The sequence below is a fragment of the Monodelphis domestica genome, chromosome 6, assembly GCF_027887165.1.
Source record: "Monodelphis domestica isolate mMonDom1 chromosome 6, mMonDom1.pri, whole genome shotgun sequence".
Classification (NCBI taxonomy): domain Eukaryota; kingdom Metazoa; phylum Chordata; class Mammalia; order Didelphimorphia; family Didelphidae; genus Monodelphis; species Monodelphis domestica.
Window position 1 is genome coordinate 171979699 of NC_077232.1, and position 288358 is coordinate 172268056.

Genomic DNA, 288358 nt, shown 5'->3' on the forward strand with positions numbered 1-288358 from the left:
AAAACTAAGGAAGAAGGTGACTCCAAGCATGGAAAGTATGTAAAAAAGGCATAGAAACGAAATGTTGTGAATAGAAAACTTAAAAAAGTTCTAGGATAGTTGCAACTATAATCTTAATGTGATTACTGACAAAAATAGTAACAATAACTAATGTTTATATAGTGCTTGCTATGTTCCAGACACTGCACTGAGATTTACAATTATTATCTCATTTGATACTTACAACTCTGAGAGGTAGGTGTTACTATAATTATCCTCATTTTACAGTGGAAGAAACTAAGATAAACAGAGGGTAAATGACTTGCACAGGCTCAATGCCAGTAAGTCGCTGAAACTGGACTTGAACTTAAATCTCTTAGACTCCGTTCTATCCACTGTGCCACTCTGACCTTCAGTTTCCTCATCTGTAAAATGAGAATAATACTTTTACCTGCATCTTCTCAGCACTTCTTTGGGGATTTTTTTTGCAAATTATTATTGCAAATTGCAAAATTGCAAAATTGCAAAAAATTATTGCAAAGTACTTTGCAAATTATTAAGGACTCTTCTGTTAGGGTAGCAAGATCTTATCTTATGAAGCCAGGTGGCTACCCTTGTGTTGATGCATACAGCAGGTGCTTAATAGTTGTAGCAACACATATGGGGCTGGACAAGCTATAAACATTCCATACTGCTCTAAAACCTAAAAGATGAGTGGTACAGTAGACTCAGAATGAGTGAGATCCTAGTTCAAATACTGACTCAGACATATATTTGCTGGGTGACCCTGGGCAAGTAGCTTAACCTTTCTCAGCCTGTTTTTCCATCTGTAAAATAAAGGTAAGAACTGGATCAAATGTTTTGCAACTTTAGTAGTGCTATGCAAATTCCAGCCAAATGAGGAAGGAGATTATTTGGAACTCAAAATTTTAAAAAAGGTTAGCTTTTTACATATAATTGAAAAAAGGGAAATGTAAATTTTTTATTCTTAAAAATGTTTTGCATGACTACATATGCATAATCTATATCAAAGTGCTTGCCTTCTCAAGGGAGGGTTTAGGAAATGGAGGCAAGGAATTTGGAGACCCAAAATTATAAAAAAGAATGTTAATAATTGTTTTTATGTGTAATAAAAAATGAAATAACATTCTTTTTTTAAAAAATATATTTTATTTGATCATTTCCAAGCATTATTCGTTAAAGACATAGATAATTTTCTTTTCCTCCCCCCCACCCCCCATAGCCTACGCGTAAGTCCACTGGGCATTAGATGTTGAAATAACATTCTTTAAAGAAAAAAACAAATATGAGCTAATATTATTGGCTGAAAAATATTGACAGCTATCATCCCATTTTCCAGGACACGGAGGAAAAAGACTGAGGTTAATGGGGAAGTATAAGGGAGGTAGTGCTTGGGGTGGCAGATGAAAACGGGCATGGGGAGGGAGTGGCAAGACTAGGGGACACACCTGGGGACGCTATTGGGGGGGAGTCCGCGACCAGGGCCGAAGGTCACAAACAAGGCCATCCCGAAGCACTCGTGAAATGCGCCCCGCTCCTCCTTGCACGCACCCCCCCAGGGGAGGGGGAGAGAAGGAGGCCCATGGGAAGCTGTTGTGGGCAATGGGGACACTTACTGTGGCGCGGCAGCCGGGCTCCGGAGAGGACCCGGGACAGCGTTGGAAGAAGTTGCAGGGACGGCGCCATCTTGATCTGCGCGTCCCCCTGAAGCCCCGCCTCCTGACCAAATGACCTCTACGAGCCCCGCCCCAGGTTCTACGGGACGGGGTGGAGTGACGCCTGGCAGAATTAGACTCCACCCACCCACCCCAGGTCCTGTCCCTCCGCCCTTTCCGCTTCAGTTTATCAGTCTGAGAGGCGGGACCCGGGCCTAAGGGTGAAAAACAGGAAAAGAGTAACCTCCCTCTGGCCCAGCCAACGTTTTATTTCTTATGTCTTGCTGCCTCAGGAAGTTTGGGGGGCGCAGGATAGACTACTTTGGGCAGTTTGGCCAAGGGGGGAAATAAGCATGTGTGAAACGCCTACTACGTGCTGGGCACTATGCTTAGCCCTTTATAAATAGAAACTCATTTTATCTTCACAGCTACGGTGATTGTTTGCCATTCTTAACCCTATTTTACAGAAGAAGAAAGGAAGGCAGAAGTGAAAGGACTTGACCAGGGCCACACACTAGGAAGCCTCTGAAGTTGGATTTGAATTCAGATCTTCCTGATTCCAAACGCCACCTAGCTACCTCATAGGTGAAGGCTATGGACCCTTTCTCAGAGTAATGTTTTTAAAGGATTGAAAGAAATGCTAAATTTCCCACAGAGATGAATAAGAATATTGTTCCCCAAGAACTCTTGAAATTTATCTAGGAAATAAGACCTTTCATTTTTCTACCCCAGGCATTTTCTCTGGTTGTCCCTCATGCCTGGAACACCCTCTCTCTTCCATACCAATTACTGATTTGCTAGCCTTTTTTCCCCATTACAATCCCATTTTTTACTTAAAGGCTTTCCACTTTTGTTTCCTATTTATCCTGTATAGAGCTTGCTTTGTACATACTTTTTGCATGTTCCCTCCCCCATTTGATTGTAAGCTTCTTCAGAATAGGGGCTGTCATTGGACTCTTTGTACCCATGACACTTAGTACAGTGTATACATTTCATTTATTATTTGATTGATTGATTGATTGAAGATCTTGAGGGTTTTGGTTAAGAAGCCTGGGATCAGATGGACTCTAAATTCCTTTCTAATCTCTGGAGAAAATTACTTAACTTTTCTGAACCCTAGATTCCTCATCTGTAAAATGAGGGAGTTAATTAGATGATTTCCAAGTTCTCTTCCAAGTCTAAATCCATGATCTATACAATAATGCTATATGAACCTTGAAGGGTCTATGTTCATCAAGTTCTGTTGAGTATTTTTCATGGAAAGCTTTACTATATACTACCATTAGCTACTATTTTGAATAAAGTAATAATGAAAATAACTCATGTAGCTATTTAAGGCTCCCAAGGTACCTTCTGCACCTGTTAAGTAGCAGTGTAATTATTAATATCTCATTTTACAAATTAATACATAGAGGCTAGGAGAGCCAAAGCACTTAGTGAAATACCTGTCTCCTTAATAAATGTTTGTTCACTGTCTTATAGAAATGACTTGCCAGTGTGCCCCTCCACAAAGCCAGATATTCCTATTTTGATTTCCATTGTTCCAGTTGCTTGTTTCCTTTTTAACAAGTGACTTTTGCCTGTTAGCTTTATATGAATATCAATAAAATCAATATACGAAAATCTTTTTTTCCCTTTAGTCTAGGAAATTTAAGTTATATGTTATTGTTCTACTTTTCTTTGTCTAAGAATTGCTGACCACAAAGTTAAACAACTAGAAGTGTAGTTAATTTTCTAGCTTATCTGTATATAAAACTGTCTACCCAATGCATTGATGACACATGAATCACTTTATAGTTTTGCAATGAGTTTGAGCCTCTAGGTCTTAAGCTCAAGTAAGCAAACCAGCCACCAATTTACTGAGTCAGTGGCTAGCTCTTAAATTATAATTTTGTCTTCTCAGCAAGTTAGTATATATATCCTTCCTATGGCCTCATTTGGAAGGAAGCATGCCACAACACAGCTCCTATTCACTATCTAACAAGTTTGAACAGCAGCCATGTGTCAGAGTATTCAAGTCTAACAAGCAAATTATTAATTGCCTTGAGGCTACTAGTAAAAGTCATCTCTCACTGCCCATATATATACATATATACACGCATATATCTTAGCCAAATTTCTATTTATTCTCATAAATTTTGAGAAAGTGAAGGAGTAATGCAAATTTTCCACCAGTTAGAAGTTGTTTGAATAGACAGTTATGCTTGAAAATACACTTATGACAAAAGCAAGAAACCAGATCTGAAATGGCAGCTTAAGTCAGGACTAAAAGGCAGTGTGCCACTGTAGAAAGAACTCTGGAGTTAAGATGTGGATTTTACTGATCTTGGACAAGTTAGTTTACCTCTCTGGGTCTTGGTGCCTTAATTTGAAAAAAAAAAAAAAGAGGATAACACTAGATTGGTTCTTAAGACTCTCAACTTTAGATTCTCTAAGAGTTATGAGCGAATTAGGAATCTGAGTTTAAAATGCCATTTACTAGCTGTGTGACCATATCCAAGTCATGTACTTTCTTTGAACCTTCATCCTGTTATCAGAAGCTAGCTGCCATTGTGGTTAAGAGCCCTGGGCTTGGAGTCAGAAAGACAGGAGTTCCAATTTGGCCTCAAACATTGGCCGTTTAACCTTGAACAAGTTACTTTTATTTTTTTGTGAAACAAACAGCTGGCATATAGTTAGCACTATATAACTATTAGTTATTATCTGTACTTGAATGTTGGGAAGGAACTCCAATTTCACCAGAATGGGAAACTCCTGATATGAAGATCCCTTCCACTGCTAACATTGTAATCCATTGATGACCAACAACAAATCCTAGGTAGTTGTTTGAAACACACAGGGGTAAATCAATTCGCCTAGAATTTATAAGAACATGAAGTATCAGAGGTAGGACTGAAATCTAAATTTCCCTGACTTTCAAGGCCAGTATAATACACTGTTCTGCATCTATTCATCTGAACAATGGGGATAATACTTATACCATCTACTTCATGGGGCTAATGGGAGAAAATAAGCTTTTGGGGGTTATGTTTAAGTGTTACTTTACATTCAATTGGGTTACCCAGCTGGAGCTCTACCTGGAGCTCTTATTAGTGAAGCAGGGATAGGATATAACATCCCAAAGACTTGAATTTTATCTTTGGTGCTTTCATGCTCTTGATAACACAAATTACGATAATTCCTTCCTCTACATCTAATTTCTTAGTGAAGGTATTAGTATTACTAAGTGAAATAAAATATACTTCTGAGTATTAACCGATTCCCAGAATTAAATGAAGAATTTGCAGTTGAAAGAACTTATTACTTTTAAAATCTGTTTTGAGATGGAGAAAAAAAAATTAAGTTTGCAAAATAGTCCTGCAAATATAACAGGTAAAGTTATCATCATCAATGTCATGGGATCATAATGTTTCCTGTGAACACCTAGACAGAAAGTCATTCAGTATAACAGAGGCCAATCTGAATTTCCAGCTTTTGAAAGGCAATTAATGTGTTGTTGAGTTGTTTTTAGGCCTGTCTTTCAGTAACTCCATTTTGGGTTTTCTTGGCAAAGATACTGGAGTGGTTTGTCATTTTCTTTTCCATATTGTTTTATAACTAACAAACTGAGGCAGAGTTAAATGATTTGCCCAGGGTCACAGAGCTAGCAAGTGTCTGAGATGAATGAATCTTTCTGATTTCAGATCTGGCACTCTATCCACTGCACCACCTAGCTGTCTATAGTTGTCAACATAGCTATTTTATTGTTAAGCTCAGACTATCAAAACCACTAGACTGTGTGACTAGACTGATGCTATCTGTTTAAATAAACTTATGTGCATTTTAACTATGATATTATCCAGACAAATACAGAGTTCAGAAACCTGACACTTTGGGTATTAGAAGTTATTTACCTCTTTGTCATAAAACAAAATTATATTTGCCCAGCTGGATCAATGGTTTACCTGTGCAGGTAGGTATTGTCTTAATCTAATACTATTGTACTATGTCTCATGGATTAACAATTATTTTTGTTATTAAACACTGTGCTAGACTTTGGGGATACAAAGACAAAAATGAAATGATACCTGACCTCACATTCTACTGCTCTTTCCTAATAAAGTTCTTTTTTTGATTTTTTACAACTGTTATCCTTATAAAATGCAAATAGAAATACTAGTTAAGGTTTTAAAAAATAAGTTTTATTGATCTTTTGTTCTTATAGTAATTTCTCTTCCCTTCCTTTTACCCACCTTGAACCTACCCTTGTAACAAAGAAACAGTTAAGCAAAAAAAGAAAAAAGATACAATGATACTATCTATGCAACATTCTGCCCACTTTAAGAGGTAGATGTTTCATTATCTTTCCACTCTGAGACCATTATTGGTTTTTCAGTCATTCAGAGATCTACTTCGACTTAATTTACACTTGCAAGTCATTGTTTCTGGTTCTTCTGGTTTGGCTTGCTATTTTATGTTTAGCTAGGTGGTCCAATGAATGGGGAGCCAGAAAGACCTGAGTTCAAATCCCACCTCAGACACTTATTAGTTGTATGGCCTAGAGCAAGTAGTTTAAAGTTTGTGGGCCTCGGTTGTCTCATTACTCTCATTGATCAAAGGAATTAAAGGAATTCACTTAACATTAAAGCTCTGAGAATTAGAAGTGCTAGTAACAGCACCAATCTTTCAGGATTGATTTGAGGATTAAAATGAGATAACAATGCTCAATTATAAATTTACTTCACGACTCGATTTTCTCTCAAGTCCTATTCACATTTCACATTTTCTTGCTGCACAATATTTCATTACACTACAGTTTATTCAGTCATTCAAATATCTCCCTCCCCTCTCCCTTTGAAAATTTCTTCTTGAAGTTCTGGCAACCACTTAATTCAGAAGTCATGTGTCTAGCATTTTTTCTTTAAACAGTGGTTTTAGTGACTCGGAGAGTTTTAAAATTTCATCCGTAAATTAAACGCACCCCAAAAAGTAGGCACTCTGGCTAACAAGTTTTGCGGTGCAGCGGGGAGAGTAGGAATCCCGCCTGTGACGCTTCTCTGGGGCTGGCTGAGAGTTAGGGTCCCTCTCCCCGCCGGGACATTCCAAGTTCCTAATGTAACCTTCTACGTTATCAGAGGGCCCTAAGAGACTTTTAGACTTTCGTTGTAGAAGGCACACCCTGGGCCCAGGAATTTGGGGCAGGCATCCCTCTGACTCAGAGGGAGCCAGGGATGGGATGGGGGAATTTCTGCACTTCTGAGGAGGAAGGGAAGACCACCCCACACAGCGTTCCCCGGCCGAATAATCTCGCCCACCCTTTCCCATAGGCTCTGGGCGGAACTGAAGGCGAAGACTAGGAAGGGGAGGGGACGAGAAGGGAAAGGAGGTCACGGCGCCTGCGCGGTACGAGGTGTGACCCGGGTGGGAAAGCCCTCTGCGTCCGCCATTTTGGCTACCTCTGTCGGTCTGTTCAGTTACCACGTGAACCGCCGACGGGGACCCGCCGGGGGGAGGCGGCGGCGGCGGCGGCGGCGGCAGGAACAGGGAGAGGAAGAGAAAAGCGGCGGAGAGGAGGGAGCCAGGCCGGTGGGCGGGCGGGCGCCACAGCACGGCGGCGGCAGCGGCGGCGGGCGCTCGGGGCTGAGGAGGCAGCCGGGGAACGGCGGCGGACACACACACACACCCCCACAGCGCCCCAGACAGACCCGACCGATCCCGGGCGGCGGCGGCGGGAGCCGCGGGAGGAGCCGGGACGATGCCGGCCGTGAGCCTCCCGCCCAAGGAGAACGCGCTCTTTAAGCGGATCCTGGTGAGTACAGCCCCCGCGCCCGGCTCCGCCGCGATTCCCGCTCGGCCGCCCGGCGGCCGCCGCGCCCCGGCCCGCGCGCGCCCCTCGCGTCCGTGCCTCGCGCCCCGGCCGCCCTGCGGCCCTGCCCGCGCCCCGCCTAGGCCCGGCCGGGTGGCCCGAACTGGAGGTGCTGGGGCCCCCGAGGCAGGCGCCTCATTCATTGCAAGCGCGATGCACCTTCCCCTGCCGCGACCCCACCGGGGCCGGGGCCCCTATGGCTGCCCCGGGAACGGGACCCCCTCGCCGCGCCCGCCGGAGAGAGCAGCAGTAGGCCCCCTTGGCCCGCTTCTCCCCAGGCTGCGCCCGCTTCCCGCTTCCCGGGCGAGGGGCCGGCATTTCTGCGACCCGGCTTTGCCATCCCCTTTCCCGGGAGGTGGAGACCAGGTGGGGCCTGGCGGGAGGGGGCGGTCCGGGAGGAAATAAAAAAAGTTTGGAGCTTTTAGTTGTAAGATCGACTTTTTCTTGTGAATGAGACATGTGTGTATGGTCAAATACCAAACAAACTCTGTAGCCGCAGAGTGGAGGAAAGGGCTCTAGTAGTGTATTTTTTTGCTCAAACTTTTTTTTCGTTGCAGTTGTGAACACTCTGCGTCCCTAAATTAGCGTGTTTGATATTGTCTGTAGAGTAGTTAGGACTACTTTAAAGTATGATGTATAGCTACAGTGCTGTGACTACATTGTAGCACGTTTTCGCCTGGCTTGTAGTGTGCGTGGAATAAAGAACCTGCCTTTTCCAAGCTCATATGGTTTTTCCATGAAAGGATTTCACAGAAACTTAAGTCGCTCTGTAGGAAAAATTTTAACTTGGCATAAGAATCCATTTCTTATATTTTATACTTTGGAAAGTGTAGTACTGTGGGAGTCATCTTCCAAAAATCAGAACTGGTAAACCAAGTTGTCAACTTGGTATGACCAAATGATTTATTTGTACTTGAGATCCAGGTAGTTTATGTAGAAAACCAGTGAGGAAATTGCTTCCAATATTTCATAGGTATTTTAGTCTTTGGTTCCATCGGAGTAAATCAGAATTACTAGTAGTTTTCATCCTTTTTAAGTGTAATTGGATCTAGAATATCAAATGCAGTCAAACTTTCAGAGTGGCAACTTTGATTAAACTGAAATGATTCACTTCTGAAATAACTGTGGTTTTAAAAAAGTAGTTGTAGTTAAATGTTACCATTAAAGAACCTCAGAATCTAGTTCCTCTGTTGATATTGAGATATAGTGTCTCTAAGAGGATTGGAGTAGAGATTAGATTTATGATTGTAGTGACATAGGAAACTCCCGTGAGAGGAAACTCATTTTACCAGTTCAGGTCAGTGACTTATATTAGTTGCCTAAAAGCACTAAGAGGTTAAGTAATTTCCAGTTTGTGGCAGGGCATGACTGAACTCAGGCCTTCCTGACCTTATTTAATATGACATTGTCTAAGGAAAGGATGAAAATCAGAAAGCTATGAGATGTTTTAGTTACTAAATAATAGAAAGCTATTAACTTATTCTACATTGAGAATAAAGAAGAGGTTATTAGTGGGATGATGCATTCTAGTAGTTTTGAGTTTTAAAGTTGATTCAACTTTAGGAAGTTTATCAACATTGGCAGACTTGACTTTTTCAAAACAGTAAAAAACTGGGCATCTCTAATACCTTGTAGTAAAACATTGTTGCCAAATAGATGTTTGCTCATAATTGGATTTAATCTGGGAAATAGTTCATGTTTTAAATATCGGATTGAAGTTTCATGGTAAAATGTATGTTTGTCCTGGTTGTTGCTTTTGTTGTTTTTGGGAGGAAGTTTGGTTTCTTCATCACTAGAGATTTCCAGAATTAGAGTTTTTGCAGTAAATTTTGTTAGGGCTGGTCCTAGGCCATTACTAATTGTGTGCTTTTGTTGGAAATGGGAATTCTTTTTTGTTCTGATATGAAGAATAGCTAGAGTTGAATCATAAGTTGAATGAGATGTCTGGATAGAATGTCTTCTCTTTCTAAATAAAAAAAATGTATGTGCTGTATTTTCAGAAAGTTCTGGATATCGTTTATTTTGGGAGCAACTTGCTGTTTTCAATTAAAGGACATTTGAATTAGAATGTTTTAAATTTGTTCTTCTATTAACAGGTTATTGATAATTTTTTGTATATAATGTATTATATCATAATTAAAGGTAGTTTTTCTAATTAGTCAAATCTGGTAGCCTTGGTGTAGAAGCTAGAGCAATGGAACTTGTTTTTGAATCCCAGCTCTGTTCCTTATTATCTGTCGTCTCAAGCAGTTTTCATTCTCCCTTTTTTGAGCGTTAGTTTTCCTGAGTGAAGTAAAAGTGCTGGACTAGAATCAAGAAATTATCTTTAAGGGCCCTTCGAGGAATCACAGTTTGTGGGAGAGAAGTCATTCCCCACATAGCTATCAGTGATAAGGATTATTTGTGTGTATAAACCTGCTTTTTAAAGTAGACAAAAAGATGAGTGAATTTGTGGGACAAAACCTCTAAATGTGTCAGTGAAACTGTAACAACTCAAAGTATATGAATTCTGCAACTGATTACACACAAAAGTGTAAAAGTATCCTCTTACATTGAGATTAAAGAAAAGGTGATAAATTCTAGTTGTCTAGAGTTTCCTAGGTGGAAAGAAAACTTAAGTTATTAAAATTAAGCAAAATGTAGGCTTAATAGAACTTTAGCCCATTTGGGGGAAAATTCATTTTGAAAGATTCTACAATAATTAACCAGGGAGATATTTAATACTGTTTATGAATTGGTGTGGATATTTTAGGTTAGTTTTAAGAGCAGAGGTTAAAGTTTTCTTTGCACAAAAAGAAAGGTGAAGGACTACAGTATGGGTAAAGCTTTATTTCTTTTATTCAAGTAAAGGGAATATAGTTTTTATTAGTATGCTACAGATAGTGAAAGTAAACCAGTTTGATGCAATTTTTTTGCCCTTGGAGAGAGAAACTACATAGTTGATTGCATAGTTTATGCTTATGATTAAATACTGTTATAAGGTAGTTGACATAGATTTTAGAAAGCTCAATAAATGACCAACTTATTTCACAGTAGTCTAACACAAAACTCCAGTCCTATAGGATTTGTATAATTCTTGGAAACTGGTTTTAACAGATTTTTTTTTCCTAGACTAGAACATTTAGTAGAACTTTTGGTATTTTTAGATATTTTAAAATACTAAAAACAGTGGCATCAGGATCAACTACCATAAATCTAGAGCTAGTAGGTACTCTTTAAATGTCTAATGAATGAATGACTACTTTAAGAAGGTTTGTTAGGTGATCCCCTTCAACTTTATATTTTCCTATCACCTCCTTCCCTTAAATAAACTATCATTAGAACTATTCTCCTCTCCAAAAAAAAAATCATTTGGTAGTCAACTTTCTTGGGAGGAAGTCTATTTGAGCTTAAACTAGGCTGGTCCTTGGTTGGCACTAAAGCAGAAAGGGGCCATCCTTGAAACTTTTCCAGCTTGGTATAGGGCCTGCTGTAACTTGTGCTTTGCTCACATAATCTTTAAGAATTTAGGGCCATTTCCACTCTATTATGAGCCATTGGAGTAGGACTTGAATGCATACAGCCTATTTAGTTGCTTTGGATTTAAAAGTGTCCATCTGCCCAATGTTATTTTATCTCAAAAGTTTTGAGTGTTATCCCATATAAACACAAACACTCAAGCTTTTTTTGCTTCAAACTTTTTATAAAACACTGAATAAGAAATGAACATTTATTCATTCAACAAATTTAAGTAATTGAATGGAAACATAATATTAAGCTAAATTTGTTGTTTATAAGTTTTTTCATTTTAGAGTCACAAAAGTTTCAAGTCAGTTTGGCAAACTAAATTTTCAATACTATGATCTATTTTTGGTCATCTGAAGTTTTTTAAAAAGTAAAAAGGAACCAAAGAACTGTAGTTTCTTAACCAAGAAATCAAGAGAGTTTTGTTGGATTTTTCTGGTTCATTGTAATATTGATTATTTTAAAATAGATTATAATGAAATATATTTGATACTCAACTGATAGTGAACACAATTTAAACTTTTATACAAAGGGGATGTAAATATGACAGTTCTTTATCCTATCCTTCTAGGGTCTGTAATCTAGTTAGGATCTAAGATTTAGCAGTAGAAAATTGCATCTGAAGACCTATCAGTGACAATAAAATGTCCTGGAAAGCATTCTCTTTAATACTGTGGGATTAAGTTAAAAAAGCAGATGAATATTGTTCTTTAATCATAGGTATACCTCAAGGCTATTCTGGATCTTTTCTCCCTCTTCTTCCTTTCCTATCTTCTCCCGTGGTGTCAGTTATCCTTTTCCTACAAATCTCCATATCCAGTCCTCATCTTCTACCTCTGTCTGTCTGCTGGACATCTCCAATGAGATGGAGTCTTAAACTCAAGTTGTCTAGAATGAAATTTGCTTCCGTCTAGTCTATATGTATTGTATATGTAATTATATATACATTCTATCTTCTATTAGATTGTAAGTTCCTTGAGAGCAGGGACTATCTTTTTCCTACTTGTATCCCCAGTGCTTAGAACAGTGTTGGTATATAGGAAGTCCTTTATTAAATAGGAAGTCCTTTATTAATGATTAAGATCTCCTTCTTGGATACAGACATTAAGTGCTGCTCATTTTCAACCAGCTGCATTCTCTTGGACTGGACTCCATTATGATTAAGCCTGCAGGAAACCTCATCCTGAGGACATTCCTCATCTTTCAAGATTGCATTTGCTTTTGGTATTCATGCCTTGTCAGAACCCTCAGTACCCTCTGTCCTTCTGATTGAAGCTGGGTGGCTCAGTGAATTGAGAGCCAGGCCTAGAGACAGGAGGTCCTGGGTTCAAATGTGGCCTCAGACACTTCTTGGCTGTGTGACCCTGGGCAAGTCACTTAACCCCCATTGCCTAGCCCATACCACTCTTCTGCCTTGGAACCAATACACAGTATTGACTCTTAAGATGGAAGGTAAGGGTTTTAGAAAAAAATAAAGAGGCTTCTTGGCCAGCTTCACTTTCCACTAGCTTGGATTGAACTTCACCATGCATTCTACTTTACTATGCCCCATGACACTAACTTCTCTTCCTTTTGTGTGTTTATTGTAATTTCCTTGAGGGCAGGAACTATTTCTTTTTCATATTTGTATCCCCAGCACTTAATCACAGTGCCTGGGCACATGGTAGATGCTTAATAAATATTTGACTAACAGGAAATAAGAGAAGGAAATTTGATTGTGGTTTAAAGCTGCATTCAAGGAAGAGATTGGACTTAAGCTGGGTTTTTCACGGAAGGATACAGTGATATAGGAATATAGGGGATAGATAAAGATAACTAGACTGGACTGGTTTGGAAAACCTGACACAATCTCCTTTGTAGTAGACATGTCCTCAACTCCTTTGGATACCTGGATAAGTCATGCAGGGTCCTCTCTGTCAATAAGGTATGTGAATTTCCCAATAGAAGTCTTATGGGCATGGCTTTTTGTGTGTGTGTGTGTGTGTGTGTGTGTGTGTGTGTGTGTGTGTGTGTCTATCCCTCCTTTACATGTAGATGGATATAGGATGTTGTTTATTGGAAGCTTCCTGTGATGATTCAGATTAAAGCCTTTTCATACCTGCTTGGTCTGAGCAGCTCTCATCCAAGTCCTCATAAATTGCCCATTGGGGGGGCCACTTAAAATGCCTGAGGTCCTCCTTGTCTTCTGACATGTCAAGGATTCCAGTGAAGCAGTTGGGCTTTCCACTTGTTATCTCTTATCCTTGTTACATGACTAGCCTGTTTTGATTACTATTTTGCTAATACATCTTTTACTCCAGTTCTTTCAAGTTCTTTGACATATATTACAATTTCTTCACATCTGCCTTTTTGTTGCTATTTGCCTGATACTGATTTTCACTTCTTTAAAGAACTTTATATTCTCTATGTTGCAGGCATCTAACACTACTTGTAAAATATTTATATTAGAAAGGTAGGCCCAATTCAGTCTGCCCAACTATGTATTCTGAAGGACAAACTATAAGCTGAACATCTTCATAAGCTGAGCCACAGACATTTTTCTTTGTGGATAGACTAAACTCTTGACTGATCTCTTTCAGGAGGTTCTGCAGTTTCTTGGGGCTTTAAGCAGAGACCAGTGTCCTAAAACAGGGACTTCTGGAATATCATACTTTGTTTAACTTTTCTCTGTCCCTTTAGTAACAAACTCCTTTGGCCTTTATGTATTTTAATTTTTGCTTAATATTTATGATTGGAGGATTGTCATCTATAATATTTAAAGATAATATTTTTACTTCTGAAAAAAATGAACACTTTCATATACTCAACAAGGAACAAATAGGATTTTTATATAAAACCATGAATCACCATTTTATAGCACTTGTTTTTAAAAATTGCAATACATTCATTATGGTAAAAGGCTTTCATCTGAATTGTGAGAGGCCCTCTTTTTGGGGGGTCCTGAGGGAAACATTATTACTTCTAACCTCTCCAGTTCCCTACCACTCTCCCCCAATAAAAAAAATAGAGAGAAAAAAACCAACTAAGCCTTGTAACAAGTTAGCACAGTCTAGCAAAATGAATTCATGGAGTGGTCATGTCCAAAAATGTGTGTCTTTTTCTGCATCTTGAGTCCATCCATCACTTGTCTTTTAGGAGGTAACTTGTATCATCATAGGTTCTATGGAAACATTGTTGATCATTTTATTGATTAGAGTTCTTAACTTTTTGGAAGTTGTCTTTGTTTCAGTTGCTCTTAGTTCTCATAACTTCTCTCTTCATTAGTTCACTCTCTAGGATTCTCTGTGAAATTACCTGTTTCTTCATTTTCTTCTTTTTTTTTAACCCTTACCTTCCGTCTTAGAATCGATACTGTGTATTGGTTCTAAGGCAGAAGAGTGGTAAGGCAATGGCAATGGGAGTCAAGTGACTTGTCCAGAGAGTCAGACAGCTAGGAAGTATCTGGGGACAGATGTGAACACAGGACTTCCCATCTTTGGGTCTGGCTCTCAATCCACTGAGCCACCCAGCTGACCCCTCTTCATTTTCTAATGTATATTAATATTCCATTATATTCCTAGCTCATTTTATTCAGCCATTTCTCACTTGATGGGCACCCCCTTGTATTCTAATTCTTTGCTTCCTCTCCCTGCATCCCTCCTTTTGAAGCAGGAAGCATATTTGTAAATCTGACTTCCTCAAACCCTGATTATGTTTCCCTTTTGAGTCTGATGTATTTTTTACACTCAGATCTGTGTGTGAAACTTACTTTTGTCCTTTTCACATTGTATGTGTTCAACTTTTCTTGTCTGTTTCAGGTAAGTGTGAGAATCATCTGGTACTCACCCCCTTTCTATGTTTGTATTCTCTTATATACTCCAGTTATGAGAATAGCAAGTTCTATCCCCTTCTTTATCCTTTATACAATATTCTTTTTATTCTCTTCAGATTCTCAGAACAGAACTTATTCCATAGAACTTGTGTTTTTTCTTATTTAAGTTAAATACTTCAGTACCTTTTGAAGACAAAAAGGTTCTGAAGGGATACTTTTAAAACATGTTTTTTCCCCCAATTACATCTAAAAACAATTTTTAACATTAAAAAAATATTTGAGTTCCAAATGCTTTCCTTCTCTTTTCCCCCCTCTCCATGGAGAAGAAGGCAAGCAATTTGATAATAGGTTATATATGTGTGTGTGTTTATGCAAAACACATTTCTGTATTAGTTATGTTGTGAGTTAAAACACAGTTGCTCAAATGAATACTTTTCTGGATTCTCTGTATGTCAGACTTTATAATCAGCTCTGGTTTTTCACTAGAAATGCTTGATAGCCCTCTGTTCCCTTAAAGTTTAATTTATTTCCCTTGACTGTATCTTTTGCCTTTGAAAATTTAGAATCAAAGATCTCTTAAGTAAAAACTTATAGGTGTTGTGTGATCCTGATTTTGTGTTTCCTTGGTAGTTGAATTGCTTCTTTCTAGATACTTAGTCAGTATGTATTTATTTATCAGGACATACAAAGAAAGGGAAAAAAAGTTCCTGCACTCTAGAATTTTACAGCCTAATGGCAGAGACACATGTAAACCCCTATATTTAAAAAAAAGTATATACAGATTAAACTGGAATAACTTAACAGAGGGAATGCACTAGAATTAAGGGGAATTGGGAAATATTTCATAAAGAACCTGAAGTTTTTGCTGGAACTTGAAGGAACCCGGGAGGCAGAGATGAGGTGAGGGAGAAGGGAGAGTGAGAGTGATGTAGATGTAGATGAAGATGCTTGGGGAACATTTCCACAGTTCTAAGTCAAGAGATGGAATGTCTTTCCAAGAGGTCACTGTCACTGGAACCCAGAGTTTTGTGGTGGAAAGTGGTAAGATGGGAAGTTCTGGGCAAATCACTTTGCTCTGGTTGCTCTATCTTCGGTCTTAGAATCAATACTGTGTATTGGTTCCAAGGCAGAAGAATAGTAAGGTTTAAAAATAAAAAAAAGAATACTGGAAAGGTAGGAGTGGGGGTGGGATAGGAAAGAAGCTAGGTTATTAAGGGCTTTGAATACCAAGCAGAGGATTTTAAAATTTTAATCCTGGAGGTGATTGGGAGCTACTGGAATTTGAGTAGGGAAGAATGACATTGTAAGACCTGGGTCTAGCAAGATTACTTTGACAGCTGAGTGGAGGATGGACTGGACTGGAGAAAGACTTATGGCAACCAACTAAGCAGGTAGTTAGAATAGTCTTAAGAATAAGGGGATAAGGACCCTATACCATAGTGGTGGTAATATCAGAAGAAAGAAGAAAATTCTTTTAAGGGATGTTAAGAGTGTTAGAATGTGGTTGAAGATGATATTTAAGTTGGTATCCTGGGGAACTGGGAGGATGGTAGTATCCTCAAAAGTAATAGAGAAGTTTAGAAGAAGGAAGGACTTGGAGGAGGGTGGGGGAGAATAATGAATTCACTTTTGTAACTGTTGAGTTTAGGATGTCTGTGGGACATCTAGTTTGAAAAGTCCATTAGGCAGCTGAGTATGGGGATCTGCGGAGGGCTGAGTAAGTAGTAGATTTGAGAATCATCAGCATAAAGATAGTAATTGAGTCCATGGGAGCTGATTCAATCGCCAAGTGAAATCTTATAAGAAGACTGGACAGAGACCTGGGAGACACCCATAGTTGGTGGCAGGTATGACCTGCATGAAGATCTAGCAAACAAAAGTGAGGATTGGTTAGATAGGTAAGCGGAGAACCAGGATAGAATGGTGTCATGAAAATCTAGAGAGAAGAGAGTATCAATGAGAATGGTGATCTATAGTATCAAAGGCTGCAGAGTGGTCAAGAAGGATATGGACTGAAAAAAGGCAATTAGATTTGTCAATTAAGAAATCATTAATAACTTTGAAGAAAGCAATTTCTCTTAAATAATGAAATAGGAAGGCAGAGTGTAGAGTTTAAAAAGAGTGAGAAGAAAGAAAATGGAGGCACCTAATAAAGATGGCTTTGTCAAGGAGTCTAGTGGACTAATGGGAAGAGAGATGCAGGATGATAATGCAGATGGATGGATCAAGTGAGGATTTTTTTGAAGATGGGGAAGACATGGGGTATGTTGTAGTCAGTAGGAAGCAGCCAATAGTCAGAGTAGACATGGAAATACTGAATTTTGGCTATAACATTCCTGGGACTTCTTATTTTGCAGGTCCTTGTAGGCTTTGTATTGTAGTCTTTTGATCTTTACATGTTCTTGGATTCTGTCTAGGCAGTTTACCTGCATGATATCTGAAAGTATAATGTCCTGTATTTTTTAAATGATATTTTTGATCCGTTTTCTAGTTCAAATTTTAAAATATTAGGTATTTCGTGTTCTAATATTTCTTGCTGCTTCATAGTCAAATTTGTTTTATCTGTTTTAGTTTTCAAGTTTACTACTTTCTCTTCTAAGCTACTTATTCTTTGGATTTTTGAGTGTTTTAATTTCTCCTAGGTATTCATGTAATCTTTACAGAATATCCATTTGAGTCTCTGAAATTGTTATAGATCTCCTCTCCTTTTTGAGATCTCTAGTTTTGCAATAATTTTTTATCCTGGTTGATGTCATCTTTGGCTTGTTTCTCTAGCTTTTAGTTCCTGAACTGGATCCTCTTGCCAGGGCCCCCTCTCCTCCTGGCTGGGCTTTTGCTGTGTTTTGGGATGGATTTTAAACCCTCCTAGGTACTACTTGGATCTTTGAGGTTCAAAGTGTTGCTGTACCTTCAGGATCCTCCTTGTTTGGTGATTTCAGCATAAGGTGCTCGCCAAGTTAGAGTCCTGGAGTGGTGCTTTCTGATTCAAACTGCATTCTAAGCTGCTGGATGAGTAGTGGTTGTTGATGCTCCCCAAAGGTCTGCAGTGGGTTCACAACCATCTTGGGTTTTTATTTGGGGAGTTCTCTCTACTGCACCTGGACCTGGCAAATGTGTCATTGGTCCTTCTCTGATAAAACTGGGAGGCTAAGGATTTGTTTTTCTATTTTTACTCTGATTCACATTCTTATTGCCCATGAACTGCACAGGTGAGTATTTTGTGTAGTTCTAGGATAGAAGCAATAACTTAGCTTAATTTCTCATAGCATTTCTTACATTCTTTCTGTCTGTTAGAAGTTCAGGGTTTTTTTTTTTTTAAAGTCTTACCTTACATCTTGGAATCAATACTAAGTATTGGTTCCAAGGCAGAAGAATAGAAAGGGGTAGGTAGTTGAGGTTAAGTGACTTGCCCATAGTCACACAGCTAGGAAGTGTCTTAAGTCATATTTGCACCCAGGACCTCCCATTTTTGGGCTTGGCTCCCAATCTACTGAGCCACCTAGCTGCCCCAGAAGTTCAGGTTTTTACTGCAATAGGTGTGGGAAAGCTGGAAAGCTTACCTTCCTTTATGTAGCTATCTTGGTGGGAGGTTCTTTGTAAGCTTTTGCAAACAAGTTTTATATTATAAGCCAGTGTGAAAAGCCTATGGCTTCCATGTCTATCTGCTTGACAAATAAGTCCAGTATTTGCTGATGAAGAAAAATTTTTGACTCTTTTGCCCTTTTTGTTATAGCATTTGATTTAAATTAGTTGAATAATAAGAAATTATTGTATTCTGACTTTGTCCTGGCACTTGCGTTTTTGAATGAAAAAACTATTATGATGACTGTCTCAGTAGTAAAATCAATCTTAAAAACTCCATTTTTTTATGATTTAAAGTTATTCCAGAGTATACCAGTTAGATTATAGGTAAATAATAGTTTCCTTTTGAAAGACTCCTTTAGGCATAATTTTGCTTAGTCTGCTCCAATATAGTATGTGGTGACATAAAATGAAGAAATAAATGAGATTTAGATCTTACTATGTTTTATCATTTTTTTTAATCAAATGATAGTTCTTGGGCCCTTGGAATGTGTATTGACCACTTAATAAAAGAGAGATCTAGTTATATATCATATTGTTTCAAGGAAGCTCATCCCCTCCCCTTCCTGAGTAACTTTACCTGTCTATCAAACATTCCTGACAGCATAGTTATGCATACATTCCGTAGTCAATAAAGTTCAGGGTTTGGAGCTTCTGGGCTGGAGAATCGAGAAAGAAGTAGGGTAGAACTGAGAGGAGAGAAGTCTGGATGCAAAGCAGGCAGGTGAGGGGGGGAAAGAATGAGGAAGAGACTGGCAGGCTAGGCACCACGTGGTCAGGTTATTTAGGAATGTTTGTCTACCCTTTCCAATAAACTTTATAAAATATATATCTGGGTAGAAATATTATTTAATTCTTACAATATCAACAGCCTGAATGTTTCTTTGGTACCTATGGGATATATAAGTTCAATAAGTAAACCTTTATTAAACTCTTGCTATGTGTCAGGCACTGTGCCAAGCATTGGGGATACAAAGAGAAGCAAAATAATAGTCCCCGCCCTCAAGGAGCCTTCTAATGAAGGAGACAAGCAAACGAGTATGTACAAACTAGTTATGTATGGGGTAAATAGGATATAATTGAGAGAGGGAAGGCACAAGAATTAAGAGTGGTTTGGAAACGCTTTCTGTGGAAGATAGGATTTTATTTGGAACTTAAAGGAAGCCAGATGTTGATAAGGAAGAGAAGAGCATTCCTTTCATGAGAGATAGCCAGAGAAAATGCCCATAGCCAAGAGATGGAGTATTTTGTTTGAGGAAGATCAAGGAGATCTGTGTCATTAGATCCAAGAGAACATAATGGGGAAAAGGTATAAGAAAGTTGGAAAAGTTGGGATGGGGAACATTGGATATGAAGGACTTTTGAACACCAAACAGAGGATTTTGCATTTGATCCTGGAGGTGATAGGGAACCACTAGAGTTTCTTGACAAAGAGGGCTTTGGTAGACTTATGCTTTATGAAAATCACTTTGGTGGCTGAATGGAGCATATATTGTAGTGGGGAGAGACTTGAAGTAGGCAGATCCACCAGCCTGCTATTGCAGTAATCAAGATGTGAGGTGATGAGGGCCTGTACCAGAGTGGTGGCAGTATCAAGAGGAGAAAAGAAGTTATATTTGAGAGTCATTGCAAAGATGAAATCCTCTTGGATATGGTGGCTGAGAGATAATGAGGAATCCAGGATGAGATTCCTAGGTTGTGAGCCTGAGGGACAGGGAGGATAGTGTTGCCCTTTATAATAATAGGGAAGGTAGGAGTTAGGGTTTAGGGAGAAAGAAAGATAATGAATACAGTTTTGGACATGTTGAGATTAAAATGTCTACTGGACATCCATTTTGAGGTACCTGAAAGACATTTGAAGGTCAGCAGAGAGGTGATTTGAGAATTATAACCATGGAAATGATAATTAAATTCATGGCAGTTGATTAGATCACCAAGTAATTATAATAGAGGAATATGAGGAGAGAGTCTAGGACAAAATCTTATGGGCCTCCAAGAAAGTTTCTAAATATCTACAAGTTTGAATTGATTCTATGGGAAGATCTTTGGGAGACAAGGAGAATACAGGATGAGAAGGCACACGAACATTATGAACCTTATCTGTGGAAGGATTGGTATCTATGGATTAAATCACAGATCTATCAAAGTATGGAGGTACTCATAATAATACTTGGAATTATTAAAATCTCATGAATTATTAATAGTAATGTTTTCAGGGAATAGATTAATTTTTAAGTTTGTGAAGTAATTTTTCATTACATATTACCTTTGCTAGTTCACCACCTACACCTCACCTATTTAAATGGCACTGAACATAAAACAGAAAATTATGAGCTTTTTGACTGTGTACTACTAGCAAGATGTAATGAATAAAGGTGTGGGACTTTTGAGTCAGGGAAACCAGGGCTAAATCCTTCCTCTGACTCTTATCTATGGCTGCTAAAAAGCAAGTCATTTAATTTCTTTTTGGCTTAAGCATCTCTTAATGTCATAAACTGCTTTGATCTGTTCTCAGATCAGAGTTTCAGATATGGCATCCTGCACTTGTCTTTAGTAGGAATCTAAGTTAGAATGCTTGCTGTGTGTGTGTGTGGGGGGGGGGTACACACATTTTTTCTTTAAAAAGATTAGGGAGTAGCTGAGTGGCTCAGTAGATTGAGAGCTAGGTCCAGAGACAGCGTGTCCTGGGTTCAAATTTGGTCTCAAATATGTTCTAGTTGTGTGACCTTGGGCAAGTCACTTAACCCCCATTGCCTAGCCCTTTAAGATGGAAGGTAAGGGTTAAAAAAAAAGGCAAAGATTATTCTCTCAAAAGAAGTTGAAAAAAATCATTACTAGTTTCTTCGGTTAGATTTAAGTCAGCCTAGATTTTAAAACTTTACTGAAGGCTATTTGGAATTTAACATTTATAACTTCAGTCATTTAAATTTTAGTGTCTGCTATGCTTTAGACAAGAATGAAAGATCAGTTAGATGGACTTAAAACTGATTAAATAACCCTAATCCATGTTGTCATTAATGCATGTTACCTTCTAGGGCAGTCTCTGGTGGAGTACCCTAGGTATCTGTGCTTGCCTTGACTTGAAAGTTGACATATATAGATTTTATAATGATAGATTTATAGTTGATATGAATGTAAGAGGCATAGTTAACTTGTTGGATTAGTTAGTGCAGGCCCACTAGTAATATGAAATAAAATAGGTTAAATGAAAAATTCTATCCTTAGATTAAAAAAAATGAACATATGGGATGAGGGAGGCGTGGATTGACATGATCCAAGGATTATAGTAGTTGCAATCAATATATATGAGTCAGCATTTTTACATGGCAGCTAAAAAAACTAGCATCCTAGTCTGAATTAGGAGTTGCAATAATGTCCAGAAGGAAGGAGGTGTTGTTTCTGCTGTACTGTTATGTGTGCATGCCAAGACCTGTACTATGGGATTCATTCACTTTTTGCCTCTTTTTAAGGAAAGATAGATAACTTTTAGAGACAAGAGTGCTGTGCCCACCTCCCAGACCCCATGCCCTTCCCCCCCACCCCCCCCATCCTCCATCCCACACAGAGGAGGGAGAAAGTGCTCCTATTGGGCTGCTGGGCAGAGGGGCAGGTGATGTGAAAAAAATGACCTCAGGCATGGTGGAGAGAGGGAAGGTAGCAGCCTCACCTGAGTCCCTTTGCCTTTCCAGTAACCCATGGGGGTGGGGGGAGTATGCAGTTGAGTGGCCACAGAGAGCTCTCTGCTTGCCTTCTTTGGCACCAGTGCCATAGGTTCATCATCACTGCCCTACAGTATTTCTAGAAGAAGGCTTTGAGGATGATAAAGGGACTGGGAAATGTGATCATAGGAGGATAAATTGATCTTTTGAGGGGAATGGGGATATGTAGCTGGGGGAGTTCAGAATGGAGTTTTGATGGTTATCTACATATTTGAAGTGTTTTTGTGCAGAAGAGAGTGGATTTTTCTGCTAGTCCTTAGATAGTAGAAACAGGAGCAATAGCTAAATTTCATAGAAAAGCAGATTAATTTTGTGAATAGAATGTAATCCTTGATATAAAACAAAACAATTAGTATTCTGCAACAGGGAATTGACTTCCCCACAGAGTAGTATGCTCTTTTTAATTTGAAATTTTCAAATTTTTAGGAATATATGAGATTTTTGGTCAGCTGTGGATTTATTAGCCTCTGAGATCACTTTGTTCAGCTAGATTCTTTGAAAAAGATCCAGTAGAACCACAATTCCACAAAGGACCTTAAAGATAATTAGATTAACAACTTTAACAAAATTTTTAGCCTTTTTAAAATGAGACTCTACTTTCTCTTTCTTCAATATCTGTCCCTCTCCATTGCAAAAGAAGGGGAGCAAAACCCTTGTTACAATATGCATTGTCAAGCAAAGTAGATTCTTGCCTTGGTCTTATACTCACCTGTCTTAATCTATACCCTGAGGCTATCACTATTCTGTCAGAAGGTGTGAATCCTCTGGAATCTTCATTGGCCATTGCATAGATTAGAGCTCTCAAGTCTTTCAGAGATATTTATAATATTGTTGCTACTATATAAATTGTTTTCCTGATTCTGCTCACTTTACTGCATCCAATTTCATATTAGTCTTTACAGGTTTCTCTGAAAACATTTCTTATAGTACAGTCATTTCTTATAGCATAATATTCTATTTCAGTCCTATGCCATAATTTCCTTAGTCAATTGATGGGCATCCTATTGGTTTCCATTTTGTATATATGAATGCTTTTCTTAATTGTTTAATTTATTTGGAGTTCAGACCTAGTGGCAGTATCATTGAGCCCAAAGGTATACACAGTAATTTTGGGAGCATAGTTCCAAATTGCTTTTGATAATGACTAGACTACTTCATAGCCACCACAAAAAAAGAATATTTAAATAGTTTTGTACATGCGAGGTACTTTATTTCTTTAATCTTTTTAGAATATGGATCTAAATAATAATGTTTTCATTGGGTCAAAGGGTATGTATGCAAAATTGAATAATTTTTTGGGTGTAGTTTCCATTTGCTTTTCAGAATAGTTTGAATACTTCAGTTTTAACTATAGTGCAAGTAGGATTTTGGGGGGGTTGCATTTTTTTAATAGAAATGGATGTTTATCTTTTTAAAAGCATTTTCTGCATCTATTGATAAAATAAAATTTTAATTAATATTTTTTCCTGTTAAACCAACTCTGGATTCCTCATAATTCTAATCTACTCATAGTACATAATCTTTGTGATATATTACTATTGTCTTGCTAACATTCTGTTTAAAAATTTTCAATATTCATTTGAGATATTGGTCTGTAGTTAACTTTCTCTGTTTTGACTTTTTCTGGTTTAGGTATCAAGACCATTTGTCTCATACAAATAACTGGGTAGGACTCCTTTTCCTATTTTCTCAAAATGCTTTTTGTTATATTGGAATTGTTCTTTAAAATTCACTTTTAAATCTGTCTCCTCATATTGTCTTTATTCCCCTTCTCCCTCACCTTTGTAAACTCATTTATACTTTGTTTGATTTATTTGTCCTAGATTTAAACTCTTTCTGTTGTTTTGTTATTCTGAGCATTTAAAATTTATGTATATATTAATCCACTGCATTTAGATCGTAAGTTTTATTACGATTGGGCAAAATAATTTCTAATAATTCCCTTTATTCTTCACTTGTTATTGATTTATCTTTTTCATTTTTGACACTGGTCATTTGATTTCCTATTCTTTTGCTTATTTTATTGTCCCCCTCTTCCCACTCCTGGTTTTATTTATTAATTCAATGTTATTTTTGTTATCTCTTCTTTGATATATCAAGTTTTCTTATTTGTATTTAATTGGGATTTATAAGTTTTTTGTTTTTTTCAAATTTGTTTCACTGGTATACTTATTTCTTTGACTTGCTTCTTCTCTTATTGATGAAAATGCTTAAAGATAAATATTTTTCACTAAGTACTGCTTTGGCTACATCCCCAAAGTTTGATGTTATTGTCTTATTGTTATCATTATCTTTAATGATTCTTTTTTTTCTGTGTCTTTGGACCTACCTAATTAAGTTATTTAGCCTCTGATCAATTTTTAGTCATTTCTTAGAAGCCCTTTATGGAATGTAATTTTTATTGCATTTTAATTCATAAAAGGCATGTTTGATTTTTCTGCATTTGTGAGGTTTTTATTTTTAATACACAATCAATTTTGTAAGTTGCCATGCATAGCTGACACACATTTCTATTCAACAGTAACCATGTCTTCATAACTAATTTTCCTAAACTACTATTCATATCTTTAACTTGTTTATTTTTTGGCTAGATTTATTTAAATCCAAAAGGGGTACATTGAGGTACCCTACTATAGTTTTTTATTTATGGTTATTTATTGCATATGTGTTTGATATTGATTTTAATTTGTTTTGTACTTTTCAGCACAATGTAATTTCCCTATTTTTTAGTTGTCTGTTTTTGCAGTTATCTTGTCTGAAATCTTGTTACCATTGCCTTTAAAATTTTTTTCAGTTAAAATAGATTTTGCTTCAGCCTTTTATTTCAACTGTGTGATTCTTGATGTTTCAAGTGTGTTTCTTGTAAACAACATATTGGATTTCTGTTTTCTAATCCACTCTATCATTTTGTTTTTTGAATGTTTTTTTATTATCTTTCTATCAGCATAAATCTGCCTTCTTTCCCTACCACCCCAATACCCTTGCTTTCCCTCAAATGGAGAAAAAAACAACCCTTGTTACAAACATGTATAATAAAGCAAAACAAATTCTCTTGTTGTCCAAGCCTCCCCACCCCCCCCCAATGTCTTATTCTGCATCTTTGAGCCCTTTAGCTCTCTGTCGAAGATGGACAGCATGTTCCATTATTAGTCCTTTTGAATCTTAATTATTCATTGCACTAAGCAAGATTTCTAAATCTTTCAAAATTGTTTTGACCTTATTATTATCATTCTATATAAATCATTCTCTTGCCTCTACCCACTTCACTCTTCATCAGTTTATACAAATCTTCCTACGATTTTCTAAAGCCATTCTGTTTATTTCTTCCAGCACAGTAGTATTCTGTCACATATGCCATAACTTGTTTAGTCATTCTAAATTTGAGTATTTCTTCAAATTTCCATTTTTTGACACCTCAAAAAGAGCTGTAAATATTTTTTCTAAATCTTTTTAAGTTTTACTTAGGACTCTACCCTCTCTCATTTTGTTCCTTCCTTCATCCCCTATTTCCTTCCAATTTCCAAGTGGAACGTTTTCTCCTTTGAACAATTCAGATGAAAGCAAGGTTCAAGTATCATCAAGCTCCAGTCTGATGACTCCTTTCTCCTTGTTTGCATATATGTTTTAGGGTATACTCAGATAATGTGAAATCATTTTCTCTAAACCCTTCCACCTCACCCCTCCTCTGCAAGTATATTTCTCTTTCCATTCTTAAGACATTAAGACAGAACTACTCCCAGGCTGTATCTAATTAGATTCCCTCTATGAACCCTAATGATGATAGGGTTGAGAGGGGACACATGTATCCTCTCTCCCCATATGTTCATTGGTGTTAACCTTTTCGTGTTTCTTTTAATGTCACAGCTCCGATTTTTTCTTTAGGAATGTTTGGAAGTCTTTTATTTAATGAAAAATCCATTTTCCCCCTTATAGGATTGTGTTCCCTAATACTTATTAAATTATTCTTGGCTATAAGGCTGTATCATGCCTTTCAGAATATTCCTGTTATCCTTAATTCCTAAATTCTTTCTGATTGCTTGCATTTTTTTTTAACTGGAAGTTCTGGATTTTGGTTATAATGTTTTTGAAAATTCATTTTGGGGTGCCTTTCAGGGACTGACTGGTAGATTCTTCCTATTTTCAATTTGCTCTTTGATTCTTTTTTTTTTTTAACCCTTACCTTCCATCTTAGAGTCAATACTGTGTATTGGCTCCAAGGCAGAAGAGTGGTAAGGGCTAGGCAATGGGGGTCAAGTGACTTGCCCAGGGTCACATAGCTAGGAAGTGGCTGAGGCCAGATTTGAACCCAGGACCTCCCGTCTCTAGCCCTGGTACTCAATTCACTGAGCTACCCAGCTGCCCCCTTGCTCTTTGATTCTAAGACATGTGTAGTTTTCTTTTACAAAAGAGATACATGGTTTAGTGCCTTTTTTTGGTCATGGTGTTAGGTCATCCATGATTTTTACATTTATTTTTTCCATGATTTATTTTCTAGAGTAGTTTTTTTTTTGAGGGGGTTGGTTATGAATTATCCTAGATATTCTGATTTTTTTTCAACCTTTTTGACTTCGTTTCAGTATTTCTTGTCTCATGGAGTCATTGGCTTCTCTCGTCCATTCAAATTTTCAAGGAATTTATTGAATGAGGTTTTAAACATCTTCAGTTAAGTCGTCAATTCCCTTTCCAATTCTTTCTTTCATAGTTCTTATTTCTTTTCCAATTTTTCTCTCTAACACTCATTTCATTTATTTTTTTAAAAAACATTTTTAATGTTTAAAAAAACCCCACTTCATCTCTTACAGGAATTCTAGTTGAATTTGTGTCCAGGCTGTTTTTATTTGAAGCTTTGTTATAGGTGTTTTTAGTCATTCTCTTTTTCTGAGTTTGTCTTGAACATTCTTGTTACCATAATAGCTTTTTGTTCACTAATTCTTTAGCTGTCTTCATGATGTTCAACTTCACGTTAGGCCTGAGCTCTGTGTACTTCTTGAGGGAATTTCTTAGCTTTATTGCCTTCTTGAGATGTTTTGAATTATTGCAGAATCTCAAGGACAACTCATTTTGGGGAACTTGTTAGTTTTCAGTGCTCTCAAAGTGGTCCCATGAAGGGAAAACTGATTGATTTCCCCCCTGGTCTGAGTTCTGCAAATTCTTGACCTGGATTTTGTTTTGAGCAACAGTAGGCTGTGTGGACTCTGTCACTCTCAGTCAGCTTGGATGTTTTGATTGATGTTTCAGAGTGACAGAACTTCAAGTACCTTTAGTTTAGGATTCTTGCCTAGGATTCCTCTGCAGGCTTGAGAACAGACTAGAAGCTGTAACTGAGAGCCTGGCATCAGTCACACAGCTGCTGCTTGCCTATAAACTTAATATTGCCCAGAGCTTTTTACTGCTTTCTACTCTAGAACACCAACTTTGTTCTATAGATCTCATTTAGTCTTGGATCTGTGACTTGAAACTGACTAGTGAGGTGACAAAGCTACCAGTTAGCATCTGTTCTAGTTGTGGTACCTTGCTTTGGCCCTTAAAATGCCCTTGCATAGGTCAAGGCCTTTTTGCCCTGCAGGATAGAGTGCTCTCTGTGAGCTCCTTTTGTCCTATCAGATCCCTAGCATCTGCAGTCCTTTCTTCCTGACTCCTGATGTTTATTTGAAACTTGACTATGGCCTTTTAAAAAAATTTTCTCTATTATGATTTGGTCTGGTGCATGTTCTAGAACTGATTGGAGGACTTTTTGGCAGAGATCTCCCTGTATTGTTTCCTGCTCCTCTGCCACTCTATCTCCTTCCTGTGCTCCCTGTTTATTTTGGAAATTAGGCCTTTATAGGAGAAATTTGCTGTGAAGATACCCTTTATCCCCCAATAAATATTAGAAAATCTCCAAAATCTGTGCTGCTTTAATTGGCACATGGTACTTTTTTTAATCCATAAGGTCAGCCAGTAAACATTTAAGTACTTACCATGTGCTAGGCACTGGGAATTGGAAAATCAAAAAGAAGCAAGACAGTCTCTGTTCTCAGAGTCCACAATTTATGGAGGAGACAGCAAGCAAGCCAGTATGTGCAAATAAGTTATATATGGGATAAATAGGATATAATTGAGAGAAGGAAGGCACAAGAACTAAGAGAGTTTGGGAAAGGCTTTCTGTGGAAGATAGAATTTTATTTGGAAGTTAAAGGAAGCCAGGAGATGATGATGAGGAAGAAGAGCATTCCTTTCATGAGAGATAGCCAGGCAGAGCTAAGATGACAGCATAGTCATAGGAAAATCTTGGAGCTGCTGAATTTCCTTCCAAATTGATCATTACAAAGCATCTCAAAAGGACAGAAGTTAAAGTAGGACTAGCAAAGAGGCTCTTCCACTGGATACAGCATGAAAGGTAGGCAGTGAGAGGGGATTTCCATGTTATAAGGGGGCAAAACTGCACAAGGAAAAGCACAGGATGACTACCCCTCCTACCTACTTACCCTGCCAGAGGAAGAGCCAGGACCATGCCAATCGCCTAATTTTAGGGGACTGCCTACACTAAAAAAAAAAAGCACTTCACACTTAACCCTGCAGGCAAATTGAAAAGGAGAATCAAAAGATGGATGAAAATCAGTCATATCTTATTGGGCAAGTAGAAGCTGATGATTTCATGAAACATCAAGAAATAATAAAACAAAATAAAAAGAATGAAAAAATGTAAGGAAACATGAAATTGCTTATTGAAAAAAAAAACAAACAACTGACCTGGAAAATAGATCCAGGAGAGCTAATTTGAGAATTATTGGACTTCCTGAAAGCCATGACCAAAAAAAAATCCTAGACATCTTACTACAAGAAATTATCCAAGAAAACGGCTCTGATATTCTTGAACAAGAGGGCCAAAAAGACATTGAAAAATTCAAAGATAACCCCCTATATTAAATCCCCAAATGATAACTTCCAGGAATGTTATAGCCAAATTCAAGAGCTTCCAGGCTAAAGAGAAAATACTGCAGGCAGCCAGAAAGAAAAAATTCAGATAACATGGAGCCTCCCTCAGTCAGGATTACACAGGATCTGGAAGCCTCCACACTGACAGACTACAAGGCTTGGCATATGATTTTCTGGAAGGCAAGAGAACTGAATCTACAACCAAGAATCACCTACCCCTCAAAGCTGACTACATACTTTCAGGGAAAAAGTATGGGCTTTTAATAAAATAGAAGATTTTCAAGCATTTCTGAAGAAAAGACCAGAATTAAATTGAAAATTTGATGTCCAAATATAAAATTCAAGGGAGCCACAAAAAAGCAAATAAGAGAGAGAAAAGATTTTAAGGGCTTCAATAAGGTCAAATTGATTATACTTCTACATGGAAAAAATGATATCTGGAACTCTTAAAAATTGCATTATCATAGTAGATAGAATAAATATACATAGGCAGAGAGTGTTGTATTAAGCTGTTTAGGATATCTAAAAAAATTAGGGGGGAAAAAAGGACTGTACTAAGAGAAATGCAAAGGAAGAAGTACAGTGGGGTAAATTATACCACATAAAGAGGTGCTGGGGGGGAAGAATACTATTACAAGAAAGGGAGATTGAGGGTGGTGACAGTTAATACTTAAACCTTACTCTCTTTGGAATCAGTTCAGAGAGGGAAGAATAACTAGATTTATTGGGGGCATAATACCTATCTTACCCTGCTCATTTCTGTTAACAATCAAAGGAATATAGAAGTCACCTGATTGGCCAATATGGGGTCAACTTTCAGATAAGACATATGGGTTGCTTGACATGCGTAATTGTGAGAAAACCCCATGCATCAATCTTTGCAAGGCAAAGAGCATTAACTAAATTCAAAAGATTGGAGATCAAATCACATGTGGGATCTTGGGAAACTCATCTAAACTCCATGGACTTCAGTGCCTGCCTCTGTAAATTGAGTAGTTTGGAATAGATGAGCTCTCAGTCCTTTCCAGATCTTGACCTATAATTCTATGATTTCATGTGCTAGTCAATTGTAAATGTTTCTTGATGCTTGGCTAAAGGCTGAAGAGCAGCTCTGATTTTAAATATCATTAAAATCAGCAGGAAACCAAGTATCCTAAGACTACAATGATTGTGCAGGAATTCCAAAATTTTGAGTCAAAAGCAATGACATCCAATCCCTTCTCTAATCATGGATTCCATCTCCATATCTCCAATACATCATTGAATATCTTCTTAAAAACTCTAAATTCAAAGGAACTCATTACTTCTGAAGTAACCCATTCCAATTTACCTTTGCTTCTTAAAATCCTTTGATTTCTTCAAAACATTTTTCAACTATCCTTTTCTACACAAAGCCTTATAATCTTAGCAGTTTGGTGTCTTTCTCTTCCCTTTTGCTCCTCCCTCCAAAACACTGTGGAGTGCTAAGGGCATGTTGGAGCACAAAAGACAACATGGCCATCCAATGCAGCTGAGGAAGTCTCTAGGTGTAACGACTTTTCGTGCCACTGGACCCAGGCTTCCAATGCCGAGAGAGAGTGGGACTGTCTCTGTGCATCGACTTCCACTTAAATCTCCTTCACGCACAAGTGTCTTTGTGCACACTCATCTATCATAGATGAAAATGCACAAAAACAATCGTCATCCTCAGTTACTGAGAGACTACGACTACTGGTTTATGTTGGAATTGTTGTTCATTCCTTTCAATCATATCTATTTTCTTGTGACCCCATTTGAGGTTTTTTTGGCAAAATATTGGAGTGGTTTACCATTTGTTTCATTCTCCAGCTCATTTTACAGATGAGAAACTGAGACAAACCTGATTAAGTGACTTACTCAAAGTCATACAGATATTAACTGTCTGAGGCTAGATGATATGAACTCTAACATGAGTCTTTCTGACTCCAGGCTGGGCACTGTATCCATGGCACCACTTAGCCTTCCTCAGTGTTGGAATTACAAACTTTCTAATCTATTATTCAGCTCTTGATGAACACATCTGGAATTACTTGCTACTGTAATGCCATTTGGTCAAAAGCTTCTTACTCCTGTCTTATTTTTTATTTTAAGATACGGCCATTTTTGGCTTTTGCTTTGAGTTGTTCTTTGCTTGGGTCTGAGTATTGTGAATCTTAAAAACTACTCAGACTCTACTTTAGAAGATTTGGTCTAACTATTCCCTTATTGTAACAATGGAGATACTTGGTCTAACAAGAATCAAGAATGTATTGGGAACTTTTAAAATCACTCCACCCTACTTAGACAGTGCCTTAGGGGAAAGATAAAGTTGTAAACTCCTGTTTGAATAATGAAGGTATAACTCATACCTTATAGTAAAGTTAGAACCTTACATTAGGTCTATTTTTAGATCTAATACAAAAAGGTGTTAAGTACCTGTAAAGGTTAAATTAATCACAAAAAGGTCAAGTAATTTACAAAAGGCAAGCTTAACAAAGAAGTGTGAAGTACTCAGAAGATATACTCTAACCAGAGAAGGTGTGAACTATACAGTGGTGAAAACTAAGAATGGGCAGTCCTGGGAAAAGGCGGCTACTGTGATTGGTAGACATGAAAATTTAGGGGCGGTGACATAAGAGAAAATTTCTTTAAAAGGAAGGGATAAAAAGTCAGTGGAAGCAATTCAGTTTGGATTGGAAGAACCCAGCTTGGAGAGGGTCTTGTGGTGAGTGATAAAGACTGACTTGCTCTCCCTTAGGTTCAGGGAGGCCACTTTTGCCTAGGCCTTTAACTACTGCTTGGCTCAACCTGAGCCAGAGCAGTTTAAATTAATTCTCTCTCTCTCTCTCTCTCTCTCTCTCTCTCTCTCTCTCTCTCTCTCTCTCTCTCTCTCTGTCTCTCCTTCCCTTAATTCCTTCTTTATTAATTAAAATCTCCATAAATCCCAGCTGAATAGCCAAATTCGTATTTGGGAATTTCCCATGGTGACCACTTATTTTAGATTTTAAGTCAAAACACTAAAAATTATCCTTACAGTATCTAGATGGCGAATATTTATAAATAGGAACAGACTTGGCTCTCTTACATTAGAATGAAGTTAGAGTTGCTATTGGCTTTTATATAAATTTTGAACTTTCGTAAAGTGACCTACATGTCTTCATTACGCCTGGAAGTTGTCTGCAGTACTGATGAATAGTTCTAATTATGCTTCGTCTTTGCTCTGGAAGTCTCAAGAAAAGATCAAGGGATGTAAAATAATTGCTCATGTTACATTGTTGCCTTGGTTGAGTAATGGTTTCACTAGTATATTTGAAGTATTCACTGGTATTCTTGCTTCTACTACTGTCTTTTCCCAAGTCAGGAAATGCTTTTTAAAAAAGTATTCATTTTTAGTATTCCTGCCACCAAAATTTCAGGCCAGATTTGTCTGTTTTTACATATATTGAATATATTTACATTATACCTTACACAGCACCAATTATTCATTACCCCTTATATATACACCAAGTATAAATGCCTTCTGATAAATATCATTCAAAAGATTCCATAGCAAAGATGCTAGACAAAATTTATATTGAGAGACATTTTACTTTTATTTTTCAGTTCAAAGCAAAAAGTACCTCATTCCTTTTAGGAATTGACAGTGATATGATTTTACTGAACAAAGAACACACACCAATAACTGTTCCACAAACTTTTAAGAGATAAGTATCTTCCATTGATGCCACATGTGACAATAAGACCAATGAACGTTTTTGTTTCTTCTAACAGACCAATTAGTACTCATTGACCTTCAGCTTTTATATATTTCTGAATATTTATAAGAACTGACCCACAAATATGAGATATGTCTAGATTGAAATATAGTAATACTTGGCTATTGTAAGTGACTATACACTGTCATTGCCGAGAAGAACTGTCTTCACTTCTCAGCCATTGTAGCCCTTCATCTCTCTCTCTTTTTAAATCCATACCTTCCATTTTGGAATCAATATCAATATTCTGTAGGGATATAATTTAGGGCTATAAGTCTATCCCTATTTCCTACAATAGAGAGTGGGACTGTCTCTGTGCATCGACTTTTCCACTTAAATCTCCTTCATGCACAAGTATCTTTGTGCACATTCATCTATCATAGATGAAAACACACAAAGACAATCATCATCCTCGGTTACCGAGAGACTACTACTATTTCCTACAATTGCATATTGATTCCAAGATTGAAGAGTGGTAAGGGCTAGGCAAGGGCAGGCTAAGTAACTTCCCCAGAGTCACACAGCTAGGAAATATCTGAGGCTAGTATTGAACCCAGGACCTCCCATCTTTGGGCCTGGCTCTCAATCTACTGTTGTCATAAACATGGGTCCAAGAACCTCCTTGCTAATGAGGTCTGCTGTATAAGGAACTTTACTGATGTGTTGTCATTGATGCTACAGTCAAACGAGGAATACTTTTTTTCTCTGTTTCACACATTGTAGTCATAACATTTATATCATTGAATTAATGTCTGAAAATGCACCATTGGATGAGTCAGATGGAATATTTCTTATTAGTTCTAAAACTTAATCATCAGAGAATCTCTTAGATATTTTATCAGTGAGGATGCAAGCAAAACTTTATTATTATGACATCCCAACTATAAACTCTGAAAATTTGAAGGACTAGAAAAAAATGAGTAAAAACTACATGCAATGACAATTTTATTTTACTTTGTTTTATAAATGTTCAATCAATTTTGTTGATGCTCCAAATGAGCAATACTGGGCAAAGAACCCAACAGAAATAAGTATGAATATTTCCTCTTACCACAAAAATATAAAATAAGCATATGTTTATCCTTTTACATCTTGTCCTTTATAGGTAGAACCATGTTTCATTTATTTTTTGTTGTTATTTGAAAAACCTAAATTGCTAAGAATTGTGGGTAAAAACATTTTCTATGTGTTTAAAAAGTCACTTAGAAAATACCTTTGAGAGTCAAGTGCTTAAAAAAGTATATCAATTGACTTATCTGGTTCTTTTTAGTATTAATTACTTTTCAAATTCCTGGGTTTTTTGGTTTATACAAAAGCTTTATAATTTTATGAAATTGAAATTGTCCATTTTATCTTTCATAATAACCTTTGACAGTTCTAGTTGTTTATCTTTGCCTTGGCATAGTTGTACAGAATATTTCCTTTGATTTTCTTCTAATTAAAAATGTATACACTGATATAAATATATATGTGTGTTTATACAAATATATACATATATTTGGATGTATGCATTTGGAATTATTTTAATTTATTTATTGAGTCAATTTAGAATATTATTCCTTGGTTACAAGAATATATTTTCTCCTCTCCCACCCTTCCTGTTGCTGATGTGCAATTTTACTGGGTATTACATGTGCCCTTGATCATATGTACTATCCCCATGCAATCAAGCAGTTGTTTTTCTTCTGTATTTCTACTCCCATAGTTTTTCCTTTGAATGTGGATAGTGTTCTTTCTCATAGATCCCTCCAAATTGCTCAGGATCACTGCATTGCCACTAATGGAGAAGTCCATTACGTTGGATTGTACCACAGTGTATCATTCTCTGTGTACAATGTTCTCCTGGTTCTGCTCCTTTCACTCTGCAACACTTCCTGGAGGTCATTCCAGTTCCCATGGAATTCTTCCAGTTTATTATTCCTTTGAGAACAATAGTATTCCATCACCAACAGATACTACAATTTGTTCAGCCATTCCCCAATTGAAGGGCATCCCCTCATTTTCCAATTTTTTGCCTCCACAAAGAGCACAGCTATGAATATTCTTGTACAAGTCTTTTTCCTTATTATCTCTTTGGGGTACAAACCCAGCAGGGCTATGGCTGGATTAAAGGGCAGACAGTCTTTTATTGCCCTTTGGGCATAGTTCCAAATTGCCCTCCAGAATGGTTGGATCAATTCACAACTCCACCAGCATGCATTTGGAATTATTGTGGAATTATGTATATATGTGTGTGGTATTATGATAATCTAAAGGTAATTTCTACCAAATTTCTTTGCAGTTTACCCAGAGTTTCTCTTGTAAGAAATGAGTGTTCATTCCAATTGTTGATATCCTTTGGTTTATCCATATGAAGGTTTCTAAGGACAGCAGCCAGTATGGTATAATAGAAAGAATACTATTATCAAGGAATCTCTGTGCCTAGTTTCTAATCCTGTAAATACATGTGATTTGGTGGCAAGATACTGTTGTTTTCTTCCATGTGTTAATATTGGATTAGGACAGAGCTTGATAAATACTCAATGCTTAGTTCTTTCATCTCAGTACATACTGCAGAAGTCCAGAAGAGGTCATTTCTGCCACCTGTAGAGCTAAGATTGATAATAAGGTGAGGGAAAGACTGATTGATGTTTCTTTTCCTGGTTGGGGGACTAAATAAGAAACTGCCACCTTTGCTCTGGATAGATAGGACACCAAGGGGGTGAGGCAAATTATTGCATCTCTAGATTGAGTTCAGCTTTTCTGGGGATCCTAACTTGTTACTGTTTTCTATAGGTGGTAGATTATCAGCCGGCCATGGTTAGTAAAGGAAACCCTAAGAAACCAGGTAGCAAAATTCCTTTTTATTCATATTTAAAATACAAAGCTTTTCAGTGATTGTTTAAATGTAAACCCATTTTATACCATTCACTTTTGGCATTTCAGTTTGGGATGAAGGTGGCTATCAAACAAAAACTTCAATATTAAAATTCATTTCCTAAATTTTAGGAGTGAGGTACAAAGCATATTTATTTGGTTCTTACTTGAATAGTCTTTGAGATCCTTAATAGTTCTAAAATGCCATGATTCTTCACTTGCCATCTGCAGCCATTTTTCATATCAACTTGTATTAGCTTCATCTGGTCTTACTTCAGTTTAGCAAGCGCAAAGCATTATGCTAGGATGGTAATAACTCACATTTGTAGATGTATTCCTCTATTAATGGAGCTCAATGCTACATAGTTGTTTGGAGGTGATTCTTGTTTCTTAAAAGCTTATATTATGTCTAAGTTTTCCAAAATTCTACTCACAATAAATACTTAAATAAATCATTTGGTGAATGTTAACTATGACTATTAATTTGTTGTCTATGGTATCTTTCACTTTAAATTATAAAAACTTTTACTTTATCTATTTTAATCAAATCTTTTTTTTTTTACTATTTCTGTAGTGCTACTTCTTTTTTTCTTAATTTAGCTGAAGATTTTGCTCTATACTCTTTAACCTTGTGTGAATATTTATATTTAAAGTTTGTTCATCTGAAAACAACATATTGTACAGAGATACCTTGGAGACATTGTGGGCTTGGTTGTAGGTTACTGTGAATCTTGCAATAAAGTGAGTCACATGAATTTTTTTACTTCCTAGTGTATGTAAACGTTAGGTTTACATTATACTGTAGTTTATTAATTGTGCATATTCACAGGTGTTCTGAAACAAATACCATAATAACAAAAAAAATCACTGATCACAAATCACTATAACAGATATAATAATAATGAAAAAGTTTGAAATATTGCTAGAATTGGAAGAATGGCACTGATCAACTTGCTCAGGATTGCACAAACCTTTAATTTGTTAAAAAAAAAATAGAAATCCAGCAACATAGTATCTGTGAAGTTAAATAAAATGAGATATGCCTATATTTTGTTTTCTGATCCATTTGTCCTAATTTATCTTTGGTGTTTTTTCTGAAAGTCGGCCAAAATTTTAGGGAAGATTTTTATTTATTTATTTTTTTGCTAACCCAGCCCCCTGCTATATTTGCTAGCACTCAGGTTAGAGGAGAACTGAGTATCACTTCCCTGGCTTTCTGACACCATGGAATTAAACTATGGCATATTGATTAATAGTCCAGTTCTCTTCTTTATTAACCACCAATATGCTTATTCCTTCCCATCTACAAATTTTGGAAATACACATTTTGGATCATTATGTTAACACTGGAAAAGAGCACTGGTTTTGGAGTTAAAAGATCGAAAATTTGAGCCTTGAGTTCTGCTATAACTATGATCTTGGATAAGTGAGTTAACCTTTTTGATCCTAAGTTCCTGTATCTGAAAAATGTAATAGTAATATTTGTACTAGCAACTCACAGGTTCAGCATAAGGATTAAGAGCCTGCTCCATAGCTGATATGATGTTGATAATTTCCCAATTCACAAAATCAAACTGACTTTATCCACAAATAATTTGCTATATAAAATCAACTGCATCAGAGAGAGGGAGAGGGAGGGAGGGAGGGAGAGAGAGAGAGAGAGAGAGAGAGAGAGAGAGAGAGAGAGAGAGAGAGAGAGAGAGAGAGAGAGAGAGAATGAGAGAGAATACGCAGTTCTTTACATCAATTCCTGTGTCTCACATGTACCAGTGATAGCTTAAGCTTGACTTAGGACAGCTCTTGGGGTCTGTCAGTTGTTTCTGATTTGTTACTTGCTAGCACATGTTGGTCATAGGCCATCCTCCTTACAGTTAATCCTTAAGTGTGGGAGTTTACATTCCTGGTTGCTAGAATTCTACAGACTAAGCAGGGTGGAGTAAAACTAAAATTCACACCATAGCTATAGTTCTGGAAGAGTCTGTATTAAAGCTAATTTCTTTACTTGTGTGTTTAACACTCTTTTCTTTTCCTTCTTCTAGGACTTTGCTTCAGCAGTCATTGTCCCTCTCACACATATTTTCTTTCTTTTTTAAAAATTATGGATTTAATCCAAACAAATATAATTTTAGTATATGAAAAAGAAAAGATTGCATGAAAAACTGGACTTTGGTCATGTATGGTTTTTTAAGGTATATTTTTAAAGTATTAAATTCATCATAGTACTAAGTGAACCTGTTTACCCAAAAGAACTTTGTATTCTATTTTTGCTGTTTTTTTATTGATCAGTATAAAACATCTTATGAACTTGGCAAACATTAACAAATGGCATATAGGTCATCCAAATTCTTTTGTTCCTTGGAGTTGTCAATCTCACATGGTTGGCTCTCCCAGAGGTCAGTGACCAGAGCAACCAGGGTCTTGGGACTCTACTTGGATTTGAAGCTCACAGCTTGATGTGGAGGTCTTGAGGAAACCACTGAACCCCTTTCCTTAATTAAAGTGTGATTTTTCTGATTATTTAATAGTTCTGTGTTTGTTCCCAGTTAACACATGATAGTTCTAAAATGCATTTGTTTCTCTCTTGGATTTTCCTTCTCTCTTTGCATTTTAAAAATGTTTCTTTAATGATTTTACTCCTTCCCTTCTTCCTTCCTTTGATACCTCCGCCATGTCATTTCCTGTAGGAACTGGTTGCATTCAAGCAAAAGAAATTCACATATTGTCTGAGTATGAAAATGTCTCATTCTGCACCTCTAGTCTTATCATCTAAGTCAAGAGGTGGGAAACATTAATTTGTTGTGGTTGATCAGAGCTCTTGAATGTTTCAAAACTATCTTTCCTAACATTGTTATCATTCTATAAATTGTTCTGGTTCTACTTATTTCTTTTTTGTATCAGTTCATAAAAGTCTTTCCATGATACTCTGAATCCATTCTCTTTGTCATTTTGACTGCGTGGTAAAAACTATTCTTTTATATGTAGATATGGTAATTTGAAGGGTCATTCCCCAATTGATGGGCATCCCATTTGTTTTCAGTTTTTTGCTTCTAACAAGTGTTCCTGTAAATATTTTTTATGTATAGGTTATAGTAATATTATCACAGTGGTATTCTGTTACTTGGTAGCTTGAGCATGCCCCTCATATTCCCAATATTATTTGGCATCCATTCATGCATCCATCCGTCTGTCTGTCTGTCTGTCTGTCTATCTATCTAATCTAACTATAGCTTTCTTCTTCCTTAAATGTAATAATAAGCCTCTGGTGGTCACACTTTCAACAAGGATCATATTATTATTATTATTTACACTGAGGGGTGTGAGGTAGAACCTTAGAGCATTTTGAGAACTACTTGTTAAGTATCTGACTACGTAGATTTGTTCTTTTAAATATTTGAATGAATTCTTACAAACTTTGAATATCATACATTTATCACAAAAGTTTTCTGCAAAGATTTCCCCCCCAGCTAATTGTTTTCTAATTCAAACTGAATTGATTTTGCTCATCCAAAAGTTTTATTTTTATGTATTCAAACTTATCTATTTTATTTCCTGTGATCACCTCTATCCCTTCTTTAGTCAAGAACTTTTCTACTACTCATGGTTGTAGGAGGTTCCACCTTCCCTTCCCCAATTAATTTATGCTCTGATATTTTATGTATAAGTTATGTATTTATTTGAAACCTGCTGTGCTATAGTGTATGAAATACTGATCTAAACTAATTTCTATTAGACTGCTTTCCAGGCTTCCTAGCAGTTTTATGTAATTGAAGTCTAGGTTCACTGAACACTTGACTGCTTTATTTCTAGATGTTTTGTATGTAATCTGTCCCACCGATAAACTTTTCTGTTTTTAAACAGTACCACATAGTTTTGAAAATTACTACTTTGTAATATTGTTTGATCTCTGGTATTGATAGGCTCTTTTCATCCCTCCCCTCCCCCCCCATTTTCCCTTGAGATTCTTGACATTTTGTACTACCAATTGAATTATATTAGTTTTCCCCCTCCATTTCTTTTTGAAAACCCTTACCTTCCGCCTTGGAGTCGATAAAGGGCTAGGCAATGGGGGTCAAGTGACTTGCCCAGGGTCACACAGCTGGGAAGTGTCTGAGGCCAGATTTGAACCTAGGACCTCCCGTCTCTAGGGCTAGCTCTCAATCCACTGAGCTACCCAGCTGCCCCCTCCCCCCTCCATTTCTATAAAATAATCACTTAGTAGTTTTGCATGTGAATTAATTTAGGTATAAGGCTCTGTGCATCGACTTTTCCACTTAAATCTCCTTCATGCACAAGTGTCTTTGTGCACACTCATCTATCATAGATGAAAATGCACAAAGACAATTGTCATCCTCGGTTACCAAGAGACTACGACTACTACTACTAATTTAGGTATATTTTCATTTTTATTATGTTGGCAAGGTCTAACCACGAGTAGTTAATATCGATTTAAATCTGTATTTGTTTTTCAAAGTATCTTGAGTTGTGTTTCTTTAAATTATGCATTGTGTATTTTGGCAAATGGACTCTCACATGTTTCATACATTTTTGTATTTATTTACATGTAATTGCTGCTTCTAGCTTTTCCTCTGGGGATTTATTGGTATTATACAGAAGAACTTATTATTTATGAGGCTGCTTTAGATCCTTCTTTGCTGAAGTTCTTGATTTCAAGTATTGACCATAATTTTTAGCTGGTGACATTTCTATAAAATTATAGTGCTCACTTTTATTTATTCTTATTTGTTGACCATGGAGTGGCATTGTGGGTCTGACCTATGATTCTATCAGTGTTGTAAATTCAGTATTGTAGAAACATCTAATGATGATGATATGCATTTTGTCATAACCTTTTACTTTAGAAGTTTACCTAAGGCTCATACAATAAGTGAAATGTCCCTGGTCACAAAATTAAAATGTGGCAGAGGCAGGGCTTGAATCCATTTTTTTCCTGACTATAAGAAAGGTCTTCTATCCCCTACCATTTCTTAATATTATAATGAAAATAGTATTTTCCAGTTCTTGCTAAATTTATTTTCCTTTCTTTTTAAATTAATAGAGATGCTACGAACACAAACAATACAGAAATGGATTGAAGTTTTGCAAACAAATCCTCTCAAATCCCAAATTTGCAGAGCATGGAGGTAAGTTTAAATATTTGTTAGATTTTTGGATAATAGTTGTTTTGTGTTATAAATTTATTTAAAATAATATACTTTTAGATTATAAATAGTTGTTATTATTCAGGAACATACGTCACTTAGCAGAATTTAAACTTAGAATTGGCAGAATTAGGGAATGAATTTGTTGTATCCATCCAGTAATATAGATTTATGAAAATCTGATTCAGGAATATTGCCTTATTTAGTAATTCTCTGCCTTCTTTGCTGCCATTGTGTGACTTCGTCAGTCTACCTTCCCATTGGCTAGGGACAGTCAGAGGAAACGGTCACCATCCTGCAATTTAAGGTGGGCCTTGGTTATAATTTATTAATAGTGTTGTGAAACTATTTTGGTTGGTTATCTGCCAAAGAATGGATATTCAGAATTTTCTTTTGACGTCAAATTATTTGGTTAAAATAATCTTGTACATTTTATGCTTTTTTTTTGTTTTTATATATATCTGATGGACTATTCTAATATTAATCCTCACTTTTGTTAAGAATGGTCTATTCAATTATTGCCCCATCTATATTTTTACTTTTACCACGTGAAAACCATTAGAATGTGTAAATTACTGTGTACCTCCTAGACTATTTCATGCTTCTTTTTGTTTTGGAACTTGGTTTAATTTTTTCAGGGAGTTGTATTATTTTCTGACTCAGAAAAACATGCTGGATTTGGGTTGAAAATTTTCTCACAAAAGTTTTTTTTCCTCGTATAGGTTGGATTTAAATAGCAAGTCTCAAATAGCTTTTGATAATTTTATATCAGATGAGAAATTAATTCAAGATGTGTTGGATTTGTTAATCTTACTGTTATTGGAATCTTTTGCTTTTGTATTACCTTAATTCCTGAATGTATTTTTTCCTCTTCAATTCAGAGAACCATTCCTTATAAGAAAGATTGTAAAAAGAAGGGGAGGGGAATTATTTGGCAAAACCTATATACTCTATAAAGAGCCAAGGGAGGTATATTTTCCCAGCTCTTCTCTAAAACTAGGTTTGTGAGTATTAGAAAGCATTCAGTTTCCCCTTTTGTGCCTTTCTTTTTATTTTGCTGTTACCATTGCTTTCCTATTTCTGCTTCCTTATCTACATAGCTGGAATGTCGTTGTGGAGTTGTTTTTTGGGATGAGTGGGATTATCAAGTTATTATAAGGTAATAAAGTATTAATACCCACAAATCTGAAAAACAACAAAAAACCAGCCCTGATAATTTCAACTAGTATGGAGACTCTTTCTTTATCTGTGTTTCAAATGTAGGCTGGTCTCCTTTCTGGAGAGCTGGAAGAAAAGGTACCTCATAAGTACTACTCTTCACTCTAGGATGTTAGGAACAAAGAAGTGTTCCTAACTTTTACACTGCTGAGACTTTGTGGGATGAAAACATGATTCACTAGATAGATATATCCTATCCAGAAGAAAGAGAATAGGTTAAAGTGGAAAGGGTGGAAGGAGTATATATTTATTTGTATATTTCTTCTTCTGAACTTTGACAAGAAATAAAATATGTGTAGTAAAACAGGAAAAAGATTTATATATGAAATTGCAAATCTAAATTTTGAATAGCTTTTCTCTTAAAATATATAATAAATTTAACATAAAATTTTCAAAGCTATCTTTTTTGTGATTTTCTTTTTCTTTTTGTTAAAACAAATTTTTATTGATGCTTTCTGTCTTCACATATCTCTTTTCTCTCCCCTCCCAGAAAGCTATCCCATCTCAAGAATAGTTTTTTTTTTTTTGAGAGGAAAAAAACGTCAGTACAATTGAAAAATTGTCTGAAAACATGTGCAATATATGTAACAACTGTGGACCTCCCTGAAAGTTGGGGATGTCTTTTCACATCTCTTCATCTGAGTCCCACTTGAACTTTATAATTTAGTTACACTTTCTTTAGACTTTTTGGTGTTGTGTTTTTTATATTGTTGTAGTTACCATGTATATTGTTTTCTTAACTTTGCTCATTTCACACTGCATCAGTTCATATAGATCTTGTACCACACATGACCTCTTTCTTCCTCCATTTTTTTTTAGGAGTGCATAGTGCCCTATCCTCTTCTTTACTTCCCTCCTCTTTTAAAAAGGAGAAGTAACCAATTCATTCTAACATATCAATGGTCAAGGAATACAAATTCCCCCATTGGCAGTGTCTGGAAAATGTGTGTCTTATTCTGTACCTTGAGTCCATTACTTCCTTTTCAGGAGTGGGCGGCATGTTTCATCTTTGGTCTTCTGGAATTATACTATATTTGATCAAAATTCTTATGTCTTGTCCAAGATGTTTGACTCTTAGGCAAATTGTTCCTCTCTTTTAGCTCACTTCACTGTATCAGTTCACATAGTTCTCAGGTTTTTCTGAAACGATCCCTTTCATCATTCTTATATTGTAATAATATTCCATCCAATTCATATACCATCTTTTGTTTAGCCTTTCTCCAGTTGATGGGCATTCCCTTAGATAACAGTTCTTGCTTGTAACAAAGAGTTGCTATTAATATTTTTGTACATAAATATATATATCTTTAGGATATAAGACATAGTGATAGTATTGCTGATTCAAAAGGTTTTCACATTTTAGTGAGTTTTTTTGGTCGTAGCTCTGAATTATTTTCCAGAATGTATGGACCAATTCATAGTTCCACAAACTGTGCATCAATGTTCTTGTACTCCCACTACCTTGCCAACAAGTGTCCCCTCCCTCCCTTTTTTTCCTTCCTTCCTTCTCCTCCCTTCTTTTCTTTCCCTTCCTTTTTTTTTTGGCAATCTGTTGGCTCTTAGTTTAACTTGAATTTCTCTAGTAATTTGGCGCATTTGTTCATCTGGTGTCATTGATTGATAACCTAGATTTCTACTTTGAAAACAAGTAGCATTATATATTAAGAAAGCATAATCATGAAGAAGTCAGTAACCAGAGGTTTAAAATGTGGTAGAAGTGCATTTGAATGAGGGTCAATAGGGAAGGAGAAACCATTTTATTTTTGAAGTATATTATAGAGGCAGATAAGTAAATGAGGAGTTTGGTAAACATCACAAACCTGTCATAGAAATGTATATTATATAGCACAGTATTGAAGGGCATATATTGTCCAAATTTTACCCTAAAGGCAAGAGAACAATCAACAAAATGTATATCAATGAGCTTGACTTACAATCCTGGGTAAATTCTAGAATGGATTATCATTAAAAATATGATTATTTTATTGAATATTGAGAAAAACCAATGGTGATTACAAAGAACTAGGTTTAGTTTAATAAAGAAAAGATGTCATATTCTAAGCTTCCTTTTTTTTTTGATAGTTTTTAAAGTGCTAGGTAAAGAAGATGCTGTAGATTACCTAGTTTTTAACAAAACTTTTCATAAAATATGTGGAGAAGATAGAATTGTGTGTATTAGGTTATAAAATGAATTAGTGGATTTAGAATTGGTTGGATAACTGAATAGAGTAATTCTTTGTTCATCATCAACATGGCATGTGACTTCTCATAAAATATTCTAGGGATATATGCTTGTCTCTATGCTATTTAATAAAGGCATAAGTGATGTACTAATTAAGTTTCCAGGTGATACTTTTTCTGAGAAGGCTAGCTACCACACTCAGATATTGGATCTTTGGAAAATAGAGCAATGTTCTTCAAAGTGGCATGTGTGTACTACAAGGGTAAAAAAAATGTGTTTGGGGTACAAGGAAGAAAATATCAGAATTTGAATTTTCATCTGGGGGAAAAAAGTAGTCTTCACTGATATTTAATATATATATATACACATTGAGACTGGCTCTCAGTGCATGTTACAGGTAATGTGCCTCTTCGATTATGCAAGGCATAGTGCTAAGGGAGTTGTGAGAGTTCTAACATGTGGTATACATTTGCATTGCAAAATATTTAAGTTTATTTCTGTTAGTTAAATGATTTTCAATGCAATATGACTTTGCAGTACACACGAACAAGAAGTATAGGTTGGTGAGGAAGGTAGGGTGATTTTTAAGGATGAAGATTTTGAGGGGAAATGTATTTAAGGAACTCAGTTACCAACCAGAGATTGAAACTTTCCACTGGACCACAATATCTACCACTTTGACATAAAAATGGCAGTATTAAAAAATTATATTCTAATCAGGATTTTTATTTGTTGGCGTCCAGACATGGATTCTCTTGAACTCATAAATAAAAGTGGCACACTTAAAAATAAATGAATAAATGGATTTTAAAATTAGGTTATCTTTAACTTAGCTAACTCCCATATGAATGAATGGATGCTTTAAAAAATTCCTCTCTAAAGAAAACATTGATTGAAAATAATACTAATAATGGCAGCACAGAGCTGACACTTCTTTTGGCCAAAAGAGATTATCAAGATTTGAAATACAGATTTATATCCATTATCACCAATAATGAAACTTACTTGAAGTGTATATTGAGATGCCATTAAAAGACATTAAAAAGTAAAGCTTTTTTTCTTAAGATGAACTCTATCAAAACTCCAATATTTGTAGTTTAAAAAAATTAAGAACAGTTTTCTAGCCTTTTAAAAAATCTTTCAGATGAAGTGTCTGAGTGGAATTTGAGCCCATTTGTTAAAAATAGAAAAATTAAAAGCCTTCTAATTACTTGGCAAGAACAATTTACCTCAAAGAAGATAGAAATGTACTTCTTGAACTTCAGCAGGAACTTTTGTATAATTGGTAGATGTGATCTTTGTGAGGTTCCCACTTTCCCCCACCTTTGATAGCTATTAAAATAAAGAATTTCAAAACAAACTGAATTTAAAACCAGATATTAAATTGTCATGATTTTCTAAAATAATGAGGCACACATTCAATTACATTGCTATCAATAAAAACATTTTAATGAAAAAATTTTAATGTGATCAAAAAGGATTTTTGTGCCATTAATAAAATAGTTAACATTTATTTCATCTCATCTTTTAAAAGTTTGTTTTCTAACACACATTACATAAATGTACAGCAGTAGATAGGCATTTTTTATACATATGTGAAAATTCATATAATGGATCTACTGATCAGACTCTAAAAAAATTCATTAGGATTAACTGAAGTTTTTTATACTTGGGCTCAAAAAATTAACTTCACATTATAAAATGGAAAGAAACATGATCTGAAAATAATCTAGGATTTTGAGTGGACTGCAAGTTTAGTATGAGTCAGCAATGTGATATAGCAGCCAAAAAGCTAATGCAGTCTTGGACCTGCAATAAGAGAAGCATAGCTTCCAAGAATAAAAATATGAACATCTATTCTTTGCTCTCATCCAACCTCTACAAGAGTATTGTTTTCAGTTTGGGGTGCCACAATTAAGGACATTGGTAAGCTGAAGAGCATCAGATGAGGGCAACCTAGGATACTAAAAGGTCTGTGTCATACAGTGATCATGTAATGAAACTGGGAAGTCCTGATAAGTGTGTTTAAGTAAAGTCCTATGGAGGAGATATTAGATTTGTTCTCTTTGTCCCCAGTGGGTGGAACAAAGTTCTGTGGTTGTGTGTTTATGTTTGGTTCAAGGAAAAACTTGCTAACAGAGCTATCTAGTGGGAAGTGGATTAGGCTGCTTCAAGAAGTGATGGGTTCTCCATTGATCAGAAGCCAAATGACCATTATATCCCTAGTGCCTAAAAGGATACTTTACACATAGATGCTTTTTAATAAAAATTTGTTGAATCGATTTGAGTTCAAGTAAGATTGAACAAAAAGATAATGTATCCACATATTTAAAGACAATTTTGTATGTAAATCTATACATTAGCTCAGTAGTTTTAAGGTCTTAGGACCTCTTTACACTCTTAAATTTTTTAGGATACCACCTCTCCCCCACCCCACCCCTCCACTCCAAAAGAAAAATGCAAGAAACCCTAGACCAGTGATGATGAACCTTCACTTCAGTGATGCGAGGCCCTGCCCCCATCCCCACCCCTCAGCAAGTGCTGTGCCACCACCCCCACCCTTCACCACAGACTCAACAGGCTGCCATCTGTGTCATGTGTACCCTCATACAGCATGTGACACCTCCCACCCTTTCCCCTACCCCCAGCACCTTTCCCCAGAGAGGGCTAAGAGGAAGCACTCCCATTGGGCAACTGGGCAGAGGAGTGGGCGAAGTGAGAAATATCCTCAGGTCCATGGAGAGGTGGAGGGGAGGAAAACAGCTCCACCCCTGAGTTCCTCTGGCTTTCTAGTAATGAATTCTGGCCAGCTACTGCAGGCATGCCCTTTTTGGCATGTGTTATTGGTTCACCGTCATTGCCCTAGACATTTTATGTGGGTTTTAGCAACATTTATTTTATTAAAAATTGAATTGTTTTTGTATTTAGATGATTTTTTATTTTGTGGACTCCGTCTTGGGACACCCAGGGATATCTGGATCACATACTTCATTAGGATATTAGCATAACATATGGCTATGGAGCTATAGATACTTTTCAGAAATTAAGTTACTGATATATCATAGGGCTTCTTATAAAGGAATGTCATGCATATAATGGTTTTGTGACAGACCCCAATTGTAGTGCTATGAGATTTACATGTTCTTATATCAGTAAATAATGTCATATGACAGTTAAATGCTTTTTGACTATGTAGGCCAAAGGTGTCAACTTTTCAGATTCAAGTACCACTACCCTTAACCAAATTAAAATGTAATTGGGAAATGTATTTTAAAAAATATAAAACAACATAGATAATTTTTTGTTTTCTTAATTAGTGGTTAGTAGCCTACTTCTGTAGACTCTACCCCCATATCAGGAGGCATATGGTGCTGTTTAAAGAGAACTGGATCTATAGTCAGAGATCTTGGGTTCAAATCCTATCTCTGAGTCATTCTACCCATTTTCCTACATATGAGCCAGTTAACCTCCTTAGAACTCTGTTTTCATCTCTATAAAGTGAAAAGATTGGATTAGATGACCCAAGGGACTCATAGCTCTATATTGATGATTCCATTACCACATTTATTCTATTTCTACATAATGAAAATCATATTGATTACCTTCCTCTGTATTTAGATTTTCTGTGTGCACCTGATATTTTCCCTGTCTCCTGAACTCAAATCATAAATTTTAGCCTTTTGTCATTTGTACTTTATACACAGGATGTACCCAGAAGTCTTAAGCCTCTAAAGCTTAAAACTGCACTAAGACTTTCAAGATAGCTTGTACTCAAGTCTCATGTTCAAGGAGATCTGTGAGTTCCTCCAGGGATGCAGATCACAGCTCCTCCAAGCCCAACTACCTTGTGCTCCTCTTTTCCATGTCCTCCTCTAAGTTCATCACAGGAGGTGAAAGCATTCTTAGCTTTCTTCAGAAGTCAAGGTACCAGTGGATCGCTCTGGATATCCTATTTTCATTGCTTGCCCGTGACAGTTTGTCTTTTCTTCCTATTATAGATTTACTTGATGGCATATTTTAGTCCTATTCTTATTTTAAGTTCTTTGTTGGTTATATGTTGCTGCCTGCTCAACTTTGGAGTAGCATTAATTATTAAATCTTTGGAGAATGTTGTATTGCATGTTTGGATGCCATATAGCAGTGGTGGTATAATGCCAGCATTTATTTTTAATTTATTATTATTATTATTATTTTCAAGTAGCCATAGCTTCTGAAATTTTTATTTATTTTTATTTTGTTTTTAAGTATTTTTCCATGGTTACATGATTCATGTTCTCTCCCTCCTCCTTTCCCTTCCGCTTGCTGGAACTGACAAGCAATTCCCCTGAGTTATACATGTATTATCACTCAATACCTATTTCCATATTATTTAGTTTTGTAATAAAGTGATTTTTTACAACCAAAACCCCACATCATATACCCATATAAACAAGTGATAAATCATATGTTTTTCTTCTGTGTTTCTATTCCCACAATTCTTTCTCTCAATGTGGAAAGCATTCTTTCTCATATATCCCTTGGGATTGTCCTGGATCATTGCATTGTGATTTGTAGCAAAGTCTATTACATATGATCATCTCATGTTTCAGTTATTGTGTACAATGTTCTCCTGGTTCTGCTCATTTCACTCCACATGAGTTCATGGAGGTCTTCCCAGTTTTTATAGAAATAAAGCAATTCATCATTCCTTTAGCACAATAGTATTCCATCACCACCACATACCATAATTTGTTCAGCCATTCCCCATTTGAGTGATGCCCCCTCATTTTCCAATTTTTTTGCCACCACAAAGATCACAACTATAGAAATTTTTGTACAAACTTTTTTTAAATCTCTTTTTTTTTTTAAGCCCAGTAGTGGTATTGCTTTATCAAAGTGCATGCATTCTTTTGAATCCCTTTGAGCATAATTTTAAATTGCCTTCCAGAATGATTGGATCTATTCACGACTCCACCAAGAATGCATTAAGTGTCCCAATTTTGCCACATCACTTCCAACATTTATTGTTTTCCTTTACTGTCATATTGGCTAATCTGCTAGGTGTGTGGTGGTAATAATGCCAGTATTTAAAAGATGAACATTTGTTTCCATGGGAAAATTGAAGTCATTAAGAGAGCTTTGTAATTTTCCCAAATCAAGCCATCTCATCCTCCTTCTGTTTAGTTCTAGGCCCAACTCAACCCATCAGTTTTGAGTATCTCACTTATACATACATACATATATATATATATATATATATATATATAAAGATATATTTTAAACCCTTACTTTCCATCTTGGAATGAATACTGTGTATTTGTTCCAAGGCAGAAGAGTGGTAAAGGCTCGGCAATGGGGGCTAAGTGACTTGCCCAGCTGGGAAGTATCTGAGGTCAGATTTGAACCTAGGACCTCCCATCTCTAGTCCTAACTCTCAATCCACTGGGCTGCCCAGCTATCCCTCACTTATACATATTGGTGGACAGGCTCTATAAATGTCCATCCAAAATATGTCATAATTTGGACAATACTTTTTAGTCTTGTGTGTATGGATAGTCAGGCAAAACTTTTTTAGTGGTTCTAGATTTCTGATTCAGAAGCGTCTGTTTCAAGGTTTTCATGCAATAAACACATTGTTATCTGTGAACAGTAGCATTTGAAAGATCTCACCATCCAAAAAGAAAACTTTTTTCAGCTTGAATTCTGCAATGGATATCCTTCCCCCACTATAGCAGTCATGCAACTTTTTATTGCTAAATTTCATCCTCCTGCTGTTTATGATCAGAGGATTCTTGATTAGGGTTGTTTCTATCATGTATTTCAAAAAATCTTGAATGATTTGGGTGGTGAGAGTTTTTAAGTTTCTTCCTGTACTAAAACAAATATTGTATCTTTTTCATAATCAAAAACAGCCTGATGGAATCCTATATTATCTAAAATTTCAGCCAGTTGTGAAAGTAATGATATGGTTGTTGATCTATTGTTAAATATTACTTGTGTAAAAGCCTGTTTGTTCCCTACTAATAACTATTAAAGGGACTCTTGATTTACGTATAAATGATTCAATAAAAAGTTTCTGTAAATGGGAGAGTACATGGATGGTTTGTTAATTGATAATATTTTCTTGGTCACCTTTTTGAGGGAAGTATTAACATGGTTTGATTCCTGTTCCTTCCCCCTCATTCTCTATGTGTTCTCACAATTGTCTTTTGGCTATGTTGGTTTCATTTTTTTTTCATCCTTATTTGATCTTCTTTCTTTAGAAACTCTGGCCATGAAGGGACTGACATTGAACTGCTTGGGAAAGAAAGAAGAGGCATATGAACTGGTTCGTAGAGGCTTGAGAAACGATTTGAAAAGCCATGTGTGTATCCTTTTTAAGAAAATAGTCAGTAGTATTAACTCCTTTGTCTCCATTTTTGCTTTATAAAAGTGAAAAAAATTTATAGGTGTATATACCTTTTTGGCATCCTATATAGTAGATATCAAAGTTCTTTACACTCAACCAACGATGTCATCATATTGATTTTTATGCCTATTTATGATCAGTAGAATCAGTATGATCAGGTAGAATTTTGATATTTAGATACTAGATAGGAAAAAATAACTGAATGAGGAAAGAAATGAAAATGGCTTTATATTTCTACTAATCAACCTTTGATGGTATAGGATATACAAAAGAAAAACATTGTTTTTTAATATCAAGTAGATTTTACTTTGTAATGAATTTAGCTGAATTGATTTATTATTGCCTTGTTAGTTATTTTTACTATTTCTGACATAACAATTTGACTAATGAATTCATACAGCATATTGAAGTTAAAAGATTGGCTTAAAGACAGATAATAGCAAGATTTGAATCTTTCCTCAGACACTTAAGGTCATTTGTGTGACCATAAGAAAGTGACTTAAAATTTTACTTAGCCTCAGTTTCTTTATCTGTAAAATGAGGACAGTGATAATCTATACTTCTTGCTTCACAGGTTATTGTGAGAATTAACCATCATAGAATATGTAAAGTTCTTTATAAACCTTAAAACACTATATAAATGTTAGCTGTGTTAGTGTTTTATTTGTAAGTCCATATTATGGATGATTCACTCTAGTTCATATAGTATCTTGAAAAGTACAGTTTTATAATGTCTTCTTTTCACTTTTAAGTTCTGTAGTGGCCTTAACTAGCTCCTTTAGGTTGGCATGTTTATGGTCTTCTGCAAAGGTCAGACAAGAAGTATGACGAAGCTATCAAGTGTTACAGAAATGCACTAAAATGGGATAAAGACAATCTTCAGATCTTAAGGGACCTCTCTTTATTACAGATTCAGATGAGGGACCTTGAGGGTTATAGGGTAAGTGTATATTAAAGTAAATATGTATATGTATTTTTAATAGCAAAATGATGCTATCCTCATTGTAATTAGTTCTATTATTTATTTTCTATGGAATAGAACTTTGAGATCTTTTTATTTTGATCTTTTCCCTCTATCAACTATATTTATCTGACTAGAATAACTTTTAATTACATTAAAGGCAAATTGTAGATGACCTCAGGAGGTTGTACTTCATCAATTACATAAAAATTGACTATTTATGGTCTCAAAATACCAAGTTGATATTTCCTACACTTTTTGTAGCTTTAAAATTCTTTACCCATACAAATTAATCTTAGTGATTCAGGTCTCAGATGTAAAATTTTCATACATCTTATGACAAAATTTCTGTACCCAAGTTTTTGATAGTTTTGCTTTTATATAAGTTGAGACCAAAATTTCTGTACCCAAGTTTTTGATAGTTTTGCTTTTATATAAGTTGAGACCTATACAGTAATTATTACCTTCTGATTTACGTTAGGTTCATTTCTTCAGAAAGGTTTTTCAAAAGTAGTTTCTTGTATGTATTTCTATTGCACTGACTTTGACCATCTTACCTCTTTATTCAGAAAGGTTGGATATAGGAATCAAGATTGAATATTCTATTATATGTGAAACTATATTTCATATTTTGAATTTTTTATATTCTAGTGAGAGAAAGAGAAACTTAAAAAAAGTTTTTTTTAATGCAGAGAAACATGTGCACTTTGGGTGTTTTATGTAGTTCTTAAATGTTTCTTTTCCCCATAGCTCTCATACAGACATAAAACCTTAGTTTTTCTGTTATTGGATACTGTTTTACTCCTTACTGCTTTATGCCGCCACCCCCTCCCCCCCAAGTATTTGCCACAAACTCAACAAAATGTAGCTTATATATGGTACTTTTAAGTATCAAAATAACAACAGAAGAAATATTGGTAAAACTGTTTTTCAGGAAACGAGGTATCAGTTACTTCAACTTCGACCTGCACAGAGAGCCTCATGGATTGGCTATGCTATTGCATACCATTTATTAGAAGATTATGAAATGGCAGCAAAGATTTTAGAAGAATTTAGGAAAACACAGCAGGTAATAAAAAGTACAAGCCTCACCTTGAGGTTTTGTTATTATGTTTAAAATTTTATCAAATTAATGTACTATTCAAATTTAACTACTTCAAGAATTAAATTCTTAAAGTAGTTCTATCTAAATGCCTCATTGTGGCATGAAGGTGACCTTGAGCTGTTGATGGTTATGTTAACCCAGAGTACAGCTTCTCCCTATTTTTGCCAAGCTGAAAAAGCTTTGACTATGGACCTGTAGTGGTATCTGTTGCCCGAGGACCCAGTTAGTTAAATTTGGAGAGGCTTGATGTCAGCTTGGCTGTTGGGTGATAATTTTTGGTCACATCAACTCTTAGAAACGATTATAGAGGAGCTTTTGAGTGTTTGCCACTAGTGTTGGTAAGGGGAATTATTCTTAACAATGAAATTATAGATTCTTGAAGTATAAAAATACAATTTATTAATAAAAATCTCATCCTTTTATTTTTCTATATATTATGAATGTAGAGCTTTCTGATTTAAAAATAATAAAATGTTAATATTCTCTAGACATCTCCTGATAAAGTGGATTATGAATATAGTGAGCTCCTTTTATATCAAAATCAAGTCCTGCGAGAAGCAGGACTCTATAGAGAAGCCTTGGAACACCTTGGAACCTATGAAAAGCAGATATGTGATAAACTTGCTGTTGAAGAAACCAAAGGTAGTAATCTTTTCAAAATACTATTTCCTTTACCATTTAATTGTGTCTAGAAGAGGTCCAAAAACAATTGATGACTCATGAAAGCTATATACAATTTATTTATTTGGTTTTTTAATAATAGGAAGATTAATGTTCGGTATTTTAGAAATGAATGTTCTGTATTTTAGAAGTAGTTTATTAATAAAATTACTTAAATTTTCCATTCACTTTTAATATATTGCACCATCAAAATATTGTCAGAATTTTGTAAATGGCTATTTTTAAAATGGGTTCATTCTGAATTTAAACACCAAATAAAATGGATATTTCCATATACATATTTAATGGAAAAGATTATACATGAAACTGTAGGTCTTATTACAGTATCTTTAACAAGTTCAGTCTCTTTTTCAAAACTCTTGTTTTATTTGATTTCTGTTCTCTTTGTGACATATTTTAGAAATGATGCCTTAGTGATATGCTTTACTTTTTATTTCTTCTGCAATTTCTTTCTTCTTAACTTTCTCTTTCCCATACTACTCCCTTCCCTATTTGGGAGAAAAAAGAAAGAAAAACAAAGATCTGTGTAATATGTTTAGTTGGGCAAAACAAATTCCCACATTGGCTGTGTCTCTCAGAACCAGAGTTACAAGTGAATTCTATTTAACAATGAAAGAACAATTCAATATTATATGAACTGTTTACAGAAATTTGGATCTATCAGATTTTATGATACCAACATGATCTTGATATCTAAACCTGAAAAAGTAAAAATAGTAGAATATACAGGAAGAAAGGTATTACTAATATTTATTGATACAGACATAAAAAAAAATTTTTTAAAGAGGCTACATCAATATGTTGCCAAGATTACACATAAACAGGTTGAATTTATATCAGGTAGAGGAGTATGGGGTTGTTTTAATATTAAGAAAGCTCTAAGCAAAATTGACTTAAGTTAATAACAGAATAAACAAACACAATCATAATTATGTCAGTATACCCAGAAAAAGTTTTTGACAAAGAACATCCATTTCTGTAATAGACCATTTATCAAGTGGGAAATGGGATTTATTTTTATTTTTTTATTACTATAAATTTTAATTAGTTCCTTACATTTTCTTAGAAATAAAACCTTTCTCAGAGAAACTTGATGCCAAAATATTCCCCTCCCCCCAGTTAGTAGTTTCTCTTGTTACGCAATGAATTTTTTAATGCAAGTTTTTTTCAATTTTATGTAGCCAAAATGATCCATATTATCTTCTGTGATCTGATCTTTTGTTTGGTCATAAACTCTTCTCCCATCCATAGATCTGAGGTATAATTTTCTCCCTTGTTCATCTAATTTGTTATGTATCTAATTATTGATCATGTATCTCTCTAGAACTTGTCTTTATAAATGGTGTGAAACATTGGTCTAAAATTAATTTCTGCCAGACTGCTTTTCAATTTTCTCAATAATTCTTGTCAAATAGTGAGTTTTTACCCAAGGATCTGGGGATCTTTGGGTTTATTGAAATCTAGCCCACTTAGTTCATTTACTTCAATATATTCTTCTCTGTTTTTAAGCAGCAACTAGTTCTGATTACTGCTTGTCTTTATTTTAGTGGAACTTGAGGAAGAGAGGCAGGGAGAAATAATTGCTTAATAATTTTAAAAAGTAATTTAAAAATACAGTCAGTTTTAGAAATAACCATTTAAAGTTTATTTTTATTCTAAACTTAAAAAAACTAAATAAAACAGGCATTTCTATGATCACTCTAGACAAGAGTTTTGATTAATGAACTACAGAGCACTCTCATGAATAGCTTGCTTTTCTTTTCAAGTATATATAATAAATTTATCCTGTAGCTTTTAAAACGGTCATACTTTGCTGTGTTGCTTTCTGGCCTTCTGAATGCTTTTCTCCATTTAAAAAAATGTCTCCCACCTTTCTCTCCCACCTCCCCACCCTCCACCCCCCATTTGAGAAAAGAAAAACTCCTTATAATAGTTGTGCAAGTCAAGCAAAACAAATTCCTATATTGACTAGTTCTAAAAATGTATGTCTTATTCTATATCTTATTATTTATGACTTCTTTAGGACCAGATAGAGTAACAGGTGAATTCTATTGAATAATTAATTCCAATATTATATAGAAATATGCCCCCACCCCCATTTAAAATATCTTTTTTTTTTTTTAAGCCCTATCAAAACCATGTATTGGTTCCAAGGCAGAAGAGTGGTAAGGGCTAGGCAATGGGGGTTAAGTGACTTGCCCAGGGTCACAAAGCTGGGAAGTGTCTGAGGCCAGATTTGAACCTAGGACCTCCTATTTCTAGGCCTGGCTCTTAATCCACTGAGCTACCCAGCTGGCCCCTAAAATATCTTTTTTTAAAAATGGGTTGATTAATAAAGTGGCTCACTAATCAATAGACTTATCTCTTGAGTTGTTTTAAGAGAAAGCACTATGGGGACTTGGTGCTTTTTTGGTTGATACTAACCAAGTGACTCTTAAATGATCAGGGCACTCCCTGGAAAGGCCAGAGGTAGAAAGCACAGGTTCCCCCCTCCAAGTCAGTGTATTCCATACAGAGATTGGCTACGGCTACTTAGGCTGAGCTATCAGACTCCTCATCTCAGATTATTGGATGAGAGATGGGATTTTTGACTCTTAAATTGGTGAACCTTCAGCCAGTTGCTTTACTTCTCTGAGCACCACTTTGCTAACCTGTAAAATTAAGGCTAATAATCAGTCTAATCTATCCCAAGGCTGATAGTGAAGATTAAATGAGGTAGTGTTTGTGAAATATTTCTAATATGAAAATGTTATAAAAACGGTGAGATATTGTTGTTAGTAATTGTATTAATTATTCTCTGATTAAATCCTTAAATGACCTTGATTAATCTGTGTTATTATTGCTTAAACACTATAAGTGAAGTGTAATGCAAATGTAGTCTTATTTTTCATTTTACTAACATTAATGCTTTACAAATCATAATGAAGAAAATTACAAGTGCTCTAAGTTCCCATTCTTCTTTACTAGAATACAGAACTGTTAGAATCAAGAGCTATTATACACATAAGTGAGGAGGTAGAATATATGGAGACAAATATGCCAATAAGAGTTTAATTAAAAGGCCAGTGGTTAAAGGTGCGTGACTTAGGCCTTTAGGCAAGTTATTTTGTCTCTTTTGCCCTCAGTTTTCTCTTTGTAAAATTAGAGGATTGTATTTTATAACCACTGAGATGCTCTGTAGCCTCTCATTAAATTCCTGTGATATCCTATACCCCCCAATCCCATTACATAATGAACTTCCAAGAGATTCTTTACCACCACCACCACCCCTTTTTTGTTTGTTTAGAAGAATTTGAGCATCAGGAATAATGAGAAAGTCTTAATGATCACCTAGTGCATTGTTTTTCAATTTGTGACCCAAAGACTCTTGTGCCAGAGAAAGGGGAACTGTGAATCCATTTGTACAGTAGACATGATCATTTTGATTTTTGGCTCTGATAGAATATGCAGAATGGTTTGACATAACAACATGAAAACAAATATAAAGTCTTACATGTGAGTTAAAAAAACATCAAATTTGGGGGTGGGGAGGGCATTGTGTCCTACAAGCTTAGTATAAGTCAACAGCATGACGTGGTAGCCGTTGTGTGACAAATAAATCTAATGCAAATTTCTTATGGAATCGCTCTTCCTCCACCTTACAGAAAGCCAGGTAGATAGCAAAGAATATCCTGGGCTACAATAAGAGGTCTAATGTCCAGGATTGGCAAGATAAGAGTTCCATTGAACTCCACCTTTGTTTAATTCACCTCTGAAGCATCACGTTTAGTTGTAGCTGCCACATTGTAACGAAAGATACACACACACTTGGGAAAATTGTTAATGAATAAGTTTTTACATCAAAATACTGCAATTATTAAAAATTATGTGTTCATGAAGAGGCCTCCAATAGGAGTCATAGGAAGTAGAATTTATGCTCCTCTAAATGGGCGTTTCAGGATATAGAAGAAACGGATGAAGGCACGGGGAAGGAAAGATGAGGAAGAGACGATTCATTGTCTGTATTCATTATGTGGCTATATGGAAAATTGAATAGCCATGGTGATTAACCTAGCATTTTTTGTAAATATATAAATACATATAGCTTTTGATTATAAAAGAGAGCTATGCAATTATTATAAAAGATATATTCTTTTCTAGAAGGCAAGTTTCCCAATACATTTGCGTATTGATGTATAACTACAATAAATGTGAATTTGAGAAATATAGCCAAATAGACAATTTGAAAAAGTCCTTGGAGCACAATAGGGCATTTGAAGTGAGGTGGTTGCAATGGAAGAAGCATATGTTTTTGTTGATATGCTTTGTTTTTAAATTGCCAAAATTTCTTCTGGCATCTCCTCTCTTCCCTCCTTTCTTGACTTGCCTAAGGTCATGTAGTTAGGAAGTGTTTGAGGCCAGATTGAACCCAAGTCTTTCTGACTTCAGCTGCTCCTTTCCTTCCTCCCTTCTTCCCTCCCTCTCAGAGGTTTGCTTTGCTTTACTTAGGTCTGGAGTAATAGGTAAAATTTGTAAAGAGACAAATTTAGGTGTGAAGTGTAAGGAAAAACTCCTACTCAGGTTGGGAACTACTCATCTAGTCCAAAACTCCTTTTTACAAATGAGGAAAATGACCCAGCTCTCTGGGATCAATCAAGAGATCCTATCTAAGGTCAAGATCCTATCTAAGGTCATTGTGGAAGTAAGAAAAGAATAGGGATTCAAATATAAGTTGTCTCATCCTTAGGTGGAATACTATTGTAACTAGGTGGCTAAATGATAGATTGCTGGGCCTGAGTTCAGATATAACCTCAAACATTTACTGCTAGTCACTTAACCTCTTTCTGACTCAGTTTCCTCAATTGTAGGATGTAAGTAATAATAGGCACCATTTCCCACAGTAAGCTTTAAATGCCGTAGCTCTCCATAGCCAGCTTAAGATATTAGTAAAAACTGTAAGAATAGCTGGGGGGGTTGGGGGCGGAGGAGGGGCAGACCACGGGGCAGGAGCCTTGCTCATTGTAGGCACTTAATATTTGTGTAGTTGAAAAAAATCTGAAGGGAAGGTGGAATAGTTGAAGTAACCCTAACTGATTTCCATCCACCCAGGCAAGGAAAGATGATTTAAAGGTTACTATTTACTGTGTTAATATTTTGCTGTGACTTTAGTCAAGTCTCACTATGCTTTTTTTCCCTATGCTTTAGTTTTCTCATTTCTAAAGAATATAGTGAGATTTCTTCTTGCTTAAAAACAGCCCACTTGTTTCTTTAAATCACTGTGGGAACTAAAAGTTTAGTTGGACAGAAATAAATGCATGCCAACTGATGTGTTTTATCCATTAAGTTTTAATAGTTTAAAAACCAAACCAAACCAAAATGCTGACCGAGATGAATAACATTTGTTTGATAAATCAGATCAAGTTGCAGGCAGCTAGAATAGAACATTGGGCTTGGAGTCAGGAAGACCTGAGTTCAAATTCAGCCTCAGATAGATACTCACTAAAGCTGTGTGACTCTTAGGAAGTCAGGTAACTTCTGCTTGTTTTAATCCACTTGAGAAGGGAATGGCAAATCATTCCAGTAACTTTGCTGAGAAAAATATACTATACAGGGTCACACAGTGAAATGATCCAACAGTAACAGATAGGGCAGGGAGATTCCTTGCTGAATGAAGCTGAATTTGGGGCCAGAAATTGAAGGAATAATTGAATGTGCATTTGCAGAAAATAGATGGAAAGACATTACAGTTGGAGAGGGGAGAAAAACACGATCAGAAACACACTGAGTAAGATATATAAGTAAAATCTCATTGTTAAAGTGAAGTTTCTTTGATTAGACATGAAATTATTGGAAGTCTAAAGGACCAATTAATGGAGGGCCTTGATTTTGAGAGTTTACAATTGCTATCTATTTCATGATAGGTAACTGCTTTAGAACCTTGAACAGCAAGTGACATGATGAAAATGATATTTGACCTGACAGCTATGTCTAGCTCAGGGAGGTAAACAATTTCATAAGCTATTTACTATTAAAAAATAATTTGGCATAATTTAATTGTGGAAAGCATCTATTTTGTTTTTCAGGGAGTTAAGGAACATTTTGTATTACACAGTTATAAAAATCATAGACCATAAAATTGTGGTAGTGACTGATAACATTACAATTGAAATAGTTATCCAATTTTAAAAGAATCTTTAAGGAAAAGTTTAACTGAAAGGGAAGCTACTGGTTCACACATTGAGTTAATATGACTTTCAGGGGAACTTCTATTACAACTATGCCGATTGGAAGAAGCTACTGATGTATATAGAGGTTTACAAGAGAGAAATCCTGAAAATTGGGCATACTACAAAGGCTTGGAAAAGTCACTCAAGCCAGGTAAAATTTTAATACTTTTCTGTTTTCGGTAGATTGAAAGTTGACTTGGCTAAAATATATTTAATTAACTGAAAAATGATGTCTAACATTGCAGAAATCCTTTCATAATGTGTACAAATTTCCAACGAGGATTGCCATATAACTTGGAAATGTTGCAATTTAGTTTAATATATATTGGGAGCATTTGTTTTTTCACTGGGAATAATATACAAATGTGTATTTTTTTATTTGCAAAAATTTTTACCCCCCCTTTAGTCAATATGCTAGAGCGCCTGAAAATTTACGAGGAAGCCTGGACTAAGTATCCTAGGGGATTAGTACCAAGAAGGCTGCCACTCAACTTTTTATCTGGTAAGAGATAATTTTTGCAAGAGAATAAAAATGTTTTTTGTGCTTATTACATTATTTACCTCTTTTTTTAGCTTTGTGAATATATGAAAGTTACTTTAATAGAGGTACAATTTCATTTGTTTGGGTACCCTGTTTAGTAATAGAGATTGTAGGCTTTTAGCACATTGAGCAGATTTCCTTCTATAAAACATCTATCCATATGCTAGAGTTGGACACAACTGAATGACTGAACATGTTATTTTCTTATTTTCTCACCTTACAAATCCTCAACAGGTGACGGCATATATGCCATCGATGGCATTAGGATGTTTTTGTCCGTTTATAGCTACTATTCTAATTTTCACTTTTAGATTACCTAGAATTCTTATTTTTATGGAGTCATGGTAATCTATTTGCAGCTGTATAGCATATAAGGAGAATATTGGTGTTAAAGAGATGGACTTTTTGGGTCAGTGAAGAGTTTTGGATCATTGAAAGCACTACATAATTTTCCATATATGGGCTTTTTCCCTTGCCTTCTTTGGCTACATTTGTCCTAGATGCAAGTGCTTATGCATACAGCATTAATTTGATAGGCTGTTTGTCACGATTTGAATTTTCACTTAGTTTTTGTAGTTTGGCTAATCATCTTTCTTTAAAAGTTAATTATATTTGTCATTTCTTAGGGTGTAGTACCAAATTGTTTCAATGATGTACCATAATTTCTTTTGTTATTAGTACCTGAACTAAGGCAGAGGCTAAGATAGTAGCTATGGAAACTTGACTGATTGGATAATGGGGATTGAAGGAAATGGAAGAGTCAGTGATGACTCCAAGATTGCAGTCCTGAGTGGGCAGTCATATTAGCAAAAATAGGGAGGTTTGAGGAAAATCTTCTTTCATATTCATTGTGTTAGGTTTTATTTTCCTGTTCAGGTAGATATGTCTCACTGACTGCAGGTCTTATGAGACTGGGAGTTCAGGTCAGAGATTAGGGCTTGTAAAGATTAAAATTAATATCCAATACTAAAATCTAAATCAGTACAGGCTGTATATATGGATTTTGGAATAGTTTGCTTACAGATGATCTTTGAAGCCAAGAAAGCTGATGAAATCAAAAGAGAGATTAAGAGTATTGATAATACCATATTAGGCCATAGGAGCAGGAGACTGGAAAGAAAGACCAGAAAGTTAATAGTAGAACTAAGAGGACAATTGTGTTTTAAAAGCCGAAGAAGGATACAATACACAAAAATGGGGTTGGAGAAAGTGGTGGAGTTAGAAGCCAGATTGTATGGTTTCCATAGGAAGTCTTTCCCAGATTTTCCCAGTTCTTTAGTCTCCAGAGGAAATTACTTCATAGTTAAGTAAGTACCTATTTACTTATATTTATTTTTCCTTCCTCAAGAGACTGTAAGCTCCTTTAGGGCAGGGACTGTTGCTTTTTCTCTTTATATCACCAGTATCAGAGTGTAGATGACTTTATAAATGTGTATTGAAATTATATGGATTTACATGCTATCTCCATATTTACATCTCCTAACTTCTTGTAGGAGGTAGCTTGTTTGAGGAGAGCTATCAAAGTGAAAGCCACATTTGATTGCCAAACAAGCCAAAAGCTATTTTAAATATCAATAGTTTTAGTACATTCTTTATATTCATTTACATCTCAGTTGTGATAAAAGTGTGGTCTCTGATCTTGTATATAATAGGAATGTAAAAACTGATTATATCCTTGGCTTTAGCACATTACTTTGTCATGAGAAATATAAGGCATAAAAGATTTATATGAAGTGTTAGTATAGTGAAGATAGTAAAAAACAGACTATTTTTAAAATGCTAATGGAAAAAGTTTTATAAGCACGTAGATGGAAAATAGAAGTGAGCAAAGGAAATTTCCACTCTTTTGTAAAGTTTGTAATATTTTAAATTTTGTTCATAAATGAGTCAGATTTTATGGTTTAGGAGAGATGATCTTGGATGTCTTTTTTCTCCATAAAATCCAAGATATCTTTTATAATAGACACTCAATAAATGCATTTGAGACATTTTATAGATTAATCCCAATAATATGGCCCATCCCAAGTATTCTTCAGAACTTAATCATTCTTAACTTTCATTTCTACTTTCTCATCTGGCACATTATATGGAGATAATAAGAGTCCAAATGTGATTGATTCCTCTTTTTTCACCAGTGAATGTAGGTTATTTTAAAAATGCCTTCAATTTTGTCACATTTTCTTTTTTGTTCTTCTAGTTCTTATCAATAAATTTTCTTGGCATGAATGTGCCTTATTTAGATCTTAAGTCAAATTCTTTTTAGTGGTGTTGATGTTTTTTTTTCGGATTTCTTTTTGGAGGCAATACTGTTCACGATACCTCATATCATCCTCTTTCATTTTTGCAAACGAGTTTATAATCTCATCCTGTTGTTGTCCTTGCCTGCTACACATCACTATACATTCTTAAAATCCTAAAAATATAAGCTCATGTTTGAGCTATTCTGTTTAACAAAAAGATATTGTTCACTAGTGGAGGTGTTTCTAGAAGATTTTTACTTCATTGTCTGATTACTGTTGACACTGATTAAATTGTGACTATCTTTACTTCTGTTCGTTTCTCAATTTTGGAGTTAACAGCTTATTTTACTAGATTTGATTCATGGAGAGCTCACATACTCTTATCTTTATCTTCTAAGTGGTTTTTATTGTGACTTTAACCTATCATTGGCCTAATTGGTTCCAGATAAAAGTCATTTTTAAAGAATCAGTTGTGAGTGCAGTCACTTTGTTAATTTTTATACTAAGTTCATTTCTTTATGATATATTTTGATCTTCATCACATCCATCACTTTCTGGCACTTAAACCTGTTTTCCTATGTGTAACTCGTTCATTTAAGCCTTACAAAATTGTCGGAAGCTAATTGTATACATATTTAAAGTGTCTTGGCAGGAAAAACTTGATGGTATTTTTTTACTTCCGAAGGTGAGAAATTTAAGGAATGTTTGGATAAGTTCCTAAGGATGAATTTCAGTAAAGGTTGCCCACCAGTTTTCAATACTTTGAGATCATTATACAAAGATAAAGATAAGGTAAGACAAAAGAATGTTATAAAATGCCCATGGAAAATTTTATATACATTAAAAATACAGATAATCCACTTTTTCTTTTGAGTATCATTTCTTTTAAGTTATTGGCATAGTTAAATTTTAATTACCCATGTCCTCATCAACTGTATATGAGATGCGCCTTGACCTCCAGGTTGGCTTTTCTTATTTCCCTTTTGTAGACTGAGAAAGTCTAGATAATATATTTTGATTTTCTATCCTTCATACCCTCAGAGTAGTCAGCCAATTGCTTGTGTAAAAAGTTAGGTAGTGATTTCTGAACAATTTTCCAAATACTGTTTTTAGTAAATTGGCTGAAATAAAAGTCAGTGCTATTTCTTGTACCCTGTCTGGTAGGTCAAGAGAATACATTCCCTTCATGTCAGCAATGCACCTGACGAAGTCTCCCAAGATTTGTGAATAAAATGGAGAGATGTGGGTTGGATGATAGTATAATTAGGTGGGTTTGGATTTGTTTGACTTATTAGATCTGAAAAATGTCAATTCATAATTTTTCAGTTGGAGGGATGTCTCTTGTCAGTTTGTATAGTCTTTGCTCTTGACTCAGTATTAGTCACTACTTCCATTTATTTGGATGAAAGGAAATTGGTGTATTTAATAATAATTATGGTAATGGCACAAAACTGATAGGGTTGCCTGCTATCATGAATTAGACTCAATATCTGAAAGATCTCTAACTGTGAACTTAATCTACTAAGATGAATTTTAACAGAGATCAAGAAATTGGGAAATAACTGACTTGGGGTATAGGTATTTAGAAAACCTTAATATGAAAAGAACCAAGGGCTTTTAGAAGATTTCAAGCTCATATCATTCATCACTATGCTGTGTGAAAATCTTAATAACTAATTCAATCATAAACTATATTCATGCATGTGTGATATGCAAAGTAAGCAAATATATTAATCCCACTGTACTCTACCTTAATCAACATTTGGAAATTTGTATCCAGTTCTGGGTACATAATTTTAGGAGGATCTTTGACAATTTTAAGCACAACCTGAGGAAGGTGACAAAAATGGTAAGGGAGCTGGAGTCCATTCCATACAAAGACTGGTTGATATAATAGAAGATATTTAGCTTAGACTGAAGGAAAAAGCTTGTATGAAACATGATAATGTCTTTAGTTATTTGATATATATCTGCTTGTGTCCAAGAGGGTATAACTCACAATATCAATAAGTCAAAGTTAGAAAGAGAATCATTATAACTTTATATGTTTTTATATATATATATATATATATATATACATACACATATATATATACATACATACATACATACATTATAACTTTAAATGGACTGGGATATTGATGTGTGAGTAGTGAGTTCCCTGTCACTAAATGCCTCCCAAGCAGAGGGTAGCTAGATTACTGTTTGTTAGGAATGTCTTAGATGAGATTATTGATTTGGGCAGTGGTTGGAATAGATGACCTTGAAGATTCCTTTTGATTCTAAAAGAAATTTAGGGGAATTAGTGATTCGATTTGTTTCACTGTTGACTTTCATTCTTTTAATTAAAAAGAATAAATTTTTTTGTTAATTGAGAATGGTTACTTTTCTAATATCTCACTGTTGTTTAGTCTTTCATAATAAAAGATTAAAAATGATTGTTTTGAGATCGTTAAAGATAGAAGAGAAACAAATCTAAATTAACTTCTTAGTTTAATCGTTTTTTTTCTCTTTTTCTCTTGGTATTTGATCTATGTTTTGTGTTCAGATGCCTTTGTTATAAATGGGAAAGTCGTGTTTTCTCTATTACCTATATGGGGGCAGGGTTTGTGTACAGATTATTAATACTTTTTTATGCCATTGTTATTTCCCATTTACCTCATTTTACATTTTGGAATACCAGTGCTTCCCTTTTGTCAATATAGTTGTTAGTGATTGTATTATAGACACACAGAAAATTTCTTCTTTTACCATTGCCTTTGAGATTCTTAAAAGAATTTTTTACTCCTAATTGAGATTTATGTAATTCCAAACCATAAATATTCTAGAAATCATTTGCACTTAGCTTGGCATGTAATATGAGAATCAGCCCTTCTGTGCCTCTTTTGATACCCTCTAAATAAGTGGCTGGCGCCCCCTTTTCCCTCTTAGCTCAGTAAATCTATCACCATACTGGTATTTTAGCTGGATAAAGGAAGGAAGGTTTTAGATAGGTCCAGGAAGCAAATATCAAGCATTGATTATATTAAAATAATATAAAACTTAAAAAAATTTAAATAAAACTTAGAATCAACACTGAAACTCTTTTAGACTGGCACCTTGAAACCACTGTGTAGCACTGATGCAGATGGAGGTCTTATTGTTTATCTTCTGCAATTTGTTGAAGATAACTACCATTATGATGGCATTTGCTTTGGTTCTTCAAGTAGTTTTGCTGTGTAACAGTTTTCTCCTTATAATCATGTTCTCACCATGGAAATCACAAGGAAGGTTTCCTAAATTCCTGTTATAAAATTATGGGGTTGTATTAGTTGCTTTTACAGGTGAAAACCATTTAATACAATCATGACCTTCATGATGTTATTCACCAAGTGGAAGTTAGATTTCTAAGGATTCAGGTATTAACATGCTAGCATATGTGGTTGAGAGGTTATAAAATATGAAATAGAATTTCCTGTTTGGAACAGTTATTTGGTTCTGATCCTATTTTGGACAGTATAGCATATATACTATATAGGAAAAAGCAATCATATAGAGTTTTGCACTGTTATTTAAGTGTGGTTTTATACTGTAATTTCTGTGTATGTTTGGTCCTCTAGGTGGCAATCATAGAAGAGTTAGTAGTAGGCTATGAAACCTCCCTAAAAAGCTGTCGGTTATTTAACCCAATTGGTAAGTGCCAAGTTTTGGTTTTCATGAATCTTGAAATATTTACTATATTATTAAAGACCAAATCCAGAATGTCTGCCATGCATATGTAGCTTTAATAAAGAAAAAAATCGATTATATCTTTATTCCTTTTATTGGTTTTTGATGAAAGTAGTATGGTTTAATAAATGGAGTGCTAGACTGGGAGTGGGAGGGCCTAGGTTCTGCTCCTCTTTCACTAACTCCATGATTTTGAGTTAACTTCTCATTGTCTTAGCTCATCATCTTGAATATGAGAATAATACCACCTAGAGAAGATGTCTTATAGTAGTGGCTAGAGAGTTAGCCTCAAAGTCAGAAAGACATGAGTTCAAATTCTGCTGTTGTCATTTTGGCTATGTGATCCGAGAAAAGTCATGTCCTTTATTGCCTCAAAACAACTCTCTGAGACTAAATTTTGTAGAACATTTGCCATCTGCTTTGATAAGACTTCCGGCCCCAAGGGAATCATAGTTTTGGTGGAAAAGATAGCATCTACTTCACAGGATATTGTTAGGATCAAATAAGATTATGGAAATGTCATTGTAGCAAATCCTAACACTATATAAGTATGAGTTGCTTTTAACTATTTTGGGTAATAAAAATAATATATTTTTACATATGTAACATAAGTTTGAACTAGAGTTTAATAAAGTTAGGGAAATGTTGGTGTTAATATTCTTATGTTTTGGGTTTTCTTTTCCCCTTTAGATGATGGCAAGGAAGAACCTCCTACCACATTGCTTTGGGTTCAGTACTATTTGGCACAGCATTATGACAAAATTGGGCAGCCATCTATAGCTCTGGAATATATAAATGCTGCTATAGAAAGTACACCTACATTGATAGAACTCTTTCTTGTGAAAGCTAAAATCTATAAGGTAATATTTATTTTTACTTTCATTTTCTCCCTAAATTATACAAGCTCTAAGACTTTAAATGCTTTTGATATCTTGATTTTTTTTAAAATCTAAAATAGATAATTTCTCAGGAGATGGGAGGTCCTGAGTTCAAATCTGGCCTCAGACACTTCCCAGCTGTGTGACCCTGGGCAAGTCACTTAACTCCCATTGCCTAGCCCTTACCACTCTTCTGCCTTGGAATCAATACACAGTATTAATTCTAAGATAGAAGGTAAGGGTTTAAAAATATATATAATTTCCATACATATAATAAAACAAAAAGATTCTAGATTAAACTGTACATCACTATTTCATACCACTTTATGGATATTGTGCATATATACACATACATGTACATATTTATGTATATATTGATAATCACCTGTGCTTCCTTCTATACTTCCTTTTGTTCTTTTCTCTGCATTAAAAAAATTATAACCCCTTCCTCTCTTTGGCATTACTATGGCTACCTTTTCCCCTATGCTAATCATTTAAGTGAGAGAAAGAAAGCTTCCCTGCTCATCCTCTAAACCAAACAAATGTAATCAGGCAAAAGGACTATACATAGTGGCCATGTCCAAAAATGTATGTCTCTGCCTCTTGTGCCCATCTTCTTTCTCTAAATAGTTTTATATTTCATCAAAGGAGTTAGGTTATATATTTCATCATAGATTCTCTGGAGACATGCTTAATTATTGATTTGTTCGAGGTTCTTAAGTCTTCTTACGTTTGCTTTTGCATTGTTATTACCCTAATTTAAATTGCTTTCCTAGTTCTGTTCCTTCAGTCTCTCAGCTCATCCTGCCAGGATTCTCTAAAATTCTGTCTTTTGTTGTTTCTTAAGGCACAGTAACATTCCTTTCCTTTCCTATTCCTGCAATTTATTCAACCATAGCCCAGTTGCCTGAGAAACAATCCAGAGCACTCCCTTAATATTTAAGTTTTTAATTTTTTCTTTTCCTGTTTTTTCCTTTTTTATCTCTCCATTTAAAATTAGGAAGTTTATTTTATTTTATGTCCTCCTTGGTATTATCTTCCTTTTAAAAACTGTCTTCTGTTTCAGGTAAGAGTTAGGCTCATCTGTACCTATACTCCCTGTTCTATGTTTACATACTCTTGCACACTCCGATTATGGGAAATAGAAATTTCCTCCTCTCTTGTCTTCTTTATTTAGTGTAATTTCCTCCTTTAGTTTTTCCCTTTGTTCTCTTTAAACCCTCTGAACACAACCAGCTCCCCTCCAAGACCTCATTTTTTGTTTTTTATTTTAATTTAATCTCAGTACTCTTTGAAGACTTAAGGTTATCAAAGAACACTTGCTTCCCCCTTTTTAGAATGTTATTATATAACTTCTACTTGCTCAAAATAAATTTACGTTTTTAGAGTTTTCTGATCTCTAGTGTTTGTATTTAAAAATTCCAATTCAGCTCTGGTCTTTTTATCAGAAATGCTTGTAAGTTTTCTGTTCTACTAAAGGTACAAATTATGTTCATTTTATAAGCAAGGCAAGGTTTTCTTTGCTCCCTATCTTTTTGCCTTTTAGAATATAGTATTCCAAAGTTGCCACTGACTTTTAGTAAAAGCTGCCAGGTCTTGTGTGATATTGATTGTGAATCCTTGGTACTTGAGCTACTTCCAATTTTTTAGCTGTATTTTTTCTTTGGTTTGAGAGCTCAGGACTTTGGCCAATATTTCTGGGACTTTGGGATTTTCTTTCTGTATTTCCCTTCACTGCTGGTTCTACTGTGTTCGAACAGTTTTCATTCATGATTCCTTGAAATAAGTGTCTGTGCTTTAACCAAAAAATATCTCAAATTCAAAGTTTTGAAGCAGTTCAGTGATTCTTAAATTATTTAGGAACTTGGTTTCTAGGTCAGTTGTTTTTTAGATTAGATATCTTACATTTTCCTTCTCTTAATTTTTGTTTTAATATCATGTCTCAGTGTCATTGATTTCTTTTTGGCCTCTGCTTTTCAGATATTCTGTTTTTTTTAAATAAAATTTCCCTCTCCCCCTTTCTCTTCCTTCTTCCTCCTTACCAAACTTCTACATTTCTCTCTTAAGCTACTTATTCCTCTCCCACTTCTTAAGTGTATATCTCTTATTTCTTCTATGCATTCCTGTAGTCCTTTGGGAAAATTCTTTTTTTTTTTCATTAGTCCTTCTTTGTCATTGTTATAGAGGTAGATTTGCGATTATTTTTGCTATTGATTTGTAGTTTTTCTTTCCTTTTTATACTCATTTCCCCAGCATGAATTCTTAAATTGGGACCTTTTCTAGGCCTAGGCTCAGCCACCCACCCCTTCTCTGCCACACTTCTCCCCCAAGTACAATACACTTTTGGTTCAAGAGTCATCCCTGCTTTGTCTCTCTGGGTTTTAAGCTGAATTTTACCTCCTGGGGAGCACTCTTAACTTCTCACATATCAGCACTGCTTGTTGTTACTTGCTTTTACTCTTTGGCTTCCTTTCCATTGTGGGGCTTCCTCAAGGGAGTCCTCTGTTCTTTATTCTTCTAAACATAGAGCTATGTAAACTGCATGTCTTTTGCTTCCTCTGGCTTCACAGGAGACCTGGAACTGACTTTTTATCCATTTCTGGGGTGGAGTCACTGTTGTTTCTCATTGAATGTCTGATAATGGTTTAGTCTGGGGTGAATTGCAGAGTTTTGTTGGAATAAGTAGATGGGAGCTGGATGGTTTATTTCTTACTCAGGTGGCCATCTTGGCAGGAAGACCAGAAGCTGAGATTTACTAATGTCATTAGAATACCACATTTGGTGCTGGGAATACTGGAAAAATATTTTAGCTGTGTCCTGGATTGTTGTATTTTCTTGAGGCAGCTAAGTGGTGCAATGGATAGAGAGCTGGACCTAGAGGCACAGTATCCCTTTAGTTCTAATCCAGCCTCAGACATTCATTAGCCTGTGTGATATGGGACAAGTCATTTAACCTCTTGAATGTCCCAGTTCCACAACTGGAAAATGGAAATAACAATAGCACACTTTTCCTAGGGTTGTTATAAAGGTCAAATGAAATATTATTTGTAGCAGGCAGTTAGTACATGACTTCTAAATTTGGGGAAGAGGAGTCAGGAAAAGCTGCAACCTAATGATCCAGGGATGACCTTGTTGTTAGTTTGTGCTTGCTTTATGTGGTTATATGTTGGATTACCTAAAGTAATATTTAGTGACATTTTGTTTCGAGATGAATGCTTCTTGATATCATGCAAAAGAACATTTAAGGTAGAATTGAGAGACATGAGTTTGCTTTTAACTAAACTCTATTGATTAGTTATATATCTAGGAACAAAATGTTTTACTTCTCTGAAGAGCTTCAACTTGTTTTGGGGTAAAACCGAGATAATGATGCTTACACAAGGTTGTTATTAAAAGCACATTCTAAATCTTATTATTTTCTGTAGCCAGAAGGGATTAAAAATTGAGTCTTCTCAAAGTGATAACTATAATATAGTAGAATATATGACTTATCTAATTAGCCAGTTGAGATCCAAATGACAGAATTTCTTTACATTTTTTTTATAGTGGTCTGCTTTTGTTTTTCTTTAGTCAGTTAAATTTATAAATAACCTATTTTGCCCTTTAAAAATTGTAATTCTAATGTGATTTTTACTTCTTCCTTGTAAGCATGCTGGCAATATTAAAGAAGCTGCTAGATGGATGGATGAAGCTCAGGCCCTAGACACAGCAGACAGGTTTATCAATTCCAAATGTGCCAAGTACATGCTGAAAGCCAACCTGATTAAAGAGGCTGAGGAAATGTGCTCTAAGTTTACAAGGGTTTGTATAACTTAATTATCACATACTTTCTTTTCTTTCATAATCATTTTTATTTTTTTCACACTGAAGAACAAAAGCCCTATAAACTAGATTTGATTTAAATGAGTCAGAAATATTCGTTTTAATTTTTTATGAACAAACTTACCTTTAATATATTATTTTCAATTTGGAGAAAGTTACATAGATTTTTATATTTATATGCACTTACATTCTACATAACATAAGAGGTTTACTTTGAAACCATTTCCAATTAATTTTACAGCTACATCAGATAACAATAATAATTTAAGCTAATTAAAATTATTCATTTTGAGGTCTTTGGAAAATTGACATTTTTCCATTTTAATGAGTTAAGGAAGGGTATTTGGGTGGTTTTTGTTTTTTGTTGTCAGGGTCTTTTGCCATTCTTAACTTAGGGCAGCTACTTATTCCTAAAGGGTAATTAATTTGAATTGTTTAACTGAGAGAATCAGTTTATATATTTTTAATTTTTTTCTTGACTTCATTTGTCTTGTCTAAATAATAGAACTAAATAAATAGACTTCTTTCTTTTTAAAACTTTTTTTGTTAAAAAATATCTAGATTTTAAAAAACAAGTCATATTAGTCTACATGAGAAATCTAAAAGCATTGTTATTTATTTGTAGACTCTTATAGTCCCAAACATATGTTCCCTTATGTTCTTAATTTTTGTTTTAGTCTTCAAGTTGGTGGAACCTGAAAGGCCAACTAACAACCCCATTGTAGGAAATTCTTTTACATCAATGGCAGATGTTTAGGCAGTCATTGAACCCTATGAACATTTACTAGAACTGCAGTTATTTTTGCAGAAGTTATAAATATAATTTTGCTTCTACATATACCCCGAATATTTGGGGGCAGTTATAAAAAATTAAGTGATTCTTGCAGAATTGATCAGCAATATAAAATGTTAGTGTTCATTTATTAATATATTTTGTGCTTTTCTGATAGGAAGGAACATCTGCAGTGGAAAATTTGAATGAAATGCAGTGTATGTGGTTCCAGACAGAATGTGCGCAGGCTTATAAGGCAATGAATAAATTTGGTGAAGCACTTAAGAAATGTCATGAAATTGAGAGAGTAAGTGAAATATTTCTTTGTCATGAAATTCCTTTAATGAAACTGTTTTAACATGTACTGCTAAGTTTTTTTCTAATAGTCCTTTTTCAGTATAATTTCCCTAACTTTTAGAATTTTTTTTAATTTAAAAAGTATATTGATTGAAATTCCATATATAGCCAAACCATACTTGGCATAACTATTTTAAAGCATGAATTTCTAACTATGCTGTTGTATTCTAACTATACCATTTTAACATTTCCTTGCTCAAGGAACTTCATTCCTTTCTGTCCATTTTCCTTCATTGGACATTCAAAGCACTTTACAACTTGGCTCCAGCATGATTTGGACTTTATTCTTCTTTCTTGGTCTCAGTGTCTTTGCCAAATTGGCTGGATTTGTTTCTCACTGTACACTACATTACTGCATTCCATCTTTTGCTTTCTCTGCCTTTGTAAAATCAGTCCATCATGGTTGTTCTCCCCCCCCCCCCCCAATGTTTTGCTGACTCTCCCTCCCCCTTTTCAAAATTCAGTTCAGGTGCAACCTCTTAATCATGGCCTTCTCTCCTCTCTCAAATTGTTAGTGTGTCCCAATACCCCTCTCCACCTTTCAAATTACTTTGTGTTTACTTTGCATTTCTCTGTGTACTGCTCATGTTTGTTTCTCCTCCTCATACCCCCAGTGTTCACGTCTTTGGAATAGGAATAGCTTCCTTTCTTTCTTTGTATTGGCTAATATGATAAATAGAAAGACAAAGTACTTAATTGGTGAATGAAATATGCTCTCTAATTTTCCCCCTTTAGAGGGCTTAGTGACTGATTTAAAAAAATACATACTATGTTAATGATGTTAAATAAACCAGTTTACTTTTCCATGTGTGATGCCCTTCTTATTAATTTGTTTCTCAGTAATTCTACTTAAGTATTCTTGGAGTACTTGTAGAATACTAACTCTAATAAAAATTTTTTTAAACCCTTACCTTCCTTCTTAGAATCAGTACTGTGTATTGGTTCTAAGGTAGAAGAGTGGTAAGGGCTAGATAATGGGGTTTAGGTGACTTGCCCCCAGGGTCACACAGCTAGGAAATGTCTGAGGCCAGATTTGAACCTAGGACCTCCCTTCTCTAGGTCTGGCTCTCAATCCACTGAACCACCCAGCTGCCCCCTCTAATAAATTTCTACATATTGTTTCTTAGTTGTGACGTTTTTCATTTTCCCAGATAAGTGTTCCTACAGTAGTTGATTCAGAATGAATTGACTTTATTTTTTCCTTCTAACTTCTGTGTGTAATAGATAGATTTTAGGAGGGCTTTGGGGGTTTTTTTGGTTTGTTTGTTTGTTTTGGGTTACTGCTGTTGGTAGTTTCCTTTAAGTAAAATTTGTAGATTGTAAATTTTGAGTTACTATGAATTTTTGATTCTAGTTTCATTTTCCTAATTCTTTCATGACAAGAAATCAAAGTAATTATGGAATTTTATAGGGTTTAATTTAATTTAAAAATTTTTTTTTTGCATTTCTCTACATTAATACTTGCTAAAGAATACTGTATTATGTTAGCATTTTGTAGAAATCACTGATGACCAGTTTGACTTTCATACGTACTGTATGAGGAAGATTACACTTAGGTCTTATGTGGACTTGTTAAAACTAGAAGATGTACTTCGACAGCATCCGTTTTACTTCAAGGCAGCAAGGATTGCTATAGAGATCTATTTGAAACTTCATGATAACCCACTAACAGATGAGAATAAAGAACATGAGGCTGATACAGGTATAAGATCATTTAGATTTCTTTCGACTTAATGTTTTGTGTGTATACTAACAAATGCTTTCTTGTCTGTATCATATTTTATCTTTTGGATGCTCTCTGTTAGTGAAAATGTATTTTATGAGTTTCATGGAAAAATGAATGAATGTGTTGCAGTTCAGTTGCATTTCTATTTTCAATTCATGTGAGAAATTCTTCCTTAAATGATGACCAATAAATAACATTTACTCAGTATTTTTGAATTTTGCAATTTTTGAGTATAGAATAGAATTAAACAATATATTAGTAGTACAAGAGATCTTGGAAACCATGTAGTCTCCCCTCCTTATTTTATAGATGTCCATAGAAATGAAGTGGCCCTCTAGAATAAGTTAGTCTCTATGGTGAAATCAAAGAGCCCAAGTTTCCCTCCTCTCGGTCTGGTGTTCTTTTCCTCTACAGGTGTTATTTTTTTCTGATTCTTTTGTTGAGAAAACCACTTGGTTCAGTTAATGCTTCACCCTGCTTTTTTACCTTCTTGGTATCCTATTGCCCCTTCGTGATCATGGCTAAAAGCTAGTTGTCATCCAGTCCCTTTCCTTGCTCCATTGAGTAGAGGATTTGAACAATTTGTCAACACTTTTGGTCAGTTCTGATGGCCTCTGTTCTTGTAGGACTGCTGACCTTCTTTTCCAAAGCTGATGCATTTCTTTATCTGGAAGCTGTTTTAGTGGCATCAGAATGAAGTGGGGCTCAGGTTACTGAGTTGACTGCAGTTGTCATTCTGGGATTGCTTTTGTTCAGGGGTTAGAAATAAGTGTAAATATTTTTTGTGAACTTGATCTGTGTCAACTTTGAAATTGCTGAGGGGCCAGCCTAGCATAATTGCAAGAACACTGGACTAGGAATCAGGAGACCTGGGCTCTACGCCTATATCTGACCTTGGCTGACCAAAGGTTAGTTGACAAGTCCATTCATCAGTTAAATGAGAAATTTAGATTTAGTGATATTAAATTCAGTTTGACCTCAACTAAGGAAGAGGAGGTAGACTAGATCTGTCTTAAGGAAGTTCTCAGGGCTCAAGCCAGTACCTTCCTTGCTTAAGAGTCTGATAGAGTTGTCCAGAATACACAGACTTTGATTGACTTGACCGGAGTCATGAAGTAATATAGATTCAAGGCTAAATTTGGCCCTTACACATTATAGTTCCCAGGCTCACTCTCTGTCTACAACCCATCACACCTCTTCCCCCAATATTGGAAACAAAAGAGAGATTTAAAGTAGCTTTTGTCAGTTGTCATTCCTCTCCCTTCCATTCATAGTGTATACACAAACAGCTTCTCACTTTTTGCTCTTTATTGAATGCAAATCATAGAATTCAGTTTTATGGAGTTCAAATTAGTGTTTCCCAAATTAACTTGAGCATGAAATACTTTTAAGTTTATATATTGAATATATTGATATAATCTATAACTCCTAAGTGACTTTTGGAAGGTTTGGAGATAAGGAATACCTTTGAGAGAGAAGGAAGGATAAGGAAATTTTGGAATAAATCAAGACGTTAGGCCTATTTTCATAATAAAAATTTCTCCCACATTTTTTTAATAACAACACAATTTCACATTTACTATTTTAGAAAGCACAATTATCTTGGAAAAGTTTTGAAAACATTAGGTTAGTGGAGAATAATGACCTTGTAGGTAGCAGCTAAAAATAAGAGCAACACATTTTATTTGGAAATTTAGATTTGCTTTCACCATTATGGGGTGTCAAATTTATTCTTATGCTTCATTATTTCAGAAGCTAAGTGTTACTTCACTGATATTATTTATTATTACTTCCAATACCATTAGCCCAAGAGTTTATAGTCTTAGTATAGAAAGGGAAATGAGATAGCTACTTCTCAATGTTGGCAATCTCTATTTCTGAATATTTATGTGAGGACAGAAAACTCCCCTTGCACAGCAGAGTATGGAGTTAGTTTCTCCTTTTGGAACTGAAGATTTCTCTTGGTTAAAGAACTCTTTTTAAACCATTGTATTAAGTATCATGGACTGAAAGATGCCATAGTTGGAACCTTGATATTTCTTGGTACATTGCTGGCTTACTTTTATCAATGAGTATGTAGGTTTTGAGTAAAATTATTTTTGTGATAAATACTTAAGCTAGTATGAAACAAAATATAATTTGAGATAATTTGCATTACCAACTAAATTGTTTTTTATAAATGGTATGTCATAATTACCCCAATTCTTTTTCATTGAATCAGCATCTAAATGAATCAAGAACTAAAAATTAACCCAAAAAAGTATCAGCACAGTACACTGACCTAGGAGGCATGATTGAACTCAAATTATAGTCCCACTTCTGTTATTAGCTTTATGAATTTTAGACAAATCACCTAACTTTGGGGCCTCGGCTTATGTTTGTTCCCCCCCCCCCCCTTCTTCTTTTTCCCTTTTAAACCCTTACCTTCCATCTTAGAATCAATCCTGTGTATTGGTTCTAAGGCAGAAGTGACTTGCACAGGGTCATTTAGTTAAGAAATGTCCCATCTCTAGGCCTGGCTCCCAATCTACTGAACCATCTAACTGTCCCCCTGGGCCTCAGTTTCTTCATCTGCAAAATAAGTGGAGAGGGATTAAATAATCTTAATAATCTAGAGTTTATGATATTTTCCTTTCATAGGCCCTTTTTCTGCATGTGCAAAGCAAAAACTGAGTTATCTAGTTAATAAGGCAACAGTTTTCATATATGAAGATTGTCAGCATTTGTTTCACATGAATTACCTTTGCATTTCTTCATTTAGATATGCATATTATAAACTATTATAGTCATATTTAAATAATTTTAACTGTCTTCAGCCATTGAGTGATAATTGCTCATAAATTAAACATTAGCATCTTTCCACATAATTATTTTTATATCTATAACATTTTGCTTGTTGTTTGAGGCTATTATTTTTGTTATATAGTTCTTGATGAGGAAGATAGAAAAAATGAAGGCAGGTTAGGTGTCTCCCGCCCATCTGCCTCCTTCTCTCCCCCTCTTCCCCTTTTCTTTATCCCCTACTTTCTGTTTTAGTAGTAATACTAAGAGAGAAGAACAAGGGCTAAGCAAACAGTTAAAGTGACTTGTCCAGCATTACATAGTGAGGGCAGGTCTCAGATCCAGGATGGAACCTGGGTCCTTCTGACTCCAGGCTTAGTTGCTCTATCCTAGACATTGTGCTACTTAGCTGTTTCCCCTATGCTCTTTTTGTTTTATATTTTCATATTGAAACATTTGAAATTTAAAAATGTTTCCCCAACTATTAATAGTAATAATTATCCAAATAAACATTACTTATTGGCATTACAAATAAGTAATTTGTTGCTTGCAGATTTGAATGGTATGGGCTTTCAAGTGTGTTAGTGATTGCCAGCTCAAATGTGAGATACATATTAAGGAAATTGACTTTATTCACTTAAAATGTGTGTCTTGTATGTATACATGTATGCTTTTGAGTTTTTGTTTTGTTTTGTTTTCTACCATGTAGTATTTTTTGATGGAATGCTTGTGCTAAATGTAATGTTGAAAATCCAAAAAGGGCTGTAATCATTTTAAAATTCTGTACTTATAGCAAACATGTCAGACAAAGAGTTAAAGAAATTACGTAATAAACAAAGAAGAGCTCAGAAGAAAGCTCAGCTTGAAGAAGAGAAAAAAAATGCAGAGAAAGAGAAGCAACAGAGAAATCAGAAGAAGAAGAAGGATGATGATGATGAGGAAATCGGAGGTCCAAAAGAAGAACTTATACCTGAGAAACTGGCCAAGGTACTTGTTGGTGTATTTGGATCCTTGGGCTCAAATGGAAGATCTGCTCTTCTTTGGCCAAATGAGTATAGTTTGAAATCTAGAAATTACTTTTAATTTTTATTCTACTTCTTCATTCCCATTTCTTTTTTATCTTCTTTCCTTGTCCATATTTCAAGTTTAAAGCTTGAATGACATGGGGTTACTAAGTAAGAATAATTGAAGGAATGCTATTCATTGATGAAAATAGAAAATTTAAATGGGAAATGGGTAAACTTGATAAACTAGAATAAGCTGTTTATTAATTGTTAATATTTTAATCTGTTGATAAATATCTTTCTTAATCTTTTCTTTTTGATCTCAGGGCCAGTTGCCTTATGCTTTCCCTAGTAAATTCATGAACATAAGCAGAAAGAGATTTGCCATAAATGTATTAAATCTTCTTGCTAATGTTTTTAAAAAGATACTCTAAACTAGGATTTGATTTGGCAACCTTTAGCTTTCTGAACTGAAGCCTTTTTGTTTAGGCATATAGTAGACAGCTCTCAGATAAATCTTTCTACACCACATCTTCTTTTTCTCCTTCTTTCCTTCCATTCAGTTACCTATTGTGCAGCTCAAAAGCCATGTCTTACAGAGAGTAGCAGAATTGAGAAGCAGAGATAGCACTCCTGTCAGTATTTCTACTTAAGAGTTCAGTGAGAGTGTTGATTGCTGCCTACTTTAGATGAGACATTAGATTGTTGATTTTATTTATTCTGTATTGCCAAAAGATTGATCGTTTGCTAAACTTAGAAATAAAATAATGCCTTTTATTTAGATAATTATTTCTTTAGTAGGCATAATATGAAGTGATATTTTGTTGATTTTTTTTAATCGCTCTTATATAACATTTGTGACAAATTACTTTTGTGGAACATTAAAAAAACCCTGTTAAATATAAAGGCAGCTCTATTTGTTGCCTCTTTTAAAGCTCTCATGAAATTTTAACATGCCTTATATTTCATGTTTTTTTTTTTGCTCTTAAATGCCAAATTCTTAATTTCTTGTCATTTTGGTTCATGCTAAGAAATTTCATCAGATTGTAAATTCATAGCATTTAGCAGTCTTAAGAATTTATCTTTGATTATTATTATTTTGTTATCCTATCAAATGGGTAAAAAGATTTCCAGGTGAACAGACTTTTAATCAGAGGTACTTAACTAGTAAAATTTGTCTAAAAGGCAAATTGTCTAAAGCTTCTTTAATAAATTCAGCATTAGGGGGCAGCTGGGTAGCTCAGTGGATTGAGAACCAGGCCTAGAGACGGGAGGTCCTAGGTTCAAATCTGGCCTCAGCCACTTCCTAGCTGTGTGACTCTGGGCAAGTCACTTGACCCCCATTGCCTAGCCCTTACCACTCTTCTGCCTTGGAGCCAATACATAGTATTGACTCCAAGATGGAAGGTAAGGGTTTAAAAAAATAAATAAAATAAATTCAGCATTATAAATAAGTTGACCATAGTGTTCAGATGCAGAGTTAGAGATAGTAGTGATCAGAAGCCGCTTTACCGAATTATTGGTATGCTTATGTGACATCTTTTTTTTTTTTTAGGTTGAAACTCCATTGGAAGAAGCTATTAAATTTTTAACACCATTGAAGAACTTAGTAAAGAACAAAATAGAGACTCATCTTTTTGCCTTTGAGATTTACTTTAGGAAAGGTAGGTGATAGAAGGTATATTCTGAGATGAGTAACTGTGCTGGTATAGATACACATTCTATATTTGATTCACAATAGGCTCTCCTGGCATATTCCATGATGCATTATAGCACAGTTGTAAACTTAACCATATTCACTGTAAACAAGAACCAGGATTGATGAGTAAGAGAACTCATTGTCTTTTAGGAGCTATGAGACATGTGATAGGTTCACAATCCAAATAAATGTAGGACTTCAGAGAAAGGGTAGGTGATATTTGACCAGGGTGATCAGAGTAGTCTTCTTAGAAAAAAATGTCATTTATATTGGACCTCTAAAGACGAGTAGGATTTTTAAAAGCAGAATTATAAGACAGGATATTCCTAGGTGAGGCAGTAGCATGAACAAGCACAAATGTTTGAGGAAAGGTAAAAATTCTTTTAATTTATAAGAATAATGAATAATTAGGCTGAAAAGGTAAACTGAGATTCGATTGTGAAAAATTTTGAATATCAGACTAAGAAACTTGGTTTTTACTTGTTTAGCATTAAGAGAACCTTTGATTTTTTGGGTGGGGCTGGATGGCATAGATGGTATGGATGACATGATCAAAAAAATGTGGCCAACAGAATATATTAGAGTAGGTAGAAAATAATGGAAAAAATGTTCCTGAGGTTATAAAGGCATGAACTAGTTTGTGGCAGTAGGAATAGAAGAATCAAGAATATCTGCAGTCCAGCTCTCATTTTACAGATAAGAAATAGAGTCCTGGGGAAGATATTTTATTCCTCATAAAAGCTGCATGCACCATCCTTTCAGAGTTGTGCTTTTATGGGAAGTAGACCATTCCATACCATCTTAACTTTTATTTACACATTGCATTGCTTTGTCTTCCAGTTCTTTTCTGTAAATCTTGTTTGACCAAGACTGCAAACCAGCAAATCATAGGGGCTAGAGGTGGAAGGTCCCATCTCTGATTTCCTAACAATTTGGGATGAAATGTTCTTCAGGAATTATAAGTCTACTGCATTGAATAACCAATGTTATGCAATCTTTCACTATAGTGGTATATACTTTTTCCCTCTACATAGATTGTTGAGAACTTTGGCCCTGATAGGAGCTCAGGAAATACCATCAAAAACTACGTTAACCCTACTTTACTAGAAAGCAATTTTTCATATACCAGTCAAAATCCATGGCAGTGATAAGATTTTAAGAACCTGAAAAGTATGAATGGGGAAAATAAAAGACATTGCGCTTACATTAAAAAATAGGTTTCCTCCTTCCCTCTTTCTCTCTACCTCCTTTCCTCCCTCTCCCTCACTCTTCCTCTTTCCTCCTTCCTTCCCCTTTATATCTATGTAATATAGCTTTACATGTTTGTACATGGGGAAGATTCTTTGAAAATCTTGATTCCTGAGAACTCTTTATTATATGAATATCAAAAGCCAGTTCTTGGGGGTAAGGTTTGGTCCTAATGAATCCCTAAAAAGATAGTTCAGTTCTAGACCTGCCTATGACTGTGTAGTGAAAAGGATCAGAAGGAAAATTGTTATGGTGAGATCACATGGCAGCTGACAAGCTTTTCCTGGAATTTTTTTCCAGTATTACAAAATGCTTTACTGCTCTTTACCTACCAAAGCTTTTGTAATGAAGTATAACACTAAACATGTTTTGCAGTAATCCATGACAGTAATTTAAGAGATTGCTGAATTTTAAGATTAAATTCATTCCTGTGGTCAGTGAAACTCCTTTTTTATGTTCTTGGATGCTACTGATTTAGCTTTCACTGCTGATGAGAGAAATAATTTGATTTAAATAATATGCTGCAATTCAAATGTAATCAGTTATACCATTTGGTTATTGCATTTTAAAACTCTTAATCTACTTTAGCCAATCCTCTGAGTTGAGGACATGCTATGAAATGAATAAATTTTTTTTGTCTTCTAATTTTTTCTGTTACAGAAAAATTTCTTTTGATGCTTCAATCAGTAAAGAGGGCATTTGCTATTGATTCCAGCCATCCTTGGCTACATGAGTGTATGATTCGCCTCTTCAGTGCTGGTATGTTTTAGTTTTTAACCCCTTAAAGTTCATATTTACAGCAATATTTGTTGCTAATCATATTCCTAAATGATAAACACAAATTTATCAACAATTCTCTTTAAGAGAAGGTATTATGTAGTTGTTTATATAGTTGAAGGAAAAGCAATGATCCTGATTTATGGCTAATATCTATTTTTAAAGTTATAGGTGTACCTAACCAGAAATAAGTTCAGTCAAGGTACTTAAGTATCTTATTTTCTATATGGCACTGAGTTAGGCATATACCTGAGAATTTATATATAAATTCATACTTTTATAAACATATTAAGTATTGAATTTGTTTTAAAAATGTTTTTGATAACTCAGTTTTATTAGTTTCATTTATAATCATCCTAAGAACTTTGTATATTTAAAAACATTATGTTGAGAAGGATTAGGTAGGTTTCACCTGAATGCCTAAGAGAGTCCATGACCCATAAAAGTTAAAAATCTCTGTCTTAGAGAATTTTATCATTTCAAGGAGTCATGATAAATTTGTTTGAAAAGCAGAGTCCTTTTAGAAAGTGAATGGAGTAGATGCTCTCTGATTCATTTGTTTGGTAAATCTGGATTTTTAGGAAGTAGCTTAACTGACATGGTTTTAAAGAGTTATCTTTACTAGTTCAGTAAAATTTCATCAAAGCAAGCTTTTAAAATCAACATTTAAATCTGAGTATTTTAAACTTTAAACTACTATGTTGTTTCGATGTTAAAAATAGAGAATTTTAAGCTAGAAGGTACCTTAGAGATTATCTAGTTCAACTCCTTCATTTTACAGATAAGGAGACTGGGTTGCATTGAAGTTACATGAGTTACAAGTTACATGTAAGTTACACAGCTTATAACCATAGGAGAGCTAGGATTCAAATCTAGGCCTCCTGATTCCCAATCTAATACTCTTTATATATAATATACTGTGCTGTTTTAAACATCAGAAGTTACTAGTAAGTTTCTTTGTAGGCATGTTGTAATTCTTTAGGTGTCTTTTTAAAAATATGACAAAAAAGTGAATTTAATAATTTTAACCTACAAAACAGAAACATTTTACAGTATGTTCTCTCTCACTAGATGTTAAATTTGTAATTTTTTTTAATTGGAGGAAATAGAAAAAACCAAATAACAAAACCACAAAAGAATTTTAATGTCAAGTTAATTAATATTATAATTTCCAACTACAAGCGTTAAAAACAAACAAACAAAGAAAACCCCCTACCTTCAGTCTTAGAATCAGTGCTAAGTATTTGTTCCAAAGCAGACAAGTGATAAGGCCTAGCCATTTGGGATTAAGTGACTTGTTCAGGGTTATACAGACAGGACTTCACATATCCATGTCTGGCTTTTTGTCCACTGAGCCACCTAGCTGCCCCAGTGAAAATTATTTTAGTCTTTAAAAAACAAAACAAAACACAACTAAAGCTAAAAAACAAAACAAAACAAAACCCAACCTATGACTTGTAATATAAGGAAAACATGGTTATTACTATCCCCCAAATAGAATGGGTTCTAGTGAGTTCTTCATTATTAGAAGTGTGGATAGGCTGGATAACCTGTCAAGAATGTTATATATTTACATCTAGAAAATTCCTGCATCTTGTAGAAAATTGTCATTTTTTTAAACCCTTACCTTTCACCTTAGAATCAATACTATATTGGTTCCAAGGCAGAAGAGTGGTAAGGGATAGGCAATGGGGGTTAAGTGACTTGCTCAGGTTCACACAGCTAGGAAGTGCCAGAGGCCAGATCTGAACCCAGGACTTCCGTCTCTAGGCCTGGCTCTCAATCCACTGAGCTACCCAGCTGTCCCCTAGAAAATTGTCTTCTAAGGGCCTCTGATGCTCCTTCTAAATGATACAGTTCTGTCATTTACTTATCTAAAATTTGGGGAGGGGGATTAAGGATTTTGTGGAATGGAATTTGAAAAATAGTTCAAATAAAGAAGTTGTGTAAATCTTTGAGTGGGTTTCCGTTTTAGAATATTTTAAATATACATGTTATATTACTAGTTCAATGTATTCCTGAAAAGGTATATAATATATATTTGTAACAGTCGAAACTTTTTTCCCACTAAATTTTACTGTAGTTTTTGAGGCGTGGAAAAATTTTGGTCTCAAGATTCAATAAAAATCACATTAAATTCCTGGACATTTGTGGTATTTTCCATTTAAACACTAAATAAACTGTGGTATGTATAGGTATGTGTGTTCTTTTATTGAGTGCATAAACATTATGTAATCTCTTTGACTTAACTTTTCTTGTAAGGGTTGTGTAGAAAATGTAAATGTACATATACTGCGAATTGACACAGGCTGAATGCTCCCTGAAGTGAAGGTTAGAATTCTTAAGCATTTGTCATTTGCCATAAGAGCTTTGGGATTATTTACAGGTTATAGAGAATTGGAGGAAGAGCTTTTAGAATGTGAGTTGGTATGAAATTTTTTATGGAAAATTCCTGGAATTTGCACCAGAATATTTTACATCCTGGATTAAATTTGTAGATTTGAGACAAATCTTCAAAGTTATTAGAAGTGCTCAGATGATTTATGAATTACAACTCACAGCCCAGGGAAATAGTCATGCCAGGGGAGGCTTTGAAAATTTACACTGATTTTTGAAGTGGAATGGAAAGAATCTGAAAAATCCAGAAGTCTTGACTAGGCATTGCTTCAAAGGACAAAACTTAAAATATTCATCTATGAATTAATTTTGCTTAAGTGGAGCTGTTTTCAGGATGAAAGGAGACTGACTACAAAGAACATTTTTATAAACAGGCTACCAGAACTCTGATAAATCTTTGAAGATTAATTTGGAAGAGGATCCACTACAGAGAAAATAGATGGATGGTATGCTGAGTTAGAGATGGCACTAAAATTAGATCTTTGCAGAAGACAAACCAGTGGCTGTTGCTAAACTTGGAAGGTGCTACAGGGCAAAATTCAAGATATTAATTGTAGTAAATCTTAATTTTTAAAAAATCACCTGGCCTGTTTGTTTCAAGCGACATTCAGCAGAATGTCAGTATTTTGTTTTTGTTTTTATTTTTTTTTTAAAAACCCTTACCTTCCTTCTTAGAATCAATACTATGTATTAGTTCCAAGGCAGAAGAGCAGTAAGGGCTAGGCAATGGGGGTCAAGTGACTTCAGAAGGTCCCACAGCTGAGAAGTACCTGAGGTCAGATTTGAATTCAATTCACTGAGCCACCCAGCTGCCCCTCCAGTGTTTTGTTTTTAAACAACTAAACTTAAACTCCTACTCCATTGCCGAAGCTTGGTACATGGGTAAATCTTTGGTTCTCAAAGGCTATGGTACTAGCCTGCTAAAAGAATTTTGCATGCTGGCCCAATGATCTACTATGTACAGATATCACTTCCATATTGCAGAGGTCCTCCCTTCATGCCAGAGAAGCAGTCTGAATTTTGTCTTGGAATCAATACTGTATGAGCCTGACTCAATCTGCTAAGCCATCTAGCTGCTCTCACTATCATTAAAATTAAACAGAAACAGCTTTTCTGTTACTTCTATCTCCTTCTTCCATTTCTGTGTTGTATACTTCCTGTCTCAGATGCCTAAAAAGCTATGTGACTCTGGGCAAGCCACATATGCCTCACTTTTCTTATTTTTAAACTGGAGATAATGCTAGAAACCTCCCAGAGTTATTGTGAAAATCAAATGAGATAATATATGTAAAGTGCTTTGTAAACCTTAAAGCACTATGAATACAAGTAATTATTTTTTTAAAAGTTGTATGTGTGTGTGCAGTTCAAGTCTTTTCTGGGTTTTTTTCATATCTATTTTTTTCTAGGGGTAGGGTATCCCCCAGACTTGTGATTTAATGGGGTAGTAACTCCTGGTAAGGAAATTTAGAACTCATTCCTTAACCTCACAAAATGCAATTTAAAGATATACAGCTGTTCTTCAAGGCATCAAATATAATATAAAAATATAATTCTTTTTCAGTTGCAGAACAATTAATTTGCATGTTGCTATGTTAAAGAGATTGGAGTATACTTTGAGGAATTTCCAAATGATTTGTTTCCTTCAAAATAATACCCCACAATTTAAAAATATGCATAAAACTTTGGCTATCCAGGGCTAATTATATAGTGGTACCATTATTTTTTTTTAAACTCTTACCTTCCATCTTGGAATCAATACTATGTATTGGCTCCAAGGCAGAAGAGTGGTAAGGGCTAGGCAATGGGGGTCAAGCCCAGGGTCACACAGCTAGGAAGTGACTGAGGCCAGATTTGAACCTAGGACCTCCCGTCTCTAGACCTGGCTCTCAGTAGACTGAGCTACCCAGCTGCCCCCTAGTGATGCCATTATTAACAAATCCTAGAAACATGAGTTTCTATACACACAAGTTGTGGCTTGCTTTTGTTTTTATGTTGTATTCTAAAATTTTATATGTGGAAATTAAATAGCCAGGGATCATGAAGAGGAGGGTTGCACCTTAAATCTTCATTGTGCTTCTGTCCGTGAGCTATGTCACTGTTCTGTCTCCTTTGAGAGATACCCTCCTTTATGTGGGGACCCTCCTGTAGTGGATTCACAGATTACTGAAGAGGGAGTTTTCATTAGAACAAGACCTATCAGTGTTTGTACACCTGACTTAGTTTATTGGGAATTTCATCCTATTCAGAAACTGACCTTGTGCAAATTACTTCTGACCCTGTTTTTTATCTGAAAATTATGGATTTTAGATCATCTGATCTTTTGATATCTTCCAAAACTTACCCTATAATCCATTTAAGCAGACAATGGAAAGAGTTTCAAATGACTTGGAAAATTTATTTTTCTGATTCAGGAGTATTTTCAGTTATTAAATGATCAGTGAGCCCAGTGTTAAAAGGAAGGTTGTGCTGTTATGGGCTATGGTCAGCTAGTTGGAGAAGTGGATAGAGTTCTGGGATAGAATAGCCTCAAAAGCTCACTAGCTGTGCGGTTCTGGGCAAATCATTTAACTTATCCCTGTTTGTCTCAGTTCCTCATCTATAAAATGACCTGGAGAAGGAAATGGTAAACCACTCCAAAATCTTTGCCAGGAAAACCCTAGATGGGGTCATGGAGAGTTGAACACAACTGAAAATGATATAACAAATGTGATATTGCATCTTCAAGGTCTTATACTCTCTTAGGTCCCAGTTCTCCTAGTGTGAATCCTTTAAATATATCTGTATAATGTAAATACATAGCAATGTGGCCAAGTGCTGAGAGCCAGACTTGAAATTCAGAAGGTCTGACTCAGATTTTGTCTGATACTCATGAATTCTTTGGCTCCCAATTAGTTTCTTTAACCCTTTGTGCCTCAGCCTTGTCTCTAGGATTTATCTTCGGTGTGATTAATGCAGTTTGGTTTGTAGGTGGGAGAAACAGTTGTGTTCTAGAACCGAGAGCCTCCTTTGTAGGCTTTTCTGAATTCCTGGATAAGTAGAGAGGCAGTTTTGGGAAGTCATTTGGCTGGGCATGTCTGACACATCTGGGCTATGTGACCCTGGACTATTGACGCTACCTGGGAATTTCAAGTAAGCCCTTTAAGACCATAAGTTTTAGGCACATTTCTTGGGAGTTTCCACTCAGGAAGAACCATAGATCCTCACTGTAAGTAATCTTGTACGGCATCTACTCTTCAGATAGAACTGTGTTCCATTAGCTCCATTCGGTAGGTCATGGATTACTACTGATTGTTTTCACTTTGCACTGCTCATAGGTCTATTGTTTGTTTGCTTTATTAGCAGGTTCTGAAAGTAAAGATCTGCCTGATGCAGTGAGAACAGTATTAAAACAAGAGATGAACCGGCTTTTTGGAGCAACCAACCCAAAGAACTTTAATGAAACTTTCCTGAAGAGGAACTTTGATTCATTGCCTCACAGGTTATCAGGTAATGAACTTGCTTTTCTTCTTATTGCTGCCTCTTAAGTTTGCAGTCTTTTGGGTAAGTGTGCACACTAAGTGTGCACTGGTGATGGGAGAGGATTTGTGAAGAGATGGAAGAGATGTTTCCTACCAAATTCCTTCACCGATTCAGAACTTTCTAAGCAATGGGATTCCAAGTTTTGGGGGTCAGAGGCTTAAAAATAGAATCAAGTGTTAATGTGCTTTACTATAGACTATGTAAAGTCAAAAATTTCTGTTGTAATGTTTAAATCCATTTTCTTTCGTGTACATGGATTCTTTACCCCTTGCTTATCTGGACAATGGTGCTGAAAATCATAACTGGGTCAGTGTATGCAGAGATAGTGGGGTCTCTGAAGTGCTGGAGCACTGTTGAGTTTTTGGTTTTCTTGGGTGTTCATGGCTAAGGGTAACAGGTTTGTTTGTCTTTGTGTACTTAACTATTAAACTGAATTTTTATTTTTTAGCAGAAATTTTTTATTTTTCATTAAATAATCTTGAGATAGTTGAGCAAAGTTAAAAAAAAAAGTCTTAAAAAGAGTCTTTCTTGGCCTTCTTTTCCCTGGCTTTTTTAGCTGGGGAGCTGGAGGGTAGTTTTAACCTAATATAAAACCCTAAGATGTTTCTTTTATCCTGTTTAGCTGCCAAAATGGTCTATTACTTGGATCCTTCTAGTCAGAAGCGAGCAGTAGAGTTGGCAACAACACTTGATGAATCTCTAACTAATAGGAACCTCCAGGTAAAGATTTTTTCAGTCTCTCTTTAGAGCTACCTGAATGTTCTTTGCTTTTTATCCAGAGATTTGAATTCTCTATTGTTTAAATTTGTGAATTCTTTTAAAAAATTTTACCTTTTTGTTTTTAAATGTGTCAAGAATAAACACCAACTAGTGGTTATAATTAATCTCTTTTAGCATTTTATTTTATCCAACTACATTCTTGAACAGAATATACTGCCTTCACTAACTCCAGAAGAACCATTATATAGGTGAAAAGAATTTCACAAATAATTGAATTGCAGTTTATGCTCTTGTTTTCTAGAAATAGGATAAAATATTGATGAACATTTTTATATTTTCATGTATAAGGAAGGCAAGGAAGAGTATATTATATTAAGCTAACAGAAATATCTATCACGATAGAATCATAAATTTTCAAATTGTTTTTCCTCTATTAAGTCTTAATTAATTTGTTGCATTCTTCATGTATTCATAATACTAAAGGAAAATATTTCCTGTTGGGTGACAAACATGGAACTGGCTTTCCATTTAACTGTAGTTTAGCCTCCTCAGCTTACAGAAGAAACAGGTGCCCAGAGAAGTTTGCATCATTAAAGATTTGTTGTTGTTTTAAAGAAGAGTTTGATCGAGAGGGGGAACATTTCCAGTCTTTAGTAGTTAAATTGCTGTAATGTGGGAACAAATGTTGTAACGATAACCAGGTTCAGGTTAAAAAGGTCAGGTCCCAGCTTAAGCTAGAAAACCTACCGAGAAGAGAGACCATGTAGAGAAGACTGAAGTGTCAAGCAGTGTTTAAGAAAACAAAATGAGGCTTAGGCATCTATGACTGAAAGAACCGCCAGGGAATAATCCAACCTACACCCTGAAGCCCTGGATAGTAGACTGGCTGGGTTTTTTTGTAATAGAACCACGAACCTCCCACTTTTGACCCTTTTGGACGGGAAGGAAAAGGCAAAAGGAAAACTGAGTTGCCCAGCCTTTGAAAGGAGGAAAAGGTGAGAAAACACAAACATGTGTAAATTGTCTTGAAACATGATTGTGAATGGTGAATTTTGCCTCCATTGAAAAGAGGCTTTGCGGTAAACATTTAACTGCTTCGTAATTCCTGGTTCCTGGTCCCACATGTCAGGTTTGATTTTGTTACATAGTGCTTTTAGTAAGTCAAGTTTTCGGGAATGCAGTTTTGTTTTGTCTTCATTTTATTTGAGTAAAATGTTGAATATGTAAAAAGTAGTTGCTTTGTTAAACTTTAGTACTGCAACTCCAAATTACTGCAGTAAGGAAGTGCATTAGTTGACATGAAAAGGCATGGAAGTGGATAGCTAGAGATGCTCAAAACTTTGGCTTTCCATTTAGGTCTGATTCAGGAGACTTGAAACAATTTATCTTTAAGGGATATTGTAATTGTGGAATGTTGGTGGGTGAGGAATTAAGTGCATTCTCATTTTATTCAGAAATGTGATAACTTCATGAGATATTTCACAAGTTCAAAAAAGAAACTTGCTGTTTTTATGTTGTAAATTATTTCTTTACCCTTCTCTCTTAGACATGCATGGAGGCCTTGGGAGCCTTGTGTGATGGGAGCCTTGGAGACTGTAAAGAAGCTGCTGAAACATACCGAGCAAATTGCCATAAGCTTTTCCCCTACGCTCTGGCTTTCATGCCTCCCGGGTATGAGGAAGACACCAAGATCACGATAAATGGAGATAGTTCTGCAGAAACTGAAGAACTGGCCAACGAAATTTGAGCCCCTTAAGCAAACAAAACGACTTTGGACCATATCTAGTGTATAATATTTTTGTCACGCACCTGCTGCATTGCTCTAACTTACACAGAATGGAAGGAGTCAACGTTTAGCCTTCAAATAGTGTTTTATGTTTTTTTATCCTGCTGAAAAAGTATATATATAAAATATCTAACATATTACAGGATATAGGTTCAGTTTCTTAAAAATTAAAAAGCTGCTAAAATTGAGAGGAAAAATTACCATATCCTATACCTACCTTCCCACCCATGTTTTTAAACTAATTTATATGAAATCTGGAGGCTGTTACAGCTAACAAAGCAGGTGTGTGGCAGAAATATTACTTTAAATTTGTCTTGTGAGATTACTATATCTCAGACAGCATAAATGCTGTTTTAGCACTGGATTCTTTCACTGAGCACAAAGAGTTGTTGGGGCTTTAGCATCTGACTGGTTTTGATATGGGGTTGATCTGACCATAGGAAGTATGCAATGTGAATCACTATTTACAGAGAAATCTACAACAGAAGTTTGATGTTGTAGTGAATGGGACAAATAGATACCAAGCAGAATTATTAAGAAAACATAGGGTGTTCAATAAGCTTGTTGTGTCTCCAAAATTCACTGTACATGATCAGTTTGGTGTTCTTGTACCACAGTTTTTAACTGAAGGAACCAGTTAGAACAATCTCAATTTTAATTAAAAAAAGAAACTTGAAAAAAAAAAGTAACGTTGCTGTTTTGGGGCAAGCCTTTCAGCATTGTTTTGGCCAAACTTAATAAAACTGTAATGCAAGAACCAAATGCACTGTGATGTGGCACCAACTAATTAAAAAGGAAGTATGAATTTTTCACCCCAAAGTGAAAAGAGAGAACCCACCATGGCTTGAAGGTAAAGAGCAGAACTCCTTACTACCATTCTATGACTGATCAAGAGACTAATAGTTAAAAACCTCAGCAGGCCTTGTTCACGTTATGCAGAAAAAAAAAAAGTGCTGCAGTTTAGATACCTCTGGAATTTTTCCACAGTGTCACAGGTTTGTAATACTTGAAGCCCTACATTTCTAAGAATATATTTCTTGCTCAGTTGTTTCAGGCAAGCCCAAGACTTTGTAACTTTTAAAGGGCCCAAGATTTTTTTTCAATAACAGACCAGCTTCTTATTCCTGCAGTTACAGATGTAATTTCCTTTTTGTTGTCAAACATAAGGTACCAAATATGATGCAATAAAATGTTTTGAAAAACAGTTGTGTGAATATTTCAACTAATAGGTATTGGGCTTCTGTGAAAATACACAGATGGAAAGAGACACGAGTGCAAGTCAGAGGTAATATAATGTGCTGTACAGTTATAACATTGATATGTTAATGCTGGTGCAAACGGAAGCTTTATGTAGTATATATAAACGAAGTGCTGGTGTCAGGGAAATTCCTAGATGCAAAATGTAGTACTGCTTGGCATTACAATCTCTCTCCACAAAGGCTAGGGTGGCAGCTAGTACTGTGAACTGATTTCACCCATCTTAATTAAGGGAAAATTGAAGCCTGCTATGTAAATGGTTTTGATTGAGAAAATGAGCCTTAATATTAATATGCTAAACCTATGAAACAATGAGAACTAGCCTTGGGCTCCACAGTCTCTCATTAATGGCCTTTGCAGTATCTGAGCAAATAAAAACAAGATGATTGAGTAAAAATGAATAGACTGTATATACACTTTACATTTTTGTGGTACTTTTAGTTTCTAGAAAGTCGTTTCTGAGGAGGATTTTTCAGGAAGACTTTAACTCTTGTCAAATGAACTGTTGGGCTAAAGACCAACTCTTTTCCTAGTCCATTAATCTGTACTTACAAACCACAATTTAATGGTATAAAAGTACAAACCGAATCCCCATTTTTTGTTTTATTACCTGGCCCAGTCTCAGGAACATCTTGAAAGATGGCAATGTATTATTGTTTAAAAAAAAAAAGAAAAACTTCTCCTCTGGCAACTGAAGTTCTCTATGTTGAGAGAACTGGTGTGCTACCTCTGCCACAGACGAGGTGCTTGAGGAGGCACCAGCCATATGATGGGGGGGAGGGGTGAATTATGTTTAAACTATTGTATATTGAACTGAAATTCATCTATTGTCTTGACTGTAAAAAATGGCTGTAGATTGTCTTAGAATGACCATGACTACTCATAACTCTTACTGCAGATTACCACCCTTTAAGAGAGAAATTCCTAATGTGTATATTGTAATCCAACCCAATCTTTACTGGAACAATTGAATAAATCTTATATTCTCTTTCAGGTTTACTTGATATAGTTCATAACTTGTTTAGGGTCTGAGGACCTTGACTTTATTCATGTTACATCCAGACACTACCCCCCAAAACATCATAATTTAAATATTAGGTGTATGTGTGCTATTTGCTTTGAGGGCCGGCAACTAATTCACATTCAACTCATGAATTCAGAAAGAGACATGCTGACATTTTAGGATGGGTGTGGGAGAAGTGAGGAATAAAAGCAGGAAAGCAAGGTAGAGCAGGGGGAAAAGTGTTTCGATCTATACTGAATACTTTAATTTATTGCTAAGATTTGAAGAAGTTTTTTGAAAATCCAATTCAATTTAATCTATGTGGACATTAGAGAGAGTACTAATTATTTCCCTTTACATTCAGCCAAAAGTCTCACTTAATCTTTAAAAAAACCCAAACAAACAAAAACCCAACCCTATAATTCAAGAGAACACAGGGGCTTGACTTCATTTTATTTTGTCATAGGCAACTCAAACATTTTAATATGTTGTATTTCAAATAACCAGTGAAATAGAATTTCTGTGTCAGTGATGACTTGCTGGCTGTCAAGCACTGGTTCTTTACAGCCTAGATTTGGTTTGGGCTGTACTATGAATAGTAACCACAGCTGTGGAATGAAAGCTATGGTTGTAGGAAGATGATACCAGAAAAGTATGGTCCAGGTTTAAGTAGGTTGTGATGAATTCAGGGAAATCTTTTTTCTGAACAATTTCCAGGAATATTTCAGTTGCAGTGTGCAGCAGCTGTTTTGCTCTAGAAAGAGATAGAAAAAAGAAAGATACTGTGCTTTCTTGTGAGATGCATGAAATCAGTGAACTGCCTTTTTTTACACTTGAGGTTAGTTGAATTTAAGATATTATATTTAGTGAGACAGACTGACCTTTCAGATACACAGTAACCATCTTGTAGTTCATTCTTCACTTCCTTGACTAAGTTGTGAACGAGACTCCTTGACACCACCGTTCTCTCATCATCTTCTAATCTAGCTTGATGACGGATCCATTGCCATACCTGAATTAGAATACAGATGGGTTTTCCCCGTCATTAATCTTTACGTTGGAGTTCCAAAGACTAACTTTTCTCCTGTACAAAACAACCACAGTCTGAAACTTCAGCTATGCTCAAATTAATCCAGAAATGAAGTTATTAGAAATAGTTTAGTTTGAATGATGGGTCTGATCATAGGCCTTAATTTCAACCATGTGGGGAACTCCCATTATGAATATACTTTCCACCAACCCACATTGGCAGTTCATCTGTAATTTACAGCCATGGAGAGACTGAGGACACTCACAGAGATTAAGTAGCTTACCCACGAAGATAAGTGATCTGCCCCTTTGCCCTGAGCCAGCAACATGTGTCACAGTCAGAACCTAAAGTATTCTGAAGGTGCTAAGGTCAGTTCCCCTATCAACTGTCCTTAAGAAAAAGGAGTACTGAAATCCCTTTCCCATGCAACAGAGAGGGAACGAAGGAGAAGGGGCCAAGCAAGCATTAAGTCCCTCACATCATGCCAGGCATTCACCTGTGCTAAGAGTTTACAAAAATCTCATTTTGTCCTCACGACAACCCTAGAAGTGATGGTATCCCCATCTTAAGATCGAGGAAACTACGGTTAAAGTTAAGTGGCTTTCGATGGGTCACAGAGCTAGAAGAGTCCTGGTTCAGATTTGAATTCAGGTTGTCTTGGCTCCTGGTCCAGCACTGTTATTTGCTGCACCACTTCTGCCAGTAACTAGGTTAGGGAATCTGTTTAAGACCCCAGGCAGCTAGCAAAGGTTAAATTAGAAGTGGTTAAGGGGGAAGAGAAATTATGTCCTAGGGTAGGAGGGGTTAAAAGTTCTCTCATGCATTTCTGTCTGCCTTTTGAAGAAGTGGTAACTTGGGCCAGCAGGTAAGAAAGAAAACATTGAACAAGGAGAACTTCGATGTCTCAAATATGCAAGAACTTGGTATTGCTCCTAATAACCTTGTGAACTATTGCAGCATAGCAAGAGCACTGGCTTTACTGAGCTTTGCATCCAACTTCCTCTTGTTGAATTAAAATTTCTGATTAGCATAAAATTTACTCTTCCCCCTCAAAAAAACAAGAGGAAAAAAATCCCTTTCACAAGCACAATTAAGCAAAACAAATACCCATGTTGAGTCCTATTAAATTGTGGTTGGTCATTATGATGACCAGAATGCAGTGCCTTAGGCTTTCCAAGTTTTTCTTTTTCATTAACCTAAAAACTAGATTTTGACTATGAAGGGTGTTCTGGAGAATTTTCATTTTGAGGTTCCAAGATGGATTCTCAGGGATCTGGGCAGTTTTCTTTGGTGACTTCTTGAAGTGCAATGTCTAGGCCCTTTATTTGGTCGAGGGCTTTCAGGTGGCCTGTTTCTTACATCATGTCTCTTAGGTAAAAGGCTGTGAGGTACCTTCCATTTTCTTCTGTTTTTGTTTTTTAGTTTTTATTCTTTCTGATCGCTAAAATGAGATGTATTAAGTACCTGCTAGGCACTTTGCTAAGTGCTGCTGATTCCAAGAAAGGGGGAAAAAGTACCAACCAGTACTTGCTTTCAAGGAGATCAACCCAGTGGGGGAGATAACATGCAAAGAACTACAAGGAAAGTAGATATGTACAGAATAAATTAGGGGTAATTTCAGAAGGCTTTACTAAAAACAGGACTGCCAAAGGCTTCTTGTTGAAAGTGGGACATTAGTTAAGATCTGGAGAAAACCAGAAAAGCCAGGAGGCAGAGATGAGGGAAGAGCATGAAACCACTACATCAGATGACAGAGCACTATGTATGAGAAACATCTTTCATCTGTGCTCCATTCTAATTTTCAGGGAGTTTGTTGTTTGGACGTCGTTTTATGCCAGAATGCCGAGCCATTAATTCCCTTTAGAAATTATGCTTCAAAAAATTTTTTCCCAGCACTATTTTAAAAGCATTTTGAACTTAAAAGAAAGAGAAACCCCACAATGACTTCATCTCTTTCAGAAGCTCTAGTTGAACCTCTATTCAAGCTGTGCTTTCCTTTGAGGCTTTGCTTATTAATGTTTGAAGACAATCTTTTCTAGATTTGTCTTGAGGATCCCTGGCATCATAATAGTTTTTCTTAATAATGTGATTCTTGGTGAGTTTGCTCATTCTTCCTAGCCTATTTTCTCACTTTGGACCTTATGCTAGGGTTGGATTCTGCAACACTTCTGGAAGGAATTCATGTTTGAGCTGGCTTGCTAATGTTTTCTTACAGTATTTGAGTATCATACCAGGACCTAAGGGACAGTTCAGATGGAAGAGCTGCTAGCTTTCAGTGTTCCCCAGATAGTCTGATCCAGGGCATAGTATGATCACTGGCCCCCCCTAGTCTGAGCTTGCCCCTGTGTGGAGTTCAGTAGTACATGGCCGCTGCTCTCGGCTACTATCGGCTAGCTGGAAAGATCCAGTGACTCAGAATGGGAGCACTATACACTCCTCTTTGTCTGGGACTCTTTCCTTGGTTATTCAGCTACAACCTAGACTAGAAGCCGGAACTGAGAGCCTGCGCTGCTCCCAGGGACTGAGCCACTTGCTTATGAACTCATTCCAGGCTCGGTATGTCGTGTCTAGAATGTCACCCCTCTTCATGCCTATGTTCTCTTTTTAGTTAGCTCTGGGGCCCGGATCTGGTAGCAGGCAAGCTGTACTTGCTTGTGTCCCCCAGACAAGCTTGGGCTCCTCTTTGCTAGCTAGGAGACCTCTTCTTACTCCAGGTCATGGCCCCTATTGTGCAGCCAATCCTGGCTATGCCTTGTCCTCACGGTCCATAGACCTCTGCCTCTCTGCTGACAATTTCCTGATCAGACTTTGCCCAGGATCATTCCCTCGATCGTTCCGGAGGTGTTGGGACTGGTCTGTACTTGTGGTACATCTTCTAGCTCCTCTCCCATCTTTGTTCCACCCTACCTGACTTCCATCGGAGTGAAATTGGGAGGGGACGTGCTTCTGAAACTGGTCCAATGGCTTTAAAGTGCTCCTCCTGCAGGGAGCTTTGGGAAGCACGTCACAGCCAGCCCTAGTCTAGACACAGGAAAGTGGCTGCCTGACGAAGTTAAAAAAAGTTCCCCAAATTAATCTTTATTTCACGGTTTCCAACCATCCTAAAAGTCATGCATTTTGAGCCATTTGCCGTCAGTTTTTTTGTGCCATCCTGCCACCTTTGCGAATTAGTTTTGTCTATAGGATTTGCACGACTTTAGCAGAGGCCACAAGGATTGGACGTGTAAGGAATTCCACCTACCTGTGACCTGGAGATCTCTGCAGTCGCTGAATCTTCAACTTGACCACGATAATAGAAATGACCTTCTCCTTTAGGAATAACAGAAAACGATCACTTAGGGAACACATTTTGAACCTCCCGCTGCTCTTTTCACCCAGTAGTGACAGCCTCCTCTTGCCTTGGGTTCTTGGGACCACCTCTCCATACAATTTTGCCCATTCTGCGGTGACTCCTCTGCTCACCGATTTCATAGACTTGGGGAAGATCATTATCTCTCTGCTGTCCCAGCTTAATGCTGGCCAGCCAGTTGGAAGTGGAAGGAGTGTTCTCTAGGCCACAGTACTCCTAACTAAGCAGCATGCTCCGACCCTCATGCCAAAAACTGATGTCCCTCAATTGAGAGGGCTGCCATTGCGACCGGCTGCTGCTTGGGATGGAACTAAAAATTCCTTTGAATTGGCTCCAAACTTTGAACCACTAACTGGTCGTTGAATTGAAATTGAAAATGGATCATGGAAATGACAGGTCACAAAAAGTAAAGCATTCAGACTGACCCCCGCTCTCCACTCCCTTTTCCTGCCCCTCAGATTCCTCTCTCACTTTCTCTTGCTGTTTGGTCTTATCTGGAAATTGATGCCAAAAGAGCAAAGAAAGCCCTGTCTGGGCTCTTTGGCTTTTGTGACCTTGTGCTTGGATGTTTTCCATTAATTCAGATAGTTGTGGTAAACATTTTAAAGTAGGTTCATCAATAACAACATTTGAAAATTCTTTGCAAATTTGGGGGGTTTTCCCTGTTAATTGAGTTTCATCAGTCCGTTGAATTGAAAATATTAAGAGGGTCTACGGTTTCCTTAAGAAACAGACGAAATAGCCTAACTGCTTCATTTGCCTTTTTTGGAAAATGTAGTTGACTCCTTCCGGAACTTAATTGTTTTCTTGCTGTTTCAGAAGCATTCCATTCAACCTATGCATCTATTCTTCCCTGTACTCCATGCTAAGGCAAAATGGAATTGCACAAGGACACTCACAACACCCTTTCTAATCTCTTATATAACAATTTAAGGTAACACTGGATTTGATTTTGTAAGATGGTTCCTTCCACAGGGAAGGCGGGCCATCAATATTTGTAAATTCTGTCCTCTAGGTTTCCGCAAGAGCACTAATGACTTCAGGCCTTAAGTGTATGTTATTGAGTAAGCCTGTTGATGTGGGGCCCTGGGCAAGTAAGTGATGGGTGCAAGATTTTTGTTTATTTCCCACACGTGGACTTCGCTGCTTTGTATGAGTGCATCTCTGCCCCCAGCGGTACAGATCCCTAAATAGGGTCATCTTTTGCTCCTATGGGTAGAAAAGGACACTGATCTCGAAACCAAAGTTTGAATTTTTGTCAATGAATTCTTATGGACTTTGTGCACATTTGTGAGAAGACCATGTCTAGAATGGTGCTGACTTAAAAAGCCTTTGCAGCATGCAAATGATTTAGCACCAGATTTCCTACCGATTTCCCCTGTTTTCTCAGGTATCTCTTCATTCTGGAGTTGACTGATAGTAACTAAAATGGGATAAAATACTGTTTTCTTCCACCATCTGGTAACTAACTACCTAGCACACTGCAGGGTCCTCAGAGGGATGTTGTCACCAGAATGATGTTTCTTAGCAGCCACCTTCCTCCCTCAGGTCTCCATCCCCCATTTAGGGTTGGGAACAAATGGGCTGGGAATGCGGAGCAGCTGTTTGGATGTGGTCTATTTTTTTGGCTCTGCTTCGGATGACCACAAGAGAAAGCAGAGGGAACTCCAGGGGTACTTGGCAGTCATCTGCCCTGCTTGCAACTGGGCACCCCCCCCCCCCCTTGCAGGAGTTTTGCCCACAAGTGGTGTTCTGTACTACAAGAAGAAAAATCAAGAATTCTAGTAGGTTTGAGTTATTTTACTCTAAATCAAGAGAGGTGACATCTAGAAATGTTATCAAGCCAAAAGAAACAAGGTGGTGGTACACAGGAAAGTGGTGCTTAAATGGCTTTGATTAATAATGGGAATCCGCATTCACTGTATAATTTATTGGATTCTTTTAGGTAATTTGTCAGTCTTCATCGGACAGAAAAGGGAGGAGTCTGCAAACTTCTTTAAAGATGGTTTTCCCTGGAAGATGCAAATTATCCAAATGACGCTATCTACCCCTGCAAACTCGTGCCATGCCGCCGACCACTGTTTCATGAGGGGAAAGAAACCATTTCTGCAAATCCCCCGCTGCTGCGGGAGACAGAAGAAAGGAGAACTTAAGGACCAAGATGGAAACCCCATAAACTAGCAGCAAGAAATGATGGGTAGCCTGGAAAGAGAACCCGCAAGCGGGCCGGCCCGTTGGCACGGCGATGGGGACATCCAGGCCAAGCGGCTTCTGTGGAGGGAGGCGATGAGCGGCGCGGTGCCAGGGGGCGGTCATCCTAAACGCGGGCTATTCCCATCCAGAATTTGAGGACACACTATGGATTCTGCTCAAAGTGGCCAGTCCCCATTCCGAATCTCGGACGGGTCATTGCGGCTCACTGAGCACTGATTTTCCAGCCTACGCGACTGCTAGGCGCAGCGTTGCATGCTGGTGCTCGCTACGGCGCTCATGAGGAGCCCATTTAGGTTAGCAGTTTCTGCAGACTGGCCATGAACTAGGACCACAAATGAATGGGAATCGGAGAGCCCTGCAAGTGATCAGCCCTGGGAAACAGGGAGCTGGTGGTCCCTGGAGTGCTCTGCCAACGTCCTCCCGTGAAGGATGGATCACGGAAAACTAGGATATTGGAAGAAGGAAGGCTCAAGGAGCCCAGGCCGGGGCAGGCCCGTGAGGACCAGACGAGTGCTGCTATTGACTATAAAGGGAGGCGTACCAGGCAGAGCACAAGGGGAAGAGATGGGACAGATGAACCACCAAGAATTGGGCCGTTACAAAAAAAGGAGTAGGACCTAGAAGAAGCCCCCTAGTGAGAGGGTATAGAGGACGTGGAGAGCAATCCCCATGAAAGTGAGGAGGACCCACAGGAGGTCAGAGGTCCGTACAGGTAACCGTGGAATGTTTCTTTTTATGCTTTTTAAGCCCCAAGAAGTATCTTTTCAATTCGGTCAATATTCATCTTCTTTACTATCTGTATATTAGGATCATGTTTCCTTATGAGCCTTCATCTTGAGACATCTGTGTTGGACATGGCCACTATGGGAATTTGTTCTGTTTGATTAGCATATTCTTTAAAAATAATTTTCCCCCCATTGCCTAGCCCTTACCACTCTTCTGCCTTAGAACAGGTTCTAAGACAGAAGGTAAGGGTTTTAAAAAAATGTTTTTTTTCCCACTGGAGGGAAATCATAGGGAGAAAAAGAAATTATCACTGAAAAAATAAAATGTAAACCTTCATCTTACAGACAGAAAAGTATGGTGTGAAGGTGAGATGATTTTCTACATCAGTTCAGTAGACTACCTAATGATGCTGGCTACTTCGTAGCCCTTTTCGGCAACCATAGCCCATTGGGCCATTATCTTCAGGTAACCATCTCAGGGTTGACTATTTGACAAATTACATTACTTCAGATTTATTCACATTGAATGAAACTCATCTGTTTTGTGTTCTCACAGTGGGAAATTCTTCCATAAGATAATTCCTATGAAAGTGGCTGAACAAAGGATGATATATGAATGTAATGGAATACTATTGTGCCATTAGAAATGATGAAAAGGAGTTTCAGAAAAGTTATATGAATTAATGCAAAATGAAGTGGACAGAACAAGGAGAACAATTTGTATGATATAACACTATAAGGACAAACACCTCCTAAAAGCTTGAGAAATCTGATCAAATGCATGACCAACCAGATTGCAGAGGATGATGCATGCTACCCCATCTTCTGGAAGAAAGGTGATAGCTTGGGGCAAAGAAGGAAAAGTGTTTTTTAAACATGACCAATGTAGGAATTTGTGTTTGCTTGACTAGGCTTTATATTACAAGTGGATTTTTCACCTGAAAAAAAATTTTTTTTTTCAGTGGACTAGGGGAAGAAAAAAGTTGATTTTTTAAACCAAAATAAATATCATTTAAAAAATTATTCCCTTCATGTCTGCATTTCATTATCCTGGAGTACTTAGAATGATCAGTCAATCCGATAGTTTGTTCACTTTACCTCTCTTCCAGGTTGCTTATAAAAACGTTTGAAGGCTGACTCCTGAAGGAGATCTCCCCAAACACAGCAGCAGCCCCTTTGGCTTGGTTTGGTTTGCTTCTTGGTTTAGAGGGATAAACAAGCAGACTAGCAATTCTTTGTGAAGAGGAACAGACTTAGATAATAGTAGTGCAAATAGATGGTGCATTTAAACTTTAAACAGGTACAAATGTGCCTTTGAGACCAATTGTCCTAAAAATCCTGTTAACGTTTCTTTAGCCATTAAAGTACTTGTTTATCCTCTGTTTCTTAACTGGACCTGTTCTGGACAAAATAGATGTGCAAATTCTATTTGGCTCAGGTCTTTAAAGTTTAAAAAAGAGCTTTCATGATACATCAAAACTCAGGCCACACCCCAAATTATTTTTAAAAAATAAATTCATATTATCATGCTGAAAGTCAAAATAGAGCAACTAAAAATAGCAGGTGACAGCAATGATCTAAGTCCAGAGGTATGGCTAGTGAGTCACAGGGAGAGACCAAAAGAGGGGCTGATGAAGCGTCACTGAGAGAGGCAGCAAATGCTCTCAAATTAAAATAGACGGTGCCTCCGGATTGGTGAGGAAAACCCTTCTTTCTTTCCAGGATTGTTTCTGTGTGACTAACCAAGGAGATAAGGTACAGAAGTGGAGCACATTTTTAATTTTCATGAGAGCGTTTCACGCTGTTTTAAAAGTTCACATTCATCTCTCCCCTGAGACTTGTGTGGCCTGGTCACTGCCCGACACAGATGAGGAAGGTAATGGTCAAAGCGGCCAACAGGGCCCAGCCGCAGTGGAGTCCACAGTCCCCACTCCTATGGCAAAGGCCACGTCTTCCCTGCTGCGGGTGTAGGATGTTCTAGGGCGAGAGGAACTGAGTACTACTTACTGCAGGTGAGTTGTAACAGATTCACGGGCCACATCGTGAATTTATTGAAAATTAACAAAATGACTCTACGCTTACCTTTCAGCCAAGAATATATGAAGAGCACTCCAACAGCAATGTTATACTTCAGGCCATGGAGAGTAACTCCTCCCTAGCAAGATGGGGAAATGGGTTATTTCATGCCAGGATAAACTCCCAACAAAAGAGCGAGCATTTCCTCTTTGCTTTCCCCACCATTCTCTTTTCTTTCCTTTTTTTTAAAAGGGATTTAAGGTTCTTTACCAATTCCATATTGTTTTCTAATTCTGTTCTTCCAAAGCCTCTCATGCAAAGAGGATAAGATTGCAAATTTGGAACTGGAAATGGCTTTAGAAATCATTTAATTCAACTCCTTGATTAGACAGCTAGCCCAAAGTTACAGAGGTTGTAAGTGATTCACACTCAGACCCTTTGAAGCCAAGCCAAGTGTTATCCAGTGGATCATACTGATGTTTGGAATCAAAAGGATGGGGGCAGCTGGGTGGCTCGGTGTATTGAGAGTCAGACCTAGAGCTGGGAGGCCCTGGGTTCAAGTCTGACCACAGACTCGTCCCAGCTGTGTGACCCTGGGCAAGTCACTTGACCCCCATTGCCTAGCTCTTACCCCTCTTCTGCCTTGGAACCAATACACAGTATTGACTCCAAGACGAAAGGTAAGGGTCTACAAAACAAGAATCAGAAGGCTGCCCGGTGGGTTCCTGGGAGTCATTCTCTCAGATAGGAGACCTCAGAGGGGAAAGCTTTCATAATCAGGTCATTATTACGGAGAGGCTGCAGCCCCGCTTACTTTCTCTAACAGCCCCCCCTTTCCCCCCAACAAGCTAGCAGGAATAGTCCACACTGTCCTTCAGCAAGGAAAAAAAAAGGGGTGTGTGGTGGTGGTAATCTTGATATATGACTGCTAAGTGACTTTAAAATCACTGTGAAAAAAAACCAAATGCCCAAAGTTAGACTCTGCATTCCAAGGAGAAAGGTGGCAAAAAGTATTTTTGGAGAAAAAGGAAGCATTTCACTAAGAGGGGCCGCGTCGGAACCTCGGGCCTTTTTTCCTGTTCCTGGAAAACCGGGCTGAGTAGCAATTCTTCCTCCATTCATGCTCCAGGAGTTTTATGAGTTTCATTTGAGATCGGTAAAGTGCTTCGTCACGGTCTAATGCCACGAAAATGAAGCTCGTTTCTCCGGCGTCTGCGCGGTCTCCCCATTCACTGAAACCTCTGCCATTTTTATTTGATTGCAGCATCTCGTGGTCACAAATACCGTGTTCCTAAAAAGGTGGAGGTTCCCGGAGGGAAAAGACGGCCCAGCCTGGGCCGCGCCGGCTAAAAACCAGAGTCTCCCCGACGACGGAAGGCCTTTCTCCAGAAGACGAAGCCTGTCTCTCAGAGGGCCCTTGGCTTGCGCCAGAGACCGTGCTAAGTGCTTTGCGGGATTATAGCCAGAAAAGGGAGGCCAGCAGAGGCGACGGGACTCGTCCAGGGTCTGAGGCTGCCTTAGAGCCCCGCCCTGCAGCAGCAGCCCCGATCCAGCCCTGCGGCAGTTGGCAGCCCCAGACAGCCCCAAGATGGCCTGGGCTGTGTGCCAGTAGCACCGTGCGTGCGGCACTTCTCTTCCGTCAATCCCCGCTCCTTTTTGGGTCGGGCTCCCGGGACACAGAACCTCAGCCAGTCTGCGGGCCTCAGGGATGACATGAACCAGCGCGATGTAGATGTACACGTGGTCCGGCCCGCGGCGCTGCGCGAGGAGGAGGAGCCAATGGGCGGGAGACGCCTCTGCTCTCACTCATTTTCCCCATCCGGCCTGGTTTAAAGGTAAGCTCCGTCGTTGTCCCTTCGCTGTGGGTCTCCCTTGGCGCCTCTTCCCTCCTCCTGATAAGGCCAATGACCCTGATGAAAGGCTCTAGAATCGGAGGCGGCCGCCCTAACTCCCACAAACCTCCAGGAAAACCCCCAGGCTCGCCTCAGAACCAATTAATAATCAAGAAATTCAGTGGGGAAAAAAAGAGAGCGACTTTCCAGCCCAGAGTGGTCCAAGAGCTAAGGCCAGGGAGAATAGGAAAGCCAGGGCCATGGTCAGCTACACCTCCAGCAGAGATGCGCCAGGGACACAGGATCCTGCAAGAGCAGCAGGCAGCCACCAGGAGGCCCCAGGGTGAGGATTCTGGAAGTTCTGGAGAGTAGGTGGTGAGAACCCTACCATTCTGACCTGGGACATGGGAGGCCCCCTAAAGATCCAGAACTCTGAACCTCAAAGAAACAGAGGTCTGTGTAAAAACCTAGAAGAGAGGAACAAAAAAGAGAGCAAGGTGGGGACAGCTGGGTAGCTCAGAGGATTGAGAGCCAGGCCTAGAGAGGGGAGGTCCTGGGTTCAAATTTGGCCTCAGACACTTCCTAGCTGTGTGACCCTGGACAAGTCACTTAACCCCCATTGCCTAGCCCTTATGACTCTTCTGCCTTGGGACCAATACACAGTATTGATTTTAAGACGGAAGGTAAAGGTTTAAAAAAAAGAGAGCAAGGCTAACCTCCACAGCAGAGAGTGGAACTTAGTCCTAGCACAAAACCCTAGGAACTCAAGTTAGATAAGAGAGTACAAAATAGTGAATCAGGATACCAAATAATCTTAAAAAAAAAAAAGATTGAAAAATCTAAGGATTCCTCCAAAAGAAGCATGCAACTCCATTAGAACTGCAGGGAGGGACTAAAAGGAAAAAAAGTGATATTCCACAAGAACTACATGAATATTTAGAAGAAATAGAGAAAGAAGTAAGAAATCAAATAAAGCTCTAAGGGATATAATGGAAAGAATAAATAGCATTGAACAGAACATGGTGAGAGGAAGGAGGTCCTGGAGGGAGAGTTCCTGGAGAGGTTTTGAAGGAGGCTGTGGAAGGTGAACTCAGGAGGAGAATTCTCTGGAAACATTTCTTGAAAGGAGGCTCTCTTGAAGGTGGAGCCTGAGGTTGGCATGAAAAGCCTTACCTAGAGAGATCTTGGGTGAGTGATAAAAACAACTGACTGATTTATTCATTCTTATTCCTTTCTTACTTTCTCTCTTTTTCTATTGATTAATCAGTGTATTATAAATTAAATTTCTCTATAAAACCCACTTGGCTTGGGCATATTCATAAATTGGGAATATATTCCCTGGCGACCATCTTATATTTATATAAAACCAAGACACAGTAGAAAACATATTTCAGCGGTCATAATTGTTATATATTTCCCTTGCTCCCAAACATTTTAATTCTCACAGTTTATGGCTCCCACTCTCTTATCTACAACTATTTAACACTCAAAACTATTTTAAATCTAACAGTTGTAAATCTTACCCAAGAAATGGACTCTCTGAAAACTTGAAGAGACCAAAAAGAAATAAATGATTCATGAAGACAACAAGAAGTATTAGAATCAAAAGATAGAAAAAAGTAGAAAATGTAAGATATATGATTTAAAAAAAAAAACACCTTATCTGGAAACCAGTTAGGAGAAATAATTTAAGAACCACTGAATTAAAAATAACTTAAAATGATGAAAATTAAGATAACGAAAGTAACTAATTTAAGAATCATGATTTTTTTTAAAAGCCTAGACAATGTATTTCAATAAATTATAAATGGAGGAGAGGGAAGGAGGAATAGAATTCCAAGGCTCAAAATTCTTTCTAAATTGTTGGAAACTGTTTTGACCATTTCATTGATGAAAAAATTAAACTGAATTAAATTTAAAAAGAGAAAAATTATAGACGAAAACTGTCTTGATCTAACAAAACTTAGTAAAGACAAAAGAAATACATTGATCAACTCCTGAAAGGTGTAACAGTTAAAATTTAGGGGAGATGGGGAGACTGAGGCATCTGAGGCAGGTAGAAATTAGTTTCTCTCTGCAAGGAGTATTATATCTTTTAGAGGTTTATTAAAGGCTAAAGATTAAGGAACATACAAGTAAGAAACATGTGCCTAGGCCAGAGGCCTAGACAAAATAACCTCACATCACGCAAGAGACGAGCCTGCTCTAAACGGAAGTCCAAAAAGAGCCAAGACCCCTCAAAAGCCTTTGAATCAACTTAAATACCTTCTCGATCTCGGCCCAGGTGAGATTACAAGGCATTCTGGGGAAGTGGAGCAAAGGCTCATGGGGATTGTAGTCCTGTATTCGAGTCTATTTTTTACATTCCCCCCTTTGATCGTTTGCAAAAAATTAATTTTTTTCCAAAGGATCAAAGGTACACCAAAAGAAAAAACCCATTAATGTCACAGCTAAGCCAAGATTCATTCCCAAATTAAGAAAATGCATCCAGAAGTATAGTTTGAATACCTACAAATGGGATCACAAAATCTGACAGTGTCAGCAACAAATGAGATCTTGGAATAAAATGACAAAAATCAAGAGAGATAGGCTTATAATAAAAAAAAATAATAACTTATTGGGCAAAGCCAAACATAATTCTTTGTAGGGGAAAGGGGATCTTTAATGAAGTAGAGGGCTTATAAGAATTTCTGATGAACAGACCAGAACTGAACAAGAAATCTCAAATACAAGCACAAGAATCCAGAGCATCCTGGGAAGGGAAATGTACATGAGCAAGTAGAAGGATCTGTATGATGATGTGATAATAACAATCTAATAAGAGGAGACAAAACAAGTCTCCCTTGAGAACCTTAATGTCTTAAAGGATACTGAGGTTAAATAAAAACAGTAGAGGTCCAGGGCTCTGTGGGTTGTGTTTGGAGGGCCAAAAGAGAAGAAAGGGAAAGGAGAATAAAAGGAATGTGCCAGTACAGGGAGGAGAAGGGGGCGGTATTTGCTCTTCCTCATAACTGGGGTGGGTGAGAAAAGGAACATTCAAACATGGAAGAAGAGGTGGGAAGAGCGGGCACCGCATGAAGCCGACCAAGTCACTGTCTTGGTTTTCACCATCCCACGGGGTTCTTCTCCAATCATTTCTTCCTCATTGACCCTCTTCTACTTCTCAAGGTATGAATATTCACAAAGGTTTCTCATTGGCCCACTGCTTTTTTTTTTAAACCCGTATCTGTTTTGGAAATGATATTAAATATGGGTTCCAAAGCAGAAGAACGGTAAGGGCTAGGCCATGGGGGTGAAGTGACTTGCCCAGGGTTATCCAGCTAGGCCACATTTAAACTCAGGACCTCCCATCTCTCTATCCCGAGACACTTTATCTCTACATTTTTCACATGATTGTCCTTGAAACCTTCCCTGCCTAGTCACTGATCTCTCTCTCCAGAGGATGTCCCAGGCCACAGAATTTAGCATGTCCCTAAAACCTATGTTCAGAGTTCATTCATTTGGTTCACAGGGTCACAGATTTGACCCAATGTGGCTGGGAAGAGCCTCAGAGACCCGCTGATCCGACCGCTTCATTCGAAAGGAGGAAACTGACTGACAAGCGATGTGCTCCAAGTGCCCCGAGTGAGAAGGACTCAAATGTGACCCGGGCCTCCTCCATCTAAACCCGGCGAGCCTCCCCAGCCTTCTCTCTGGAGCTAAACTGCAACCTTTCTGTCTTAAATGACTTTGGGTAATCCCCCCTCGCCCCCCAAGAATCCATCGCTGTTCCCCCATGGGGAGCAGGCTGGGAGGGAGGGCCTCGGGGGAGGCTCGTGCTTACCGCAGGCATGGTGAGCAGCTGCGTGGCGGTCACGTTCACGCCTTCGGGAATGACGTGGAGCTGATTGAGGCCTCTCGCGTGTTCCCGGAATAGCTGTGTCAAAGGGAAATCAGTGTGGAGATCATTGCAATCCTGTTCTGGGAAAGCCAGTACTTGCACTGGAGGGTCTGCGATGGTTTTCCTCTGTTCACTGTTTCCTATTTTTGAGCTTTTCTCCCTCTCTGGAGGGATAGGAAAAGAAGATGCTTCTGCTTTATCACCTATTACCTAAGAGACTGTTTTTTCTAGTACCAGGATGCTCTCACAATGGGCCTCCCCCCTCCTCCTGGGCAGCCTTGCTGATCACTAAGACAGGCTGGCCTTTCCCCCCTCAGGCCAGAGCAAAATAGGGCAGGACCCACAGAAGAGGATGGGAATCCCAGCAAGGAGCTAGGAGGGCCTTCCATGCTGGCTACCGCTACCATAGAGAGTGTCAGCCAAGAATAGAGGAAGTTATTTAAAAAAACTTTTTTTAGAAATTCTTTTCTCTTTGTTCTTTATTCCTGGAAAGCTCTAAATGTTAGGTATACTGAGAGTGGTGATGGGAAACTTCAATTATTTGGACATCCACCAAAAGAATGGCGGCTGAAAAATGGTTAAGGATAACTATTTTTTCAAAAGGTAGAAAAAGCAGAAAGGAGATGTGTTACTGTGGAAATGATTCTGGCAAATGGCAGTGATCTTGGGGAGGGGGTTCTTTTTTTTCCGTTTTATTTTTTCCTTTTTTTAAAATTTAGAATATTTTTCAGGGTTACATGATTCATGATCCCCCCCCCCTTTCCTGCCTTGGGGGGGAAATTCTTTTTTTTTTTTTAAACCCTTACCTTCCATCTTGGAGTCAATACTGTGTATTGGCTCCAAGGCAGAAGAGTGGTAAGGGCTAGGCAATGGGGGTCAAGTTACTTGCCCAGGGTCACACAGCTAGGAAGTGGCTGAGGCCGGATTTGAACCTAGGACCTCCCATCTCTAGGCCTGGTTCTCAATCCACTGAGCTACCCAGCTGCCCTTGGGGGGGAAATTCTTAAAGATGTTAGGCATCCCAGGGTGAGAAGAGCTAGAATGTGAAGCCAGATCTTCTCCATCTAAACCTAGCAAGCCCTCCCAGCCTTATCTCTTGAGCTAAACTTCAACCTTCGTGTCTTAAATGAACATGAGGCATATTAAGGCATACTAAATTACTATTAGGCATAGTCTGGTGCGCACCCTAGATTTTAGGAGAGGAAATGTCACCAATCAGAGAAAGAACTTCTTCATTCATTGAGTTCAGTGCAAAAGAGACAGAAAACTCTAAATTTTGACAAAAGAAATTATTTCCTGAGGAAGAGAGAGGAGACTTGTTGAAACAGACTAACATGGATATACATCGACCACTGCAGATCTTTCCAAAGTCTGTATAAAAGACTAAAGGGCAAGTGAGAGTGAACACAAAATAATGGCCATCCTGAAAAAACAGGAGCAAAGCTCAGAATGAAATGAGTCTTTTTTTCCGTTAAACCTTTACTTTCATCTTCAAATCAATAGTGTGTGTGTGTGTGTGTGTGTGTGTGTGTGTGTGTGTGAATTGAGAGCCAGGCCTAGAGATGGAATGTCCTGGGTGCGAATGTGGTTTCAGACACTTCCCAGCTGTGTGACCCTGGAAAAGTCCCTTAACTCCCATTGCCTAGCCCTTACCACTCTTCAACCTTAGAACCGATACACAGTATTGATTCTTTTTTTTTTTAAGATAGTTTGTTTTCCCAATTAGATGTAATAACAGTTTTCAATATATGTTTCCCAAAATTATATGGTTCAAATTGTCTCCCTCTCTACCTTCCCTCCCCTTTGTGAAAGGAAATTTTTATTCCCTTTGTCTATTTTAAGTTAATCAAGAACTTAAAGTACCCCTACTTAACACTTACCAAGTCTCTAAGAAAGAAAATTCATGCCTAAAGGGCACAAGTACTGCCCCCCTTACTCCCCCTCTCTGATGCTAAGCAAATTGAAAGGCTGTGATTGGTTCCTGAGATGTCATAGACCAGCCCATGGTGAAAGGATGGAGAAACCAGAGAGATAGGAAGTGATAGGAAGAAAACTGCTTTAAAAAGCCAGCATTCTGATTCATTCTGCTGCCTTGGTGGCTTTTGCTGAGGGAGGACTTCTGCCTTGGTGTCTCTGTGTTGGAGGAATTCTGCTGCCTTGGACTTCTGCATTGGAGATGGACTCTGTACTGAAGAGATTACTGAGACTCCTGGTTGGAGATTGGGACCTGAGGGAGCCTTTGTCAGAGTTGAGCTGGATTTCTTTGGATCTGCAATTATAAGGTATTTAGCTAGGTAATATTTTCTACCTCCTTGCTACATTTCCCTCTTTACTATCTCTACCTTGCTGTAATAAAGCTACTAAACAGCATTTTGGCTTAAGAAGTTAATTTTATATATGGTGACCACAATAATTCTTTTTTCAACCATTATTATTTTTGCTAAACCAAATATTTAATTACATCCCCTCATTTTCCAATTTTTTGCCACCACAAAAAGTGCAGCTATAAATATTTTTGTACACATAGGTTCTTTCCCCACTTTACAGACTTAGTGTTATTACTGGATCAAAGGACATGCACTATTTTATAGCCCTTTGGGCATAGTTCAAAATTGCTCTCCAGATGGTTGGGTCAGTTCATAATTCTACCAACAATGCATTAATGTCCCAATTTTGGCATATCCCTCCAGTATCGATCACTTTCTCCTTCACTGTCATAATGGCCAATCTGATAGGTGTGAGGTGGTACCTCAGACTTGTTTTAATTTGCATTCCTCTGATTGTAAGAGATTTAAAACACTTTTCATATCATTGACAGCTGAAAGCTGCTTGTTCATATCTTTTGACTATCTGTCAGTTGGGGAACTTGTGTTCTTATGAATTTGACTTAGTTCTTCATATATTTGAGAAATTAGATTTTTATTAGAGAAATTGGCTGAAAATTTTTTTCCTAGTTTGCTGTTTCCCTTCTTTTCTTGGTTACGTTGATTTTGTTTGTATAAACCCTTTTCAATTTAATATAATAAACATCATTTATTTTACATCTTGCAATGTTCTCTATCGCTTGTTTAGTCATAAATTCTTCCCTTCTTCATAGATCTGTCAGGTAAACTATTCTATGTTCCCCTAATTAATAATATTCATTCTAAGAGGGAAGGATTTGTTGTTTTAAATCAATCTTATTTTCTGTCTTAGTACCCATTCTGAGACAAAAGACTGGCAAGGGCTAGGCAGTTGGGGCTAAGTGACTTGACCAACCTCACACAGCTAGGAAGTGTTTGAAGCTAGATCGGAACCTGGATCACCCCAATTCTAGGCCTAGGGGGTCTACCCACTGTGCTTACATAGCTATCTTTACAATATTACATTTTTTTTTAAAAACCGTACCTTCCATCTTAAAATCAATACTATGTACTAGTTCTAAGACAGAAGAGTGGTAAGGGTAAGGCAATGGGGGTTAAGGGACTTGCCCTCCACTATATTCTTCTTTTTTTTTTTAACCCTTACCTTCCATCTTGGAATCAATACTACATATTGATTCCAAGGAAGAAGAGTGGTATCAATACTATGTATTGATTCCAAGGCAGAAGAGTGGTAAGGGCTAGGCAATGGGGGTCAAGTGACTTGCCCAGGGTCACACAGCTGGGAAATGTCTGCGGCCAAATTTGAACCCAGGACCTCCCGTCTCTAGGCCTGGTTCTCAATCCACTGAGCTACCTAGGTGCTCCACTATAATATTCTTAACAAACAATGTTTTCCCAAATATAAAACATGTACAAAGGTACCTTCTGCATTGGTTCCACCAAGCCAATATCATACACCATAAATCCATCCACTCCAGCCTTAATTTCAAACAATTTGAGCCTAGAATTAGCAAAGAAACGCATTGGTCATCTATTTACATCCAGACTGTTTTCTAAGGTTGTATTTTTTTTTCTCACTTGGAAGGTCTTATATCTGTTATTTCTAAAACTGCTGAAGCAACAAGTAAGTGCCGGTTTCCTCTTCTCGACCCAAAGGACATTTGTCGTTCACTAGTGCCTTCATTTGTCTAGCGAACTCTTGGGAAATAAAACATCTAAACAGGATGAGAACTCAGAAGTAAGCCTGGTAAGACACAAGCCTCCGAGGGTTGGAGTGGCTTTCAGCATGGAGGATCACCTAAGAACTGCGTGGAAATCAAGGTCAGTGATTGCGTGAGTTTGGCCACACGGTGTTTTCCTCCAGCTCTTTCTAGGTGGGTTAGGCAGGTGAGCCAGGAGAGAGGAGCGATGGCAAGAGCAAAGCCGCGGAGGGCCAGTTAGTTCAAAGGCACCGTGTTACACAGGTTGACAGGACTACGCCGTCCAAAAGGACAGAATAAAAAGGAGAAGGAAGGCAGGGAAGGCCGTCCCTGTTCTTAGGCTTCCATAAACACGGTGATACCAGAGAAAGGGGATCTCCTGGGGTTCGTTAGGATCCCTGAAAAAATGGGTGGGCAATAAGAGGAGCCACAGCCTGCCCCGACACCCAGAGCGTGCAGCGCTGCTCTGACCTGGGCCGTCTCCGGCCCTTCAGTGTGAAAGGGAGAGCCTCCAAGCCAAGGCCCCGCTGGATGTGTGTGGGGAATGGCTTGTTGGAAGGAGCCTTCCTCTCTTGCTCTGGGCCCTCCATGGAGAAGCTTCTCCGTGGCTCCTGCACGGAGATTTCCTTACCGTTTCACGGCGGCCAGGACTGACGGGTGGCGGTGGCTTTCGGGGTCCTCGGGCAGTAACAAGGCCGCCATCCCCCCGGTGGCCAGGGCCCCCCGCCTGTGACACGTCTGCACCAGCAAATCCATGTAACTCTTCAGGAAGAGCTTCTCCATGTTAACATACTTGCTCCTGTCTGGCAACAAGAATTCAGCTCGATGGCCTGCGGGAGAAGGAGACAGGAATGGGGCGAGCCGTGGAGGACCCGCGTTCCACGCTGGCCCCGGGCACTTCCTCGCTGCGGGAGCCTGCGCCAGTCACTTAAGGCCCAGTGCCCAGGCCCGATGGGCCGCCCAAGGCGAGGGTGTTGGCAGAAAGAAATCTCTGTACCACTGGGCCTGGTCCCTCTTCATCCCAGCCGGAGCGTCCGCTGTATTGGCTCTCACACTGTCCTAAGGAAGAAGCTGAGAAAGACGCCCTTTCCTGGCACGGGTGCTTTCCTTTCACTAATTCTATTCCACCGCGTTTAAGGAGCATCTTGGACACTAGAGACACGGACGTTTAGGTGAGAGAACATATGCTTGGTCGTAGCAGGGTACGGAAGCAGGATGGAGTGTAACCCGGGAAGGGCGCAGGAGAAATCCCCACAATCCCCACAATCCCCACAATCATTTTCCAAGAAAACCTGAAGAAAGAGGAATCCCTTTGTCTTGTGGGGGATGAGAACAGAAGGCAGGATACGCAGTCTGCTCGGACACCTTAAGGAAGGCTTCCTGGAGGAGGCAGTGCCTGAGCTGGGTCTCTGAAGGCAGAGAGGAGGGGTAGAAGCTGGGGGGGAGGGGGACATCTGTTTGGGGGGAACACGGAGGCCACAAAGGGAAACAGTAACGGTGTGACTCCTGCCTTCTCCCTGGAACTGCCCTTCCTATCAGCCTTCCACCACCGGTCTGATTTAATTAAGAAGATTGCATTCACTTTTCCTTTCCTTTAAGGATCTCTCACCCCGGCCCTGGGTGTAGACACATTTTTAATGTTACTGTTATTTTTAATGTTTAATGTTACTGTGAAAAACAAAGTCCCTCTTATGCTCTCAAAGACCACTAAAAAAAGGCCTCTCTTTTTCTGTTCAAGATCACTTTCTCAGGGGGAGCTGGGGAGCTCAGTGGATTGAGAACCAGGAGGTCCTGGGTTCAATTCTGGCCTCAGCTACTTTCTAGCTGTGTGACCCTGGGCAAGTCACTTGATCCCCACTGCCTGGCCCTTACTGCTCTTCTGCCTTGGAAGTGATTCTTTTTATTATTTTTTTAAATTTTATTGATTAATTAAGATAATTTTTCCACGGTTCCATGATTCATGTTCTTTCCCTCCCATGTGTAATTCCACTGGTTTTTTTTTTTAAACCCTTACCTTCCAATACTGTGTATTGGCTCCAAGGCAGAAGAGTGGTAAGGGCTAGGCAATGGGGTCAAGTGACTTGTCCAGGGTCACACAGCCAGGAAGTGTCTGAGGCCAGATTTGAACCTAGGACCTCCCGTCTCTAGGCCTAGCTCTCAATCCACGGAGCTACCCAGCTGCCCCCTCCACTGGGTTTTACATATGTCATAACAGCATTGATTCTAAGAGGAAAGGTAAGGGTATAAAATAAAGAAAATAAATGAAAAGATCACTTGCTCCTCACCAAATTTGGCCACGAAAGAGGCAGAATAATCCCAGATGCCACAGTTGAGGCCGGCAGAATGGTCCCTCAGCGCGTACAGAATCTCCTCCATCTCAAAGGAGGCTAGAATGCTTTCTATGAGCACGGTGGCCTTGATGGTACCGATGGGCATGCCGAGCTGTGGAAGAGAAAGCAGTTCAGCGAAAAAGGACTTTCACTAGAAAGGCAGGTCTGTGCGTGAGGACGCAAAGGCCCCTGAAAGAAGGCCGCGGAGCTTCCTTTTAGAGAGGCAGCGCCGGGTCAGGCCTAGGCCTCAGCAAGAAGCCCTGGGCCACTCGGAGCCTGAGACAGGGCTTCCCAGCGAGGCTGGCTGCTCAGCGGCTGGGGGCCCCGAGGCCTGTTCCAGGACAGAGCCTTTGGGAGGCTGTTAGCGACAGAGGAAGGCTTTAGCCTGCATCATCTCCTGTAGCTCTCGCAAGGACGCTTCCTCCTCCAGGGTGTCAGGCAGGACCTCCTGACCTCCAGCCTACCAATTGGCCTGGAAGGCCCAAAGAGGGCCCCATCAGGACGATGCTCTGCCTTTCGTGGCCCTGCCTCGCTATTCCACACACAGGCACAAGATCCCTGAACTCCAAGGTTCAAACGCCTCGATGAGCAGATTGAGAAATGGATCCCTGAAACCTTGCCCCGAGTCCCAAAGCCCTGGCGTCAGGGGCCACCCGGTGGCTCAGTGGATAGAGAGCCGGGCCTAGAGCTGGAAGGGACTGAATCTGACCTCAGCTGTGTCCCAGCCGTGTGACCCTGGGCAAGTCACTGAACCCCCATGGCCTAGCCCTGACCACACTTCTGCCTTGGAACCAATACACAGTATCAAGTCTAAGACAGAAGGTAAGGGGGGTTTGAAAAAACAAAAACAGTCCAAAGCCCAGGGCTCGTGGTTCTCACTTTGTTATACAGCCAACCTCCATATAATTTTTTGATATTAAAATGTGACGTTTACCCATCTCAGCAGTCATTTTTCTTCAATTATTACTATACAAAGAATTTATAAAGTACAGTTTTTAAAACAATTTACCTTTTCCTCGGTCCAGATAAATATGTTATTCCATAACCTGGCTTCTTGATAACTCTCTACCTGCGGCATAAGAACGTTGTATATGAATGATTAATTATCTGTTGTAAAATTTACACCATCTTGTAACTCAAGCATTTTATAGACAGTAATTGCCTGCCTGTGTGCAGGGCTTTATGCATTCATTTTTTAATTAATTTGGTTGTTACACTAAAATTCCCAGGTATCTTCCTCTATTGCTCCCTCCCCTCCCCCATTACAGAGAACATTATTTGACAAAAAGATGTATTTCTGTATCAAACTCTCTCTTCCTTCTATTTATCAATTCCTCTCTGGAGGTGGACATAGGTTATCCTTCAAACCCTAGCTCTGTTGCTATATATAATGTTCTCTGGGTTCTGCGTAATTTCATTAGATCTCTCCACATTGGGTTTTTTAACCAGTCTGCTCAGGGGCAGCTGGATGGCTCAGTGGATAGAGAGTCAGACTAGAGAGGGGAGGTCCTGGGTTCAAATCTTGTCTTAGACACATCCTAGCTGTGTGGCCCTGGGCAAGTCATTTAACCCCATCTGCCTGGCTCTTAGCACTCTTCTGCTTTGGAACAAATACATAGTACTGATTTTTTTAAAATTATATTTTATTTATTTATTTTTTAGCCAATTTAGAACATTATTACTTGGTTACAAAATAGCATTGATTTTTGAGACAAAAGATAAGGTGAAAAAAAAATGAACCTGATCGTCATTCTTTGTGGTGCAATAGTATTCCGACGCGATCACACGCCGCAATTGTTTAGCCATGCCCCAGTTGATGGACACCCCCTCGGAGTCCGGTTCTCTGCCACCACAAAGAGAGCGGCTAGAAATATCTGGGAACATTTGGAAGGTTCTTTTCTTTTTACCTCATCCCCTGGGGAAACAGACCTAATCCTGGGGTTGCTGGGTCACAGGGCACACGCGGTTTCCTAACTCTTCAGGCGTCCTTCCAGACTGCTCACAGGTCTGACTCTCCCCACTCTGAAGGAAGCCAGCCGGCTTCCGACTCCAATGAGGGCTGCCGCTTCCATAGCAGAGTGGTTCAAGCGCGGCGACTTGACCGTGATTGGGCTTCGATGGGCTCGTGGCACGGACTTGCTACAAACTGTCACCCTGAGTCATGTGGAGTATCAGAGGCTGTCAAGCACCTTCATGGACAGAAGTAGCTTTTGACAGTTTCAAATTCATCTGTGGGTTACCATTGTTCATGCCAGCAGGCTTTTGAACTTTCAACAGTAATCTACGTACGCACTGCTTTCTCTAGAAGATGAAGGTAAAATTATACAAATGTGACACCAAGGAGCAAGCTGTGAAATTGGGATGAACCAAGTTGATTTGTCACGGAATCCACGGGTGATCACGCTCGTGTCGCCAGCTATCAGGCTGCCACGGACGGGAGGCTACGAAATTCAAATGCTCCAGTTTTATAAAATTAAAGAATTTCTGAGCCGGAAGGAACCTTGGAGATCCTCTTGCTCAAGCTCGTCTCTGGCCGCTTCCTCCCCCAGGCCCCTGGCTGCGGGATGTTTCCCTATCATGCCGAGGAAACAACACTCTGTGGTCCCGAAGGCCTCCCCTAGGGTGACATCCAATGGGCCTTTTCTGGCCTCGTCCTTTGGGGTTTCATTCCATGGATCAGGAAAGCCATGGCTGCTTGTTCCCTCTAGGATCAAATCCAGGCTTGTGGGGTGCGGGAAGGCCCTCCCGACCTGGCCCTCTCTTCTCTTTCCAGCCTTTTATACAACATCATCCCTCCTTTCTGTGACTACTACTGTCCCAACACACCCATCTTTTACCTCCTCCTCACACAATGTCCCCATGGTCTGCCTCCTGGGCCTGTGTGCCCGTCCTCTCTTCACCTCTGCCTCCTGGTCCCTCTCTTCCTTCAAAGCTCAGTTCAAATGCTGTCTTCCACATGAAACCTTTCCTGACACCTGCCCGACTCCCCTCAGCCCCCAAATAATCTATGATCTGTCATATCTGTATTTTGCAACTAATTATAGAAGGACCCACTATCTCTGATCACTAGACTCTGTTTCTAGAGGGCAGTTTCACCCTTCTAGGTCCAGCCCCCCGGGGCCCAGGCCGGCCCCCGGGAAGCACTTCCTGAATGCCCGGTGATGGACTGGTCCCCACTTCCTCCCTCTCCATCCTTCCTCTTCTCTCAGCTTCCATGACACACCATCCATGTGGTTCTTGTCCTACCCCTCTGAATGTTATTTTGCCACCTTCTCATCTTCCTACAACCCCTCCAATGGTACTTCTCCCCCATGTTCCATCCTTGGCTCCCTCTATTTTTTTCATTTAGTGACTATTCGTGCCTTCCATGATTCCATCTAGGTAAGTGGATTACTCTTGCCCTCAACCTTTCCCATCCCATTTCCAACTGACTTCTGCAGTACTAACTGTGTCTAAAACTGACCTCTGCTTCCCTTACTCTCCCACCTTCTCTTCTCTCTTCTCTTCATCTTCCTAGATGGCATCACCATCTTTCTAGTGACTCAGGCTTACTGGAGTCTGTTTTGATTTTTCTAGCTCTCTTACCTTCCATATCCAATTAGTTTCCAAATCCAATTAATTCTATACCTAGTGTCCCTTCTACCCATCCCCCCACCAACCCCCATTCCAAATATGGACACTTTAGTTCAGGCCCTCATCTCTTCTTACCTCATTTCCTAACCTATCTTCCTGCTTTCAGCCAATACCAGACAGATCATGGGACTTCAAATTGGAAGGCTCCTAAGGGATCATCTGATTCAACTCCCTCATTTTACATATGAAATATATGAGGCCTGGGGAAAGAGGTCCCCCTTTCAATTCAGTCAAGCTCATCCTTAAATGATCTTCTTGATCCTCATCTCTGATCATATAACCCCTGAACTCAAAAACCTTCAACCCCATTGCCAACCAAATGAAGTATAAATCCCTGGGTTTTGTTGTGTCCTCTGCCACCTGGTTACCTTTGCTCACCCCAACACTCATGCTTAGGATGACCTTTCTACCTAACGCCATCTTGGTCTATTGACATTTCCTCCATGAAAATGTCCTGGATAGCCCTCCTCTGTTTTACCCTACATTCAAAACAAAAGGGATCTCCTTCTCCTTGAATAGCACTTTGCTTTAAACTTCTCTACATAGATCCCTCATCTTATATCATAATTATTTATGTATCTATCTCCTCATGCCTTCCCCTTTCATTAGCCCAAGGTCCTTAAGAACAATATCTATGTCATGGCTATTTCTGTGGCTCTAGCATCTGGCATAATATCTTTCATCTAATTCTATACTCCAAGGATGCCCAGATTTGCCTGTGTGGGCACTCCTTCCACCCATACATTGGCACCTTTCTTAAAACTTTAGTAGATGGTCTTTGTAAATTAATGCAGCTAAAAAAATATATACTACCCTGTTGCCAACCTTCTGGTAAGAAGCATTTCACTGGAGAGGGTAGTCCCTGGACAACAAGTATAACTTCCATTACTGAGACCAAAACAGGAGAATTTCCAGCTTGGTTAGGGCCTAACAGAGTTTGTTTTACGCTGGCATAGCTTTTGAGATAACAGAGATACAGCTGTATGATGAGACAACAGAAGAGGTCCTTACTAAACTAAATTGCTTTGACTTCACACATATAATGGGCATCATACTAGTTGCCTTCTCAGTGGGTTGGGGAGGGACAAGGAGGGAAAGAATTTGAAATTAAAAATTAAAAATTAATGTTAAAAAATAAACAAAAGCTTGGAAAACAAACTAAGTTGTATACACAGGTGAACAGTCACACACAGAAACCTGGTCCCATATGAATCAAAAGTAAAGAGAGTTGCATGTTGGGAGCCAAGATGACCAAATAAAGGATGCTTTGCTCCCTGATCCCTCCACACATGCAGGAAAAAGGAAAATAACCTCAAAACAAACACATTTCCCTGAAATAAGAGGATAGAGCAGCCCAGGCAGCACAGCATCTTTGAGAACTGGCAGAATTCAGAGCAACCCAACAAACCGTGACTCCACCAGAGGCAGTGAAGCTGCAGAACTGGAACAAGCCCAGCCCAAGCCACCTTATACAGCTACAGAAAGCAGAGAAGGCAGGAGACCTACAAACTTGCAAGTGGCAGCAAAGCCACGAAGAGAGCAAAGAAACGGAACAGGACCCTATTCACCTCAATGTGGCAGCAGAGCTCTGGGGCTATCAGAGAGCAAAGAGGAGAAACTGGAATTACAGTAACATACTCACTTCCATGTGGCAGCAGAGCCAAGAGCAGGGTTCCTCAACCCAGGCCACCTGGCATGGGCAGGGAAGCAGCAGATCAGAGACCAGCCCAGCCCACAAAACAATGGGGAAACCAGTAGCATAGGGTAACAAATATAGCTGGACAAAACAGCTGCAAACATTCCTAAGGAAAACCAGCAGAACAACCTCCTTGACAAACACATTCTGAGGAACAAGGGCAGCTGGTCCTTAATAGAGAAAAGTATTCTGCAAGGTTGGAGTCCTGTACTATCTACCTCAGGAACAGAGAAGAACCTCAACAGATAGACAGTGTAAAGGGGTGGGGGAACAACTAGAAAAATGAACTAAAAAAAGAAAACAAAATAAAATAAAATAAATCCCTTACATTAGAAAGTTACTTTAGAGATAGGGAAGACCAAAACACTAACTCAGAAAAGGACAATAATGCCAAAAAGGAAACACATAAAGCTGCATAGTAAAGTGTAAAAGACTGTCAGACATCAAAAGAACCCCTGGAAGAACATGAAAAGAAGTTTAAGAACCAAATAATTAAGAGAATTGGCAGAAAAACAAAAACTGGGAGAAAATTCACTGAAGAAATCAACTCCCTAAAAACTAGAAGAGGCCAAAAGGAAAGTAGGGTACAAAATACCTCAAAGTAAATAGCTCCCTAAGGAATAGAATGGATCAAATAGAAATGGAGGCAAAACAAAACAAACCACTGAAGAAAACAACTCTTTGAAGAGTAGGATTAGCCAAATGGAAAAAGAAAAAACCTTAAGGAAGACAATAACTTCCTAAAAATTGGAATTGGACAAACAGAAGCTAATGAAACCATCAATATAAAAATTTTTTTAAATCAAAAAATAAAAGAAAAATCTAAAATGCCTTTCTGGAAAATAAATCCAGAAGAGATAATCCAAGAACCACCTGAATACCTGAAAGCCATGATAAAAAAATGAGCCAGAATACCATATTACAAAAAATAATACCAATATGGCATATGTTTTACATGAAAAATTTTTTTAAATTAAAAAAAAAAGAAAAGAAATCACAGGAGGGAAACAGTCCTCCTCAAACAAGAAAGAGAAATATAAATTAAGAGAATCTGTTGATCACCTGAAAGAGAACCCAAAACAAAATACCCCAGGACTATTATAGCCAAATTCCAGAATGCCCAGGCCAAGGAAAAACTACTATATAAGGTATCAGAAGGAAAGAATTCAAATATTGAGGAGCCATATTCAGTATTACACAGGACCTAGCAGCTTCTACATTACAAAATAGAATTATATACCCAGCAAAACTAAGCATAATCCTCCAGGGGAAAAATTGCTGTTTAATGAAACAGACGACTTTCACATTTTCCTGACCAAAAAACTGGAGTTGAAAAGAAAATTGGATGAGCAAATTCAATACTTAAGACAAGCATACAAAGGTAAAGTGAAAACTAAAGGGCTTTCATAAGATTGAATTGAGCATATTATATCCAGGAAGGTGATAATTGAAATAATTGAGATATCTATGATATTTGAGAAAGGTAAGGTACTTAAAGTATGCAAGATTTCTAAAGTATTTGAGATACTCAAGAACTTTATCATTTTTAGAGCAATGAAAACAAGTATACATAGAAAGAAGGAAGGAAGCTAAATAAGATGGGTTAATATACCCCTTAACAAAAAGGAATGAGAAAGAGGAACACATGGGGAGAAGAGAGACAGAAGGAGGCAAATTACTCTTAAAAGGCGCATAAGTGACAAATGCAGTGGAGAAGATTTGGGGGGAGGGGTGACTATGATTGAACTTTACTATCATTGGAATTACACCCACCTGGGTCTAAGTAAATGGGAATAACACCCACACACATTTATCTATAGAAACATACCTTACCCTATAAGGAGTTAGCCTAATAGGGAGAATAAAGGAGAAGATGGATGGATAAAAAAGGTGAATTGGGGGAGGTGGTCATTAAAAACAAAACATCTATGAATAGGAAAAGGCAAAAAAAGAAGAGAAAACAATAAACAGGGAAAATAAGATGGAAGGAAACACAATTAGTAATCATAACCCAGAATGTGAATGGGGTGAACTCACCCATAAAAGAGAAAAGGATAACAAACTGCATTAAAAACCACAATTCCACAATATGCTATCTACAAGAAACATTTAAAATAGGGAGACACACACAGAATAAAAGTGAGAGGCTAGAGCAGAATTTTTTATGCCTCAGCTACAGTTAAAAAAAAAAGCAGGGGTAATAATTATGATCTCAGACAAAGCAAAATTAAGAACTAATCTAATCAAAAGAAATAAGGAAGGAAATTACATCATGATAAAAGTCACCATAGACAATGAAGCAATATCATTATTAAATATATGTATTCAAATGGCATAGCATCCAGATTCCTAAAGGAATAGTTACATGAGTTACAGAAGGAAATAGTAAAGCATTACTAATGGGGAACCTCAACCTTCTCAGAAGTAGATAAATCCAAACAAAAAGAACAAGAAAGAAGTTAAGGAGGTAAATAGAACTTTAGAAAGTTTGCATATGATAGATGTCTGGAGAAAACTGAGTGAGAATAGAAAGAAATACATTTTTTTTCCAGCAATACATGGCACCTTCACAAAAATTAACCACATAATAGGGCATAAAATCCTCACATTCAAATGTTCAAAAGCACAAATATTTAATATGTACTTTTCAGGCCATAATGCAGTAAAAATCACACTGAACAAATTGCAGCAAAAAGACTAAAAATTAATTAGAAACTAAATAATCTTATCTTAAAGAACAAATGGGTTAAAGAATAAATCAGAGAAAGATCAACAATTTCATTAAAGAGAATGACAACAAGAAGACAACATATTAAAATTTATGGAATGCAGCCAAAGTGGTACTTAGGGGACAATTCATATCTATAAATGCTTATATCAGTAAAATAGAGAGAAGATCAATGAATTGGGCAGGCAATTACAAAAACTTTCAGAAAAAGAGCAAATTTTAAATCTCAAATTAAACACCAAATTGGAAATCCTGAAAATTATGGGAGAGATTAATAAAACTGAAAGAAAGAACACCATTGAACTGATAAATAAGACAAGGAGTTGGTTTTATGAAAAAAATAAATGAAAGAAAACCAAATTACCAGTATCAAAAATTCAAAAGGCAAAATTACAACCAATGAAGAAGAAATTAAAGCAATTATTGGAGGTGATTTTACCCAATAAATCTGACAAAGTGAAATAGATGTATACTTACAGACATGTAAACTTCCTAGATTAACAAAAGAGGAAATTGACTACTTAAAAAACTTCATTACAGAAAAAGAAATATAACAAACTATGAAAGAATTCCCTAAGAAAAAGGCCAAATGGATTCACCATGATTTCTACCAAACATTCAAAGAGCACTAATTCCAATTCTACATAAACTATTTAGAAAAATAGGGGAAAACGAAACCTTTCCAAACTCTCTTTATGACACAAATATGGTATTAATACCTAAACCAAGAAGAGCTAAAACAGAGAAAGAAAACTATACACCAATCTTCCTAATGAACATTGCTGCAAAAATTTTAAATAAAATACTAGCAGATTACAACATACCACAAGAATCATACACCACCATCAGATGGGTTTAATACCAGGAATGCAGGGAAAGCTCAATATTAGGAAAATCAACAGCATAACTTATCATGTCATCAACCATAACAAAACCAAAAGAAACCACAAGATTATTTCAATTGATGCAGAAAAAGCACTTGGCAAAATACAATACCCATTCCAAATAAAAATATTGCTATATTGCAGATCAAAGCATACCATCTTTCACTTTATTTCCTTAAGGAAATTTCTATTGTTTGTGCAATATGTGTCTTCTATCATGACATGAGCAATATGGAAATATGTATTACATGAAAGTACAGGTATAACCTATATCAGATTATTCACTGCCTCAGGGAGGGGGAAAGGGGAAGAAGGGAGAAATCTTGAATTTTAAAATGTCAAAAATAATTGTCAAAAGTTCTTCTTTAAAAATTTCTATATATAACTGAAAAAATAAATAAAAAAGATTTTTAAAAAAAGAACTGAGAAGCCTGGACAGTTGGAGTCAAGATGGCTGCATAGAAGGAGCAGAAGTTCAGACCTCTGAATATCCTTCCTTACTGATCACAAACTGAATGCTCCTAGGGGACTCAAAATCAAACCTAACAACAAGACAGAGCCAAGGAACCCTCCTGCTAGACTCAACTCAAAAGGTACGCCCCCCCCCCAAAAGCCAGAATCTGAGAACACTCGGGTTTAAGAGGAAGGCAGAAGAAAGGCCCCGTGACCCCCCCCCCCCACCTAAGAGCACTGGGCCTCCAGCAGCAGTGGGAACATCTGGGTGGGTAAAGGAGCTGGTCTGGAGGGTGTACCTTACAGGCAGGGCAGTGCCAAGCTTGGAGCGTCAAGCACAGATGGCGGGGAAGGAGCTGGAGAGGGAGCTGGCAGCCTGGTCAGAGCCATGGAGATCTTCCATACTACTCCAGCCTTCCAGGAGGTTTTTGGCCTCAGAGCAGACCTAGCCCAACTCAGCTGAACTTAATCCCGTCAAAAGTCTTCAGAACTCAGGGAAGCCCAGGCTCCACAACCCTTCCTCATTGACTGCTGGACTTTAATCCAATCAAAAGCCTCCAGAGGACAGGGAAGGGCAAACTCCAACACTCCTCCCCCAGAGACTGCACTGAGAGATCTGACAAAGTTCCAAGAGGGGAGACTGACAGAAAGCCCCAAAACCAAAAAAATGAGAGGAGCAAGAGCACAGACAAATACGAGGAGAAAAGAAGAGGTAAATATGAGCAAACAACAGAAAAAGAAGAATGAAATTACAATTGACAGCTTCTGCACAGGCAACGAACCAAGAACAAACAATACATGGGGGGAGGCAAGTAATAAAACAGAAATCCCAGAGAATTGTACACAGGCTTTGGAAGAACTCAAAATGCAATTCAAAACACAATTAAGAGAGGCTGAAGACAATTGGGTCAAGAATTTTAAAACTAAGATAAGCCATCTGGAAACAGAAAATAGTGTCTTGTGTGAACCTTAAAAAATTCTCAAGACCCTACTTCATAAGGTTTGGTTAAGACCATTCTGTATTTTAAACAATGAAGGAATCAGGAATGTGAGATCTCTACTCCACCACTACTTAAGCCTGCTTTAGGGGAAGAAACTCCTTGCTGAACAATGAAAAATACTTAAACCCATACTTATAGTAAGGCAAAAGTTCTTAAGTTGTGCCTATTTTTAGATCTAATACAAAATGGTGCTAAGTACCTATAAAGGTCAGGCAACTTGTGAATTTACAAGGAGCAAAGAGGTGAGAAACTTAGAAGTTTTTCAGGTGTGAACTTAATTAAAAGTTCAAGCCTTTTTAGGTGTGAATTAAGAATGGTCTGTCCTTTGGAAAATGTCTACTGTGAATGGTAGATGTGAGAACTTAGGGGAGGTGACATAGGAGAAAATTCCCTTTAAAAGGAGACAAGAAACTGAGAACAGGGACTCTGGCTGGAACTCTCTCTGAGGAGACTCTGACAGTCTCAGAGAGGGGTCTCAGAGGAACTCTCGGGAGGTGGCAGCTGGTCAAGCTGAACTGGTGTCTCTCTAAACACTAGAATCTTTTGCTTGGACAAATCTTGTGGTAAGTGGATAAAAGACTGATCTTTCTCTTAGGGCTTGGGCCTGGGTTGGCCAGGGCTGGCCTGGGCCAGCCTATCCTTTCCCCATTATTTCCTTTTTCTCTCTTTCTCTTTTTCTTTAATTCCTCATTTGTATGAATTAAAATCTCTATAAAACCCAGCTGACTAGGGTATATTTAATAACTGGGAATTTTTCCCTGGCGACCACCTTATATTTGATTTAAAACAAGACACTGTCTTGAAACCATATTTTCTGCGGTCACAATTTAAGGCAACCACTCCAATAACTGCCACAGTTTATGTCTTCCACTATTTTAATCATTATACTTGAAAGCCAAAATCAACCAGCTTGAAAATGAGGCAAAGGAGATGAAAGATGAGGCAAAGAAGATAAAAGATGAGGCAAAGGAGATGAGAGATGAGGTAAAGAGAGTGAAAGATGAACTCCAAAGAAAATCAGACCAGAAGGAGAAGGATGACTAAAAAGGCAGGGATGAAATCCAGTCTTTAAGAACCAGAATAAAACAACTAGAATCAAGTGACCTCACAAGGCAGCAGGACACTATAAAACAAAACCAAAAGAATGAAAAAATTGAGGAAAATATGAAGCATCTCATTCACAAAACAGAGTATTTAGAAAATCATTCGAGGAGAGACAATTTAAGAATCATTGGTCTACCAGAAGACCATGACAAAAGAAAAAGCCTGAACACAATACTACAGGAAATTATTCAAGAAAACTGCTCCGATATTCTAGAACAAGAGGGAAAAGTGGAGATTGAAAGAATCCACAGATCACCTCCTGAACTTAATCCCCAACTGACAACACCCAGGAATGTTATAGCCAAATTCAAGAACTATCAGACCAAAGAAAAGATATTACAAGCTGCCTAGAAGAAGTCATTCAGATACCATGGAACCACAGTGAGGATAACGTAGTATCTGGCTGCATCCACACTGAAAAACTGAAAGGCATGGAATATGATATTCCGGAAAGCAAAGGAACTAGGTCTACAACCAATAATCAACTACCCAGCAAAACTGACTATATTCTTATAGGGGAAAGTATGGTCATTCAACAAAACAGAAGAATTCCAAGAATTCGTAAAGAAAAGACCAGACCTGAACAGAAAATTTGACGTCCAAGCACAGAACTCAAGAGAATTATCAAAAGGTAATTAAAAAAGAGGGAAAAAAGAAAAAAAATTTAAGAGACTCAATAAGTTAAAATGATATGTATCCCTATAAGAAAAGAGGTCATTGGCAACTCTTAAAAACTGTTGTTATCACCTGGGCAGCTAGAAGAATTACACTTAGAGGGAACAGTGACAAACTATAGGAAGAAAGGACAAGACATAAATAGGTATATAGATATATGCATGCATAAATACATATACATGTGTGTGTGTAGCAGCAGTGGTAGTCTCTCGGTGATTGAGAATGACTATTGTCTTTGTGCAGTTTCATCTACGGTGTACCCTCAAGTGTGCACAAAGATACTTGTGCGTGAAAGAGATTTAAGTGGAAAAGCCGATGCATAGAGACAGTCCCACTCTCTTGGCGTTGGAAGCCTGGGTCCAGTGGCACGAAAAATTGTTACATCTGGAGACTTCCTCAGCTGCATTGGATGGCCGTGTTGTCCTTTGTGCTCCAACACACCCTAAGCACTCCACAGTGCTTTGCTGCGTCGCCCTCTCAGCCGTTGAACCTTCTTATTGGTTTCTTCCATCTGTTCAGCCAAAGCAGTCTTCACATGCTGGGTGAGCAAAGCCCTGGTTCACCATGGGTCGACAGCCCGATGGCTACCCTCACAAGGTTTGCCTGGCCTGTCGAAGCCATTGCCTGGGGTGTGGCCACTGCCACATGCTAGCAGCTACTGGGAGCCACAAGTGAGAGCTGGGTGTCAGGTGGGAGTCAAAGGCTGGAGAGCTGCCCTAGGAGGGCACGACAAGCCCTCCATACCAGAGATACCAGAGATGTGTGTGTGTGTGTGTGTGTGTATGTATATATATATACACACAACTAGAGCTAAAAAAGAGATGTTAATACTAAAAGAAATAGGAAAAGAAACAAATGGGGGTAAATTCATGTCAGAAAGAAGCTCATGGTGGGAGGGGGGAGAACATCAATACACTGGAAGGGTAAAGAGTTTGGAGATAGGAAATACTCAACTCTTACATGCTTTGAAATTGACCCAAAGAGGGAAGAACAATCCAATCCATTGGGGCAGAGAATAGATTTGCCCCCTATAGGGGAGTAGAAGGGTAATAAACGGACTGGTGGGGAGGGAAGCAGTACAAGGAAGGGAGAGGGTGGGGGGTAATTTTAGAAAGACTACAGGGAAAATAAGAGGGGGAATAATCAGGGAGGGGGGGAGAAAGGGAAGTAAAATAAGGGTGGGAACTAGGGGGTCTGATTAAAAACAAACATTGGTATAGAAGGAAATAGTGAGAGAAGAAAAGGCAGGATCAGGAGTAGAAATCAAAATGTTGGGAAATACACAGCTAGTAATCATAACTCTGAATGTGAATGGAATGAACTCACCCATAAAACGCAAGCGAATAGCAGAGTGGATTAGAATCCAAAACCCTACCATATGCTGTCTACAAGAAACACACATGAGGAAGGTAGATACTCATAGGGTTAAAGTAAGAGAATGGAGCCAAATCTATTGGGCATCAACTGATAAAAAGAAGGCAGGAGTTGCAATCATGATATCTGACAAAGCCAAAGTAAAAATAAATCTAATTAAAAGAGATAGGGAAGGTAATTACATCCTGATAAAAGGCAGTATAGTCAATGAAGAAATATCCGTACTCAACATGTATGCACCAAATGGCATAGCATCCAAATTTCTAAAGGAGAAACTAGTGGAGCTCAAGGATGAAATAGAGAAACTATACTAGTGGGAGACCTGAACCTTCCTCTATCAGAATGAGATAAATCAAACCAAAAAATAAATAAGAAAGAGGTAAGAGAAATGAATGAAATCTTAGAAAAATTAGAGTAAGTAGACATGTGGAGAAAAATAAATGGGGACAAAAAGGAATATACCTTCTTTTCAGCAGCACATGGGACATTCACAAAAATTGACCATGTATTAGGGCATAAAAACATTGCAAATAAGTACAAAAGAGCAGAAATAATAAATACAACCTTCTCAGATCACAATGCAATGAAAATAATAAATAGTAAGGGTACATGGAGAGGCAAATAAAAAATTAATTGGAAATTAAACAATACGATTCTTCACAACCCGTTAAAGAACAAGTCGTAGAAACAATTAATAACTTCATTTGAGAAAATGACAATGATGAGACATCCTTTCAAAACCTATGGGATGCAGCCAAAGCAGTACTCAGGGGGAAATTTATATCCTTGAGTTCATATATTAACAAATTAAGAAGGGTAGTGGTCAATGAATTGGGCATGCAAATTAAAATAAAAAATCCTCAGATGAAGACTAAATTAGAGATCCTAAAAATCAAAGGAGAAATTAATAAAATTGAAAGTCAAAGAACTATTGATTTAATAAATAAGACTAGAAGCTGGTACTTTGAAAAAAGCAAATAAAATAGACAAAGTACTGGTCAGTCTAATTAAAAAAAGGAAAGAAGAAAATCAAATTGACAGTATCCAAGATGAAAAGGGAGACCTCACCTCTAATGAAGAGGAATGTAAGGCAATCATTAAAAACTATTATGCCCAATTATATGGCACCAAATATAGCAATATAGGTGATATGGATGAATACTTACATATAAGCTGCCTAGACTAACAGAGGAAGAAATAAATTACCTAAACCACCCCATATCAGAAAAAGAAATTGAACAAGCCATCAAAGAACTCCCTAAGAAAAATTCCCCAGGTCCAGATGGATTCACAAATGAATTCTATCAAACATTCAAAGAACAACTACTCCCAATTTTATACAAACTATTTGACAGAATAAGCAAAGGAGTTCTACCAAATTCATTTTATAACACCATCATGGTACTGATCCCAAAGCCAGGAAGGTCAAAAACAGAGAAAGAAAACTATAGACCAATCTCCTTAATGAATATAGATGCAAAAATCTTAAATAGGATACTAGCAAAAAGATTCCAGCAAGTCATCACAAGGGTTATTCACTATAACCAGGTAGGATTCATACCAGGAATGCAAGGATGGTTCAATATTAGGAAAACCATCCGCATAATTGACCATATTAATAAGCAAACCGACAAAAATCACATGATTATCTCAATAGTCACAGAAAAAATCTTTGATAAAATACATCACCCATTCCTACTGCATTAGAAAGTATAGGAATAGAAGGGCCTTTCCTAAAAATAATAAACAGTATATATCTGAAACCATCAGCAAACATCTGCAATGGGGATAAACTAGATGCATTCCCACTAAGATCAGGAGTGAAACATTATCATCTCTATTATTTAACCTTGTACTAGAAACACTAGCAGTAGCAATTAGAGAAGAAAAAGAAATTGAAGGTATTAAAATGGCAATGATGAAGCTAAGCTATCATTCCTTGAAAATCAACCAAAAAGCTAGTTGAAACAATCAACAATTTTAGCAAATTTGCAGGATACAAAATAAACCCACATAAGTCATCAGCACTTCTATATATTTCCAACCCATTTCAGCAGCAAGAATTAGAGAAATTCCATTTAAAATCACCCTAGACAATATAAAATACTTAGGAATCTATCTGCCGAGACAAACACAGGAACTATATGAACATAACTACAAAACACTCTCCACACAATTAAAACTAGATCTAAACAATTGGAAAAACATCGATTGCTCATGGGTGGGATGAGCTAACATAATAAAAATGAGAATCCTACCCAAATTAATTTACTTATTTAGTGCCATACCCTTGAACTACCAAAAAACTTTTTTACTGAATTAGAAAAAATCATAACAAAGTTCATTTGGAAAAACAAAAGATCAAGGATATCGAGGGAAATCATGAAAAAAAAATGCAAAGGAAGGAGGACTTGCAGTCCTAGACCTCAAACTATATTATAAAGCAGTGGTTATCAAAACAATTTGGAACTGGCTAAGAGATAGAAAGGAGGATCAGTGGAATAGACTTGGGGTAAATGACCTCAGCAAAACTGTCTATGATAAGCCCAAAGATCTCAGTTTGTGGGACCAAAACCCACTTTTTGATAAAAACTGCTGGGAAAATTGGAAGACAGTGTGGGAGAGATTAGGTTTAGATCAACATCTCACACCCTACACCAAGATAAACTCAGATTGGGTGAATGACCTGAATAAAAAGAAGGAAACTATAAGCAAATTGGGTGAATATAGAATAGTATACCTGTCAGATCTTTGGGAAAGGAAAGACTTTAAAACCAAGCAAGAGCTAGAAAAAAATCACAAAATGTAAAATAAGTAATTTTGATTAAATCAAATTAAAAAGTTTTTGTACAAACAAAACTAATGCATCCAAAATTAGAAGGGAAGCAACCAATTGGGAAACAATCTTCATTACAAAAACCTCTGACAAAGGTCTAATGACTCAAATTCATAAATAGCTAAACTAATTATACAAAAAATCAAGCCATTCTCCAATTGATACATGGGCAAGGGACATGAATAGGCAATTTTCAGTTAAAGAAACTATTAATAAGCGCATGAAAAAGTGCTCTAAATCTCTTATAATCAGAGAGATGCAAATCAAAACAACTATGAGGTATTACCTCACACCTAGCAGATTGGCTAACATGACAGCAAAGGAAAGTAATGAATGCTGGAGGGGATGTGGCAACGTTGGGACATTAATTCATTGCTGGTGGACTTGTGAATTGATCCAACCATTCTGGAGGGCAATTTGGAACTATGCCCAAAGGGCAATGTAAGACTGTCTGCCCTTTGATCCAGCCATAGCACTGCTGGGTTTGTACCCCAAAGAGATAATAAGGAAAAAGACACGTACAAAAATATTTATAGCTGCGCTCTTTGTGGTGGCCAAAAATTGGAAAATGAGGGGATGCCCTTCAATTGGAGAATGACTGAACAAATTGTGGTATATGTTGGTGATGGAATACTATTGTGCTCAAAGGAATAATAAAGTGGAGGAATTCCATGGGGACTGAACAACCTTCAGGAAGTGATGCAGAGTGAAAGGCTCAGAACCAGAACATTGTACAGAGAAACTGATACACTGTGGTACAATCGAAAGTAATGGACTTCTCCATTAGTGGCAATGCAATGACCCTAAACAACTCAGAGGAACCTATGAGAAAAACCACTATCCACATCCAGAGGAAACACTGTGGGAGTAAAAACACCAAAGAAAAACAACTGCTTGAATACATGGGTTGAAGGGATGTGGTTGAGGATATAGACTCTAAATGAACATCCTAGTGCAAACAACAACATGGACACAAGTAATACCCAATGAAATTGTGTGTTGGTTGTGAGAAGGGTGGGTGGAGGGGAGGGAGGGAAACAATGTGATTATTGTAACCAAGGAATAATGTTCTAAATTGCCTAAATAAACTAATTCAAATGGGGGGAAAAAGAACTGAGTGAAATCTAGGTTTCTTGGCTTGTAATCCTGTGTTCATCTCTCACCTGAGGTTCAATCTGTCTTTTTTTTTTTTCATATCCCCAAGGATTAGCACAGTGCCTGGCACAGAGTAGGTGCTTAATAAATGTTTACAGACTATTTATTACTATCCACTAGACCGTCCTGCCTTAACAAAAACCATCCTAACACTATGAACCACAGGACTTCCTACTATCCAGCTCACCTGTAAACAAGTCAGGTAAACTGTACTGCCTGATTTTATTGTTCCAATCCAAGAGTGCACAGATACTATCTTTCTGCTTCAATTTTTTCTTTTTTAATTCTTTTCTGAATAAGACTAGGCTGATATTAGAGGTGATATTGCAGAGTGGATAAAATGCTTCATTCTGGGTTGAAATCAGCCTTCTGATAGTGGACAAGTCATCCTCAGCAAGTCACGTAATCTCTATGTGCCTCAAGAAACTCTCAAGAAACTATTACGTATCTGAGTCATAAATGTTATAAAATGCTTTACTGGAGGGAGGTCTCACATCTGGAGTTCCTCATGCTGATAAAATCACTGATCCACATGCCTTAATAATTGTTAATATAATATATTAATTATCAGTATTATAGAAGTATTTTCATGTATTATTAATGTTGTTACACAATAATTATTAATGTTATATAAATATTAGTATGTATGATTATTAGTGTTCCATGTGATATAGTAATAATTATTACTATTATATAAGTATTAGTATGTATTGACAATTAATAGTTACATATGATATACAATTTTCCCTCTCTGTATCATGGTTCACTTATGTAAACCTTAAAATTTCTTAGACTTATAAATGTTGGAAATTTCACCATTGGGAAATTTCATACTTGAAAAATTTCCTACTGATAGTCTATTGGAATGTGAACCCCATTGGCATGGGAGGGTCCTTCTCCTCCTTACTTAAGATTTCTTTAGGACAGAAACCTTTTGCTGAACAATGGAAAGGGCTTTGACCTATGCTTAAGCATAGAATAGGAAGTTCTTTGAGTCATGATTGATTTTAGAATCGATACAAAAGAGATACTTGGAATGACAGAACCAGGTCTTGGAACTTCCAATCTCCACCCTGCTCAGGGTAACAGGATTTAGGAAGGGCTGCAGCAAAGGATCAAGATTTAATTATTTGAGAATATGACCTTCAACAGACATGTGCAAAGCCACAGACCTCTGGGCGGTCCTGGGTTAAGCTAGAGCCACCAAGGGCACAGGGAAGACATGGACAGTGATTGGTAGATGTGAGAACTGAGGGGAGGGAACTTGGATGGTTTCCTTAAAGATAGCGGGGTCTGAGGACTGAGGGGGTGGGTTGGAGAGGTTTTGCTCTGAGAGGTTGTGCTCTGAGAAGCTGGCTCTGAAGGAAGCTGAAGGTGGAGGCCCCTGAGACTGTTTCTCCATTTTGGTCACGTGAGTGATAGGGACTGATCTCTTTTCTTTGCCTCTAAGGGCTTGGGCCTTTTGGCCCAGCCTAAACAGAGGGGGTATTTAAGCCCTATTCCCTTCTCTCCCCTTTCTTTCTCTCTCTCTCTCTCTCTCTCTCTCTCTCTCTCTCTCTCTCTCTCTCTCTGTTGACTGCTGACTTGAGTTTCATTTAGGAATTACATAGCTGAATTCCTTGGCGACCTTAAATTAATATATATCAGTCTTTTAAAGTGATTTCTTTGTCACACTTATCATAATATCACTGTATAATGGGTTTCTAAATATATATATATATATATACACACATACACACACACACACACACACACACACACACACACACACATATATATATATATATATATATATATATATAATTCTGTATCAGGGAGTTACACATATTGCCACCATGATTAGCGGATGGAATGAAAGCCGACCAACAACAGAGCCGTGTTCTATATCCTGGGCGCTGATTGGCTCAGTGACTATAGGTTAATAAGAGTGTGGAAAAGGTTTATAGGAGAGTAGGAAGGGTTTATAAAGTCTTAAAATAGATATAAATAATAAAATCAATATAATGCCACTACTTCGGATTCACCTATCATGGGGGTCTCCGGAACATAACTCCTACAATAGGGAGGGGCCACTGTATTAATAATTATTGTTATGTAATAATAATTATTAATGTTAGTATATAGCTTGCTGCTTGATTTCCTTCTAGCAGAACTGGGATTAAAGTTAGGCAAGGTAGGTACTTGTCTAGGGTGCAACAAAAGGTATTCTCTGTGGTAGAGGCAACATGCAATGAGGGACACTTCAAAATTATGACCCTTTACAATGCTGTTATATTTTGTGGGTATTTATTTTGTGTTTTCATGAATTTTAACATTGTTAAAACACTGAAAGAACCTATTCTGGGCTTGGTTTTCTTTCTTGCACCCTCATTCTTACCGATCTTGTCAATTCCCTAGGTCATTCTTCAGGAAGACTCCTGGGTAGACAGAGGAAACCTGGTCTCTCTCCTAGGCTCTAGTTCCACACTGCCAATTGCCTGTGGAAAATCTCCCTTTGGATGGCTCCATAACAATCTCAAGCTTAACAATTCCAAGAAAAACTTATTTTCCCTCCTAAACTGATACCTCCCCCAAACGCCTCTATTTTTGTTTTAGATGTTGCTATCTCCATTGGCTCACAATAACAAACTTTTAGCAGCTGAACATCTAGTCCAGCCCATCCCTGAACGGGATCCATTTATTATGTATATATATATATGATAGGTGTACAACTGGCGTGGGCTTGCACACCCCAACAAGGAGATACCTAAAACCTTCAGGGTGGCCCATTTTCTCTTTAAACCAGTTTGATGGTTAGCAAATTTCTATTCACATGAACTCTAAATGGGCTTCTTTGTTACACTCCCATACCACTCCTAGTCCCTCTTCCACACAACGGCCTGCCCAATAGGTAGTCAATTCTGCTATCCCCCGAGTTGTCTCTGTGGTAAACATTCTCAATTCCTTCCCCTGCTCTCCTATGACAGTGATGGTGAACCTTTTAGAGATGGAGTGCTGTGCCCCTCCCCCCCTGAATGTTGGGTGTGCCTTTATCTCACAGAGGGGAGAGAGAAAGCACTCCCATTGGGCAGCTAGACAGAGGGATAGGTGATGTGAAACAATGTTGTCAGGCATGATGGAAAAGGGGAGGGGTGCAGCTTCTCCCGAGTCCCTCTGCCTTTCTAGTAACCATCTTGAGGGGTGGGTGTGGTCACATGCCCACAGAGAGTGCTCCATGTGCCATCTTTGTGCCATAGGATCACCACCACCATTAGCTCTTGCTCTTTCCCCATCTGGATATTCTCCAGCTGAATCAGGGGCCTTCTTAAACAGTGCTGCCTAGAACAGAACCCAGTATTTCAAGCATGGTGTGGGCAAGACAGGGTACCTCCTTCTTCCTGGGAGCTCCCCCTATCCGTGCCGTACAAGACCATCTTTGCTTTCTATGGCTGCCATATCACACTGCTGACTCATAGGGAGCTCCAGAGCTTTCTCAAGTCTAACTGTGCCTCCCCACTGATGTCCTTCCAAGCCTTCTGGTTTCCTGATGCTATCTCCCCCTCACTCTCTCTGTTAGTAGCCAAGGCTTCTCTATTGTGCCTCCACAACTTTTCCTACCTCCCTGCCCAGACTAGAGCCCCGGGAGAGGGAGAAAAGGAGAGGATGTCATCATGAGGAGGAGGAGGGGAGGCCAGGCACGGCAGACAGCAGGTGCTTACATGATGCTTGCTGAGACCAGGAGCTACTTCACATCTGTCTCAGTGTTACTAGCAACAAAGCACAGTGTCTGGCCCAGAGGAAGTGCTTCATCAGGAGGGGTTGGAAACGACCAGCAAGGCCATTGCTCCATGGGGGAGGCACTCTAGTCAGTATAAGCAGAGCAATGAAAGGGGGCTCTGGGCTTGGCCTCTGGGTAGGCAGAAGCTCTGCAATCCAATAAGCAGGGCTCATGTCTTCTTGAATTGCAGACTCTTTTTCAAACATCCTAATAAGATCTGTGGAAGCTAGGGACCTAAGCAGTGGATAAAGCAGTAGGCCCAGGGTCAGGAGGTCCTGGGTTCCAGTGTGGCCTCAGACACTTCCTAGCAGTGTGACCCTGGGCAAATCCTCACCCCTGTTGCCTAGTCTTTACTGCTCTTCTGCCTTGGAACTGATACTAACTATAGATTCTCAGACAGAAGAGTTTGAAAAAATAAAAAAGTGTTTCAGTTCTTTTCCAATGCCTCTCAATTGAGAATTTCTGGGTTACTTTGATTGAGTGGTTAAGAGGAGCCATTTATGTGGTAAAGATTACCTTTGAAAGATAAAAGAAGGGGCCACTTTCATTCTCATACAAGATCTTCCCTAAGTGGAACATCAGCAGACCATAATCAAAGAGGGGTCCAGGAACCTGCTTTCCATTCACCTATAAAAAAAGCAAGAACCCCAATTCTGAGAAGCAGGCAAGTAATGAATAAATAAAAATGCCTTATTTGCCTTACACAAAACACATCATTACAGTTGTACAACAAAAGTATTGCTACCATCATATTGTGCTCCACCATGTTCCAGGCTCTTGGTCTAAGCATTAGAACAGGCGCTTCGTTTATGGGTGGGACCCCTAAAATGGAAAAAAAAGAAGACAATCCAAAGTAAGGTAAATTATCATAGATATATCCTGAAATAGAGCAGGGAGTACTAGAGCCCCAAATCTTGAAAACTGCCAATTTGAATGCTTTAGTTGGTGTCCCAGAAGACCTCATGTAATTTAACCTGTCTGCCCTCTGACTTGATATCCTAGTCCTAGACAAAGTTTCAGCCAGGCTGGGTCTACTGGCAGACCCCCTAGCCCTGTGATCCTATCTGTCACCACTCTAAGGTGCCTCATTTTCCCCTGTTCGGTGTCTGTCCCATCTCCACTCACCCTAATCAAATCCTCCTCCTCTGTATTTCCCGTCTCAGCTCAAGTCCCACTTCAGCAGATATTTTCTTGACCACTCCAACCCCCAGAGCAGTGGGTTTTCAAGCCTACAGACCCAAGGCATACTTCCTTTGATCATATAGTGCTTATGCTGGCTATTTGGTTAATACTTAACTCTTGAATCATTTCACTTCTCAAATGGATAAATCTGATCTCTCCCTTGACCAGAAGTCTCTAAGGACAGAGACCACATAGTCTGGGTTGTTTTTTTTTTTTGCCTTCTCACAATCCTTAGCCAGTGCTTGGAATATATGCCTAAAATGTAATTACTAAGTTTGATCTCACCTGGAAATTTATGGTGAACCGCTTGGAAGATGTTATAGATACCCTTAATTTGATTAAAGAAAGTTGGACAATTGCCATCATCAAAATCAACCTGATGGTTAAAAAAAAAATTATTTTCCCATGGTTTATAGAAAACAGCCGGGTGATACAGAGTTCTAAGACTAGAATCAAGAAGACAAATTCAAATTCGGCTTCAGACACTTGCTAGCTGTGAGATCCTGGGTGGCTCGTTATTTAATCACTTTTTGCCTTAATTTCCTCAACTATAAAGACAGGGAAACTCATAGCACCTACCTCCCAGGGCAGTTGGGAGGATCAAATGAGATTAAAAATTATAAAGTTTTTAGCACAGTGCCTGGCACATAGTAATCACTATACATATGTGTGTGTGTTAGCTAATATTATCTTTATTATTAATTATTGCTGTTGTGAATACGCTTGTTGACTCTAGTTAGGTCTTAAGATATGACCATCCTTTGGTGGAACCATCACCAGTTCTGGTCCTGGAATTGATCCATTCACCCATGTAAAAATTAAAATTAATATATAGTAATTTCAAATTTATATTTCAAGAGATTTATTAATGATCATTAGAAGTAAAGGAATAAAAAAGGTAGCAACATAAAACCACCTGCCCATGGCTAATCTACCTGTTCAAAACCCACTCCCCCACAGTTGCAACAGGAAGCAAAGAGCTGGAGACCAGGAACCCCACCCAATATGTCTCCCTATCTAGGTCACCACATAATGAAAGGAAGTCAGTGGGCTCCTGGGAAATGCAGTTTTTAGGTAACAGATTTCCAATTATACACCCAGGAGTAATCAGAATCTGGAAAATGGATTCATTCTAATCAACTTGTCGGATACAGATTTATATTGAAGTATTTTCGCTTTTGGTAGGACATAGAACTGTCCGTCTCTCCCTGGTGAATGGGTTCCCTCGAAGGACTACATCGTTTTACTTATTTTATTTATTTTTATTAAAAACCCTTACCTTTCATCTAAGAATTAATATGGGGTATTGGTTCTAAGGCAGAAGAGTGGTAAGGGCTAGGCAATGAGGGTTAAGTGACTTGCCCAGGGTCACACAGCTAGAAAGTGTCTGAGGCTAGATTTGAACCCAGAACCTCCCATCTCTGGGCCTAACTCTTAATCCACTGAGCTACCCAGCTACCCCTCTACATCATTTTAATTAGTAAGAAACTGACTGCTCTGGCTAGAGTGATCTGGTAACAAGCCAGAAAGATCTCCAGCTGTAGAAAAGACCTCTTTTAAATTAAAAAACAAACAAACTGGATGATGAGAGGGCTCCACACCAACAAGGTCAGCAGAGAGACGTCCGACCCCTCCAGACCAAATATTTGTAATTGATTCAAATGTTTAACAAACCTATACTGGACTGTTCTAAAACACATCCCTGTGATTCCGGTCAGCAATTTCCTACTACCACGAGGATGGTGAGACAATCTGCCGGGGAACACAGACCTAAGCTCTGGCTGCATCTAGAAGGCGATACTCCCACAGCATCCCGCTGTACCTGGATGCCCTGAGCCGTGGAGCCCAAGGCCCTGAGGAATCGCTCCGTTTGGCAGGGGGCCGTGTCACCAATATCCACCTGCCGGTTTTGCAGTCTCCTGGGAACCGGCAACACTTTCCAGGTTTTGTCCTTGCGAATGTGAGCAGTATGAGGAGAGAAGTCTGGAAGGCCATTGGTTAGGTCCAACTGAACTTTCCGAGCAATTCGTTGTTGCAGGATCTGCCCAACAGAAATATCTTTTTAATCATTTTCAAATACTTTAAAATGTTACTTGTACTAGTATTTGTTTTTTTTTTTTAAACCAAGAGAAGTAGAGGAAAAAAGCATTCCATTTATAAATACTTACCTCAGGTCACAGTTCTAACCTGGCTGGCTCTTAAATTTCAGTAGAGGGTAGTCGGTGAATCTCAAACTGTAGCTTTTATCCTAAAAATTCCATCTTGGTCTATTCCTCCCTCTTCTGCCCCCCTCTCCAACCTCCACCCAGATCTTATTGCAAAGGCAATGAAAGAATTTTTTGTTTTGAAGAGAATGGCTCTTCTTTTGCTCTAAGAGGTAGAATTTGGACTTTAAAAAATTATTTGGAAGGAATGCTAAAAAAAAAAGGTTTTTAAATGGTGTTATTTTTTGCATATTTCCCATTGCCAGTTTTCCTGATATCAGAAAAAATGAAATAAACAAACTTTTACTTCTTTCTTAATACAAAGGGAAATCATTTTGAAAAAAAATCATCTGTCACTTGGATATTAATGTACTTATTAAATTTATTTGGGGGAAAAAGTTTCAACTTTGAATTAAGGATACACACATTTAAAATGTTCCCTTTTTCTACATCAAACCTAAATTTGTGGAAATCCCTTTGAAAATGAAAAAAATATATATATAACCAAACATTTTTCTAAAGCCTAGAAAGATTTGTTTCAAATGCCTAAACGACAAGACTTTGCTAACTGAAAAAAAAAAGTTACATTGAAAAATAGGGGGGCTCATAGATTCAGAAGTGGAAGGTAAGTTATCTAGTCTCCTCTCCTGATTTTCTAGATGAAGAAGCTGACTCAAAGGGCATGTTCCGTATTTTAATCTTCAAAGTAATGTTCACAATTTCTCATTAGAGATGATTATAAAATCATATAAAGTTACAAGATCCCCACCTCATGATAAGGACATCTTTTTGACACTGCTCCTACGTTTCTCACAAAGACTGACACGACAGTAAACATGCGATCCCTAAAGACACTGATTTCCAAAATGGAACAGGGGCTTCCTTTGCCGCCCTTTGGAGCACCTGGACAAGAAAGGCCTCCCCCAGACTAAGCAGACGAGTGCGGGCTGCCCGGTTTCATAGCACAGTGTAGGCAACAGGCATGTGTGTGTGTGCGTTGTTTTTCCATCTTGCTGGGTCCTTCCCCAGGTGTTTTGTAATGTTTGGAGGGGTCAATGCCATCAGCAAAAGGCCATCCAGGAAGAGCAGTCCTAGAATAAGGTCCCGTCAGCAGAGAACCCTGCGCTTCGTTGGACTTTACCCCAGACACTGGCTCTGGCAAACGAGGCTGTTTAACAGCTCAGGGGATGGCTGACCACTCCTCCCACTCCCAGCACGGGCCTCTTACAGGCTGGGAGAGACCCTTGTCTGAGAAAAGCCTTCATTACGCCTGAGTCACTTGTTGGCCCGGAAGCGGGGGGCTGCGAAACTGCTTATGGCTTCGCGGAATGTACGGCGGCTGCCAGCCTCCAACTCCAAACGCAGCGCAGCTCATTCCTGCTGCCAACACGACCAGAACGCCGGGCTTGTGCAGGCTCTCCCATCCGCCTTTTATAACCCACTCCTCAAAGCCACGTTCAACCCCGCCAAACAACCTTATCCACGTCCAGATCAAACGTGGAGATGAGCTCAGCTAGGAAGCGCACGGCATCCTGGGTCAGCAGGGCGGCATACTCGCGTTCCAGACCGGGGGGAGGGAGGGCCAGGTCCACAGCTGCCACCGTCTGAAACACAGAACATCAGCCAGTGGCACGGGGCCCATTCAGGAGACAAATCCAGAACGAGAAGGGAATCACAGCCGGCACAGAAGCCAGACTCCAGATCTCTCCTCCAACCCTCCTGGAGCAGAAATCATGCATTTTAATTTTTAAAAAAGTCATGGGTCACATCCCGTCCTCTTCTCCCACGATGTTTGATGTTTGGACGCAACTCCGTAGTTAAATCTCATGCAGTGCTTGGTATGGAATTGGAAGCGCTCACATTTATTGATTACCCCTTCATTTATTTATGTTAAGCCCCTACCTTCTGCCTTAGAATGGATACTAAGTATGGTTCTAAGGCAGAAGAGCAGTAAGGCCTGGGCATCTGGGGTTAAGTGACTTGCCCAGGGTCACACCGCTAGGAAGTATTTGAGGCCAGATTCAATGAGTATATATTGATGAAATGTGGACACAGACATTGGGTGACATAGGATATAGGAGACCAGGGCCAGGGGCAGCTAGGTGGCACAGTGGATGGAATGTAGGCCTAGAGACAGGAAGTCCTGGTTTCAAATATGGCCTCAGACATTTCCTAGTGGCCTTACCCTGGGCAAGTCACTTAACCTCAATTGCCTAGCCTTTACTGCTCTTCTGCCTTAGAATTCATAATAAGCAGAAGGGAAGAGTTTGACAGGGGGGTGGGGGGGGTGGAGACAGAGAGACAGACAGAGCCAGAGAGCCAGAGAGATAGAGATAGACAGACAGATACAGATAGACAGACAGATAATGAGAAAGACAGAGAGGGACACACACACGGTCTATAGTCCAAACCCATGAATTGCTCCAGGTGCAGGGGCCTCCTTACCTCATTTGGTTTACATATGTGCCCACCCTCTAACCCTACATCCCATACTGTGCCCTTTGGTGGGAGAAGGTGACTGAGATCTGTGGTTGGACTATTATAGTTTGATTATTTCTGCTTTTGCCTATTTGTTATATTAGATGGCTTTCTGGGAAGAGGAGAGATAATGGGAAAAAATTATTTTTTAAAGGCCAACAAATTATTATTTTTTAAAAGAATCAATGGCATTGAGACGATAGATGTGGCCAATATGGAAATTTTTGTAGTATTAATATTTGCTAGAAGAAGATTTTTTTTTTTTGAGGAATAAGGGAAAGATGAGAAATAGAAGGAAAAAAAATTAAGTCAATGGTGTTGAAGGCAGCTTTTTAAGCCAGGTCCAGGTCCTGGATTAAAATTTGTCTTCAGACACTGCTTAGCTATGTGACCCTGGGCAAGTCACTTAACTCCCACTGCCTAGCCCTTACTGCTCTTCTGTCTTAGAACCAATACACAGTATTGATTTCAGAGAGGAAGGCACTACTAGCAAAGGAGGGATTTGAGCCGAGTCTTGAAGGAAGCCAGAGAAACTAAGAGGTAGCAGTCAGGAGTTCTAGCATGCAGACATCAGGGCCAGCAAGGATAGGAGATGGGAGAATCACAGGTGAGGCATAGCAAGTAGGCCAATGTTGATATAACAAAGAGGTTGGATGAGTTTTGTGATCTAAAACTTCATTAGAAGAGAAAGAATATGGGCTGGATGCAAGTTCTTTCTTGCCTTGTTTAACCAGTCCAGGCCAAGGTGGGATTCCTGTTTCTCAGTCTTCTTGGGTAAGGTTTTTCCCCCTTTAGTGTGAATTGGGGACCATTGATACTTTTTTGCTTTAAAAATAGGTTACATTATTTACATTTCACTTGGAATCCCTTCCCTTTTCTCAGAGTCCTTTCTTAGAATGTGATTTTTAAGGGTGAAGAAAAAATTTAGTAAAACCAATCAATACCTCAAAAAGAAAAATCTTCTGTTGTTTAAAGGCAATGTTCATGTGATACCCAGTGGAATCGCGCCTCGGCTATGGGAGAGGTGGTGGGAGGGAGGGAGGAAAAGAAAATGATCTTTGTTTCCAATGAATGATGTTTGGAAATGACCAAATAATGTTTAAAAAAATAATGAAAATTAAAAAAATAAAGGCAATGTTCGATATCTAGGCTTCCCTTCCCCCCCTCATCATCCACACCAACCTCTCCCTCCCCCAATTCTCCCCATGTTTTCTTTTCTCTCTTCGGGCCAGGCTTGACTTGGGTCTTTTCCCAATGTTTAGAGGTAGCCTTCATGCAAGGGCGGGGATGCCACCTTCGGTTGAGCCGGCTGTTCAAGGGTTAGAAGCAGCGCCCCGCTCCCCAGGAGAACTCTGAGGACACTCTCATTGCTGCTCCTTAGCCAGAACCGTCCACATAGCACAGCAGGGGACGGGGGGGGGGGGGGGGTGGGGGGGGGCTGACTGTGTGCCTGGGGCTCCTCTTAGGGCCTTGGCCATAGGCTCGGGCTCCTTGCGGAGGCCCCTGCCTCTGACTTGGATGCCCCAGGTAACGCTTGACCAGTCCTGGATGGCTAGGGGCGAGTGGGAGGTAGGAGAGAGTGGGCCTCTGGCTGGAGACAGAGCCGAGAAAACCTGGAAACCGGCTTTCACCCCTATTACTCATCTCTCCTGGACTTCCAGAAAGGGGCAGGGTGGGGAAGAATTGGGGAAAGGAGACGGCCTACAGTGACAGAGGCCACAAGTTTGACAAGATACGGGATTATGTCCTGTCTCCAGAATTCGAAGGCCCCAGGCCTTAGGACAATCAGGAGCATTTTTTAGACTGCCAGTTAAGTCAGATTGGTTACTAATTAAGTATGTCTGTATAGTGACACTTGGCATTTGTGTTACATCTACTGCACTGAATGTTAAAGTGGATTTAATATAAAAAATACTGTGGGACAATTACTCCTGACCTAAGGATAATTGTTCCCATTATATATTAAGTGTGGATGTTATTATAATGTACATTTCAGATGTTAAGTGTAACTCCAAGCATTTTCCTGCCTTTCCTTTTATTTTTTAATTATTATTATTTTTAAATTTTATTTAGTCAATTTAGAATGTTCTTCCATTGTTATAAGATTCATGTTCTTTCCCTCCCCACTCCCCAACCCCTCCCATAGCTGACAGGCAATTCCACTGGGTATTACATGTGTCCTTGATCAAAACCTATTTCTATGTTGTTGGTATTTGCACTCAGATGATCATTTAGAGTCTACATTCTCAATCATGTCCCCTTCAACACATGTAATCAAGCAGTTGTTTTTCTTCTGCATTTCTACTCCCACAATTTTTCTTCTGGATGTGAATAGTGTTCTTTCTCATTCCCTCAGAATTGTCCTGGATCATTGCATTCCTTCTACTAGAAAAATCCATTACATTCAATTGTGCCACAATGTATTAGTCTCTGTACAATGTTCTCTTGGTTCTTCTCCTCTCACTGCATCAATTCCTGGAGGTTGTTCCAGTCTCCATGGAATTCCTCCACTTTATTATTCCTTTGAGCACAATAGTATTCCATCACCAACATATGCCACAATTTGTTCAGCCATTCCCCAATTGCAGGGCATCCCCTCATTTTCCAATTTTTTCCCATCACAAAGAGCACAGCTATGAATATTCTTGTTCAAGTCTTTTTCCTTATTATCTCTTTTGGGTACAAACCCAGCAGTGCTATGGCTGGATCAAAGGGCAGAGAGTCTTTTATCACCCTTTGGGCATAGTTCCAAATTGCCCTCCAGAATGGCTGGATCAATTCACAACTCCACCAGCAATGAATTAATGTCCCCACTTTGCCATATCCCCTCCAGCATTCATTACTTTCCTTTGCTGTCATGTTAGCCAATATGCTGCCACCCTTTCCTTTTAAGCAAAAGTTAATTTTTAAAAATTTCATAAAGATGTTATTACTGCTCTCTTTTTTTAAGAATGTGGAAATTCTGTTGTATTATATAAAAACCAATGTCTATTTCCCCTTATTTTATTCACTGTACCAAAGAATCAATTACAGTGACTATTGTAGTTAAGTCAGAAATATCCATTAGTTCTCACCTTAGAAGGCTAAATTATTCTTCCTATCCACCAAAGACAGAATTTTAAATGACCTTTCTTGAGTTTGTTCTATTTAAAATGTCATCAAAGCAATAATGATCTATTCCTGAAATAAGGCTCAAATCTAGAATGTTTGAGGACTCTACTCATAAAGTCTTTCCATCTGAATTCTAGGTCTGCCAAACAAAAGGAAAAGTAAACAAGTACTAGTTCATATTTGCATAAACTAAACTCACACAAACCATTTTTTAATGTTTTATATTTTTTTTCATCTCAGTTACTTCCAATAATCTATTCCCTTTCTTTGCTCACAGAGCCCTTCCTCATAACAGAAGGAACTAGATAGAATTGAAGTTATACTTAGAAGCATATACAACATTCTGCATCCACAGCCTCTGTTTTCTAATGAGAAGAAGAAAATATAAGTGTCATCATTAGTCCTCTGGAACTGGATGATTAATACATGGATTAAAAAATTTTTTTTACATCATTGAGGTTATTTGTTTTCTTGGCATTTCCTTTTTTTTATCAATTTGTACAGATATTCCCAAGATTCTCTGAATTCCCTGTATTTGCCCTCCTCCATTTTATTGTTGCCTTTTATTTAAACATCAAAGTTATTCCCAGAATGACTATTTCTCTTCCATTCCCCACATCTAGTGATCTTTCCTTTGTAACATTTTTTTTTAGACATTAACTGTTAAACAAAACCTCTGCAAAATTCTATATGCATCCTCCTACCACTTTTACAGTGAAATGAGGGAGGTGAATTTCCTCATCTCTCCTCTCTGGCCAAGACAATTCATTAACCACACATAGCATTTGGCATGATTTTAGAGTCTTCATTTATATTGTTATCATTATCACATAGAATGTATGAGGTTTTCTTGGTTCTGCTTCTTTTATTCTGAATCAGTTCATAGAAGCCTTCCCATCTTTTTCTGAATTCTTCTCATCCTCCTTTCATAAATTCTATTCACATACCCCAATCTGTCCAGTCATTCCTTAGTCATGGAGCACTCCATTGACCATTCCTTGCTACCATAGAAAGTGTTGTTGGGATACCTTCACTAAATATGGTACCTTGTTTATCTTTTACATCCCTGGGACATGTGCCCAGTCGTGGTAATTCAAGGGGGATTCCTAATCGAGTCACTTTTATTTTCATAGAGTCTCCAATTTTTCCAGAATGGTCAAATCGATTCATACTAATGTTCCGGGTGCAAACTATCTGGTGCCTGGTGTGGCTATTAGTATTACCGAGGAGTCTACGGTTGAGGTTCTGTTGAACCGATCAAGTGCTCACACGAGGGGAGGGAAAGCAGGTTGCCTCAGAAGGCTGGAGCCTGAGCAGGCCAACTAGCCTGGGATGATCAGGAATGGAACAGGGAGAAGGAGGATGGGGAGAAGGGAAGGAACATGAAAAGAAAGCTTTTTTTCCCTAGTCTTGTCCTGCTCCCCATTTGGAATACAGTCTTTCCTCCCCTTCATGGTACGCCTCTCTGCCCTCACTGGACGGCTTTCTGCTCTGGCCTCCAATCCTTCCTGGCCCTCCAGTGCCCAGCCTGTGCTGTACTTCTATCATACTAAGGCAGAAGGGAAGAGATTAAAAAATTCAATCACTAAAAGCACCAGTGTCTCTGGGATGCCTCTCCTCAGGCTCTCTCTCAAACGAACTGGTATTTCTTTCTTAGCACTCACGATCTTCATGTTTATTTTGCAAATACTCACAGAAACAACTTTTGGTCTCTTTCATTAGAATGTGAACTCCTTAGAAGTAGGAATTGGTGGCAGTATGGAGCTAACGTGGTGAAGTCACCATTTTTTGCCAAGTTCTCCCAACACTCTCTGTAAGAGCTCATTAAATTGAATTCTGAGGGGGAAAATCAACCCTCCCAAAATCACAGTAAGTCATTTTTCACTCCCAAGACAGTTAAAGATGTCAGAGAGGTCTGTGGGCACAGGGAGAGTAGCACTGGGAGTAATACTGGGGACACTAGGTCAGAATGAACACCTGGTACCTTTTAGCAGCTCAGTCGTCTTTTTTATATGGGTGTAATTTTAAAGGGTGATTTTTTAATTTTTAAAAGAGCAAAAGATGACGTACTTTTTTCTTAAACACGGGAATCATAAAATCAGATTAATTTATTCCAGTGTCAATCAGTTCCTGGCATGGGCTGCTACATATCAAAGGCACATTAACCAAATTGTAGCATGGATAACATATTTCCATTCATTTTTGTAATAGAGTAATCTTTTAAAAACCCAAACCTCACATCCTATACTCATATAAACAAACCATAAATCATGTTTTTCTTCTGTATTTCTACCCTTTCTCTCAATGTGGATAGCATTCTTTTTCATAAGTCCTTTGGGATTGTCCTCAGATAACATATTTTGGTATCACAATTAAATTTCAAAGTAATTTAATTATAATAGTAGATAAATCTACTGCATATTTAAAATGATAAATATTAGGACATTACCAGAGAAGATTAATTATAAAGACAAATGTGAAGAAAAAAGTTTTGAAATTATTTCTAAAGATGTTTAAATTTTTTAAAAATGTTAGTGAAATTTAATTGAAAGCATGAAACAACAAAGTTATGGCAAGACTGATTCTTATGATTTCTCAATAGAAGCATTTGTCCTATAATTATATCTAATATAATGTTTCATTTTACTTAAGGAAAATAAATTCAAAAGTCATATTTTACTCACAGTCATTTCCAAATAAATTCAAAAAGTGTAACTCAGGCTACCACCACAGTGTTCAAGTCTGAAAGGAACATCTGAATAGGAAATCACTAGAGTTTGTCTTTCAGTGTTTGATTAACAGTGGTGCTGAGTCAAGACTTTGAACCTTCACTTTCTGGTAATTTTCCAAATACGTTCCTCTACTTGTTTTTCTATCCTTTTACAGAGTTTTCTTCTAATTCTAGTAATCCTTATTAAGCCTTTCTGGAACAACAATAATAAATCAATAAAAGGACTTGATTACAAAGTTCCACCTTACACTACTAACAAACCACTTAAAGGTTTGCAAAGTACTTTATGAATATTTTATCTGAGCCTCATAATAACCTGGGAGGTAAATGCTCTTATTAGACCCCATTGGACAGATGAGGAAGTTGAGACTAAGAAGGGTTAAATGACTTGTCCAGGCAGAATCAGTGAGTATTTGAGGCCACATCTGAACTCTGACTCCAAGCTTAGCATTCTATCCATATCCACTGCCCCACTGAGCTGCCTAATATGGATACTAATGACAAATTGCCGTGTTTCCTTCTCTCCTTTATTCACTTAATTTTATTTTTCTCTTTTTGTGCCCTACAAATTGCTTAGTATTGACATTTTGATACATGTGGTTTATTCTCTGGAGTACAATGGAAGCTCCCTGAAGACAGGGCCTTCATTTTGTTTTTGCCGTTGATCACTTAGCACAGGGTTTGGCTTTAATAAGCCTGTGGAAGGGAATTGGATTTTTCTTCACATTTCATTTTTCCTTCTCTGCCTCTTTCCTCTGCACTAAGCTGGTCATGCCATTACCGGCATTCATAAGTATTATTTTGTTTCCTTCATAATACTTAAGGTTTAGAAGGTTCCTGACCTCTATTTTTAATTCCTCTCTGGAGCCAATTAAACACAACAACAAAAAACTCAGCTCCAACTCCATAATACAGATGTGGCTAGTTAGGCAGCTGCTGATAGTCAGTAACAAATTCTCACAGGAGTCCACTGACATCCCTCCTCCAACATTCCCCAGCAGATGGAAGGAACTCGCAACAGACCCCAAGAGATATCAAAAGCAGCTTTTATAGGACAACCACGCGGCATGCTCAGCCATCTCTGAAGAACTGCATTTTGCGGTACTATTTTTATTTTTCATTTCCTGTTAAACAAATTTGTCATATGGATTTTAACTATGATACCAAGTGTAATCCATTTATTTTTATGGATCTTTTGTCTTTATATAATATCTCTTTCTATATCTATAGTTCCCTGACCAACATTCTATGAATCATTCCTTATAAAGGAAGCAAAAAACAAAACAAAACAAAACACTAGTTCAGTGAACACAACCAGCATATGATCAAGTTTTGTAGTATGTGCAGTCCTGCATACCCAGAAAGCCTGAACTGAAGGGAGAGTCACATGCATTTCCTCAGCTCAACAGATTTAGGCATTATAATAGTGGGCGCTATATATGTAGAGATCTGGTTTTGTTGCTGTTCTTTCCATAGATATTGGTATAACAAATTCATTGTTATGAATGAGAAACAATTTGTGCCATGGTGGAAGATCACTGGACCAGGAGTCTAGATACACCATTTCTTTTTTTTTAAATCTCTCTCTCTCTCTCTCTTCTTCTAAAACCCTTACTTCCATCTTAGAATCAATACTGTGTATTGATTCCAAGGGAGAAGAGTGGTGAGGGCTAGGCAATGGGGGCTAAGTGACTTGTCCAAGATCACTCTGCTAGGAAGTGATTGAGGCCAGATTTGAATTGGTTATCCTATTTCTACTCACAGCTTAGCCACTAGGTAATTGCATGATCTTGGTCCCCATCCATGCTTTACTGACTTCATCTATTAAATGAGGGAGCTGAACTTAGATCTCTAAGGTCCCTTCCAATACTCTAAAATGTTATCAAAGTATTTGCTATGATGAGCAGCAACACAGAAAGGCAGGCGAAAACAAAGTGACAGAAAAATAAATAAAAACCTAGCCAAACAATTTTTTTTCCTCTTTCTCATCCACATAGTAAACTGAAATTAAATTTATGGATACAGCACAGTCTTGGTATCATAGGCCCACCAGAACCATTCATGCTTCTAAGGTAGGCATGAGTTTCTTCACTACTAATGGTTAATGATTTCTTATTTTTCTTCTAGGTTTAATTTAATTTAACCAAATTAACAAAGAACTCAACTTCAATCATCTTGGAAATTTATTTTACATCAAGGTTTAAAGCTACAGGTTTCTTCACCACAGAAGCATGGTACTGCCATTGAGCAAGCGATTCTATTTAGTTAGTGTTGCTGGGAAGGCTGACCTTGATCCAGGAAGCATGTTAATAAACAGAGGAATGGCCTGTTGGTTAAGGCATCAGAGGGAGAAAAGGCTACTGTACTGATTCATTCCTGGTCTACCATCAGCTTATCATTGAAAAGAAGGCAGATTGTTTATCATGCAGAATGTGTTTATCATGCAGAATGCAAAATATTTGTGAACTATTTCATTTGATTATCAAAAAAATTTTAGAGAATACTTTGAAATTTTGAATTATAGTAAGTTAATTAACTTCCATAATTAAAAAATACTAACATCTAGAACCAGATCTGAAACAAATCAAGGTCCAATTCTGAAAACTATTTTTATATTTTTATTCAAAGATGAAGTACCTATGGAAATTAAAAATCATTAAACAAAAGATAAAAACCTTTAAAAAAAGTGCTGAGATGACTACTGTGAATATTCACAAGGTTCTTCCAAAAAGATTCCTTATTACCAAGAGCAACTGGCATTGGATGTAGAGAAAGAGATAGATTTACATTCCAGTGTTGACAGCAACTATATCATCTTGGGAATTGATTTTCTGAACTATGAAATGGGAAAAATAATCCTTGTCCTACCCACCTCCCAGGAGTGTTGAAAGAAAAATGCAAAGTGATGTATAAATGGTAGCTATCATTATTATGTCATGGGGAAGCATTCATTTTTCTCATAAAGCATCATGATTGTTATGCATTTATAATTTTTATGATGAAATTTTGGACAGAAGGTAAGTTATGAATACAATAAGATATATTTTTTGTAAGGAGTTAAATTTTTTTCTCTCATTGATTTAAAATTTTTAATACCTCTGTCAACTAGAATCTAAAAGATTTAATATTTTTTAATGTCAAATAAGTGCCACCATATTTATGACTTTCTTTTGGTTCAAAATTTTACTGTATAAGGTCAGAAACAGATAGTTACATATGTTTCTTCCTAAGAAAGGGGTAATACTGACACTAACATGCAAATATAGTAATAGTTCATATCTATGATGCTTTGCATATTCCTCAAAAAAATCCTATGAGGTAGGTAGTATAATTTTTTTTAGTCTTCATATATTAATTACTTAAGATAATACATAATCCAAACTTACAAAACAGTCCCCAAAAGGATTAATTCTTAACAGTTCTTAAAAGTTGGAAATTTGTGAATTAATAGAACAGTCACATTGGCACTAGAAGTACTGTTTTATTCAAACCCATGCTTTTGGAAGGTAGCTTTTGGTGGCCTGAGAAGATGGCTGGTCATGGAATCAGGAGACCTGTGTTTCAATATTGGCTCTGCCTCTTTTATTATCTATATGAATCTTACTAGTTGGACAAGTCTCTGGGCCTTCATTTCCTGATCTGAACAGTGAAGGAGCTTCATTGAGGTATCATTTCAAAGTTGTTTTAATTTGTTAATTAATTGTTTTAATTTCTTATTATTTAATTTCTTATTATTAGAGAATTTGAACAATTTAAAGTGATTATAGTTTGTTTTCTCTTTCAAAAACTGTTCTCATAGAATAACAAAATTATGAGTCACTCATTGGCCATGTTTGTTGAGGAATGAAATACATGAGTTTAAACTGAAATAATTGGTTGTATCTTGATATAAAGACTAAAGGGAATCAGTATTAGTCATTTAAATTTTCATCAGTTCCTCATAGATTATAAATTTGATTTGTATATAATCTATTAACTACAAACTTTTTTATTTCAGTTCACCAATCCTGATACTATGTTTAAAACCCATCCAGTCAAGTAAGTACAAGCAAGAAATGACCTATATATTTTTTAAAATTCATAATAGAACTGTTTGTAACAGTAAAAAGATGGAAATAAAGCATGTTTCCAATGAGTCTAGAATTGGGTAAACAAGTTACAGCATGTGAATTTAATGGAATATTATTGCAGTGAAAGAAAGCTGAATATGTGAAATTCTTGGGGCTTTAAAATTTTTGTATGTTTATCCCTTCTTTCCAAATCTTACCATTATCACATGTATAATAATAGCTTAGATTTTTATCATTTCCTTTTATTTACTGTGATTCTCCTCTCATTTTGGTAATTTGAGCTTTCTTTTTTTTCCCCTGGCAAATTTTTAGCATTTATTTTAAAGATATTTTTTAAAACACTTGATTTCAATTAAATTATTCTGTTTTCTATTTAATATGTTAAATTGGTACTAAAAATTCTCTAACTATATCCCATAGATTTTTATATTTGTACTATTGTTAAATATAAAGTAATCATGTTAGTGTTTTTGCTTTAGTTTTCCTTGTTAACCTATGCCTTTTCATCAGATGATCACTATTTTGGTCAAGATTTATTGAATTATGGGGGGCAGCTGGGTAGCTCAGTGGATTGAGAACCAGGCCTAGAGATGGGAGGTCCTAGGTTCAAATCTGACCTCAGACACTTCCCAGCTCTGTGATCCTGGGCAAGTCACTTGACCCCCATTGCCTTGCCCTTACCACTCTTCTGCCTTGGAGCCAATACACAGTATTGACTCCAAGATGGAAGGTAAGGGTTTAAGAAAAAAAAAAGATTTATTGAATTATGTTCTGGAGGACTTCCTGGGATGGAGTCAAGATGGAGGAGTAAGTAGGGCAGCAGCTCCATGTTTCACCATGAAAATCCTCTCCAATAAGAGTAAAATAGTGCCACAAAACAAACATAGGAGTGAAAGAACCAACAGAGACAGAGGGAAACAACCTTCAAAAAAAGAAAAACCCAAAAGGTAGGCAGAGACCATCTGGGGAACTGAGGTAAGAGGGGAGCAGAGCTAGCAGGTGGCAGAGCAGCAAGTGAAGAACAAGCCAAGAGCAAACCATACACCCCCTGCCCCAAACATCTGCTCTCACAGGTTCTGAACTTAATACCAAGCTAAGTCAGACCCTGAGATCCTGCCAGGCAAAAAGAGGTCCAAGATTTATTGAATTATGTTCTTCTGGAGGAGTTCCTGGGGTGGAGTCAAGATGGAGGAGTAACTAGGGCAGCATGAAATTGCAAACCTGTAGAGAAGTCCAGAGCCCCAGCCCAAGGCAATCTAGACCAAAGAGGGTTGATTCACATGGGCCCAGAACGAAGCCAGGAATCCCAATCTGGATTTGGGGTGAGGACACAGTTCTCAGGGGAAGCCTCCCCAGGATCTTTTTGCCCAAAACTAAGTGTGGAGCTCTAGGACAGGGCAATCAAGGATGTGCCTGATTGAATCAAAAACACCTTGAGACCAAAAAACACAAGCCTAAGCCTGGGACTAGAATTTGATCAGGACCTGACCTAATCAAATTCAGACTGAGATCAAAAGCTAACACCCAAGTCTGAGGAAATTCTTTAAGCTATCAGCATATCAAGGGCTAATTGAATCATCAGGGGAAGGGAACTCTCAGAGATCTCAGCTCTCAGAACATCTGGTAAACTAGTAACTACCCAGAAAATAAGCTGAAAATAACATCAAGGAAGGACTGAAGTTTAAGAGGGCACCCCAACTCCTCAGAAAATAGAGCCTACCTATAATTAGATAGGGAAAATAAGCAAACAATCAAAAAGCACCTAACTCTAAAGACTTTTTATGGAGACAAAGAGCAAGGTGAAGACACAGAAAGGAACAGTGAAAGCAAAGGAAACACATCTAAAGTCCAAAAGAAAAATATAGATTGGACACAGATTTTGGAAGAGCTCGAAAAAGACTTCAAAACAGGTAGAGGAAAAGTGAGGAAGAGAAATGAGGAAGAGAAATGAAAGTGATGGAAGAAGAAATGGGCCAATTGAAAAAGGAGAACCAAAAGCTGACAAAGGAAAACCAGGCTTTATAAATTAGAATTGACCATCTAGAAACCAATGATTTAATGAGAAATCAAGAAACCTTAAAGCAGAATCAAAGGAATGAAAAAACAGAGGAAAACATGAAATATCTTATTGAAAAAATTACAGACCTAGAAAATAGATACAGGAGAGACAATCTGATAATTATTGGATTACCTGAAAGCCATGATGAAGAAAAAAAACTTGTATATCATATTACAAGAAATTATCAAAGATAGAATTGCCTAGAGATCCTTGAACAAGAAAATGAAATTGAAATTGAAAGAATTCACAGATCGCCTCCAGAAAGAAATCCTCAATTGACAACTTCCAGGAATGTAATAGCCAAATTCAAGAGCCACCAAGTCAAGGAAAAAGTACTTCAAGCAGCCAGAAAGTATTCAAATCCATGGAGCTGCAATCAGGATGACTCAAGACCTAGTGGCTTCTACATAAAAGGATCAGAAGACATGGAATATGATATTCAGAAAGGTGAAAGATTTGGTTTACAAACCAGAATCACCTATCCAGCAAAACTGAGTATACAATTTCGGGGGGGGGGGGGGAATGGACATTCAATAAGATAGAAGATTTCCAAGCATTCCTGAGGGATAAGCCATACCTAAACAAAAAATGTGAAGGCCAAATATGAGACACAAGAGAAGTCCAGAAAGATAAATAAGAAAGAGAAAATTTAAGGGACTCATTAAGATAAAAATGTCTACATGTCTACATGGGAAGAGGATTTTTATAATTCCCAAAAATTACTGTCAGTAGTAGAGAAGATAGAAGGAATTTACTCAAAAAGATGGCGGAAAACTAAGCTGATTATGATAATATGAAGTATATGATGTTATACAAAGATATGATGTACATATAAATGTGATAATATGGAATATATATGTATATGTATGCATATGAATGACATGTAAAAATAATCAAGGGCTGAGAGGGTTGCACTGAGAGAAAAGGGAAAGAAGAGAAAGAATGGGGCAAATTATATAACATAAAGAGGTGAGAAAAATCAATACAGAGAGGGGAGGATAAGGGTGGTGACAGGCAATGCTTAAACTTTACTTTTTGTAACTGGTTCAGAGAGGGAAAAACAAGTATACTCAGTGGAGCATAGCATTCTATCTTACCCTACAGAGAAGTAGAAGGGGGACAAGACAAGGGAAGGGGGGTACTTTAAGGGAGGGGGATTTGGGGAGGTGACAAAAAGTAAAATACTGGTGAGGAGAAATAGAGTGAAAGGGCATAGAGCAGGATCCAAAGGAGATAATATGATGGAGGGCAATACACAGTAATCATAGCAATTAATGTGAATGGGATGAACTCACCCATTAACACAGAAACAGATAGCAGAATGGATTAAAAACCAGAATCCTACTATGTGTTACTTACAAGAAACACATTTTAGGCAAAGTGATACACACAGATTCAAGGTGTAAGATTTAAAATTATATCCACTACTACAAGTACAATATTTTATAAGAATTTATTAATAATAACTTGAAGTAAAGGGAATTTAAAAAACAGTGACTAGAGAGAGAGATAACCTGGCCACAGTCTGGAAGGAAGGGGGATGGGGAGGAAAATGTGGGAAGAAAAGAGAGCAAAAAGCAGGGTCGCAGCAAACTTATTTACAAAAAATAAGGATATAAGTAGGGAATATAATTCAAGGAATTATGGGAAAAGTAAAGGAATTCTGGGAAACAGTCCTGGGGTACACAATTCTATTTATACATATCCCCCATTATCCTTTGGGAGACTAGTCTCACCAAGGGATCATTTAAACATAACAAACTTAAAATTCTAAAAATTTTTAACTAAAGGAATTTTTAATATTACAGTTTCTAAAGGAAAATTACAATAATTTTGGGAATAAAAGGGAAATAAAAGAGAAAAAGAACAAAACCAATGATTGCTACATTGACAAAAACCAATTTGGGGGCAGTTCCCTTTGGCATAGTATACATTCAAAATAAACACATTCAACCTCTCATAGTTCAAATTCACCACATCCCAAAGTTCACTCTGAATCTTCTGGTGCAGTGTGTGGTTTCTGCAGACATCTTCATGGTGTCTTCTCCAAACAGTTCACTTTCTGGATCTGGGGAGGTAGCAAGTTTCTTATCCTAAAATTACTCTCGAAAGAATTTAAACTTTGCATCATATGATTATAGTACATTCCCCCTGAGGAAATTATTGACAAACACAGGGATCACACAGGGATACATGGTTGAGTTATGAGGTATATGAATCAATTGGCAAAAGAGATAAAAAACATTGAAAAATCCAAATAAAAGAGAAAAAATAACTTCCAGATGAAATATAAAATATCAAAGTCTTATGTGTAAAAAAGTCTAAGTAAAGGAAAAATAAACTTATAACAGTTCCCTGAATCAGGGCCCAATTAAAGTGATTTGTGTTCCATAAGCCTGTAGTAGCAAGTATGCACTTACCCAAATAGCAGCCAGGATTACAGAAAGTTTGCTATACTATGAAAGAAAGAAAGAGGACTAGATTTTAGCAGCAAATGGGAAATAGCATTCCCAGGTCTGATTTTACCTTTTCTCTCAGGGATACAGGAGCCTGGATGGCAGCCAAAGTGAGGTGCTTAATAGAATATGAGTTGGGGAAAACCTGCCTCTGACATATGTCAAACAGCTACAACCTTGAATCTCAAGCAAGAAAATGTCCTCTTGTCTTGACTCAAAATCTCATCAATCCCACTGGAATTGGTTGGTCTCTTTGACCTTGTGCTCAATTGGCAATATGCAGGTTTACTTTGTGCTTGTTTGGCACTGTGCAGTGGCCCTTTTTGTTTTCCCTTCTCCTGGAATCAGACACAATTATTAAGCAAAGTCCCATAATTTTTTAAACAATGAATGACAGGCTTCTATAATCTAAAGCTTTTTCAGTATGCATTGACATTAGGGCTAATTACCCTACTGCAAAATTTAAAAAAACCCTTTAATACTGGTAACATGTGCTTCAAGTACAAAAAAATGAGAGAGAAAAATAAAACTCAAATACTATATTGTACATACAAGGGAAAAGCATAATAAAAATTGTTTTAAAAATTGAAAACATATAGCTTATAATCAGTGACACACTATATCAGCCAAAGAGAGGTAGAATACAAAGGTTTTTCACCCCAAAAACGAGATCCATTTCCTCTTTAACTTGGCCATGACCCACAGTGTGAGTGCAAATGATTTTTACAAAGTAACAGCTATATAAAACAGCAGTACAGCAGGCAATGCACATTTAAAGAAATACTAAAATTCCCAAAATTCATAATAGCACAGTTAATAACAATAGCAAATTTTCTAGATCTATCAAATCTTTCAACGTTAGTGGAGATATTTTTAACAAAGTCTATTACTGCCATTATTCCAAAATGTGGCAGAGGAGCCCATAAAAACAAAAATCTCTGTACTGCTGATGAAAACCTTTTGGGTCTAAAAATGTTACCAAGAATTTAGAACATTCTGGTAGAAGGGTAGAATAAGCTGAAGAGTTACAAATATATATAAACCTGTTCAGAAGCTACTAGGCTTCCCAGGAAAAAATTTTTCCCACCTCCTGGATGAGATCATAATCCATTTTGAGGTAACTAAGACTCTTCAGGAAACCTCCCTCCCTCTAGAATGAGACTAACTGTGTAAAAGGACTATCTCCAATATGTCCCATCCATTTCAATGTGGAGCAGAGAAGAAAAACAGTGAAAATCACTTCAGATGTCTCATCCATTACATTTTTAATAAATGTGGACATGGGAAATACAACAATGTCATTGCACTTGTCTTCAACTACAAATGGACCCTTACCTCTTATTACAAACAACTGAGAGGCAGGCAAATGATCAGTTAAGAGGTATTGATGCTATTAGATATCTCAAAATCACTTTTGAAGACCCCTTAAAATCAATTGAGATATTTAGCTCATTAAATTCTCTAAAGGTTGTATACAGGTTGTATCCAGTTTGATGGAGCCCATCAATCATCTATGTGACAATTAACAAAAGCAAAAAAGGAACAAAAGGCTGTTAAGGCAACATGTGACCTAGATGGATCTGGTAACAAACCTTGCAACCATAAAGACTTATGGTTTTGCCAGTGAAAAGGGTTTGTGCAAGTTGTTTATGGACATTTACAATGATATTTTCTTCAGTACAGTCATCAGGAAACGGTACAAATAAAGACAATGTAACAGAACATATAGCTAATAAGGAAGACACAGTAGCTTAAAATGATTCAGTGTAATAGAATAGTATTGATTAGATTAATATCTTAAAAAACAAAATTAAATTGTAAAGCAAACACTCAGCAAATACAATAAGTGTGAGAAGATACAGACACTGAATTCAAAAGTCCTTTTCTCCAATTCCAATAGACTGCTTCACTATTATGGAGGGGAAACAAAAACTCCAAAAGTTAACATCAATAAACTTCCAGATCTCTTTAAGGTTTCCCTTCCGTAGTATCCTCATCCATTCAGATTCCTTTGGTCACACTTCTGGAGTTCCCCATACATGCACTGAGCATAGTGTGAACAAATTCCATATGGGACTGTTGTAGAGACTGGGCAGGCTAAAATGGCAAGGGGGTGTAGGGAGATGCATCTCCCCCTTGAATCTTAAGATTCATCAAGCTATCAACTGCAAGGTATCCAATCAGTAGAAAACCCCCAATGAACAGAAGAAAAGACATCCTAAAGCTGTAAGCTGCGTGAGCTCAACAAAGGTCTCTGGAAATGGAAGCTGATTGAGAGAGGCAGGAAACTGAGCCATGCTTGAAATCTCTACTTCCTGTCAGTAGGTGGTGCTACCCTAGTATGCACTGCCTAGGAGCAAAAGCTTCACAAGGAATGTTTAGGAGAAAAGTTTTGTCCCTTCCCTGCACACAGCGGTAAAAACAGTGGCCCCATGATAACTCAGTCCCTGGTCAGCTTAAAAATTGGCTTGGGAAGCCATAGCAAGCAAGGGAAAGGGGGATTTATACTTCATTAGCTTCTTAAGAACTCCTAGCTTGTGTGTTGAAAAGCATGGTCTGGTCACAGGCAAGGAGAGGCTGCAGGCTGGGCAGTAGGGGTTGCAGCAGTGGCTGGAGGCAGCAGTGAGGAATGGTGGCTCAAGCGGATGGATGTGAGAAGCAACTTATCCCTTTTCGGTTGAGAGCCTCCCTGTTAAATGAAAGCAGTCAGGCGGGTGGGGTGGCTGGGGGGTGGGGGTGGAAACAGCAGGAGAAAAACGTGGTTTCTCTACTCACCTGAAGGTTCTGAAGTCCAGACTTTGTGTCATCAAAATTATAAGATTAAAAATTATATCCACTACTCCAAGTATTATATTTTATAAGAATTTATTAATAATAACTTGAAATAAAGGGAATAAAAAAAACAGTGAGGAGAGAGATAACCTGACCTCAGTAAAGGGGAAGAGTAGAAGAGTATGAGAAGAGGTAAGAACAAAAGGTGGGATTGTAGCAAACTTATTTATTTACAAAATGTGAGGATGCAAAGTAGGGAATGTAATTCAAAGAATTCTGGGAAAAGTAAAGAAATTTTTTTGGAGTATAGTCCTAGGGTACACAATTCTATTTACACAAAGGTAAAAGGCTGGAGCAGAATATATTATGGATCATCTAAAGTGAAGAAAGCAGAAGTAGCAATCATACCAGACAAAGCCAAAGTAGAAATAGATCTGACTAAAAGAGATAAGGAAGGACATTACATTTTGCTAAGAAGTACGATAAACAATGAAGTAATATTACTAAACATTAATGTACCAAATGGTGTGGCATCTAGATTTCTAAAGGAAAAATTGAAGGAGCTCAAATTGGAAACAGATAGTAAGATCATACTATTAGGATTAATTAAGCCATAGCGCTAATGGGGACCATTTGGGGTAATTGGAATCTTAGCAGCCAAGGTCAGGGTAAAGAATAGTGGTTAAGGTTTCTTTAAGGCCAGAGAGAATCTTGGGAAGGGTGCCAGCTGGAATTCTGGGTAGCCAGAGTCAGTTGGGTTTTCCACTGCTAACCTGCACAGCAGGGGGTCTCTGGGAGGTTTTTATGTTTGTTTGTTTGTTTTTCCTTAGAAGACTGGCGTTTCTGTTCCCTAGAACACTGAAAAACCCAGTAGGAGGTGAAGGAGGAGAACAGGTTAGAATGTCTGGATTAAGTTTGTGGGGGAAATCAACAGAAAAGAGAAAGAAAGAGGCAGTTTTTCTTCTGTGTGGAGGCTGAGAGGACCAAGCAATTTTGCAGCCTGGTCAGGCTTTAAAAGCCTACCTAGGCCCGGAAGGGCTGGCAGTGGGCAGAGAGTGAGAGGACTACCAACTAATTCAAAGCTGATGGAGATTTACCAAGACAGTAAATATATAATTAGATCATTAGTAATTAGCATAAGGTTATTTAGTATAGTTTGTTTTTTTAGTGTTAGATAAGGAATTTTAAGGAGGCTCAAAGGTAAACCTGAGCAGGAAGCCAATCCCTGAGGACCAGGGGGGACTGGGATAAGTTTAGACCTTTTTAGATTAGGGAATCCTAATCCTCAAAAACCTTTATTATCTTTCCTTAATCTTTAATAGTTGTTAGATAGAGATTTTTTACATCTGTCTCTAGCAGTTATCCTTGAGCACCTGCCCAATCTATTACAAGCAGAAAAGGAGATTCTGTACCCCAATTTCCCTCCTTAACATTCCTATATGTTACATTTTCTGGCAAGCTAAACTAAGACAGAGCCTAAAGAATTGCTATTAGTATATTGGACCTCCTACTGTGCAGGTTTTCAGTTAGACCCTCAGCTGTGCCTCTTGTCACTTAGTGACAATTAGAAGGCAGTGGCTATATAGAAAAATTTGGTTTTATAACAGTGTACTTGGGAGCTATACCCAAATTTTTTTGATGATTCCTTCTTATATTAAGGGAATAGCATTCCCTAACTGCATGATGGGACTACTTACCCTTATGTTATTGGATTTTTTGAGCTTTATACCATTAGGAGTGGGGGTAATATTGTTATTGTTACTGGTGAAGATGGTACTCACCTATATCTTCAACCAATTTAAAGAATTGGTACTACAGGAAATAAGATTTAATGAATTAACCTTAAAAGTGAATTACTTCGTGTCTATAATACAGAAATATGAGACAGAGAAAAATGGCACTGATAAACAAGAGAGCATGACTAAATTAGAGAAATGGCAGAACTAGAGAAGAGTGTGGGCACTCTTTTTCCCTTTGAGAGAGATTCCAATGATGACCCCTGACCATGAGTTAGTTCATGTTAAACAGCATAAGGGCTTTACCCAAAGTGACATGATTTTAAAAAGGAAAACCTGTCTTTTGAGGGGGAACAAAGAGAAGTTATAAAGAAGTTCCAAAAAAATAATCCAAACAATATAATTCTGACTACAATGATTTTGACATTTTTTTAGATGAATTGCTTACAAAACAGGAAAAAAAGAAAATCATTGCTGAGGCCAATGAAACTAATAGGATCCCTAATTGGCCTTTATCTACTAAATAGACAGTAAGACCATACTAGTCGAAGATCTTAACCTTCCCCTTTCAGAACTAGATAAATTGAACCAAAAAATAAAGAAAGAAGTAAGGGAAGTAAATGAAATGCTAGAAAAATTAGTTAATAGATAGCTGGATAAAAATGAACATGGATAAAAAGGAATATACCTTCTTCTCAGCAGTACATGGCATATATCCAAAGATCGACCATCTATTAGGGCATAGAAATATTGCCAATAAATGTAGAAAAGCAGAAATAATAAATGCCACTTTTTCAGATCATAATGCAGCAAAAATTATAATTAACAAGGATCCCTGGAAAGGCAAATTTTAAATTAATTAGAAACTAATTAATCTAATTCTTCAAAACAGGTTGGTCAAAGAAGAAATCACAGAAACAATTACAGACTTCATTAAAGAGAATGACAATGAGGAGACATCATACCAAAACCTATGGGATACAGCCAAAGCAGTACTCAGGGGAAAATTTATATCATTGAGTAGACCAAAAAAATACAGAGAGAGGAGATCAATGAATTGGGCGTACAACTTTAAAAATTAGAAAAAGAACAAATGAAAAATCTCCAGATAAAAACTAGATTGGAAATCCCAAAAATTAAAGGGGAAATTAATCAAACTGAAAGTAAAAGAACTATTTAACTAATAAATAAGACTAGGAACTGGTACTATTTAATTATGTTCTGGAAATAAAAAATACAAAATTTCTGCCTAAATTTATCTTGGGTTTCTCTATGGTTAAGAACATGACCAATTTTTGTGAAATCCCTATTTGAACTTGGAGGGGGAAAAGTATATCCCTTGCTTTTTATAATAAATTATAATCCCACATATGTCACAACTGGGAAGACATAGAAGTCTCTGATTACTCTTGCTTCAGAGCCCCCTAATGCTTCTCCCAGGTTCAAGATGGCTGTACTGGATGATCAATTTTGCAAATCACATCCAAATTCCTAATCAAGGACAACATTCTCTGTTTACCAAACCACTTAGATTCCTACTCAACAGCAAAAATATTTAAATAGTAAAAGGTGTATAAATAACAAGAAAATGATCAAATAGTCGAGTTGTCCTCTAGCCACCATATATAAATGGGTAATCCCATATAGGCCCTTTGGGGAGCATAATCTAATTCCTCCTTAATCTCCACCCATAGTTCAATTCACTATACCACAAATACACACATAAATACTGTATACAAAAACACATATATTATTTAACACTATTTGAACATGTAACTTTATTTTTTTGAAATCTACTATTACTTATTTTATATGTATTTCTTAATTGTAAAACTGCAAACTTTAAAGAATAAATTTAATTACTATATTATTTGGTGCCTGTATGTGTAAAATGATGTGTTTATCATGTTTTAAAGCATAGTAGAATGTTCCTATTTATTTCTGTGGATGCTTTCTATATTTAAAATCTGTTTTGTTATATTACACATTTGTGGAATGACATAGTTATTTCAGAATACATGGCTCATAAGATGATAAAAAGCTTAAGATTCAGTATCATGTGAATTGTGGAGTTCTGTAGGAATATTGTAGGAGTCTACTGACTTCTTTGGTAGGTTGACTTCTGTGAAACCTCTTGCTTCTGTTTTGGGATCAGGATTCTTCTGGGACTCTCACCAGAGCAGAGCATGTGTACAGCTTTCCATTTCCCTGCTCCAAATGGAACCTGCAGCTGTCTTGTTCCATCTCTGTTCATTCAAGTAGTCCCACTTTTCTTACACTTGTTCTTCTTCTATGCAGTATCCTCTTTCTCTTCTTTCTTCTAAGTATGTGCAGACTCATGTGGTCCCTTGTCTAGGCACCAGGAAATACCCAGGTGAATCCAGTGTCCTGGTGCTTTCTCTAATGAACAGCTGCAGATCATTCAGAGAAGTACTCCCTGTTCATCTTATGTATAATGGAATGCTTAATTAATTTGTCATTTTGCCAACTGAGTCAGTCAGGCAATATACATTTATTTCACACTTACTCTATGCCATGCTAGGAATACAAAGAAAGGCAAAAAGACAGTCCTTACTCTCAAGGAGTTTACAGTTTAACGAACAGAGTGAATGCTTGAATTTTTGTTAATTTACTCATTCACTTTTAGTTTTTCATTCCTAATTTTTTTTTATAAACCCTTACCTTCCATCTTGGAGTCAATACTGTTTATTGGCTATGTCTGGGGTCACATTTGAACCCAGGACCTCCCATCTCTAGGCCTGGCTCTCAATCCACTGAGCTACCCAGCTGCCCCCTCCATTCCTATTTTTGAAGGCAACTTTGAGGAATCTGCCTTTCTTGTCACCTTCCTAGAAGTTTCCCAAGGTAATTTTCAGTAGTTACTACCAGGGTGCCTCTTCTTTTCCTTTTCCCCAAAAACTCATTGTTTTCAATTATTCCCTGGCCATTCAAAGTCATTAAGTCTGAGATATTCCAGGCTCAAAAATTATCACAAAACTCTTATTCCTTAATATTTGTTAGGTTTTAAGAAATGTGACATTAAAATAATTCACAGTTAAGGCATGTATGTGAAGGATTTGTTCTTTTTGTCTTTTTTAAAAAAGATATTTGATTACCCAAATGAATTTATAACTGGTATAGTCTGACAATGGAGTCATGGGACTGCTTCCCTTTCCCCAGGTTATAAGTATGGGGGCTACTCAGAGGTCCAATCCTACTACTGATAAGCAGGGGAACTTAGACATTCCATTTCTGACATGGGCTGGTTTGTCCTTCCGTCAGCAACATGATGGATCGATCACCAGAGAGGCTCACCATATAGATTCTGGTCTTAGGATAGATACCCAGTCAGCCTAGCTAGTCCTATAGCTCAATTCTCCCAAGCTCAAGCATCTATAAATCTCAGTCAGCCTCCCTGGGAGCTGGAATTACAGGCATATGCCACCAGCACTGACTGGATTTTTGACAAGGTAGTCTGATATAGGTGGCTAAAGTTCTAGGACTAATTGTCATAAAAGTGTATGAAAACAAATTACTGATCACCAATTAGGCATGGGCACCCAGCTGCCCCCACTAGGCAAAATACAGAAAGGAAAATGTGTCTGGAATTTATAAAAAGAAACTTCCTTGACCTCTAGGTGGCAGATAAACACTACTATAAGTAAAATTTAAAATTCTGGAACAAAATATTAAAAATGAAAAAGCAGGCAATAGATCTGTGCAAAAAAAGAAAAAAGGAGAGCAATTTATAGGAATGCCATAAGTTAAAGTACAAGAAATCCAAAGGATAATACTAATTAGAAGAAAATTGAATAATTATCCATACCAAATATATTTTATGTTAAATGGAAAGAATAGATACATTAATGAGACAGATTTTAGAGAATCTGAGACACACCTAGGAAACAAAAACAGTCAGCGTTTTTTAATCTTTTGTTGGTAAAACCAGATAGCCCATTATCATTAATATGGTATCTCTAATAAAATTGTAAAGGTTACTTGGTAATTAAGATGGTAATTAAAAGATCTTTGTAAAATTATCTTTGAAATGTAAACAACAATGTATTTCCAAGTTGACTTCTACTATAGCACATTCTCTCTCTCTCTCTCTCTCTCTCTCTCTCTCTCTCTCTCTCTCTCACACACACACACACACACACACACACACACACACACACACTGGTTGAAAATCAGCCCATGTATCCTCTTCTGGTACAAATTCCACATCCTACAGTGTTGATTTCTACACCACATAATAGATGTATTTCTGAAAAGGTGTAGGAAAATCAAATATTTACAAATCTAGAATTGGCCCAGACTACTAAACTCTCTGTCAACTCAATTTCTTCACTATTTCAAACACACCAGAGAACCTAGTTATTTAAAAGAACATTGTGCTAAATCCTTATATAAGGCAAAGAATATTTTTATGACACTGCTTTATGGTTTGTTTTATGAGTATGATTTGTATAAATTGTATTAAGTTTTCTTAAAACAAGCCAAATCTTGTCCCCAGGGGATGCAAGTAAGTTGGTCGGCTTAAGCTAAGGATTGCTCTCTCTCTAGATCTGGTAAGTACTCCATGAACGAATCTCAGCTAATCAATGAAATTTAGGATCTTTTTTTCTAGGGATCATTCTTCATAATTCCATTTTAAAATAATTCATTAATAACAAATACATTAAATTAAAAAGGGTTTGCACAAGTAAAACTAATGTAGCCAAGATTAGAAGAAAGGCAATAAGTTGGGGAAAAATTTATGCAGCTTCTTGGATAGTCTCAAATCTAAAATATATAGAAAATGTTGTCAAATCTACAAGAATATAAGCCATTCTCCAATTGATAAATAGTTAAAATATATGGACAGTTTTTGGATGAAGACATCAAAGCTATATATAACTATATGAAAAATGTACTAAATCATTATTGATTAGAGAAATGCAAATCAAAACAACTTTAAGATACCATCTCAAACCTATGAAGTTTGCCAAAATGATAAAAAGGGCAAAATGACAAGTGCTTTAGGGAATGTGGAAAAATGGGGACACATACAATGTTGGTGGAACTGTGAACTGATACAATCATTTTGGAAAGCAACCTGGAATTATGCTCAAAGAGTTATAAAACTGTGTATACCTTCTGACTCATCAATGCCAATATCAGGTTTATCTAATTATCTAAGGTGATCAGGAAAAAAAGAAAATAACCTATATGTTCTAAAATATTTATAGCAGCCCTCATTATGATGGCAGAGAACTAGAAATTGAAGGAATATAATTGGGGAATGGATAAACAATTTGGGGCAGATGATTGTTATGGAATACTACTGTGCTATAACAACTGACAAGCAGGTCAGTTTTTAAACATGGAAAGACCTATGTGAAATTAAGAAGAGTGAAACAAGCAGAACCAAGAGAACTTTATATACAACAACAGAAATGTTGTTTGAAGAATGACTTGTGTATGTCCACCTCCAGAGAAAGAAATGATAAAGCTAAATAAATAAGACATAGTTTTATATATACATATATCTTTTTGTCAAATGATGCCTACTCAAATGGAGGGAGGGAAGAGGAGGAGGAAATTATCTGGGCATTTTAATGTAAAGAACAAATAAATTTAAATAAAAAATAGTAATTTTCATATACACTACAAATTCATGAAAAAAGAACTTGTCAGGATTTGACTGGTGTTCCAAAGTCCAGCTTTACATTTGTTATTAACTTCCTATGTTATATTTCACATAGCAACTATGTTCTCAATATTTTCATTTCTCCTTCTATCTTCCACTTCTACCTGTGGCCTGATCTACTCCAGACCCTTCGAGACCATGATCTAACTTAGTATCTTTTACTTCATTGTATAAGGTGATGTCTAATATCTAATGATATTAGAAATTAAGTCTCTCTCTCACTGTCTGAGGTAGAAGGAAAGTAGGGAAAGATCTGAAAGAGCTAAGCGTTTTCCTTTCCCAACTTAGGAAACACTAGTGACTATCTATTGCTGTTTTTATAGATTGTTTTAACTCTGAGAAGACCAAAGAAAAACCTGGTCTTTGGTTTGGATTCTGAGTCTGCTAATGCTCAGAGTCCTAACTTGGTTCTTGCTGAAACTCAGCCAGTTAGCCTTTGTTATTTTTATAACTTGGAGACAAATTTAAGAATTATAAGGATAATAGTGTTATTTATATAGAATAGTAAAAATTTGGATTAGTCAGATTAAAAAGGATCAGTGTAGCCTGGAAACAGGAGAAACGGTTCCTTGCAGAACCAGGGAGATTTATTTGGGTAGAGTGAGAATCCCTTAGACTTAGAGATCTTTTTTTATCCTTATATTTTCAATAAATATTTTATTTTTTATAACAAGAGTCTTTTTAGCATCCTTGCACCTGGCCCTGAAGAGAAGTTCACTTCTGAGCTTCACTTCATTGACATAAACTGAAGATACTTTATAAGCAGAGCAAGCAGGGTATCAAAATCAGTTTATAACCCATTGCTATATTATTTTTACAGCTCTTATTTTTACAACTGGGAATGCTGAGGAAATCTGACATAAACTCCTTTGGTCCCCTTCCTCCACTTCTGATAGAAAATACATGATCATAACTTAATCTCCATTTTTTCATTTTGGCCATTAAAGAATGTCTCTTCTACCTCTGTACCTCTTTGAATACCTGAAAATAATGATCATATGTACTCCCCATGAAATCTTCTCTTATTCATACTATAGAGCCTCAGTTCCTTTAGCTGATTCTTATATGACAAGAAATCAAGGCCCTTCACCATCCTGGTTTCCTCTATCCAACTCATAAGATCTTAAATTGTGATGTGCAGAGTAGAACACAGCATCCCAGATATAGTTGAACAAAGGCATAGTACAGTAATACTCTTACTTTCCAAGTCCTTTGTTTCTCTTAATGCTGCCTATGAATGCATTAGCTTTCCTAGACAGTCATATACTGCTCATTCATATTTAGTTGATAATCCACAATGTAAGAATTTATTTTTCATGTATTATATTACTTCCCATATATTAGGAAGAATTACTGAGTATTCTTATGTCTGGAATCTGGGTCAGAGATACCATCCAGTCTGCTACTTTTTGCATATTTTTTGTTCTTGGGAATCTTAATGAATATCTTGTTTTTTAACAGAATTTGTGTAACACATGAAGGGGAAGAAAGGGTTTTTTACTTGTCCACCTGTGGGGATGGTGAAGGATGGATAAATTGATGGCCCATCTCCTAATTAGTTATCACCAATCAAAGATGTCTTGGGATGTCTGAGGGGCTGCATAAATAGATAAAAATCTATTTATTAAGCTGCCTAACCCAGCTCAGGTTGTCCCTGGTTGCAAGAGAGCCATGGGGATCTATATCACATTATTATGATGTAGGTTTACTCAATAACTTGATATAATCAATAAACTTCTATTCTTACCCCAAAATCAGTCTGTTGAGTGTGAATTTTAAAATCTCCATCTTGGTCTAGCACCCAAAAATTGTGCACACCCACACTACACAGGCACATGCTAGTCAATGACAAATCAGAAATAACTAACTGCCCACCTGGGCTGTCCTAAGCCAAGCTTGAGCCACCATTGGCACGTGTGAGGCATAGGAAGTGACAGAGAGAGCAGCCTCTGGAATTCGCTCACTTCCTGTAGACAGGGCTAGATACCAGTTTGTGTTAGAAGCTTGAAGAGAGAGGAGGCCTGCAGACAGCTTCCCTTCAGATCGGTCACGTGAGTCAAGGACTGATTCCTTCCACCTTGGCCCTTTGGGCCTAAACTCCCTCTGCCTTGGTCAGAGGCTGAGTAACCCCTTTCCCTTTTCTCCTCTCTCCTTCTCTCCCTCTCCTTTTCCCTATTCCCATTGTGATTAAACCTCCATAAACTCCATTCTGACTTGAGTGTTTCATTTTAGGAATTTCATAAGTAAATTCCTTGGCGGCCATTGTTCAATATTATAATAATCTTAAAAGATGAAAATTTTCACCACAACATGAGATCATTTGAATCATACCAATAAACACTTCTGGAATTTTAAAAGAAAAATTACCCTTTATTGCCTGTATATTTAATTATTTGAACTTATGTTACATTACATTTATCTCTATGCTGTTATGCTGTCATGTGGACAAAGGAAAGATCTTTTCTAACTGGGAGGGGGAAATAAAGATCAGAAAGGGTTCTTGAAAGAGGGGGCATCTGAGCTAGGTCTTGAGATATGAGTAGTATTTTCAAGAAGTAGAAATGTAAAGTTCACCATAGAGAGAGGAAACAAAGTGAGAAAAGGAGAAAGATGGAAAGGAAGGGCATGGTTGAAGAAGGGTAACTAGTTCAACTGAGCCTAAAGTCTGTGAAAGGGTAGAAGGAATCTTGGAACACAGTCTCTTAGAATTCAAGATGAAAGAATAGGATAATCAACAGTGTCAAATCCTATAGACCAGTGGTGTAAAATTCAAATACAAATGGGAGCCACTAATCCATAAAGTCGGCATCCAGGTAGTGAGACAGATAGAGTGTCAGGTCTGAAGTCAGGAAGACTCCTCTTCCTGAGTTTATATCTGGCCTGAGATACTAGATGTGTGACCCTGGAAGAGTTACTTAATCCTGTTTGTCTCAGTTTTGTCATCTGTAAAGGAACTAGAGAAAGAAATGGCAATCCACTCCAGTATTTCCCCACAAGTCAGGCACTTTATGATTGAAATGGAAAATGCATGAACTGAAATAATGCATAAGATGACTGAGAAGATAGGGCAGAGCCAGGTTAAAGAGCTTTACATATCAAATATGGAGGTTTATATTTGACTCATGGATAGAAGAAATGGAACCACATGAAAAAATATGGTAGTTCTTTCCATGGTAACAAAGAATTGGAAACCATGGGTATGCCCATCAATTGGGGAATGGCTGAACAAGTTATGGAATATGAATGATATGGAATACTACTGTGCTATAAGAAATAACGGGATAATTTCAGAGAAATCTGGAGGATTCACAAGAACTGATGTAGAATGAAGTGGGTAGCAGAACCAGGAGAACAATTTAGACGACAGGAATATCATAAAGATGACTTTAAAGACTTAGGAACTCTGATCAATACAACAAACCACAATTTCTGATGAAACAGGCTACCTATCTCCAAAAAGAGAAGTGATGGCCTCAGAGACACTTTGTGGGGGTAGAGGATGGATGACAGGGCTATTGTGGGGATTTGTTTTCCTTTTTATATACGTTTGTAATGAGTTTTGGTTTTCATGCTTTCTCAAAGGGGGTAGGGGAGGAAAGAGAAGAGCGGAGAGAGCAGAGATTATTTAAGCGTTAGATAAAATAAAGTAAAATAAATAGTAAAAAACAAAACTGGAAAGATAGAAGGGGGGCAGGTTGTGAAGGGCTCTGAGCGCCAAATAGGTTTTCTCTTCGATCCTGGAGGTGAGAGTGGAACGAGAGAAGTCTCCTAGCCGTCCCGCATTACAAGGGGTCGGGTGTAGGAGTTCTTAGAAAGCGCCCAAATATAATTACCCTCCGACCTTTGAAACAGCCTGAAATATGGAGAGCTAAAGTCAGCTGGATCAAGAATCACTCGCCCCACCTCCGCTACCCAATTTTTCAGATCCCAGGACCTCCCATTTTCAAAGTTCCCCACCCTCCACGCCCGGAAGCACCTCCCCCACACACACCCCCGTTCCCCAGTAGCCGCGCTACAGCTTCTCTCAGACGTTGGGGACGTATGACTTACCTTCTCCATCCAGGCTCGCGCCCAACCCTACGCCGCGGAGGTTCTCGCGAGACTTCTGGGTACGAGGCTCCGCCCCTTCCTCAGTACGTTTATCTCTTGTACGGCGGGGCGGAAACATTATTAGACGCGGCTGGGCTAGTAACGCTTTACCGCCTGACAGCTCTCTTAGATGTTACCGGGGCTTCCAGCCGGAGTCGGCCTGAGGAACGGACTGACCCCATCAGAAATCCTCCTGGGGCGGTAGAGGAGCGCGGGCGCAAGACTGGGTTGGGTGTCTGCGTGAAGTCCTCGACTCCCGCGGGGAAAGCGGGGGCGGGGCCGCTGCGGATGTCGCTGCCCACGTCGGAGGGCGGCGCGGGACCCGGGAGAGGTGATCGTTAGAAGCGCGCGCACGCCCCCGAGCGGCGGCTACCTGGGTGAGGCGAGGGACGTTGCGCAAAAGCGCGGTTCTCCGGTCTGCAGCCGGTGCTTTGGTCCTGGCCTCCACTTCTGCTTACCTGAAGCGGCGCGATGGAGCTGGAGTCGTCCCTGGAGGCGAGCTTCACGGCCAGCGGCGGGGGCGCGGGGCTCCTCCCAACCCGTTCACGAATCTTTAAGATCATCGTGATCGGGGATTCTAACGTGGGCAAGACGTGCCTGACGTACCGCTTCTGCGCCGGCCGCTTTCCCGACCGCACTGAAGCCACCATCGGCGTTGACTTCCGTGAGCGCGCTGTGGACATTGACGGCGAGCGCATCAAGGTGAGCTGCTCAAGCAGCCCTGGCCCGCGGCCCCCGCGAGAAGCGCTGCCGGCGGTGGCTGCTGCTGACCTCGTCGACGCTTCCATGGTTGCTAAGGGGACCATACCTGGAAGGGTAGAAATCCCATGGCCTGAGCTGGTTCCTTCATTTTGGTTGTTAGAATCACCATCACCCTGTGAAGTAGAGGCGATCATCCTCGTTTTACATATGAGGAAACTGAGGCTGGAATGGTTAAGTGGTCCCCCGAAAGATGCTAGATTATGGAATGTAAAACAAGTAGGGACCTTAGAGGAGGCAGTTAATAATCTAATACTCTGATTTTATTAAAGACCTGGGAAGGTCACAGCAGTTGTTACTAAGGGATCTTAAAGGACCACTTGATAGTGCAACTCTGATTTGTACAGACTCAGAAGTGATTCGATAAGGTTACAACAGTTATTACTAATTACTAAGATTTTGTGACCTGATGGAGGGAGATTGAGATTTGGTCCAAGTGGTACCTTGAGCAAGTTAATCTTCTAGTGTCCCCCAAACAACTTTTCTAAACATAAAATGCAACTAGTTGCTGGTCTACATTGGGAGTCTGCGAAGGGAGTTTTCTCACCAGAGTTCCCTACCCTAAATGAAATTACACATGCCCACATACACAAGGTCTTATTAAATGCAGAGGTCTTATTAAATGCACAGATACAGAGTTCTTCTACATTGTGGAGGCATTAGATATAGAGCTTTTGTACACACAGCAATATTATTTCTAGAGTGCCTCCTGACTGACAAAGTATGATCCTGGGAGTCAACTGAGGACAGGATAAGGAGGAAAATTATGTTTTTTTTCCGTTCATTAGGACTTCCACAACACTATCTACTAGGTGTAGGGGGGAAGTTATAGAAGAAAAAAACGGCCCTTTAAAAACTAATAGCTCAGAAGGCGGCTGGGTTGCTCAGTGGATTGAGAGCCAGGCGTAGAGAGGGAAGAAGTTCCTAGGTTCAAATCTGGCCTCAGACACTTCCTAGCTGTGTGACCCTGAGCAAGTCCCTTAACCCCCATTGCCTAGCCCTTACCGATCTTCTGCCTTAGAATCAATATCAATGTATATATATTGATTCTAATATGGAAGGTAAGGATTTTTAAAAAAAGATTAATAGCTCATGTTAATATAGTACACTAAGGTTTTCAAAGCCTATTCCTCACATAAAACTTAGTATGAGCAGGTCATATTCTACCCATTTTTCTTTCTGAGGGTAGAGGATAATTTTGTCTTCCTCCTCTGCAGTGATGTAACTGAGGTAAGAAGTGATTGAAACTAGTCAGAATAAAGCATCTGGTCATAGTAGAAAGGAAATCAGTGGCCAATTTTTAATAAGACATGCATGTTATATAGTAATGCTTTTGTCATAATTATGTAGTCAGTTATAAATGAGATAATTGCAAATATTTTAGAAGCCAAGAAGATATTCATTCAGTTAAGATGCAAGTAATAACAGTACAAATCAGCCAGGTCATCTTATTTTACTTATTTTGGGGATATCATTTATTTAATTTAGAAGTATTTTGTTGACATATATTTTTTGTTCTTAAATCCTCTTCATTTCCAAATGTATCTGATGCACTCTTCTTAAAATAACACCTTTGATAAAAGCAAGAAACAATACATTCAATATGTTGATCTTTGCAATCTGGAAAGCTGCCATTTTCAGTAAGCCTATTTTAGAAAATGGTTTGTTAGTAGAATCATCTTATAATCAATTGATGAATCCTTACTGAGAGCCTACTTTGAAAGCAGGACTAAATGCTAACTCAATACTTTGGAGAGAGTCAAAGAAGTAGAAGCCCAGTCTAGTTGGGAGACAAGGCATTCATATAAAACAAGAAGTTTATGGTAAACTCTAAATTAATTAGAATACTAGTTTGCCACTAACTAGCTCGAAGTTCCCTTCTCTCTGGACCAATTTTTATCTGTAACCTGAGTTTAAACTGGATTCTAAGGTCCTTTTGAGCTCTATGAAAGGACAATTCAGAGTAAATGCTAATTCATGAATTAGTATTCCACTCAAAAATTAAACTGAATAAAGACTGTTTTCTTTTTTAGAATAAGTAAGTAAAAAGAGATAATTCATAAAAATAAGTTTTTAAGAATCACCTTTTGAGTCATTCTCTAAAACAAACATTTTATATGTATTTGCCAATCTTCCCTCAAACACTTCATACATTTGGAGATGGTTAAAAATCTGCTTTGGAAAGTTTAACATAAATATTTTCTTGAATGAAGATGTTTCTGATTTTTTCATTGAATTTTCTAAGCAAATTGCATCTAAATGTTTTTACCATCTTTTATTTGACTTTGAACATTTGGAGATTCCCATTGAAGAGAAAAAAAGCGTAGCTTAGAGGGAGAAACAGAACTGAAGCTCAGAGAGTGAAAAGTCAGGGCTTAATTAGCACTATATTCCAGTGAATAGCAAAGCTGGATTTGATTATGCATTTCTTAAAAAGTGTGACTTTCTTCACATTTGTGTTTTTCCTCAATCTGTGGCTCAAATGTTGTTAATAGCACAAATGATTGTAAAAATTTAACCAAGACTGCATAGTAGAGAATAATTCTATGTCCTTCTATCACAGAGATGCTGAATAATTGAAACTAATTGGAATAAGCAGCTGGTCCCAGTAGAAAGGGATGCAATGGTCAGTATCTTCTGGGGAATTTTCATAGGGCTTTAGATATTGCTAGAAGAGAGATTCTTAACCTCTTGTGTGCCATGGACTTCTTTGGCATTCTGGAACCCATGTACCCTTTCAGAATAATCTTTTTTTTTTTTAAGTCTTGCCTTCTATCTTAGAATTGATGCTAAGTTTTAATTCCAAGGCAGAAGAGGAGTAAGGGCTAGGCAGTGGGGGTTAAGTGACTTGCCAGAGTCACACAGCTAGGAAGTATCTAAAGCCAAATTTGAACTCAGGTTCTCCTGACTCCAGGGCTGGCTCTCCATCCACTGTGCCACCTACCTACCTGCCAAATAATTTTTTTAAGATGAATAAAATGAAAAAGGATTATAGAGGTCCCCTTTTATTTATTTATTTTTAAATTTTTATTTAATTGGTTAAGAAAATTTTTTCATGGTTACATGATTATGTTCTTTCCCTCTCCTCCTCCCATCTCCCTCTGGTAGCCAACTCGAAATTCCACTGGGTTTGAAAAAAGATCATAAAGGAAACCAATTATGCATACATATCATAAAGGAAACCAAGTATAAATTTTAAAATGTGCCTTTTTTTTAATCCTTCAAGTTTATAGACCCCTTTGAGGATCTGTGGATTCAAGATTAAGATCCCCTGTGTTAAGAGGGATCAATCAGCAGGAAGGAGAATGAAAAGGCCAAAAGTCCATTTGGAACATGTTGTTAATCTCTCTTCTCCTCTTAACATTTTCCTTCCCTTATTCTTAGTACCCTCTATCATCATTATCTCCTGTCCAGTTGATGTTTCTACCACATGCTGCAGAAGTTACCATAAATGGTTTGTATCCGAACTAAGATCTGATTGGGTAGCTGGATGGCACAGGGCCTGTGCAGAAGCAGAAGGAATGGTAATCAAAGGCAGAAAATGTTCTGGAATATTAGGTAGTAGGAAGTAAGATTTACAAATATTGTGAGATTTAAAATAGTGAAGCCTATAAACTATAGTGAGTTAAAATGGTGGAAGATATAAATTGTGATAGATATAAGAGAGGGTAAGTAAATTTGACCGCAGGAAATATGTTTCACTACAGTGTCTTGGTTTTTAAATCAAATATAAGGTGGTCGCCAGGGAAATATTCCCAATTATTCAAATACCCAAGTCAACTGGGTTTTATAGAGATTTTAATTAATACAAATGTGGAATTAAAGAAAAGAGAGAAAAAGGAAATAAGTATGAAGGGCCTTAAGCCAACATGGCCTAGACCTGAGTCTTAAGAGAGAGATCAGTCAGTCAGTCTTTTAACACTCACCACAAGGTCTGCCTAAGCAAGGATTCTAGTGACACCAGGCCAGCATCATCTCAGCTGCTTTCACCAGCTCCCTCCTCCATCTGAATGTTTCAGAATCAGTCCTTCCTCAATCTGAATGTTTCAGAATGAGTCCTCCTCAGTCTGAATGTTTCAGAATGACCTCTCAATCTGAATGTTTCAGAATGATCTCCAGCTCTTCTCTGAGCTGTTATTTTTAAGGGCAAAATCTCCTATGTCACCTCCCTTAAGTTCTTCCATCTACCAATCACTGTAGATGTTTTCCAAAAGACAGCCCATTTTGAATTCACAGCTGAGTAGATTAATCTCTTTAGTAAGTTTGAACCAGAGAAAAATGCTGCTATGTCGACTAATTTCATTTTGAAAAACCTCTGAATAAGTTTTCACCTTTTAGGTTTAAGTAAGTTTACAAGTTGCCCCAAATTCCAAAAATAGGCATGGCTCAAAGAACTCCTTTCCTTTATAAGTATGGTTTTCAAGTACTTTCATTGTTTAGCAAGCAGTTTTCTGCCCTAAAGCATTCTTAAGTACAGGTGGAATAGAGGTCCTCCCATAGCAAGGAGTTTTCTCCCCTAAAGCAGTCCCAAGTAGGGATGGGGTAGAGATCCTCCCATAGCAAGAAGTTTTCACATTCAAGTAGAGTTCTCACTGTCTGGTAGGGAATTATTTCAAGTAGGGAATTGGAGGATTCCTCAATGTGGAGTAAAATTTTTAACATAAGTCTGTGAAATTTTAAGGTTTACAATATCTTGGTCCCAGATTGTAGAGGGATTTGCATGCTATCTCAAGAAGAATTTGAATTTCATTCTATATTAAAGGGACAGTGGAGGCTTTTTGAAGTAAGTAGTAGGGAGAGTACGAATGCTTGACAAAGGTTTTTAATTGTAGTAGATTGGTGGGAGGAGAGATTAGCACCAGAGAGGTTGTTTTAAGAGTCCAGATTTGAGACTAACAGTGAAGTTTGAGTTAAGGCAATGACAGTGAAAATGGAAAGAATAGAGATATAAAGGAAAATTCAAAGAGTATCTGGCATTGGGGATTCTGGGGAAGAGGGAAAATTTGAGGTTTTTTGTTTGAGAAGGACTATAAGAAAGAGGTTAAGGAGTGGAAATAATTTGTTAGAGAAGATAAGAATTTCTGTTTTTGTCATTTTTCATCATGAAGAAATGGGTACCTATAATTGGAAACGTAGACACTTTCACTTGTAGAGAACAGTAGGAAATTAGATCAGATTTCCAAGAATGTATAGACATAGGGTTTATTATAAGGCATTATATAATACTTTAATGCCATATATAATATATGCCATATATAATATACTTTAATGCCAAATATAATTTATTTGGGAAAATCTGTATCTATTCTTTGCTCTATTTGTAACCTGACCAAAGGAATCTGCTAAAGTTTGAAGAAAGTTTGTTGAACAACTTTTCTCATTTTTTCCCCCCGGTATGTATTTGAAAATGCTTCAAATTTCCTCCCAAAAATTCATGATTTCATTGATATGGCTACTTCTTCCCCAAATGAAATTACAACTTTTAGTAAAAAAGTCTTAATGAGTTGCTATGGCTGAAAAGATGTTCATAGTAGCACCAGAGAACTAGAAAACAAAATGATTGCCCACTGACCTGAAAATGGCTCTGAAAACTTTAATATGAGGACATAATGGGATATCATTGTATATTAAAGAATGGCAAATATGAGGAAATTAGAAAAGCATAAGAAGATTTTATAAAGTGAGGCTGATCAAATAAGCAGAGCCAAGATAACAGTGTAATGAAAAATGTAGCCAAGACAACAAATGTAATAAAATGAATGTCTGAAACAGTGTAAATGAAAAGATCACTAAAAGGAAATCAAACTCAAAGTAATGGGAAAAAAATAAAGGTACCTAAGAATAGAGGCTGAAATGCATTCTCCTCCTCCCCCCTCATAGCAGAGAGGAAGTAGACTACTGAGACAAAATATTGTGTATACTGTCAGATATGTACCACCATCTGGTGCTGAATCCCTCCAAACTTAAGTAGGCTAGCCTACAAGCCTTTCTAGCTTGGTGTAGGACCTGCCAGAACTTGTACTGCTGCCAGGAAGACAAGTGAGACAACAGAGTCAGACTTCAGGATACAAGGTTATTCCTTCTAAAGTGTCCCATCAGCCATTTTGATTTAGGTTGTGTTTCAATTTAGTGAATTAGAGATGACCAATAGTATCTTACCCCAAAAAGAGCCTTGCACAGTGTTGATTTGTGATCATTAGAATTGTTTTCTTTTCTTATCTTTTGTCTTTTGTTTTTTTATTTGAAAACTTATGAGAATGGTCTGCAGGTGACACAAAAATGATTGAGAACCCTTGAATGTAGTCTCTCTTGAAAAAAAAAAATTAAGATCCACTTTCTCTCCTTGCTATCTTCCCACTTGCCTCCATAGAGAGAGCAAGAAAAAAACAAATTCCTTGTTACAAACATGTATTGTCAAGCAAAAAAAAAGTCTTATTCTATCCACTTCTGTAAGAAAATGGGTCGCATGTTTACTCTGGAATTGTAATTGGTCATAGTATTGATTAGAGTTCCTAAGCTTTTCAAAGTTGTTTAATAAATAATAGCTATCAATTATTTAGTTTCTAGTAAGTGCTATCATTATACTCATTTTACAATTGAGGAAACTAAGACTAAGCTAGTGTGTGAGATTGATTTGAATATAGGTCTTTCAGACTCCAGACCCAGCTCTATCACTGTACCTATTCATCTTTATAATATTGTTGTTATTGTATAAATGGAATCTTCTGGTTCTGCTCATTTCACTCTACATTGGTTCATAAAAATCTTTACGGATTTCTCTGAAACTATTCCCTTTATCATTTCTTATAGAATAATGCTATTCCATCCCAATAATGTACCATAATTTGTTTAGACATTCCTAAATGATACCCACTCAGTTTCCAATTCTTTGCAACCACAAAAAGAGTAATGTAAATGCCCTTTTTTTCCCTTCCATTTTTTCAGATGAAGGGCATAGAGTTAAATCCATGTATCTTAATGGATTTGTGATTTAGAGGTGGTAGGAATTTAGAGGTAATTTTAAAGAATTTATTTAAGAAATAAATTCTGTTGATTTTTTTTGTATTTGTATTGTAGTCATTTCAAAACTGCTACTGCTCCCCACTACTTCCTCCAAATTGAATCCTCCCTTGTGAAAAAAGAAAAACCACCAAACAAAAAATCCCTCTCTTCATCTGACAGCATATATATACATACATTTTGTCTCAGTAGTCCTATCTTAGGGTTGGGAGGAGGATGAAGAATCTGTTTCCTTATCTAATTTCACATACCTTTACTGTTTTTATCTCATTACTTTGGAGTTTGCTTTCCTTTTGATGATTTTTTCCCATTTGATGGATAAGAAGTAAAACCTTACAGTTGTTTCAATATGCATTTCTCTTTTTATTAGTAGCAGAACATATCTTCTTGAAGTGGTGCATCAAATTAATGGAACCAATATTTATTAATCTCTTGATTATCATCTTTTACTATCATCTTTTAGGAAATAGCTCTTGTTCTTATTTAGTGAATGAGTTTCTTATATAGCTTGGATCTCACATATTTGTCAGAGAAGTAGCTTCAGAATGGCTTTTTTTCTTCTATTTAACTATTTCTCTTCAAATTTTAACTGCATTAATTTCTTTGGTACAAAACTTTGAAATATGTTCTATAGGACTGCCTTAGTGAAATTTACCTTCACTTAAAGAGCTTAATCTAAAAATTCCCCCCAAAAATAAATGGATAAAAGATGTCTTGTCCAGTGTAGTTGTACAGATAGTCTCTTGTTTAGGTGTGAACATATCTAGGATAGATACTGCAATATAGACAGTGAATTCAATTGCATTTAGAGTTTAATAGAAGCAAAAGAATGGTTGTTTGGATATTTGGTAAATTTTAGCATGTCTTCAACAATTCCAAGTTATTTCTTCACACACACACCTTTTAGGACCAGCATCTTTAGAATGCTTTCTGCCTGTGAATGATGGAACACCACAGTTAGCAAAGAATAAAAATTGTGGTAGATTACACAAAATATAGTATAGAACTGTATCACAGAAGGTTCTTAATAAATGCTTCTTAGATTGATATTGAAAGGTTGTAAATAAACTGCAGCCACTATGATGTGGCACTTAAAGAGTGATTTAAGACTCTCTCAAAGAAGTGTAAGATTGTAAGAATAGCTAGGTTGGCTCAGTGTAACCAGACTTAGAAATGGGAGGTCCTAGATTCAAATTGGGTCTCACACATTTCCTAGTTGTATGACCTGGACAAGTCACTTAACCCTCATTGCCTAGCCCTTATCACTCTTCTGCCTTGGAACCAAACCTAATATCAGTTCTAAGACAGAAGGTAAGACTTTAATCATGCACTTATTTTTTTTAGAGGAAGTAGACCACTCATATAGCAAGAATAAAGTTTAACAGAAAGTCCCACTGCCATCATGGTAATCATTTAAAAGACCTAGAAGATGGCCTCTATCATTTAGTTAGATTTTCTGTAGATGATTTATGAGAGGATATGGACAAGAATTTCATAGGATGAAGAAGCATAAGAGATAAATTGACATCTACACAGTTGGAGAAAGGATGAATGAAATCATGAATCCATTAAAAGTATTCTCTGTGAACAGTGGGAGGCATTATGGTGCTTAAGAACCTTGGAATCAGGAGAAATCTGGGTCTGAATCCCAAGTGACATTTATTAGTCATTTCAAGCTGGAAAAACTTCAGTCTCTTCATCTTTAAGACAAGAATAATGTTTTTTACTACCTCCTTCATAGGCTCATAGATTTGGCAGCCAAGGGGGAACCTAGAAAATCTTTTTTCAAAAATAAGTTCACTGAATCTCAGAATTTGACAAACTGAAACAAACTTACCAAGTTTGTCATCTAAGCCAACCCATGCCTAAAGAAGAAGCTCTTCTACAGCACATCCAGCAAATCTTTTCTTGGTGGCATAGTAGATAAAGAGCTGGGCTTGGAGTCAGGAAGAGCTATTGTTATTATCACCTCCTGAGACAGACCTTTTTTCATTTTTGGATAACTAATTGTTGGAAAGTTTTTCTTTATGGCTAATATTCCTGTAGATCTTGATCTCATTGGTATAGGTTCTGCCTCTAGTGGATGCAGATTTTAATCTATTTGGAGCAAGCTCTTGTATGTTTTTTCTCAGAAATTCACCACAGAGGCCCAGCAGATATGCTGTGGACCTTCCTTGAATTCTTCTGATATTGCAGGTATATCAATGAACGTCCTATATTGTCCATTGGTTGTCTCCCTCTATGTAACATCTACTACTGCGTAATCTTCACTACTACTACTACTGCATAATGTATTGCATACTACTAGTACCCAGTCCCTTCTCTATTGCCCTTTGGTCAGTCTTCAACTTAAAATTTCAATAATGTAGCATTCTGCAACTCACAGTCATATAATGTTGTTGTTGTTGCTTCTGACTTTGGGACAGCTGGGTAGTACAATGGGTATAGTACTAGGCTTGCAGTCAGGAGGGCCTGAGTTCAAATCCAGATTCATACAACTCTGTGATCCTGGGCAAATCACTTAACCTGCTTGCCACAGCTTCCTCATCTATAAAATGAGCAGGAGAAAAAAATGAAGAAAAAAAAACACCAGTATGTTTACCTAGAAAACCCCCAAATGCGGTCACAAAGAGTCTGAAAAAAAAATGACTAAACTTTCTGACTTCAGGTCTGGCATTCTACCCACTGAATATAACATCACTAGAAGAATATTAGTAATTAAAAAGATAGACCTTCATTTTAGGGAAAAGCTTGGAATCGTTTAAAGAATTCTTCAAGTTTCCCAAAGACAATCCAGCCTTCTCTTCCTCCTATTCAATTCTGAACTTAGATCATTATACATTTGCATCTCTGAACTAGATATATGTACAGATGGATGAGCTCTGTAACTTACTTTTGGAGTTTGCCTATCCAATATATAGTAGTCTGTATAACATTCATTCTTCATCTGCTTGTTTTTTCCTGTGTGGAAAATTAGACCAAACTCCTTATAGAGATTGAATCTTATTTAGGAAGTTCTGCAGTGTTCTGGGGCTTTACGTAATCATCATAGTTTTATCTGACAATAGGAGCCATCTGGTGAATTTTGTGTATGAAATTTCACTTTGACTTGGTTTGGTGTCAGACCCTCTTTCGTGACAGGTGTACGAACACTTTTGACTGTCCTGTTTCAGGTTTTGCTTGATATTATTTATTAGGGGTATGATATTATTTATTGTCATAGTTATAGCTGTTGTTAAGGGTAAATTTTAGGGTTGAAAATGAATATATTTTTTAGTGGTCGCCAGGGATTTAAATTCTAAATCCCAATGAAATACTCAAGTCAGAATGGAATTTTATGGTGGTTTATTTACAATAGAAGGAAGAAATTGAGAATGAGGGAGGGAGAGAGAGAGAAAGGGAAGATCTGCTCCGGCCTGGTCTGAGTCAGGGGGAGTTAAGAGGTCTTGGCCAAGGGACCTTCCCAGAAGATTAAATCTAGCTTGGCTTCCAGCCACGAGGCCTCCTCCAGTATGAGGGGTCTCCTTGGAGGTTGATGCCTTCAGAAAGCCAGGGAAAGGGGATTAAGCCTTGCACTCACCACATGACAGTCTAAGGGAAGTAGTCTGAGGTCTCACACTGCAGCTTCTCCAAGCCAAGTTCCACCGCCAAGGTCCTCTCATAGGAAGTGAAGCAAAATATAAAGGTAGTTTTTTATATCACTTCCTGTGTTGCACATGTACCAATGGTGGCTTAAACTTGGCTTTGGACAGCCCAGGGGATCAATCAGTTGCCTCTGATTTGTCACTTGCTAGCACATGTGAGTCATAGACCATCCTCCCCCACAGTTAATCCCTAAGTGGGGGTGTATACATTTCCTTCTTGCTAAAATTCTAAAGATAAGCATGGTGCAGTAAATCTAAAATTCACTCTGTTAACATTTTTCAAGATGTTTTGTTTGATTGTGATATATCAATGGAAGATAATACATATCCAGTTTGCCTCTTTGCCATTTATGCTATAAAACTACTGCAATAGTTCCTGGGTTCTCCCCTTTTGAACCAAATGGAAAGATCCTAAACCTTCTTTTGTAGAGCTGCCCTATAAATGGTTGGATGCCATGTCCTATAGAATTCCTTCTTCACTGTGAGTTTGTGGTCTTTTCTCAAAACACTTAATCTCTCCCTCTACCCCCTATCATTTATTGGACTCATACTTGAGTACTTGTTATATTCTTCCTGCATTGTGGAGACATAGGAGACTATGGTGTGGAATAGTGGTGTCATACTTAAATAGGAACAAATCCTAATAGGCTATATATTGACTTAGAAAACCACAAATTAACAGTGCTTCAAATATCTGGTCAGCATGTCTTGTGTTCTTTCACATCTTGCCTTCTTCAAATCACATCCTATGTTTCTTCTTTTGAAATAATAAAGTCCTCTCATTATCTGAGTAAACTCTTCTATGGATATACTTCTTTTTGTCAACATTCCTTCTAAAATGTGGCCAACAGAGCTGAACATAGTACTTTGTATATGATCTAACCAGGATAATCACACTCTCCCTTATCTCTTACACTAGACTTTCTACTGCTCTTAATGGAGAGCTAACTTGAAATTAAGTGGTTTGAGCTCTGTTGTCTAATTGAGCTTAAAATCAACCAAAGTTCCCAGGTGGTTTCTCAAATGTTTCTGTCTCACCTTTCTTACCTTATACTTGTGGACAAATTCTATCCTCAGAACTACTATGTAATTATATTGTTATAAGAATCAAACTGGGCTCTAGTTTTCCATAGTAATAATTATTAGATGATAATTCTGAGGAAAAATAACCAGAAAGTTGGACCCCCAGAAGGTTAATTTTTGAGGAGTCAATGGTAATTCTAAAGTATAAAGACTACCTGCTATGAATACTTGTAGGTTTTTGGATGTGTATTACCCATACCAGTGAAATCATAGTTCCATGAAATATTGAAGTAATAATTATGAAAATACTTTGAAAAAATATAAAGCAGGGAGTGGGGCAGTTTGACTATACAAAAATAGTATTCTAATAATTGGGATTATTCTATTGTAAATTCTTTTTTCTCTTTCTTTTCAGATACAGTTATGGGACACAGCAGGGCAAGAACGGTTCAGAAAGAGCATGGTACAACACTACTATAGGAATGTACATGCTGTTGTATTTGTATATGATATGACCAATATGGCCAGTTTTCACAGCCTACCATCATGGATAGAAGAATGCAAACAACATTTGCTTGCTAGTGATATACCAAGGATTCTGGTTGGAAATAAATGTGACTTGAGAAGTGCCATTCAAGTTCCTACAGATGTGGCCCAAAAATTTGCTGACACACACTCTATGCCACTGTTTGAAACCTCTGCTAAAAATCCCAATGATAATGACCATGTGGAAGCTATATTCATGACCTTAGCTCATAAGCTCAAGAGCCACAAACCCCTAATGCTTAGTCAACCACCTGATAATGGCATTGTTTTGAAGCCTGAACCAAAACCTACAATGAGTTGTTGGTGTTAAATAACAGTGTTTCAAAGGTTAGTCTCACTGTGACTTATTGAAAAGATACTTTTTAAGTATACAGTAAGTCCCAAATTTTAGTCCCAAGTATACTAGATCATCTTAGCACTTTAATGTTTATCTTGTAAATGAAAGTCAAGTCATTCATTCATTCATTTCTTTGCACCTTGTATCCAACATAATGAAGTTTTGTCACTTTGGTTGCACAGAGAAGAAGGGGGGGGGGGACTTTTGGGTAGAGTTTTGAAGTTGAACAAGGAGAATTAATCAGTTCCTCTGACTAATTTTTCATTTGAATTACTGTGATATGTTTTCATTATAGAATTGAAAAAAAACAAAGCCAGAAGGAATAAGATAAATATAAACTTCCTTCTGAGCCAGAAAGGATAGGATAGGAATAGAAGAAAATGAAGTACTTTTTAGAATATACAACTAAATTATTTTAAACAGATCATTGCCAAGCAGCCAAAGGTTTTATGATATCTAAGGGAATTAGAGTAACTCTTTTACTGGAATATAATTTAAATATGATATGTTCTCTCGTCTTAAAAAGGATGAAGCCCCAGTTTTTGTTTGTTTCTGCACCTTACTGGATTTTTAAAAATCTTTTTAAACATTATATCAACTTATCTGTGATTTTTGTCAATGAGGAAACTCCTTCCACTTATATAGATTGCAGGCTGTCTGTAACTTATAAAGCACATTGCTATCCTAAATCCTTATGCTTCAAAATAGCTTTATTATTAAGTTTAAAAAATTCTATTATTTGTATTATTAAATAATATTTTAGAGCCAAGGGTTTGGTAGCAAAAATTGTGGAAGGAAAGGAATGTGCCTAGGATTCCCATCTAGGCTTGATGTCATAAAGGATATGAATCTTTCAATATTACATGACCACTTGGTGCCTCAGCCATTGTAGATCAATTTTATAAGAAAATTTTAAAATACAAGTATTATTTTAATTATGGAGCTAGAAAAATTATTTTAAGTAGATATTGCGGTAGATCAATTTTAAACATCACTGTACAATGAATTTTTTTATTTATTTTTTTTTTTTGGTTAGGCTGTTTTCTCATCTGGCCAGCATAAAAAGGAAAATCTAGTTGAACGTTTTTGTAGTGCATGTAAGGGGCTATGTGTAATTGAAGAGAAAAAGGCTAAATCTGAAATCTAGCTACCACAGGAAGATCTATGCTTTAGCTGGTTGTGATTTTCAAGTTTGTCTTTTAAAATATTCTCTCCTCCCAAAAACTTCAATTTAATAACTGAAGACTTCTTTATGAACACTTCTAATGAAACCATCAATTGCCAATTTAACTAAAGTTCTGTATTCTGTGATTCTAAAGTGTACCTACATAATAGTACTTTGCTGCAAATATAGCATTTTAAAAGGAAAAATACTATCTTTAAAAATTCAGCTCTGTTTCCGTCTAAGAAATAAATTGCTATTTAGGGAAAAAACCAAACTTGCATCTTACAGTAGTGAACAGAATACTTCAAACCTTTTCCCCATGAAATATTTTTAATTTTACTATTTTGCATTTTAAAAATAACATAAGTTTGCACACAACTGTTATGAAAAAGGGAGTTAAGCCATGGGATTGAGTTGAATACATAAGCTTAATTTTTATATAATACTGTTCTTGTTGATGAATTTCAAGAATAAATTAAATAAATGGACACATTGTACTTTTGTTATGTCCAGGTCACGTGGAAGAGAAATATTCAGCCAAGTTTAGGACTTTTTACAAATTTATTGTGGTGATTTTGTGAGGATTATTTAATTATAGAAGCAAGATAATCTATTAACTGAAGTAAGAAAAAGAGTGACAAGAAGTAATTATTCCATTTTTTAATTACTATGGCTTAAGGGAAAATAAATTGACTTTATTCTTGTTTAGGAAGAAAAATCAATTTTCCTTAATCCTACTAGATAAAAGATTGTTTGTTTCCTCCTAAATTGAAAATTGTCATTGTTTTTGTAATGCTATGATAACAATTATTTGGGTAATAATTTTTAAAGGGAACTATACTTCTTATTGCCTTCTTTTTTTTTTAAAACATGGGGCAACAAAGTTGGAAGAATTGGTTTACAAACTTTCTAAGGACATTCTATGTTTTTCCAACTATTATTGATGGTTTTTAATGTATTTTAACTAGTTTCTTGAATTAAGAAGTTACAAATATACTTTAATTCCATTAAAGGATTTATTTTTGACAGCATATATTCATTTCAAAATAATCTTGTTTGTATCGATTTTTAAAATTTTTTTATTTTTGTTTTTTATATTAAAAAATATCACTTATCATTTCAATTGGGGTAAAGCTTTCTGACATTAGCCAAAAGAACTCTTATGAAAGCATTTCTTTGAATGTTGGGACATGGCTTTTCATGAATCATTAACCATGATGTATTAAAAACTTGTAAGCACAGACCCTACATCTTGTGAATTTACAGTTTATCGTTGTTTTAACTATATTCTGTAGTTTCTGATTTCAAATGTTTTCAAATAGTTGGTCTTCAGGGAAGTTTCAGTATGGGACATTAATCCAGAATCTAATAATAAAGTTGGTCAGTGACAATGTTTTACTCAGAAGCATTTTCTGTGTATCTTTCTCCCAACAAACCAAAACTAAAGTCAACTATTTTTGTTTTAAAATAATATCACTGCCATTCCCATCCCCTCTCCTTATTCCCTCTGCTCCTCAAGCCTAATAAACTAGCTTTGTCACAAAAAAATAGGGTGTTCTGTTTTGTTCACTCTGTGGTAGTTGATGTGACTTTTAATATCATGATACATCAGATTAGGGAATTTTCCATATAGCCCAAGCTTCAACTGGTATTTAATAAATTATGAATGCCAACCCATTTAGAAGTTAATCCCTTCAACACTCCTAGGGTATTTCTATTTTCACATGGCCATGTTGTTTTAATGTGTCAGAGTAATTTATGATTTCATGAAATCTGATATCCATTTTCATATTTTGGTCACAGAACTTTAAGTAGTCAGTCCTATAAGATGGGAGCTAGTTTGTATTATAGACTACTGTGATTTATCTTGAATTATTAGAATTTTGCATATCTATTCCTTTTATAGAATTTTTCATTTTAGGATAAATTGACACTTTCATTTTAAGATAAATTGCTGGTGTAATGATCATTTAAACCTGATGCATACTTACAGATTTATAGAGTCCATTAAACTTCTAGTAAGTGCCTACTCTATGCCATGGAGTGTGTTATGCTCTAGGAGTACTAAGACAAAACAAAATAGTCATGTGTATGCTGATATAATAAATGCTAGGCAAACTTGAATCCTTAAGAATAGATGAAAACATAAAATTAAAAGCACAGCACAGCTCCCAAGTTAGTTTTTATAATATATAGAATCTTTGATTTTTCCTATTGGATAATCACAGTCAGAAGTGAGGAACAATTACCAAAAGCTTTGAAGTATAGAGTTCTTTTTTCTATCTACTTTGAATTGGCTTTGTTTATAATTTCCCAAATTTCATAACCCATGCTTTATTACATAAAGAAGTGTCACAGAATTCAGAAACTCTGTCTTAAAACTTAATGGCAAAAAAAAAAAACTTAATGGCAAAAGTTGAGCTCTCAAGCAAAAATGTGTCAAACACTTCTGCCTTATAATCTTTTTCTTGATTCTCTCAGAAATGTGGTCCTCAGTCACCTTGGGGTCTCTCTTTTATTACCCTACTATAAGTGGCATAACTAAGGAACACTGGCAGAACCAGTAGCAGACCAAGATTACAATGTAGAAGAAAAAGGGTTTGGTTTTGTATTGCCACTAAAAAAAATTACCAAATAACCCACCCCATGGACAAACAGTCAATATGATCTGTCTTCTGTGGGATAAAAATGAAAGGCCTGGGGGGCAAAATAAAAAAACTTGAAGTGTTAAGAAATCCTGAGTAGCTAACATGAAACAAAGGTCCTATAGCTAACAACCCCCCCCCCAAAAAAAAAAGAAATTTTAATTGCAGGTGAGGTGCGGCAGATTATAAAGGGGAAAAAAGCCTCTATGCTAATTCCCTATTGCTTTTAGAGGAAAAAAGATAGGAGAAAGGTAGGTTTTAACTAGGTGTGATAGTCAGATAAATAAAAATTCCTTAGGAAAAAATCCACTAGAGGATGTCAACCTTTAACTGAAGATTAAAGAAAAGACCTCTCCATTTCCTACCTTTTTCAGAGGAAAATGTTTCAACAAAGGCTAATTATATGACAGAATTTTGGCATCCATGGTCAAGGAAAAATCGCAAATCAAAACCCTAACCCAAAGGAAGGAAAAGTTTAGCCCTAAACAAAGAATATCTGGGGCAATGGAAATGTACTTAATTTGATCCTCAAAGTACAAAACAAAAAAACACAAAATGAAGTTTCATGATCTAGGTATAACCAGGACACCTAGAAAAAGAGTAAATAAAAAATATCAATCTAAACCTCTAAGAAAAAACAGCTTGCCCACAGGAACAATTAAATTCTTCTTTGAGTTCATGCAAGAGCTTTTTTTTCTTTAAAGATATTTTATTTTACCAATTACATGTATTTACAAATTTCCACATAAGTTTTCCAAAGTTACATGATCAAATTGTCTCCTATCTCCCCTTCCCTCCCCACTTCTGGAGTTGGCAAGCAATTCAATGTGGGTCATATATATGTATTATCAATGCAAGAACTTTAAAAAGAAATAAGAACAATGGAAGAAAAAATTGATAAAAGAATCAACACAAGAAGTACAGAACCTTAGTTTCTCTTTATGAAATCCCTTTAAAAACAATAGACCAAATAGAAATTAGTGACTGTAGGAAAAAATAATTCTTAAAACAGTTTAAAAATGCAAAGAAATAGAGAATATAAGATTTAAAAAAATAACTGGAAAATCAAGGAGGGAAAAACTTAAGAATCATAAAATCACTTAAAATCTGTGACCAAAATAACCTAGATCCCAGATTTCAGGAAATCAATGAGGAAAATTGGAGGAGCATTAGAACAAGAGGGCAATGTGAAAATAGAATCTATTGAACACCTTGTGAAAGTAATTTCAAATGAGATTACTCATCTTTCAATCTCAAATCTCAAAATGAGGATTCCTAAGGACATCATTGCCAAAATCCAAAAAGAAAGAATTTTCATATTGAGAAACTATAATCAGGATCACATATGCTTTAGCAGCTCTCACTATAAAGGGGCCAATAACTTGAAATGAGATATTCCAGAAGGCAAGAAAAAAGTCTAATACCAAGAATAACAACCTGGAAAAAATTAGTATAATCCTAGAAGGAAAAAAGTTGAATAATAAAAGATAGAATCTGCAAGTATTTTCATTAAAAACATTAGAGTTGTAAAGGAATTTTGATGGAATTCAAAAGAAAAGTAAAAAGGTAAATACAAGTGAACAACTAGAAGAGACTAAGAAAACAAACATTCTAATAGAGGGGTAGGTGTTTAAAGGGTATTTTTTTTTTTGTTTTGGGGAGGAATTCTAATGTCAAAAGGGGTCATACAGGTAGTCAACTGGGATAGAAGACATAGTTTTGTTGGGTTTTGAAAATGTTAAGAAAAAAAGATATATTTAAAGATGGGGAGACATTACCATCCATAATTGGGGTTTGTATAGAACTACATCAAAACAAAGAATGGAGGAGTGGGTATCATTTGGATTTAATTAGCACCTCAACTGGTCACATAGAGGCAGAACACAAAATGCAGTCAGTGTAAGCAGACAGCTTGAGTAGCTAAATACTGTGATAGCTGAGTTGGGAGGATCTGGATTCAAATGTGGCCTCACGCTAGCTGTGTGACACTGAGCAAATCACTTAATCCCCACTGCCTAGCCCTTGCCATTCTCCTATCATTGATTTGATACTAAAACATAGGGTTAAAAAAAACGATTCACAGGGATCAGATAACAAGAAAAGGGAAAAGGGGTTGATTTAAGGAGAAGTCATAAGGAGAATAAATTAAACTTGGAGACAGGAGAGTGAAGAGAAAGTTAAAAGGGGATGGGTAACAACTTGAAATAAATAAGAGGTGAGTATAGAGAAGAAAAAGCATAAAACAAAAGGATGGAAGGAAATAACTACAAACAAATGGGATGAAATCACTCAAAATGGAAGAGGTTAGTAGGATATTTTCTGATGCAAGTTCCAACAGAATGTTGTTAACAAGGAACACATTTGAAACAAATACACAGTTCAAATAAAGGAGTGGAGCAAAATGTATTTTGCCTCAACTGAACAAAAAAGCAGGGGTAGCAATTATTTCAGAAAAAGTAATAGCCTAACAAATATGGTTAAGATAAGGTGGGAAACTACATTTTGCTGAAAGGTAACAGATCAGTGATAAACTGGCCAGCAGGTCAAATCTGGCCCATTGCCCATTTTTCTACATTACCCATGATAATAATGGTGTTTACATTTTATAATACAATGAAACTTTGTAAAATGTAAAAACTATTCTAAAGGCAGGTGGTGAACTGAAATTAGCTTTGTGAATTTTAAAATCTCCATCTTGCTTGGTCTAGCACCCAGAATTGTGTACACCCACGCTGCATGGGCATGTGCTAATCAATGACAAATCAGAGATGACTAACTGCCCACCTAGGCTATCCTAAGCCAAGCTTGAGCCACCATTGGCACTTGTGAGGCAGAGGAAGTGACGTAGAAAGCAGCCTCTGGAATTCGCTCACTTCCTGTAGAGAGACCTGGGAGGCAGTTCGTGCTAGGAGCTTGAGGAGGGAGGAGGCCCGCAGAGAGCTTCCCTTCAGATGGGTCACGTGAGTCAAGGACTGATTCCCTTCTCTACCTTGGCCTTCCAGGCCTAAAACTCCCTCTGGCTCTCCCAGAAGGTTGAGTTAACCTCTTTCCCTTTCCTCCTCTCTCCTTCTCTCCCTCTCCCTTTTCTTACTCCTGTTGTGATTAAACCACCATAAACTCCATTCTGACTTGAGTGTTTCATTTAGGGAATTACATAGCTGAATTCCCTGGTGATCATAAATTAATATTTTAACAATCTTTAAAGGTGATTTTCACCATAACAGCTTTCAGGCTGTAGTTTTCCAATCCCTATTATAGACAATGCACATTGATTTCAGTACCTAACATACATGCCTACTGGTATACCTTCTAAATACTTAAAAGGATCAAAAGAAGAGGTAAAATTTAATAGTGGTGGACCTGAATTTACCATTATCAGCATTAGGCAAATCTTGCCAAAAATAAGCCGTTATGAGCCTGAAAAGGTTGTTGAATATATAAAGAAATTCTATTTGAAAGTTCTCTAGTGATTATTCAATGGAAATTGAAATAAACACATTAGCACTTTAAAAAAATTTTATTCTTTGGATATAAAAACCTTAGCAACAAATGCAGAAAAGCAGAAATGTGTCCTTTATTGACCACAATGCCTCCTCCAAAATGACCAACTGCAAAGCTAAATAATTGGGGAAATATTAATTGCTGATGTGTAATATGAATATAACAAAACTTACAATTTGACTTAATTTAGGAAGGAAGGAAACTTGAACAATTGTTTAGAAGTCAGAGAACTTGAATTGAAATCTTAGCCCTCATACACACTACCTGTGTGACCTTGGTAAAGCCACTTAACCTACCTGGACTTCAGTTTCTCTGTCTGTAACATAGACTTGATGGCTTCGGAAGTCCTTCCAGTTCTAGATCATTATAATTCTATTAACCTAAAAGCTCTTTGCTTGTGTCCCCAAATTCTTGCTTAAAACAAAAATTCATGAAATGAAAAGTTTTATGAGTCAGAGATCTAAAGTAAAAATGAGGATAAAGTCATTTAAGGAGTCATCAAAAAGATGTTTGCTAGTTTTGCGGTAATTCAATTGATAGTTTTCATTTGTTAAAGATGAAGTTTAGGAGTAAGTTGTCAGGACCTAGATGACATTTCATGGCCAGTTGTTACTATGGCTCTTTGTACACACCAGCTCTGCAACTTAAAGCAGGAGCTGGTAGGGTTAGAGATCAACAAAGGATTCCCATGTGTTAAAACACAACAACCTATTGTTTAATACAATTGACTCTTGTAGTTATCACTCTCTTTTCCAGTCTTCCTACAATTTACATACTTCCAAACTCTCTGAGATCCAATGATACTGACCTCCTTGCTGTTCCTCAACCACAACTTAATCCATCTCCTCACTAGGCATTTTCACTTCATCTCTGACTCCTAGCTTCCTTCAAGTCTCAGCTAAAATCCAACCTTCTACAATAAGCATTTAAAGCTAATGCCTTCCCTATATGATTATCTCTAGTTTCTCCTCTTTCTGTATTGTTGATGCTTTATTTGTTTGCATGTCCTGCCCCCCCCCTCCCATTTAGACAATAAGCTCCTTGAAAACAGGTACTGTTTTCTCTTTCTTTTTCAATGCTTAACACATTGTCTGGTACATAGTAGGTGCTTGATAAATATTTATGAATTTAGGGAAATGGATTAAGGGTAGAAACTATACTTACCTTTTAACTTGTCAAAATCTCTTGCTTCCCATCCTCTGATGGAGTTATGGCCCACCTAAAAGTGTTTTCTTCTCCTCTATTCAGAAAGGATTAAATATAAATCTATTGGTTCCTTTGATTAGTTTGGGAGAATCCATGAAGGGAATTGGCCAGAGAAAGATCTGAGTAGTGCTTATTCTAGAATGTTAACCCCAAACTCTATTTAAAATATTATGACACTTTCCTTGTCTGGAATTCCTATAAATGTTACTGCAAATCTTGAAATAGAAACAAAATTTGAGCTCATGGCAATGGGGAAGGGGTGGGGAGAGGAAGTATTCCAAATGTTTTTCCTCCTAAATAGATAGGCTTAGATTTAGAATAATGTTAGTGAATTAAAAAATGTTTCTGGCAGACTATGTCTAAAATGCAGAGTTTTGTATTAATATTTTTCTTTGACAGAAGGATGAAATAGTCAATAAGGTAACTCAATAAAGGTAGAAATAATGTAAAGTTCAAAATACAGTGTGTGTGTGTGCTTCTGTCATTTATTTATTTATTTATTTATTGAGCTTTGACTTTGGTACTTTATTGCACCACACTGGGTGATCAGGGAGGACTAGCACCTCTGGGACTACTCATCCACTTTTTCCCTGATCCTCACCTATGGCTCCCAGAAGCTGTATCATGTGCAGTGGCTACAGCCCAGTAAAACTATCTCCAAATGGTTTAGGTCAAAAAGAAATAACCCCTCTCAAAGTAATGACAGCCCTCTTAACCTTTGGTGAATTAGAAGCCAAATATGTACCAAGCAGATGAAGGGAAGACTTCCCCCTGGAAGAGACACATGAGAACAATTTGTTCCATGGCCATGAAGGTGACTGAAGCAGCTGGAGTGCTTAGACCCTGGTCAGTTACTGTCAGTTCCTTGTCTCTGTTACCTTTCAGCAACATATAGTTCCCTACTTTACTTTAAAAATCTCTCAAGTAGCCTTGGTTGGGAACTGAGGAGGCACAGAATCGAGGCAGCTTACTATCCTGCTGCTGTGGAAAATGATCTGAAAGCTTTAGAAAAAAAATCAGTGCTTTCATTTTACATCTATTCTGTTCCTCAGGAGGCTTTCAAAGCAATGTTGAAAAATCTGTCAAAATGTAGGAAAGACCCGATCTCGTTTTACAGAAGAAGAAGTAAGGACCATGGTTGTCAAATGACTTGTGCAATGTCACAGGTAGTTAAATAGTAGAGCCCAGATGCACACAGCCATCCAAGCAGCGGGAGTGGCCAGGTGGCGCAGGGCGATTGTTGGAAGAGTCAGAGCCATGACGACCATCCAGAAACTCCATGACTTCATGGCCAAACCTATGGGGGACAAGCCTGTGCAGTGCCTGGCGGACATTAGGGAAATGCTGGGCAAGGTGCTTGAGGACAAAGGTTATGACAAAGCCTATGTGGTCCTGGGCAAGTTCTTCATGATGAAAAAAGACAAAGACTTCTTCTGGGAATGGCACAGAGTCATCTGTGGGGCCAACGCCAAGCAATCACAGTGTGTGAAGTGGAAGGGAATCATGAGGTAACAAGATGTATCCTTTTTAGCCACTTTTCAAACTAAGACCAGAGAGTGAAAGAGAAAACTACCTCCAAAAGGAGGTAGTTTAATGGAAAGAACCTAGAGGTATTGGAAATGGAAAAAAAAAAACCCAAGTAGGAACCTCCCATGGCTAGTGAAGCACAATCCTTGCAGTTAAAAAACTAAAACAAGTTTATTGAAGGTAGGAAGTGGTAGATAAGGTCCTAAATCTACACAACTATAGCTCATCCCACCAACCTATGCTCTCCCTTATGGGGTTTGCTCTTCTGGTCTTCTCAAGCCCTTCTTATTCCCTGATTATATCTAGACCCCAAAAAGCTATCTGACTACCTTACTACAGATTGTCTTTAAAAGGCTGAGGATGCAGGACTCACAGATGTACTGAGTCCTTACCCAAAGCCTGGGGTTGGCTTTCTAGATAAACTCAAAGTCCCAGGTGACAAAACCCTTAGGTTTACCTTAACCAAGTTGTTTCTGACAGGTTAATCTCTGTACTTCAGGGAAAGGCAGGTCTCCTCCAAGGCAGTTCTCCAAACCATGAATTTCCTAATCTTTCCACAAGATTAGTCTTTTCCCCAGGGGATGCCAAAGCAAAGATCCTCCTTACCAGCTCAGAGGAAAGCCCAGACTTATAATAAAGAGGGGTGGGGTGGGTGGGAGAGATTTATAATAAAGGAAGAAAGGGTAAAAAGGGAATGGAGTCTTTCTTCTAAGCTAGGACAGAGTGAGAGGAGGTGTTGTTGTTAGCCAGAGGAGAGGAGGATGGATTTTGTCTTTTCCCCCTCAACCCTCTCTGACTAGACCCCCTCATAATGGCTGCCTTCAACTCCTACTGCCAGGTTCTCTGGGATCTTTGTTGAAAGAGGTTTCAGGTGTTAAACCTTTTTCTTCTGGAGAGAGAGACCCTTTCTCTCCCCCCTCAATTCAGGCTGTCTTCTAATAAAGCAGGAGTTAGTTCTGGGTCCTAAAAACTGAGTTTATTCAAGGAAGCAGGAAAGGGACAAGGCTGATGAATGGTAAGGATTGAGATTAACACTCTTCTCTGCTGGGAGCCATCAAGCCAAAATGTCTTGACAAGGTCACACATGGTAACCAAGAGGTCACAGACTGGCTCTTTGGCAAGATGGAATTGCCCATTCAGTTTCCTCTATATGACTTCTCTTATCAACATCCCTTACTAATGGAATTGCCATGATTGTTAACCCCTCCCTAGCTTTAGAAAGAATAATATAAGAGCAAAATATTTGCACTCTTATTTCCCCAAAACATCACCAAAAGATCAGACTCTTAAATCCAAACCCAAAAGACTACCATGGGTTAACTTTAATTTAGGTACATAATTCCCAGCAAAGTCATAACCACAAGCTGAGTCCAGAATATTCCCACTCACAGAAACTTATTCTCCTGAAGCCAGCATACAAATCAATCATAAAGGCCCATACAAAATGTGCAGGTACACCAAGCTTCATCATGCCTCAGTGACTTGATTCTTCCCCTTGAGAAACTCCCTAATAAACCCTGAAAAATGATCAGTCTAATATTAAGTCGGAATCGTGTTCTCAGTACCTCTCAACCTCAATGTGATGATTGTTGAATTGTCTTTAAGAGTTTCTGATTATTTCTTTTCATTAAAAGTAATAAGTAAATTTCCTTGATTGTTTGTAAGCTCAAACTCATAATAGGTTAATGAGAAAATCAAGCCACCTGTGACAAAATCATTTATCTTGTGTAGAACCTTTATTCTGTCAAGAATCAATAGTTACAATACAAGAATATAGTATGATCTCAGAATGTTAATCAAGTGATTTGTTAAAAGTTAACATATCACTTTTCCAATTATCTCTATTTGGACATGTGTGCCCAAAAAATGGGTATAAAATAAACACCAGACCTGGGCATGGTGAAGTAGCTACCAGATGCAAAGCATTCCCATGACTGAATAATATGGAAAGGAAAATTGAAGCAAGCTCTGGACTACGTGCCACTCAGGTGCAGCAAATAGCAGTTGGAATGTTAGAGAGAAGATAGTGACAAGAATGACAGTGGAGGGAGGAGTACTTGAAGTGACAGTTGATCTCATGACTCTTTCTTCCTGGCCCTTGGACTGTAAATAACTTCTCTCCTTGTCTCTGGATAGAAGTTCCTGTATTCCTGGATCTTTCCCAACTGTGTGCTCTACCTGGATTCCTGTGATCATGTCTTTGACCAAAAAGATTTAAGGGGAGCGGTTTGAACTGTAAGGCCAGTCTTTAGGGTATCAGCCTGAAGAGACAGGCCCAACCAGCTCTGAAGGTCAGAACTTTTTCTTCCTCTTGCTGTCTACTGCTAAAGACTTTGAACTTAAGAAAGCTAGCATAGATTAGCATAGATAGGAATAAAATAAACCCTCCACCAGCCTGCGAGGCCTGACCTCAGCTCAAAAGTTGAGAGAGACTCAAACCCAATCTAGGGAACTCCTCTTCCCTCTTCCCTGATACCTCCCATTCCAAACTTGTTATTAAATTCATCTTTATTTAAATAACCACAGTCAGATAAGAAGACTATCAATTTCAGGGGACATAGAGGGAGTTGAACCTAAGGACAGCCATTCATCCCTAAATGGTCCTTATTGGACCCCTGCTGGGAAACCTTGGTTTGGGGAAAGGCTTGTCCCTTGCGGGGGGTGGGGGGGGGGGGTCCGTGCTTACCTGCTCGGGGTATCTTCAGCATCAATCAATAGAGAAGACATTTCCTCAGGCTATCATAGGTGACCCATTTCTCAGGAACCCAAATTTTCAAAGATAGCCTCTCAGCAGGGGTATCACTCTCCTTTTACCTCACTGGCAGTCATATTCCTCTCTCCCTTCAACTCCTCATTTCCCTGTCATAAAACCTTCCTTATCCCCTGTACCCTCTTCAGTCCTCAAGAATCCCTTTAAATATTACAGTTTTGGAGAGCCAGCCAGGAGAGAGAGAGTCACAAGACCAACTGTCACTTCAAATAACCCTCCCCCCACCAACTGTCACTCATTCTTATTAATATCTTCTCTCTAACATTCCAACTTCTATTTGTTCCACCTGAGTGGCAGACAGTCCAGAACTTGCTTCAGTTTTCCTTTCCACACTTCCGTGTTATTTTCTTGACTGACCATTCGCCACCTGCCTGGAACCCCTGGAGCCCTGCCCCAGCACTTCCCCCCCATTCCACCCTCTGAGCATCAGATCAAATCTATAGATTTGTCATATGCTCTTGACTATAGAAATCCCCCCCTATTCTAAACCCATTCTATCTTACTTATCTAAAAATAAAACAAACAGTTCTTACCTAAAACTTAACTATCTATTCTTCTCTTATACTAAGGAATTGGGGGAAAAGGAAATTACAATAACATGAAGGAAAACAAATACAAAAGTTGCAATAACAATAGTAAAATTCAACATACAGAATGTAACAAAATATAACAAGAACATAAAAAATTGCAACATGCAAGGTACAAACAGTTACAAAAGAAAATAACTTTTCATTGTAACACTAATCTACCTAAAAATCTTATAACAATCTGTCAAACATTGTAACTATCTTATCCTACCAAAATCCTATCCTTGGAACCTTTAACTATGCACACATTTTACAGTTATGTACAAAATTTTCTGTACAAATTTACAAATATACAGAGATTATAAAAATGCAAATTTTGCACTCTTGCAACTATACACCCTCAAATATACATAAATATTCAGCAATATGTAAAAATATACAGCAATATACAAAATCTATACAAAATTTACAATACCTACATATTTTACACACTTATTTACACACTTGGTTACCCTATGTAATACTATGAGAAGGATACCATATACAAAATATATTACAAATATTTTTATACAAAGGGGGTTAGAGATATGTACATTTTTGTGTAAGAAAATTTCTGCCCTCTGATAATACTAAAAAAATATAAAATGAAATCTACATAATCCTATGTGTCCTAATAATACCTGAGTGAAATATCCCAAATTCATTTCATCCAGGTAAGATTTTATAATCTAATATGAATATCTTTTGATTAATGTATCCTAAATATATATGTTGGATGCAATCATACTAACCAAATCTTCAGATACTCCTCTTCTGTTGTTGCCTTTGTCTCCTCTTCTCTCTTCTTACTCCATCTGCTTTATAATATGTACTGATGCATGTAGCTATAGTGAACATATGCTTGTGTGCAACATGATACAAAACCTTACAAACCAAATACATATCAGTCTATCATACTTTTCTGTAATAAATCCTTGAGTAAGTCTATCATTCTGCCAGTGTCCAGTCTACTGTATTTCCTCTGCAATTCTGCCATGATGTCTTCTTTCTTCAGTCCTCTCCATCTGATCCATTGTCCTCCTCCTTGATCTTTCTGCTTGTAGACATATTGCCTGATGATAATCTTTCAGCAATCTCTCCTTCATCTTCTTCTTGATCTCTTTCTTCTCCTTCTACTACTCTAGGAACCTTTTTAACATGTGAGCAATAAAACCACGACTCTTTCTCTAAAACTTTTATTGCAGAAGGTGAAGTTAAAATTACCGTGAATGGACCAACCCATGATTGTTGGATTGCTGAGGTTTTATCAAAATTCTTTATATAAATTGAGTCACCTGACTATGCCCAAAGGGCAATAAAAGACTGTCTGCCCTTTGATCCAGCCATAGCACTGCTGGGTTTGTACCACAAAGAGATGGACAAAAAGACTTGTACAAAAATATTCATAGCTGCGCTCTTTGTGGTGGCCAAAAATTGGAAAACGAGGGGATGCCCATCAATTGGGGAATGGCTGAACAAATTGTGGTATATGTTGGTGATGGAATACTATTGTGCTAAAAGGAATAATAAAGTGGAGGAATTCCATGGAGACTGGAACAACCTCCAGGAAGTGATGCAGAGCGAAAGGAGCAGAACCAGGAGAACATTGTACACAGAGACTGATACACTGTGGTACAATCGAACATAATGGACTTCTCCATTAGTGGTGGTGTAATGTCCCTGAACAATCTGCAGGGATCTAAAAAACACTATCCACAAGCAGAGGACAAACTGTGGGAGTAAAAACACTGAGGAAAATCAACTGCTTGACTACAGGGGTTGAAGGGACATATCTGAGGACAGACTCTAAATGAACACTCTAATGCAAATACCAACAACATGGAAATGGGTTCGAATCAAGAGCACATGTGATACCCAGTGGAATCATGCATTGGCTATGGGAGAAGTGGGGGGTGGGGAGGAAAAGAAAATGATCTTTGTCTCTAATGAATAATACTTGGAAATGATCAAATAAAATATTGTTTTAAAAAAATAAATTGAGTCACCTGGCTTGATATTATGTAATGAATAATGCAGAGGACTACTCTGAACTAAAAGTCCCATATCTTGCAGTTCTCTTAATCTATTTTATAAGGTACTTATGTAGGATGCTATTTGGATATCACCCCCTAACATTGAAGCATAGGCAGTTTTACAACTTTTGTCTTATAAAGGTGGATGACCATACAACATTTCAAATGGTAAAATATGAATATCAGCCCTTGGTCTTGTATGGATATAGAATAACACTAGGGGTAAGTTGGGGCATTTTGTGCTGCATAATGGGCAGTTACATTAGCATAGTGATTACCTTGAGAAACTGGATCTCTGCCAAAAGAATGACCTCTGCAGTGTATCACAGCCAATTCTTTTGTTTTTTTAATAGCTGCCAGTAACTCTGTGATAATCTCCACATGAGTTATCTGTTTTCCCCCTGATGTAATAAAACCTCTCTGCTTCCAGATGAAACCCATTGCATGGCAGATTGAGAATACATAATGAGAATTTATATATACATTAGCCCATTTGCCTTCAGCTAACATACAGTCATATTTCAGAGTTGGTAAACTGCCCCTTGTGCACTCATATTTTTGGGTAATGAACCATACCACAGTGTCTCAAATTCAGTGACCACTGCTGCTTCTATAAAACAGATACCATTCTGCATGAAAGACAAACTGTCTGTGAATAACACAAGGTCAGGATTGTTTAGTGATGTATCTTTCAAATCCTTCCTTGGTTGTTCTATTAATTGGAGTACTTCAGTACAGTCATGTAATGGTTCCCCATTTGTTGGCAAATCAGGTAATAGTGTGGCTGGATTTAAAACACTACACCTCTTGATTTGTATGTTTTCATTCCCAAGAAGAACTATGTCATATTTGACTATACATTGTTCAGAAAAAGCCTGAGTGCGATACTTCAACATAACGGCTTCAATTTGGTGTGGACAAAAGGCTGTCAATGGTCACCCGAGAACTAAGTCTGTAGACTTCTGCACTAATAATGCAGCAGCAGCTTCTCCACGCAAACACGGAGCTATCCCAGCTGCAATAGGATCTAGCTGTGCTCTGTAATATGCAGTTGAGTGATAATTTGGCCCTAAAGTCTGTGCAAGAAAAAGTACAAAAGGTTTTTCATAATCTCATTCCACATAGCAGGATTACTCATATTGCCTTTGGGAATGGTGTGATGTGTTTTTGTGAGCCCTGTGCCTAGGGATGGTGAATAGAGCTCCCAGTTAGCACCCTTACATGGGAAATCCAGCACCTCTTCTCCACCCTCCAATAAAAGGAAAGGGTTTTGTTGTCGCCCCTATCATGGACACCTTGCCCTCTCTATTTTCTTTTTGATTTGAGGCTCTCATTCCCATCTCAACAAACCTCTTGTCCTGTAAAGTCCAGTGGCACTATTTATTAACTTTCCACAGTGAGTCTTTGGAGTGGTTTCCCCATCCCAAAGTCCCTATTTTTGGTTTCTTATGCCATTTGTATAGCTTTGGCAGAAGAACATTCACTGCCATTGTAAAGAGTTTTTAAAAGAAAACAAAAAAAAGGAAGCAGCTTTGACTTGACAAAAAAAAAAGGAAGGAATGCAGAGACCCCTGGGGAAAGGCTGCCCAGTGGTAAGAGCTCTGTCCTCTGCACTTGGAGCCTGAGGTAGCTGGATTTTTTGAAGACACAGCCTCAAAGAGGCTTTTCTCAAAGAGAAAAGAAACAGATGGCACAGGTGAGTCATACTTCCTGTAAACCAGCCATTTGCTTCCAGTAATAAATACCGTATTAAGAAGGCTCCCATCAAACCTCCTCTAAAGGTTTTGGAGCAAGCAAAGTCAAAATTAAAGCATCCAGCTTTCTTTAAGTTCCTTTCTTAGATGGGTAAGATGAAATAGTGGGTTTATGATCTCATTGTTGTGGCCTCCACAGTGCTTATTTCAATCTGTCTGTAAGTCTTCATCTTCAAAAAATATTTATCTAGTCCCTACTGTGTGCAAGGCACTGGGGACACAAGTTGAGGTAACAAGCATTTATTTTATTAAGCATATACTATTTGCCAGTCACTATGCTAAATGCTGGGGATTCAAGGAAAGGTTTAAAAAAATCCTTGCTCTTAAAGAGCTCATATTCTAACCACGGACAGCATGCACAGGATTACATACAAGCAAGATAGACACAAGGTAAATTGGATATAATCTCAGAAGGAAGGCTTAGCTTTTTTTTTACCCTTACCTTCCATCTTAGAATCAATATTGATTCTAAGGCAGAAGAAGTAAGGGCTAGGCAATGAGGATTAAGTGACTTGCCCAGGGTCACAAAGCTAGTGTGTGAGGTCAGATTTGAACCCTCTCACCTCTACTCCTGGCTCTCAATCCACTGAGCCACTTCAATGTCCCCAAGGCTTAGCTTTAAGAGGGATATGGGAAGGTTTCTTGTAGAAGCTGGGATTTTGGTTGAGATTTGAAAGAAGCCGGGAAATGGAAATGTAGGAGGTGCAGATGAGGAGGTCATTCAGGTCTGAGAGACAAATGAAAATACCTGGAATAAAGAGATGAAGTATCTTATACAAGGAAGAGTATGGCAGACAACTCCACTGGGTTTAACATGTGCCATTGATCAAGACCCATTTCCTTATTATTAGTATTTGGGTGATCTTTTAGAGTCCACTTTCCCAACCCAGTGGAGATGTGCATTATATATGGGAAGGGTCAGGGGGAGGGGAGGGAAGGAACATGAGTCTTTTAACCATGGAAAATTATTCTAAATCATCTAATTAAAAATAAAAAAATATCCTAAGACTGTAGATGTATTTGGAAAACCAATAAAATATACCATATTGTAAAAAAAAAAAAAGAGTATGGTGGCTAGTGTCACTGGATCATAGAGGGGAGTTAGAAATATGACACCTGGAAAAGAAGGGAAAAGCCAGGTTATGAAGGGCTTTAAAGATTAAAAAGGATTTTATAGTTGGCACTGAAGGTAATAGGAAGCTACTGGGGCTTATTGAATGGGGTGCCGGTGACACAGTTAGATTTGCATGTTAAGAAAATTAATTAGATGACTGAATGGAAGATGGACTGGAGAGATGAGAGACTTGAGGCAGGGGGACAAAGTAGCAGTCCAATGCTATAGTCAAAGTGTAAGGTAATGAGGTATTGCACCAGAGTGACAGCAGTGTCATAGAAGAGAAAGGGATGTAGATGAGTGAGGTCATGAAGGTAGAATCATAGGATTTGTCCATCATTTGGGTATGAATGTTGAAAGGGAAGAGTCCAGGATGGAAATGGATGTTTTTAGCCATGATGGTGGTATTCTTCATAGGAATAGGAAAATAAGGAAGATAGGGAGTTTGGGGAGAAAGATAATGAGTCCAGTTTTGAATGTATTGAGTTTAAGATATCCAAGAGGCAGTTGGAAATGTGAAACTAGATAACAGGAAAGAGGTTAGGGTTAGACAAATAGACGTGAGACTTGTCTGCATAAAAACAATAATTAAATCCATAGAAGCTGATTCGAATACCAAATGAAATAGTGTAGAGGAGAAAAGGAACAGGACCCAGGACAGAGCCTTGAGGTACAAGTTCTCAAGGGAAATGAAATAGATGAGAATCCAGGAAAGGAGACTGAAGAGTGGTTAGACAGGTGGAGGGAGAACCAAGAGAGAGCAAGGTCATGAAAACCTAGAGAGAAGGATGGATGGCTGTAGAGGTCAAAACCTGTAGGGAGGTCAAGAAGGATGATGATTAAGAAAAGTCATTTGAAGTGGGTAGAGCACCAGACCTGGAGGACTTGGGTTCAAATCGATCTCGGATACTTCCTGTGGGACCCAGGCAAGTCACTCAATCCCAATTGCCTAGTCCTTGCTGCTCTTCTTAGAACTGATACTAAGAAGGAGAGACAGACAGACAGACAGACAAACAGAGACAGATACAGACAGACCGAAACAGAGACAGACAGACACAGAGACAGAGAGAAAGACAGATGGAAAGAGAGAGGCAGAGAGAGACAGAAAGTGACAGATAGAAACAGAGGCAGTGACAGAGAGAGAGAAAGACAGAGGCAGAGAGAAACAGACAGAGTGACAGAGACACAGAGACACAGAGACATAGAGAAACAGAGAGACAGAGACAGAGAGAGAAAAGAAGACCATATGTTTTGGCAATAAGAAGATCACTAGTCACTTTGGAGAGAGCGGTTTCAGTGGCATATATAAGCCAGACTACAAAATTAAGGAAAGTAAAAGAAGTAGACATTAGTTTTAAATGACCTTTTCAAAGATAGACAATAGAAAAACCCTCCATGTCCTTAATGAATTTCTCATTCTAGTGAAGGAGAAAATGACACATTGAGTACAAGAAGTGATGGGAACAAAGAAGAGATTCAGAGAAAGTGCTTTAGGAATATTTAGGGAAAAAAGTTTTAGTTGGCAAAGCTTCCAGCAAGAAGTGTAGGAGGCATATGATGCTGAGCTCAGAAAAGGGGAGATGTTATGTTGCATTTGGAGAATAAGTAGTAGTCCAATTTAGCTGGAGCATCAAGTATGTCTGTGTAGAGGTAGTTTGGAGTCAGATCCTATAGGCTCTTTAAATTTCAGAAGGAATTAATATTTTCCCTTAAAAGCAATAGGGAACCATTGAAGGTTTTGAGGTTGAGCAGTACTCTTTCCCAGTTTTTGCCTTAGGAGTACAAATGGGTTGCTAATCCCAACCCATTGGGATGGGCAATAGAGGAGGTCCCAATCAGTTAAATTAGATAGAAGCATCTGAGAGCTGAAAACAGATGGGTTCATTCTGACCCTTTGTTGCTCTTTTTTTTTTTAAAGCCTTACCTTGCGTCTTGGAGTCAATACTGTGTATTGTTTCCAAGGCAGAAGAGTGGTATGGGCTAGGCAATGGGGGTTAAGTGACTTGCCCAGGGTCACACAGCTAGTAAGTGTCTGAGGCCAGATTTGAACCCAGGACCTCCCATCTATCTAGGCCTGGCTCTCAATCCACTAAGCCACCCAACTGCCCTCCCTCCTTTTTTGCTCTTCTGATGGTGCCCCTCACCTTTGCAGCAAGGATAAAGGGGAGTTTTTGTGCTGTGAATCTAAATTTGGGATCTTGGGGTGACCAGGGATGAGGGGACAAGCAATGATGGGCCAGGATGCTAATGGGACTGGGTGACTTAAAGTAACCTCACACTCCACCACCACTAACTAGGTCTAGTATGAGCAGACAGTGGAGCAATTTGAGTTAATTTTGCTCCTAGGAGAATTTATTTGAGACCTATGACCCTCCTGGCAAGGAGTATGAACTCTAGTGGAAAGTTTCCAAGACCTCAGGGAGCTTTCTGGCAAACTGATTATCTGGCTTTATCTTTGTACGGTTTTTATCTGGGGGGCTATTGAATAGTTTTTTTTTAAATTAAAGAAATTGCTTATCTTAACCCTCTGCTCCATGAGGAAACTCCAGATCCTTCCAATATGATCAAAACAACCATTACTATCTATATATTTGTGTATTATAATAGATACTCCCTTTAAGATATTTATGGTAGGCCAGCCATTTTTTAGGGCTGAGCCCCAAACTTCAGTTTGGTTAATAAAACTCCTTTCTGTGTGTTACATTATTGGTTATCGTATCATCTTTGGGATCATAACCAAGCACTTCATATGGGGGCTCGTTCCGGGATCCCATGAAGGAAACAGAGTATGACCAACAGAGGGATGGTCCCTGTCACTGGGACAACTCAAGACGATGGGATCCAGATCATGCTACATCTCGGTGGAGAATGGTAGGGTCTGGTGTGTAGCCTCTGGAGGTGTTGAATGAATGTGCCAAGAATGTTGTATGAGAGTGAGGGGGTAAGGTCTCCTGCGTCATCGACATATGGCTAAGTGTCTGACCACTGGTCACCAGCTCGGGGGTTATTCGGGATAGCCTATTGCCAAGTCGGACTAATCCAGGAGAACTGCCCACCTATTTCTGAGTGTGGACCGGGAAGGTACGCAGTTCCTATTTCCCATGAGGGGATAGGTCAGAAATCCTGGGAAACGTGTGGACGAAGACTGTGACACCCTTCTTGGCTACCTTCACTTAAGGATCCCTGACTACCTCTCCCTTGGATGGGCCGTGGGAAGGATCGGTTGGACTTGACTCCCTTAAGCAGGGTATTCTGGCCAGTTGATTTTAGTCAACTTTATTTGGGGTGGTTAGAGGCCCCCTGGTTGGATTTATGGGTGGTTAGAGGCCCCCCGGTATTTGTGGTGTTAGAGTTCCCAACTGTAGGGGTTGGGCCTTGCCCAGCCCTTGCCCAGGGTTAGTCCCCGGTTCCAGGTGGTTAGAGGCCCCCAGTTGGAATTCAGGGTGGTTAGCGGCCCCCTGGTTGGAACTTGGGGTGGTTAGAGGCCCTCCGTTAAAAATAGGAAACCCAGTGGATGCACTGGAGGAAAGGGGTGCAGCCCTGGGGAAGCCCGGCCACACCTCTCTGTTTTTGGGACCACTCACCCTTAGCCCCTTGGGGTAAGTAGAGGAGCACATCCAGCCCAATGTTCATATTTGTTGTATGTCTTGAATGTCCAGTCTATCATGTATTGCCCTGTCTGCTTTTGTGTTAGGAAAAATTGGCTCTAAATAGCTTGAAAAAAACTGATTTCTTTTAATGTTGGATGACCATGTTACACCTTCGATAAGCGAGAGGCATGGCCTATCCATGGCACCCTAAAATTGTAATGCCATCCTCTACTTGGGTCGAGGCTGTGCTGGACTTCTCCCTTTTTCAGTCTGGGAAGCCTCAGGTGTGGAATGGCTACCAAGCCTGAGATCTGAGCCAGATAGGGACTAGCCAACCCAATTAAGACAAAGGGAAAAGTTTCCTCACAAGTCCCTCCTATTGGGAAGAGATCAAATCTAAGCGAGTGAAAATTCAATTGGAATTTTTGTTTGTTTGCTTGTTTGTTTTCTCTCTTGTTAAATAGCTGAGCACCATGAAGGGAAAAAATGAGGACACTGACTTTTTGATACCCTAAATTCTAACACCAGGTGGTAATTAACCTGTTTCTGGGTAAACAGGGATAGATAAGAAGTCCTGATAAATCTCCTTTCCCTGTCTGCTAGCCAGAAGGAAGTAATGCTTAAATCTATTAGAGGTATTTATTGGTATTTTATTTCAAAATTGTGATCATGTATATATGTAGGTTTAGAAAATAACATCCTAATTTTAATTTTGTCAGACAGTGAAATTTCAGTCTGTATAGAAAAGCTACAGATAAGTTTTGTAAAACAGGTTTTTTTAGCAGTATAGCCTCAAGAAGACTGCGTTCCATCCTTATCTATCTTTCCATCATCAGAAGTTTAAAAGAAAAAATGGGTTTAAGTATTTAAACTTATCAAAAATGGGTTTTTGTTTAAAATTATCAAATGGTTTTCATATCAATGGTTTTCATCCAGTGTATTAAAGTTGGACTAACTTTATTATTACATTTAACTTCTTGGTCTCGAAAATAGATAATCAGTCTACTTGCAGGTTTGTAAAGGAAGAATGGAAGTTGTTTTCTGTTTTTTAAGCAAAGGGTTTTGAAGGAAGAGAGCGACAGAGAGAGAGAGAGAGAGAGAGAGAGAGAGAGAGAGAGAGAGAGAAGGTGAGAGAGAACAGATAGATGTTCTGCTCTTGTAAATGGATCTTTAACTTAGGGACAATATCTAGAATTGATGTATTTGGTTTTGGAAAATCACAAAATGATTCTGGAATTTTTCTGAAATTCTTAGAGAGATTCCTGACTGATCTTGCCTTAGTTCCTTCAGAAGGCCTAAGGCCAGGATTTGATCTAGTCCTGATTTGTATTTACTGTAGAGCTAATGAATTCAACATTCCTGTTCAGTTTTTGTGACTAAATTGTGATAAATTAATTATTGTGAAAATATGTAAGAACAATTGCTATAATGTAGACTCATAGGCTTTAAGGAATCCTTAGAGAGGGCAAATGGTCAGAAAAGCTTGTTTGAGGGTATGGAAATTTGTTTCTGGACTGCTGATAAGCAGAATTTCTCTCAGCTGAAATGGGTGAGACTTGTCTTTTAAGGAAAAAAAGGCTTCTGGGATCTAATGGTGACAAAGTACACTAAGGACAGAGAACATCCTGGGATGGTTATAGAGGTATATTCTGGGCTCACCTGAGAATGCACCTTTTCTGACCATCTAGGCTGTTAATCCTTGAATGATACAATGTTGGCATGAGCCAGTGATAGCTTTGACCTGTACATGAAGTCCTCACTATGTGTCCCTTGGGACATGAGGAAATATTTTCCCTATCAGCCTTTTCCTTTGTGACAAAGTCCCATAATCAGCACATAATACAAATTGTAAAATTAGAGTTTCCATTTCCTCAAACAACCTATTAGGTGTAAAAATTAAATTAGTATCTAGTAATAAAATTATATTTTATGAGGTTTATTAATGATTATTAGAAATCAAGGATACAAAATAATAACCATGTTTGTGCCCAGGGCTGATTAGCCCATTCAAAGCTTACTTACTATATCATTGCAATGGCCAAGCAGAGTGCATTGAAGAGCATAGAAGAGGATGAGGTAGGCATTACTTCCAGTTTAAATACTAATTGTGATCTTGCCTAGGTGGAGACTCAGGTGAGATTATAGGGAATTCTGGGAAATACCAAGGACTTCTGGGGATTGAAGTCTAGGGTTCAAATCTCCATTTTACATTCCCCCTGAGAGCCGAGGAAGACTAGTCTCTCTGATGGGTCTTGTAAACATACCAACTTTGAAATTACAATAATTTGAGGATAAGAAGAAAAGAGAACAAAACCAATAATTGCTAGGCACACTGACAAAAAGCCAGTTAGGGGGAAGTCCCCTTTGGCATAAGAGTATATATACAAATAAATGTTCAATCAACCACACCCAAAGTTCATTCTTGATCTTTTCATGCAGCTTGTGGTCTGTGGAGGCATCTTCATGGTGTCTTCGCCAAACAGTTCAGTTTCTGGATTTGGAGAGGTAGCATGTTTCTTAACCTAAAATTACTCTCAAAAGGAATTTAAACTTTGCAATTTAAAATAATAATATTTTTACATAGGTTAATAATTGAAAATTCCTAAATTGTTAGGGAACATACTTTGAAAAGTAGGTGAAATTTATTCATAGATGGTTTGTATTTGTAGCCTTAATTTACCACAGTTAAAGTTAGGATCTTGAGCTTGGAAATATGACCCAAAGCCTTCTGAAGCTCCCCCAGAATCTGGGGTAAAGGAATACATCTGTAAAATACTGTTACTCAAGTGTTTAGAGATGTTTATAATTAATGTGTACTTTGCAAGATATTCTTTAACAGAAACATCACATGCCAACTCTGCAAACAACTCAGGAATCCGATTTCCTAAAGGTATCTATTCCTGTCAGAAGATGATTTCTGAAGATGAAGTCTGTTGGCTAAGATTATCCAAATGCAAATGTGTAATATCAATTACTATTGTACTAATTTTCTCTGTTTCTATCTGGTGTTCTAGTTTTTGCCTCAGTCCTGGTTTCTACCCTTCTATATTAGGGACTGACTCTCTCCCTTGTGACCTGTCTGCCAATGGGGGGAAGCAGTCTCTAGACATCCTTCAGATCTCCAAGCAGGTCCCCACCTATCTAGGACCCAGGAATTCACTGAGGACACACCCCTAAAGACCCTTTATGCTATGTCCACAGCCTTTCCCCCCTGTTCAAGTTTTGGCTACTCCTCTGTGGGATGTGGACCTTGCATTTTGTAAACCTCAAAATTTCTCAGACTTATGAATGTTAGGGGTTTCCCCCATTGGGGAATCTTCTATTTAAAAAAATTCCCTAGCAGATGGTGAGAACTCTACTTGAGTGTTGGGGCTCCTAGCTATGGGAGTGTCCCTGCTCCACCCTACTTAAGACTGCTTTAGGACAGAAAACGGCTTACTAAACAATGAAAGTACTTTGATCCATGCTTATGGAAGGGACAGGAAGTTCTTTGAGTCATGACTATTTTAGAATTGATACAATGGGATACTAAGTACCTATAAAGATGGGGCAACTTGTAAACTACTTAAACCTAAAAGGGTGATAACTTATTCAGAGGTTTTTTCTTAATGAAATTTGTCGACACAGCAGCATTTTTTCCTGACTTACTAAAGAGATTAAAACTACTCAGCTGTGAATTCAAAATGGGCAGTCCTTTAGAAACATCTACAGTGATTGGTAGATGTAAGGACTTAGGGGAGGTGACAGAGGAGATTTTGCCCTTAAAAATAAGAGCTCAGAGAAGAACAAAGGATCTCGATTTCTGACTCTCATTCTGAAGGAGAGCTCCTTGAGGAGCTCCTCTGAGGGGCTCTGTCCCTCTGGGGTAGGAGCTCTGGAGGCTCTTGAGAGAGGCCCTTTGAAACAATCTCTGGCTAGAAGACTCTTTAAGGATGCTGGCCTGGTGTCACTAGAATCCTTGTTTAGTCAGACCTTGTGGTGAGTGCTAAAAAACTGACTGATTTCTCTTTTAAGACTCAGATCTAGGCCATATTGGCTTGAGGCCCTTCATACTTATTCCTTTCTTACTCTCTCTCTCTTTCTTTGATTACTCATTGTATTGTTAATTAAAATCTCTATAAAACCCAATTGACTTGGGTATGTGAATAATTGGGAATATTTCCCTGGCGACCACCTTATATTTGATTTTAAAACCCAAGACACTGTAGTGAAACATATTTCTGCGGTCAAATTTACTCACCCTCTCTTATATCTATCACAATTTATATCTTCCACTATTTTAACCACTACAGTTTAAGACCTCAACCATTTTAAATCTCACAATTTATAACCTTGTCACTTCTCTAATTGCTTCTAGGGTAAAAGCACTCATGGGAGTCACCCAGATGCCACTGTAACCTTGGCAAGTATTCCAGCCTAAAGCCCTGGACATTGCCTACAGTCAATACCTCTCTCCTAACAATAGGCAGGGACAGCGCTACAACCATTCTCAGCTTTGAAGAAGCTACAGAAGGTTGAGACCATCGCCCCTATACTCTTAGATATTTGGAGAAGGGGGGAGATGACATGGGCATTGCACCCCCAGAAACTTGGGCAAACTATTGTCAGGGAAAATCTTCTGTTCCCTTATGTCCTTGTGACTACCCCTATAGGACCCTGAGATGATTGTGCTCCTTTGACCCTCCTTTAGATTTAAGATGGACAGAGAGATGTATCTTCAGGCTACACCTCGATTCTATCAGGCTACATCTCAGCCCTAAAACTAAAGAATCTTTTATGAGGATCATTCCCAATGTCTCCAGGCACACCCCAGTCTGATGACCAAACCCCTGACCAAATACCTGAGGGTTTACTACTCTAGGTATAGGAAGGGGAACCTCCAGCCTGGCTGGAAAGGATCCCATATTGTTCTTTGCTTTTATGCTGATTGTAAGGGGCTAGTTAAGGAATCTATGTTCCATGCATTCTTAATCGCCTAGTAGCCTTCGTCAAGGATCACATTAATACTGTCCAGCTAATGGTCCTTCGCCAGCATTATCAAACCCTGACTCATACCAAATCCCTTTATGATGATATGGTTGCATGAGGAAGATTCCTCATGTATAGCAAAAAAAGTGGGGAATGAAGAACCAGCTCCTATGCCCTTCCCTGACCCCCTTGCTCCTAGACCCCCTGCAGGCAAGTCACCACACCCTGTATACCCCTTCCCTGACCCCCTTAATAAATAAATATTTTTAAAAATAAAAAAAAGATATTTATGGTAGTAGACATTAGTTGGAGCAATAACACCAGGAAATAAGATAGAGGAAAGGCCAGGATCTGTACTCCTTCCTTCTCTCCCACCTCACTTCCTGTTCCTCTCTCAGTTGATCCTAACAGCTCTCCTCAGATGGTAAGTTATTAGCAGTTTCAAAAGACTAATCTCACACTATAGCTCCTTTTCTGAAAAGGGGGTTTATTCTTGAATAAGGGAATCTAGGGATGTAAAAGTTAAATTTAGTCTCTACTGATAAAAATATTATATTTTATGAGGTTTATTAAAGATTATTAGAAATCAAGGATACAAAATAATAAAGCACATGCCTAGGGCTGATTAGCCCATTCACAATTCACTTACATCTTGTTGCACTCTCTGAGTAGAGGAAGAGCACTCTTTTTTTTTTTAATATATTTTATTTGATCATTTCCAAGCATTATTCGTTAAAGACATAGATCATTTTCTTTTCCTCCCCCCCACCCCCCATAGCCGACGCGTAAGTCCACTGGGCATTAGATGTTTTCTTGATTTGAACCCATTGTTTTGTTGATAGTATTTGCATTAGAGTGTTCATTTAGAGTCTATCCTCTGTCATGTCCCCTCAACCTCTGTATTCAGGCAGTTGCTTTTTCTCGGTGTTTCCACTCCCATAGTTTATCCTTTGCTTATGAATGGTGTTTTTTTCTCCTGGATCCCTGCAAGTTGTTCAGGGACATTACACCGCCACTAATGGAGAAGTCCATTACGTTCGATTATACCACAGTGTATTAGTCTCTGTATACAATGTTCTCCTGGTTCTGCTCCTCTCGCTCTGCATCAGAGGAAGAGCACTCTTGAGAGGCAGAGAGCCCTTTAAATAATCAATTGTGATCTCATGTCCAGGTGGAGACTCATGTGAGATTATAGGGAATTCTGGGAAGTACAAAGGACTTGTAGGGATTGAAGCCTGTGGTTCAAATCTCCATTTTTTCAGCTCTCCATTTAGGGAAGTGGGAGAAGGAAAGAGGGAATATCAGGTCTCCCTAACCTCCTATGAAGTTCAATATAGGGGAAATGAAATTAATTGTCTAAGAGGGGATATCATTGATGAACTGAAAAGGCTCTTCAGAGCTAAGCTATTCTTCAAAGCTAAGCTCCACTCTTTTCAATATTAAGTCAATGAATAGTCAGGAATCCAGAGCAAGCCTATCTATCAGCCATCTTCCATAGTCTCAAGGGCAGAAGTGGTTTTCCTCAGCTGCTGGCTTTCCAACTGCCTTCCCCTCCTCAGATTCTTTTTGGAATTTTCCTTCTCTCTCATTGATTGACAGTTCATTCAACATTCAATTGCCTTGTATTTGTTTGCCAATCTCACTGGTGTTATAATCTCTTCCTCACAGTATATAGATATTAGAAATATATATATATGTTCCACATATATAAATGAAATTTATTTCTTTGTGTATTTTGAGTGCCCATGATTGGTCCCTGGTACCAGATGTGTAATCATGACTGAGACAATATTTAATGAATCTTTAAGAAGCAGCATAGTATAGTTCAAAGTGTGTCAGCCTTGGAGTCAATAAGTCCTGGGTTCAAAGTTTACCTCTAACACTTTTGTGATCTGTAGCAAGTCACTTAACCTTTTAACTTGAACCTCAGTTTCCACAACTATAAAATGAGGGGATTGTATTCAGTGGCACAAAGATCTGCGTGATTGGATCTATCTCATATCTTACCATATGCATGAGAGAAAAATGACTCTATCTTTTAAAACTGCATTATGTTCTCAGTAAAATGCTTTTTAAAAATCAACACACTTGAAGCAGCAGGATCTGCTATTGTCTACACCTTTCAGTTTTGTATGACTTATAGTATGGATCCACTTTGCAGTTATCTACAAAAAGTCTAAAAGCTCTCTTTTTCCCTTGATGGGTAAAAATTTTACAGATAGGAAAGTTGATGGATGGCCAGCAGGTACTGATGTCATTGTGGCCACCTTTTAGAACTTTTATATTGGTGTCTTCTCATCTACCTCACTCTTGACCCCAGGTTCTAGGTGCATTTGTGTCTCTATACCTTCCCTGCCCATTTATGACTCCTTTCCCCCCATGTACAGGCAACAGAGAGGTCAGAAAGTTGCTAGGCAGACCAAAAGGAAAAGGACGACCAAAAAACTAAGGATGAAATCCAGTCTTTAAGAACCAGAATACAACAACTAGAATCATGTGACCTCACAAGGCAGCAGGACACTATAAAACAAAACCAAAAGAATGAAAAAATTGAGGAAAATATGAAGCATCTCATTCACAAAACAGAGGATTTAGAAAATCGTTCAAGGAGAGACAATTTAAGAATTATTGGCCTACCAGAAGACCATGACAAAAGAAAAAGCCTGGACATTATATTACAGGAAATTATTAAAGAAAACTGCCCTGAAATCCTTGAACAAGAGGGAAAAGTAGAGATTGATAGAATCCACAGATCACCTCCTGTACTTAATCCCCAACTGACAACACCCAGGAATGTTATAGCCAAATTCAAGAACTATCAGACCAAAGAAAAGATATTACAAGCTTCCAAGAAGAAGTCATTTAGATACCAAGGAACCACAGTGAGGATAACTCAGGATCTGGCTGCATCCACACTTGAAAAAAAGAAAGGCATGGAATATGATATTCTGGAAAGCAAGGGAACTAGGTCTACAACCAAGAATCAACTACCCAGCAAAATTGACTATATTCTTTCAGGGGAAAGTATGGTCATTCAACAAAATAGAAGAATTTCAAGAATTCGTAAAGAAAAGACCAGACCCGAACAGAAAATTTGATGTACAAGCAAGAGAATCATCAAAAGGTAATTAAAAAAGAGGGGGGAAAAGAAAAACAAAACAAAAAAAATTTTTTAAGAGACTCAATAAGTTAAAAAGATATGTATCCCTATAAGAAAAGAGGTCATTGGTAACTCTTAAAAACTGTTGTTATTACCTGGGCAGCAAAAAGAAGTATCCTTAGAGGGAACAGCAACAAACTGTATAGGATGAAAGGACAAGACATAAATAGGTATATAGATATATGCATGCATAAATACATATACATGTGTATGTATATATATATACATGACTAAAGCTTAAAATAGGTTAATATTAAAATAAATGGGAAAAGAAACAAATGGGGGTAAATTTATATGTCATAAAGAAGCTCATAAAGAAGGGTAAAGAGGTTGGAGACAGGAAATACTCAACTTTTACGTGCTTTGAAAGTGACTCAAAGAGGGAAAAACAATCCAATCCATTGGGGGCAGAGAATAGATTTGCACCCTATCGGGGAGTAGAAGGGTAACAAACAGTCTGGTGGGGAGGGAAGCAGTACTAGAGAGGGAGGGAGCAGGGGGTTAATTTTAGAAAGACTACAGGGAAAATAAGTGGGGGGGATAAATAAGGAGGGGGTAGAAAGGGAAGTAAAATAAGGGTGGGAACAAGGGGGACTGTTCAAAAGCAAACATTGGTGTAGAAGGAAATAGTGAAAGAAGAAAAGGCAGGGAAAGGAGCAGAAATCAAAATGCTGGGAAATACACAGCTAGTAATCATAACTCCAACCATTCTGGAGGGCAATTTGGAACTATGCCCAAAGGGCGATAAAAGACTGTCTGCCCTTTGATCCAGCCATAGCACTGCTGGGTTTGTACCCCAAAGAGATAATAAGGAAAAAGACTTGTACAAGAATATTCATAGCTGCACTCTTTGTGGTGGCCAAAAATTGGAAAATGAGGGGATGCCCATCAATTGGGGAATGGCTAAGCAAATTGTGGTATATGTTGGTGATGGAATACTATTGCGCAAAAAGGAATAATAAAATGGAGAAATTCCATGGAGACTGGAACAACCTCCAGGAAGTGATGCAGAGCGAAAGGAGCAGAACCAGGAAAACATTGTACACAGAGACTGATACACTGTGGTACAATCGAAGGTAATGGACTTCTCCATTAGTATCAATGCAATGTCCCTGAACAATCTGCAGGGATCTAAAAAAATACTACCCACAAGCAGAGGATAAACTGTGGGAGTAAAAACACCAATGAAAAGCAACTGCTTGACTACAGGGGTGGAGGGGATATGACTGAGGAGAGACTCTAAATGAACACTCTAATGCAAATACCAACAACATGGAAATGGGTTTGAATCAAGAACACATGTGATACCCAATGGAATCGCGCGTGTGCTATGGGAGAGGTGGTGGGAGGGGGGAGGGAAGAAAAGAAAATGATCTTTGTTTCCAATGAATAATGTTTGGAAATGACCAAATAAAAATTAAAAAAAAATAAAGTCAACATCCCCAATCATATCCCCATGGAACCATGTGATCAAGCAGTTGCTTTTCTTCTGGGTTTCTACTCCCACAGTGGAACTCGACATTTTTTTAAATGTAAAAATTTTACTTTTATATGCAATTGTAAAAAATCAATTTTTTATTTAAAGAGCATATTTTTATTGTCTGTTACATGACATCATAAAGTGGCAAAACCAAGAACCCACTTAAAATAGCAAACACGTTGAGAGAGTGCTGAAATGCTTTAACAATAAACACTCTCAAAAGCCCCAGCCCTAGGTAAACCACCTGCCTCCTCCCCCTCAGTTCCAAGGAGACCCAGGAAATACTACTTATAAGCACCCTAATGCTAATACCAACAACAAGGAAATGGGTTCAGAGCAAGGACACATGTGATACTCAGATGAATCGCGCCGTCGGCTAGGGAAGGGGTGGGGGGTTGGGGGGAGGAAAAGAAAATGATCTGTTTCCAATGAACAATGTATGAAAATGACCAGATAAAATAATGTTTTAAAAACTAAAAAAAAAAAAAGTTGCTAGGCAGATAGACCAAATGGCCTCTGCGTTTTTCTTCATCACCCTCAATACCAATGTTTAATTGAATTTGAACAGTGAATTTGATGCATTATAGAATGGTGGGGAAAAGCCTGAGCTTTGAGTCAGAAGACCTTACTTTTAATCCTGGATTTACTAACAATGTATGACTTTTGACAAAACATCTAAACTTTCCGGGTCCCAGCTTTCTCCTCTTTAAAATGTGGGCATTAGGCTAGATGATTACTAAGTGCCTTTCTAGTTCAGCCTGGCATTTCCCCTTTCTCCTCCACTTGCCCCTTTGCTGTCCAAAGTGGTTAGGGTTGAAAGCAAGCGTTGTTGCTGAGTCATATCAACCATGTCCAACTCTTTGTGCCCCCATTTGGAGTTTCTTTGGCAAAGATACTGGAATGGTTTGCCATTTCCTTTTCTAGATCATTTGTGACATCCGAGGCATCCGAGACAATAGGGGTTAAGTGACTTGTCCTGGGTCACACAGCTAGTGTCAGGTCAGATTTGAACAGAGGCCTTCCTGACTCCAAGCTAGTGCTTTATCCCCAATGCCACCTAACTGCCCTTTGAATCAGTGGTGCAAAGAAGGGAACCATAATGTCATAGACTTAGAGTTAGAGGAGCCCTTAGGGGCCATCAGAGCCAACCTTCTTATTTTAGAGATGGGGAAACTGAGGCTGAGAGGTTTAAGCGACTTGCCCATGGTCTCATGGCTAGGATCTGAGGCAGGATTTGATCCCAGACCTTCCTGTCTTGGTCAGTGCTCTAACCACAGTGCCAGCTAGCTGCTTCCAAACAGAGAAAGATTCACAGTCACAAAATTGGTTAGAGTTGAATGGTACCCAAGAGATGATCTTGCCCAATTCTTTCATTTCTCAGAGAAGGGTCAACTATAATTCATATTTCTATTTTCTTTCAAGCTTTGTAAAGTATTCCTACATGTATCATCTCACCTTAACCTCACAGCCACCCTGGGAGATAGGAGGGAGACTAAGATTATGAGGGTGGGGAAGGTTGCTCCCATTTTATAGATGAAGAAATTGAAGCTCAAAGAATGTAAGTGATGGACACCTAGTAGTACATAGTGTTGGAGGCAAGGAAACTTGGCCCATATCTCTTTGGAACCTCTCACAAATTACTTCCTAATTCTCACCTCCATGCTATATAGGTAATATTTCCCTATAGCCTTCACCCAGGCCAGTTCATGTCAATCAATCAATCAATCAACATCATCTACTCTGTGCCATCCAGTATCCCCAAGATATGATACAGAAGGCACCTCCTCCAATATCATTATTGAATTCAAATATTTCCATGCTAATAATTCTCAGATCTACTTACTCATCCTTCACCTCTCTCCACCTCAAGACTCCTAACTCCAACTTCTGTTGGACATCTTGGACTAGATTTCAAATAAAAACCGTAAACTTGACATGTGGAGAACTGAACACATTGCCTTTCTCCCTGAACCTTCTCCCCTTTCTCTCTTTCCTATTACTGAGGAAGGCATCGCCTTCCTAGGCACTGGGGCTCACAATTTAGGTGTCCTTGACTCTTTATATACCCTTATCCCACATCCAAACTGTTAGCTAGTATGAGTTTCCTCTCCTCTCCCAATGCCACCTACCTTGGTGTGGGCACTCAGCACCATGTGCCTGAAATATTGTCTGATGGTTGATCTCCCAGCTTCAGGTCTCAGCTCCAGTACAACCCCACTCCAGTGATCTTCCTAAGGTACATTCTGACTTCACCATCCATTTAATAAACTCCACTGGCTCTGTTACTTCCAGAATCAAATATAAAATCCTTATTTATTTATTTATTTGGCATTCAAAGATCTTAATCAGGCTTCCTTTTTATTTTAAATTTTAGTTTTTTAAACCCTTACCTTCTGTCTTAGTATCAGTTCTAAGATAGAAGAAGATTGAAGGGCTAGACAAATTGGGGTTAAGTGGCTTGCCCAGGGTCACATAGCTATGAAGTATCTGAATCCAGATTGGAACCCAGGTCCTCCTGACTCCTGACCAGATGCTCTTTCCACTGTGCTGCCCCATACCCTTTCCAGTCTTCTTTTAACTTACTCCCCCTCCCTACCCACATACTGTGCAATCAAGTGACATCAGATTGTATGTTGTACCTATTTACATGTTGTCTTCCTAATTAGACTAAGAGCTCCTAGAAAGCTGGGACCTTTTGTCCTTCCTTTGTACCCCTCGATCTTGGCATGGTGTCCATCTTTGGGCATCTTATTGAGGACTTGTTGATTCCAGGAATTTTTTTCTGATTATCTTTCAGAATATGTCTATAGTCCAACTGTACTTTTGTGTGTGTTTGGGAGGAATGGTGGTGGTGATCTCAAAACTGCTTTTAAAATGTGGTTTCATGCACATGGTGGGATCATAGATTTAGGGACAGAGAAGCCCTTAGTGATTACATAGTAACATTGTACGGATTTGGTTAAAAACTTGTTGCCAGTCATGCAGCTAGTTAGTTAGAGAGGCAGGATTTTAGATGCAGATACTTATTCTCAAATGTAGACTCTCCATTTTTCTCCATACCTGTCTTTCTCTAGGTCTTGTGCTTCGGATGACTTCCAGAGTACCCAGTCTAAATATTTTGTGCAAAGCAAAGGCATTCATTGAATGCTTCACAAAGACAATTCAAAATGAGTTGTTGAATAATATTAAGCATTCCACTGGAAAGGCAACAGATTTGGCTACCCCAGGTCAAAACCCCAGCTGCTCTGCAGTAGTCACAAGAGTTTTCTCATGTTAGAACTAAAAGTATAGTAGCAAAAAATGGATCCACCTAAATCTGCATTCGGATGTGTGCATATACATTGAAAATCAATCATATTGAAACTACTTGCACAAGTACTTATAAAGAGGGGGGGAAAGGAATGACAAGACAGGACTGTATTTTTTTTATTTGTTTAATACTTGCATTGCTTCTATAGCGCAATTATAGCAATATTTAAAATTCACTTCTCATTACAAATATTTGTCAAGTTTTATTTCAGAAACATTTTTCCTACTTCCTTATACATGCACCCAGACACACTATAAAAACTCATTCAAAACTCAGTAAGGGCAAACATCATTTATGTAAACATCTTTCATTAGTTTCCCAAAGTTTTAAAAATCACAACTCTACAGATGTTGGATAAGGCTTATCAATTTTGTTCAAATGCTGTAAGAAACTGACCAATCGAGAATGTTTGCATGGTACAGCGGGTTGGGGTTCCTGTTTTGCTGTGTTGTCTTCTGCAAACTCACCCCAATCTTTCAACTTTTTAAACATACCCCACAATCTACTAAGTGACAGCTCAAAGTTAAATGAAAAAGTCAGGGGGAGAAATCATTCCATAGAGAGCCATAACTAGGTCTAGAGAGCCATAACTAGGAATTTTTGTGCAAATGGCAAGCTCCGTAAAACATATCCTCAAATCAGTTTTTTTTTTCAGATATATTTTTGAGGGATGGTTCAGGGAAGAGTTCTTGAGACAATGCTCCTCAATGAGAAGACAATCCCTATCCCCCACCAAGACACTGGGATTCTGAAGGTGAACTTGTGGCCCCTGCATCAATGGATCCCATAATGGAGGAGCTCAATTGGGGTGTATTGGCTAGTACTGGGAGAAAGATGCTCTCTGCTACCATACTATTCTAATGAATTATTCTTGTTAATGAGGTGCCAAGCTCAAATTCTCTTGTCCTGAGTCAAAGCCCCAGCCACTGTGCTCTAGTTATGGCTCCAAGACCAGGAGTTTTCTCATGTTAGAATCAAAACTATAATAGCAAAAAATTGAACCATCTAAATCCACATTAGGAGGTGTGCACATACATTGAAAATTAAGTATAACAAAACTACTCATTTTATTGTATCCAAGAGGCACCATTAAGAAAACTCAAGTCTTGTTCATCCATGGTAACAAAATTTTACTGTCTCATTTTTGAGGGATAGTTGAGAGGTATGTCCTAGAAATGTGACTGGTCTTAATATTAAAATGACTTCAAACAACTGTGAGTGCATAATGTTCCATACAGAAGGGGCAAAATTCTCCCTCCTCCTGTCTGAATAGGTGTTCCTCTGGTAGTAAGTTAGGAGTTCAGGAAAATGTATTCACTCCAGAACTGAGATTAGGTAATTCGCCACTCTGTAAAATGCTGGTTGATGCTCCCTGCTCCTCCAACCCCTCCTTCTATGAAGGAGGGTGAAGATCTGTGCTTGGGAGCTATCGACAGAACTTTGGGGATCTCCCCACCCTGAGAATGAGGCTTAACCTGATCTTCACTAAGAGCAACCTAACTGGTCTGTGCCTGGGCAGTAGGGATGGAGGTTCCTAGCAGCTGGAAAATGTATCTCCAGACTTCCAACATCCACTTCTGGATTCCAGTGATGCTGCCCTATGAAGATGCTACCCACCTACTGGGTAATCACACCATTTGCACTAATGGCTCTGATTGACTTTTAGGACCCTTTAGTGACTTCAGAGTGACTCTGACTCCATCAGCCCCTAATTTACTACTCAGAAGGGACTCAGGCACTGGGGAAAATGGAGCCTATTATCTTCTTCAATAGCAGATATAGCAACTGAGGAGATGTTGCTGCCAGTTAGAATGTTTTTTTTTGGCTCCTGATATTTATAAAATTGTTCTGTATTCTTTGCTAATGCACTCAGAAGATCCTCACAAAACATTGTCTTTTTTTTAATAGCATTGGAATAAATCAATTTCATTTAAATATATTCATTCTACCATGAAAATATCTCATACAAACATCTATTTACATACAAATGCATTAAAATTTGTGGAAAGTGTTCCCCACACCCGTGGATGTATGGCTTGAATATTTTAATTGCTTTTAATGTGTATCCTTATGCTCAGCAAAATAAAATACATATTAAAATTTAATTATTTTCTAAAAACAAAGCCAAAGGAAAAAAGCAGAAGAGATTAAAATCTGAAACAGGGAAAAAAGCAAAAAAAAAAAAAGAATCTAACTAGGGAGCTTCCAATGGAAATCTTTAAACATTTGCACACCTTTGATCTGTAAAAGGCAAATATACAATTACTCTATCTTGCAACACCAGCTTTCTGTTGGTTGGTTAGCTGGCTTGTTTATTTTTTAATCATTTACTGTAGAAAAAGAAATGCCTTGGTCTAAAATGATTCCTACTTTTCGGATTGAATCTTGGATGAATGACTGGCTTTCCCAAAACAGATGTCTATCTACCCTTTCTACCTGAATGTTTTCAATATATTCTCCCAGGGTAGTTTGAAACCTTTTTTTTTTTTGGTCTGGACCTGCAATTTCATCAGCATAAGAAAGATCCACTGTGGCAACTCCCTCCACCCATGCACACTGCATCTGGGAGCTGCCTGAGGTTCAAAGAGGTTAATAGATGGTCATATGGCATAGCCTAGTGGGTAGAGATATGACCTTGGAATCAGGAAGACTCCTGGCAAGACTTGAAATTAGGTTTTCCTGATTGTAAGCCTATATAATCTCTATCTACTAGGCCATACCATCTTTCTTTTAAAAATATTATACACATATATATGTGAATATATATTTCTATATATGAAACTTGACTTTTACCATATGTTACAACCTGAACAATCATAAAGAAATTAGCCTTGGTGGTATTTTCAGATTGTTAACATTACAAAAATAAGAGTTTTTCATGTTTCAGGCATCCCAGTACATGTCTCTGGTCCTGGACTGATTCCTAAGGGGGCTTTTAAAAATCAATTTTCTTCCTAATTTCTTAGGTAGACCCAGGGGTGAAGTAAGTCACATAGCAAGCAAACAAGCACACAAAAAGAAAAATTTGAGTCAATCCATTCCTTTTATCTGGGACCTTTCTATGAAAAAAGCTCTTACTCCCCAAATTAGTCAATTTAGATGCCATTCAGGGATATGTTTCGATGGATTAGATCTGACTAACTACTGACAAAAGCCACTGTTTCATGGAGGGTTGAGAAGATGCTGAGCAAAGAGAGTGACATGCAAAGGAATCAGGCTGAGACCCATTGAGATCAGAGCTCCTTGAGACTAGTCCAGAACTAAGCAGAAACCAAACTCTCCAATTCATTTGGTCAGTGTGAAAAAGTTCTAGATGCTTTTGAACTCTCCATCTTTAATCTTCGAAATCCTTGCATCAATTGAAACTGGGGGAAAGAACCTGATCTGGCCTTGTTTCCCTTAATCGATTCTCTCCATATCACTCCTCACACACTCCAAGGTTCTTCCCTTTATCATCCTTCTGCTACAAACAAAGGTCAGCTTCTTCCTTTGCTCTTATCTCCACTTCCCACTATATAGTTGCATGTGTGTCTAGTTTCTGTGAGGGTATACTTGGAGAGATAAGTAATGGAAGAATCTAGTCCTAGAACAGTTGTTCTTTCCTGGAAACCTTTATTCCCTCAACTTCTTCACCTACATACAGAAAGCATGAAGTCTAATTCAGATTTGGGGCAAAACTCCCTCCTTTTACATGCCTAGTCTCCCAGTCTAATAATTACTTACAGAGTTCAAGCTTTTTGGACTAAAGAGCCCCCAAAGAATGTAACAAATAGATTGGAAGACAGGGAACCAAGGCTAGGCCTTGTTTGTAGTTTTTGCCTCCAAGGAAGGCTAACAAAACCCCCCAAAACCATTGCTTAAAATGGAGGACCCTCCATGCTCCCTACCAGGCTACTGGGGAAAAGTCTTTCTTCAGTGAGGTCTAGCCTCTAGACTGAATCCCATAGAAGAGACAGGATGCTGGGCTGGTGAGTGGGATTGGGGTGGGGAATAGATCAGAAAAATTAGTCAAGGAATTCCACCAACTGCAACTCTGCAGGAAATAGCAGGGTGAAGTGTCCATATGAGGAAACTAATCTTTAGGGAGCCATTCCACATTTGCCAACAATCGGCACCAAAAAATGCCTTTAGCAGCCAAATTAACAAAGTCACAGGTTGGCCAACACAAGGTCAGAAACTCCTTGTGCTCTATATGGCACCATCCCATCTTTGACCTCAAATATCTGTCCATTAGAAACTAGATTCACATCCTTCTAAAGAGCATTTGGGAAGGACCTGCTCAGATGGTTAATACATTTCACACAAGCCTAGGTGAGGTCTGGGAGTTTCTTCCATTCCCTCCCCTCCCCCATAAAGGGTCACCAAAAAACTCCCAAAGCAATTCCAAATAGGATGATTCACTCACCTGTCTTTAACTAGAAAAAGGAACATAAAATAGAATCCAGTTAGTACAGTTTAGTGAAGAAGGCAATAAAAAAGAGAGAAAGGGAAAGACAGACAACTGGAAGGAAAGATACATAGCAGAAAGGAAAAAGGAGGTAGAGGGAAACTGAGGAACCCATACTGCAAGCACATTCACTGATATGGGACTAAGGGTAGGCAAATTAGATGACCGCACCGGATGTGAACATGTAGGCTTGTAATTGGGGATATTCTAATTTACAAATGCACATGCTTTTAATGCCATAAAATTCTACTTTCCACAGCATGTAGATTTCTTTCTCTTTTTTTTTTGTGAATCAAGTTGTATGTGTTTCAGTGAAGGAAGTTTTCCTGTCCTTTTGCTAGACAAGAAAATCTGGGAGGGGGCACATAAAATTTCACCCCTCACCAAGAGCACCCAAATGCCTTGTCCCAGCTTTGTACATGTATATACATGTGAAATAATAAAAGAGAGAGAGAGAGAATAAAAAGGGAGGGGGGAGAAAAAGGAGAAAGGAAGGAAGAGCCAGTTGACGAGAGAATGGCTGTGTATATAGTAGAAAGAGCACAGGGAATGGAGCCAGAAGGTCAGAGTTCAAGTCCTGGATCTGCCACTTGGCTCTGTGACTCTGAGCAGGTCACTTCATGTCTTGGTCCTCATCTCTGATGAAGTCCCTTCCAAATCTACAACTCTATCTCCATTAAACTCTCCTGGAAGACAGAGACAGTGATAGGAAGAGAAAGGGAGAGAGTAGGAGATAGGACTAGGGAGACGATCAGCTTTCAAGTGAGCATTGGGTCACAATGTTTGATTCCAGATATTAGCTTTAGAGCAATGTCACTTCTCAGATGAAGAAATGGAAGGGACCTTGGAGAGATCAACTCATTCAACCCTTCTGTTTAACAGATGAGGAAGCCAAGGCCCAAAAAAGTTAAGTACCTTCCTCTGAGGTCACACAACTAGTAAATAGCAAGGTTAGGATTTGAACCCATGTCTCCAACTCAAGATCCAGTGCTCTTTCCACTGTTCCACACTGTTTACAGCTCGTCACTTACTCTAATCCTTTAACCTTTAGAGGCTCCATTTTGAATGGCTTAACCAGAGCAATCCACTGGGGGATAAATTATCACTTGCAGTAGCAATGACCGAGGCCATATCACCCTGAGGAATGCAATCATCAAATCAAAGGCTAGAGCTACCCTCCCTGGCTAGAGGTCCCTGGCTGCCCTGACCTAGATTGTTCATAATTCGGTGATTCAGATGACTGGGATAACTAAATCCATTTTTCTTTTGCTACCTGCCCAGAAAAAAGATCAGTTGCCTTCACAAACATTCACTTGTTATAAAAACCTAAGCACCATGAGGACAACCAGTGTATAAGTTCAAGAAACACTGTCCCCTCTATCACAGTTTATGGAATGGGGTCTTTCCCCAGAGCGGTGGTCATTCTCACCCTCTTCCTTGGTGGTTGGTGATCAGACAGATATGGAGCTCACTCAGTTCTTCCTCCTGGCCGATCTATGGCAGTGCAGAGGAGGATCCATTTGCCATTGACAACTCTTCCTCACTCATATTTGTAGAAATGGAAGGGACCTTGGAGAGATCAACTGGGCTCTGCAATCCCATAGATGTGAGCGTTCTCAATAAGTACTGGTTCATGGAATGCCCGCCATCTATTAGTAAAATAGTGAGAACCACTTGGGTCTGCCTGAGCCCTGGAGCCATGGGGTCTTGTGTTAATAGCTCTAGCTCAGGATGAGCACCTTGGGAAGCATGGCGGCACAGATAGGGGATGAGGGTGGGGAGGGACGGCCTCTGCACATGCCTCAACAGCAGAAACCTGAACAGAACAAGTCCTGTGGCTGGAAGAGAGTTGAACCAAAGGCTCAAGGCCTTCCATCAAACCCAATTATATGTAGTAGTAGTAGTAGTGTATAAGGTAATGAGTAATCTAAGATTTGATTTGAAAGAGCAAATGTTGATTTTGCCTCTTTATTCACCACGTCTCCCTGCCACAAAGAGCTCCCTCTCTGAAACAACTCAGGAATCTTTATCTGTCTAAACTAGATACCTAAGCAAATTAGTTGGGTGTCAGCTTCTGCCAGTGACACTTTGCAGATCAGAAGCACCGCTGCCCTAGAGACCTATGTCAAATGAAATGCTGGCATGGCCCAAAGCAGTCTGAAGCAGATATTGCTACGCTTTAGCTGTGTTTAAGCGGCTGAAAAACAAACCCAAATCCCCCAAACCTATAAATCCATTCAGAGCAATCCAAGTCATAGTATAGACCTAATTCACTATCCTACCCAGAGGTTTTTTTTGTTTGTTTGTTTCTGTAATTTTTTTTAGTATATATGGCTTGCAGAGTGGCTGAAATGCTATTTGCTTTGACTATAATGTGCTATTTTTGATTCACAAATGCTACAATGCATTGAAACAGGTAAGTAATTTGCAAACACAATGGTGAAGAGCTTTTGCCTTAAGACTCCTTTCTGATCCTAGAGATCAATGTTTGTACCATAATGATTTTCATTAAAGAGCAAGGCATTAAACCTTTTTTGCATTCCAGATGGGGACTCAGGGTTGCTTTTTGACCAATGGGATTCACCATGCCCCAAACAAGATTGTTCCTTAAATGTTCCATATTTTGTAATTCTAGTTTATTCTAAGTCCCAGTGGGGAGGGGGAATAGATTTACAATAATATTAAAGATCCCATAGATTGTGAGCCCCAAATTGCTGCCACCAGCTGTTAATAACCCCTCCCCGTTTTCTTTTGAATATACATATTACAAATCTTCCATACCTTGATGCAAATTAGTCTAACCCATTCCTCTCTCTGTCTTAAAGCAAAGAGCTCTTCATTTTCATGCAAGAATATTAATTCTGTAAAATACGCTGGCTGCTAGAACCAGTTATTTATATCAAGATGTAACAAGGAAACAATGAGATAGATAGATAGATAGATAGATAGATAGATAGATAGATAGATAGATAGATAGATACTAGAGAGAGAGCGCCATAGAGATCTATACACAGCCACTCACACAAAATCCATTTTAGAAAGGTGTTTCCCTTTCAGGAGATTTCTAAGAAAGGGGGAAATGACTCAAAAAACAAAACAAAACAAAACCCAAGCTTCTGTACACTAGGAAAAAACAAAGTCATTCTATTGCAAAGATAGAGATCAAAGGTTAAAAGGCAAATTATGCTATGTTTAGAGAATATCCAAATGTAATAATCCTCTAACCTTTACTGTGGCATGGATGCAAAAGTGTAATCACACCATTGCCATTGGCCATAGAAATAGCATCATGGAAAACCACTGACTTAAAAAAAGGACCAAAATACCCCATTTCCCTTTTTTCAGTCAAATCATTTGGCATCTCTGAATATGGTGCAGACTTAGATTCTAAATACCCAAAGGACATCACGCTGTCTTAGGCAAAATATTAAATAATACCTCCCAATCAGGTGTCGTAACACTAGCTAATTTTAAACCTAGCATGAGTAATAGAGTCAAAACTAGTTAGTATGCAAGAACTCATTGCTAACACAGAGTGAGAGGATATGATGTAACAGCATGAGCAGTCCCTGGTTATCCAGTTTTCAGTATAAACGTAGTGCATAGATCCAAATTTCTACTCCAGGTCAGTAAACCAAAGAGCCGAGTTTGTATTTCACTTCTCCTGGGCAGCCTGGAAGACCTTCAGTTCCATCCGATACCACTCTGGGGCTTCTGGCATGCTCTTTCCAGGAGGGTTGTGATCATACCCATAGGCGACAGTGAGCTCTTCATCTCTCTCCACTGCTTGTTTGGTGCGGATGCATTTGATGGGCCCGAAACGAGGATGCGCAAACCTAAACACCAAGACAGGTCACTGTCACTCACACTAGCCGCAACATCAATAATAGTCAATATTTTGCCCAAATATCTAAAGGTGACAGCTTCAGCCAAGAAGCTGTCCTTTCAAATGATCTTTACTGAAAGGATTCAGGGTTAATGTCATCTGTCAATATCTCGACTCCTCGTCAGAGCTTGCCTTGCACACCACACACATATGTGTATACCCAATGAGAGCATCTTAAAAGCCTATCCCGAAGCCTATCTATGCAACGTGGTGCTGGGAAAAGGACAGAGGACCTGGGTTTAAACCTTGGTACTTTTGCTTATCATCTGGGTGACCATAGGCAAGTTATTTACCTTTTCTGCTTAACAGTTTTCCTCATTTGCCAAATGAGGAGATTGAACTAAATGACATCTGCAATTGCTTCTAGATCTAAAAGATGACACTATGTCATCTCTTAGTGGTCCAGCTGCATCAAATCTAAGCCCTAGAGCTGTTGTGGAATTCTAGGGAAGTTGGCAGATGTTTTATTATGTACTTACCATATGCAAGGCACTATTCTATGACTGGGGGTACAGAGAAAAGATGGAACAGTCCCTGCCTTCAAGGAGATTACATTCTGCAAGGGGAAAACAACATGTACAGAGATAAGTCTATATAAAACAAACACAAAGTAAAAATTGGGGGAAAGAAATCTTGGTTTCTCTGCTCTTACAGAAGAATGTTAGAGAGTCTGAGCTTCCTCTAAAGTCCAGCATGCAGTGGCTATGTCTGCCATGAAGCATCTAATCTTTGTATAAAAGGAAATGAAAAAGTAAATCCCTAAGCTCTCAGAGGTAACTGAGTGACTCAATGGATAGAGTGCTAGCCCTGGAGTTGGTCTTAAATCCCTTCCTTGCTCTTAGATCTGACAGGTATACTATTCTATGTTCTGGCCCTGGAGTCCAGAAGACCTGAGCTCAAATCCAGCCTCAGACCCTTACTAGCTGGACAAGTCTGTTTTGCTTTAATACACTGGAGAAGGAAATGGCAAACCACTCCTTTTGCCAAGAAAATCCCTTAGTTAATATGGTCCACAGGGTCACGACTGAATGATCTAACAAGCTCTAGGAGGACAGCTTGTTTCTCACATCTTCCTCCCACTCCCCAAGAAGGCACTGCATTTTCGTAGTCTGATGCTCATCAGAACAACAATGTCATCATTTTTATTGGACTTCTCTCCCCTTGCTAAATGAATTTCTTTCTGCAAATACCTTATGGAAGGAAAGCCTTCATTTTTCAAGAACGAGGGCTGACTGGTGAGCAGTGAAGTAATGGCTTGGTAGCCCCCCTCTGGAGTGGATGTAGGGAGAGGGGTGGGAGTAGGGTTTCTCTCTAGCTTAATGTAATGGAAAGGACTTTTATATCACAAGTTAGCTGCTGCCTTAAAGGAAAAGCTTTACTTGACACAGGCAAAGAAATTCAAGGATCTTAGACTATTATCCCTTAAACTTTCTCTATAAATAAAGTGACCCATTGTTGAAACTAGATGAAAAGAGTGGAGTTCTGGCTGACTTTTTGTTCTGAGATCCAAGTCTCTGATATTTATGTTTCCCTTTTGCTTTGTCATTTCCATACTCATTAGCAAAAAATTTCAGGGGGTGGAAAGAAGAAAAAAGGAGAAAAGAATTCTAAGTCACTTATTTCAGGGGTTGGTTATTATTAACCACTACCTCACTTTTTTTTTTTTGCAGGTTTTTAATCTTTACAAAACACTTTCCTAACACTAACTCTTCAGGGTGGATAATTAGAATATTAATTAAGCCCATGTTAGAGATAAGGAAACTAAGAGGCACAGAAACATCTAGTTCTTCCCCAGAATCAGTAAGTTTAAGAGCTGGGACTTTTTAATCCAGGCCTTCTGCATCCAAGTTTCTTTTCTTTTTAAAAATTTTATTTATTTTATTTTTTAAACCCATACCTTCTGTCTTAGAATCTATACTGTGTATCACTTCCAAGGCAGAAGAGTAGTCAGGACTAGGGAATGAGGGTTAAGTGGCTTGCCCAAAGATCACACAGCTAGGAAGTGCCCAAGGTCATATTTGAACCCAGGATCTCCCATCTCTAGGCTTAACTTTCTATCCACTCTACCACCTAGCAGCCCCCTGTATCCAAGCTTCATGCTTCCCCCCCCCATGCTTCACTGCCTCCTCTTAAGTCTCTATCTCTGTAACTGAATGATTTGGGGGTCTGGATTTGTGATTTCTGTGTGTAGAACTGTCAGCATGAAAGTCCCTCTTCGTTCAAGTTGGTGCTCATCTCCAGTTGGTGGTCTTACAGTTGCCCATTTGCAGACTTGTTGAGTTTCAAGGACTTGTAGTCTCAGAGAAGCAGAACCTCAGAGCTGAAAGGGACCCTAATGTCCATCTAGTCCAACCTGCCCCTGCATACCCATCACCTCTATGAGAGATCTAACAAGTGGCCACTGGACCTTTGCTCCAAGATTTCTAGTACGAGAAACCATACAACTTCCCAATGGAGCCCATTCTGCTTTTGGATTGTTGTGCTAGAAAGTTTTTCTTTATATAGAACTGAAGTGTTCATTCTTCCATTTCTACTTACTGCTTCTTATTCCACACCTGGGGGCTGAGCAGAACAGCCTGCTTTCCTACAACAACCCTTCAAATATTTTGAGGAGAGTTATCATGCTCCCTTTAAATCTTTTTCAAGCTAAACATCCTTTATCTTCATATGAACCTCTCCTTCAATGCTGTCCTGATTATCAGAATCCTTCCTAAAGTATGACACCCTGGGACAAAATAATAGTCTAGATGTGGTTGTCCCAGGTCAAAATATAGTGGTGCTTTCATTCCTTCTCTCTCTACCTGCCTTGTCCTAAATGCCACTCCTTTGTTATGAAATGCAACATAGTTTGACATGAAAAAAGATCACCTGTATTTGGGTTTTTGAAATTTCCTTCAAAGGAAAAAAAATAACCCTTACTTTCTTAGTAATATCTCTAAGACAGAAGGGCAAGGGCTAGGCAAATGGGATCAAATGACTTGCTCAGGGTCACACAGCTAGGAAATACCTGATTTGAATTTGAATCTAGGACCTCCTGACTCTGGGCCTGATTCTCAATACTGCCTCTCAAAGGAAATCTCAATAACTTCTCTGTCAAATATTATTCAGATGAATCCATTCTCTCTATTGTCAGCCCTCCCTTTCTCTCAACAATACAAGGTCCCCCAAAGTAGCCCTTTCTAACCTCTTTCTGATACAATACCTGCCTCGAGCTTATGTCACTATCACAATCCATTTTTTCATGAAGAAAGTTTGAAAAGTAAAGAAAGTTAGGATCCAAATAAAAACTCTGTAGAAAGCAGAACAAAAAGGTAGGGCTGAGCCAGCAATCTCCAAGCTGGTCTAGTTACCTTCCCATTTCTGCATGTCAATGTCAGCTGGAGAGGAGAGGTCACCATGGGAGGTACAGTGGGAGGAGGCCATGGAAGACCTGGCTTTCCAAGTGGTAGACCTTGTAGCACTCAGATTCAATCTGAGCAAGTGACTCTCAGATCCAAGGGTATTTTCACAGAGTGCTCACAAGATAAGCTGATGGCCGCCTCATTATTAATCCTCCAAATTTTTACTTTGTTCTTCTTCTAATTTTGTTAAATATAATAGATGAGATAGCGAATGATCAAAGAAAATACATTATCCTTGATATCAGATGGTCTGGGTTTGAGACCAGGCTCTGCTACTTTCTAGAAGGTGACTGTATGCACTTTCCCTCCTTTGGGCCCCAGTTCTCTCTTCTGTGAAATGAAAGGCTTACCCTGAATGACCTCCAAGGTCCCTTCTGGGTCACAGCTAGAACACGGCAGAGGCAGAACTTGAAACCAGGACTTCCTGACTCCAAGCCCAGCCCTTTATCCATTATACCATTCTGTATATATATCATATATGTGTATATATTATACCTAATTCATCTACTGAATCCTTCAGTAGATGAATTAGGACACCAAATACAGCAGATGTGTATGTATTCATACACACACACACAAACACACATATATATACACATATACCTCTTTCCCCCTTATTGAGAGCATTCTGTTCTTCTATAGAGGGGGTCTAGTTCCTATATATATATATATATGTATATACATACACACATGTATGCACTATTCACACAAATCACTGAATGTTAACACAAAACAACATACGTCAAACACATACAACACATGCCCTCTTTATACATGGATAACAGCCTACACATCCATAGTGCACATGGCTTATATTAAAAATCCAACTCACATACAGCCTTACCTATATTTGAAGTTACAAAAATGGCTTCTCTCTTTGCCAATGATATTCAGCTAGATTCTTTTTTAAAGTATTTGAAAGAAATATTGATTTATGTAATTAAAAACCTATATGACAGAAGCAGAGATATGGAGGAAAACTACATGCTACGACTTAGAGGTAGTGTGATACAATGAACAGAACACTGGGCTTGAAGTTGTAAAGACTTGGTTCAAATTCCTCCTTTGACGATGACTACCTGTGTGACCTTGGCCAAGTCACATAGCCTCCCGTAACTCCCTAGCACTCATCTATCAAATAATAGATAGGGTGTAATTTTCTATCCAGGCTGGTGGATGGAATTCCCAATCTGGGAATCCCTCCACTACCATATTCATGCATTCTCCATGATTTAGTGTGATTTGCACATCTTCTAAGGCATTTCTTTAAAAATAAAAAAATAAAAAACTCTTATCTTCCAGTTTAGGATCAATACTGTGTATTGATTCCAAGGCAGGGCTAATTTTGTAAGGGCTACAAAATGGGGGTTAAGTGACTTGCCCCAGGTCACACAGGCAAGAAATGTCTGAGCCCAGGTTTGAACCCAGGACCTCCCATCTATGTGCTGGGTTCTCAATCCACTGAGCCACCCAGTTGCCCCCTACTCCATCATTTTTAAAAAAGCAAAGGGAAGCCCGGACCAGGCAAAGGACCTGCCCAAAAGAGCACAGCCAGAAGCAGAGTAGACTTCAATCCGTCTTCTGACAGGCAGACCTGGGCTCTTTCCCTGGAACTGCAGATTCAGAGCTAGAAGGGGCCTCAAAGGTCATCTGCTCCAGCCTCTCTTTGTAGATGAGGAAATTGCGATCTAGGGAAGATTCGCTCAGGGAGTCACCCAGGTAGGAAGTGGCAGAGCTGGGGATCAACACCGCCCCCCTTCTCCAAATCTGGCATTCTTCCTCAGGATAATTTATCGTGCCTCTCTGGCCATCTCAGCTCTTGAGGGACAGCGGGCACCCTGCCTCTCTTTCGGAAAGGAGGGCCCAGGAGAAAATGACGTGCCCTCCGCCATTGTTCTCATCTGCATTGGACAATTGGCTTGTTTACGTTCGAATGACCCTTGGCTTTAGAGCCCTGAGACCTGGTTCTGGAATCCTCCAATTCTCTTTTTGTGGATGAGACTCCACAAGGACCTCGACAAGCCCTCTAGTCCAAGTCTCCCCCTCCTTCCCCTCCACTGTCCAGCAGGTGGGGTAACAGCCAAGGTCTGGAGCTGGCGAGTGACTGAGAGCCCCGCGGGCATGAGTTAAGAGAGTCAGGACTCCAACCCAGAGCACCTTCCCACTTGCATCTCCAGAGCAAGCCTTGCGCCTTTGGGCTGGGTTGGGGGAGGTCTCCCTGCACTTTCTCCCGGAGCCCGCCCCCGGAAGGACCTCAAGCTAGTACTTACACATCATAGATGCAGTTGGGCGTGAAGGAGTGATTGGCCTTGTGTCCCAGGGAGGCACAGTACTTGGATGTGTGGTTGTAGGGCTCAGGCACATCGATGACTGTCTCATCATCCAGAGAGAGCGTATTTCCGTTCAGGTCCCAGTCTCTGTCGTCCACCTTTCGTAAAAGCAATCCCGTCACTAATTTAGCTTCCCAGAAGGGTAAGGGGCTTTGCACGGAATAACTCGTGTCCTCACAGCTTAGTGGTATAAAAAGTGGGGGACATCTGCCTGCCCCCCACCCTCTCATTCCCCAGACAGACGAGTAGAGCCCCAACCACATGGGGTGGGGGGGCAGCTCTTTGCTCCTGGACTTTAAGAGAACTTGGGACCTGGGTGGGGTGAGGCGGTCAGTCTAATGACTCCAAATGGGAAGCTAGCAGGTAGCAGTGGCTCCTCAGCAGCCACCTCATTTATCCAGGTCCAGGGACCTGAGGTTCTACCTTCTCCCCATGGTTGCTTGTGTCCAACCTCCTCCATCACCTGCTTTGTGTCTGCCCAGGTGTTAGAATTTTTTTTTTAACCTTCACCTTCAAGAGAAAGGATTGTGGGAGTAGAAATCCAGAGGAAAACATGATTTATCATGGGTATAGGATTTGGGGATTTGGTTTTAAAAGATTATCACAAAAATGAATAATATGGTAATAGGTATTGAGAGATAATATATGAATAACTCAGTGGAATTCTTTGTTGGTTCTGGGAGGGGGGAGGGAAAGAAAAAATAATACAAATTTTTTAAAAATTGAAAAAAGCCCAAACCCCTCACCTTCTGTCTTAGAATCAATACTGTGTTCATTCCAAGGCAGAACAGTGGTAAGGGCTAGGCAATGGGGGTTAAGTGACTTGCTCAGGGTCACACAGTTAGGAAATGTCTGAGGCCCAATTTAAACCCAGGACCTCCCATCTCCAGGCCTGGTTCTAATCTACTGAGTCACTAAGCTGCACCAAATTCCTATTTAAAACCCTTACCCTCTGCCTTAGAATCAATGCTGTATATTGGTTTCAAGGCAGAAAAGCTAATCAGTGGGAGTTAAGTGGTTTGCCCATAGTCACTAAGTTATGAAGTATCTGAAGACAGATTTGAACTCAAGACCTCCTGGCTCTTCATCCATTGAGCCACCCTAGGTGCCTCTAATTCCTATTTATTTTTAATGGCCAGAGCTTAGAGAGGGGATGGTTTCTATAAATGTCTTCACCATCTTGATGCTGAGTTAGGAGTTTTTTGAGTTAACCTGGGTAAAGTTGTAGAAATGGGGATAGGACTGAAGGAGTCCCTGAATTGAGGTTTCTAATTAGTTTTCAGCTCGGACACCCAGTTTTGGCCTGGCTCACTTTTGATATTGGTACAAGAGGTGAGAGCAGGAAATGTGAGCCCTTTTCGAGCAGAGAAATTGAAGACCTTGGCTATGTTCTTTCCCCAAAAGGCAATCAGTTTTTTTTCTTTTTCTTTCTCGTGACTTGTTGAGATGAAAGACTAGAAACTTTGTGGCTATTTCCAATGATGCTCTTTGGCCATATTGGCTGATTTTCTTCTCCCCAGTGACACTTACTTCTTGGTGTGTAATTCGGATTCCATTATAAAATGATATAACTGTGTTAGGTCCCACTGCTACTTTAGAAAACAGTCCTTCTCCAGCGCTGGGAATGTGGGAATCAGCAACATAAACCCTAAAGAGAACCAAAAGAAAGGGTTAGGTCTGAAGCTCCCCAAAGCACCATGACCATGTTATCCACTGAGAACACAGCATCTGCCTCTGCTATTTAGATCATTTGGGGTAAGAAAGGACCCAATAACAGATAAAGAAACATGATTCTTCTCAGGCTTCCAGAGGCAATGAATGATGAGGTGGGATGTTGGACACTTTGTCAGATGTTTTCAGAAGAGAAAGTCCCTTTAGGGGACCAGTCAAGTTATTAGAAAGCAATAGGATAACAAAAAAAAGTTTTTTAAGTATCAATAAAACATTCAAGGGTGGTTAGATGGGACAGTGGACAGAGTGCTGGGCTTGGAGTCAGAGGACTCCACTTCCAGAGTTCAAATCTGGCCTCAGACACTTCTTAGCTGTGTGACCCTTCACAAGTCACTTAGCCCTGTTCCTCCTCTATAAAATGAGCTACAGAAGGAAACAGCAAACCACTCCAGGATCTTTGCCAAGAAAACCCAAATGGGATCATAAACAGTTGGACATGATTGAAAAGCAACTGAACAACAACAAAAAACCTTTAAACCTTAATTAAAATCTTTTTGATTGGCAATTGGAAAAACTATTTCTTTTAAGAAGGAAGTGGTCACCTTTAAAAAGGTCTTTTCCTGAAGCAATTTTTAGTTTTAGGGTTTTTTTTAAAAATATTTTGTATTTCTGGTAAATTTTGGCAAATTTTTCACTAGTTCCCTAAAGCTACTTTTTTCCTCCATATTTCCCAAGGGAACCCATCCTAAAGGTTTCACAAAATGCTACCTTGACTTGTTTATTTCCAATAGGAAGGGTCATCTTGACTGGGAGTGAATCTTTTAACAACATGAAAGGCAGAGCAGATGGAGGCATATTCAGTAAGTACTTAATACTAAAAAAGGCTATAATAAAGAGGAGACGTTTGACATTGTGCAGTAAGGTATAGCTGCTATTCATTATCTCCAATCGTTTTTTGCTCTAATTTGTTTGTACATAGTTATTTCCATGCTGACTTCCCCATTAAACTTTTTGGTGACCTTTTGCTTTTCTCTGTATCCCCAGAGTTTAGCACCATGTCTAACACTTGTAGATACTTAAGAAACCCTTATTATAGACTAACTGATTGAACAATAATAATATCAAGTCACATAACTTCCCTGAGCCTCAATTTCCTAATACACAAAATGGGGCTAATAATACTTGCTCAGTGGTTTTATAATAATTATTATGATTATACTCCCAGAATTGTTGTAAGGTCCAAATGAGATACAAGAGGTGAAATTCTTTGAACCCTGAAAGTGTATAAAGGGAAGCTAAAATTATTTTTAAGTGAATAAGTGGACACAGCTATACAGAGCATTACCATATAGCTTTAGGCCTAACTCCATAGCTATTTCATGTTATATAAGTGAAATGAGAGTAGTTTAAAAATTCTGAAGAGAAAAAAAACCTACCTCTCTGACTCATAAGGATCAGGAAGAAGGGGATTTGTAGAAATGCAGGATGGAGTAGACTTATCAAAATGGTAGAGAGAACCTAAAAAAATAAAACCCAGACAGAAGCCCAGTTAGCATACAGTAATTTAAAATACTCATCTCAGTCTCTCTGCCTTTCTGTTTCTGTCTCTCTGTCTCTGTCTCTCTAACTTTACCAACAAATGTTAAAACGTTTCAAAGAAAATTACACCAAATTTTGCCCTAAAGTAGAAATTCTACAGTAGAAGTAACAACCATAAGGCTTTTGGAGACATATGAGATATCTATTTGCTCTTCTTGGGTCATTGAGATCACAGGATCATAGATTTAGAGGTGGATGAGACCTCAAAGTCCATCTAATGTAGCCTCTCACCTTATGTGTGACCGAACAGAAGCCCTGAGATTTAGAGTGATTTGCCTCAAGTCACTCTGGTAAGTGACTAAGCCAGAATTTGATCATGAGCCTTCTAGACTCAAAATTGAAAACTCTTTTAACATACCACATCAATGTTACCCAAAAGTCTTAGTTTTAAGCTAAGTTTAAATAAGCTTTTTGATGATTTCCATTTACTTTGTTGCTAACAGAAGAGAAATATTTACACATGGTCAATTATCCAGGAATAGATAACTAAATAGGTAGCCACAGGTAAATACCCACTCTCCCCATCCTTCTATTTTATTCTTTATTTTTAATTAAAATTTTTACAAATCATCTTAGAATACATTGGTTCCAAGGCAGAAGAGAAGTAAGAGCTAGGCAATGGGGGTTAAGTGACTTGCCCAGGGTCACAAAGCTAGGAAATGTCTGTAGTCATTTTTGAACCCAGGACCTCTCATCCCTAGGCCATAGAGGTAGCTATGATAGCAACAGTGACAACAGCAGCTTTAGGAAGTATTGGCCCAGAAATGGCAAAGGGACTGGACAACTGGTGAGAAAGAGCTAAAAAAGGGACCCTTTTCTAGCACTGGGTGCAGCCCTTTTGCCCCTAAGCAATTCTGGGTCATAGTTTCAGGGTGGAGAAGAGTGCTTGTGATTGGTCACAAGGGAGCAGGAGCCTGGTCACAGTTCTAGGGCTAGGAGAAACACCAGAACTAGCAGCAGCACAGAAAGGGGGACCTAGACACAGTTCCAGGGACAAAGAGGGGCACTAGCACTAATACATGTAGTTCCAGGTCATAGGGACCCTTTCTGGGTAAATACCAGCATGTAGACGAAGAGAGCAGTGACCAGTGACACCTCTCCAAGAATCATATCACCTTGGACATACCAAAAACTTGCAGTTTCCCAGAACTATTTCTGGAAACAGAAGTATGAAAAAGCTAAAAGAGTGGGTGGGTGCCTCCCCACCCCCAGGTGAGCAGAGTTCAAAGTTAAGAAATAGACTGGAAAAATGAAGAAACAATCAAAAAAATTTTTGACCATAAAAAAGCTACTATGGTGACAGGGAAGACCAAGACATAAACTCAGGAAAAGATAACAATGTGAAAAGACCAACCAACAAAACCTTAAAGACAAATGCTCATTGTTCCCAAGTACAACAAGAATGCTTGAAAGAGTTAAAGAAAGAGATAAAAGTGGTAGAGGAAAAATTGGGGAAAGAAATGAGATTTACACAAGAAAATTATGAAAGGAAAATTATTAGCTTGGTAAAAGAGGTACAAAAAATACTGAAGAAAAAAACATCTTAAAAAGAATTGAATTAGTGGTAAGAGAGGCACAAAAATTCACTTAAATTCTTTTAAATACAAAATAGGCCAAATGCAAAAGGAGATGTAAAAATTTAGTGAAGAAAACTTTTTTTCCCTTTTAAACATTATTTTATTTGGTTGTTTTCAAACATTATTCATTAGAAACAAAGATCATTTTTCTTCCTCCCCCCCATTGGCGATGCTTGATTCCTCTGGGTATTACATGTGTCTTTGATCCAAACTCATTTTCATGTTATTGGTATTTGCATTAGGGTGTTCATTTAGAGTCTCTCCTCAATCATATCCCCTCAACCTCTGTAGTCAAGCTGTTGTCTTTCCTCAGTGTTTTTACTCCCACCATTTGTCCTCTGTTTGTGGGTAGTGTTTTTTTCTCCTAGATCCCTGCGGATTGTTCAGGGACATTGCACTGACACTAATGGAAAAGTCCATTACATTTGATTGTACTACAGTGTATCAGTCTCTGTGTACAATGTTCTCCTGGTTCTGCTCCTTTCACTCTGCATCACTTCCTGGAGGTTGTTCCAGTCTCCATGGAATTCCTCCATTTTATTATTACTTTTAGCACAATAGTATTCTATCACCAACATATACCACAATTTGTTCAGCCATTCCCCAATTGAAGGGCATCCCCTCATTTTCCAATTTTTGGCCACCACAAAGAGCGCAGCTATGAATATTCTTGTACAAGTGTTTTTACTTATTATCTCTTTGGGGTACAAACCCAGCAGTGCTATGGCTCGGTCAAAGGGCAGGCAGTCTTTTATTGTCCTTTGGGAATAGTTCCAAATTGCCCTCCAGAATGGTTGGATCAATTCACAACTCCACCAGCAATGAATTAATGTCCCAACTTTGCCACATCCCCTCCAGCATTCATTACTTTCCTTTGCTGTCATGTTAGCCAATCTACTAGGTGTGAGGTGGTGCCTCAGAGTTGTTTTAAGAAAACTTTTTAAAAGGCAGAACTGGCTAATGGAAAAAAGTACAAAAGCTCAGTAAAGAAAATAAATTCTTAAAATTTAGAATTGAGAAAGCAGAAACAAATGACTCCATGAAACTAAGAAATACTAAAATGAAACCAAAAGAATAAAAAAATTGAATAAAATGTAGAATATCTCATCAGAAAAAAGCTGTCCTAGAAAATATAGCCAAGGAGAGATAATTTAAGAATTGTCAAACCATCTGAAAGTCATTATCCAAAAAAGAGCCTAGACATTGTATTTCAAGAAATTATCAAGAAAAATTGCCCCAATATCTTAGATCCAGAGGGTAAAATAGAAATTGAAAGAATCTACCAATCATCTCCAGAAAGAGATCCCAAAATGATAATTTCCCAGAAATAATCTGGCCAAATTCCAGAGGTCCTAGATAAAGAAGAAAATATTGCAGGCACAGAGAAAGAAACAAAGTATTGTGGAACCACATTCAGGATCACTGAAGATTTAGTTGTTTCTATGTTAAAGGAACAGAGGACTTGGAATATGATATTCCAAAGGGCAAAGGAACTAGAATTACAACCAAGAATGACCTACCTAGTGAAACTGATGGAAAAAACCCATAACTTAATAGAAAAATTGACATTTAAATACAAGACCCCTCAAAAGAATAAAAAGGTAAACATAAAAGAGCTTTAAGGGGCTCAATTGAGTTAAACTATTTACATTCCTATATGGGAAATGATACACATAACTTCTAGGAACTTTATCATTATTAAGGCAGTTAGGAGTCTGTACAGACAAAGGGTTTGGGGGGTGAGTTGATTATGTTGGGATGACCTCCAAAAAAAGAATGTAGGTTTGAAAAAGAGGGATGCTTTGGGAGGAGGAGGAAAAGAGAGTTAGAATGGGATACATTTTCTCATATAAAGGAAACAGGCAAGAAAGAGCTTTTATAGTTGAAAGGAAGGGAAAATGAGAAGGGGGGAAGGCAACTTTTGAACCTCATTTTCATTGGAATTGGTTCAAAGAGGGAAGAATGCATAAACACATACTGTTATGTATAGAAATCTATCTTCTCTAATAGGGAGATAAGGGTAAGGGGACAAGAGATATGGGGGGATGACAAGAAGAGGTGTGGATTGGGGGAGGGAGTGGTCAGGAACAAGACAGACTTTTCAGGACAAAAAGAGAGTGAGAAGGATAAATGGAAAATGGGATGGAATAAATGGATAGTTAGTGACCATAATTATGAATGTAAATAGGATTAATTAACCCATAGTACAGAAGTAGAGGGCAGAATGGATTGGAAATAGGAACCCAAGAATATGTTGCATTCAAGAGACACATTTGGTACAGAATGACATACACAGAGGGCTGGAGTAGAGTTTATTATGCTTCAGCTGAAGTGAAGAGGATAAGGGTAGCAATCATGATCTCAGACAAAGCAAAAGTAAAAATAGACCTAATTATAAGGGATAATCAGGGAAACTACATTTTACTAAAAGGTACCATAGACAATGAAGTAATATGAAAAAATTTTACAGCATTTCTCTGATAAAGGTGTCCTTTCTCAAATATATAGGGAATCAAATAAAATTTAGTAAAATAAGAGCCATTCTCCAACTGATAAATGGTCAAAGGAATAGGCAGTTTTCAGAAGAAATCATAGCTATTTATATCATATGAAAAAATGCTCTAAAGAATTATTAATCTGAGAAAGGCAAAACAAACAACAGATAAAATAATAACTCATACCTATCAGAAATTGTGAGTCCTGGAGGAGATGAGGAAAAATAGAAACATTAATGATGGTGTGCTGAATGATGGAGTGCTGAACTAACTGGTTCAATCCTTCTGGAGGACTACCTGGAACTATGCCAAAAGACTATAAAACTGTGCATACCTTTTGATCTAGTAATACTACTACTAGTTCCATTTTCCAAAGAGATTAAAGTAAAAAGAAAAGGATCTATATGCACAAAACTATTTATATCAGTTCTTTTTGTGATGGCAAAGACCTGGAAATTGAGGGGATGCTCATCAATTGGGAAGTGGCTGAAAAAGTTGTAGCATATGATAATGACACAACATTATGTGCTATGACAAAGGTATGACAAAGGATGGTTATTTCAGAAAAAAAGGGTAAGTTCCATGTGAACTGATGCAAAGTGAAGTGATAGGAACTGGGACATCATTGTGTACAGTAACAGCATTGTTGTAATGATGATCAACTGTGAAAGACTTAGCTACTCTGATCAATGTAATAATCCAAGACAACTTCAAAGGGCTATAATGAAAAAATCCTATCTGCTTCCAGAAAGAACTAATGAACTCTGAGGATAAAATGAAGTATAATTTTCTTTCTTTTTCTATTTTGTGTGTCCATTTTTGCATTATTTCACACACAAAACTGATGTCATATTGTTTGCCTCCTTAGTGGGTGGGGGTAGATTGAGAGGGAGGGTTAGAATCTAGAACTCAAAATTTAAAAAGAAAAAATTACTAAAAATAAATAATTTTAATAAAAAAAGACTTTGGGGATACTTTGTACTATATTATTGCATCTGTCAGTTATTATTTCTCTGTCCTCTATCATTTTGCTCTTAAATATGCTTAATTCAAATGATAGAAATGGATAAACCTAATATGCTACATTCTGTCAAATAAGTTTTTTAGTGATGCAATTTTTTACTACGTCTGGGCCAGATGCTAGCAAGCAATCATTCCCAAACTTTCAGTCCACATACCACATTAAAGACAAAAGAGCCCCAAAGAATTCATCACTCTCCGTTGTCATAAGCAGCCACAACAAAAATCCCACCTTCACCAGAATTAGTGAAAGGAACTATTTTTGGCAAGATGGGAATAAGGTGACCTCTTACTGCAACTGAATACTTCAAAGAGTTTAGGATTTGATTTCACCAGAGTGGTTACTCCAGACACTCATGCTTGTCATGCCCCATCCTCAATTTAGAAGACCACTTTTGGAGCTACTGTGGCTTAAAAAAAATTCATCACTTGCTGGACAGCCTTGTGACGATTCCTATTAAATAATGAAAGTTAATTATTAACTCATATTAGGGCAAAAATGTGGGAGTTTGTCATGTGTTGGCAATTCAAACTGTGATGATCATAGATAGGATAATAATTGTATCACAGATCATGGATCCCAAGCAGGATGGGATCTTAGAGGTCAAAGTACAACTCCCTCAATTTATACAGGAAAAAAGAGAGGCCAGGGAAATTAAATGACTTGCCCAATGTCATACAGGTAGCAAATGCTAGAGGAGCTGGAAATCGAACTTGGGCTTCTATCTCCAAATCCACTGTTTTACCTATATATTCGTTTCTCTCTGTCTCTGTCTCTCCTTCCACTTACAAAGTCAATTCTTCTACTGTGATTTCAAACATTCATGACACTATCACTGTCTGATACTCTAGGCATAATTTCCAGTTTACAGATGAAGGAACTGAGGTCCCAGGTTATACAGCTATATTATAAGTGTCTCAGGTGGGACGCAAACCCGGTCTTCCGAACTCCAAGTCTAGTCCTTTTTAATTCTATCATGCTGCCTCTGGAGTTAGAAGAGACCATGATGGAGATTACATAATAAAATGCCTTCATTTTCCAGGTGAGAAAAGTTGAGGTCTAGGCAATAAATGGCACCACTGGAATTTAGACCTAAAAGACTCCAAATACTCCACTCTACCACAGTGGGAAGGGGTCCACTGGAATACATTGTTGAACACCCTTTTCAGACCCCACTTTGAAAACCCCTGCTCTTAAGAGACCTACAAGGTGAAACAGTCTCTGGCAATAAAGTGCTTATTCATTCAAGGTAAATTAACTTTTTCAGGATCCTGGGATGCCACTGAATATCCCACTGACACTTAACCCCCTTTCCACTTGGTAGAATATAGACTCAATCCCAAAATCAAAAGCCAGAAAATGCCATTAAAATTTATTTGGGGGAGGTAAAAATAACCACCTAAACCATCTAAACAGATGATTTCCTAGTGAACAAACTCTCATACATTTATCCTGAAGGATTCCTTCTACTTGCCTTTGTTAAAATTGCCCTTCTTTCTCCTAAATGTACATCTTTAATGGAGCTTCCTTTCCCCCTTCCTCTGAGGATGAGGCTCAGAACATTCCTCATTCTTCACTCCCTTCCTTACCGCCACTTCAAGAAGGATATCATCGCTTAGTCACTGTACCAGCACCCACCCAGACCACTATATCCTTAGCTCCAGCTATTAATCAGCATTATGGCATAAGTATCCTTCCTTTTTCTTCAGTGTCCTTAGCACTAAGTTCAAATGTTCTTCTCCATCTCTCCCTGGCTACCCAACACCATGGCCTCAGAGTTCCCCACGTTACCTTGATTTAAAAACACTAATATGGCCACACAAAGGACCTCATTATCACAAAACTGTTCCACATCTAAAATTTTGAATGTTGTTTCACTTCTTTGACCATGACCTTGCCCAATTTGTTCATACCTAAGCAATTTGCTCTCTGTCCTCATAATCACGTTTAGTACTTTAATTATTTCCAGTGTTCTCAATCTTAAGTGCATTTCTGGCTTCATTTACCAACTTACCCAGAATTTATTTCATCCCAATTCTGCATTAGACACTGGGTTAGGGGCTCATAATATAAAGAAGAAAAAAAAACAGTTCCTACCCTAAAGGAACTTACGGCTTACTGGGCAAAAACAACATGTATGCATATGAGTAGATAGGTGATAATTTGAGGGAAAGGGTACTAACAACTAAGGATATTAATCATTCTTATGATGTCCTCACCAGGGCCTTCTGAACATTCTATTCATGCAGTTGAACAATTCCTAATTTAGATAATCTCCATCCATCTTCCTTCATTGCTTACACTTCAAGACTCTTTAACCATTGCTAGAGAAAGTCATGTGGCACTTCTGATGGGGCCCCCTCCAAATTCCCCTAGCTCAGCTGTTCAGTTCTTTGCTCTGAACTTCTTTCATCTCTAGTTGATTCCTGATCACATTTCTCCCAGCAGTTGTTGAGAACCCTTTCTGCTCTCCACCTCCCCAAGCCCATGCCTTCATTAAACAAATACCCTTGCTTCCTGCTTTGCCTAGATGAAGAGCCACCTGTTGCAACCTCATTTCCTCTCCACCTCATAATTTCTCTCTCTCTCTCTCTCTCCATTTTCTTTCCTTCTGACTCAGATGAAGAATGATCTCTCATCTTTTTAAAGATTAAAGATTTTAAAGATTAACTTGTATCTCCGATTCTATCGCCACTCCTCTCATCTCTTCTAGAAACCTGTTACATTGGCATGGTACTGGTGATGGAGGTGTGGACTCAAGTTCTAACTCTACTATTTACTAGCTCAGAAACTTTGGACTATGACTTTGGAAATGACCTCAATGATCTCTTCCAGCTCTAAATTTGTTATCTTAGGAAATCTCTTCACCTCTTCAATCTAAAGTCTGCTCACTTATAAGATGAATGAAGTCAGATTAGGTCCTTTCTGGCTCTAGTATTTGGAAAGTCAAAGAATTCTTGCTTTTATCATCCTACCTATTTTCCTGGATCCTGCTAACTCCTCAAAGTACCACTGCCTTTTCTCTTTCCTTCTTTTACTGTCAAAATCTAAAAAACAAAAACAAAAAAAACAACCCCCCCAAAACACACTATACTTTCTGTCTCTAGCTTCTTTCTCATTAACCATTCTTATTGAATTCCTTATATTCTGTCCTCCACTTGATCAAAACTGCTCTCTCCAAGCTCACCAAGTCTGTCCTAATCACCAGTTCCATGGACATTTATGGGTCCTTATCTTTCTTGCTCCTTCTACAACATGTTACTGTACCCTTCACTTTTCCTTCCACTTTTTCTTTTCTTTCTTTAAAAAAAATCCTTTTCTTCCACCTTAGAATCCATACTATGTATTGGTTCCAAGGCAGAAGAATGGTAAGGGCTAGGCAATGGGGAATAAAGTGACTTGCCCAGGGTCACACGGCTGGGAAGTGTCTGAGACCAGATTTAAACCTAGGAACTCTCATTTCCCAGCCTGGCTCTCACAATCCACTGAGCTATCCAGTTGCCCCCTCCACTTTTTCTAATTATTTTTGTTTCCTCTGATTTGTGCTTATCTACTTTCTACCCTCTCTGTATCCACCCATTTCTTCTACTTCAAGTAGAGTACTTGAGTACAAATAAAATACAAGTGATTCTTGAATCTGTATCTCCAGCCATTTTTTCAAGGTACTAGGTTGAATTTTCAAGTGTCTGATCTTCCATTAAATATTAAATATCTTTGCCTGTCTGTCTTGCCAGTACCTCAAAATCAACATGTTTAAAGCTGAAATTTTCATCTTACCCTATTCAAATAACCATTCCTCCCAAATTCCCCATATCTGTTAATAGTTCTACCTTCCTCCCATTATCTTCCTTCTCCTTCATCTAATTACCAAGTCTTGAAAATTTTTCCTCTTCAATATTTTTCTATCAATTCCTTTTGCTCTGTTCTCAATGCCGCCACCCCCCCCCCCCCCCGTCTTAGCCCCTTTTTACCTTTCATCAGGATCTCTGCAGTAAGTAGCCTACTGATTGGTCTCTATAACTCTAGTCAATCCCAGTTTCAGTTTATCCTTTATCCTACCACCACACTGATTTTCTTCATGCAAAGCTCTAATGAGGTTTCCCTGTCAGCTTTAGTGGTTCCACATTGCCTGTCCAAAGAAATTTAAACTCTTTAGCCTATGGTCTAAGGGCCAATACAATCCGACCCCAGTTTATCATTTGGTCTTCTTTCACCAAACATGCAGAGCTTTCCACCTCTTGGTTCATGTCATTTCTTGGTTCAGAAATGTGCCTTCTTCAATCATATTCCCAGTCCTTCAAGGTCCAAGTCAAATGCTGCATTCACTATTTTTCTTCAAACAACAAAGGATTCTGGGGGTTTTTCTCTGTTTTTTTCCCATTTACTATTATAGGGAGGCATCTCATGTGAAGTTTTAAATTTTCATTACTAACTTTCACCTGAACGTCAAAGGGAACAAAAGAAAGAAAGAGGACAAGGCTGATGGTAAGCCCAGAAGGTTCCTCCTCTGCTTCTAGCTCTTATTAGCATTTCACTTAGAAATACCTTTTAACTTTTAGCGATCATCTGGCCTAGGCTAGGTTATTTGCCATTCACATGAAAGCAAACCATATACAGTCACACAATTGATTGGAAAGTGCTGAGTATGTATGTTCTCACTGTGCTTAATGAGTTTATTAAAAGTCATTTGATTGAGGGGACAGCTAAGTAGCTCCGTGGATTGAGAGCCAGGCCCAGAGATAGGATGTCCTAGGCTCAATTCTGGCCTCAGACACTTCCCAGCTGTGTGACCCTGGGCAAGTCACTTGACCCCCATTGCCTAGCCCTTACCACTCTTCTGCCTTGGAACCAACACATTGTATTGATTCTAAGGTAGAAGATATGGGTTTTTAAAAAGTTATTTGATTGGGAAGAACAAAATACTGCCTTAAGTCTCTCATTCCACAAAACTTTTCCTCTGCAGGGCAGTTAAGTTGCACAGTGGTTAGAACTCTGGGACTAGAGTCAGGAAGACTCATCTTCCTAAGTTCAACTCTAGCCTCAGACACTTAATTACTATCTGTGTGACCTTGGACAAGTCACTCAACCCTGTTGGACTCAGTTCCTCATCTGTAAAATGAACTGAAGAAAGAAATGGCAACCCACTCTAGTGTCTTTGCCAAGAAAATCCCAAATGGGGAGAAGGGTCTTGATAGATGGGTTTAAGAAGAGTCAGACATGACTGACAAATTGCTGAACAACAACATCCATACATTAAATCATACAAGATCCCATTAAAGATGTAACAGCAGAGACAACTGTTGAATAACCTGAATCCAACAGAGACATAAAAGGATCTATCTGCTAGCCAGGGGAGTTTGCCACTGTCATAGAGACTGTCCAGTGCAGAGTCTAAATGGAAAAAGGATTTTCTATGGCTGGTGATATGCTCCAGATATTTATAGTTTCAGATGACATTGTACTGATTTATCGAGCCTTAGAACAATGCAGAGTGTCTTATATGAAACCAGCAATCATGTTAGAGTTTGGTCTGAGTAGATGTGCAGGAAAAAACAAATGGATAGAAAAAGCAATTTTAGCAACATCATCTACAAACTATCATTGTTTGTCTAAGAATAGAAAAATTCATGGATCTAGAGCTATAAAGGACTTGAAGAGATTATCCCTCCATTCTGCAAAAGAGGAAATTGAGTCCCACTTAAGTCTAATGCTACCCAAGGTGATACATCTAGTAAGTGGAGGCATATAATCCAGACTCTGAGACACTGTAGGATAGACAGTCCACGGAGCTGGGTCTCAGGATGTCGGATAAACATGCAGGTGCTCAAAAGGCTGAATGAGGTAAAGAGGGTTGTGTTACGTTTGGGAGATGTGGCATTACTTTGAATTACATTATGAACAGAAGTAGGTACATACTTAATTTTATGAATCAATAGATTTTTAAGATTTAAAACTTGTTTCCATGTGTTTTCTGTCTTTTTCTACTAAAGTAGGTTCTAGTTTCTAGTCTCATAACCTCTGCCTGGTTGATAGATATGTAAGTAATTTGATCTGAATATACCAGAATGAATCACAGTCACCTAGTATAGCAGAGAAAGTACAGGAGACTTCACTCCTCAGTGGAAACATGTTTTGTCTGGTTATCATGACAAGTGACTATTATTATCTGTCCCAACTCATAAAGATGATTCAGTATAATTTTACAGGAGTACCTGTAGGCTCCCAGAGAGATCCCTTCAGGTTCTAAATCCTCTCTAAACTGTGCTTCCAAGTCCTCACCAGTTGTTTACTTTCCTTAGGCAGAAGTTCAAAGCAAAGGCAAAAAAGTGGACTAGTATAATAACATATCCCATCCTTAAACATGGAACTTATTCTCCCATAAATATACACCGTCTAATGTTGGAAAGAGTGATGTGCATAGGATTTACACATAGGCTACACATGTGGTCACAGCACAAACACAGAAGTATAATTACACCTCTAAACTGTACCAAAGTCTTCCTATAATATCATCATGTTTTGATCTGTTGAGCTGGTTCCCTCCTGGGTGTTGTATTTTCAGTTCTCTCCACTGAATATCACATCTCCGCTCCAAATGAACTTTTGTTATCCAGCTATTCTCAGAGTCACCTAATAATTTGTGGATGATATACTCAGATGCTGTGATTAGTAAGCCTCTCCCCTGAAGGGGAGAGGTCAGAATTCTGTCAATCAGCTCTTCCAATCTTCTATTGGCACTTAACCTAATCCTCAGCTAAATTTCTGTCTTGAGGTCCACTATATATCTGCTGAGGAATGCTTTGATTCAGAAAACATCTTCCTTTTGGGAGAGGACTTCAGCCCTTTCAAACAGATCTTTAACCAAGGGCTATGATGTTCTTCTTCTTAACCAGGATGGTCACAGTTAGTAGATGCCCAAGCTAAGATTATTCATCTTGACTTAACTGCCAGTCTTTTCCCCCTTCTCTTTGCCTGACACCCTCCCATTCTGGATATACTTTTTCCTTGATGCCTCACTTTCCTGACTGGTGACTGCTTCCAGACCATAATTTTATAAGGAGCCCTGCTTATGTTTAACTTTTCAGCCGTATTTTCTCCCTCTATACCAGCCACTATGTCCCCTGAATTCTACCTCCAAACCCCTGTTTTTCAGCTCCCTTTTATGTCTGGTCTTCTTTCATTAAGATCCTTGAAGGTTGTCTTGCTTGCTTTTGTTTCATCAGAATTTAACATAATATCAGACACATAGTAAGCAGTTAATAAATGCTCGTTTGATCTATCAATCCATCAATCATCCATGTATATTCTTTGAACCCTTCTCTTCTTTACTGTCTCCTTAGACTCCTTTAGTACAACTCTCATTGGACTTATCCAAAACCCATTTTAGTTCTTTGCTCTTATCATACCCATCCAAATATTGTAAGTATCTCCAGGAGTCTGTTTCTTCTTGAATGGAACACTATAATGAGAAAATTGTTTTCTACCTCCCCACATAATGCACCTGTTTTATTTTATGCAAATCACAAGGGCTGGGCTTGTTGGGAAAGAATGAAAAGGCTAGTTGTACTTCCCCCCTCCCTCCACTCCACCACAAATCAGAGCCAAGACTTTGTATTATTTCTCTACTTTATATAACTTCAAAAATCAAATGGTTTCTCCTAAATGTGATCCCTCAGTACTATTGAATTATGAAAAAAAATGTCTTCAGGTGGAATCTATATGATAAAAGGGAAGAATGTTTACACAATTCATATAAATCCCCCTGTCCCCCCACCCCCATTCTGGTTTTTACTTTAAAATTAGAGTAGCAAACTCAAAAATTTACTTACTTCCTGGTATCAGTTCAAAGTAGGGCTTTCCTTCCTCAACAGACATAGTAGCCAATTTTCCTTCTATCAACTCTCCATCTATGAATTTCCCATAAATTGTGGTCCTGCCGTCAGGATACACATAGGCTATCTTGTCTCCAGTCATCTCTCCTTCTTCATTAACTTCACCTACCAGAGTACCTCCATCCTGGTGGGAGAAACCAAAAAAGAAGAAACATTATATAGAGACATAATAACAAGATCTTTTGTCACTCACTCCCCTCCCCATTCCTAATTTCATGAATTACAATCTTTTCAGTGACCCTGTAAGGACTCAGAAGGTGGAAGAACCTTTAAAAATTAAACAATTAACCATCTGACATCCTGACAGATAAAGAATGTTGCATGTTAGAAGGTATAAGACTACAAGAGAGTAGAGGAGAAGCATTGTGCAGAGATGAGGAGGCTCAAAGTCCTCATCTGGCTCAGGTAAAAATGAGCTGGGATTTTCATAAAGTCACTTATCAACTTCATGGTTTGTCTGTGAAAAGAAAAGTTCATAGATCTACAGAGAGAAAGGACCTGAAGTGATCATCTCTTCCAACTGCCCCTTTCTACAAAAGAAGAAACTGGAGCCTGATTAAGTTTAATGGCATCCAGGATCACATATCTTCTAAGGGAAAGAGACAAGATTTTAACCTAGGACCTCTGACTCTCAAGAGAAGGTGAAAAAGTGACTGCAATGAAAAACATTCCCAAATGAATGTATAACACAGATCCATAATAATATACTTAGAGCAATGATTTACTCTGTTTCCTTCCCCTCCTAATCCACCATATCTATCAAACTTTAGAATGAAAGGATGAGAAGAATGTGGAAATTCAGATTTAGAATTTGAAGGGATCTTAGAAGGCCAAACTCCTCATTTTACAAATGAGGAAACAAGACAATTAAGTGAGTTGCCTAGAAGAATATAGGTAGTACCAGAATCAGTATTTGCCCTGGGCCCTCTGATTACAAATCCAGTGTTCTTTCTACTGTACCAAACAAGAAGAAAGGATGTAATTGGAAACATATTAGAAACAATTTAGTACATCTCAATCTAATGACATTTTATAGAAAATAAAGCTGCTTGTTTTTTATAAGATATATAGCATAAGCATTTCTAGACTGATTTTTGTTGTTGTTGCTTGTTTTTTTTGAGAATGCTAAACCATAAGCACATATTCCTGTTGAAAGACAAAAAACCCCAAAACATTCCATCTCCCGTCAACTCTTCTTTCTTCTGTTCTCACTTTTCCTGTGTCTCTGGTTGTCCAATTCTGCCTCTTTCCACACCCTATTCCAGTGGAGGAGCTGGTTTGGTGTTGATAAATTTTTCACATGGATAACTTTTTTGTCCCTCAAAGAAGAATATTTTTTAAAAGGATCTGGGGCACAGGTAATTTCTGTATACTCTGATATAAGTACACATACATAAGAGGTAGTATGGCAGTTGAATTGAGGAGCTAAAAATAATGAGCAATCTGGACCACAGGTATCTATATTGTGTGTGTGTTTTAATCCATAAAGTTCATAAAGAACTGCAGGAACTCATAAAAGATCTTTGAGCTTTAATAACAATAATGAAGTCATGACATCTTCCCGAAACTCAGTTTTTTCCCCTGACTCAGAGGTTCTACTGCCTGAAGATCATTCTGTTAAGTAGCATGGGGTTGCTTTCTGAGTATTCCCATAAGTGCCAGTTATGGAGAAGCAACAGAAGAAACAAACAGGACGTCTGTATTTTCTGCTCAATAGTATTCAAACTGAGAGGTTTTCAAATACTCTAGGAAAGCATAACACTTCCTTAGAGAGGGACATAATGAGAAATACTTTTAAAGTTCTGGGAATGCATCAGAAATGTCTTTTATGCTTCTTCCTCCCTGCTAGTTTATTCCTGATTATACTAAAAACATTAGCACAGTACAAAAGGGGATAATAACACCTCCAGCACTGCCTCCCTTCCAGGAGAGCTGTGAAGATTACTGAGACAAGAGTTGTTAAAGCACTCAGGCTCCTTAGACAGATTCTCTACAAATGCATGTCATTAACATGGCCTTTAAAGAGAATTCTGCTGATGTTCTGTATATCTTTGGCTTTCTTGTATGTATATTTGACCAGTTGGATGGTGTCTAGAACCTTCTGTCTTTGTAAAGAGAAATGCAAAGTTTTGATTGTTTTCCTTGTTATAAAAAAGCGTATATGGCCATTCTAAAATTCACAATATCATCTATTTAGAACTGGAGGGGAATCCCATTTATCATTTACTCTAACCCCTCATTTTACAGAAGACTGGGGTCTAGAGAGTTTGAGTGCCTTGTCTAAGGCTACACAAAAGTAAGAGATGTAGCATTTGAACAGTTTTGAACTCAGGTTCTCTAATTTCAAATTTAGCCCTCATTCCACTGTACCACACTATCTCAAGTAAAACCTAATATACAAAAAGCATTCTCCAGTGTGGAGCTCCTTTAAGTACACTTGGTTCAACTGAGTCGCTTTCCATCTTTGTTTTCTTTAGTACCTTTTCTATTTTCTTACTAAATATATCTGTCATGTTAGAGTCCACTCTACTGTCCATCTTTGGTAATGAAAAAGGCTAAAGCTCTTTTGTTGTTTTCCATTTTTCTTCTTTTGGCCTTCCCTCCCCCCACCATTTTCATCCTTAAATGCCCTTAGGATAACTTTGCTTAGATCAGCTCTTACCAAGCTTTCTTTACACTGGTTTTGCCCTCTACTGCTTCTGCTTTTAATAAGTGATACTGTGCATATTTTTCCATCTTCCTCCTTTGTAATATTTTACAAGTGAATTAATAGCCTAGATTTGTATTGCTTTTGGTTACTGCCTCTCTTCACTTGGCAAGTGTCTGTTGAAGTTCTTTTTTATTCTCTTTTGGTCTTCTTGCTATGATGATGATGATGATAACAATAATACTAGCAAACATTTATAGAGTGTTTACTATGTGTCGAACTATAAAAAGCATTTTAGAAGCATTATCTTATTTTATCCTCATAACAATGCTGAGAGGCTGGTGCAATTATTATTCCCATTTTATAGGTAAGGAAAGTGAGGATAGAGATTAAGTGACTTGCCCAGGGTCACACAGCTAGTTAGTGTCTGAGGCTGGAATCTGAGATCAAGTCTTCCTGACTCCAGGTAACACAGATCTCAAACTACCATGCTACCTAGTAGCTATATATGTATGTGTGTGTATGTGTGTGTGTGTGTGTGTGTGTGTGTGTGTGTGTGTGTGTGTATAAACATACATTATATACTTCAGTATGGAATTTGGTCCATAGCCCATTTTTCTTTATCAATAACTTTTGGACTACAACATTATTGAGTAGTTTCAGTTGCACCTGGTGGCTTTTCCCTCACTTTCATTCTTATTTCTAATCGTGTATTTATTTTGATATTTACCCTAACAAGCTGGTGGTCTGAAAGCCTAACTGATTTGGGAATGCATTACCTCAATAATAATATATTCTTTATTTGTTAAAATATCCATTTAATTTTTGTGATGTTATTCAGTGTTGGCTATCTCTAATGACTACTGGATCTTTTCCTGATGTATTCACAAAACTTTTGCAATCCATTTCTTTTCGTGCTCACCTAGCCTCAACTCCATATCAAAGTCACTGAGAATTGTACAGTGGAAAGAGTACTGGCTCTGGGTTCCAATTCCTCCTCTCTTGCTTCCTTATGTTAATATGTAGAAGTCACTTATTATCTGTGGACCTCAGTTTATTCCTCTATAAAACTTCATTCTTTGAACATGGCAACCATGACATGAAGAAATGAATAAATCAATCTCAAGTCCATGTAGTTCCTTTTTTGTTTCTATCTAAAAACTGTAACTTGGTTGTGGATACTCCAAATATGAGATATGTTCAATAAATAGTGGTTGAACCAAGGGCTGCAGGAACCAAATCAAATCAATCTTGACATTCTTGTTATAAATGAAATTAGCAGGAAATTGCAGATAATTTTGTAGGGATGATTGTATTAAATGGTCTCTGGGGTCCCTTCTAGCTCTACATCTATGGTCCTCTCAATAGGATCCTCTTAGGCTGATTTAATTTGGAGTGCATTATCAAGTTCTTCCTAGAATTTCTCTATATGTTCATCTTCTACAAGAGATGATAATGCATAAACTGCAACTATTTTCATGTTGGTTCTTTTGCAAATATTTATCATGAGACCTGAAATATGAGATGACGAAATGTCTTATGTCATAATATTTCTCGTTATCTTCAGATATTGTTGTTTCTCAATTGTTTTTTAGTCATGTCCTACTCTTTGTGACCCCATTTGAGATTTTCTTGGCAAAGATAACGGAAGAAGTTTGCCATTTCCTTTTTCATTTCATTTTACAGATGAGGAAACAGAGGCAAATAGGGTAAAGTGACTTGCCCAGGGTCACATAGCTAGTAAGTCTTTGGTTCCAGATTTGAACTCAGATCTTTTTGACCCCAGGCTTGGAACTCAATCCACTGTGCCAACCTAGCTGCCCTTTGGATATATGATAAATTGAAGTCTGAAATTCATTTATTTGCCTCCCAAAGGAAAACCTATAAACTACCTTTCCATTTAGTTGCAACTTAAAAAAAATATTTCCCCCCAATTACATGTAAAAACAATTTTTAACATTCATTTAAAAAAAGTTTTGAGTTCCGAATTCTCTTCATCCTTCCCTCACTCCCTTCCATCCCTTCCATCTCCTTGAGGCAGTAATCAATCTGGTAAAGATTTACATGTAAAATAACGGAAAACATTTTTTCATATTAGTCATTTTGTGGAAGAGAGAATAAGGAAGGGAGGAAGAGGAGGAGGAGAAAGAGGAGGAGTAAGAAGAAGAAAGAAGAAATGAAGGAAGAGGAGGAGGAGGAGGAGGAGGAGAAGAAGAAGAAGAATGAAGAAGAAGAAGAAGAAGAAGAAGAAGAAGAAGAAGAAGAAGAAGAAGAAGAAATGAAGAAGAAGAAGAAAAGAAGAAATGGAGAAGAAAGGCTTCCAAACTCAGATCTTTCTCAGAAGGCAGATGATGGTTGTTTTTTTTATCATGAATTTCTGGGATTGTCCTGGATCACTGTATTTCTGAGAATAACTAGGTCATTCAGAGTTTGTAAAAAAAAAAAAACATTGCATATACAGTGATACAGTCATATACAGTGTTCTGGTTCTGCTCACTTCATTCTGCATCAATTCATGAAGTCTTTTCAGATTTTTCCAAAATCATCCTACTTGTCATCTCTTATAGCACAATAGGATTCCATCACAATTATGTATGACAACTTGTTCTAGATGCAACTTTCTTCTGTTTTCATTTATAACAAGATTGTCTTGTAATAGATTATATAAGATTATTATGTAAGATTGATTTGTTTGGATTCCTTCAGTGCTTTGTTCCCTGAAAGGAATCTAAGATTCGGGTATCACTAGCCAAATTAGTATATAAACTATCTAAAAACCATGTGATTCTAAACATTCTTTACTCCCTTTCCCAGTACCACTGAAGAAGAAGAACGGGGCCACATGGGACTGAATCTATCTTGTACTTTTTTCATGCTATGGATTACCATGGATAAAGAGTTCATCACCAAATGGCCTGGTGGTAATGACTCTCTCTGTATGGAGTTAGGCTGATCCTTGGAAAGCAGACTCTCCTTTTCTAGCATCTTAGAATCTATCTGAGACTATGTTCCACTGACATAAGTTTTAAGACCCCAGGATCACCTCTCCATTATAATATAGAATAAGAGTAGAACTTTGTGGAGGCAAATATGAACTATTATTTAAATTATTAAATTTGTTATTGCATACATTTCTTATGTGTCTCCTATGTGACAGGAAGCATCATGAGGACAATTTTTGTGTGCTTTATTCTTCTTTGTAACCCCAAAGCACTGAGCCTTGGGGCTTCTACATAATTGGCTTTAACACCAGAAGGACTAGGTATATCACTGGATGCAAATGTTATTATTATTTTTATTTATTATTATTACAAATTATAATTTTACTTTAAATAAAAATTTTCATCCTACGATTTCTTTTTTCTTTGCCTTAGGGATAAAAAAGACGCCCTTCATAAATGACATAGCTTGGTCCTTTGAGGTAGTCTTAAATTCTAGTCATTCTAGCATTAAACAAATATTTGTTTAATTTTAAAAAATGAATCTTATCAGCTCTATTAGCACAATTAGAGATGACCCAGGGTACTCAAGATTACTGGTAAGGGTATCTTCCAAGATTTTGGCAAGCATCTCCCACACTAAGGATACTGAACTAAGGAGTCCAAAGACTTGAATTCAGTCCTCCTTCTGACTAATATTGTGGGCAAGCCATTTAACCACTCTGGGACTCGGGTTTGTTTGTTTATTTTATCTATGAAATGAATATGGATAGGACTAGATGAAGGCACTAAGGTGGCTTCTAAGTTCAGTTTACCACACATTATAAGACATCTAGTATATGTTGGGCACTGTGCAAGGTATAAAGAAACCCCTCAACAAATAACTCCATCCCTGCCTTTAAAGAGCTTTCATTCTATGAAGAGGGATTGAGAAAGAGAAAAAATAAAATTCAGTAAAAAATTATATGTATACATATATCTAAATATATTTTTATATCTACATATATGTCCACAAATACACACACACACACACACACACACACACACACACACACACACAAACTTCCTGGGAGAGGGCACTAGCAGCTAAGAGAATCAGGATACAGCCTTTTTGTGGGCAGTGGCAATTTAGCTGAGTTCTAATGGAAGCTGGGGGGCTCTACAAGGCAACAGGGAAGAGGGAGATCATTCTTGGGCAGTGTAGAGGCCCAGACATTGGAAATAGAATGTTGTGTGTGTGTGTGTGTGGAAATAGCAGGCCCCTTGAGCTGGAATGTGGAGGGTGGGGAAGAGAGCAATGGGCCAAATGCCTAGAAATGGCCAAGAGCCAGATAGAGAAGGGCTCTAAAAACTACACAGAGAAGTCCGTATTTGACCTCATGAAATACTGCAATGGGTAACTAAGCAGGAATGCCCCATATACAACATTGGTCCAAGGAGACAAGAGGTAGGATTTCAGTCCTGGCTCTGTGACCACCTAGAAGAGGACAAGCTTCTCAAGTCCCTTGAGTCTTAGCTATAAAATAGCTATACTAATACTTACCCTACCTTATCTCACTAGGAAGGTGTGAGAATTGAAAATAATGTACATTTGGTATTTTGTAACCACAAAATGCCATACAAACATCAATTGTGATCATCTTGCTGGCCAATGATGAAATCTACTTATTTCCTTATTGCCTAGCCCCTACCACTCTTCTCCCTTGGAACCCATACACAGTATTGATTCTAAAACAGAAGGTCGGGGCTAAAAAAAATCTGCTTATTTCTTGAGACTATCTGGATTTTTCCAGGTGTCTGTGAATGTTTTGGTTATTTAGCTATTTTGATTTTTTTTTTTAAACAGAGCTATGTCATATGTCGTTTTCTTTTCCTCCCATTTCCAGATCTGGAAGTAAAACTTAAAGGAGCTGCTGTAAGTAAATAGATTTAGTAGGAGCTGCCAATCTCACTACTTGTACTTGAGTGAATGTTCTCATCAAAAAATCATTAAATAAGAGCCTTCAGATGAAATGAAGGCATGATTTTATTTAGATTCAAATTCTAGACATAATAAACTGTAAGATAAATCTTTTCCAAAAACCATTCACTTGAAAGGCTTTCAGGAAAATCTCCAAAGGCATCTGAGCTATCAGAAAAAAATCCAGACAGGGCAGTTTAGATGAGCAATTTTTTTGCCTGGTTTGGCCACACCCTGGAATTATTGTCTTTAACTATCTACAATGCCAAGAAATTCTCCCAAATCACTGAAGGCCAAAATAAATGTTAATTCTGTGAAACACACAACTGCCTTGTTGTGTGGTGGACCTTGTGAAATCAAGCAATAATAGGGAGACAACTTGGAAAAGGAAAGTCTCAGACTGATTCCTGGTCCACCAGAGACAGTAAAGATAATGGAATGTGTTGCTCTCACTTTGACATTTGAATAGAGGTAAATCCAGAAAGCCAATTGGGCAAGGTAATGAAAAGCCTAGTGAGTTCTCACCATTTTATTAGTTGTGAAATGAAAGAGAGAACTAACAGTTATTACCACAAGCCATTGTTTCCCAAAATTATATATATGTAAGACAGACACTTTGATGAAGTGGAGTCAGGAACCATGCTAAGAATTTTATATTACACAGTTGAAAAAACTGAGGCAGATAGAGATTAAATGACTTGTCCAGAGTCACATAGCTACAAAGTGTCTGATTCCAGATTTGAACTCTGGTCTTTCTGTCTTTGGGTTCAGTGTTTGACCCATAGTGTTACCTACTTGCCTAGTCAGGAAGACCTAGGTTCGAATTCCACCTCAGCCAACTGTGTGACCATAGGTAAATCACTTGACTTCTATGGCCATTAGACAACTAATACTAAGTTATTGACTAGTTATGAGATAGAATTGGCAAAGGAAGTTCCCACATTAATGAAATGGTATGTCCTTGATATATATACTGACATTAAAATATAGTATTTTAAAAATAATATCTAAATTTATAATATACATATAATTATATATAATAATAAAAATAAATGTATAATAGCAAAAGTATTAAATAGCAAAAATGGGAAAAGTGGGGGTAGATTCACATTATATTTAGTTCGTTTATTTAATATTAAATTTATAAAAATTACATAAAACATGTTAATTGTTAGCCAACTTAACAATCATAAGGCTTACTGGGTAGTATATCCAGCAAATTCCATGCCGAATATTGTCTTTGTATTGTCCCTTGAAGATCAGTCTTCCATCCGAGTCATACTCCTGGGCAGGTCCATTGAGTTCTCCATCTGCATAGGTGCCCTTGAGGACTCCTCCGTCCTCATAGGTGTACACTCCCTGCCCCTGCAAGGCATCATCCACATACAACCCTTCCAGTGTGCTGAGGAGGGAGAAAGAGAGAGAGGTTCAACACTTGATAGAAATTAGGGCCACGTCAACCTAATTTCAGGTTCAACTCTTCAGTAACTCAAAACAGGCTCCAGAATGTTGATGGATCATCAGAGAAGATATGATGGAACGAACACCCAGCTAAGATTAGGAATGGAGGGCCAGACTTACTCTTTTTTTTTTTACTGGAAAAATTTTATTAAAAAACAAAATGGAGCTAAACATGGCAAATGGCTTGATTCTAACTGAGATAAAAACTAAATGTTTTTGCTAGCATTTTTTTTCATTACCAGACTTATTCGTGATCTTTTGGTTCCTGCTACAGTCATTTCTGTTTTCCCTCTGAGATAAAGTCAGGAGAAGAGGAAAGTGACAGGGGAAAAGGAAACTGTCTCTAAACTACAAGTATGTCACATTCCACATCCTTGCCTATCATTGCTGACACAGAAATGTTAAGGAAAGGATCCCATTAGCATTCCTCTAGCATTCATCCTAAAGAATGATGGCTTCTAAAGTGTGGTCCAGAGTCGATTAGCTTTTAAATGCGGAATATCTATAATGTATGACAGATGGTGTCTTGTAACATAGCTATTCACCATGGGAAAAGGTCCAGATTTCTGGTTTGAGTGTAAATTAATAATTCTTCTTCTTTTGCTAGCGTCTCATCAAAAACAGCACTCTTGACTTCTCTGATTCTAGGAAAGGTTTGTCATGGATTGTGAACATCAATTGTCAACATAAGTGGAACTGGGGAGGGAGGGATGTGTATGTGTGAGAGAGAGACAGATGAAGGGAACTGCCCTATCCCTGGTGCATCAGAGGGATAGAGTTTGAAAGTTATTGCTTCAGGACAGAAGAAAGTTTACCAAGGGTTAACAAGCAGATTTCACAGCACTTCCTCCCCATCACTGTCAATAATACTGGTTCACAAGCCTGCAGTGTATTATGATCTGCAAAGCACTTTGACATTCACTATTTCCTTCACAAATACACCTAGACTCCAGAAAGTCAGAGCACAGAAGTATGAGGTTCCAGATGAAATTATTAGCACATACTTATCTAAAAAAAGGCAAGAAATCTTCCCTTTAATTCAGTTTGCTAAAAAAATATTATCATCTCTATTTAATCCAGTAAATCTTCAGTGATTTGGGAAAATTGTGGGAAAAGCCCCATTTGAAAGAACAAAAAGTCATACATTTTAGAACCCTGAAGTGTTCTTTTTTTTTTTTAAACCCTTGCTTTCTGTCTTAGAATTGATACTAAGTATGGGTCCAGGGCAGAAGAGTAAAAAGGGCTAGACAATGGAGGGTAAGTGACTTACCCAGGGTCACATAGCTAGTTGTGGCTGAGGCCAGATTTGAACCCAGAACTCCTATGGAGTCTCTATCTCCAGGCCTGGCTCTTTATCCAATGAGCCACCTAGCTGCCCAGCTTTGAAAATATTCTCATGGGAACATCTGGAAAGGATCAAAGATGTGGAGTTGCAAAGGTCCTTTAGAAGACAACAAATCAGAGACTTTCCACTTGCTCAAGTCTTTCCCCATTCCAGTCCATTCTTTGAAAACTAGGTTAAAGTAAAGGTCTGACCATGTCACCCCCCCCCAATAAACTCATATGGCTCCCCATAATCTCTAGAATCAATTATAAAACTCTCTGTATAGCTTTTAAGGTCCTTTACCATATGCCCCCTTCCTATCTTTTCAGTTTTCTTTATTTTTGGAAACCCTCACCTTCCATCTTAGAGTCACTGTGCATTGGTTCCAAGGCAGAAGAGTGGTAAGGGGTAGGCAATGGGGGTCAAGTGACTTGCCCAGGGTTACCCAGCTAGGAAGTGTCTGAGGCCAAATTTGAACCCAGGACCTCCCATCTCTAGGCCTGCGTCTCAATCCACTGAGCCACCCAGCTGCCCCTGCCTCCCAAGTTTCTCACACTTTTCTCTCCTCTACATATTTGGAGCCAGCCAATTTTGATTCCTTGCATGCCATACTCCTCCCCAATCTATGCCCTTTCTGTCTCTCCCTCATGTCTGGAATGTTCTCCTGTCTCGTCTCTCCACCCTCTGAATCCCTTCAAGCTTCAGTTCAAAGACTTCTGCAATTCTCCTCAACTGCTCATGTGGTCTCTCTGTGTCCACCTGCCATTTATACACTACGTATATGTACTACTATATCTATATATGTCTATAGATATATCTCATGCATATATAGTAGTTTGCAGGCTGTCTGTCCACTTTAGAATCTGAGATTTTTGAGGAATGGGATCATGTTTTTACTCTTTTTTTAATCTCCAGAGTTCAGCATCTTTTTGTTATTCTTCAGTTGTATCTGACTCTTTGTGACCTCAACTGGAGTTTTCTTAGCAAAGATACTGGAGTGTCTTGCCATTTCCTTCTCCTGCTCATTTTACAGATAAGGAAACTGAGGTAAACAGGGTTAAGTGACTTGCTCAGCCAGATTTGAACTCAGGAAGATGAGTCTTCCTGACTCCAAGCCAGACACTCTATGCACTATGGGGCCATCTAGCTCCTTAAACACTTAGCTTAGTGCTTAATAAGTACTTGTTGATTGATCACAATAGTCTCAGATACTAGGTTAAAAAAATTATTGCCCTGGTAAAAGTGTGGCTTTCATGAATAGATAAGGACAATTTCTATCAATCAACCAATCAACATTTAAGTGCCTATTGTGTCAGCCTTCTGAGATAAGACATTCCCTGCCCCAAGGGGCTTAGGCTAAGGAGAGACAACAAACAAATAAATCTATACAAAGCAAGTAATTAGTAAAGGGAAAGTGCTGGCATTAAGAGGGATTAGGGAAAGTTTCCTGCCAGAAGTGGAACTTTAATTGGGAAGCCTGGGAGGTCAGAGTGGAGGAGACAGCCCTTTCCAGGCTTCAGGGACAGTCAGAGACATGACCAGAGCCAAGGATGCCAGATTTAGAGCAGGAAGGAAGTAGTAACCTGGCATTAACACATCAAAATAACCACCAAACTAACGCCAGGATGCAATTCTCCTTTCTGACTTGCTTTCACTCTCAGTGAGAAGTCTATAGCTTTTTTCATAGAATTCAACTTCTTTCTGAAGGACAAGACATCTGAAGCTTCCCTGGGGCTTCTCCATCAAAAAACAAAACAAAAACAAAAACAAAAAAAAACTCTTGCAGAAGAGGCATCAAGTACTGTATTGGTTCCAAGATGGAAGGTAAGGGTTTTAAACAAAAGAATCCTCTGATTGTATAATTGGGTCATAAATTCTGTGAATTTGGTGAAGATAACTTCAAACAATCCCTACCTTCCTCAGTGTGATTTAGGATCATTCTCTACAATTTCACCCGTAATGTAAGAAAGAGAGATCCAGGGGGTTGCATTACATTACAGTATATCTTACATTACACACCTAAGGAATATTCACTGGCTTTCCCCACCCCACTTAACCAATGACATCTTCATACTCTTTTAGCCAATAAGACCTTGAGATATGAGAAATAATATATGGTGAAGTTATGATGCAACCTTTCGTTTATCCAAATGTGGCATTGATGGACAAGTCTTTATTTTGCTTTACAGAGATTTCTGCAATCGTAGTGTATGGATCTAGAGTATAGATGTGTGCTACAAACTTAAAGCAAACTACAATGAGTTTGATTGAGATCGTTGGCCTAAATGACTGAAGCCTCATGGGAGAATCCCTAGAATGCTAAGAAGTCACCAAGAATTGAACTGAACTACTAGAACATAATTTCTGAGGATGACAAGTTGTTTCTTGGAAAACTCAAAGTGAAATTAAACTTCATGTTAGCCAAGTGAAAGGAACCTTAGAATTCTTTTGTGCCTACTGATAATACTAGGAAATAGATTTTTTTGGTTATGTACCTTGAAATTTTTCTTTTAATCTTAACAAGAGACCTATGACTTTGTAAAAGCTAACCTTCATGACAGAATTCAACCTTGGATACAACATCTGGAGGTCCATGTCTGACATCCACGCATGCCTGCTCATTCTGAAATCTCAGTTTATGAAAGCTCTTCTAATAATTAGGACAGTCGGTTTCTCGGAATGTGTCTTCTGTGTTTGAGCTCTCTGGAGATCCAGTTAACCAATCTCAATCAATCCTTCCGGGTAGAAGGAAGCAATGGGTTTTAGCTAATCAAACAAAAAGCTGTAGAAGAATTAACCTTACCACTCCTTTAACTTATCCAAGTTTAGTGAACAATTTGAAATACAAATGCAAACAAGGAGAGATTCATTGATGGTTCCCTTTAGATAAAGTTTCCTTTCCACTTCCATCTGAATTTAGGCAGAAGAAAGTATATTTCCTTTGACTAGGCCATAGCAGAGGGTGAATGACAAGGATAACCGCCAAGATTTCTACATTGTGGGGAAGGTTGAGCTAGATGGCCTTTAAAGGTCATTCCTATTCGAATTTTGCTAGTTCTGTGCTCATCACACAAAGCACTTTCCCTACTTTCACATGCCAGTCATTGATGCCCTCCAAGATGTCAGGCCAAAAAAATGTGAACAGAACAAATAACCCCAGAGCAAAACAAGAAAACTTTCATAGCTATCATTTGGAAAATGGAGAACTAAATTCTCCCAAGTAGCTAAGTCTCTGCCTAGCAAAAGAAGCACAGATTTTGAGCAGGGAAGGACCTTAGAGATGAGGAAATGGAACTTGGAAAGGTTGACTCACTGAAGAGTACACTGGTTGTGGAAGAACCAGGACTTGCACTTGGTCCTCAAGTCTCCAAATCTAGTGTTCTTGACAATATACCCCAATATAGCTCCAAAGGTAAAAGCTAAGGGAGATAGGCAGTCCTTCAGGTAATTTTTTAAATCCTTACCTTTCATCTTAGAATCAATACTGTGTGTTAGTTCTAAGGAAGAAGAGTGGTAAGGGCTAGGCAATGGGGGTCAAGTGACTTGCCCAGGGTCACACAGCTGGGAAGTGTCTGAGGCCAGATTTGAACCTAGGACATCCCGTCTCTAGGCTTTGCTCTCAATCCACTGAGCTACCCAGCTTCAGGTAATTCAGGTAAACTACCCCTTCAGGTAATTTTTAACATGTCTCAAGCCCTAGATATCTAATTTAACTTGAGAAAAAATGGCAATGATTTGGCAATTTTGATGGAAAGGGGAACAATTTGAATCAGTGAAATGTCAGATAGTACTTAGAAAACTTATTAGCATTAAAAACAAATTATTTGAAGACTTAAAAATAAAATATTTCCAGATCCGTACTTAATCTTCAGGCAAAATACCATGTTGATTTTCCAATAACATAAGTCCAAGATTAGTTCATATCTTACCATAGAATCAGATTTAGAGCTAGAAGGGACCTTTTTATGAGGTCAAGAAGTGGCTCATCTCAACAAAAGAGGAAACTGAGGTTTAGAGAAAGATGTTAAGTGCTTCACTAAGAATCTGGGGGAGGATTTGAACTAAAGCAGGTCTTCTTGACTCCAAGTCCAATCCTCTATGCACCTTTCAACTAAAATGTGGTTGTGTTTATTCACCTGACTCTTCATGATCCCATTTGGGGTTTTCTTGGCAAAGATACTGAAGTGGTTTGCTATTTCCTTCTCCATCTCACTTTACAGCTGAGGAAACTGAGTCAAACAGGGTCAAGTGACCAAAATGTTACCAAATTATCTTTACTCCTATAAAATCTTGGTTAAAATATCCCTCTATGAAAACCAACATCTGCAATTTGAGTTCAGTATAAGTAGAACTGTGACTATGAAAGTCTTTGGTTTCCCATTCATTTTCACAATACCTCAGGGGGATGTGGGTTTTTTTTTAAACCCCTATTAGTTCTTCTTCTTATAATATATTTCCTCTCTGTAATAAACATTGACATTAAAAAAAGATGTAGGATTACACTGAGGAAACTGGATTATAAGAAAAAGATGAGTAATAGCTGACCTTTAGATAATGTATTTCACTTCATTGGGTGGAGCCCAAAAGGGGAGATTGATAAAAAGAGGTAAGTATATAGTCCTAACTGGAATTTCACTTTATATGTAGAATATTCCAATATGGCAAAACACAAATGGCTATGACGTTCCCTTAAGTTTCTAATCATTAACCTTCTGATTGGCAATAACTTGGTTTGTCTATATTGATACCCTCTTAAGTTACAGCATTGAATAAGCTTAACTTTCTTTGGACCTGGCCCACTGCTTCCTATATTTTAAGACTGTAAATGCTTGCTAGAAATAGAGTTACTGAGTTCAAATCTAGTCCCAGATACTTATTAGCTAGGTGACCCTGGGTAAGTAATTTAATCTTGTTTGTCTCAGTTTCCTCATCTGTAAAATAAAATGGGAAAGGAAATGGGTTGCCATTTCCAGTAGCTTTGTCAAGAAAGTCTCAAATGGGGTCATGAAGAGACTATCACAGCTAAAATGACTGAACAACAAAAAATGCTTGTTGATCTCAATTGGACTGAGTAACCTGGGACAAATTATTTTCTCTCTGAGGACCTCAGTTTCCTCATTTCCAAAATTGGGGGTAGGAGGGAGGAGCTCATTACTAAGGCCAAGTGTAGCTCTAAATCTATGATTCTATGAACACAACAGTAAACACTGAAACAGAAGCAGGGCAACTGAGTAATGAATATTCTGATTTTGCAGAACTAAATGTTGCAGATCTTTACTTAAATTTGCCTTAATTTTTGAAAACTCTTATCTTCTGTTCTAGTAACAACTCTAAGACAGAAGGACAAGGGCTAAGCAAACAGGGTTAAGTGACTTGCCCAGAGACACACAATTAGGAAGTGTCTGAGACCAGATATGAACCTAAGTCCTCCTGACTCGAGACCTGCCACTCTATCCACTGTGCCACCCAGCTGCCTTTTGCCTCTATTTTTAATCTAGATGTAGGAATTCATTAATTCAGTAATCCCAACCCTTCCCCCACTCAAATTCCTCTACTAAAGCAATTTGTGGTGGTTTCTAATCTAAGAGAATGGCCCAAGGCACTGAGAGTTAAGGGATTTAACAGAGATTATTGAGCCCAAATTTTCCCAGCTCCCAGAATCCCCTTATGCCAAGCTGTCTCATCTATCTGCTTCCTTTGAATGTACACTACAAGCCTTTTTAAGACTCTCTACTGGTTTCCAGGAATTCATCCAGTTAAAAATTCAATAGAGCTATTTCTTCTTCCAGAAATCCATGTGGAGGAAATTCCTGCTATTAAACTCCACCATTGAATCACCCACCACTTAGAGAAAAGTTTTGCCTCCCAAAGTTAGCAGAATACCTAATCGGATTTCTCTTCCCTTCCTTCTAATTCAAAGGTATAACCCTTCACTGAAAGGCATCAGACCAAGGAAAAGAATTTTCAGGAGTTCATAACAAAAAATACAGACTTTTCTATTTTATGTTTCCCCTACAACCTCCCAGCAGGTTTTTTACATTTATTTTGTTTTGAAATCAAAATCCTGGAGAGGAAATTCCCCCTACCAAAGCAATTTGGATTGTTCAACAATTTTGAGTTTTAGCCAGTTGCTTGGAGGCACCAGGAAGTGAAGGCTGAGGAGGTCACCCAAGAACATATAAAGGTAGAATTAGAACCAATTTTCAGGCTTTCAAAGCAACTCTCTATCCACTATGCTATGCTGCCCCTCTTCATCTAAGTTTTAAAATATAGATCCATTCAATGGCCAAAAAAGTAAAATAAATAAAATCTTCCGGAAGTGTTTTGGTACTCCACAGCAGTTCATTTCAGAGGGCATGTTTCTGCCTCAGTGGTGTGAGATTTCTAAGATCTTTACCCTGCCTTTCATAAAATCACAGAATCTTAGTAGGATGGGATCTCAGAAGCCATCTAGTCTTACCAGTATCCTATTGTAGCCTATCCCCAACATGTGGTTATCCAGTCTTCTGTGAGCAGAGGCTCTTAACCTTTTTGTATATCAGGAACCCCTCTAGCAATCTGGTGAAGTCTATGGCCCCCATCTCAGAATGCATAGAATAAAATACATAGGATTACAAAGTGTAACAGGGATTTGGTGCCTTCCCTGATCACCTAAGATGGAGGCACCCCAGCAGTCACCATTCTAAAAGGAATTCAGTTATTTTTTTTAAGTCCCTAGACTTCAGTTTAAGAATCTCTGCCTTAAAGTCTTCTATCCCATGAGATGCGTAGTGAAGGAGAACCAACCATTAGGCAGTCCATCCACATTGGCAGGATGATCTTTCTGGCAACAACCTTCTAAGTCTGGATAATAACCCTAAGGTTTCCCTTATTAACTTACATGTCATCTGTCCCTATTTCTTGCCTAAATAATTTGAGGAGTTGTTTTCAGGTGGCACCATCTGCAGGAATTATCCAATGCAATTCTGCTTTCATCTCTGCTTTAAATTTGCTTCCTCTTTAGCTCCTGAGGATGGAGTAGGGTGGGATAAGATACACACATTTTGGACCAAATGTAAATAAATCCTTGTTTTTTGCAAAGCTAGCCTAAATTCCATTTTCTCAATGTGATGAAAAGACTTGTGACATTTTAAACTTGGAAGGGATGTTAGGACCATCTAATCTAACTTTCTCCTTTGGCTGTCATCGCTTCTCAACTAAACATCTCTTCTTCATAAGATCTGGCTGGTTAATGATTCCTACAAAGAATTCATTTAGTAGAAACTTCATAAACTGGGAGGACACATGGTACAGAAGAAAGAGCACTTGGAAATGGAGGCAGAAGACCAAGGTTCAACTATTGGTTCTGCCATTTACTAGATAGCTGTCTCTAGGCCTGAATTTCCTCTTCTGTAAAATAAAGGCTTGAGTCAGAAGATCACTAATGTCTCTTCCAGCTCTAAATCTATGACTTTAAGATGATGATGACTTTTTCAGGGACACCAATCAAATAGCTGTCTTTTGTGGTAGAAGCCTGAGCACAAGGATGATGACATTTTTTTTTAAGTTTAAGATCATTGGTCATTAGTTCTCACTTAGGATAAGAGCCTAGGATACACAATCTCTTGACATCCATTCTAACTCTATGATTCTGTGGGATATCTGAGACCACACAAGGGAGGTAAAGAATCAGAGAACTCCTGGTTTGCATATCATAATAAATACATTGGTATTTTGGCCTGAATTTTCAGAACTTGTTCACACATAAAGCTATAATTAGGTATTCTGGTACCCAGGTTTCCTTGGGCTCATTCAGATACTCTTTAAAAATATTGTAAGAAGCAAGAAAATGAAATTGAGGTGCCCTCGTTTCCACTGGAGCCCCTTCCCTTTTGGAAACATTGCTGCCATTTGCTACAAGAAATAACACTTCCTTTTGTCTTTTAGTTTCTCTACCTAATTCCCAGGAAGAGATAGTTGTCTTGTGCCCAGGTGAAGAACTGCATTAAAGGAATCTTTAGTCAGTTCATGGCTTCTTTTTTCTCTCTCTCATCTAAAATATCTTGCTATTTGGGACAAGAAGTCATTGGGCTTGTTCAAAATAACATCTCATACCACAGAGGAGTCACTAGGTGAAATTTAATCTTTAGTCTTTGAGGAAGAGCTGGTGTTTTTGTGAAAAGATCAACAATTTGGGAAGTCAGAAAGAAGCCCCCCCAAATCAGTCCTATCCAATGGAAGTCAATGCTAAATTATTTAATGAAGGATTAGTCAGGTCCTTTGCTTTATCCCTCTATATTATTGCCTTATGACTGCTTCCTTGCTCTTCAGCATCTATGCCAGGGGAAAGTGTCTGGGGAAAAGAATAAATAAAAATGAAAAAGTTAATTTTGCTCTTTGTTGGTAGCTCTCTGTCTTGAAATTACTTTGCATATAACCTATATTTCTTGTGCATATGTTGTAGTTTCTCTAATAGACTATAAACTCCTTCAGGACAGGAACCATTTAGGTTTTTAGTCTGTTTCCCAAGTGCTTTTCACATAGCAGGTGCTTAATAAATGTCTGTAGAATATAAATGAGTGGAATAGCGAAAAGCCTCAGTGGAGGAGAAGGACTGATTAGAAGCAGAGTGTTGTAAACTTCTAATATAAAGCTATATTTTGATTATGCATGTTTATCCTCCACCTATCCTCCTACCACTGTCATGAATAATTAAGAATTCCATGCACAAGAAAAACTTTCTTTGAAATCAGCATGTTTATATTTGTCAGGTGATTGAATGAATGTTACAGAAAAATGTAAACATGGCAGCTCATGGCAAAATACTTTTAGTTCACATTTACTAATTGACAGTTCTCCAGCCCCTGTCATCCACAAAGAGATTTTATTTGTAGCTAAGAGCACCAGTATTTTGTCTATTTGATTCTTTTAGAATGCATCAAGTTTTAGGAGATTGCCCCTCCTCTTTCCTAAACTTAAGAGTTTATCATCTATGCTGTGTCCTCTGACTAAAATGATTTGAACTCATTTCAGCATGAGCCCCCTAGTTCTCAGGCTCTTTGACTACAGGGAGGCAAGCCCCTCGAAGTTCCAGCTGTGGTCTAGGAGTCTGGTCACTTCCTTGAGTTTATTCAGAATGGTGTTCTTACTGTTATTCACACCATCAGCTACATTCACAGGGAGAAGAAGCTGCTTGCTCACTTATCCTCTAAGGCAGTAAAGGAAGGCAAAGCAAAATGATCAGTTAAAAAAATAGAGCCCTTAAGTGGAGGTACAAATTAGGGGTCAGGGGATGGGAGATGAAATCAACATCAAAATCAACATGGAGACAAATCCTCCCCACAAAAGAGGCATGAACACAATTGTCAAATGCTACCTTCCATCAAAGAAGAAAAACTTTCCCCGTCCATTCTTTTCTCCATGTACAAAGTGCCCCTCGAATCTGTCTGTAGAGGAGTAGGTGACTGTGCAGAGGCCATGTGGTAACCCATCATCATCCAGATGCCCTTGGAAAAATTGAAAAGCAAAGGAATCCATAAAACCAGGGTTGCTCCAACCATTAATCAATGAATAATGTGACTAAAACTTAACAAGGTGTACTGAGGTCAGATATTTGACTATCTGTCCCAAGAGGTAGTTTTAAAAAACAACTTCTATTTTTGATTTTTTTAAAGAACATTGTAATCATTACAGGATAAAAACCCTCTCTCTTCCTCCCTGTCTCCCCTTCCATGAACCTTTCCTTGTGACAAAGTAGAGCAGTTAACAAAAAACAACAACAAAAAAAACTAGGTAGAATTGTCTGTTGGAGTTTGCAATTTTCTGTACTACCAAAAGAATGGCACCTCAGAAGGTACTTCACTCACCTGGGTCCCCTGAGCAACAGAGAAGGAGACACATTCTCCAAAGAGGCCTTTAAATTTTACAGGTGCTCAGTAGACTTAGACACATTAAGGACATTTTCACTTTAAAGTGGTACAAAGATTGGAAGCTTTTGCCACATCTATTATGTGAAGGTAGCCTAGAAAAGAAGTTCCTCTTTAGCTGGAGCCCCCAGGGTTTTCCAAGTCATCAATTACCTAACACCCCCCCCCCATCTTTATCTTTAGGGTAATAGGCACAATCGGTTATTTGGTATGGGGCAAGATACATTGTTGTTCAGTTCTTTCAATTCATCCATTTGTTAGAATAATAATAATAGCTTATGTTTATGTAGTCCTTTAAGGTTTACAAAGTTCATTACATACACGTTCTCATTTGATGCAACAACAGTGAGAAGTAAGAAGATATTGCTGTTATTCTCATCCCCCAACTCATATTATTGTAACATGAAGAACCAGATATCAAAATGGTTCTGATATCTCATCGATGTGCATGTTCCCTTCAATATGCAGATTAAAAAATTTTGTTTTCACAGTTCAAATATTTAGATTGCTTCCCATTGAAAGAGCCTCTTATAACAAAGTAAAACAATTAAATAAAACAAAAAACAGTGATTTCCTCTGGAAGTGCATGACTTATTTCTCTTCTGTAGTACTTCCCATCTCTCTATTTAAAAAACAACAGAAATCTCTTTTTTTTATCCTTCCCATCCCCACCTTGTTGGAAAAAAAAGCAAAAAGAAAAGCAAAAAAATTTCTTATAACAAAAATGTGTGGTCAAGAAAAACAATCTCAATTCAATATAAATTTAATTTTATTATAATGAACTAATTAAATATATTAAATAAATGTATTTAATTAATATTAGTTAAATATTAATTAAAATATCTCAGGCCCTAGTGGAGAGAGAGCCAGGTCTAGAGATGAGAGATCCTGGGTTTAAATCTGGCTTAGACATTTCCTAGCTGTGTGACCCTGAGCAAGTCACTTAACCTCAATTGCCTAGCCCTTGTAGTTCTTCTATCTTAGAAATGATACTTAGATAGAAGGTAAGAGTTTTTTAAAAGATCTGTCTCATGCTTCACTCTAAATCCACCATTGTTTTGTACAATAAGGCAAAGAATCATGAAGATCCACATCTCTGTGGCTTCTTGGAGTATAAACTACTTATTGAACAAGTGAAGATCATCAAACGGCTTGGAGATTACATCCCTAACTTGAAAAGATTGGGACTGCCTGAAAATAGGTCTGGGGAACACATATTTGACAAGTATACATTAGGAGGAAGTTGTCAGAATTCCCCCTAATACCTTCAGGTGTTGGGAGTACCTGAGTTTGGATACCCTAAAAAAGTAACTCCTCTCTCTAGAGCAAGAATAAAAAGTTGTCATCTAAAAACAAAATGGAATGGGAAGCCTGTTTCACCATCACCATCATTCTTTGGAATCAGGAATGTTTATTTTATGGATCATAGTTCTCACAGCTTTCAAAGTTGTTTCTTTTTACAGGATTGTTCTTCTTGTATAGATGGGTCCTGCTCTGTTCATTCTTCTATAAAGCTCTCAAAATCATTCATTTGAATAATATTGATGTTTCAGTGTAAATTATTCTTCTGCGTCTGCTTACTCACTCTGCACAAGTTTATATAAATCTTCCCATGTCTTTTTGAAATAATCTCTTTTCTCATTTCTTACATCACAGTATTACTATAGCATAACATGCAATTTCTCAATTGATGGACTTCCCATTACTTTCCAGTTGTTGTTTTTTGCCACTGTAGAAAAAGCATGTATAATTTTTTTAAATACATAACCCATTCATGGCTGCCTATCCTGTGGGACTCTTTCCTGTGTCCTGTCTATTCAGTAGACATCTCTCTTTCTCTGGATAGCACAGATTCCAATAGAAGATCTCACATAAACAAACTGGTAGCAAGAGCTTTGAACTGTTGCCAAACTACTTTAATGATCCTCGAGTTCTGGTTCTCTAAATCTCTTCACAAACTATCTCCATTCTGATTAGATCCTACCTCCTTCATACAGTCCAGCCCTATGGGCTCCTGTCCCCATCCCTTTGTCCAGGGTGCCCCCGTGCCTGGAATGCAATCCCTTCTCACTTCTGTCTCTTAGAAACCCTAACTTCCTTCAAAGCTCAGCTTGATCATTACTGGGATAGGATAACTTTCCTTATTCTTCCAACAACTACTCTACCCCTGCCCCTGCCAAATTTACTTTGCATCTCTCTTTTTTGGACTTGAGATTTCATTGGTACATGGAATACATGGTAAGGTGGCTCTTACAGGGCAGGTTGGCACCTTCCCTATAACTTACAGTGCTACAGTTTCTGGAGGCATGGAGAAATCAAGGGATCTGCTCAGGATCATATTGCCTGGATGGATATGTCAGAGTCAAAATGAACTCTGAGCCCATTACACCACACCCCCTGCCCCATACCACTCCATCCATTATACCATGCTGTCTCTGTTATATTTGTACAATCTTATATATACTTATAAGCATACATGTGGTATTTTCTTAGAGAATATAAAGTTCCTTTATAGATAAAGAATATAAGAACAGGGACTATTTCATTTTTGCCCCTAGCATCTGGAATAGAATAGATTTTTGGAAAACCCTTATTGATAAAATGGGTAGGCAGGAATAGGTGGTCATCTCCATCTTTGGAAGGCATTACATATCCATATCAGTGGGACACTGTGTAGAACACTGGGTCTGGAGTCAGGAAGACTTAAGTTCAAATCCAGATTTGGACACTTACTAGGTATATGACCCTGGGCTAGTCAGGTAATCTCTATCTGCCTCAGTTTCCTCACTTGTAAAACAGGGATAAGACCACCTACCTTGCAATGTTTTTGTAAAGATCAAATGAGATCATATTTGTTTAAAAAAAAACCCAAAGCACAGTGCCTGGCACATAGTAAGTGCCACATAAATGTTTATTCTCTTCCCTTCCCCTCCCCATTGGAGTCTACTGCCATTGCAAAGGGTCACTAATGCCACGAGTCTCTGCATGCTTCTTTTTTGAATAACTGCACTCAAACAGCTACGATAATGATAATATGTTGCTCTGAAATGGCATCAGTCATTGTCAGAATGTGGTGTTTAGATTACAGGAAGTCTATAAAGATCCATTTTAGATATTCTGTAGTATTAATATCTTGTAATATTAACTAACAATAACAGCATTAATGCTTGTGTTATCAAAGTTTATGCTATTAGTTTTCTTACTGATTAAAAAAATAACCCTACTATTTCACTGGCATAAGGGTCCCACAGTGAGTACCCTTCTCTATCCCATGGTAGATGGAGATTGGCCCTTCTCTAAAATTCTAAGTCTTGCAGTTTTCTGTGGGCCCTGAGATAGGTAGTGCAGTAGATACATAGGACTTGGAGTCAAGAAGTTCTGGGTTTGAAAATTACCTCAGAAATTTATTAACTGTGTGACCCTGGTCAAGTCTCTTAATCTATTGTGCCTCTGTTTACTCATTTATAAAACAGAGATAAAATAGAACCTACCTCAGAGCTGATGGAAAATTCAAATGAGTTAATATGTAAAGTGATTTTTAAATCTTAAAGCACTGTTAACTGCCATTTGTTATTAATAGTATTATGCGAAGTGATTTTGCAAGGGTCATAAAACCATTGTGTTTCAGAAGTGGAACTTGAACCCACATCTTTCTTTTTTCTACTTTCCTCAGTTTTACTAATACTGAACAAAAATCGATGGTGGCTTCTCGGAAGAATTAGTAGAAAGGATGGGCAGGTTTTTTTTTTTTTTAATTTGGGGATGAAAAAAGTAGAAATGGGTGTAATAGGGAGACCAAAGATTCTTTTGCTCTGCTGAAATCACTCTTGGACTGAAATATCTGTGTACTATTGAACTACTGAACATGATCTCTAACAGAAAAACTAAAATGTAGCTTTCAGAAATCACACACCACTCCAAAGAAGTTGAAAAGAGGATACTAATAAGAATAACATTTTGACTTATATAATTAAAAAAATACTATTCAAAATACAAAATGTATTATTTTTTCTAAAGCGATAAAGGAATTCTTTAGGAGTCCCTAAGTAGTTTAATGATTTTTTTTCTCCAAAAAAGGTAACAAAAACTATTACTTTTCTTCTTTAAGTATATCTACAAATAAACAAACAAGCGTTTATTGCTACACTTAAAAGTTTGGCCATGAACAATGTTACTTTAGTAGTTTATGAAAGACCTGGTTCTACTGTCCTTATGTAAATCTTTTCTGCTGGGGCCAAAGATAGACACCCAAGCTGGGAGAGAATTGGGTTGGGGCTGTTTTCCTATTGCACAACCACATTTGACTGCCCAGAACAGAATTCAATGATTCTTTAGTCACATGATAAGCCGTCTGGATAAATGGCTTTCCAGAGTAGCAACAACTAATTTCCTTCTTAGGGTTCAACCAAAACGAGTCTTCCCTTTCTTCTTTACAAGAACACAAAAATTAAAAGTGAATGTGGACACCTCCTGCCCCTCCCACTTTTTGTAATGCTGTGGAGCATGACATGAGTGCAGAAAGGCATCTGGGAGCTAAGAACAGCCCCATGGATTTAGTGCTTCCTACTTCTAATTTGAAGTGTAAAAATAGAAGTCTCAATTTTGATTTTTCCATTACAGCATCTAATTATTCAGCTTGAAAATGAATCCCTCGTAGAAAACAGTACCCACCATTCAGGTAACAGGCTTAGGTTTTGTTCAAAATCAATTGTAACAACAGTTGAACATGGGTGGAAAGGTTTTAGTAAAAGGTTGGAGGGTGTAGCAAAGGGGGAAGCGATTAGGGGAATTCCAATGAAAAAATTTCCTTCCTTTGTTAAAGTATTTCCATCATATTTCTCACAGAAATGATAACAACAATAACGAAAAACCCCAAACATTACCCAGATAATGAAATCCAGGTACTTGAATAAGGAAGATTGAAAGAAACATCTGAGGAACCCTTAAGGGTTCCTTGTCTCAGAGTTTCCTTCATAAGACAGATGAGGTGAGGGCCTTCTATTTCATAGGATAGTACTTGACAAGTCAGAAAACCTGGGTTCTGATCTCATCTCTGCCAGTAACTACCTATGACCCCACGAGAAGTCACTTCAACTCTCTAGGGCTCAGTTTTCCCATCTGCAAAACCAGGGAATTGACCTAGATGATTTCTAGCTCTTGGTCATAGCCCACCAAAGTCTTTCTGATTTTCTAAGACTGGATTTCTTGCAAGAGGAGATTTCTGTTCTAGACATGCAGCTGCCATCTCCTCCTCCTCCTGGCAACCCTTTCTGTTTCTCAGATTCCCCAATTTCAGTTTCTCAGGTCATTCGCTGTCTGAGATTTCTGAGATGGGAAGCCACTTGCTAGGGACTTCACCCCGCCTCATAAAATCCTTAGCCTACTTCTAGACCCCTGGGTTGACCCCTGCATGGAATAAGAATCCTTACCCACTGATCCAAAGAGAAGTGGCCAGAGTTTGGTGTAATACTTTACTGGGTCATAGGATCACTGGAGAGAAGAATTAGTGGCAGAAGGGACTTCTGAATTTAATCCCTCCAGTAAGGAAATTGAATTCAGAGAGGTTAACTCACTTGCCCAAGGATCACACAAGCAATAAAGGCCAGAGGCAGGATTTGAGTCCAGTTGTTCCAACCCTCAACTTGATGCTCTTTCCAATTTACTTTGTGCCACAGCGTCTAGTGTGGGCTCTCTCCTCCTGCTGTTGTCTGAAGATTTTATGTCCCTGGCTATATCCCTTCCCTGAAGGTCCTGTTTTGGTGGTGTCCCCTTCCTACCATTGTGGGGAGGGAGCAGAGGCATGGGTGCTACCCTCATTTTCTCTGTTCTTTTTACATGTGCTTAATGGATGCCTTTTGTCTTTACATCACAGTCATTTTTGGAAGGGAGGGGAAAAACCCCACCTCTCTCATTCCCTCAAATTGTATCCTCTCTTATAACAAAGAAAAGCAATTAAGCAAAGTCACCCCTCTTCTGAAATATTCTGCCTTAGTAGTTTCTTGCTTCTCTGCCATGAGGAAGGAAGCATGCCCTAATATTCTTTTCCTTTATTGTCCATCTCATGGTATGCTTCCAGCCTTGGGTCTCAAGTTAAGATATACAGTACACTCTTTCTTATTTCGAGTTAAAATGTGCTCCAGGAAGACCTCCTATTTAACATCAACTAGGTTAGTCTACTTCTTCTCTGACAGTCCCTTTCAAATCCCCAGAAACTTGTCGTTGACTAGAATAATCCCAAGTGCTCTTTTTTCCTTTTCAGCACCAAGTCCTATGAAGGGATTTTACCAATCCCCAGTAGTCATAGGAGTAGACAGAGATGGAGTGAACCACCTGAAAGAAGAATGAGGTTCAGGAAGCACTCCTCTTATTTTATGCCATTCTTCTAGTGTTTTCTGGATTTCATTTATTTCTGTATAATATAATAAGCACTTAGTAGGTGCTTTGCTTGATTGAAATTCCAGCAATATAGACTCTGATCCTCTCAAATTTACCTAAAGAAAGGAATAGGAGTTCTACTCACAAGGATTATATTCAATTTATAAAATACCCTGAGTTTCCCCTGAATGTTGTGCCAATGTCCAATGGGTCATACTATACCAGGAAGTCAACTACGATCACAGTTCTCCAAACTATAGAAGACAAGCATTTAGATCAGTAGGGGCAGGTGAAAATACAAAGCAATCAAATGAGTCACTATATCACTTGTACAAGGCATTTTTAACTAAGTAGTCAACAAACAGAGTCTACCGGATCCCTCTGCAAGGAGGCCAGAGGTATTTATATATCTCTATAGTATATCAAGGGAGGAAAAGATGCAGCATTAATCAATCCTATCTCTGAACTTTGTCCTATAGATGATGATCTAAGGCACAATTAAGAAATTAACTTCTCTCCAATATTACTCCTGATCTAATGGTCTCCCTTGGTTGACCAGCTTGTCTGCACTTTCAGAATCCTTTTCTTCTTTCAAGCTTCATCTTAGATGCTATGCTTCCTATGTGGTCTTCTCTGGTTCCACAGCATTTCCCCCCTTCATTTAGTGTTCTTAGCCTCCTCAATTTTCTTGGCACTCTACTCATCTGTAAATATGCTACCATTACCCACTAGAATGTAAGCTCCAGCATGGCAGGGACCCTTGTTACAAGATGACAGTATATCATGAGTCCCAGACTTAGGGCCACAAAAATCCTAGTTTGAGCTGCTCTTTTCCCCTCCTTACCTCCCATGGTGCTGAGCAGGGGGCCTGACATGCAGTAGACTCATTTGTTGGACTGAATTAAATTGGGTATGAGAGCATGACCAGAATTCTGTGTTCTATGAGTGACACTGAGAACCAGAGATTCCCTTTGGATCAGTGATCACAGCTGCTATTGTAACTGATCTATCCTGGGCTTAGCAACAGGAGATTTGACATATATAGCTGCATTTTCCTCTCTAGCATGCAGAAAAATGGTTTTCTATCACAGAAGACTCCTCATTTTTCTTTGCAAAAAGGAAGGGATTTATTGATGATGGGAAAAGTAATGGGAAGGGATAATGAAGCCAACAATTATGCAAAAATGGATAAATTACCTGAAGTTACCTGAAGAGAGAGGAAGCACACTTGAAAATCTCTTTGGGTAAGTAACAGAGTGTAAGTTTATGTCACTGAGTTTAGTTTCTTAGCATATAGCTTGGTTTGCAGATTTCATATTTTCCTAATTTTACAGGATACGGAGTTGGGAAAGAGCTTAGAGATCACCAGCATCAATGTTACTTTACAGATGAGGAGCCTGAAGCCCAGAAAGTAGGAATTTGCTTAAGGTCACAGAGGAGTGGTACAGGAAATTGAACTCAGGTCCTCCACCAGCAAATCCATTTAATATGGACTTATTAATTAATTATCATACATATAATTTCTATATTATATATATTTATATGCCATGTGATTATATAATATATATTAACAAATAACAAATATAAATTAATGTGATTCATAATAAGATCTTTAATAGAGCTCAGCTATTGTTTTGTTATGGTCAGCTTTTATATATGATGAATGTCATACAGTAGACATAACAATGTATTTGGACCGTGAAAGATCTTAGTTCAAATCCCATTTCCAACACTTAGTACTATGGGATTATGGTCCTAGCAGGTGACCTCTCTGAACCTGGGGCAATCTCCCAACAATTATAGATGGGCCAGGTGCTTATGTTGATGGAAGGAATTCTTGAACCTATGAAATCACAGATCCATGGACATTTCAATGGACACTTTGTCTCTGCATATGAGACATGTTTACATACATACACACATGTGTATATACACATACATATAAGTTATTCCATTTAACAAATATTTATTAAATAGCTACATCATGTAAGACAAAGAATATCTCATATTAGCAACAATTAATAACAAAGCCTTTGCCCCTCAAGAGTTTATAATCTGATAGGAGACATAAGTCAAGTAACCAGGAAATAATATGCATTAAATAATATCCATCTGCTTCCCCAAGCTTCTGATAGTTTTTTTTAATCAATATTAATTTTTGTTGTTATTCTTTTTTTGTGAGTCTGTCTAATTTTATTCTTGACTTCAATCTTCCTAACATTATATTCATGGTCATAGTCACATAGTTGGAAAAAATATTTATAGCTATTCAGTTCAACCCCTTCTTTTGTTTTACTTTAAAAAGACATTTGGGGGGCAGTTAAGCGGCTCAGTCGATTGAGAGCCAGGCCTAGATATGGGAGGTCCTGGGTTCAAATCTGGCCTCAGACACTTCCCAGCTGTGTGACCCTGGCCAAGTCACTTAACCCCCATTGCCTAGCCCTTACCACTCTTCTGCCTTGGAATCAATACACCGTTTTGATTCTAAGACAGAAGGTGAGAGTTTTTAAAAAAGACATTTTTATTTTTATTGATGCTCTTTTTTTAAAATCCTCACTGTCACCTTCCATTCTCTCACTGCCTCCCACACCAGGTTCCCTCCCTTGTGAACAAATAAATAAAAATATTGGCCAAGTCTGAAAATATACAGCTCATTCTGCACCTGTAGTTCACACCACTGTTAGGCTAAGAAGGCAAGTTGACTCTTAAGTTTGAAGAAGTCCCAATCAGATCTGAAGTCTGTTTGTAATTTTTCCTTTAAACTTCTGTGAACATTTTGTAAGTGCTTTTCCTGTTTCTGCTTTTTTGGCTCTCCCTCTTCCTGGGTTCATAAAAGTGTTCCCAAGTTTTTCTGAGAGAGGAAGGGAATCATCCATTATACAGTGTCTACTCTGTGCTGTCTACTGTGCTTTTTACAAAGATGATCTCATTTGACTATTGTAATAATGTTTTAACTGTTCTCCCTGACTTCTTCCCATCCTAGTTTATTCTATACTCTTTGATTGCAACTCTCCTTGATCAAAAAGTTTTCAATGGTTCCCCACTGGCTGCAGAATAAAGTACTTAGCTTGGAACTATATACCAGCATAATCTTACTCCAACCTACCCAGTGTTATCTCATACTATTCATTTTTTCCCTCCCCCATGTTTCAAGCAAACCGGGTAACTTGCCATTAAGATTTTTCTTCTTTCTTGTATTTAATCATACCATTATCTCTTTCTTGCATGCCTTTTCCCACCCATCCAATTCCCACTCATATATCAAATGTCAGACTAAATTCCACCTCCTCCATGAAGCCTTCCCTGATTTATTTTCCTGGCTATCTGTGATCCCTTCATCTTCTCAACTTCTTTTATACTTTTTACCTATCTTATGGTACTTAGCACACTCTAAAAACATTTTTTAGAATTGAAAAATACATTTATTTTAAAATTTTGAACATTTGTTTGAAATTTTTTGAATCCTGAATACTCTCCCTTTCTGCTATTCCTCCCCTACCTATTGGGAAGACAAGAAATGTAATATCAATTACATATGTAAAATGCACATGACATCAATAAATTATAATTATATATCAATATATAATATCAACATATTAACAATATAAAATGTATGTCTATCACATATCAACTATGCATGTAAACATTTACATGCAAAATCAACAATACATTTTATAATTATATATCAATATATTACTGTTAACAGATCAACAATATAAAATATGTATCCATTATGCATGTAAAATACATGTAAACATAAAAAGTGAGGAAAAATGTTAATGCTGCCTTGATCTGCACTCAGGCTCTATCAGTTCTCTCTCTGGAGGTGGACAGCATTTTTCATTGTAGGTCATTCAGAACTGCTTAGCGCATTTTCACTTGGGGTTACATATATAAAGTAATCAGTACTTTAATAATAAAGTACTTATTTGAGATATGAGATCAGAGAATGGGTTCAAATTTGTCTCTGTGTGGCCTTGAGCAAGTCACTTCCCCTGAGTTTCCTAAACTGAAAAATGGAAGGATGGGGGGAGTGTTCAATGAGATGATGTTTTAAGATTCTTTTCACCTGTGAATCAGTGAACTTCACACACTCTGTGGATCTCCCTTTCTTCAGATACAAAATGAGGGTGCTGAATTAGATGACCTTTAACATCCCTCTCAATTTGAACCCTAGAATCTCATGAACTTCCTTTTCTAAAAAACAAAACAAAGCACTCTGACCTTGTGTCTTTTATTGATTCTAAGGCAGAAGAGTGGTGAGGGCTAGGCAATGAGGATTAAGTGACTTGCCCAGGGTCACACAGCTAGGAAGTGTCTGTAAATAGATTTGAACCCAGGACCTCCCATCTCTAGGCCTGGCTCTCAATCTACTGAGTGCTGCCCAGCTGCCCAACCATGAAGTTCTTTATCAGCTTATAAATTTCTTGTGGGTGAATGGTTTCTAGGTCCACAGATTCCAATATAATACCAATATGCAAAAAATATTTGTTACATAAATGGACATTTGTCTGTGGGTCCCAAATAATCACAAGTTTACCTTCATTCCAGAAAAATGAACCTAGATGTATGGCACAGTTGGGAAAAAATGCTAGGTTGGGAGGCAGAAGATCTGGATTTAAATCCTGACCATCACTCTTTAATGGCAGACCTCAGACAAGAGGCAACCTCTGAACCTTTGTTTCTCATCTATAAAATGGGGGGGGCAGTGATGGCCCTAGATGACTTCCAAGGTCTGTTCCAGCTCTCTGACCCTTCTTTGAGCAGCTGCAATTCTATGCAACTTCAAGCAGTCACTACAGAGCTGTAATAAGGTGTTTACATTAAGCTTTAAGGTTTGCAAAGTCTTTTACAATGAATTTTCATATTTAAGTCTCTCAACTGGTCTGAGGGTGGTACTTACTATATATAAGTATTGTTATACTCATTTTAAAGATTAGAAACCTGGAGTTCAGAAAGACAGAGGCCAAATCTGGACCCAATTCCAAGTGTGGGATTTTACCCACCACCCTTTTGTATTAAGGGTGCTGTCTGATTTGGGCTCCAGAGAGTCACAAACATAACAAGTGTCTTCTTGAATTCACCCTCTACTGGTGATCCCTGGGAAATAGCTGTGCAGCAGTAGTTAGAACACTGGGCTTCTGCTACTTTCTACTCGTGACCTTGGACAAATCACTTCTCTGGATCTCATTTTTTTCTTGTGCAAAATGAGGGGTTTGAACCAGATGATATTTAAGGCCTTTCTCTTGTAACTAACTCTTTCGGTCTAAGACCCAGTGATTATTCTTCAGTTTAGAAACTACAATATTGCCTTGTGATGGATGAGTAAATAAATGTACAAGAGCACAAAAGGGCATTTTACCCCAAGTTGGGAAAAGATTAAAAAAAAATCTCACACCATTGCAAAACAAATTCTCATTTAAAAAAAGAGAAAAGTACATTGATTGCTGTATTGTTAGCTTAATTGTTGCTCTGAGTCTTAAGCATCTTTCCTACTATAAGAAATGATCCACAGTTACCGTTGAAAAAGTGCTGATTGTAGGGAAAAAAAATCACATATTAATAGATTGCACACAGAAATGTCAGCCCAGCTATTCTAAAGGCAGAACTGCTTGACACATCAATAAGAAAGCCTATCAAGTTAGCATCTAAACCAAAAGGGGGAAATGCTGTTTCATTAGCTTCTCTGTTATACATATTTATCAGTTCAAGAGGTGGTCCCTTTAAGAAAAGGCATAGACAAGAACTATATACTTAGAGGTGATGATGGAAAGGGAGGATAATATCAATGATATCAGAGATGTAGAATGAAGTCATCTAGGCTAATACCTCATTTAACAAATGAGGAAACTGAGGCTTAAAGAAGGTAACTTGTCCAAGTTCACAGAGGTAGAAAACCATGGAACTGGAATTTGAACCCAGGACTTTTGATTCCAAATCCAATGCTTGAGCCATAGAAGTATTAGAAAGAAAGTATTGTAACCATTTAATTAACATCAAAAGTCCAATACTTTCAAATGTGAAGTCAACCCCACAAAACTTAAGTAGAGGGGGAATTACAGCAAGGAGTCTGCAGATAATGGAAGATCTCATTTTAGGGGGTGTGATGATATACAAGTATCATGAAATTACCCAAGAGTTGTTCTTCCAAAGGAAGAAAACATTAATCAGTACTATTGCCCTACAGATTTTAGAAGTACAGAAATAAAATACACTAAACAAGAAGACCGATTAATAGCATGGGTAGGTATAATAATATTATGGAATGATTTAAGGTTGGCAAAGCACTTTGAATACTTTTCTTCTTTGAAATATATATGTACACATCACTAAACTTGCACAGGTATACAACTATTACCTGGGCAACTGACCCATCCCCAGGCTGTTTAAAATCCAGAATGTTCCAGCTGTCCTAGATGCTAGTGCAGACTTGCCTAAGATCCACACAGCTTCTGTGATTAAGTTATTCCAGTATGCAATCCTGACATAACACTATCTCTACCTTTAAGCTGATTTTTAGACTATTAGGAAGACAGCCAAGGTCAGAATCTTAAAGGACTGGGGTGGGGTGGGGAAGGCTAACCAGAGCATAGCTTTATATTTCTCAAGTTTCTAAGATGAAGATGCCCTAACATGCATGTCAGTCTTCAGAATTAAGGTCACACAAGCCTTTAAATTTTATTTTTTTAAATTGAAAGATCAGATCTCTTCATTTAAAGTGATATTTAGAAAATAAGACACTTCTTATTAATTTTCATTCCAGCAGTATAAGAACTCACTACACTCCATTGCTACTTAAAATACTATATATGAATATGTGTATACATATGTACATGTATGCATAAGTGCTATGTACATGTATGTATACATACTGCACAACATTTTAGTAGCCTAGGGCCCTCAAATCACTGAATTGTCTTTGAGTGGTAGTCATAGGGTACTGAAAGAACACCAGAAGACCCAAGTTTAAGCAGCTTTTGCTACTTATTTAGCAGGTGACCTCCAGCAAAACACTACTTCTCTGGGCCTAGTTTCCTCATGTTTATAATGTTCTATACCAATATGAACTGCTCAAATGGGAGGTGAATGGTAATCACTTCAGATCTGTAGTGTTTAAAGTTCTGACATTTATAAAATCAGAAATTCTTTGAGAGGTCTGGAAAGTTGGGAGACAAGCCAACTATACAGTAATATTTTCATGATCATGTTGGATTCAATTTTAGAAAACTTCAAATCACAACAGTAAGGAAAGAGGAAGAAATAATTCAAGGATTTTCTTAAACACTCACCCTCTCCTGATGACTTGTTCTTTGATATATTTATATGGACATCATAGACTTCACTAGCATATGAAAATGATTTCCCCTTAGTGCATGCTTTTAAAATCCTGGGGAATGATTTCCTGAACAGTGGATTACATGAACAGGCCCAATAAAACCCTAATGTTCAAAGCCTATTTGCTAATTCTCAGCATTGTAAAAGTTATAAAAGCTTCCATCAGAAGGTCCTAAATGGAATTTTTTTTTTTAATGGAAAAAAGGGAGTGGAGAGAAGCCAACAAATGGAAGGAATTGAATGAGAGAGAGAGAGAGAGAGAGAGAGAGAGAGAGAGAGAGAGAGAGAGAGAGAGAGAGAGAGAGAGAGAGAGAGAGAGAGAGAGAGAGAGAGAGAGAGAGAGAGAGAGAGAGAGAGAGAGAGAGAGAGAGAGAGAGAGAGAGAGAGAGATGTATGAAGCAGGTGCCAGTAATGCTGTGTGATATCCCGGACCAACGAAGGTATGCAATTCAGAAAGTTGTCACCTAGCAGCTGCTGCTATTGCAGCAGCTGCGATAGGGGTCTCGCTCACATATCCAGAGCGGGGAAAGGGAGGCTGAAAGGTTGAGCTGAGTTTCCGCTGGTATCTTGGGGTAAGCCGAAGAATAAGAGAAACGAGAGAGAGGTCCTGGGCGCGGCTCGCCCCCCGGGCAGCAATGCCCCACTCTGCGCTTCCAAGCCCCAGCTGCCCTCCTCCTACCACTCCTCCAGCAGCTGCTGCTTCCCCCGCAGTGCTTCCGAGTCTCTCCTGGGGGAGCGGTGGCGGCGGCAGCCACGTGCCGGCTCCTACCTCTTGCATCATAGCAGAGCCCCAGAACCTCGGGGTGCCCAGCAGGAGCGAGAGCCTGACCCGGCAGGCTCGAGAACTGGCGAAGTCCGGGGCAAAGCAGTCTCCCAGATGGGGCTGGGGAAAGAGGCGCTCGCTAGGGCTGCTAACTCTAGCCTCCCTTCCCCCTCCCAAAATCTCAGGCAGGAGGGGGTTGGGGGAGGGAGAGGTGGCAGCTAGTCGCAGGTTTCGCAACTCTGAAGGCTTGAGAAGGCGACCGACCGGCCAAGCAGTAAGGTAGAGGAGGAGTGCCCAAAGTCAGTCTCCCCTCTGCCATCCCGTGAGCTGTCTGGGGTCCCCAGTGTCCTCGGACGGGGTAGTGCCCAGTACCGGCTCTCGAATGCAAGGCGACCCCAGTTCGCCCGCTCGGGTGGGAACTGGCCAGCTCAACCCAGTGTTGGTCCGGGGTAGGGGTGGAGATGGGAAAAACTCTTAGATGCCCTGGGGTCCCCACTTGGCCCCTCCCACCCCCAGCCCGAGCCCCCACCCCCACCAGCCCCGGAAAAACACTGGTACCTTCCACAGCCTCCTCCACCATCTCGTCGTCGCTATCCATGGCGGCAGAGAGCGCAGCCCAGCCCAGCGCAGCGCAGCGCAGGCTCTCCTCCGGGCTGGGGGTCCGAGTCCGGGGTCTGAGAACGGCCGCGCAGCTACGGCTGCTTCCCTTCTCCCCTTTTCCCTGATTCTTCTACTGCTCCTCCGGGAGCCCGCGACCGCAGCGGCTGCTCAGCGAGAGCTAGGGTTCAGCTCAGCGAGTTTGGAGAAGGAGGAGGAGGAAGAGGAGGAGCAGCTGGCCGGCCGCCCCCTTCCAGTCTTTTTCCTAATTTCTTTTCCTTTCCTTGCTGCTATGGGCTCCCCCAGGACCAACCTAGCCCCTGCATCCACTTTCCCCAGACCGCTGCCGAGCAACGGGAGTCTCGCAGTAGCCGCCCTCGCTGCTGCTGCAACTTTGTCCTGTAAATATCCCCGTCTTTGTTAACGAGCAGCTGATCCGCTGACATCACCCCGTGCTGGTGCGCTCGCTCTCTCACTGATTGACAGCTCCCTGTCCCTTCCCAGAAGTCTGGTCCTTCTAGCTGCGAGAGGCAACCCCAGTCCCCGCTTACTCCCCATCTCCCAGCCCAGACCTGGCCCCTCATCGCCAAGCCTTGTTCTTGGGCCGAGGAGGAGTTCCCAGTGCTATAGGTGCTGGGCACATACACTTTGGGTCAGAAACATTCCCTGCCCTCAAAGAGCTTACAGGCTCGGGGAGATAGATATTGGAGTTTGGATTTCACTCTCCTCAGCTTCTGCCGGACAGTGTTGGGGTGTGTGTATATATGTGTGTGTGTGTGTGGAGGACGGGATGGAGAGTTTCAGGATGAACCCCGAGCGGGAGATGGAAAGGAAGCAGTACTCAGGGGCCTCATTTCCTCCTTCCCTTGGTGCCCACCTCCTCCAGTTCCAAAGCGGTTGGCACTAGGAGTGTGCACCGGGGCGCAGATATTAACGCGGTGAGACAACCTCAGGACTGGCCTCCAGGGTCTTTGCACAGGGGATTGTAATTTAGACCCAATTTAAGCGATCGACGGTAGCTCCGCCCCCTCCCGTAGCAACGCAGGCCTTTATCAAGTCCTAAAGGCATTTCTGCACCCTTGTGCAGCAGTGAAACAAACAGCTTCTTCTAATGAGGCTTCTCCTCGTGGCTACTGATAGTGAAAAAAGCACAGCGAGGCAGAGCTAATGAGGACCAGTCGTCGGTCTACCATCTCTTTCTCCCTCTCACTTTAAGAACTGTTTCCTTTTTACTGAGTAGCGTAGGTCATTGAAATTCATAAAAGAAGAGAACTACCTGCAATCTATTTCCTATCCAACTGCTCCCGCCCCATTATTAGGGCACTTCCTATTGCAGGTGGCAGGAAAGAGGGCTGTAAATAGCTGGTTAAATAGATTCAAATTTATACAATGCATGATGCTCCCTCTTGGAATTACTTTAGCCCGAGGGTCTTTCAAGCATGGGTATTAAGAGTCTGGGGAGACTTTCTGTTTCGAGGTAACTCTTAAACTTAAAACTAGAATCCCTTAAGGGAAGGCCTTTGCTTTATATTCATGTGTCATTCTTGGCCCAGTTGTGTTTTTTAAATTCTCTTTATTCCTAAGGAAGAACAAATGTCCACAGCTTAGGGCTGTCAAGTGAGGTGTCTCACTCTCAAGCTAAGGTTTTCAAATTTCTTTAGCTTTTTTAAGAAGGCAGTTTATGGGAGGCAGAAAGGTTCAGTGGAGTATGTGTTTTATCAGATAAAACTGATTCAAACAATGAGCTTTGAGGCATTAGTTAATATCCCCCCCAAAAAAATACAATCACCAACTCTACAGGGCATCTCATTACTCTTAGTGTAGTTAAAACTGCCTTAATGCCTCAGTTTCCTCAACTGTGAAATGAGGCTAATAATAGCCCCTCCTTTCCAGTTATTGTGAGAATCAAATGAAATTCTATTTGTAAAGTATCTCACATTTTAGATACAAGGTGCCTAGCAGGTATTTCCTAAGCTTTAGTGGCTCAAAAGTGTTCTAAGATATTTGAAAGCACCCTGTATTTAGAAGTAAACAGTTTTGTCCATCAAAGGTGTTTTCTGACATCAAGCATCTCTTTTATCCCTGCATGCTCCATATAATTCCTCTTCTTGGATAATTTATTCTAGCCAAACTTCCTTGTTATTATTCCTTGTGCACAATATTCCATCTCCTGTCTCCATGTCTTGCACAATTAAATTTTGCCCCATGTCTGGAAGAAGGCGCTCTGCCCTTACCCATTCTTCTCATAGAACCTGTAGCTTATTTCTAAGAACAATTCAGTTGTTAGGTCCTCTGAAAGACTTTTCCTGCACTTCCTAATTATTGGTATTCTTTCCCTTTTGAAATTACTTTCTACTACTTGCTTGTTTATAGGTTAAATTTCCTCCCCTCCCCAGGAGAATGAAAGCTTCTGGAAGATGAGGACTATATTTTTTTTATCTTTGTATCCCAGAACCTGAGAGTGCCTTGGACCTAGCAGGCTTGTTCAATTCAAAAGAGAAATGCAAAGAGAAGAGGGATGATTCCTCTCTCTGGTAAGGTTCTATAGCTGTTCCTGCTAGTAGATTTCCCTAGATCACTACTGGGTCTCCTTAGTGAACAGGGCCCCATGACTACTCACACGAGACCAGTTTAGTAATCCACATGGGAAAAGCAAAGTGGTGTGGATTGATCAGATTATGATATACAATGATATAGGCAATGCATGGAATCTACCCGTGAGTAGAGGCTTTTGGAAAGGATTATAATTGGATGATTAGGAGTAGGAAGAGGATTCAGGTCATATTCGGTAAATTGCTCAGTGCTTTCAGTGATTTCAAGTTGTTGTCTACAATAAAAGCTCATCCAAACCAATATTCTTCTGGTCATAGCTACAACTAATGGAATAATACAATCTCAGAATAACTTTGGTTGAAGATAAACTAATGGGCAACAGAATGATTTTAGTAGAGGTAAACTGGAGCATATTTCTAATGATAAGTATGACATAAGAAGTGGTACACTGTAGTCAAGGAGTAAGTACATGGTAGGTACTCAATGGGAAAGGAAGGAAACATTGTAGATAATGTGTCAAGTAATTTCCAAATAGAATTACATTTGATCCTCACAATCACTGTGGGAGGGAGGCAGGCACTATTAGTCTCCTAATTTTAGAGTTAAGGAAATTAAGATAGGTAATAGTTAAGTGACTTGTCCAGTGTCTTATAGCTCGTAAGTGTTTGCGGATAGATTTAAACTCAAGCCTTCTAAACCACAGGATGGGCACTCAAACCGCTGTGCCACCTAGATGTTTGTTGAAGTGATTGAAGGAGTGCCATATCTATAAAGCAAAAAAAGGAGGTAGGACAATTATTAGCAAAAGTCAAGGATGCAGCCAAGTGCTTCACTGGTCTCCACAGGATATTAAAAGAACCAAAGGCTCACACTGCATTGGATAGAGTCTTTATAGAAGAATTGTGCTTACACATGGACAAGAAAGATAAGAAGCAGTGGATGTATTGCATTTTGTCCTTGTAGGGTCAATACCCCCATTGATAAGATCACAGTTCCATATAAAGATAGCAGAAAGAGTATTTATATATGAGATTATAATTATAATGAGTGGCTCATGACCAGATTTACCTTATTATAATGGACTTTTCAGCAACAGCAACTCACAAAGTCTCATGCCTTTGTAGTGGATGAAATCATATATTACCTGTAATAGTGAAGTATAAGGTTTTTCCTGAAATCCGCTTCTCTCAACTCTGTGAACCAATTTTTTTTTTAAATATATTTTATTTGATCATTTCCAAGCATTGTTCGTTAAAGACATAGATCATTTTCTTTTCCTCCCCCCCACCCCCCATAGCCGACGCGTAAGTCCACTGGGCATTAGATGTTTTCTTGAGTGAACCAATTTTTATATGTCAGCTCTTCCTTTGCAAGATAGGCAGAGATCTGCCCCTTGACCATTTTGCCTGTTCACTTCCAAAAGCAGGGAGAATTCAGGAAGATCAAATGTGACAGCCATGAATAATTTCTCCCCCTACTCAACCCACTGGCAATAGAAATGAGAAATCAAGGGGAGGTGGGAAACACAAAATGATCATCTCTTCAACATATATCTCATATGACACTAGCTTTAATTGAATAGGTTTAAAGATTTGGTTCTGTATTTTTTTTTCTATTTTTCAAATCCTCTCATGCAGAGCTCATAAAATTATAGATTTAAAAGTAGAAGGACCATTATAGATCATCTGGTCCAACTTCGTAATTTGACAAATGGGGAAACCAAGACCCAGGAAGTTTATGGAATTGTCCAGGAGTATCAGAACTGGAATTCACACCTAGTATGCCTAACCCCAAAAAACCAAGTAATACCTTAAGTGGGCCCCCTGTATGTAATATAATTAATATAACATAAATATATTAGAGAGGACATATATTTAACTATATAATTAGAATATATGTAATATTAGAGATCAATACTTAATATATAACAGAAAAATATGGAATATATACATATATTTTATGTGAATGTATGTGTATACACACATATTATCCCTTGTGCAGAATTTCTTCTGCTATGTGTGAGCCCTTAAAAATTGCAATTAATTTTCAGACCTGATCCCACATGTGAGTTTAGTCAGCCCTTTGAGAACCTAAAGCCAGATTTTGACTCATATTTGGGGACCTCAGTATGTACAATGATGGTGTTCCAGTTTTTTAACTTCCCCTCATTTCCATTATTTATATCTTATTCTACCTGAGCTATCCATTGGGATTGTCATATCTTAAATCTGATGTGTATCATCACCTATAACTGTGCTACTTCCATGATTCTAAATTCTGAAATTCTCGTCTCTGATCAGAATCTATTGCTCTTTTCTGCTTCCAACTGCTTTCCTCTTCGTTTGTCCTCACAACTTTCAAGCTCTGCATCCATCCCAGTACTGTCAGTCACCCCTCCTCTCACTTCACTTTCCTTCCTTCAGTGTCTTGACCATATGATTAATTCATTCACTTTTACACCATACTCCATACTTAACACTATTCACTTCTCCTTTTTTCTATTCATGCCTTGTCAACCAACCTCAACCCTGGGTCACTCTCACCATTCACCGTTTTTGCTTTTCCTTCTGTATTATTGACCACCAATGAAGGCAATCTTCCTGTTATGCCTACCAGATCCTCTGTAAATTCACAATTACCACTGAGCTTTCCTGCTGTATGATAATTCTTTTATTATTAAGTAACTCTTAAAGTAGAGCCTGGGTCCTTGCATAACTGTCTAGATACTTTTGTTGTGGGTGAAAGGTTACATTTTGGAGAATCATCTGAAATTTTTTAAACCCTTACTTTGTGTCTTAGAATCAATACTGTGTATTGGTTCTAAGGCAGAAAGAGTGGTAAGGGCTAGGCAATGGGGGTTAAGTGACTTACTCAGGGTCACACAGGTAGGAAGTATCTGAGGCCCAATTTGAACCCAGGATTTCCCATCTCTGAGCCTGGCTCTCAATCTGCTGAGCCACCCAGTTGCTC

General features: G+C 38.1%; 6 protein-coding genes and 2 long non-coding RNA genes across 12 annotated transcripts in view; 5 read left to right on the forward strand and 3 right to left on the reverse strand.

Moving 5' to 3' along the window:
* NDUFC1 (NADH:ubiquinone oxidoreductase subunit C1) overlaps positions 1-1772 on the reverse strand; it is an 11311-nt gene extending 9539 nt beyond the window's left edge. The window contains exon 1 of the mRNA XM_001367492.3: positions 1617-1772. Within this exon, the coding sequence (XP_001367529.1) occupies positions 1617-1686 (70 nt within the window). The 5' untranslated portion in view covers positions 1687-1772. The remainder of the gene's footprint in view (positions 1-1616) is intronic.
* A 5301-nt stretch (positions 1773-7073) lies between these two features.
* NAA15 (N-alpha-acetyltransferase 15, NatA auxiliary subunit) lies at positions 7074-91773 on the forward strand. 2 transcript variants are annotated; one of them, XM_007496309.3, is made up of 20 exons: positions 7074-7443; positions 40699-40783; positions 50444-50548; positions 51372-51529; positions 52485-52619; positions 53144-53297; positions 59574-59693; positions 59949-60044; positions 63009-63115; positions 65923-65995; positions 66722-66891; positions 70558-70710; positions 71682-71810; positions 73349-73562; positions 77161-77354; positions 78927-79035; positions 80979-81077; positions 86832-86978; positions 87634-87731; positions 89278-91773. In XM_007496309.3, exons 1-20 carry the CDS (start codon positions 7390-7392, stop codon positions 89476-89478), a joined length of 2601 nt encoding a protein of 866 aa, XP_007496371.1. In that variant the 5' UTR covers positions 7074-7389; the 3' UTR covers positions 89479-91773. The 2 variants fall into 2 exon arrangements, with proteins under 2 accessions (XP_007496371.1, XP_007496372.1); XM_007496310.3 differs by having other exon boundaries at positions 86835-86978.
* Positions 91774-92213: 440 nt separating this feature from the next.
* Positions 92214-169193, reverse strand: LOC103097953 (malate synthase-like). Of its 4 annotated transcripts, none has more exons than XM_007496306.3 (15): positions 169054-169193; positions 139374-139502; positions 137517-137735; positions 135980-136070; positions 135258-135334; positions 135029-135139; positions 114226-114285; positions 113172-113328; positions 111518-111716; positions 110609-110687; positions 106767-106859; positions 101178-101250; positions 96049-96116; positions 92659-92789; positions 92214-92531 (listed from the first exon to the last, which is right to left on the reverse strand). In XM_007496306.3, exons 1-15 carry the CDS (start codon positions 169060-169062, stop codon positions 92339-92341), a joined length of 1689 nt encoding a protein of 562 aa, XP_007496368.1. In that variant the 5' UTR covers positions 169063-169193; the 3' UTR covers positions 92214-92338. The 4 variants fall into 4 exon arrangements, with proteins under 4 accessions (XP_007496368.1, XP_007496369.1, XP_007496370.1 ...); XM_007496307.3 differs by lacking the exon at positions 169054-169193 and adding an exon at positions 146172-146283; XM_007496308.3 differs by lacking the exons at positions 139374-139502; positions 169054-169193 and adding an exon at positions 138668-139324.
* Positions 100228-110263, forward strand: LOC103097781 (uncharacterized). The gene is made up of 4 exons (XR_468844.3): positions 100228-101107; positions 102376-102946; positions 106455-107653; positions 107776-110263. It is a non-coding gene; the product is annotated as an uncharacterized LOC103097781 (long non-coding RNA).
* A 370-nt stretch (positions 169194-169563) lies between the features above and the next one.
* RAB33B (RAB33B, member RAS oncogene family) lies at positions 169564-185134 on the forward strand. Its single transcript, XM_001377715.4, has 2 exons — positions 169564-169794; positions 181954-185134. The coding sequence occupies exons 1-2, from the start codon at positions 169564-169566 to the stop codon at positions 182392-182394; spliced, it is 672 nt and encodes a 223-aa protein (XP_001377752.1). The 3' UTR covers positions 182395-185134.
* A 6870-nt stretch (positions 185135-192004) lies between these two features.
* Positions 192005-193084, forward strand: LOC130455067 (barrier-to-autointegration factor-like). The gene has a single exon (XM_056802717.1). The coding sequence runs from the start codon at positions 192127-192129 to the stop codon at positions 192448-192450; it is 324 nt and encodes a 107-aa protein (XP_056658695.1). The 5' UTR covers positions 192005-192126; the 3' UTR covers positions 192451-193084.
* A 26935-nt stretch (positions 193085-220019) lies between these two features.
* Positions 220020-283805, reverse strand: SETD7 (SET domain containing 7, histone lysine methyltransferase). The gene is made up of 8 exons (XM_007496304.3): positions 282797-283805; positions 267216-267345; positions 256276-256477; positions 247467-247653; positions 234382-234463; positions 232805-232922; positions 231215-231372; positions 220020-225493 (listed from the first exon to the last, which is right to left on the reverse strand). Exons 1-8 carry the CDS (start codon positions 282834-282836, stop codon positions 225313-225315), a joined length of 1098 nt encoding a protein of 365 aa, XP_007496366.1. The 5' UTR covers positions 282837-283805; the 3' UTR covers positions 220020-225312.
* Positions 230910-260600, forward strand: LOC103096872 (uncharacterized). The gene is made up of 3 exons (XR_468837.3): positions 230910-231012; positions 233737-233805; positions 260050-260600. It is a non-coding gene; the product is annotated as an uncharacterized LOC103096872 (long non-coding RNA).
* Positions 283806-288358: the final 4553 nt, after the last annotated feature.

Coding starts and splice junctions, on each gene's coding strand:
- LOC103097953 (XM_007496306.3), bottom strand. Junction 136,071..137,516: donor CCACGGCTCAGGGCATCCAG/GTACAGCGGGAT, acceptor TTTAACCATCAG/GTTGATTTTGATGATGGCAA. Junction 106,860..110,608: donor TGGTGGAACCAATGCAGAAG/GTACCTTTGTAC, acceptor CCTTTGACACAG/CTATTCCGGGAACACGCGAG.
- NAA15 (XM_007496309.3), top strand. CDS start 7,390: ATGCCGGCCGTGAGCCTCCCGCCCAAGGAGAACGCGCTCTTTAAGCGG. Junction 50,549..51,371: donor CGATTTGAAAAGCCATGTGT/GTATCCTTTTTA, acceptor TAGCTCCTTTAG/GTTGGCATGTTTATGGTCTT. Junction 77,355..78,926: donor TACCTGAGAAACTGGCCAAG/GTACTTGTTGGT, acceptor TTTTTTTTTTAG/GTTGAAACTCCATTGGAAGA.
- RAB33B (XM_001377715.4), top strand. CDS start 169,564: ATGGAGCTGGAGTCGTCCCTGGAGGCGAGCTTCACGGCCAGCGGCGGG. Junction 169,795..181,953: donor TTGACGGCGAGCGCATCAAG/GTGAGCTGCTCA, acceptor CTTTCTTTTCAG/ATACAGTTATGGGACACAGC.
- LOC130455067 (XM_056802717.1), top strand. CDS start 192,127: ATGCACACAGCCATCCAAGCAGCGGGAGTGGCCAGGTGGCGCAGGGCG.
- SETD7 (XM_007496304.3), bottom strand. CDS start 282,836: ATGGATAGCGACGACGAGATGGTGGAGGAGGCTGTGGAAG. Junction 267,346..282,796: donor GGTGGAGGAGGCTGTGGAAG/GTACCAGTGTTT, acceptor AATTTTTCCAAG/GGCATCTGGATGATGATGGG. Junction 232,923..234,381: donor GATCCTTATGAGTCAGAGAG/GTAGGTTTTTTT, acceptor GGTTCTCTTTAG/GGTTTATGTTGCTGATTCCC.